Below are 287,706 nucleotides of genomic sequence, written 5' to 3' on the forward strand. Positions count from 1 at the left end.
GTTCCTCCTGCGTTGCTTCCTTCTCAAGACTCGATCCTGCAGCTCCAGCAATCTATAAACTTCCAGCAGGTATTCCGGCGTCCTGACCTTTTCAATGAGCTGTGCCTCTTTGCCAAGCTGCGCCTCTCATTTCTAAACTCAGATCCAGTATCAGATTCCCCCGTGGACTTCCTCATCTCCCCTCCGCCCCGACTCTGAGTTTCTTTCAACTGCCTGAAAACTTGGACGCATCCCAGATTCCTCCTTCTAGTCCACTCACCTCTCCCTTCTCAATCTAATCAGTTGCAAATGCTTGCCAGGTCCTTTTCAGGCCCACACCTTATTTCTGATCCTAGTTCTTGTCTATCTCAAATGTACGCGACCACTGTGACCTCCTTGGCTGGATGGCTCCAACCAGTCTTCGGTTCCTTCAAGCCAGATGCATTTTTGAACTTGGCTTGTCCATTTCTTTCCACAAACAGGTCCCTGCCATGCATGTCCATTTTGGTATCACTTCTGTGCCCTAACCCTTCTCCAGGTCATTTACCTCTTGTGTGATTCTCTGACAGTTCCTCTCTTGTAAGAGCCTCCCCTCCATTAAGGACTGCGCTGTTCTTTTGACCTGAGCTAGTGTTTAGGAGACTATGTGGGTCTTTTTACATTTTCTGCGTTGTAATACTACTGAAGTTAACTAGCAAGTGTCTTTTTGCCTCTTGATTATCCTCTACTTAATACAGCTGGGGCCTTGTTCCTTTAGATGAGAACATACATTGTACTTACCTGGTGCTTTAAAAATACTTGCTGTATATAGACAGTCAAAATTTCATTTAATCTAGCCCTTACTGATAGCCACCAATGGACTTTTCCAGTTTTTTTTTGTGTGTGTCAAATAACTTCCATATATACACTTTTGGGAACTTTAGACTTCACAGGCAAATATCACTGCACTGGGATTGCTGGATTCAAATTCTGCCTGTTTCAAATTCCGACATAAGGACTGCTTTCGATGTATTGTAGTATTTATTTGTGTGCTTCCTTATTTACTGTGTGTGTTTACCTTCCCGTGGGTGAAAGTGGGCATGTGTGTGGAGGAGAGGACAAGCTCAGGCTTACCTCAGGCGCAGGTGTAAGACTTTCACCTTACTCGGCAGTCTCCTTGTTGTTTTTCCTCTGTGTGGGCCGGATAACTGGTCCAAGAACTCTCCTCCGCTCTCCTCTGAGGAGGGCTGGGATTACAGATGTTCAAACCAGCTCTGTACTTGGCTTTGAAGACTGTGCATTCCAACTCCTCTTCACACTTGTGCGGAGAGCACGTTTACCCACCGAACCTTCTCCTCAGCCCTTTTTAAAAATGTATGCCACTGTGGCTGATTTTATACGGTGCCAGAGACTGAGCAGAGGCCTTTACCACCTGGGCTATATTTCTTTGTGTTTTTTTTTTTTTTTTTTTGTTTCATTTTTGAGACAGAGTCTTAAGGAGTCCAAGGTAGTGTCAAACTTCTATGGAGCCAAAGCTGGTTTTCAACGCCCAGTCCTTCTGTCTCCACCGTCTAGCTGTTGAGGGTATGGTTGTACATTGACCCCTAGTTTGTTTACTACACTGCGTCCCAACAGGCCATTAGCGCTAGTGAATATATAAAACCAGGAGCAAAAAGGTTGAAGGCCAGAGAATAGATCCTTTGGTAGTCAGTTTGTGGTAATCTGGCATCCCCCAACACAGTCTGCATACATTTCCTCGACAAGGATCATCTGAAGCCCAAAGCAAACCGAAATGTGCCCATCCCTACAAGGGGATAGTCTGTAAAATTCGAATGTATGAACACAAATGAAGTTTCGCTGCTTATCCCTTAGGGAGTCTCCAAAGGGATTATACGAGCTCAGAACTTGATCCAAATAAAAAAGGCCCAAGAGTTGCAGACTTCCTTTCTGTCATTTGAACTGTTTCTGCTTAATGTTTCCCGTGCCAATCATCGGAAGCGAGCCCGTTTCTTCTTGCTTCGAAGTTTTGTCTATTTAGTGTGAAATGCTTTGTATTCCTCATTATCTTCATAGAAATTGAGCAATATTTAGCTGAAACCATACTAAACTTATGGTTATACTGAGGACTCCTGTGCAGTCTCCACTCCGTTGAAGCAAGCTGAACAATTTCTTTTTTTTTGTTTTTTGTTGTTTTTTTTTGAGACAGGGTTTCTCTGTATTGTTTTGGAGGCTGTCCTGGAACTCGATCTGTAGACCAGGCTGGCCTCAAACTCACAGAGATCCACCTGCTGGGATTGAAGGCGTATGCCACCAACGCTGGCAAGCTGAACAATTCTAACACCAATCAGAACTGCTTTACTTTTGAGTTATAAGGTGTCGACGTGCTAGCACAATAAATATTTTCAAATTCTCTAGGGGAAGGGAGAAACTTACTCAGCAAGACTCAAAGTGAGACGAGTTTTAGTTGCTGATTACATTATGACCATGTGAAGGGGCCACTCAACATAGAGTGTTATATGTCAATAGTGGAAGGGGTTAATTTTAGACAAGCTCCCGGTACCCATCCGGATGTGTCATTCCACTCCGGATTAGTGGGTGGAGACAGAATACAGGTTAGGGAGTGGAAACTTCCCTCAACAAAACATAAAGCCTAGCTTCCATGGGCCTTGGCATTATGGCGAAGACCTAGAAAGATAAAGTAGCTTCCACAGGCCTTGGTATTATAGGGAAGAGTTAGAAAGATATAGTGAGCCATTTCTCTTGGGAGCCCCTGTTTCTTTCTGGTCCTCCTTCCCCCAGTGCTCCTGGCTTTCCAGTTTCGGAGGGAATTTCACATTTCTACTGGTGTAGGAATGGCTTCATTCCTAAGATCCCCTCCAGGGCCGCGAGTTCCCATCTGACAGTTTGTTTCAAGCCTCGGCCTCTTACTGTCTAGTTCGATGTTCAGCTTCTTCAACAAATGCCCAGACACAGAAAATGTCCTGGCCCATGGCAGGCTCTGACAAAACGAGAAGCTGTTACATTAGCAGGTTATTACATTGCTGTTACATTAGCACACGGGACTAGGACAATGACTGGGCTCTGGGGCATTTCTTCCTAGGGTGCTGCTGTTTCAAGAGAATCTGCTTAGAGGCCCGAAGAATACCAGTTAAAGTGGTGGTGCACAGAGAGCTGTACAGGTTTGGGGGGCAGAAGGCTCCCAGACAGGAGCACAGGGGACATTGCAAGCTCAGCCAGGGCTTTCTCTTCTCAGGAGTCTACATCCACATCCTACCCAGTGCGGACCAGCACTTAATAGCTTAATAAGTAAATGTTTGTGAGAGAAGATCTACATCTCGTACCAGTTGAACCCTTCAAGAAAAGTGTGGCCTCCGACCCCTGCTTCAGGCTCCCTTCCGGGTGATCGTCAACAGCTTCTGGGCCAGATTGATTGGGATTGGTGTGGGGAACTTCCCGGGACAGACAGCTGGAAGGAACTAGAATATTGGACGCGGCCATGTCCCTTGGACTTAGAGCCAGCCGGGAACGCCAGATGCAGAGGGCCCTGGCCCTGCCGGTGCAGCGCCCCGACGCGGCAGGTTGGCGCGGGTGATTCGGATCCCCAGGGCCCGCGCGTGGCGAGTGGCAGCGACAGCGGCAGGGTGGCCCTGTCGCCTCTTCGGATCGGGCCGGTGTTCCCCCGTAGGCCATTAGGGCGGACGTGTCGCGGCGCTCACGGGTCGGGGACCCGCCTTTACTTTGCTCCCCGAGGCCCGCGAGGTCCTCGGTGAGGTCACCGAGGACCAGGCTCCCGGCAGAGGGCTCGGGGCCGCCGCGGTCCCGGACACGCCCCGGACACACTCCCAGCGATTTTTGCACATTTCCCTACCGCCGGGAACCGCCAAGGCACGGGGCGCGGCGTGGGGGAGTTTCTGTGCCTTCGCTGTTTGTTAGGACTTCTTCCCAGGACGGCATTCCCCACCCTTTCCTCTCGAAAGCCTTGCGGTTTCCCTAGAAGACGGAGGAAGAAAGTTGTGAAGTTTGCAGACTTCTCTTTTGCCATCTTTCTCGTCCTGAAACTCTTAAATGCCCCAAAGGGTCTGGCCGAAAGGAGATAACTCCGGGTGGAGAGGAGGGAGCGAGCTGTGCATTCCTTCGCCCTCCCGCCTCCCACCTGGTCTGGCCGCTCCCCTCCCCCCAGCTCCCCCCCGGGCGGGTGCAGCCCCGCGTCCCGCTGCGGCCACGCCGGCAGCGGCAGGGTTAAGCTCAGGAATGTGGCGGCGAGGAATGTGCATGCAGATGAGGCGAGCGCGGGGCGGGGCCGGGGCGGAGCGCATGCTAATCGCACGCAAATGAGGAGGCCAGTCGCCGCCGGGCCGTTGCTCCGCGGAGCTTCCCGGATCCGAGCCCAGACGGCGTCGGCCGGGGCAGCCTGGGCGCCGCGACCCTCGGCGGCCACAGGGGGACGGGGAGGAGGAGGAGGAAGAGGCGGAGGCAGCGGCGGCCAGGAGGAGGAGGAGGAGGAGGAGGAGGAGGAGGAGGGCTCGCTCGCCTGTTCCGACGCAGACATGGTGGACTGATCCCCGGCAGGGCTGAGAGCAGGGATTCCCGAGGCTTCCCCGCGCGTGGCCCGCCGCGCGCCCCGCGCCCCGCACGCCTCTCGCCGGTGCCCGCGTTCCCGCTGCGCCCCGTGCCCGGTCCCTATGGAGGCGCCGCTCGCCGGCGAGGCCGCCGACCATGCCTAGGAGGACCGGGAGCGGGCAGCTGCCGCTACCCCGGGGCTGGGAGGAGGCCAGGGATTACGACGGCAAGGTCTTCTACATCGATCACAACACCAGGAGGACCAGCTGGATCGACCCCCGGGACAGGTGGGAAGCCGGGGCCCCGGCCGGGCGTGGGGAGCCGCCTCGGAAGTGTGGCGGCGGCTGTTGTCTGGGAGACCTGGCGGGCGCGGGGGGCGTGGGGCGTCGCCGGCCCTGCACCCCTGAGGTCTCTGGGGTAGGCGCGGGACCGCCGGCCTAGGCGCGGCTCTATCTATCTGCCCGCCAGGCGCCCCTTCCTGGGCCCCATCGCCCACTGCGTTCCCCACGCCCCTCCGGGACTTGTAGACACTCCCTGCCCCCAAGGGAAGGGCTGGATCAGTGCTTTGGGCTGGCACCCTAAGTCCAGCTAGCTGGTTCAGGGTGAGGGATACTAGAGTCCTCTGTAGACCTCCCGTGCTCTTTAAAGTTGGTCAGATAGATACAGAGAGAGGGCACCTTTCGACCTCTGCAAGGCACTCTGGGCTTGGGGCCTCCCGGAGGCCTAAGTGCACAGTGAGCAGCTAGCCATCTGGGCCACCTGTGGCATCTCTCCAGCCATCCTTGACTCCTGAGCTTTGGCTGCAAGCTTTTGCTAGGGCGTACCCACCCCCCCAAACCATGCCTTAGGTCCCTAACATGGAACGTGGAGAGGGGTCCCACTCCTGGCTGGACCTTTGTAGCTTTGCTCCTCGGATTAAAAACACTGTTCTGGAGTTTTGCTTCTGACTATTACTCCTCACCTGATAACATTGGTCAGATTTTCTTGTTAAGGTGGAATGTTCACTGGGACTGAACCATGCCTACGGGTAGCCTGGACTTGGGCTTAGCCTGATTTTGCACAGGTCTCTCTCAGTAAGAGCGTTTTGTTCCTACCTGGAGATCTGAAGCACACAGGCGTCTACTAAGTTGGGGAGTTGAAGTTTCGTGGAGTGGTCCCAAACGTTCCATCCCTCAACTTTGTTTTTACTCTTAGAATTTCTTAGAATTAAAGTTGTTAGAAGATCATTGTGTGTGGGGGGCGTCACACCTCTGTAAAAAACCTCAGCACTTGGGAGGCGAAAGGAGGAGGATCCGGAGTTCAAGACCATTCTGGGTTATGGGAGACCGTATCTCAAAATAATAATAATAATAACAATAATAAGTTAAGAACACTTTTGCTTGTAGATTTGAAGATTGTCCATTCAAGGAGCTATTCCTTTTTGTTTTGTTGTATATTTCTAGAGTGCCTCATACTGTATGTAGCTCATACAGTATGACTGGCTTAGAACTTATTATGTAACACAGGCTGGTCCCAAACTCACAGCAATCCCCCTGCCTCAGCTCTTTGATGCAGGAACTCCAGGTGCCAGCCACCACGCTGGATTAGTTCCTCATTGTAAACTTAACACGTCCTCAGGGATGCCCGTGTCATTTGCAGTTTTATCACTTCTGAAAAGTCTTACAGGCTCTTTGTGCAATGTGGGTTTTAGTCTTTTCAGGTGCTGTTCTTGCTAAACACCCCCCCCTTCTTAGTTTGAACTGGAAATGCTTTTATACTCGACATTCCCGTCACTCCTTTCCTAGAACTATTATTGTATTTGAAAGCTGTTAAAGAGGAGTTGTAAGAAAGTCCTGAGGAAAGACACCTGTACCCAGGCCCCGCCTCCCCACGGCCCCACTGGCCATTGCTGGCCTGCTGAAAGTTATGATGAGACTCACGCCTTCACAGTCTCTCCAGGCGTATCAGTTGTCATAAACTTCATGCTCCGAGCCTGCGACTTGGGCTGTTGCACTCTGAGACTACTTAACAGATAGTAAGTGCAGTGCGGACGGTCTGCACACAACATCGGTGTGTGAAGCACCTGTCTAAATATTTGACTTTACAGTTGTGCGTGTGGCGGTTCTCTCAGCTCCCGGATACTCGCAGCTTCACATCAGCGGCAGCCTAGGCTGGCACTTTCTAGGCATTTTGCATCCTCTGCCGCCTAGGCTTTCAAATGTATGTCACTTCTTCTCGCGGGCCTACCAGAGAGGGCTATAGGAATATGCAGTGGCTGGGTGAAGCGAATAGAAAGCTAAGTTTATGACTTGGCTTCTCCTTGTCCCTGCTTCTTACACAAGCGAGACATGCCTTTTATCTTAGGCTGGCATGGATGTCAACTACTGTGAATGCTGATTTTAGCAAGTGGGAACCAGGCACTATGTCGGGGACAAACAGCTTTGGCTACGTTGAATTCTCTTTTCCCATTTTCCTTGCAGCTGATAGTTAGGTCTTTAAGTACTTGGGGGTATACATTTGAATCACTAGGAACATTTCCGAGTTTTGGTATGAGAACTTTAAAAGGTAGTCCATGAAGTCAGCCACCGTGACCTGTTTTCCTTTTGTACGACTGAACAACAGTGTGTCTTCCTACAGTGTCAGGACTGATTAGAGAAGATATTTGGAGTAACCACTAACTCTTCATTAATTTTGCTACACAGCAAACATATGGGAAGAGAGATGTTACCCAGGCCAATAGGGAATTCCAGGGTTCTTTTGCATGATCAGATTACAAATCCTGAAAGGAAAAAGAAAAATGACTTGATACCGTGGGCCGCCGGTGGTTTGGATCTTTAACACCACTTAATTGAAGTGGTTGGAATGACTTCCCGTTCATTATTGTTATTTTTATTCCGTTACGAGTGAGAATTTTGCTTTTGATAGTTCATCAGAATTCATCTAGTATTTCTGATTTGACAGAGAATTACGCTGAATGAATGGGAGGAGACTGGGGGATTTTTCAAATTAATTTTTATTTAAATTAAAACCAATCTTATTTTACATACCAATCCGTTCCCTCTCATCCTCCCGTTCCCCCCACCATCCCCCCATCCCATCAACCCCTCATCCACTCCTCAGGGAGGGTGAGGCCTCCCATGGGGGATCATCAAAGTCTGTCACATCATTTGGGGCAGGACTGAGTCCCTCCCCCATGTGTCTAGGCTGAGAGAGTATCCCTCCATAGGGAATGGACTCCCAAAGTCCATTTGTGCACTAGGGATAAATACTGGTTCCACGGCCAGACTGCCCCAAGACCCCCAACTGACACCCATGTTCAGGGGGCCTGTTTTACAGCAATACAGTTTCATTCAAGGAGTACTACAGCCAGAGCGTGGGGACCCAGTCACCCAATGCAGACTTTGCTGGGATTCACTAGACCTCTTACTGCTCTGTCAGTACTAAGTTGGACCACGTTTCCGCATCAACTCTTAAATGTGGATATCACATTCTCATGGGGATATTTTCCAGCTCATGATTAGGACCCAACCAAATAATATATTTGTCTGTTCCATGCGTTTGTAGTGCCCTTGGGGGCCAGAAGAGAGCAACAGGTCCCCCTGGGGTTGGAGTTGCAGATGATTGAGAACTGCCATGTGGATGCTGGTCATTGAACCCTGCCTGGGTTCTCTAGAAGAGCTGCTAATGCCCTTAACTGCAGAACCATCTCTCCAGCCCTCTGCTAACACTTTATCTTAGGGATTGAGTGGCAGTTCAGGGAGACCCTGATAATAGTGGAGACTACATCACATTCACTAGGCTCTGTGAAGGCGATCTTGTTTTATGCTCCCATCAGTTCTCTGAGGTAGGTTTTTCTTATCCCACAATGATAGATGAGGAACCGCAACCAGGGAAGCCAGCACTAGTCAAGTGTGTCATCAGGGTCTGGTACCAGGCAATGTGGTTCTCAACCTGCCTAGTACCTCGATCGATCCTTTAATATAGCTCCTCATGTGGTAGTCACCCCAGCCATAAAATTATTTTCACTTCTACTTCATAACTTTAAATTTGCTACTGTTATGAATTGTAATACAAATACCTGTGTTTTCAGGTGGTCTTAGGTGACCTCTGTGAAAGGGTCATTCTGCCCTCCAAGAGGTCGAGACCCACAGGTTGAGAACCACCGCTCTAGAGCTTGTGCCTGGTTCCTTGGCTTCATGGAGGGTTTCCTTCCTGAAGATGTTACTTTGTGGGTTCTCTCTCCTGTCCCCCTCATATTTTGCTCAACATGAACACTTTTTGACCACCCCAATTGGTATTTATAGTGGACCATAGATCATGGCCAAATGGGCTGGAGTTTTAAAGCAAAAGTACTACATGCAACACAGGGGAAGCTCTGGGAGGGAGTCTATGGCCTCTTGAGTAGAGGGCTGAGTGGGCAGGCATTATAATTTTCGCATATTTCCCATCCTTGTGCTGGATGCTACCCAGAGATGCAATAATTTTGTCCAGTGAGGCTTACAGGTTGCCACACAGAGCAATTTTATGTTAAGACCGATGAACTCTAGTCTGTAGCTTATGCCTAGGGTCAGGTAGAGAGTGAGTTGCAGCTTCGAAGCGAAGAGGGACTTGAGGGAGGGAGGAGTACTCGATCAGAGCATCGCTGATGTCAGAGCAGCCTGTGTCTGTCCACACGCAGTGGGCTCTCCTTTCCTTTCAAATCGCAGTAAGCGATGGACCAGCATTTCTCAGTCTTAGTTCCATATTACCGCCTTATGTGTCCTATGTGTGTGGTAAATGTGAACTGAATGTTGGCCAGGTCAGTTAATGGAAGGCCAAAATCAAAGAGTGTAATTTGAGCTATCTCCTATTTTAGTTTCTTACCGGGCTTTGAAAAAAAAATATACCCTGAGCTACCAACAACCAGAGACAATCAATTTTCCAGTTGGATTAGACATAATGAGAGAACCGAGCTGCTACATCTTGAAGAATAATATAAATATGTGAATTACTTATAAGAGCAGAAAACCCGCCGTCAGCTCCAATAGTCTTAATTGTACTGCCATGGTCATAGTTGCTGGATATTGTCCCTTCCCAGCAGGTTCAGCGTCTGGGCGCCAAGTGATGCTGAGAGTTAGCTGACTGATTATGGTGTTTGAAGTTGTGGAGGGGTTGTAAATTGAGTTTGGTTTTCAATCACTTGAGGAAGTGTTAAACCAAACTATGATGTCTCCTAAGAATCCCCATAGAAATATTTCTAGCTTTCAACACAGTTTGCTACTATGCTTGCCAGAGTGAGCAATTGTTGCTTGTTATATTTGAATGACTAAGGTTTCTTCTGTGACTTTAATGGTCTGCAGTTTGCAGTTTAATTTTGCTGTAAGGTTCAGGACAATAGTTGGTTTTTCAAGAAAGACTGGTATTTATAAACATACTATTTGTTTTGAGTTGCAAATTGCTAAGTTGTCAGCTACAGTCAGCCATTGTGACATGTGGTCTACAAGCAAGTGGTTTTTAACTTTAATGAGAGGAAGCCTGGTTCATTGCGAAGTGTGGAAGCTGCCTGCAGGCCCTGCTCTGTCTTGTAAATGGTATTTGCTTCCTTTTCTTGGTAAAATTCTATAGAAAGTGAGTTTTCTCTGTGTGTGACCGGCTTCATCTTGCTGGTGTGGGAGTTGGTGATACTGTGTATCACCTCATATGCTTTGCTGTAGGGATGAAGTAGAGATTATTCTTGTGGTATGTAGGTAGCTCAACAAGGTTTAGTTTGGTAAGTTACCAAATGCTTGACACCTATCAGATTTATTTTATTATTATTACTGCTACTATTAATGTATTTGTTTTGGAGACGGTCTCTAGCCTAGATGGGCATTCAACTTTCTGTGTAGTTGAGGATGAACTTGAATTTCTGAGCCTCCTGACTCCACATCCAAGCAGAAGACTGAGGATGACAATTTTGTGTATATATGTGGGCATGATGTGCATTTTGTGTGAGTGCACTGCATATGTGTGTGTGTGTGTGTGTGTGCGTGAGAGAGAGAGAGACAGAGAGAGACAGAGAGAGAGACAGAGAGAGACAGAGAACATGTGTATGCGTACACACACAGGAAGGACTAAACTTGATGTTGAGTATTTTCCTCCATTGCTTTTTGCCTTTTTGCCTTATATATTGAATTGGGGTCTCTCACTGAACTCAGAATTCAGCAATTCCAGGTAGTCTAACTAGCCGGCAACTCCTGAGAATCCTGAAGAAGTAGGCTTTAATGCCAGTGAAGGAATGGACTTGCCAGGGAGAGTGAGGGCAAGCAGGCCAAGAGTGGCATGCCCTTCTCCCCTGTCCTTTATATAGGCTGCCATCGAAAGGTGTGGGCCCAGGTTTTAGGGGGAACTTTCCACTTGAAAAGATCTGGGTTTAGGGTGGGTTTTCCCATCCCAAATGATTCAATCAAAAAAAAATCCTTCATTGGTGTACCCAGCTGCGTTGGGTTTTAGTTAATTCCAGATGTAATCAAGTTGACAACCAAGAATAGCCACCATGCCCTGTTTGTGCTTCCCGAGTCCTAGGATTCTGGGTGGTCTCCAAGTCTATCTGCTTTCATGTGGGTTCTGGAAACCCAGCCCCTGGTCCTCACATTTAAACAGCAACTGCTTACCCTCGGAGCAATCTCCCAAGCCCCTTTTATTAATTTATTTTCAGAAATTTAAAATTGTAATCGAGTGACACACACATACACACGAATGCACCTGCACAAGCACACACGGAGTCTTGGATACCACAGCCCCAGTGTGGAGGCCGGAGGACAACACGTGTGCGTAGTTCTCTTCTTCCACTGTGGGAGTGTACCCTGATCACCAGGCCTGGTTCTCTAGCTGTCCCATCGGGCCACTGGACTTTATCTGTGAGTCAGAGCCTCTCTCTAGCTCACAGCTGTTTTGACGTCTTGATTCCTCTGTCTCACCTTCCCTAGTGCTGAGAGCACAGTCCCCACCGCCTTGCCTGGCCTTAGAAAACTTGTAAGAAGAATCGTACGGAGGGATATGGGAAAAGCATCCAACAAAAAAGCGCCAAAATTTAAAGGCACAATATCAGTTCATTGTAGGAGGTATATAGTATTATGTCTTCATATATGGAAATTCTAGATTTTTAAGTATATGTGTGTGTGAGATGCATGCATGTGTGTTTGTGTAGATATGCATGAATTTGTGTGTGTGTGTGTGTGTGTGTGTGTGTGTGTGTGTGTGTGTGTGTGTGTGTGTGTGTGTGTGTGTAGGATAGAAGACAACTTTGGCTGTCATTCCAGAAACACCATCTGCCTCCATTGAGACTGGGTCTCTCCATCTCAGTTGATCTGAAGCTCATCAATTAGGCTGGATGCACTGGTCTCTGAGTCCCAGGGGTCCTCCTGTCTCTGCTTCCTTAGGGCTGAGATTGCAAGTGTATAATACATACAGCATTTTACTCAGTGTGCTCGATAGTTTTTTTTTTTTTTTTTTTTTTTTTTTTTTGGTTTTTCGAGACAGGGTTTCTCTGTGGCTTTGGAGACTGTCCTGGAACTAGCTCTTGTAGACCAGGCTGGTCTCGAACTCACAGAGATCCACCTGCCTCTGCCTCCCAAGTGCTAGGATTAAAGGCGTGTGCCACCAACGCCCGGCGTGCTCGTTAGTTTTGTCAGTTTGACACAAACTACGGTCATCTGAGAGGAGAGAGCCTCAATTAAGACAACGTCTCCATGAGATGGCATTGTAGGCAATCCTGTAGGTCATGTTCTTAATTAGTGATTGATGGGGGAGGACTCAGCCATTGTGGGTGGTACTATCCCTGGGCTGGTGGTCCTGGTTGCTATAAGTAGGCTGAGCAAGCCGTGGGGAGCAAGCCAGTGAGCAGCACTCCTCTGTTGCAGAAGAATTCTCCACACAGACATTCTACTGTGCCAATAAAGCAACCTTGAATCTAGGACGGAGCTGCGCTGGATTAGTCATAAAGTTCTTGGAGGACTTGCAGGGTGGCTAGAGAGGCCAGTTAGAGACCCAGGAGGAGTTGGGGCAGGGAATTTCTGGCACAGGAGGTCCAAAGAATGTGAAGAGAGGACTGGCCAGTTGCTCAGCTTTTTTTGGATTCTTCAGGTCTTTATTTCAATTTCTGACTCCCAAGTTTTTATTAGTACAGAATAAATTAGGTAATAATTTCACCTGGCAGCTACGCCCTTCCATGGCCTCTGTATCAGCTCCTGCCTCCAGGCTCCTGCCCTGCTTAAGCTCCTGTCCTGACTTCCTCTAGAGAAGCTGAATGAGCCCTTCCTCCCCAAGTTTCTCTGGTGTTTCCTCACAGCAGTAGTAACCCTAACCAAGACACATGGGTTTTTGGCCATTGAACTAGGGTCTATTGCTAGCAAGGCAAGTGATTTATTGACTGAGCTAGTCTCCTGGCTCTGGGAAGATTGACTTTCCTATGGCAGATTGGTATTATTTATACCATCACAGCAAGCTGGTGATGAAAATAGTCCCATGTATTAACCTTATTTTACAGAGAGTTGAAACTTGCCATAGTTAAGGGAGTTGCCCAATATACTATATTTTTGTTTTGAGAATGATTTTTTCATATATCGTTAGCCTTGCTTTTAGCAAATAGCTCATAGTTACAAAAGTGTAATAATGAGAATATTTGAGAGCTGGAGAGATGGTTAAGTGGTTAAGGCTACTGACTAATCTTCCAGAGGATCTGGGTTCAAGTCCCAGCACGCACATGGCAGCTCATTACTGTCTATAACTCTTATCCTAGGTGATCTGTGGCCCCCTTCTGGCCTTTGAGAGCGCCGCATGCATGTGCTGCCCAGACTGCAGGCAAAACACTCATACATGTTTTAAAAAAAGTGAGAATGTTTGGAAAGAGAACTACCTGGGCCGTTATAGGCTTTGGGGATTGGTTCTTCGCCTCATAGCTTATGAGGCGTTACAGACGTGTAATCTTCACTGCTCCCGTGTGTGCAGAGCTTTCCTTCGTGGGCCGTGACCTGTGTTGGTTAACAGTTCTGAATGTGAGCTTCCGTAGCAAATGTTGAGCTACCGAGAGTCTTGCTGTAAATTCCCATTTGAAATTCTGCATAACTAATAGACCATGGAGAGTGTGTGTGTGTGTTTGTATTTTATTGATGTTTCTCTGTTATGTAAGAAGGCCGTTTTATTAAGTGGCAGTGACCCTCAATAAAATTTAAAACATGGTAGGCAACTTTTACTGCAGATTTGAAGGACACACAGTTTCATTTAGTGTAAATCTTTGATCCCTCAGTTTCCTTTGCATGTGGTAGTCAATGGAGTTGAGGGCTCAGTTTTTTCCCCCTTGAAACTGTGGGGAGAATGGTTGCACCAAATCTGTGTTGTCACCATACTGGCCAAGGTGAGGTTTGTCTTACACTGCATGCTTTTCTTTTTCCTGATTATCAGGGAATCGGAATTTGGTTGAAACAGTTCTTACACTTCCTTTCCCCTTTGCTACCCTTCGTTTCTGCTGAGTGGTGGAATTTATGACACTTCTTAAGACAGCTAAGAGTGTGAACTGGTGTTTGACTTGGCAGGATGTTTAGTGCCTGGTCTGCTGTAGATACCCAGAACCACTGTGGGTGTCTGACTCAGTCCTCGTCTGCATTCCAGCGCTTTGCCTGTAGGATGTGTGTAGATGCATTCTTGCTGCATTTCCTAATGTCTCACACGGGAGAAGCACACCTGTGTGCCTGCATCACTGACAATTTCATAGACTTCATTCCTGTGCATTGAGGATAGAGACCTGCTCTGCATGTGTGCCCTTCTTTCTGCCCCCCCCCTTAGATTACCTGTTCCCATCGTGTACAGCACTGCAGAGCTCTGGACTCATAAAATGAGATATAAGCATTTCAAGGGCCTTTTCCAAGGTTTTTCCCAGAGGCAACCATTTGCCCCTGCTTAGTTTACCTGGCATGACCCCAGCCATTCACTGACACACCCACACATTCGTCAGATGTGTATTGAAACCACTATTCAGGCCCGTAGATCATGAGGACACAGCATTGACCAAAATAAATAAGGTCTGACTTTCATAGATTTTTATATTCCAGTTTGGGGAGGGCAAAGAAAATAATTTTCCTCATTCTTCACCGTGGCCTTGGTGAAGTAACAGTGGTGTCATTAGGAACTGCTTTGAGCTGGGAGGTTCTAGGAGTGTGGCTATTACACATGAACTAATGGAGATGAGGCTGGGCGTTTGATGTTGGAGTTTCATTAGCCACGGTTTAGTGTGCGCTGGAGAACATTTCCTTCAGCCCCGAAGGTCCTGCTGGGCTGCCTTCTCTCAAACAGATGTGGTTGACGTGTTTAAGACGTGGAAGGCCTTGAGTGGGGCTGAGGCTGAGCGAGAAAGATCTGACCATTTGTGTCTCGTAGAACGTCAAGCTTTTGGAAGTTGGAGGTTTTTAGTTGGACATGGAGAGTGCTGTAATCCCACCTCTCTGGAGGCAGGAGCAGGGTTGTGAGTGAGTTTGAGGCCAGCCTGAGCTACAGGAAGGTTAGTGGTAGAGTGCCGGCCCTTAGGTTCAGTCCCCCAGTATGGGGAAGAAATAGAAGACTCGAGACTCTGTTTTACATGTAAAGACGGCCCAGGCCGTCAAGTGCAGGCCTGGTGACCCAGGACCATGTAGCCACATTTCTAATCCCAGCATTCCCACTGTGAGGTGGGAGCCAGAGACCAGAGAATCACCTCAGGCCACACAGGAACAGAAGCAGGTAGAGCACTGCCTGCCTAGGGAGGAAGGCAGGAACCAACTCCTGCCCTCTGACGGCCACATGTGAGTCATGTGTGTGCATGCCTGAGTGCGCATGCACACACAATACGTAAATAATGAAGGAGACCACTCCTCTCTGGAGAGGGGATCAAAGATGTTACTTTGTGAGCAGCTGTTGGAGCTTGGATTAAAACGATGGCCTTTTCAATGGGAAACAGTGAATGGATTTCTGTTTTCAGGGTAGAAAAAAAAGAACATGCTATGGTTTAGGTGCTTGAAACCCGACAACAGGGAGGATCTAAGCTTTTTTTGAATTACTGTTGGGCAAGGACCAAGAGGGGTGTTGTTGGCTGTACCCGACCGCATTGGAAATCCTGAGTTCTTTTTCAGATGTCTAGGTCTGAGTTCAAGAAGGATACCTAGTGGACATCTGGACACAGGAGCTGATGGCTCAGAACTGAAGACACTGAAGTGATACACAGGGCATTTTAAGCTGTTGACCCTTGAGGCATGGGCCAGTGTGTTTTCAAAGTGTTCTAGCCAGTGGCTTAATTTTTTCCCACTGGGACATATGTAATACTTACGGACACCTACTGTGCTGAAGATGATAACGATGACAGTAATGTTGATAAACAGCATTTACTGAACTTCTCTCATGTTGTCTCAAGCTATGTGAGGGCGGGCACCATGTCTTGTTCACTGTTGTATTTAAATGTCTACCTGCAAGCAAGCTCTTAATTTATTGGGCAAATGAAACCTTTGATAAGCTCATTATCACCCTCTTCTATTGCTCGAATGAGGCTTGAGTTTGTTCTCCATAGACTCGGGGGTGTCTCAGGTCTTCGGGGGCCTCTCTGCAGAAAGGATCAAGATTCTCTAAAGAGGGAACCAGCTTGGTCACACTCCTGTCTGTGCGGCTTCCTGCATCGTGATGTCTACCACAAGGTCTTCTTCACCAGAGCTGGGTAGACGGTGTCTTGACCTTGACCTCAAGACCTTCTTTCTTAAAAATCTTAGCCAACTTTGAATATTTTTGTATTATGAAAGTGAGTTAAGGCCAGGCAGCGGTGGCACACGCCTTTAGTTCCAGCACTTACTTGGGAGGCAGAGGCAGGCAGATCTCTGAGTTGGAGGCCAGCCTGGTCTACAGAGTGTGTTCCGGGACAGCTAGAGAAACCCTGTCTGGAAAACCAGACCAAACCAAACCAAAAGGCGAGTTAATACATCCCCAGTTTAGCATCTGGGAGCTTACAAGTGGCTTGTCTTGAGAACACAAAGCTTTGGAGGGGTGGCAGAACCAGGCTTGTGTGTTGGACTTGGAGGCTGTTCTCTTTGGCCACATGTTGTCTACAAGTTACTCCTGGTACGGCCTTTACCCTCCTGTCTGGGGCTTGGGAGTCTAGCCTCTTTGGAGGACTTAGTCTAAATTTCATCGTTTGAAACTTCCTCGGATCTCAGCTGCACATTATCTCACAGGACCTAAATTGTTCAACTTGATTCTAGCTTCTGAATGTGTGCAGTGTTTGCCACCTCCAGCTGGACTAATGCCTTCCCAGGCGAGTGGGTACGTACCACTTAGTCAAATCATGTGCAGCATTATTTGTTTATGCCCCCTCGGGACACACAGCAAAGATGCCCTGTGGGCATTAGTTGTACAAATTCAGCCTAATTTGATTGTCACTTCTGCCTTATTCCAGTGTCTGTCAGAGGCTGAGATTTGACATGCTGTAAATCCTCTTTATTCCTGTCATCTGGTTCTAAGACCTCTTTGCCCTTGGATTGTGGCCTCCTCCCGACTCCAGCAACCGCTCGCCCCCACCTGGGCCCTCCAAGCTGTGCCCTCCCTGAACTGTCTGTGATGGAGCAGACCTTGCCATAAAGTCAGGGCTGCTTCGGGGCCTTCCTTCCGGTCAAACCTGATGTGATCCTCTGTGGGAGCAAGCCTGGGTCCCACCTCAGATGTGTGGATTACAGACCTTATTGGAATTCCTTTCTACTCTGAGGCTTGTAATTGGTTCTAAATCTTGGGTGGGGCCGGGCGGGGTGGAGTAATGCCAATGCATTGTTAACCTCAGCCATATTATAGTATGCTTTAAATGTCTTAGATTTGGATCCACAAATTTGGATCCACAGATTTGGAGCCTTTATAAATAGCAAGTGACAGACGCTCAGGGTATATGGTGTTTCACTCCATTTGCTTAGCCTATGGGCCTCACCTGGGAGGATCTGTTTAGAAGAGTAATTGAAGAGAAAACACTTGATTTGGGTATTTTCTCTTCCTGTTCCAAACTGTACTTGTTTGGAGTTTGTGGTAATTGACCAACATACCATATATCTGCTTATATTTGGGCATCCAGTGTTCCTAACACTAGTACTGTTTACTTCCTCAGAGGGCCAAGTTTGTGAACTCTGATTAAACGCTTAGATTATGCATGCAAAAAATCTTTTGTTCCTGAGTTGCTATGAGCAACAGTTGGGAAAGTTAACCTTCCCTTTCAAAAGGACAACTATGTGAATTTTAGCAGATTTTTTAAAGAAGTCATCATTCAGTGTTGAGTGTTCTACCTGTGACAGAAACTGCTACTTGACTATAATTATGGTGAAGGAAGAAGGCAGTAGATGTGAATAACCAGGGGACATATTGACAGAACATTCCTAAAATACTATTCAAATGAGGCGAGGTTTTGCTGGGCTGTGGCTGAGTAGCCGAGCATTGAATATTTTAGTCACTTGTCTGACTGGATTTGCTGTTGTGATCTAAAAGAAGCCTTGCGCTTGTCTTGCATGCAAAGACCACAATTTACCTGCAGTTTCTTAACATATCGGACAGTCTTGTTTTCTCTCTTCCTCGTCAGCACTCCTCCTTCACTCTCTTTCCCCGATGTGATTTTCAGTGCTTCCGCCGTCCTGTCCAAATCTGGCCCACTCCTTCCTGATGACTTCTCAGACTCGTTATCCGATTCTGTTGTATGATTTTTTGATTATATTTCTGTGTGCCTTTTACAGTAACAGTGCTTACCCAAACACAGATTGGCCCACTTGGATGAAAGTCGAGAGCCTTGCCCTCAGCCCTCCCTGCCTTTGAACACAGACAGACAGGTACTCCTGTATTCTCCCAGAAGCCACTGAGAATCGGGCTGGACTGTGGAAGTGAAGTTCACAGCGGTGAGGAGTACCCTGATAGAGAGGTTGACAGTGGTGATGTAATTATTTTTCCCTCCCAGGACCAGCACTCACTACAGAGGAGCACTTGTCTTCTCCTCCGCCCTAGCTCTGTTGAGAGCAGACCCTGAGGTAAAATCTGACATAGTTTGTGAGGGATTCTGGAAGGGCCAGCTGAGGTCTCAGGAGGAGTGCAGGCTCTCACACTTGTTGCTCAATGGAACTGTAGACTGCCCTTGAGTATTCCAGTGATTAAAAAAAGTAATATTTTTAAGGTCAAATACTTAAATTACATTTTACATATCTTAAGATGATAGTTTTTTTTTCTTTTGTTTTTCGAGACAGGGTTTCTCTGTGTAGCACTGGCTGTTCAGGAATGTGCTTCTTAGACCAGGCTGGCCTCCAACTCACAGAGAACCTCCTGCCTCTGCCTCCCAAGTGCTGGGATCAAAGGCATGTACCACCATGCCCTGGCTAAGGAGGTAGTTAACTACAAGGATAACCTTAGTTGTCAATTCTAAAAGACTCTGGAGTATGCTTAATTGACAATTAAGCAATCCATCTATTGATGTTTGTTGTCAGGCTTTGAAGGAAAGGAGACTGCAATGGAAATGGAAACCCCTGATTTTATCCAAATGCCTGCAGAGGTTCTCTAGCTATAGAAGAAATATCACTTTGCAAGTAAAGAAAGCAAGTTTCCCTACTTTGAGATTAAATCATTCTCAGTTAACCAGTCATTTGGACATATAAAAAAACCAGGAAGGCTGTTTTTTTTTTTTTTTTTTTTTTCTGGTCTTAGGACAATGAGGAATCAGTTGGAAAACGAGTTGTCATATAAATTTTAGGGTCAGTCACCTGAAAGGGTGTTTATTTATACATTTTATTGAAAAACTCCTGTATTCATGTTCATGAAATCATGGCATCAAGAATGACATATTGTGAATTGATAACAAAAAGGTACTTAATTCTGAGATGCAAAGATCTTCACTGTGGCTTCATTTGAGCTAAAACGTAGCATAAAGCCATACCTTCTGTCATCTGTAATCTAGTCATTTTGAACAAGGAATCTTTATTAATGGCTCTTCTGGGAGGAAATAGAAGCAGATTTCAGGAAGTTGAAGATTATGTAATAGCTTTGGGGGCCACATGAAATGATTCTATACAAAAATTCATAAAACTCTGCCTTTACAAAAAAGGAAAAGTTCAAATATTTCAAGTTTGTAACTTTGCTGTGCCTTTATCTTCTTCATAAAAATTGTCTGAGCTCTTCTGCTGCAAGGTAGACTTGACTATATAAAATTCATTACCATTTGTTTTTCATAGCATTGGGGCTGCTGGGGCCACATGTGGCAGACAACACCTTGCCTTGAGCTGCCCCACAGTTCCCACATCACAGTTTAGCAAGTGACATTGCAGGAGAACATGATGAAGTCCTTGATGTGTAAATCTCTTGTGATGACTGCTGCCCTAATGTAGAGGTACAGAGTTGTCTATACATGCAGGACTGTCAATGGAGAGATGTGTCTTTGGTTTCTGTGTTTTTTAGTTTTGCTGGGACCGGGCGTTGGTGGTGCACGCCTTTAATCCCAGCACTTGGGAGGCAGAGGCAGGCGGATCTCTGTGAGTTCGAAGCCAGCGCTGGTCTACCAAGTGAGTTCCAGGACAGCCTCCAAAACAATACAGAGAAACCCTGTCTCAAAAACCAAAAAAAGAAAAAAAAAAGTTTTGCTGGGTTAAAATACCACCACTTGGTTACTTGATTTAGTTAAACATTAGTCCAAGTTAAAAAGTTTTATGCAGTTGAAGATCATCTAAACTGAAAATACCTTGCTTTTTTTCCGGTGACAGGAAAATGCTATAAAGTTCAAGTCTTAGTATTCATAAGTGACGTCTTATCGTAACAAAGCCTGCTCACTTATTTACAGCTTGCCTGTTTTCCCACTCTGAGGGCAGCACTGAAGAGGGGCAGAGGAGCATGGCTCTCAAAGGCTAACCTGGTCCTCTGGCTCTTTTAAGAGAAGCTTATGGAAGCAGCCTAAGAGGGAAGGGCTTGTTTTGGCTCACGGCTTCCAGGGTTATAGTTCATCCCGATGAGGAAACAGGCTCTGTGTATGTGTGTGTGTCTCCTCACATGGCTCCCAACTAGAGAAGAGACCTAGAGGGACCAAAGGCGGACTCTAACCCTCAAAGGGAAACCTCAGTACCTTGTACCACATCAAAGTCTCAGACAGCATCGCTGGGACCAGTTGTTCAAATGCAATGGAGAACATTTCGGAGCCAAACTATTCAGTCAGTGAAGCCTTTTTGGGGAGTTGCTTCTCCTAATAACCTGGCTCACCTCTAAGTAGTGCATCCCACAGTGTGGTCTTGGCACCCGAGTCAGTCGTTTGCCTCCTTGGAGGGTTTTTCTGGACACCCGATTTTTTTTTCTTTTCCTGCCCCAATGGTCAGTATGTCTGACTTCATTTATTAGCAAGTTCTCAGCCTAGCATTGTCCTTGACAGGTTTGTTTGGGTTAAAGACAGTGTATGTGTGTTTTCCATGTCTGCTGGTAAGATGTAACTTAAGGGAAAGTGGGAATGGATTTTTTTTGTGTGTTTTTCTAGCACTGTCACTTAAGGGTCAACTAGGAAATGGCATACATTATAAATGTAACCGCTATCATCTGACATTTACAATAGCTTATAATTAATAGAAATGTAAACAATTTATCTTATCCTTAGTATTTTCTGTGAGCCATGTATTCTTTAAGCTTTCACATAGATTTTTCATGTAACTCTTTTAAATTACTATTTGTGTGTGTGTGTGTGTGTGTGTTCCACAGGTCAACTTCAATTGTTGTCTTCACTTGCTCTCCACCTTAGCTTTGGAGACAGGGTCTCCCACTGAACCTGAGCTTAGTTACTTGGTAGGCTGGCTGGCCATCAAGCCCCAGAGATCCTCCCATCTCTGCCTGACGACCGGCACAGATTACTGCAGCCAGATTTTTATGCGGGTCCTGGGGATTCGAACTGAGGCCCTCGTACTTGTGTGGCTAGCACCTGACTGACTGAGACACCGTCCTGCCTCACCTCACTTATTCTTAGCACAGCCTCTGGAAGTGGATATGTTCAGTTGCTCCAGGGTTAGACCCCGCATTTCATTTGCTGTTGTATTCATTTAAAAAAATGTGACTTTATTATTTCTGCTGACTCTCCTGCGCTCTGAAGGTCTCTTCTCCCCATGGCACTGCCCTCAGGACACAGCGAGAGCACCTTTCCCACCCCGCTGTCGAGCGGAAGGTGCTCTATCATTCTCGCAAGGACAGGCGACTCGGTTCCAATGCGTAAAGGTGTGCTGCTGTGACTTGGCCCTGCTTTAGTGTTTCTGCCCAGGGTTCGTGGCTGTAGCTTTGGTCTCCAGTGTGGCTGTGTTTTGGGGTGGTGGGAAAGCTCAGAGGTTAGAATCATGGGAGGTTCTGAGGTCAGGGGGTTGCTGTCATCTGAAGGGAATAAGGTAGTTCTTTTGGGACCCAATAGTGCTTTATTTTTAGTTTTTGTTTGATTTTCACAACAGGGTTTCTCTGTTAACAGTCCTAGCTGTCCCGGAACTTGCTTTGTAGACCTGGCTGGCCTGGAACTCACAGAGATCCACCCGCCTCTGCCTCCCGAGTAAATGCTGGGGTTAAAGGCGTGCAGCCCCACTGCCCAGTTATTTTGGACCCTGTGTTTCTTGCCAAACGGAGTGGCTACAGAAGCCGGAGCTCAAGCCCTGTCTTTCAGCGGCTTCCTGTCTGGCCCTTCCTCCTGCACAGGCCCCTGCCATTGTGATTTTGTTCCCAGGAGATCCTCACCAGGGCTCAGCTGATGATAATGGCCTTGAACTTCCAGAACCCCGAAATGTCTAAACCACTTTTCTTTATAAAGTTTTCCAGGCTCCGATATTGTTAAAGTAATAAGAACTGTACTAACATATATTCAATGAGAAATCTCTTATTGTTCCTGGAAAATGAGCCACCTGTGTTTCTTATGTGTTCTCCCATAGGTAATTTCTGCACAAACAGATTGCACATGTGTCTGTCTGTGCATGCTTCTACAGCAACTTAGCTGTAAAAGGCTTTTGAAAACACAACTGTAACATTATTTTACACTGACTTTTTTCTCCTGGTAGGTCTTAGAGATTGTATGATCCCTTTGTATATATGTTTACCTACAATAGTCTCATTTTGTGAGTGTACTGAATTTTTAAGAAAACTTTCTCATTTATGAGCGTGTACTCTTCCCCTTTTTGATTTTACTTACTGATTTTGTAGTACTGGGATTTAATTCAGGGCTTCACACATACTAGGCAAGGCTAGGCAGCATCCCCCTGACCTCAGGACCTCCCATGATTCGAACCTTTGAACAGTCCTGCTACTCCAAAACACAGCCACACTGGAGACCAAGGCTACAGCCCTGAACCCTGGGCAGACACTCTGAAGCCAGGGCCAAGTCACAGCAGCACACCTTCATTCATTCGAACTGTGTCACCTGTCCAGCTAGTACCCTTTCAAAAATAATAGAGAAATTGAAACTGTCTCCAGCTGTCCCATTTTTTATTTTTCTGTTGTAAAGAGTGCTTTGTTGCTGGCTACCATATGTCTCTGAACTGTTTCTAGGCTTGGAAAGGCTGTTGAAAGATATGTGCATTTTACATTGTGATACATTACTTGTATCAAAATGGAGGTTGTGTCAATTTATAATCCTAGTAACTTGTGATTTAATGCTTGTTTCCCACACTTTCACCAAACATGATGTTTGGAAAGATTTGATGTTTGTAATGGGTATGAGAAATACAATTAATACTACTTTGAAATAGCATTTTTCATCTCTTATGAAAAATGAGTGAGGTTGAAGTTCCCCCCACTTGTTAAAGTCATTTGTAGGTGGATTTTTCCCCTTCCAGAGCAGCTTCCAAATTATCACACAGAGACTTATATTAATTGTACGTGCTCAGCCAATAGCTCAGGCTTATTACTAACTAGCTCTTACATATTAAGTTAACCCATATTCCTTATTTACTCTCTGCCTCATGGTGGCACCTTTATTAGCATGGCACGATCATCTCTTGCTCCCTCTGCATCTGGCTGGCATCTCCTGACTCTGTCCCTCTTCTTCCCAGCATTCTCAGTTTGGCTTTCCTGCCTCACTTCATCCTGTTCAGCTATTGGCCAGTCAGCTTACTTATTAAACCAATCACAGTGATAAATCCTCAGTGTACAAAAGGGTAACTCCTCAGCAGCCATTTATTGGGAGACAGAGGAGGCAGGAACCTGAGGTCAAGAAGCAGCTGGGTGGGTACTCAGGGCGGGTCACAACCATCCAGCTGCTAATGCGGGGCCCAGACTCTGCAGCAGAAGGGTGGGTGGGACGCCTCTGTGTGAAGCTGGGGAGGAAGGCAGCCTGAAAGCAGGCTGAGGCTGAAGTGACCCCTTACACCGCAGGGTTAAAGGGGAGCTGAGCTGTGTTCTGGAGTGCCGTGGCCCTGTCCTGGAAAGCTGGAGGTGGGGCCGGGGGACTACTGCTGGCAGTGAGAGAGATACAAACGTCATTGAAAACCCGGCCCTAAAAGATGCAGGATGAGATCCAGGAAGCCGCACTCTGAGAAGCTGAGCTGGTGCAGAGGCGGTGGCTGGAAAGTTGGTAGCTATGATGGTGGAAGGAGACTTGGAAGCCATGGGAAGGGTGAGGTAGGCTGGCGGTCCTGCTGTGACGAGCTGGATGAGCGCATCACACCGATGGGCGGGAGCATCTGGACACCGCTGGAGAAGAGGCACCCCCAAAGAAGACAAGTCAGAGGAAGAGTTAAAGTTCTTACTGACAAACTCGAGGAGGCAGAGACCTCCACAGAGCTGGCGGAGGGAGTGGCAGCCAAGTTGGAAATGATGACTGGCTTGCTTGGAAGGCAGGCACCGAAGAGGACCATCTCCTTTCAGGAAGGATGATGGACCAGACTCTGCTTCTCCTCCGTCTGACCAGGAACCCTGACTTGATCTTTACCTTTGCTTTCTCTCTTCCCTATCTACCCACTGGGCTGGAGGCTGAGCACATTTGGGAACAACACTTCAGAGAGTGTGAGCAGCATGTCAAGTGTCTGTAAAAGCATGTTGTGATGGACACGGCTTGCAATTACTTTTTGTGCTGTTGTAGCAGCCATCGGCAGGAGACTCCAAGTGATTGCACGACTCTCGCAAGCAGCAGTCTGCTTCCTTTCTGCTTCAGGAAGGCAGCTTTTAGCCTAATGCAAAGCGCTGTCTGCATCCTGGGAGCCCAGGCGATGGAGCTGCCTTGCTGAGTTCCAGTTAGAGCCCTGGCAAAGACTTCACCAAGGGAATCCTCTTTAAACTGTACCCAAATACCAGTCAAGCCTAAAGGGGTGTCCAGGAGGAGTTTACCGCCCCCAAAATAGTAATACAATACTGCACTGTGAAGGTTTTAACTGTAGTATCTTTAAACAACTTTTTTGATTGATTGATTGATTGATTTGGGAGAGACATGAGAAAAGTGCTTTGTCCAAAACAGGTCTCTATAATTCTTCATGTTTCCGAACCTAAAAGTAAATGGCAAAATATCATTATCTAAGTCTTGGTATTAGAGACACAGACTATCATTTTTTTAAAGATTTATTTATGACATATACAGTGTTCTGCCTACATGCCAGAAGAGGGCACCAGATTGAATTGTAGATGGTTGTGAGCTATCATGTGGTTGCTGGGAATTGAACTCAGGACCTCTGGAAGAGCAGCCAGTGCTCTTAACTTCTGAGCCATCTCTCCAGCCCTTTTTATTTTTAAGTAAACATTAAGCATGTATTTTAAATGTTTCTGCATGCTCCTCCCTATGTAGAGTTAGTTTGTGACTTAAGGCATCAATATGATAAATTTTACTAATGATATATTTCCTAACTTTGAATTTGGATCCAAAGCTCATTTGGCTCTTTAGAAAAGTATACACTAGATTCTGTTGATTCTGGTGCTAATATTTTATGACCCCCACTCCCTACCCCACCCCAGTGCCAAGGACCAATCAGAGGGCCTGGTGCTTGCTAGGCCAATGCTTTACCACCTGGCTCAGTTCCCAAGCACCTATTGGTAGTAGGTGTTTCCAGAGTGGTCTAATCCTGCCATGCCTCCCTGCGTTCTGTCTACTAGGCCGTGGTTATGGTTTTATAATTTGGTTTTTCCTTATTCTGGAGTAGTTTGGCTTCTTAGAGTTGGGTGTTCCTTGCAGGTTGCTTTCCCGTGAAGTAGGGTGTCCTTGCAGTTGGTGTCCAGAGTGTGTTTGGTCTTGAACGCAGGATTGGGGGATTATTCTTGTCCTTTTTCTGTGGGCAGTTTCCCTGTTTTCATTTAAACACAGCTCACTTCTGCTTTCCTCCTCACCTTACTTAGGTTATTTAATTGTTCAGATATTTGTGTTATCTTTTTTTTTCTTTTCTTTTTTTTTCTTTTTCTTTTCTGATACAGGGTTTCTCTGCTGCTTTGGAGGCTGTGGTGGAACTTGCTCTGGGCTGGTTTCGAACTCACAGAGATCCGCCTTCCTCTGCCTCCTGAGTGCTGGGATTAAAGGTGTGCACCACTAACAACCAGCAGTAGTAGCATTTTTAAAATTTTTTCTTCCAGTGTCAATGCTTTTTCACTTTTTGCCTCTATTTATTCCTTCTTTCTGCTATTTTTTTTAAGTTTTGAGACAGGGTTTCTCTGTGTAGCACTGCCTGACTCTTAGAACGGGTGTTTCCTGTGATTTTGGTGGCCCAAGGTCCAGGTTTACCTGACCCAAGCCACCCTCAGTGTTGTTCCTCAGGGCCCCACACCTTGTCTTTTGAGGTAGGGGTCTTCCTCTGGAACCTGGGGGCTCCCAGATTAAGATGGGGTGGCTGGCCAGTGACCCCCAGATACCTGCCTGTTTCTGTCTTCCCAGAAGCGGGATCACAAACACGGCGCTGTCCCATTTTTTAAGTAGCTTGTAGGGATTGAACTCGGGCCCTTGGGCGCTTTCCCATCCGAGCCCTCTCCTCTCCTCAGCTCCTTAGTTGCATTTGCATTAGGTACAAGATTGCATGGATGTGTGTGTGTGTGTGTGTGTGTGTGTGTGCGTGTGTGTGTGTGTGCGCGCGCGCGCGTCTGCAGTGATTGCTCTGTAACAGCGGGCTTTGCATTGTGGCTTCTGCACATCGTGACCATATTCGCTTGCGTTGGAATTTCTTCAGAGTGCTGCTCCACGTTTGTCTAGTGAGAGTGGTATTCTGAGTGTCTGTGGAACAAGTACCCTCCGCGCTTTCAGGCTCTCCGCTCTCCCCATCCGCAGTTACCCCCTTCTGTGACTTTAATGCAAACCGCTGTCTTCTCCAGCTTTCTCTTAACTCAGCTTGGTTCCCTTCGCTGGAGCACACATCATCTGTTTCTGTCTTTCGTGATGCCGACTGACACTTCTGACGAGCTGGTTAGCATGCTCCTCAATGCGGGTTTATCTGACGCCACCTGTGGTTTGATTTTTGGCCATGTATCTCACCACAGCACTGCATAAAACCACTTATGTCCTCATGTGTCACATCTAGAGGCGTGCCAGGTTCCTCTTCTGCTCTGTCCTGGATGATGCATCTTCTGATTGCCCTGAAAGATGGTTCTTGTTTTACACGGTACAGTTACTATTTTTGGATCGGAAGCTCAGTGGGTAAAAGAGTTTGCGTACAAGGCTGAGTTCTGTCCATGGAATTCATGTCAAAGGATAGGTGCACACATCTGCAACCCCAGCACTCACGGGAGTAACAAGGGAAACCCCACCTTAGCTAGGTGGGGCGAGAACCGACTCCCAAACGTTGTCTATGACTTCTGTATGTGTGCCACAGCACGTGTGCGCTCATACTCACAAATACCACATACAAGACACATATATAATAATAATAACCCAGTGTCAGGGACATTTGATAAACTGTATTTATTGAATGAGTTAGTGGATCAATTAATAAGTGTATTTTTGTCCTCCTTTCAGAATATTCTGTATTGTCATAGATGTCATCTTCAAGCTGCATGTTTCAAAATAACCTCATGCAATAGACATCGATCACAAAATTTGAACATCTTAAGAATTTTTGTCAGGCACTTCATTTAGTAAGTACATGATAACTAGTGGAAGTGCAAGGAAAAAGCTTTAAAAGTTTGAATTATGACTCTGAACTCTACCTGGGTAAAAGTTGTGACTTGGTTTCTGCTAAGGGGATCTTCTATGACCAGAGGAATAAATCCTGCATTTTCTTGTTACCCTAAACCTGGAAGACCACTTTCAGGTTGGAGACACCAGTTGTTTGGAACTCATTCAGAGCAAGGACTTTGAGGGTTGGTGTGAGGCTGAAAAATCTATAGCAGGCTGGATGGCTGGTTGAGTGTTTCGAGCAATGAAGCACTGTTTCAAGTCACGGTGGGGTCATCTTGTAACTAGATGATATACATATGCATGTTCATATATATCTAGCTACATGATCATCTAGCTACTATATATATATATACACACACACTTTTTTTTTTCTTTTGAGACAGTTTCTCTGTGTACCCTGGCTGTCCTGGAACTCACTCACGCTGTAGACCAGGCTGGCCTTGAACTCAGAGATCTGCCTGCCCCTGCCTCCTGAGTGTTGGGATTAAAGGCATGCGCCACCACTGCCTGGTGATGATCATCTATTTTGCTACTTGGACCACGACCCTTCAGGAGTCTTGGAAAAAGACATGTTGATATTGTGTTGAGATCGTGTGCAGACTAGGATTAGCCTAGATCTTTGAAAGCCTGTCATGTGAGCAAGACACTAGATTTCATCTGTGGGAGGGACAGGACCGGAGGACAGGGAGAAGGTGCACACACTCTCCTTATAGTCTTCCAGTTGTTGGAGAATGGAGTGGTCTGCCTGACAGGGGGATGTGCTTCCAATCACCGTGGCTACCAAGAAAGACATTGCACAGCACCCAAGTCTTGGTACCGGGCAGGGTAGGTGAGCTGATCTGTCCTGGTCCATCAGACTTTCTTGTACTTAGTCTTTCCAAGTGTTATATAGATGTCTGTATTCTGGTTAAGTACAGTCCAGCCTTTTGTATACTCCTGGCCTTGCACTGCGGAAGGTTAGAATTCACTTCTTTGATGGCTTTTATGAAAGGCCTATCTCTCCAGTCATCTGATCTCTGGTACCAGCTGCAGCATCTGTCCATTCTGTATTATGCATGAGCCTTTCCTCTTCAGAGTGCAGGGCTGTCTTTTTTTTTTTTTAACCCCTTCAACCCCTTTGTGCTCTGTTCTCTTCTGGATACTTCTAAAAGAAGGCGTTACTCCTTCTGCTGATTTGTTAACAGTTCTGTCTCTTATGTATCATTCTTCCTCTTATTAGTGAGTGTCTCTTTCCTTGCATAGCCAAAGGTGTATTGTTTTCATGTCAGAATGATCTTTTAAATCGGAAGGGGTACAGACTTTGGGTCCGCCCACTTGTTGCTGTTGGTACCGTGGTCTCTCCTTGGCTTCACCCAGGCGCCAACGATCTGTTTGATTCTTGGGTGCTTTGTTTAGCTCTTTGCAGAACTCCAAGAGGCAGGTATGACCGTTCCCATTTAGTGAGGAGGTGTAAGAAGGTTAAATGACATGTCTGTGGTGACCCAGTCAGTAGGTGTCGAAGCTGGCTTCAAGCCCAGGTTTCTCTCTGTGCATGCACTCATTCAGCAGATGTCTGGACGCTGGCAGCCCGCCAGACATTGTGCCAGGTCCTGTCTGCTTCTCCAGATCATGAGACATTGCCTTCACCTTTCCCCACAAATGCTCATTCTAGCCATTCATTCGGTCAGCTTTCTGTTCTCATTGGTGCCTTGATACACAGACTGAACTCTCCCCTGGAGGAGTTGGGGGTTAGCTGGACAGGAAAACACATAGTTCTGCCTTATGATTCATGAGTATTTAAAGGGGATGTAACACAATGTGTTAGGTGGCCCTTGAGTTACTCTCGGAGTCAGGAAAGCCCTTCTGGGGTTAAACAAGTACCGTTTACAGGGTCTGGAGAGATGGCTCCGGGGTTAAAAGTATACTGTTCTGGTAAAAGACCCGTGTTTTGTTTTCAGCACCGGCATCAGGTGGCTCACAACCACCTATAATTCCAGCTTCAGGAGATCAGGTGTCATCTTCTGGCCTCCTTGGGCACAGTACTCATGTGCACCCCCCCCCCCAATTTAAAAACAGTAGATCCTAAGAAATAAAGAGGAACTGTTCACATGGAAACTTGAGGATGGTAGGAGGGACAGAAAGTGGCTTGGACAAGACCGTTTTCAGGGTCAGAAGGAGGAAGCCTGTGCAAAGTCTAAGCATGGGAAAGCTTCATGCCTTGAAAGTTAAGAAAGAAATTGGGGTGGGCAGGCAGGTAAACTTGATCTCAGATTGGACCATGGCAAAGTTAGCTCAGGGTCTTGATGGTTTATATTGCAACAGTGTATCTTTCTTTGCTGTTGATTTTTGTTTACTTTTGACTAGGCGTTCTAATTTCATTCTGTTGCTGTGATAAAACCCTAACCCAAAGGAACTTGGGGAGGAAAGGGTTTATTTCAGCTTACACCTCTAAGGCATCATTCATCATTGAGGTAAGCCAGGGCAGGATCTCCAGCGGGAACTTGAAGGCTTCTGGAAGAATGGAAGAATGTTGCTTGCTGGTTCCTTCACAGGTGCATGCACAGCTCGCTTTCTTATATCTATCCATTCCCAGGACTAAATGCCTAGGGGGGGTGCTGCCCCCGTGGGCTGGGCCCTCCAACATCAATTAACAATCAAGACAGTCTGCCACAGGCATGCTCGCAGGCCAGTCTGAGCTAAGCTATTCCTCCACCGAGGCTGCTCCTCTTGGATGACTGGAAGCTGTGTCTAGTGAACAAGCAAGGCTAACTAGGACACTAGGTAAAACAAATACTGAACTTGATATTCAGAAGCTACTAACATGTACAGCTCTGTTACAGACTTCCTCAGTCAAGTTCTTTTGCCTTAAGGTAGTGATACTTTCATTTCTTGTGTGGCCTTCCATTATGATTTTTTTTTTTTTTTTTTTGGTTTTACGAGACAGGGTTTCTCTGTATTGTTTTGGAGGCTGTTGGTCCAGCCCGGCCTCGAACTCACAGAGATCTGCCTGCCTCTGCCTCCCAAGTGCTGGGATTAAAGGCGTATGCCACCACCGCCCGGCTCCATCATGATTTTATACTCTTGATAGGTTGACACATACGTGTATATTTTTTCATATCTTTTAAAAACCTCAGTACAAAATATTAAATAGTCTCGCAGTTCTTTTACTCAACATATTTTAGGTATCATTTCATGTAAGATTTATTTCATTCCTTTTTATGGCAGTATTATATTCTCTTATAAATATGAATTTTATCTAATTTATCTAAGCAATTTGTTATTTACTTAATGTATCTAATCAAGTTATGGGAAGCGGAAATGAGTTGATGAAGGAGGTATAGTCTAGTCACTAGACTATAGTGGGAGATAACTAATAAACTGTCAGTAGCTCAGGATTTGAGTAGACTTGATTCAGATAGTGACAGTGGAGATGGGTAGGACTTGGCTGATTAAAAAGAGAGATTTAACATTAAGACTTAAAGGGAACTGTTGGCTGCTGAGGTATCAGGAGTGGAAGTGACAGATGACTCTTAGGTTTCCTGGTTTTAGTATTTGGGAAGATAGTGATGTCATTTGGCAATATGAGTTTAACTTTTAGATGGGTTGGGTTTAAGGTATCTGTGATGTACTTGGGTGGAGGTATAGAGAGATCATTTGACTTGCCACCCCTAGCTCAGGAGACAGGATACATATCGGTATCATAGCATAGTTAGCGTACATTGATAGAAGTAGTAATTGAAATTTTGGCTCAACTGTGCATGTGGTAGACTGTGCCAGGAGGCATGCCCCCACTTGTTTAATCTTCGAGAAAATGATACATAATATACGTAACTATGAATTCTACAGGATCAATTTGTAGAGGTTGTTACTTGATGAGAAAAATTAGCATATTCATTTGTTCAGTATTCTGCCAAGATGTTGGCTGCTATACAGTTTAGCATAGCGTCTTTGTTGTACACATACAACAGATTGTGGAGTTCTGCAGTTTTCCCTCCAGTCCTGCATTTAGTCACGAAACACACACTGTTTGTCCACCTTCTCTGGGCAGTGTTCAGAGATGTTTGTCTTTGGGGTAGTCTTTGCAGTTCCTTCTCTTGCCTACAGAGTGTTAATTTCACTTACCTGTATTATCTGTAATCTAGTTCTAGGCTTCTTTATTAACTCTGCACACACACACACACACACACACACACTTACAAAAGTGTTTTTAATTCATACTTTTTCAACACCAAAACTTTACACAGGGTAACTGTGGTTAAAATATGAGAAACTTCAGGGTGTGGTACTACATTCCTTTAATCCCAGCATTCAGGAGGCAGAGGCAGGTGGATCTCTTGAGTTTGAGGCCAGCCTGATCTACATAGTTGAGTTCCAGGCCAGCCAGAGATACATAAGGAGTCTCTGTAAAAAAGAAAAAAAAGAAAAGAAAAAGAAAAAAACCTGTATATGTTTATTAGTTAAACTATTTGCTTACATACATGTATGTGTACATCCATATGTACAGACCTGTGCTTCTGTATATGAATGCATATATCTTCCTTATGGGCTTTTAAAGAATAGCAGTACTTTTCTGTTATACTGATTGCTTATACCATAACAGAGTAGAAAGAGTGAGGATAGGTGGGCTGTGAGGCCTTTAACTCTTTAAGGAGGATTCAGTCAAAGAACTTTTGACCCAAGCAAAACGCTTTTCAAGTTGCTTTGGGTCAAGGTGTTTATCACAGCAACAGGAACCAGACTAAGACAATGAATTTTATGGTATTAATTATGCCCAAATAAGCCTGACTTTCCCATAGTTTCCTGAATCTAGAAGAATGATTATGGGGACCACAACCCACAGCAGAGGAGTAATCAGCCTGACTCAAATTCTGCTAATATAAACGTTGACACATTAGTACCTGATAATATAAAGTCTGCATATTATATATATATATATATATATATATAAACTAGTAAAACCTTAACATTGCCCTTTGGCAGGGTATGAACCCTGAGGAGTAATGAGGTAGTATGAGTAGGGATTGTCCAGGAAGTTCAGGGGCCCCATCCAGGTGGCCCTGCTCCCCCAGAACAGGCTAATCTACACCAACAGTATTGGAAGTCCTATTTTTTTTCCTTGGGATTGAGTCTGTAGAAAGGAAGAACAGCCGAGCAGTGGTAGAACACATCCTCAATCCCAGCACTCAGGAGGCAGAGACAGGTGGATCTCAGTGAGTTCGAGGCCAGGCTACACAGAGAAACCCTGCCTTGAAAAACCAAACCAAACCAAACCAAAAAACAAAAGCCGCCTGCATTTCTCAGTGGGATTTGACGTGTGTCATTCTGACTTCCCAATGGAAGAAAACCTTTTTGTGCCAACATAGCGTCCTTGTGGCTAAGGCTGACTGCAGGCTCTTATGTGGAGAACAGTCTGGAGAAACAGGTTAGTGGAAATCTAGGTTTGGCTTCTAGAATTGCTGTCTCAGGTGTTTAAAAGGTAAATGTTGCCAAGAAATAGAGTTCCCTCCCCCTTAAAGTTCTTTTGTGTGTTGTTGTGTGGCATCTGATTCTGGGTCAAATGCTGTATTTCTTATGCATAAGAAAAAATGAGCTCCTCTACCTTAATAATAAGGAGACAGGCTGGCTGCCACCGCAGGGCATCTGGTCAGTCCCTGCCGATGATGCTTACAGTATGCTTTTTGGGGGTCGTTTGAGGGCATTTTCTAGGTACAGAGGGAACAAATGAAACTATTTAAGTGTATGCCAATCTTAAACTAGACTAATGACACATTATCGACTCCCTATTTGACCCCCTACCATCCTTGACACAGTATTGCCTGGCATTTGGGTGAGGGTCGTGACTGTCAGCTTTCTCTACTGAAAGCTGACTCTTCCGTTTCCCCTTTCTATAGCAGCAGATTCTGGAAGAACGCCACTCGAGGGTTCTTCCACGTGGGTGGAGTAAGGGCATTGAATCAAAACCGTAGACAATGGAAAGTGAAATTATAAGAGCTTCAGAAGCTGAAATCCCAAGAAATAAATTTAGCTAAATATGCACAGATTCTGAAATGCCAAAATATTGATTTAAAAAAAAATCAAGGAAAATGTGAAAAAATCTGCAGGGGTCTTGACGCTAGGGATGCAGTTGAGTTGGTAGACTGCTTGTCTAGCGTGTGGGAAGCCCTAGGATTCGCCCTCGGCACTGTGTGAAGCAGCCAGGGGACGCGTATGGGCTGGCCCAGCACTTGGGAGGTAGAGGCCGAAGGACCAGCAGTTCAAGGTCATTCTCACCTATGTAATGAGTTGGAGTCCAGGACCGGATACCTGAAGCTCTGCATCAAGTCAATAGGTAGGTAGACAGGTGTACAGACGGATTGTGGACTGGAATAATTAGTGTGTTAAAAATGTTACTCATTTCCTTGTCGATCCTTGGCTGTCTGAAGGCAGGGTGCATCACCAGGAGATGATCCGGAATCACCCCCAGAATGAGGCTAAGGTTCATGATATGAATTGCCATGGTCTGCTGTAGAGTACCTGCTGAACATGTGCCACAGGTACCCAAAGGGCAGGGGCTTCATTAAGCTGGACTGAGCAACTTTCCTTGAATGTTATTCATGATTATTAACCTAATGAAAGACATCATGCTAGTCTTTGTACATAATAACAAACATACCTTCCAGAGTGATTTGCTTCAACTCCTATAAAAATGTCTTTGCAGTGCTGCGAATGTGAAGTCCTTTGGAGGGTGCTTCCGAGCTTAGGGGAGGCCTGACTTTGCCCCAGCACTCCAAAAACTAAAGACGACTTCCGGTCAGTCTCTGGAGCTGGTCTTGTACACAGAGACATGCTGGTTCCAAATGTCTGTGACAAGCGTCAACGAGCTGGAATGGAGAAAATAACTTAATGAAGGAAGGGTGAAGCTGGCAGGCTCTACTCTCCAGTCATGACTTACATTTTCAGAAACCGTAGTAGCTGGCACTCTCCAGAAAAGCAAGGTGTACATATAAACAGAAAACATACATGTATGTTTACGAACTTGGACCACACAACTATGGAGTGTGGTATGTGCAGATCGACAGTTGGAACAATTGAACAGAGGCACTTGAGAACACATTCACATCATATCCAGAAATTAATACACGATGACTCCTAGCCCAGAACACGACATTATAAAAAATTGAGAGAAAGTATTTATGGCCTCCTATTATGAAAAAAGTTCTCAGATACGCCACCAAATGACTGGTTCACTTAAACGGATTTCGGCCAACACAAACGTTTTAGAGGGATTCGACCCAGCTGAGAGAGCGAGCCGGGCCCTCTTTCCTGTCTGTAGTCATTTGTCCTCTCCTCTGCAGTCCCCGGTTGGTGTTTGTTTGCTCATCCCTAATTGACTGGGCTTTTATTGATTCTTAGACGCTCCTTATGTAGTCTAGAAAACCCCTGTGGGTTCTTAGTGCTCCAAGTACCTTCCCAGTCTCAGCCCTCCCTCCCTCCCTCCCTCCCTCCCTCCCTCCCTCCCTCCCTCCCTCCCTCCCTCCCTCCCTCCCTGCCTCCCTCCATCTTTATGGAGATACATTTCTTTAGAATTATTTATTTTATGTGTATGAGTGTTTGCCTGCACTATGTCTGTGTACCACATGCATGCTTGGTGCCCACAGATGTTAGAGGGTGTTAGATCCCCTAGAACTAAAGTCAGGGAAGGTTTTGGTCTACCATGTGGGTGCTAGGAACTGAACTCAGGTCCTCTGGAAGAGCAGTGAGTATTTTAAACTACTGAGCCATCCCTCCAGCCCCGAGGTGTTTTTATTTTGTTTTTTAAATGCATGGCAATGCTTATTACAATTGGATTTATCAGACCTCTGGTTTATGATTGCCCATTTTATTTTCTTGCTCAAGAATCTTGTGTTTTGTATCTCTTTACAAAAAGTTGAAGATTTAACTTTCATATTTGGGTCACTAACTCTTGAGGACTTTGTTTTGGGTGTTATATTCTACACGTGATGGCTTTCTTTTCCTGCTCTGGGCTCTTGCTGTAGGACTGTGTATCAAAATGCCTAGCCTTGTCACTAGGTATACTGATGCTCTTCAACACCAGTTCTTAGAAGTGTTCATCTTTGTGTGTGTGCGTGTATGTGTTGTTATAATTTCCTTTAGTCTGTTTGATTTAGTCATTTACTAATGTCAGGTTTCTTTCAGTATTTCGGTTTTATTAGAGATCTTGACATTTGGTAGAGAAAGTCCCCAGATTATTTATGTGACGACAGTAATACCATTTAAGAATAATAACTCTTTGTTCTTCCTTGCTTTCCCTTAATCCTTTTATTTCTTTTCGTTAACATACAGTTCTAGCTCAGAGTTGGAATACATGGTTGAACTGAACTGGTAATAATGGGTGTCTTTGTTTGGAAATCCCACAGGGAGTGCTGTCAACCTACACAGGTATTTTGTAGACGGCCATTACCAGGCCAGGGCAGTGTTGGTCTGGCTGTGACAGCTGCCGCCCTTTTTATTGGCAAGGTTGATTCAGCTGACCTGTCCCTGTGCATATGTCTGTCCCAAGTCTTTCCTGGGAGAGGAAGCGTGCCCCTGCCCCAGCCTCAAACAAGCTGTTGTGACTGCCATTCCCATTGTTGGCAGCACAATGTGGACACTTTTTAAATTAAATAAATGGTTGCTGAATTTTATATCGAGCTTTTCTGTTCCTTTTGATATACTCATATGGTGTGTGTGTGTGTGTGTGTGTGTGTGTGTGTGTATGGAGAGAGAGGAGAACCCAACTAAATACATCAATTCATATCCAATGTTAAACTGGCCTTGCATTCTTTGGATGAACTTGAATTGGTTTTGAATTTGCCAGTTTTGTTATATTTGCTAGATTTCAGTTCACTAGTGCCTTATTTTTACACACTTAAAATGCCACTGAAGTAAGGTACATCTATTTCAGGAATATTCTCTCTCTCTCTCTCTCTCTCTCTCTCTCTCTCTCTCTCTCTCTCTCTCTCTCTCTCTCTCTCTCTCTCTCCTAATTATAGGGTATCGCAGATTATTAAGATGAATGCTGTTTTCAGAGCAGTTACAGTGTTTTAAGATGTACATCTTAATGCTAATCAGGAGTTTGATTGTTTTGTATTTTATATTTATGAGCATTTGTTTCTTGTCAGGTTTGTCACTTATTTGTTTATTTATGTGTGTATGTGTGTCTTTGTGTATAAGTGGTTGTGATGGTTTGAAAGAAAATGGCCCCCAAAGGGAGTGGATCAAATGGGAGGTGTGACCTTGTTGGAGGAAGTGTGTCACTGTGGGGGTGGGCTTTCAGGTCTCCTATGCTCAAGCTACACCCATTGAGACAGTTCACTTCCTGTTGCTTTTGGATCAAGATGTAAGGACTCTCAGCCCCAGGACCATGTCTGCCTGCATGCTGCCTTCTTTCCTGCCATGACAATAAGGGACTAAACCTCTGAACTGTATTGAGCCACCACAGTGAAATGTTTTCCTTATAAGAGTTGCTGTGGTGATGGTGTCTCTTCACAGCAATGGAAACACTGACCAAGAACGACAGTAGGTGTGAGTGCTGTGTATGGAGATGAGAAGTCAACCTTGGGTGCCATTCTTGCTCTGACCAAGTGTCACTGGGATTGGGGCACACTAACTAGGCTATGCTGGATGGCCTGTCTCCACCTTTTCAGTTCTGGGGTTACAGGCACATACCACTGTGCCTGGCTTTTTTATATATATGCTGGAGATTAAACTGGGGTCCTCAAGCTTGCAAGACAAGCACTTTACCGACTGAGTTCCTCAGCCCCTGGCCTCCAACTCGTTGATCCTACTGTGTTTGGGTTAAAAGTGTATCCCATTGTGCCAGGCTGCTGTTTGTTTTCAAAGAGACTTTGTACATTTTAATTTTTTGAGGTCTGACGAAAGAGCTCCTCCTCCTCCTCCTCCTCCTCCTCCTCCTCCTCCTCCTCCTCCTCCTCCTCCTCCTCCTCATTCTCCTCCTTCTCCTCGTTTCTCTATGGCTTTGGAGGCTGTCCTGGAACTAGCACTTGTAGACCAGGCTGGTCTCAAACTCACAAAGATCCACCTGCCTCTGCCTCCCGATTGCAGAGATTAAAGGCATGCACTACCACCACCTGGCGAAAGAGGTTCTTTCAGAAAAGACTTCTGGAATCAAATTCTGTGGTTGTGGGTTTTGTCATTATTGTTGGTGTTGTTTTTTCTTTTTTCTTTTTGCCTGTATGGAAAATAAAACCAAGGGATAAAACCTGTTTGGAAACTGTATTGTACTAATTATTGGGGGTTAAGTTTTATAAAATCTGTCTAAACATTGTATTGTATTAATTATTAGGAGTTAAGTCCCCACAACTTGGTCCTTAAGTTTGGGAGTCTATTCCTTGGCTGTCTCCTAAGGGTCTAGGTAGGGTCATTATCAATTTGTTCTTAATGAGAGGCTAGTATTTGGCACCCAAACTTAGTGGTAGGGTTTTGCTGTTAGGGTCCTCACTTTGGTCATATTCCGTGTGGAGTCCTAGAGTCACCTTGGTTACACTCTGAGTGGACTCATCAGAAAAACTCATGCTTAGTTCAGGGCTCAGCAGAGTGGTCTTCAGACTGCATTTGACCTAGGGTCTTCATTTTAGAGTGGCACTTTAATGGCAGCAGGAGTGCCCGATGTTTTATGTACTAACCCGCCACTGCTCTTGTTCTCCAGCTGCAATGCTGGATAGTTGTGACAGCATTCCACAGGGAAAGCTGAAGATACTTGTGTGGTGAAATGTGTTGACTTCTAACTTATTCATTCCCTGATACCCTGTTTCCATGACAACCTGTTCCCAGGCCCTACTGTCTACACTCTTTCATTTTCTGGCCCAGATCTTTCTTCTTGCTAGTTCAGAGACAAAAGTTCTCATTTGGTCAGAAATGTCTCTGTGTGTAAATTTCCTACTGTGTCCACAGCTGGCCACATGAGTTGACTCAGTGGGCCCTCAAGGTTCCTTGAATTGTCACTTAGACATGGGAATGGGAGTGTGGCAACTACCGGAGTTGAGGTTCCTCAAAGTATAGGAGTCTAATTTAGTAAGCACAAGCAAATGTTAGGAAGGCTATGTGTATAGTCTAGGTTTTAGGATCAGAGTCATGACTTCTTTGCTACCTTTCTTTAATGAAGGTTCACACGTTAGGAGTATCTTGAAGTTTAGAATCTCCCATATGAGCAGGAGAAGCAGGGTGACTTGCCTTGGTGGTCTTAGTTACCTGGAGGTTTTGGTTTCATCTCTGTCTAAAGAATCGACAGTTGACATCACTGGCTTCATTCCTAGAGTGTAACTCAGGAGTGAGAAAACTAGGGTCTGCAGCCCACACATCGTTCAGTGTTTTTCTTCATATGGAAGCAAAGCTTGACTGCAACTCGGCCTCAACCATTGGGTTATGTGCTGTGCTGACAATCCGGAGTCTGATGTAGAAGTGTCCCGCCACTTTGTACCGTAGCCCTCATCCCCACCATGTCCAAAGCTGAATGCCAGATCTTTCTTCCACTAACATCTGTTTATTTTTCCTCTGAGTAAATGCCAACTCCATCCATTTCACCACTAGGCCAAAAAAACATTTCTACTTCTTTATTTCCTCTTTCCTCGGCCAAAACCCTTGAGTGGTGACCACGTACAAGGCTTGTGCACAGGCTGTAGGGGAATGTAAGAGGGGACTTTGTTAGTTTTAGCTGCTGAGATTTTAGACTGGTTTCTGATCTTGGAATAACCTACCCAGCCCTAACCTGGGCAGTTTATTATGCCACGGGTACACACACAGAGCCATCCATGTATTTGTGTACAAGCCTCCACGTGCCAATTCTGAAAGCATGACTTACTTTGTGTAAGCTGCATTTCCAGTGTACACAGGTACTCAGTAAGTTTCCGTGAATGAATTGTAGGGGTTGGAGTTGCTCAGGAATATAGCAAGGAGGCCCAGCGTGCTTCAGAACCTTCTAAATTACTCAGAGTGGGCATTCTGTGCCTGGCCCAAGACCCGCAAAATCAAGATTTCTAAATGTAAGGTTAGGACTTTTCTTTTCAAGTAGTTATTGCAGGGGTCTGTCTGTCTGTCTGTCTGTCTGTCTGGTTCTCTAAGGGTCATAGTTCTTAGAAAGTGCTCAATAAATGTTTGATGTTAGTCTTACACGGTTGAATAAGCTACACAGATTTAGTTACAATAAACTAAATTGCCTGGCCCAGATAGACTTTTTGTTCTTGGACATCCCTTCCTCGGATTCTGTGCCTGTGAATGGATTAATGTTGTCATTGTACTGAATTTTCACCAGAGCATCATAGTGCCAAGGATAGTGAGCCCATAAGCCGTGTGTGTGTGTGTGTGTGTGTGTGTGTGTGTGTGTGTGTGTGTGTGTGTGTGTGTATGTGTGTTCAGGTCATTTCAGATAAATGAGCTTTTTCAAATGTCTTCCTACTATTCTAAAGATTCCCTCTAGTTCTGTCTTCCTTTAAGTAATACGTGTGGTGACTTGGGGAGTGTGCTGTCTGTTTTGTGGGTGCGCCCCTTCCCCTGGACACGCCGGCCGCATCAGTGCGAGGAGCCCTGGAATGGAGCCATGCGGTTTGTGCTCTGGCTCAACATCCAGCAGCCGGCTGAGGGTCCCCAAGGGGACTAGGGTGTGGCCTGGGTGGTTTCACTGTTCAGTATCCTGTGAGGTGAAGCACAGAAATGTTCAGTTTCCTTCCATAAATTACATACGAAGTCAAAACCAAGAAAATGCCACTGTCGTCCCAGAATGGGCAACCTAAAGAGAAGCCTAAGAAATTCAGTGTCCAGGCCAGAAAGAGCATGAAATTAGTTTTGTCATCATCATCAGAAGACGAAAAACCAGTTGGAAAGTTGAGTGAAAATAATCGTTTCTTCAATCACACTTGTATTTCGTTTTGAAATTCTTTAGCAGGCTGACTTTTGTTGCCAACTGTGTCTTATTGGATTCATATCCCATCAACTTGGCAGCCTCTGATTTCTATTAAGACTTCAGTAATAGTGAGCTGGTGACTTGGCCATGGCCTTTGGGGTCAGAGGAGAGACATCCTTACCACACTTAGGAGAATACGCTATAATGGATGGCTTAGATACGCAGCCGTGCCTCTCCTCTTTGATTGCATTTGGGTGTGTCTGTCTGCTGCCCAACGGTTCTCAAAGAAGTCATTACTAATTGATTAGAGTTGCCTGGAGATGAAATGCGTTTGGTAACTTCATCCTGCTAAGTAGAGAGGAACTTCATTTGGATAATTGGGAACTGTTTATAGAGCAGTGTGTTCTATCATTCTTGGAGGTTTATGTATTTTTAATAATATGCAAACATTTTTAGGCAAGTGTTATACCACTTTATTTCTAGATTATTAAATGAAATACATTTCAAGTCTTTACTAAAATTGAAAATAGTGTATATTTTGAGTTAAGTGATGATTTTACATTTTTTGATGCTCCTAGCTTAAACTGTTTCTTAACAGCAATACCAGGCAGCTAGGGAATATGCAATCAAGATTGGTCCTGGAGAAATGAAGACGGAAACTGTATTGAGCTCTCCTCTGCACCTTCAGGCGTGGGGACAGTTGGTATAGACCATTTCTCATCTTCAGAACCAACCCCAGTACTATTCGAATGACCTCATACCTGAGGGACAAAGACACATTTCTTTTAGATAGTGAGTTGGTTCACTGGTATCCCGTTAGTTGAATCAATTTCCCCTCCTGCTCGTACAGACACGGAAAGGGAGCGGCTGCAGACATGGTGGGAGGTGGGATTGGGGACATGTGACTATTTGAGTGGGATCTTTGGAGGCCGCTCATCAGGAAACCTTACCGTTGTGTCTAGTGTTCTGCTTGGAATTTCATTGCCCATTGAAAGGGAAGTTAACAAAACTGATAGCATCTTGATGGAGATTGATACTAAGATGTACATCCTGGGGTCAAGAAAACTGCTTGACATTAATTTCAAATCTTGGAGCGTTGCTCAGTCATTCATTTGAAGGTTAAAATTAATATCTGAAAGCAATAATTAAGTCCACGACTGCCAGGACTAATTGGAGAGAGAAAATGTCTGATCCCAGATGTCATTACTTATTCCTGATGTGTCTTCCTAATAAGAGGTTCTGGTTTCTGTTGTTTTCGTACTAATTGTTTGTAACAGGACACGATCTGTTTAATGAAGCTCATTGTACATGGAACGTTATTCATTGTAATTAGAAGATCACAACCAAACAAACATGATTATCCTTAGCAATCGGAAACAAGAGTTGTCTCAATAACATCATTTTGAAGCCACTGTGCTCCCACTCTTCTCTTCAATTCTGACTGGATTTGGTTTGCTTACGTGACAAGATCTGCCAAGAGTAAAACCAAGGACGCATGCAACAGGACATCCTGTGTGCCGGCAGCTTCCCAGTGGTTTAGGCTCTGCAGACGAAGAGAGGGGTTAGTCAGTTCAGACACGCAGTAGCATGATGTAGCTGGTCTTAGACTTGGCACTCTAAATTATCACCATACGGCCCTGTGGCAAGGTGCTGGCGTCTCTCTCCCTCAGCTGTGTGTTATTTGAAAAACATTTAAAATTGTAACTGCCTCATAGTGAGAGAATGTAAGTGGCTTTAAAAAGTTCTTGCCAATATTGATTTCAAGTTATTTGGAAATAAATCAGACAGGCTTTTGTTTTTCCCTGGTAAAATGTGGAGAGAGAGAGAGAGAGAGAGAGAGAGAGAGAGAGAGAGAGAGAGAGAGAGAGAGAGAGAGAGAGAGAGAGAGAGCGCGCGTGTGTGTGTGCGTGTGATTAGTACAAGTGAGTACAGGCTCTGCAGTGTATGTATGGAGGTCATAGAACACCTTTAGAAGCCGGTTGGTTCTTGTCTTCCACAGTGTTGAAGCAAGGTCTGTCTTGCTCCTGCTGTACTGTGTACTCCAGGTTATCTGCTGGTGAGCTTCTAGACAATTCTTATGTCTACACAAAAACAGGTCTATGCATCTGGCTTCTTTACGTGGATTCTAGGATCAAACTCAGGTTTTTAAGTTTGAATGGCAAAGTACTTTTATCTGCTTAGTCATTTCTCAGGTTCCAGAATTTTTAAAAAATTGTAATTAAAAAACAAGATCAACAACATTAAATAAATTTAAGAGGAATTATAACATTTAAAAATAACATTTGTTTATAACTTCTGATTATAATTTATGCACATGCATATTTTATATAATTAGAATCATAACATATATAGCATTCACTATGGGAAGCTGAGTATGATTTGTCAGCCTTGGCTGGATGCTGGGTAGGCAATGGGGAGAAGGGCAGGTGAGTTTCCCCGACAAAGAGTAGGATGCTTAAGCCCTGAAGCAACCAAAAACTTCACTATTGTGAACGCTGAGATTTCTCATGGTGTAAAACATAGCTGTTGTGCAGGCAGAGGAATTGGACAGTATTGATAAGGATTGCTCTTCCTTCCTTCCTTCCTTCCTTCCTTCCTTCCTTCCTTCCTTCCTTCCTTCCTTCCTTCCTTCCTTTCTTTCCTTGAGACAGAGTTTCTCTGTGGCTCTGGAGGCTGTCCTGGAACTCTCTCTTGTAGACCAGGCTGGTCTCGAACTCACAGAGATCTGCCTGCCTCTGCCTCCCACGTGCTGAGATTAAAGGTGTGCACCACCACCTCCCTGCTGCGAAGGGTTGTTCTTTTTCAGGGAGTTGATCTAACATGGAAGAAAAAAGAACAGAGTCAAGCTGGAATGGAAAAGGGGAGAAGATGCGGATAAACCTGTTTTCTTTTTCTAGATCAGTGGTCCCCAAACTTCAGTGTTGAGACAGTTTCCTGGGCCACCCATAGCTCTTCTCACTTAATTAGTTGTTCTGGGACCATGCTACAACTTTCCAGTCCCAAGGGTGATGCCATTTCCGCTGGTCCTGGTGTTGTGCAGGGGTGGTAGGGGTGGTGGGGGTGTTACCATGTATCCCGGCACTTTCTGTACCCAGGCCATCTTAACATTGCTGAAAAGCAAACAAGTGAGACACTGTGACCCTGGGGGCACTTCGGGCTTCTCAGGAGTGGCTGTAATAGTGTGTTTCCACGAGGCTGTTGAGAGTCAGATAGACTGACCATGAAGGTGGTTACAGCTGGTTTTGTTTGTTTTTTTTTGTTTGAGTTAATGACAAATCCATGGGAATGATTCTTCATTTATCTACACTGCAAGGTATCAGAGGGGCCCCTTCACAGAATTTAGAAAAAAAAAAACCACTTTATTATCATTCAGTGCTACTATAGATTTTTAAGTTTATCGTGACCCAAGAATGTGGCTGGTGTCCTGAGTGGACTTCAGAGGCTAGGGTCGCTAAAACATTTCAAGTCTGTGAAACTAATGAAATTGAACGTGTATGGGAGCATGGAACAGAAGCTTCTGGCATATTTCACTTTCAATTTCGTCATGAGAGATTTTGAGCAGTACAGGGTTAGGACACTGAGGTCGGTGTATTTGGAGGTAAACACATCATGAAACCATCTCCAGGCAAAGGAGAAAGCAATTATGAGACATGTTTCTCTTTGGTAAGGTACTCATTGACACACGATTACATATGTCAATCTCGTTCAGGATGAATGGGACGGCTTTTATAAATACATAGGGATTGTGCCGACACTAATGCAGGTTGTAAGAAATGTTAGAACTCTGTGAACTATAGCTCTGCAGCAGACAATCTTACAGAAACGCCCTTACACTCTGCTTTACCTCCCTGAGGACAGCTCGGCTGCACCGTGTGACACTGGGTCTCCCACACAGGCTTCCGGGTGCACCTTTCAACCACAATCTGTCCATACCTGATTGGGTCCTTTTACCAAACAGTGGGTTTTTGGAAGATAAAATACTAATGAAGAAACTGTTCAAAAGTTATCCAAGGATTAATCTGGTGGTATTATACCATTTTCATATCACTCCTAATGAATCTTGAGTTTTAATAAGCTTAGGCTAAGAAGCTTGTTTAATGTCTTTCAATTAGATCAAATCTTAGCCGTGACTGAATATGGCTTGGCTTGCATGTTCTCCCATTTAATATCACATAAGACATTGCATAAAGAACTTTGAGGCCCATCTCTGATTCCCTTGGCTAAGCTGGCTAAGTATTCACTGACTTTGAATGTGTGGTGTGTTTTAGTATGTACCGGATGTGGTTGTTTTCTCCTTCCTTCCTTCCTTCCTTCCTTCCTTCCTTCCTTCCTTCCTTCCTTCCTTCCTTCCTTCCTTCCTATTTATTTATTTATTGGAGATAGGGTTTCTCTGTGTAGCTTTGTAGCCTGTCCTGGAACTCACCCTGGGATTAAAGTTGTGCACCACCACCGCCGGGCCGTCTATCTCATTTTGAGATGAGTTCTTGGATTGTATGTGGCCCAGGCTGTCCCAACCCTCCACCTCTGGCTTTCAGAAGACGGACACATTTGCTCTTTATGAACAGCTTGGCTGCAGGTCTTAGCTATAAGCGATTATCCATGGTCCCAGTTTGTACCTCTCCCACGCTGAGTATGGCAGTGAAGACCCAACAGGCTTAACAGTTCGAGGCTAGCTTGGCCTACATAGTGAGTACCATGGTAGCCTGAGGTACATAGTGAGGTTGTGTCAGTTTGCTGTGATAAAAGACCATAAGTAAACATGACTTACAGCTCCCTGGAGCTGGAGTTACAGATATAGATGTTTGTGAGCTGCCTGACCCACGTGAACTAAACTGTGGTCCTCTGGAAGAGCAGCAAGTTCTCTGACTGTGAGCAGTTTCTCTAGCTCCTGATTCTCACCCTCTGATGACACTCAGGTCATCAAACTTGGCAGTTTACACTCTCAGAGCCATCTCCCCGGCTTTGGATTCTCTTGTCAGAGTGAATTAGTACATATCGGTACCCTTTAAGTTAGACCACACCCCCAAATTAGTCTTCTAGTATGTAACTCAAATAATATATTTGAGGGCTATTTTTAGAGCTCCTAATGTATTTGTCCTTTTTAGGAATATATGTGTTTTGTATTGTACTTCATAGTATAGGCTGTAACAGACAAAGTCCTGTTGTGTAACTTCAGGCTAGTCAATCTCCCTGCCAGCACTGTGGGCTTGAGAGTAACAAGAAGGGCTTTTAAGAATGTCAGGTAGCCGGGCGTTGGTGGCGCACGCCTTTAATCCCAGCACTCGGGAGGCAGAGGCAGGCGGATCTCTGTGAGTTCGAGGCCAGCCTGGTCTACAAAGCGAGTTCCAGGAAAGCCTCCAAAATAATACAGAGAAACCCTGCCTCGAAAAACCAAAAACAAAAAAAAACTTTGTCAGGTAATGTCACCCCTTTACTTGGTGCAGCTTGTGGATGTTGGGGACCTACCTGTTTCCAGTCATTGGCAGAAACATATCTTGTGAGGGTGGGCTAAACTAGCCTTTCCTTCTGCTAGCTGGCAAAGTTGGTGATACAAATCACCAGTTCAACCTACATAGTGGAGCCCAATACTTTATATGTTTGTCACTCCTGTCTGTTCAAATTTAGAGTGGTGTAGTAATATAATTTATGAGTGTACAATTCTCTGTGTCATTTGTTACCTTGATTCTCTTTAAGTCTTAAACTGACAAATACGGTTTTATTAATCCAGCCAGCAATCCAAGAAGTTATTTCAGCTTTTAACGCTTCTTGCCTTCAGTGGCCTTCCAGACAGGTGATTGAGAATGTACATTTCTGTGGCTGAACTTTGGAAGAAAGACAACATTTTTCATACATTAGAAAATATGCAAGCAGCCTAGTGGGAAGTAACTATGTAATGTATGCAGTGTGGCAGAAACTTTGACCATGCTGTTCAAGTAACGTTGCCAGATTTGAACTGAAAGTCTCTAGAATTATAGAAGAAATATCTGACTAAAGGAGCATTGCGTCATCACCGTTCCAGACTCAAAGCCACAAGAACTTAACGAAGGCAGACTTTCCTGCATAAAACAGTATCTCAAAGGTAGTGAAATGACTGAATAAGTTTCTTTAAATGGTGTCTTGACCTGACTTCATTCTTGAAGGAACCAGGATGAAACTGTTGGTGTCCAGGCCGGAATTAAAGGGAGGGTTTTGGCCTCCCAGGGGTGGGATGCGGTAGAGACAGTGGTGTGTGTGTGTGTGTGTGTGTGTGTGTGTGTGTGTGTGTGTGTGTGTGTGTGTGTGTGTGTGTGCGTGCTTGTACCTCAGGCCTACAACAGGAGGGAAGCAAACCTTCCTTCACTTGCTCCTTTTTTAAAAGCGGAATAAATGCTACTGCTCAGTGCTTTAAACTGCAATGTGCTATGTTGAAACCTTGCTGGGTTGTTTTTTTAACTTGCTTAATAAAATTTATAGAGAGTTTTGAATGGTTTGTTCAAAGATTCCCACGGGTCACCGAGCAGTTTTAGTGTCTCCTCATTAATTATTAAGATCACTTTGTATAGCCTTGGCTTGTACATCCATTTGTGCAGTGCTCCGGTGTAAGACAAGGATCATCGTTACTAACTGCCATCGCTGTTCTCTGGCCGTCATTTTCTATTGTCTTTGTGTGTCTCTATTCGTAGACTTCAGTGCTGGGATTGCACCGACACCCATACATCCTATGCAGGTTTCTCTGAGCTGTCTACACAGCCCCTCCTCCTGGACTCCAGCATCTGCTAACTAACAGTTGTATGACTCCTGAACTCCCAGGATTTAGCGCCTTTCCCAGATCCGGCATCGCCTCTGTTCCCCAGATGTGGCTCCAAGTTGCAAACTTGATAGCTGGTTTAATTTGTAGGAATTTAAGTTGTCAGGCTGCAAAACTAGAACCCAATCTAACCCAGCACTGTGCCCCTCCCCACCCCCATTCCCTGTATTCAGCTCCATACAGGCGTCTACTCTTCCTAAGCTTCCCAGCTGTCTCCCATCTAGTTGCTGTTGGTCATGGTCAGTGTTTGGTTTCTGGAGCATATGCATGGTGTCTTCTCTGCAAATCCAGGGTCCCATCAAAGCCTACTCTGTCTCTTGCATCTCAAAAAAAACCCTTAGTATTTCCTGTGTTCAATTTTGTTGTTTTGCTGGTCTTTTCTAGAGTGCTTTGGTGAGTTGGGGTGTACTCTGAAGGAGTGAGCTCTTTTCTCCAGTTTCACAGTAGTAATTCTTAAGCGTCATGGTGCTTTATGTGGACACGAGGGGAGAGCGAAGGTGAGGGTTTCCTCCAGGAGAGCATGGAACACGGTGCGTGAGAAAGAGTGGTCAGGAGAGCAGACAGACTCACACAGAAAGGTCAGGTCAGAAAATGAGTGCCTGGGGAGAGGTCACGCAGTGCCCACTGTGAGCAGAGGGTGTGACCACTAGTGTGGCCCGGCGCTCCTTCTCCCGCAGCTCTTCAGTTCCCTTGGCTTGCTCCTGTGGGAGCTGTAAGGCTTCACCACCTTCAGTGCCCTGGAATCCGGGGTGGGAGGTGGGGGGGGGTGGGGGGAGGGGGCTATGTTTCAGCCTGCAGGAGCAGCCTAGCGTGGATTAGCTGTGGCATAGTCCCTGTGCCAGTCAAAACCAAAAACCACACCTTGTGATGAGGAGGACAAGAACTGTCTCTGGGGCTTGGCTTGGGCCCATCTAATGGAGAAGCTAAGGCCTAAGTTAGTGTTTTTGGAGGAAAACCATGTCAGTTAGGGTATGTCCACTCTTTCTTTATTGTTTTTCATTTCGACTGTTTGACTTAACCAAAGTGAGGGGCCATTGCCACATTACTTTGGAAGTTCCCCTTGCCTTATGTTATTCAGTGTGGATGGTATTCCAAGTTATTAAAAATCAATTTATGATATCTTCCATTTTATGAAGAGATGGTATTTTCTAGGTCACAATACGAAAGTGATTTGTGATCTGGCTTTTGGGTGCCTTATAATTTTATAGCTTAATTATAAATAGAATTGAATCATCAAATAAGGTGACAGGTAGGAGTGGCTTGTTTTAATGTTTCAGGATGTATTAATTTTAGATAAAATGAAATTAGTATTCCTATGGACAATTGAACAAGGTTTCTGAATTACTCTATTCAGTTGGGATTGACTCAATTTAACAAAATGGGACTTTTAGAGTTTTTGTAGCTAATGAGAAAATGGAACCGAAATTAAAATTCTTTCACAGTGTGGGCAAAATAATTTCTGGGAGCTGCAATTAAGAAGGTCCATGGCAGAGTCGTGCTGTGCTCTAATTTCATTTTGTCAGGTTGCATGAGTTTTAAGCCTCCTCTTACTTTATTTGAGGAATATATGACTTGGTACAAGTCAGGGTGTTCTGCATTTCGTGATTTTGCACTTTAAAACAAAAGTGATTAAAAAATTTCAAAAGACAGAAAGTAAAACAAAGTCAGTGATTTCCCTTATTTTTTACATTTATTTATTATATTTTTGGTTTTTCAAGACATGGTTTCTTTGGTAGCTTGGTTGTCCTGGAACTCGCTCTGTAGACCAGGCTGGCCTCGAACTCACAAAAATCCGCCTACCTCTGCCTCTCAAGCACTGGGATCAAAGGCGTGTGCCACCACTACTTCCAGCTATTTTTTAAAAATCAAGACCAGCTGTAGAAAACTTCTTAAGCCAAGTTTACACTGGGTGAGAAACCTTGTAATATGCCTGTCTGTGGAACCAGCAAAGACATAAGCCCTTTTGGTGGGTGAGGGTCCCAGAGTGCACTGGACTTGGTCCAGCTTGACTCACTGTTATGGAAGTATACCTTGGAACCGAGACACATGCTTTCAGATGGAGGGGCCAGGGTCAACTGTCTGTGAGACAGCCTCCAGGGTAATGCACCTATAGTGTGACCGCCATAGTAGGCCATCATGGCCACGGAGTTCTGTAGAAGAGGCATGTTTGCAGCGCTTAGTAGAGAGAGAGAGAGAGACACTGATATTGAACTGAGGTGTTAATAACCAAGAGAGGTTTGGCTCCTTGAATACTGTACCGTCTTTACTTCTAACACACTTCAGACATTCCTGGGCCTGCACACTGTACATTCTGTTCATTTCAGTCTTATATTGACGGGGTAGATGCCTATGGAGATTCAAACCATGGCTGGGCAAAGTTGATTTGGGTAGGTCAGGGAGTGGGGGCGGGGTGGCGGTGGAAAGGGGTGAGAGGGCCTCCTCTCTCACTTGAGCGTTCCCCCACATTCCTGTCAGATGTTGGAAGGGCCTCTTGATCGGGGTTTGGTATGTGGAGAATGGAAAGCTGCATTGGTAAGCTTTCTTCTTTTCCTCCTAAATTCCACCCTGATAACACCAGAAAGGCATATTTGACCTGCGTGGCATTAAAACAGTTGAGCATTGAGGGTCAGGTGCTAGACCTGAGAAGCTGCCTAAGCCATACATGTAGCTGTGGTGCTGATGCGGTGTCTTATTCAACTGAAGAATAGGTACACCATTTTTTATTAGTAACGTTTACTGTTAAAGCACACACCAGGCCCTTTGAAAGCACTTTAAGGAATGGGTGTGGAAGGGGGTGTGGGGGAAGGAAATCTCCACAGAATGCTTTTAGATGTTTCCTGTTGTATAAATGCTACATACTTCTCATGCCTTCAGACTGCTTGCTAGCAAACGGGAACAGAGCCCACTGAGGCTTAAAATTAATCACTGTTACAAAGAGCGTAGAAACTTACAGGTAGTAAAGGAAGCCTACAAACTGGCACAGGTGAGTTTTAATTTTTCACAACATCTTTGTAGTATAGTATAATGGAGTTCACTTGGGCCCAAAGCAAGTATTTGGTTTTTGAATTGCTTTTGTTTAGTTCACAACTTTTTGGTAAAAAGCCATATAGGTTGGACACTTTCCAGATGATAACGTGCCTCAGTGACAGTCTCCAAAATAACCTTGATCATTGCAGCATTGTAGCTTTTTTAATTAAGTTTTTTATATTATTAAATGCTATACATTTCACAACATAGAAGAGTCACGCTGACAGACAGCTCTTTTAGAATCTGAATATAATCGGGCAAGCTGGATTTTGTGTTAGAAGTTTTCCACCTGTAACTCCCCAGGATTTGAAACTCTCCCAGAGTAGAGCTTTATCCATCCTATGCCTGCAAAACAGCAGTCCGCTGTTTTAAATCTCTCTCATTTTCAATAAAGTAATAGAATCTGGAAAGACATTTACACTTATTGTAAATCTTTTTTCGTTTCCTTGTTTTTGGGGGGGGTGGGATGGAGGGAGAGGTTTCGGGAAAAGGTCTCTCTGTATAGCCCTGGCTGTGGGAACTCACTCTGTAGTCCAGGCTGGCCTCGAACTCACAGAGATTCACCTGCCTCTGCCTCCTGAGTGCTGGGATTAAAGGCGTACACCACCACAGCCCGGTGTAAATATTGTCTTTAGATAGATGCCACGCCTGTTTGGCTCATAGCTGTATTGCTGGGTGGGTTGGGGTTGTGCTGGCTCGTGGGCAGAATGTTTGGGTTCCAGAACCAGCTGCCCCTTCACAGCTCACTCAGGGCAGTGCTTTTCATGTCTGTGGACTGTAGTGTTGTGTAAAGTAGGAACTCGTTAGCTCTACCTCAGGGTTGTGCATGTTGAGGAGTTGGAATAAATAAATAAAGGAGGCAGGTGGTGTCCATTTGAATTGTGCTTCAGCATGAGCAGAGGAATTCTCATCTGTGAAGACGAAAGCTTACATCATTTACTTACAGCTTTCAAAGTTAACTCTGTGATGGGTTGGAGAGATGGCTCAGCAGGTGAGAGCACAGACTGCTCTTCCAGAGGTTCTGAGTTCAATTCTCAGCAGCCACATGGTGGCTCACAGCAATCTGTAATGAGATCTGGTGCCCTCTTTTGGCCTGCAAAGACTCGTGCAGACAAAATACTGTATATACATAATAAATAAATTTTAAAAATTAACTAATATTCGTCAAATATTTCTGATGTTTGTTATTCTATGTGCTCTGCAGGATACAACGATTAATGCAGACAGATATGTCTCAAGTACATAGTAAAAAGTGGTCAATAGCTTACAAAGAATACAGGGTACTCAGAACAGTGTTAGATACTAAGTAATCCCCAGCTAATGTTCTCTGAAGCTCTGCTAAGATAGAACCATGATTTTCATGACATACCGCATGGAAGCCCAGAGTTTAGTCAATCGTGTAGCAGAACTTAGTGTACTGTCATCATGTTCCAAGGGGTTGGGTGGTACATTTGTGTCCTAACTTAATATATGTAAATTTCTTGGGGACAAGAAGTGCACCACTACAAACGTCATAGTGAACACAGGACATCACCAAAGGAGACAGGTCTTTGATGTGGCCAAGAAATATGGTTTCTTCTTCTTTTTCATTTTGTGTATCTGTAGTAAGAAATTTTTTTCTCTTTGGGGGGGCACCACCCAGTTCTCAAATGAATCACATACGGAGGTTTATTCTTAGTTATGAATGCCCGGCCTTAGCTTGGCTTGTTTCTAGCCAGCTTTGCTTATCTTAAATTATCCCATTTACTTTTTGCCTCTGGGCTTTTCCTGTACTGTTGCTTCTGTAAACCTTACTCTTATTCTGTGGATTGCTGTGTGACTGGATGGCTGTGTGGCTGTGTGGCTGTGTGGTTGTGTGGCCGTGTGGCTGTGTGGCTGTGTGTCTGAATGGCTGGATGGCTGTGAGACTGTGTGGCCGTGTGGCTGTGTGTCTGGATGGCTGTGTGGCCGTGTGGCTGGATGGCCGTGTGGCTGGATGGCCGTGTGGCTGTGTGGCCGTGTGGCTGTGTGGCTGTGTGGCCGTGTGGCTGTGTGGCCGTGTGACTGTGTGACTGTGTGGCCGTGTGGCCGTGTGGCTGGATGGCTGGATGGCTGGCCCCTCACGCCCTCCTCTCCTTGTTCTCCTGCTGCTTCTGTTTATCCCCTGCCTGCCAGCCCTGCCTATTCTTGCTCCTGCCTTGCTATTGGCTGACTATTTAGCTCTTTATTAGACCATCAGGTGTTTTAGACAAGCAATGAATCACAGCTTCATCGAGTTAAACAAATACAGCGTAAACAGAAATCACCCATCTGAGAAGACACTCTACCACATGTATCTGTGTGTGTACACATGAACACATATGTGGGTGCATGTGTGTGCCCGTGCCTGTGGAGGCTGGAGGTGGAAGTCAGGGAATCTTCCTTATTTCCTCTTCCACCTCATCCTCTAGAGTAGGATCTGTCTGTCAAGCCTGGAGCTAGTCTCCCTAGCCAGCTTGCTCTGGGAACTCTGTGTCTCTGCTGTCTGGGCTATAATTACAAGTGGGCCTCAATTCTGGGAATCCAAACTCAACTTTTTGTTCTTGCGCAGCAGGCACTTTTAACTGCCGGACCATTTCTCCAGTCTCTTGGTTCCTCTCTGTGAGAACTGTGTTGGTTTTCAAAAGCCATGTCCTAACTTTCGGAAGCTAGGCACACTTAGGAAGTCATCCAGCCCACTACATACGTAGTAAGCATTGAGAGGAGTTGTAATGTTGAATCATGGCATGACTCAGACTGGGTTAGGCAGAACAACCTTTATACACATAGCTCAACTATGTGGCAGAAATAATAAACGCAACAGAATACAAATGAATCGGAAGGTCAGATAAAGTTTTTTCTATGAAGTGTGACTTGGTGGGTTTTCTGTAGAGACATTACGTCCCACTCTATTTGGGCAGCTCTCTTATTCTTGTTATCTCATCCATAGGCATGCCCGCTCAGGGTCAGAATTGTCCCAGTTTGGGTGATAAATTTTGTGGTCTCCTAAGAGTGAGTGGGACTTGAGGAGTTAGTGTGAACCGCACAGTCCAGCTAATGATAAGTGCTGTAAATTACACATGTGGCAGCAGGCAGCCTCAGAGAGACTGTGGCTTTGGGAAAAGTAAAGGAATCATGGGAGATGAAAATTGGAAGGTGAGTGCTGTAAATTACACACATGGGCAACAGGCAGCCTCAGAGAGACTGTGGCTTTGGGAAAAGTAAAGGAATCATGGGAGATGAAAATTGGAAGGTGAGCTGTGGTCAGAATGTTAGTACCTTGAAGGCCAGACCAAACACCTCACATTTTATCTCGTTGGCCGGGAGTGATTTTTTAAAAAAATTATTTTAGACGATCCATGTATTTCCTGCCAGATAATACTAAAGGGTTCTTTGTTGGGGGCACAGAGGTTTAAAACAAAATTGTTAGAGCCTACTGCCAATTAAGAGTCTTTTCGATTTCTATGTAAGTGAGTGAGAAATTACAACATGAATTGCTACAACCTGAAGTGAACCTAAGAAATCATTAAGTTTCGAGCATGAATTAACCTTCAACATTTGAATCCCCTTCTGTTGTTTCACAGGTGAAAACACTGACAGTTGGACTTTGTTCAATGGCAGAACCTCAGGAAGCTGCAGAGAGATGAGTTAGGACCCCTCTTTGAGGTCACTGCAGAGCGATGAGTTAGGACACCTCTTTGAGGTCACTGCAGAGAATGAGTTAGGACACCTCTTTGACTTCACTGCAGAGAGATGAGTTAGGACACCTCTTTGGCTTCACTGCAGAGAGATGAGTTAGGACACCTCTTTGACTTCACTGCAGAGAGATGAGTTAGGACCCCTCTTTGAGGTCACTGCAGAGAGATGAGTTAGGACACCTCTTTGAGGTCACTGCAGACAGATGAGTTAGGACACCTCAGGACACCTCTTTGGCTTCACTGCAGAGTGATGTTTTGGGAACTCTAGGACTCACTTTGGTTCTCTGTGTCTTGGCTTTGCTGCAATGAAGATACCTGTTCTGTTTAGACATTCTGAGGACAGCAGACACGATTCCTCTTGTGTGCGCTTGAGTACCCCAGTGCATGCTGGGGAGGCAGAAGTCATTAAGCAGCAAAAAGGAAAACAGAGGCAATAGATTTATTCTCACACATTAGAAAGGGTTTTACATTTTGGCATATGTTAAACAGCTTCAAGATAAAAAACTATCTTTGGGTATGAAATCGTACTTTATGGCATGAAAGAGAAAGTCTATGTATTAAAAATGGAAATAATGACTATAAGAAAATGATCAATTATGTGCAAGCTTGTAAATTAGCATGTGAGGAAGTTATTTTACTTTTGCTATACTTATTGAAGTAGGCATTACTATAAAAGTTTTAAGGTTTGAGGAAGACCCCACAAGTATAATTTATATGTTTTTGTACTCTTATGAACAGTATTTTACCTTTTTTTTTAAAGGTGGCCACGGGAGAGGACATTTAGATTGACCCTGCATTGCCCATTGGTGGGATGGACTCTGTACATACGTCACTTGTCTACATGACACAGCTTGTGCTAAAGGAAGCAAGTAGTTTTGGGGATTCAAGACAGTATGAAGAGGTGTCTTACAAAGTCTCAAAAACTTCCCACTCTTAAACCAGCCAATTGCTGTCTTAATGGCTGTATTATCAAAAGTGTTTAAGAAAATTTCTTTTGCCTCCAAAACAATACAGGGAAACCCTGTCTCGAAAAACCAAAAAAAAAAAAAAAAAAAAAAAAGAAAAGAAAAGAAAGAAAATTTCTTCTGTCCCAGCAGCATTTTTAAAAGCCTAATCCCATGTTACTTAATGTAACAGGGAGGGAGACATTTACCCAAGTTGACAAGTCCCTATAAAGTCAACACTTTCTCATGGATACTAATTTGCTCTTCAGAACAGGGTAATTAAAGGGTGATTGTTTTCTTTGGAAAATAGCAGCCCGGATTATTTAGAGACTTGTAGGTTTGTTGGGCCAATTGATCATAAAGCTGCTGGAGAAATAATGCCAAGAGGATTAACGTTCCAAACGCTTATTAACCTAAAAAGACAAACACATTAGATGGTCAGGGTCCTTCCAGAAAAGACCCAGGATCTGTCACCTGGCTTAAAACAGCTTTCGGATGCAGACGCCTAACAGTTCCAGCGCCCAGGTCTGGCCAGCCTCAGCCAGCTGAGAGCAGAAAGAGCTTTCGGTCTCCGTGCCTGTGATGGGAAAGGAGAGCGGGTCTGGGACTCTGGACTGTGGTCAGGTCTGATGGAGGGAGGGCGCTTAAGGTGTGGTGCACTAGAGGGGACACACCCTGGAGAGCAGGTGGTTAACCGGACAGAAAGGCGCTCATCGGAGCCTGCCATAGAGTGGCATTGGAAGGAGTGATTGGCTTAAAATTAGTGTGTTTTGCTGCTTTCTAAAATAAGGAGAAGTGGCTGGGAGTTTACTGGGCCAGCCATTTCAGACACAGACACAGGGACATTTTCCCCAACAGCCACCTCCATTTCTTCTCTGCTGCCTTCAAGGTGCCTAGCACCCGCTGCCCACCTTAGAAACCGTTTTTTGGATATGCTTTATCTTCCCGGTGGACTGTCACCTCCTTGAGGGCGGAGTCCATGGGTCTTTTAAAGGATGTTGACTGTAAAAAGGTGTCTAAATAAAAGGTGATGTGCGTGCCTGGGGTCCCAGCATTTTGGAGGCTAAGGCTGAAGGGAGGTTGATGAGTTTGAGGCCAGACTGGGGGCACATAGTGGGACCCTGTTACAAAAACCAAAACCAAAAGATCAATCTAGAACTGGGGAGATGGCACAGTGGTCACGAGCGCTGGAGGATCTGTGGTCCAGTCTCCAGCACACATGTAAGCCGGCATGGCTACACGCACCTATAATCGCAGAGAGAAAGATAGATCACTGAGGTTCGCTGGCCACCCAGACAGGGGGAAATGGCAAGTGCCAGATTCAGGGAGAGACCCTGTCTCAAGGAAGTAGGGCGGAGATACAGAGCAGACGGGAGGCAGTTAGTTAGCGGTGGACTTCCGTGTTCTCTTTCAGGCTCACCCACATGTGTACACCACACACACAGATCACACCAGAGCCGCACAAGAGCAAGGCACGCCGTTTGTATTAGTACCTAAAACTCCCGCACTGCGCTCTATACTCAAGGGCCACTAAGTTGCCAATATCCTTATGTTTCACGTTTTTGCATTGTTTTAGAGTACTGGAAACTGTATTTACATTTAGGAAAATTCTAACTTTAAAACTTTCTATACAAGCCGGGCGGTGGTGGCGCACGCCTTTAATCCCAGCACTCGGGAGGCAGAGGCAGGCGGATCTCTGTGAGTTCGAGGCTGGGCTGGACCGACAGCCTCAAAAACAATACAGAGAAACCCTGTCTCGTAAAACTAAAAACCAACCAACCAAACAAACAAAAAAACCAAAAAACAACTTTCTATGCAATTTCTTTAGGGATGAGTTTGGAATCAATGAATAGAGGCAGCATGAAGTTTTATGACTTGAGAAATGAAAATTGGGATATTATTGTTAAAGAAGGATTTTACAGCTTCCTGTTAGTTGTATCTGTTCATGATGAATGAGCCCATAGTGGGCTCCCACCGCAAGTTTCCTACCTTACTCTTCATTTCCCGAGTCTTTCTCCACAGCGTGAGCCACATAATATATGCGACCGTTTCTCTAGTGTTTATCTTTGTTTTAAAATAACGTTTATGAATTGGTTTCCCAGGACTTTAAAAAAACATTTTATTTTTTCCTACTTGTGTGTGTGCAGGAGAGCATGGGTGTGTGTGTGTGTGTGTGTGAGAGAGAGAGACAGAGACAGAGACAGACAGACAGAGACAGAGAGAGAGAGAGTGCATCTGTGTGTGTATGGAGGTCAGATGTGTGTGTGTGTGTGTGTCTGAGTACATCTGTGTGTGTGTGTGTGTGTGTGTGTGTGTGTGTAGGTCAGAGGTTAATATCTGGTATTTTCCCTCTTTTCTCTTTATAGGAATTTTTCATCAGGATTGCTTTGACTTTGTTTTGTGTGTGTGTGTTTTTGTATTAATTTTAGGGTGATTTTTTTCTGTTTCTGTGAGGAATGTCATTGGTGTTTTGATGGAGATTGCATTGAAACTCTAGATTACTTTCAGTCCATTTCACAGTATTAATTTTGTCACTCAGTGAATATGGGTGGTGTGTGGTGATGGTGTGGTGATCATGGTGTGTGGTGTGTGTGGTATGGTGTGTGGTGTGGTGTGTGTGGTGGGTGTGGTGTGTGGTGTGTGTGTGGTGTGGTATGTGTGTGCTGTGTTGTGGTGGGTGTGGTGTGTGGTGGTGTGGTGTGTGGTGTGGTATGGTGTGTGTGTTGTGTGTGGTGGTGTGTGTGTGGTGTGGTGTGTGTTGTGGTGTGTGGTGTGGTATGTGTGTGCTGTGTGTGGTATGTGTGTGCTGTGTGTGGTATGTGTGTGCTGTGTTGTGGTGTGTGGTGTGGTGTGTGTGGTGTGGTGTGTGGTGTGGTGTGTGTGGTGTGTGGTGTGGTGTGTGGTGTGGTGTGTGTGGTGGTGTGGTGTGTGTGGTGGTGTGGTGTGTGTGGTGGTGTGGTGTGTGTGGTGGTGTGTGGTGTGGTGTGTGTGGTATGTGTGTGCTGTGTTGTGGTGTGTGTGGTGTGTATGGTGTGGTGTGCAGTGTGGTATGTGTGTGGTATGTGTGTGGTGTGTGTGCTGTGTTGTGGAGTGTGTGGTGTGTGGTGTGTGTGTGGTGTGTGTGTGGTGTGGTGTGTGTGCTGTGTTGTGGTGTGTGGTGTGGTATGTGTGTGCTGTGTGTGGTATGTGTGTGCTGTGTTGTGGTGTGTGTGGTGTTGTGGTGGTGTGGTGTGTGTGGTGTGGTGTGTGTGGTGTGGTATGTGGTGTGGTGTGTGTGGTGTGTGGTGTGTGGTGTGGTATGGTGTATGTGGTGTGGTGTGGTGTGTGTGGTGGTGTGGTGTGTGTGGTGTGGTGTGTGGTGTGGTGTGTGTGGTATGTGTGTGCTGTGTTGTGGTGTGTGTGGTGTGTGGTGTGTGTGTGGTATGTGTGTGCTGTGTTGTGGTGTGTGTGGTGTGTGTGTGGTATGTGTGTGCTGTGTTGTGGTGTGTGTGGTGTGTGTGGTGTGGTGTGCAGTGTGGTATGTGTGTGGTATGTGTGTGGTGTGTGTGCTGTGTTGTGGAGTGTGTGGTGTGTGGTGTGTGGTGTGGTGTGTGTGGTGTATATGGTGTGGTGTGCAGTGTGGTATGCATTCCAGGAGGAGGTGATCTGTTTCTGGGCTTCTTCTTTGGTGACTTGTGTCCTCCATTTTTCTGGTCTGCTAAGTCACCTGTCTACCACTGCTCTCTGTCACCCCTAATTAAGTTGCTCTGCCTGCTGACTCCCATTACCCTTTTGTGTTGATGTTACTAATTTTTCTGGTATTTTATTTATTTTTACTTTATGTGTTTGAGTGTTTGCCAAAATTGATCTCAGTGTACCATTTTGCAGTGCCCTAGCAGAGGGCATCTGGTAGCCTGGAACTAGAGTTAGGGACAACTGTGAGCCACCATGTGGGTGCCAGGAACTGAGCTCCAGCCCTCTGAAAGAGCAGCCAGTGCTCTTACCTACTGAATCATCTCCCCACGCCTTTTTGTTAGGATTTAAGACAGAGTCCGTCTGTATGGCCCAGATTGGTCATGAACTCATGATCCTCCAGCCTCCAACCCCTAAGTGTAAGGGTGACCTTGCTTGGCTAAGCCTTCCTCTTTAAACAAAACAACCCACTTCTGCTACTTTCTAGAGGGAGTGTAATACGAGTCAATATTGAGCCACAACTGTTACTGGAAATAGCTTAATAATGGGTTTTAAGTTATTTTTATTTAGTGTGTGTGGGGGTGTGTTGTGAGTGAGCTCTCATGTAGAGGCTTACAGCACTGGGTGAGGTCAGAGGACAGCTTGGGTTTCCTCCTTCCACTAAGTTTCAAGGATCAAACTTAGGCCATCAGACTTGTACAGCAGGAACTTTTACCCAATGAGCCATCTCCTTGTGGATTTTCTTCTTCTCGCTCAACTTTTGTTATAAAGTCTTCCAAACATGAAGACAGTAGAATGTCTACTTCAATGCACAAATGCGCTTGTGTGCTTGACAATGAACTCTTTGTATCTCCTTTGTGTGTGTGAGATATTCTGCACATGTGCGTGCCTTTGTATGAAATAGGTATATTTATGTTTGTTTGCTTTTGCTGTAGCATTTGAAGATAGATGGCAGATATTATGTCAATCCTAGAAAGTTTAGCATGTATTTCCCAAGAACAGATGTGTTCTCGTAGGGAAGCATATCATTATTATACAGAAAGAAAGTTTTTGAAAATAGGCCTGCAATATCATCTGACACCTGTGTACAAACCAGTCTACTGTTTAAAAACTTCTACTGTCGCTTTTTATTTCCCTTAGTAAGCTTCTTCCCTTTATAGTTAGTTCAATTAAACGGTATGGTGGCGCACACCTTTTAATCGCAGCACTCAGGAGGCAGAGGCCGGTGAACCTCTGAGTTAGAGGCCAGCCTGGTCTACAGAACAAGTACCAGGAGGGGAGAAATACGAGTTCAGTTAAGGTAAACATACCCCAGTTGACACTTGCTTTTTGAATAGAGCAAATCTTTCCATCTTTTATTTTATTTTGTTTTGACTTTTGGTTCTATTTAATCTTGAACATACTCGCACCCATAGAGTCAGCTGAATTACTAGACATGTGGCCCTGGTAAGGAGAAGTTGGTGAAAACTTACGGAGATAGAACACATTTTATTGCACAGCAAACACGGTGGCTGTTTTTGTACCTCCTGCACTGCTAATCTAAAGCTTAAGGAAGCTCTGGGTTGTGTGGTTCATTAGCTTTTAAAATAAAGAAACAGTATTGATGTTAGGAGTGAGGGGAATTATATTTAGAGCTCTCCAAGTCTAGCCCATGTCACCTTGTCCCCTTTGCCAGCGTTCAGCCTCATGACTTTTGTTTGCCTCATATTGAATCTGAGGCTAAGCTCAAAGGGCATGCATTTTTGTGTATGACTAAGGGCTGATCTCCGAAATTATCAGACATTCCTCGCATTCCATATGTCTAATTTTTAGTGCTTGATGGATCTGGTGCCAGAAGAAAACAGGCTAGAGAGGAGGAGGAAACACCACCAAAGAAAGTCTCCACAGAAGTAGAAAAATCCAGCCATACGTTTAACGAGCAAAGTAAACTCGTGGGATGGAATTGATTTGTAGCATGTCAATGCCATTCCTTAGGCTGCTTAGGAGCACTGCTCAGTTTTCTGATACTTGATTCCTGAAATTTCAATCCAGGAGCTTTAGAGAATCTGTGATTCCTTCCATCTGGATTCGTGGTGTGCTCAGGGCCAGCACACGGCGTTTTAGTAAAATAACTCCTCGTAAGCATTGTGGGAGTGACCTAATGTGACTGATGGGAGCCGTAGAGGTGTGGTCATGACAGTCAGATGTAGTGACCGTACTGAAGGAGTACCAACTGTTGTTTTGTCTCCCCGGGGCTTCGGGAGCCATGGGGGTGTGCAGAGAGGAAGATGTTATCAGTCAGGCATGAAGGTTTCTGTGACAGATAGCACACTCATATTGGTCAGCACTGCTAAGGAAATATGCAACTTGTATACTCCAGCGACCTCTTGCCCATACAGACCTCGAGTGGACTGACGATTCAAATAGGGAAGCACTCACCTAACCCACAAGTGTCAGGGCTGGGCTTCAGACACAGTCATCAGTCACTAAAATGTGCGCTCAAAACTCAGATCTGTCTTGGTCAAATATTACAGCCTCTACAAGTACGTCGAATTAGATTCTCATGTTGATAACTGAAGCACAGATTTTGTAAATTTATTGGGAAATAATTTAATCCTACACAGACATTGTAGGATCCCAGTCAGCAACTTTAAATGTCTGTTGTCTCCTTTGGTGTTAATCAGGAATCAGGAAACGTAAGTAAGAGGAATGTCCCCTCATCTTAAGTAAGGCATCCTATATAAGATATGTGTACAGACGTTCTGTAGATCTGAGTGTAACTGAGTTATATCTAAATAAAAAAATTACCCAGTGTTCCTAAGAAAACCAGTAACATACACGGATGTAGACATCCACTTTCTGCATGTCACGCTCCTTGACCTGGTAAGCACACTGCGGATGTGCTCTCTGTCCAGCACGAGAGCTGCAGGTTTACAGGGGCCGTCTGACTCCTTTTACCGCCTCAAGCTTTCTTTGGAAGAATCAGACTGGATTTGATCGTCTAGGATTGTGGTCTGATGCCTCCCTGGCCCTTAGTGCTGGAGTGCCTTATTAGCCCAGAGGCCTGGTTTCAGGGCCCAGGAAGATCTCAACACCAAATGCTACATGAGATGACTCAGCCAAAGCTCAGGCTTTGCTCACTGCTGCACTCCAGCCTTGGAAGGAAGCTTATTCAGTAAGTCCCACAGGCATGCGCTGAGACCAATGGGTGGTCTGGCCAGGCAAGTTTGACAGAGGTGAGACTTGCTAAACTCTAGTTTTGCATTGTGGGCAGTAAATTTCAGTCCATATGAGATTCATTTGCTTCGTCTCTGAATGCACAACCGCTGTGAGAATATGAAAAGATGAAGACCATAGAGTGGAATGGAAAGGTCAGACGCTTCCCCAGGTCATCGGGTCTTAGCGCTTCTGGCCCTTTCTACGCTGGTAGGCTAGGGGCCTTCATTAGCCACAGCTCTGTGATGTAACTGAACATTCCTTTCAGAAAGAGAGGCTTTGCGGCTGTGGCATCCCAAAACTTCCCCAAGTCCGGCACTTTGCCCCAGGCACTGGCCCACATCATTTAGTGTGTGTGTGTGTGTGTGTGTGTGTGTGTGTGTGTGTGTGTGTGTGTGTGTGTGTGTGTGTGTACGTACCTGTGTGTAGCTGTGTGGCAGGTGCCACTCTTCTGAGGTCACCTTTATAAATCTGCATCGGCCAACATGCTCCTCTAACCTAGAGCTTATCCAAGAGTACTTCATGTGGTGTTGTTTGGGCACCTTTAAAATCCCCAACAACGCCAGATTGTTATAGAACTACCAAAGAGACTGTGGCCTTAACAGTGGAGGAAATAGGTTAGTGACATGAAAAGTTTAAAGCGTATTATTGAGTGAAAAGTAAACAGAAGTAGATCGCTTATGTAAAAAGCATACCACGTATTTTCCTGGCTCCTTGTAAAGTCTAGAAAGACAGGTGATTGTCATAGAAGGAACTTCCTAGGAGAAGGATGTGGGAACTTGAGTATTTGCTACAACGCTGCAGTGTTTTACAAAGATGTATTTTTTAATTTCCTACTAGAATTTTGGCTTTTGCTTGTTTATTTGTTTCGCTTTTCAAGACAGGCTTTCACTGTGTAGCTCTGGTTGTCCTGGAACTCACATTGTAGACCCGACTGGCTTCTAGAACTCACAGAGCTCCCTGCCTTCCAAGCGCTGGGAGTACATTTGCATAACAAGGTTTTAACAGTGATCTTCACAAGTCACCAGCTGCTGTATGGAGGAGAGTGGGGAGGGACGGTATGGGCGGTAGCTCTGGAGGCAGCACTCACACTGGTGGCTTTGATCAGAGAGCTGGTGGCGGAGAGTGACAGTCTTATGAGTTTGTGTCCTGGAGCGCCAGCCTGTAGGACTTTCGTGAACTCAATAAAGGGATGTTGGCAAGGAGGCACCTGGAATGCCTCGGGGTGTGACTTAAGCATCTGGGTTGGTGACACTGCCAGCTTCTAAGACTGGATAGTTTGGAGGGGGAGAAAAGGTTGAGGGGTGCGAGTTTGGAGGGGAAATCAAATACTATACTTTATGTGAATTACTTTTGCTGTGGTAGAAACAGCTGGCTGGAAGTCACACGCTCATTGTTTTTTTCCAGAAGGTATGTCTGTCCCTTGGCATACAAAGATGAAAAACCAGTAGGACTTCTGTGAACTGAGCTAACCAAGAAATGTAAACACTGTGAAATATCAGAATGGGAAAATGTTTTTCAAAGCTTATAAAATGACACTAATTAGTGTCATCCCAGAGATGAAGACGGCTTCCTCAGCAAGGTGCTTGAATCATAAAGGCTAACATGGTGAGAAAGAGGAAGGGGCTTAAGATGGGAGAGTGGGGAGAAAAGTTGCTGATGGGGGGAGCCGCCTTTACGAGAGCGTGCTTTTGCTGCCAGTGTCTTAGGTTCCCTGGGTTTTCTCTGCCTCTTCCGGGCTCCTGTTGGCGTCACAGGGCTCTGCTCTGTGGATGTCCTGCTCCTGAGCTGTGAAATTCTGGAATGTTCCCCTTCTTTGTCATCCTGTCTCAAGCTTCTCTGCTGTTAATGAAGGTATCTTGTTGGAACTAGAGGATTTTTCTTTTTCTTCCCTGACATTGCCTATTTGTAGAACACGATGTCAATAATTTTTGTCAGCCATATTAAATGCAATGTTAGAATTACTAAGTTATAACGTAACTATCAATGGGCCAGACCAGGAAACTTGTAGGCAGAGTGAGCAGGTAGACTTCGTGTGTGGAAGGTGCTTGTGAATGTGGCCTCAGGCAGGTCGTTTTCCTTACCTCTGAAGGTCACTGCCCTTTAACGAATATGGAGTCTTCAGATAGGTAAGAAAAAAGAATCAGTGATTTATCTTTTAAATATTGTTCTGCTTTCAGAGGAGTACAGGTTTCTAACTCACTGTCCTTGGGAGTTTCAGCACATGGCTAGCTAGCTGTTGGCTTTCAGGGTGACAATGCAGGAAAACCTTAGTGAACAGTCTGGTATGTGTCAGGGCTCACCTCATGGCAGCCGGGAAGCAGAGAGAATGCAAGCTGCTTGGTTTTGTTTAGGGTCCTGACCCTGACACTGCGCCTTTGTGAAGAAGATCGTTTTGCGTAACCCGCCTCCTGCCTCTCTCCTCAGGACTGCCTCACCGGCGTTACTTGAAGAATTTTCTGATAGTGTGGCAAGAAGACGCAACAAACATAATTTGTTTCCAAAGGAAGCACATAGGTGGCACTGTGGAAGCCCTGGCCACCATTGTGTACAGGACAAACTACCAGAGGGTAGAGCCAAACTCTGTCTTGCGTCTCGGTGTCACGGCTAAGCGAGCTTGCTTTCAGCTCCTCTGATGGGGTAGTGCCCTCCTTGCAGCTGGTATCACTGCTGGGTTTCCGGAAGAGGAACTGTTAGACTCAGGTTCCTCAGCTAACGGTTGCTTCAGTCCTTTAAAAAAAAAAAAAAAAAAGGAAAGTCAAATGTTTGTTTTATTTAGCCTTGCAACCATCTATAGATTTTTGTTTCGGGGGGGAGGTCCTAAAACGACTTCATTCATTCATTCTATTTACTTATTCGTTTATTTTTGGGAGGTGTGTGTGTGCACGCGCACATGTGGAGGTCAGAAGACAACTTGTAGGAGTCAGTTCTGTCCTTCTACATGTAGGTCCCAGGAATTGCGTTCATGTCACAGGGCATGAGGTCACTCTCGGCTCTGTAGACATCTACTGGTCTAAGACCTTGTTCCCCCAGCCTGGGTACGGTGGAGCAAGTATAAAATAGCTGTAGTCCTACATTTTCCTCATATTTCTTTTCCTGTGTCCCCTTTGATCAGTCCACAGGCGTTCAGTCCCTTTCTAGCCCGTGTCAGTTACCCCACGGGCAGTGGCAAAGGAGGCCACGCCGTAAGCTCACGGCCCCGCTCAGTTCTGCAGTGTGGTTCTGTTCCCTGGCGTCTATGCGGTGTGTGCTGTAGAGGGACAGAATCCAGGATCTTTCCAGAGTTCTTGCGTAAACTTCCTGGCAGGTTCGCACACTTGCCTTCTTCTAGTCACTTTCAGTTTTCACAGTAACTTGACTTATCTGGAGTTAATTGTGCTGTAAGGAAGAGCCAGGATTTAACTTCTGCCCCCACTACTTCCCAGTGTTTTAAAATAACCATCCCGGCCAGGCAGCGGTGGCGCACGCCTTTAATCCCTGCGTTCTGGAGGGAGACACAAGAGAATCTCTGTGAGTTCAAGGCCAGCCTAGTTTACACAGAGAGAGTTCTAGGAAAGGCGGAAAAACAGTAGGAAAGTAAGTGAGTAAATAGAAAAAAATCCCTTCACTCGTTAACAAAGTTAGAAGATGAATAGTATCTTCATGAAATACTTGCAACTTCAAGAGGCTAATAGTTGAAACGTGTCCAGAGCTGCTGTAGATCAGTAGGGCCAATTGATACAACCTTAAGAAGACAGTGAAGCAGCCAGGGAGTCGCCACCTCCTGCAGCTGGCAGACACACAGTTCAGATCCGAACTCGCTGCAGAATCCAAACCCTTGTGGGCCTGGGACATAGCAGCGCAAGTGAAAAATTCCACACCATGAAATCTTATTTCATGCACAAAAGTATTAAAATTATTGTATAAAATTACCTCTAGGCTATGTGTGTAAGACCCATATGAAGCATACATGAATTTCAGGGTTAGACTCGGGTCCCCTTTCCAGAATATCTCATGTACATGCAATATTAAAAAAAAAAAAGATCCAAACCAGAAGCAGGCCTGGTCTCAAGAATTTCAGATAAGAAATCCTTCTTGGTGAGTAGTAATTAGGTTACCCAGCCCTAGACAGTCTCCAGGCTGGAAGGATGTGGGGTGCACATAAACGCTTTTCTGTTGCTCCCGAGTATAGGTGGGCAAAGTCCACGTGCAAGAGAAAAATGTGTGAGAGTTGCATTTTTGTCTTGTCCTCTGATTTGTGTGTCTGTATGTGTGCATGTGTAGGTGCATGTGCACTTGTGTGTGCGTGCACACATTGTCAGAGGCTAGCCTCGGGTACCACCTCAAGAATGCAGTTCCTTTGAGATGAGTCTCTTAGTGGCCTGGAGCCTGTCAAGTAGGCTGGACTGGCTGAGTGAGCCTCGGGAGCCTCCCTCCTCCAGCTCCCCAATGCTGGGATCCTAAGTGCATACCACCAACCACTCCCACATTAGGTTCTGGGAATTAAACTCGGGTCCTCATGCTAACAAGGCAAGTGCTTTACCTACTAACCTATCCCCCTAGCCTAAGCATTACAATGTCTTAGTACTGACATATCTTTAAAAGCATGTCTAACATGCATTGTGGCTTTGCAACTTACAAAAAAATGACATTTTGTAACTTTAGAAATGTGCATATTCTTTGTCCAACTATTAGAAATTTGATAGTAAATTCCAAAATAAAAACACAGGTAAACTGTAATTACTTATAAGTGTGTTCACTGAAAGAAACGGTTTTCTAGGACAAAATAGGTACTAGTAGCAGGTTGCAGCCACACAAAATGGGTGCAGATAATGATAGCTTGAGGGGAACTTATATTGGACTACTTTAACCTAGAAACACTGTGTAGAGTGGCCCTGTTTTTGTGTTTTCTAAAAGTATGTGACTTTATGAACTGGGGAAGTACCAAGCTATTGCAATAACTACCAGTCTGTGGGGAACGGAGGCGCTTTAATAATAGGATATGCTATTAGTCTATGGAGTCTTCATAGTGACAATATAAAGGAGGCATTTTTTTCTTTTTAAAAAATGTGTATGGATATTTTGCTTGCACATGCGTCATTGCATCTTGTGCATGCCTGGCATCTTCAGAAGCTAGTAGTCCCTGTCTCATCCCCTGGAATTGGAATTACAGTTGTGAATCACTGTGTGGGTGCTGGGATTTGAACCCTGGTCCTCTGGAAGAACCCTCAGTGCTCTTCACCATGTAGCCATCTCTCAAGCCCCTAAAGGATGCATTTTGAAGTCGAGATTCAAAACTATGGTGTATGTATAACTTACTTATTCAACTTTGTAAAACCTGTGTATTTGTAATAGTTATGCCCATGCGTATGAGTGCATATTTAATAAACACAGTCTGAGGAAACATCCTATGGGTAACTTACTCCGGCATAGTGTGACTAAAGGGATTCAAAGAGATCCTCCTAGTTCTGCTGCTCTGTAAAAGTCGTACAGGTCCGTTTCAGCCGTTTCTCTGCCTGTTTCCAGAGGGCGTAGTGAGAATGTCGTCTCCAGATGCACAGTAGGTTTGTGTTGTCCGGACAAATCCCGTGTTGAGTGCTCAAGCTTCTCCGCTATTCCCCTTCAACAGTTGTTGCCTGGATGGGCTCCATAGTGTGGTGCTGAGCTCCAGGTCGGGGCGGGGGGGGGTGGGGCATCTCGGGGCACTTCCCTTTGTTTGGACAATAATTTAAGAAGTCCTCTTTTTTTTTTTTTCTCTGCCAACATTCCTGCCTTCTTGGCTGGCACAGCCACTTACATTCTCAAGCCATCTTTCAAAACCAAATAATCTGACAAGCAAATATTTCTTGGCTCTTAGCAGAGAGGAGAGGTCAGGTTAGTGTTTGCTTGACTAGTCTGCTCACTCGCTACATTCTGTTACGTCTCCATTGTCTGTTTTGCTTTTCATTCCGATTCATAACGAAACTATAATGAATAAATAAATCACAAATTTTGATGCAGCTGGAAGATCTCTGCTCTTCTGTCCCATCTCAGGCCTCGATGGCAGCCTTCATATTGTTGTTTGTGCAAATGCACTTACTATGTTTGTATACAGATGGACCTTTTTAAAAATTAGCAAAAAAAAAAAAAAAAAACGAAGAAGAAGAAGAGAAAAGAAAAGAAAAACCAACCAAACAATAAGTAGGGCCTTTCTTTGTAGCCCTGGCTGGCCTGGAGCATAGCAGATCAGGCTGGCCTCGAACTTACAGAGGCTCCCACACCTTTTTTCCTTCCCAAGTGCTGGGGTACATACCCAGCCATAAATGGGAATTTCAGAAAGAATAATTTGTAATCCCTAAGCCTTCCTTCTAATTATCATTTATCTAACCGACACTTATTATATCCTGACTGTACTATGAGGCGGGCTTTGTGCTTAGGGACACCAGGCAAGAGCAGGGCCGAGGGCAGCGTGGAGCATAGAACGTGCTGTGGGTCGTGGCTTACTCTGTTCGGAGAACAGGTAACAGGATTCCTAGACTGCAGAATAGCATGATGGGAAGTTAAGTCAACTTTTAGGGAACAGTATTTTTACTTTATTATTATTGTATGCATTCAGAGGAAGATGGAGAGAGAGAGAGAGAGAGAGAGAGAGAGAGAGAGAGAGAGAGAGAGAGAGAGAGAGAGAGGAGGACTTAGCACAGCCTTTCGGAGTTAGTTTTCTTACTCCACCACGGGCTTCGAGTACTGAACTAAGCCAGCAGTCTTGGACCTGCTAAGCTACCTTGCTGACCAATTCTTGTATTTATATTTTTATTTGTTTTTAATACTGCCAAATTGTGTCATAAAAGCATTGCATTTGAGTGAATGTAGCTGATTTCCCCCTGTATCATCACCAAAACTGAGTTTCCTCGCATAGACAAAGCAAAACCAAGTCAAACCTTGATAGCTTAATAGGCTTAACATGCAGCCTCAGTACTGTTGTACTTGGCATTTCTTTTTATTATTAGGGATGTTGAACGTTTCCTCATTTTTAATTATTTATTGTCTCTTGTGAAAAGACATTATTCACTTGGAGTCTTGGCTTTGCTATGTACTACCCTTTAAAACAACTTACTGAGGCAACATTTATATAACATGGATTAACAATTATCATGTGAAACCATACAATGGCATTTAATACAGACACAGCACTATGTAACCCCAGACCTGTAGTCAGCTTGAAAGAGTCCATTTATCCCTTGCCATTTTCCCAGCATTCTGAGGCGCAGATGAGGAACTGCTTCTCTGACAGATGGCTGGTGGGGGAAGTAATCTGTGTGAGATTTTTGCTTCTCTTCAGCACGAGGAAAGGACTCCTGGGTGATTTAACATGGAGAAGTCATGCCAGTGCTGTGACGTCATATTCAGTCAGAGCGTGATGTGCTGACTGGTGGTGGCTTCCCTGCAGCCGGGCATTCCCGACCTGCAACAGCAACCTGACATGGCTGCTTCAGCAGCCAAGGAAAATGCCGGAAGCGAAATAGAAATGTGAAGGGAAAGTCCATCTGGAATTATGTCTAAGCCCATGTTCCTCTGAAAGAAGGCTGTGTAGTCTCCCCATCAGTTTGAGAGAGAGAGAGGGGAAATAAGGCTGAGTTAGTCTTAAACAGAACATGTCTTGAGAAAGTCCTCTTAAGAGAAAAAGCCTAAGGCAATGTTGAAAGGTGAGACATTGTTTTTATATGTACAAATACTAGATGTGCATGGTTCGTAAGATGTGTGCCCTTCCTCTCAGAAAGACCTTATATCAAATGTCATAGTTAGACATTTAAATCAGCGAGACCACCCACATCTGAAATTGGAGTAGCCTGAGGTATATGTATAAAGAGAGTAGTCACCACACACATATGTACGTACACACACACACACACACACACACACACACACACACACACACACGCATGTGTTTGCATGCTTGCTTGCATGTGAGGTGTGTGTGAATTTACTTAATTTTACTGAGCAAGGTCTCTCCTCACTGAACCAGAAGCTCGTCTATTCCAATGGTCCAGCAAGCCAACTCTCCTGGGGAGTCCCTCTCCCCATTGCTGGATTACAGGTGGCTGCTGTCTCCACTCAGTTTCCGTGTGGGTGATGGGGATCTGAACTTCACAAGCTCTATGTCCACGCAGCCCTTCCCCCCCCCCCCCCCCCAGTCTCTTGATGCAGATTTTGTCTCAGAAGTGCTTGTATCTTTTCTAGAATGGTAGTGTTTGAGTCCTGGGGCAGCTTTTATTCCTATCAGGATACCTGCATTGCTCTAGGGTTCCAGCTAGGTCACCATTCTCCTCACTCTCAGCTTTGGGTTCTGTGACTGAAGATGACCTGCTTCATTTGTAGAGATTCATCTCCTGGTTCTAGGAATGGTGACTCTACAGTTTTGGGTATGCGCTGCTGTTGTTTTGTCCTTGAAGAAAACGAGGCAGTCGAGAGGTTAAAAGCTCTTGCAGCTCTTCCAGAGAACCGGAGTTCGGTTCCCTGCACCCTTGTCATGGGGTCCACAACTGTCCGTAACTCTAGTTCCAGGGCCCCCTACCTCCTCAGTCACTGAATGCTCATGCGCACACATACGCGTAGACAAGATTTAAAAAGAAATTTCAGATGCAACAATGAGAATTCCAGGGACCATTGAGAACTAGAAGAAATGCAGCCTGTTGCTTAGTAGCGTTAGCACGTGCTTTGCCGTGTCTGCTTTGGTGGACTCAGTGTCTCTCTGGTTTGTTGTAGGTTAACGAAGCCCTTGTCCTTCGCTGACTGTGTCGGGGATGAGCTGCCATGGGGATGGGAAGCAGGTTTCGACCCGCAGATTGGTGCCTACTACATCGATCACATCAACAGTAAGTCTTGTTTCAGTGAACTAAAGTATACGAGAAAACAAACCTCCAAAAGCCTGCAGGCACGCATACAGAAGACAGACGGTTGGCTTACAAAGGAAGTTGCCTTATTTTAAATTCTTGATTTTTCTTTTGAATTTAATTGATGTGTTTTCATTTTACATACCCACCACAGTTCTGTGTTGTGTCCCCCACCCTTCCCCATCCCCCATCAACCCCTCCTCCACCTATGCCCCCTCCCACGGGCTTGAACAAGGTGAGACAGGACTGAGCTCGCTCCCCCTTCATCAAGCCTGGGCGAGGTAATCCAGCTTGGGGAACAGATTCCCAAAAGCCATCTAAGCACCAGGGACAGGTCCTGATCTCACTGGTCCTGATCACAAACACACCAAGCTACACAACCGTCACACACATGATGCGGGCCTAGCCTCAGCTGTTAAAGGCTAGGCTCACAACCAAAAACTCTTGTTTCTTAATGATCTTTACTCAACTCCAGTGCCTACTTAAGCACCTAGGGAGTATATAACGAACTATTCTTACTGAGACAGAGGGTGAGGATGTCTGGGTTGTGTGGTTGGCAGACAATGAGTTTATAATCCAGCATAGGTCAAGGGAGCTGTGGGCCACAGGCACTGGGGACCTTTTTCTATGACTCTGTTCCTCTGATTGGAGTTCTCTTGCGTGTCCTAGAAAGAACAGGACAGAGTCTGAACTGGTGTGGCCTGGTGACTGGGAAGAGATGGACAATTGGCCTGGTGGCTGGGAAGGGCGGGCACTCATTAGTGGTTCTGGACATAGCTGTCCTCCTGTGTGTGATTTGCTACTGGCTTGTTGGGGAAGAGCTCTTGCTTTCATAGCTTTTAGATCTGTCAGGGTACTGCTAAGGCAGAGCATTGCCACGGCCATGAGCTTTTTATAAAAAGCTTTATTTTTATTTTTTCATAATGTGCCTATGTCTAGGTATATGCATGGGAGTGCAGGTGCCCCTGGAGTTCAGACCAGGTGGTCAGATCCCCTGAATCACTGGAGCTGGAGTTAGAGACAGATGTGAGCCGTCTGATATGGATGCTGGGAGCCGAACTTTGGTTCTCTGCAAGCACAGTGTGTGCTCTTAGCCACTGAGCCTTCTTTTTAGCCTCCAACCATGCACTTCTAAAAGTACATACTTGGAGTGTTTACATGGATGTTTATTTCTCTATTGTGCCCTTTAAAGGTTTATTCCAATTGTAACACACAGAAGTCAGGATGATTCAGTTTATTTCACTTAAGATTATTTTATAAACTTGAGGGAGTCCATAGTTAATTGATTGGCTATAATTGTAATACCCAGAAGTCAAGATGATTCACTTTATTTTGCAAATATTATTTTTAGACTTGAGGGAATACATAGTTAATTGATTGCCTGTTACCTTATTTTTCTTAGATCTGTTCTTGCATGAAAAGGTTTACAGACAGTATTCTTTGACATCTTTAGGAAAATTATCACTATAGAATATATCACTTAATGCCACCCAGTAATGATTTATAGCTGCCCTCTGTAGGTATGTAATACATTTAAAAATTATTTACCTTATTTTATGTGTATGGATGCGTTGCCTGCATGCGTGTATGAATACATATGTGTGCTGCTGGTCACAGTGGTGAGAAGAAGGCTTCCGGTTCTCTGCGACGGAAGCTGTGGATGCTGAGTCACCATGTGAGACCTGGGACCCACACTGGCTCATCTGCGTGCTTTTTACTGCTAGCCCATTTCTTCAGTCCTGTGTGACGGATTTTTTGAGAGGCCCAGATAGCTTATATTCGTTGTGAATTCTTACAGGTAGGTGAGATTCAGGAGCAGTTACTCTGAAGATACCAAATCAGTGTTCCAAAGTGCACAACGAGTTTGTGTGTGTCTGTGTGTGCTCATGTGTACACATACATGTGTGTGTATGTGTGGTACACATTGTGCATGCTAAAACTTTGGGCTTTGTTAAAGTTAGCTTTTAATTTGTGGGGTCTTAAAATTTTACTTATTTTTAAATGACTGTTAAGAGTCTGTATGTATATCTACACCACTTGAGTGTCTGGCGTCCAGGTAGGCCGGAAGATGACGGTATTAGAGCCTCTGGAACTGGAGTCCCCGATAGTGTGAGTTGCTTATGGTTGCCAGGACTCAAACCTGGGTCCCTTGAAGAAGCAACCAGTGCTCATAACCACTGAGTTATTGCTTCACCCTATTTTGAATTTTTCAAATAAGATTTTCTTGTTAGAGTAGAGTAATAATAAACCATATAAGAATATATATAACCTGCCTCCATCTAATGTATCACGATGGTTTATCAGTGATTGACCACTAAAAGCTATACTCTTTAAGAGTGCAGAGATGAAGTTTAGTAAAATTAAGATCATTAAACACTGTGTTACATCCTTACATAATTGCGCACGCACACACGCGCGCACACACACGTGCACACACACGTGCACACACACGTGCACACACACACACACACACAGAGGAATATCTGAAATAGCTATGTGAGCCTGAAACCAAAAGCCAACAAGTTGTACAGGGTCAACAAAAATAAGCCATCATGGTAACCAAGTGGGAACCTGCCCCAGCTTCCCTCCCCCCACCACAAGCCCTGTGCTGTGAAGCCTCCCACAAAGCTGTCTTCCTTCCTTTGTCTGGACGTCATCCTACCTACCCCATGGGTACTGCTTAATGTCTTCTCCATCTAATCCTTCTCTCCTGTTCAGTATCTTTGCCATTTTGTACTGATTTAAAAAGTTTCTTCTAATACTTTGTCTGTGCGTGTGTTTAGACATGGTCTATGTAGCCCCTGCTGGCCTAGAACTTGTTATTTAGACCAGGCTGGCCTCAGAGTCACAGCCATATACCTACCTCTTTATCCTGAGTGCGAGGGTTAAAAGCATTGGCCACTACACCCAGTCCTTCAGTATTTACTTTATGACCCTAAACCAAAGCTACAAAAGAAGAAACACTAACAAATTTCCCCATGCCCTCTGAAATCTACCTGTCCATACGTACCCCAGGATAGCTATGAATGGAACCCAGTCCAAGATCATTACTTAAATAAACGTTGCGTTTTTGTGCATGTGACTTGTTTTGCATGCTTCTTGGTATGAATCTTAAAGATGCTAACGTGTGTCAGTATGTCAAAAGATTAGACATTGCACGTGTCCCTTATTGGATTCTGTCCTCTTTGTGGCAGGCTCCCATGGTCTCAGTGACCTTCACCTCTCCTTTCAGAGACACTCTTGCTGAGACACCTAGATGACAGCTAGGCAACACTGTAATTTTGTCTTCTTGGACTTGTCACCATGGGTCATCCCTTTTTCCTGGCTCCTCTGGATTTCATGGGATCTTTCTCCTAGAGGTCCTTTTCCAATACCCTTCTAGAACTATCTGTTCAGATGTCTCTGCTCCCAGGAGGCTTCTGATGCCCTCTCCACTGTGCATTTCTCTTCCCATGGATTAGGTACCTTAGCCCATTAATTTCTGTAATTCTTGGTACCTAGGAGAATTTCAGAGCTTTGTCGTCTTGCACTGTATTTGTTTGCCTTTCTCGACTCTTCACCAGCCCTTGGGCCTCTTGGAGGCAGCAATGGCATCTTCTGTATTTATACTTGGATTCTGTCCAATGGAAGACTCATGGAAGGGAAGCTGTGTCACAGAATTCAAAGAATAACGACTGACGTTTAGAAAGGATTTAAAGTGCATTTAAGCATATGCTATACGTCAGAATGCAACATTCTGAATATATATAAAACCTTGATTATCAGAACATGAATTTTTCAGCTCTCCACTTTACTTTATTATATTATTGTGGCCCTAGTGGCCCGATGGATTTACTATGCCCCGAAGGACCCAGGTTAGCAACAAGTAGTCTCCTTACTGAGACGGAGCTGCCTGCTGTCTCATTAATCTTTGAGACATTCCTGCAAAGTAGTTTATCGGGAGCAAATGGTATTATCTCTTCTTAGCAGCTGCTCCACACATGTTGTGTTTTGACATTGTGTAGTTTCAGCATTATTTCCTCTTTATTTAGATAAAAAATGCAACAATGAATGTTCAGTTGCTTAATAGTATTGCTGCTGCAAAATATTCTTAAATATTAGCAGTGAAGGATTTGACCTTGACAGAGAAAGTAGCCTCGGGCCTTGTTTCATGTTTGCATTCCACCTTCCTGGTGTGTATGTGTGTGTGTAACACACATAAGGACAAGGCTGTTTGTACTCACCTAGAAAATAAGTGTGTGCCGGGCGGTGTTGGCGCACGCCTTTAATCCCAGCACTCGGGAGGCAGAGGCAGGCGGATCTCTGTGAGTTCGAGGCCAGGCTGGACTGACAGCCTCCAAAACAATACAGAGAAACCTTGTCTCGTAAAACAAAACAAAACAAACAAACAAACAAAAAAGAAGGTAAGTGTGCTATTTATAAAGTTTTGATACTATTACTACAACCAGGAGGAAACCAGTCTTAAAAGATTTATTTGTATGTGTATGCATGAGCCTACATGAGTTTATGTGCAGCATGTGTGTACAGAAGCCAGGGGAGTCAGGAAGAGGGCATGGGATCCCTGGAGCTAGAGTTACAGGAGGTTTGAGTTGCTACATGGATACTGGGACCATCCCAGGCCCTCTGCAAGAACAGTTATTTAGCACAAGTCCTCAGGTCGACTCCTCAGCCCCAGGAGAACAGCCCTTTTGTTTTGTTTTGTTTTTCAAGACAGGGTTTCTCTGTGCCACTTTGAGCCAGTCCTGAAACTAGTTCTTATAGACCAGCCTGGTCTCGAACTCACAGAGATCCGCCTGCCTCTGCCTCCCGAGTGCTGGGACTAAAGGTGTGCACCACCAACGCTCGGCTGAGAGAACAGCTTTTTAATAGCTCACGCTGCCACGGTTTTTTACTTTAGTGATGGAAGTGTTGTTAACACACAACCGCACAGACACCACCTAGCTTCTCAGAGCTTTGGCTAACATGTAGTCCTTTGTCACTGTCACTCCTAACAAGACACAGGATAGTTCTGCCATTCACTCAACCTTTCTTCTCTGATGCATTGTCCAGATTTCCATCACCATAGCTTAAATATGCCTTCACTACTGTAAAAGACTGTGGGATGGCTTAGGATGACAGCTTTTTCTTTTAAAAAGAAAGGAAGGAAGGAAGGAAGGAAGGAAGGAAGGAAGGAAGGAAGGAAGGAAGGAAGGAAGGAAGAAGGTGTCTCACTATGCAGCCCTGGTTGACCTGGAACTCGCTCTATAAACCAGCCTGGTCTCAAACTCACAGAGCTCCTCCTTCCTCTGTCTCCACGCGCCACCTTGCCTGACTTGAAGTAGATTCTTTTATTTCACATGTTTTAAAAAAACTTTGTACTCATTAGGGTTAGAGGAATCCTCGACAGATTAGAGGACTTGCTGCTCTTTTAGGGGACCAGGCTGGTTCCCAGGGGCCACAATGGAGGCTCACAACCACTTTTAACTCCAGTTTCAGGGAGACCCGGCACCCTCTGGCCCCCCCGTGGCATATGTATGACGCACATACTACACTTCAGCACGTGTACATCAAGTCAAATAAAAGAAAGCTTTAAAAATAAACTGTCCTAATGATTTGAACAACAGCATGGAAGAATATGCTTCGTAAGTGTATTTGACAAGGAACTCATATTCAAAACATATGAAGAGTTTGCCAAAAGTGAATGTTAACGAGAAAAGCTAATTTCAAAATCAACAACAAAACTAGAACACTTCATGGGCATGACAGGGACCTCCTTTATATTCTTTTATGATGTCAATATATTATAATATATTCCTTTTTATAACTTATTAGTATTCCATTTAAAAATCTATTTTGAAATTGAAATTGTTCTTGGTTGGAGCTATTATGAAAAAGGCTATGTTGTGCATTGTTATAGAAGGCCTTTTTTGAGACTGTAACAAAAAATGTAAATTTTTTTTATCTTAGCCTGTATGAGTGAATGCATGGGCATGCTGGGAATGTCGTGTAGTGAATTCACGCCCTGTGCAGCCAGCTCCAAGAGTTGTGACCTTCCAGTCCCTGCAGACACGCACACCCACACTCAGTAATGCACACCACACAATCTAATAACGGTAACTGCAAATCTCCAATTTTTTTTTTTTTTGATGAAGCTCATTACACCACCAGTTTTTCTCCTTCATTGTTGGTGGTTTTGTGTTCTGCCTGAGAATGCCCACAGGTGGTAAAGGCTCCCATGACTGTTTCGACGTTTAAGGGCTTTGTTGGTTGGTTGGTTGGTTTTGGTTTTTGGAGACAGATTTTTTTCTCCGTATAAAAGCCCTGGCTATCCTGGAACTTGCTCTGTAGACTAGGCTGGCCTTGACCTCACAGAGATCTGCCTGCCTCTGCATCCTGAGTGCTGGGATTAAAACTGTGTACCAGCACCTGGGTCGAGGTTTGAGTTTTATGTGTGATCTCTCTTGGTCTTACATGTATGTGAGGTTGCCAGAACTATCAACGTCTCTTTTTCCTTGCTGAATTGCTTCAGAGACTAGGTCGGAAGTGGTTTGACGATCTGTGCGACTCCACTTCATTCCATTTAACTATGTATCGCCTCCGAATACTGCGAGTGCTTGTTGAGTCATGAAGTGAGAGGCCTCCCGGCTCAGTGCATATTAGCGATTTTAGATCATGATTGTTGTCATCGTCAGTGAGCTCACGTAGAAGTTTTTGTTTTCTGTATAGAACTGCAGCAGTATTGTAAAAATCAACTTTTATGTACATAAATTTTTTTTTTTTTTTTTTTGGTTTTACGAGACAGGGTTTCTCTGTATTGTTTTGGAGGCTGTCGGTCCAGCCTGGCCTCAAACTCACAGAGATCCGCCTGCCTCTGCCTCCTGAGTGCTGGGATTAAAGGTGTGTGCCACCACCGCCCGGCAAAATGTGTATATTTTAAGTTATGATTCCACCTCAGTCAAAAATCAAGAACTTTTTAGTCATGGGGAGTTCCATCTTTGCTCTTGGCAAGCAACCTTTCTACAACATAATGGAAACTGAACTTTGCTACCAAAGATTAGTGTTGCCTTTTCCTAGAAATCCTAGGAATGGCACTTTAGATCATTCAGATAGTTGTGTGTAGGGGTTTGGCTCTTCTTGTTCCCTAGAAGTATATGGCTGCATGGATATATCTGGGAATGGATGTCTAGGGTTGCTTTTTTGTGAATGAGCTTACTGTAAGCTGCTGTTTGTGGACAGACACCACCATGTATTTTGTAAAGACACACGTGAACCTTTAGTATTGTCCCTGTTAGTCTTGGAAAGTTCTTTTCTGTTGCCATCCTAAACTTTCGCTGGTTTAGGTGTGTGTGAACAGTCCCTTGTGTGGCTTTGATTTGCATGCTCTTGCTGGCTAATGGTGTTGGACATCTCTAAATGCATCCGTCACCATTGCAGTGTGATGCATGTGTATGTGACATTTGTTCTTACTTTGTGCCCATGATTTTAGTCACGTATCTACTAAGGAGTTGCTAGACTCCTCTGTTCTCTACATTAAAGTCTTGGGAACCGTTTTCTTCTACCCCATGGCTCTCTTTTCAGTTTCCTTTCAGCAGGTTTGAGGAGCTGAAGATTTTAAAAGTCCAATTAATTTTTGAAAATACCTCCTACCTTTAGAGTTCTAAGAAACTTTTTTTCCTTTGGGAAGTTGTAAAAGTTCTGCTTTTTATTGTAGATTTTTCATGAAGCGTTTACGGTTTAGATTGCTGCTCCACACTGAATTAGTTTTCGAGTCTTGTGAAGTAAAGTTGAAGTCCTTTCTTTCCTAAGGAGATGTTGTGTCATTCCACATCCGTTTCTTTCTTTTCTTTAGTGCGCATGTCTGCTTGCACGCATCCTTGTGTATGTGTGGTGAGTGAATTTGTGTACATGTTTGCTCAGCTATGCATGCGTGTCAGAGGCCAGAGGTTGATGTCAGGGGTCTTTCTTTTTTGTGTTTATGTTATTTTATAAAATAGTCTCGCTGAACCTGGAGCTCATGGATCTGGTGGTGAGCCCCTGGGGTCCACCTTGCTTCCTAGCACGGGGATTAAGGAAGCATACTGTTCCCAACTCTTTGTGTTGGTGCTGAGGATCTGAACTCAGCCCCTCCTGCTTATACAGGAAGCACTTTACCCACCCGGCCACTGTCCCAACCCAACCCACCCCCCGCCCCACCCAGAACCAGTTCTTGTGTGGATACTCTTTTCCCACCAAGAAAAAGATAATCGTTTATTGGAGGCTTACTTATAGTTCCACTGACTCTCTGGAGTTAGTCCATGACCATCATGCAGCAGGCAGGCAGGCAAGGAGCCAGACTGGGCTGGAGTGGGCCACACCTCCTAATGCTTTATACATAGCTCATTAGCTGCTAACCAGACATTCATATATATGGGGGTGGTCATCGTTATTCAAACCTCCAGTGTATATCTACCTGTTTCTAAGTTTTCTGTTCTGGTCTGTTGATCTGTGTATTGTCTTTATTCTCAGAGCATACAATCATAGTCACAAGTGTCTTGAAATGAGTTGATGTATATTCTTTAACTTGGCTCTTTATTAAAAATGCTTTTCAAAAATCACAAATTTTTATATTTCTATGTAAACTGAAGAACCATCTTAGCAACTTATATTTTACAGTCCAGGATGGGATTCTGGGTTTGTCTAAGTATCTGACAACTTGAGGAAGAATTGACTACTGTTGAGTCTTCCAAGGATGGAGTGTCTTGGTGTTAGCCTCCCGAGTCTGCTCAGCTTTTGGCCGCAGTACCGCCTATGCTGTTTATTCCGCTGCTTTATGTTTGGGTGCTATATAGATCACAGGTTTTAAATCTTCATTTCACAACTCTTTTATCCAATTGACACCGTGTGCAGAAATTTGTCTTCTTTCTCTTTTCCAAGCTGGACTTTTCTGTTCCCTAACTTCTTCCTCTCTTCTGGTTTTAATTTCTGCAGCATTTTAGAACTCAGTGAGCTGTTAAGTTTGTCCTGTACTGGTTCAGATGGCCTTTGTGAAATGGAAGGATTCCAGTACTGGGATTAAAGGTGTGCACAGCACAGCTGCCTGCCACCCCCTTTGTAAAGTGGCCCAGTGTTGGCATGGAACCTATACATCTTCCTTCATGCTTTAAATTGTCTGTAGATTACTTGTAATGCTAATGCAGTGTGAATGGTTGTTCTCCTGTCTGGTGTAGACAATAATGGCAAAATAAAAAGGATGTAGATATTGAAGCCTGTTTTTAAAAATCATATTTAAAAAGAGTTTGTGCAGGTGCCTGTGGCAGACAGAAGAGGGTGTCACATCCCCTGGAGCTGCAGTTAGAGGAGGCTGGGAGCTGTCTGCCCAGCATGAGTGCTGGGTACTGAGCTTGGGTCCCCAGGAAGAGCATCCAGGACCAAGTCATAGAGTGACTCTGCAGCCCTGAGTTCTCTTATGTTCAGATGAAGACGTTGCTTTGTTCTTTGTATCTTCTTCTGTCATTTAGGTTCTTATGGAAAAGGTTTCCCTGTTTCTATACTTTTCTGTTTTGCCTTCTGTTCATTTTGTAGCATTTGCTTTTGCCTTGTGGAGTATGGTTCAGACAGCTTCTCTACAGTCTTTAATTATCCCAATACCTATTCATCTCAGGATTGGCCTGTGTTAATCGTTTTTGCCCTTGACGAGTAGGTAGTTTTTTTTCTCTTTAAAAGAAAAAAGTGGTTTATGTACTTTGTGTGTGTGTGTGTGTGTGTGTGTGTGTGTGTGTCTGTCTGTCTGTCTGTCTGCCTGTCTGTCTGAGTTTATGTGTATACTCAGGCCTGCACTGCCTGTAGAGGCCAGAAGAGGGCACCAGAGCCATTGGAACAGGAGTTATAAGGGGTTGTGAGCAACCATGTGGGTGCTAGAACTGAATCCGCCCATGTCCTCTGGAGAACAGCAGGGGTGGTTAACTACTGAGGCATCTCCCCACCTCTGTTTAGGCTTCCTTCGTTCTGTGTGTGTTGAGTAATTTAGATAGTATCATGAACACTTGAGTATTGTTAGTCCGTGCACTTGAAATTTTTGGAGAGTGTTGCTTTAGGAGGTGATGAATCTGACTTGTAGCAGGTTGCCTCCTGTCTCCTGTGGCATTTTCTCCTAGGAGCGTTTGGTCTGCAGACCCTCACGTACTGTTAGGGTCTGCCTTGCACATGCATCACCCAGAAGTGACCAGATCTGGTGGCTGTTTGCACTGTCAGTTCTTACGTGCCTTGGGACATTTATCCAGTAGGTTTAACAGTGAGCTCATACACCGCTCTAAAATATCCTTTTCTGAAGTCTGCCCTCATATCTCTTCCCTGGAAACTCAAGCTTGCTACATTATTTGACACTTTTCACGAGTGGGTTGGGTGCCTGTCAGGGCAAAGTGGGAACAAATGAAACCGAGGTGGACTCATGGTTTGCTTAATTGTCAGCTTGGCACTCTGGGGGAGAGGGAACCTTAACTGAGGATCCGCCTCCATCAGACTGGCCTGTGGCATGTCTGTGTGGGTATATTCTTTATTGCTCATAGATGGTAGGGCCAGCCAGCTGTGACCAATTCCATCCCTGGGCAGGTGGCCTGGATGTAGGAGAATGGTTTTAGAATGGGAGCTTAGGAGCCAGCCGGAAGGCAGGGCTCCTCCAGGGTCTATGCGTCTGTTCCTGTCTCGATGTCCCTCCATGAGGCCCTCCATGATGGACTATGTGAACCTAAGTCAAATAAATACTTTCCTTCCCCAAGTAGCTTCAGTCTGGATTTTACCGTAGCAAGAGAAACCAGAATACAATAGGTGGTGGCTGTTGCCTGAGGCTTTTTGCTGTTTATTTAGGATTTCTCCAAACTATCAAGAGCTCTCTATCTGGCAACAGCCCTGTAAGAAGAAGCCTTTTCCTTGAGAGAAGCCTTCCCTCCAGCCTGGTTCTAGAGCCACATCAGTTCGAAATAAACACACAGGAGGCTGTATTAATTATGAAGCTGTTGGCCTTGCTTGTTTCTTACTGGCTAGCTCTGACTTAAGTAATTACCTCATAATTGTTAATCTGAGTATTTCTCTTTCCAGAGAATAGTTCCGGGCTTCCTACCCCATGGTGTTACATCTTGACTCCTTGTGTTTCTCCTTCCCAGAATCCTCCTGGACTCCTAGTCCCACCTATCTTAGTTCGCTATTGGCCAACAGTGCTTTATTGACAAATACACAGGACTTCCCCAACACAGCCCCTTCCCACACTCTTGACAAGAAGTAGATTTTTGTTTTGGAGGTTTTTTCCTCTCCAGTCCATTTGTAATCTTGTGGGATCTAGGAAATACCAAGAAATATTGGAGGCATAAAACAACAAAACCAGGAGTTGCTGTCATAGTGTTTTTATTTCCTCACCAGTCCTTCCTCTTGCTTTCCAGAGTCTTCCTTTGATTGGTTAGTGGACTCTGTGCTCTGATTTTAGTTGTAATCTCTGGGAGTGATGGACGGTGTGTGCTTACTCCATATTACTCGGAAACAGCCTCCTAGCTAACACGTGTTTTGTTCGATTTGAAGAACGGTTCTGATGCATGTGGGATGCTTTATACAGTGTTTTCTCTCAACAGAGCACACTATTCACAAGTCTTTCTGTTGCTTCTCTGTCTGCATCTTCCAAGTCCCCTAAATAAAACAAACTTTTATTTAGAAGGAAGAAAACATGTGAATATAGTTAGATTTCTTAACTGGACACATGTATTGGGATCTGCCTCCTCCCGATGCTGCTAGAGCCCTGTTAAATTCTTTAAATCACTATAGCGCTGATATTAGACCTTTAGAGTGGGCACCCCTTTTAGCTGTTGGGCACCCAGGATAATTTGACTAACTAACATAGGTAGTCTATTCCCTGATTTAGTCGAGGACTACTAGCCAAACAGCTGGCCAGGCTGCCTTAGATACTAAGAACTCCAAGACTGCCTAGAGGAAGTTATGCTGTAACTACAGCTGCTTGCTGCTGAAATCCAATTTTGTCTCCAGATGCTGTTATTCTAGCCATGACTGTTTGGAACAGTGTATGCTAGATTTATTTTTCCCCTTGTCTTTTTTATCACAAGCCTCCGTGAACTCCATCAAGCATCTTCCCCTAGGACAGCCAGAGAGAGCAATTCCCAGGGTGGTCCAGCAAAAAAAAAAAAAAAAAAAAAAAAATATATATATATATATATATATATATATATATATATATATATGTGTGTGTGTGTGTGTGTGTGTGTGTGTATATATATATTTCATGCAAATCCTTCATTTGCATAAGAGACTGCTCTGGGCAGCGCAGACACAGTGCTTGGTCTGCACGAAGGTGCCATGCCTGATGTAAACATTCTTGTCCCACCTCACTGTGGCTACAGGAGGCTGTTCAGCTTACTTTTCTAGCCTGTCTAGAGACATGTCCTGGTTGGTCTTTTGTCAGCTTGACACAAGCTATCTGGTAAGTGGAGCCTCAGTTAAGAAAATGTCTCTATCAGATTACATGTGGGGAAGTCTGTGGGGGCGTTTTCTTTACTAATGATGGTTGTGGGAGGGGCCAGCATGATGGATGTGGGAGTTGCCAGCATGATTGATGTGGGAGGGGCCAGCATGGCTGATATGGGAGGACCAGCCTACTGTGGCGGTGCCACTTCTTTGGGTGGCAGGTGGCAAGTGGTCTTGGGTTGAACAAGAAAAGAAAGCAGGCTTGAGTCAGCTGGGAAGAGCCAGTCAGTAAGCATCATTCATCCATCCATGGCTTCTGCTTCGGTTCCTGCCTCCAGGTTCCTGCCTTGAGTTCTCTCCTGACTTCCCTAAGTGAGGGAGTATAACTTGAGAATTGTTAGAAGACATTTAAAAATCCAGCCCTTTTCTCCCGACGTTGTGTTTGGCTATGGTGTTTTAACTAAGACAAACACCTTCCCATGCCACCCTGGGTTTTCAGCAGTACAAGACCCCTTAGAAGAAGTCCCTTGAATGGGTTTTTTTTTAAGTTACTATATTTTTACTATTCTTTGAGGACTTTGTACATGAATACAGTGTAATTTGATCATATTCATTCTCTTCTAACTGTTCCCAAATCTCCCAACTTCATGCCCCCCCCCCCCTTTAATCTCATCAGGTCCAATTTGTGCTGACTACATATTCAGTCACTAGAGCATAGTTCACATACCAGTGGCCACAATCTGACTCTATTTTTTATATTATCATCTCACACTCTTTTTACTTGGGCTCCTTTCTTTTTTTACCCCTCCCCCCCCCAAGACAGGGTTTCTGTGTAGCTTTGGAGCCTGTCCTGGAACTCACTCAGTAGACCAGGCTGGCCTCGAAACTCACAGAACTCCACCTACCTGCCTCTGCCTCCCAAGTGCTGGGATTAAAGGCATGCACTACAGTCTGGTCCACATTTGGGTTCTTATGAATACTAAATGCAAAAGAATTAAGAATCATCTCATCTATCTTCATGGTGCTTTTTCTCATTGGTGCCTTTCTTTCCTTATACCATTTCCCTAACTCAGCCATTGCAGTCTTAGTATATATTTCGTAAAAGTAATAGTGCAGAAAAACCAGAAAGGGGGATAAAAGAAAATCCCATGTATACAAGACCTAAAGTTAACCAACTTTCTGATTCTTGAATGTATATCTTCTTAGTCCTTTTCCTGTCGAGGCACAAACATACTTGGGGTTTTAAATCATGTTATGCTTCCAAGTACAATTATAGTGTTTTCTAAACTTCTTTCTTTCACACAGTATGTAAATTTCATCACAAAAGGTTTCTGTGCTATCATGTCAAATCTTTTGGCAGTGGGGCCTCTCATTTCTTCCAGGTGGTCTTGTAAAGTACAGTCAGATCCTCGCATGAGTTCGCATAGACTCTTTTGTGGCACACCATGGCTTACAAGGAGAGTCTCCCACTTCACACGAGAAGATGCCCTTGCACTGGGAGCAGGGCTACAGATGTCAGTCTCTTCCTTCTGAAGCATACCTGGATTCCTGCAGAAAGTGCTAGGTCATCCTTAAGGGCTGGCTATGTTAACTGGAGAAAGATAGCCTGTGGCGGAGCTTAGGGCCATGGATAGAAGAAGGAAGAAGGAAGAAGCTAGAGCCGAAGAGAACTCAGGGCTTGGAGATAGAATAAAGGAAACTCTGTGTCTGGGCCATGTGAGTCATGACTGGAGAGGTGCATTGGGGCTAGGTTCACTTGCCTGGTTTTGTTGTTGTTTTGTTTCTTGGTATCCTGTTTAATTATAGCTGCACTCTCTAAATTGCTATAGACTTAACCATCCTTTTCTAAAGAAATCTGTTGAGTTTTAGTTTACTTTGTGCATTATAATTTCCTCCAATGTCTTATTTTGTCTATTGCATCCAGTCGTTACTTAATAATTGTACGTGGAAGAAATGGGCAACATGTAAATTTTCCTTTATAAAAAGAAAATAAGAAAAGTTGTTCATATTAATTCCATTCTTTGTTTTGAGCACAGCAGGAAGAATAAAAATGTACATTATAGACAGAAACACTAATTCTCTGAGGTGTAATGCTGTCTTCCATGATAAGCTTTTGTGTTCCCTGCTTGTAAAGTCCCACATCTATGAAACTGATGGGATGTGAATTCTCTTGAGATATGTAATGTTTGAAAGCATGTAATATATTACTACTTTAATATAGCAGACAGCATGCAAATTACATTGCATTATGATATAGTGATCTCCCAAGGCCAGAAGGTCTTAATAAAAAAAAATACCACATTTGTAAAACACTCTTCTTGTGTGTTTACATTTAATAAATATCTTTTCAAATCCATTCAGCAAATATAACAGATGGAGATGAGCCTAGTCCTGCTTTATGAAACCTTGGAAGGTGCCTTTGGGAATTCTCTTTTGTAGTTCATATTTGAATTGTGCAATATTTCAGAAATATAAATGTTTCCTGCCTCTTCTTGTAACAAATCCAAAGCAGTCTACTCGAGTGCTTCTTCAGACTCATCAAAAACGCATTTGTTATTATCCCACAAAGCCCTAATAGCTTATTGCCATCTTTAGTGTTTAATTCCTTAATTTGAATGTTAATGTTGTAGCAAGATTTCACGGCCTTTTAGCTGTTGACAAATATTTATTTAAGTATACCAGTTCCCAAACATGGGGACAGATATGACTAGCTGAACCTGAGGGATGCCTCCTTACTATTCTAACTAAAAACATGCAAGCCCTTGCATCTCTTCACTTAATGGGTTTAATGGTTACACATCTCATCATGACAAATTAGTAATGTTTGTTATCTTAACAATGACTGTGGACCCTGAAGCAGGCAAGGTTTAGCTGTCTTGGCTATGGTTTTTATAAACTCCTAGCCAGGTGCCAGGGTGAGTTACCCAGCCTCTGCTGGAGAATGCTCTGCTGGAAATTCAGGCTGTGGCTCTTGGCCTTCCTGTCGCTGGCATCAGGCCTCCTCACCCTTACAGAGTGAACTTCTCCACTGGGCGCCCACCCCACGCCCCAGCAGCTGGCTCCCTTCTGGTGGCAGGGTGGGGTAGAGAAACAACAGGAGCACAGAGCAGCCCACTCCAGAAGTTCTGTTCCCCTCCAACTTGGGAAGATGTTAGGACCATACATTCCTGTTTGTTGTGTGACAGTTTCTGTACTTTGAGGCAGAGTACAGTCATATGTGTATGAATGCTAGAGGTTAATCTAACACCATTAGACTATTAAAGGTTTGTGTTGCAATAAATATATAAATATACAACGGAGCATTTTAGCCTCTTATTCTGTGATCTCTGTACACCTTGCATATTCCCCAGATTACTGTTCCACATTGCTTTGTCCTTGAAGATTCTGCTGTGGAGGGTCTGCCTGTTCAGGACATCTCCTGTTGAGACTGTGGCTGTAGCCTGTGTTTACTCCCAATAATTACATGAGATGTTCATTTTTTGTGTATTTAAATATTTATATTTCTAAGCGGAGTGGGGATAGGGTGGGAGGTTGGGGATGTTGGTAGGGGGTGGGGGAGGAGGGGAGGGAGAGGGAGCTGTGATTGACATGCGAAGCAAGCTTGTTTCTAATTTAAATAAATATTTATATTTTTAAAATTGTGCTTTGGAGAAAGCTCAGCTTTTATTAGCCAATGAATAGGAAGCCAGAGCTGTATGTCTGAGGCTGTGACTACAGTGGCCTACTCTATTGTGAATCACCCAGGGCCTCTCTCAGCCTCAAGAGGACCCGTCCTTCCCTAGCTGAACTGTGTAGGTTTAACATTACACCTGGAGGCTAGGTCACACATTCCCAGGACAGTCTGGCCCCCGGAGAGTCAGTCCCATAGGCCAGCGAAGGCCTCAGCTCTCTCTTAAAGTTGTAAGTTTTATTTTATGCATGAGTGTTTGCCTATGTGAGTGTATGTGCGCGCGCACTGTATTTGTATATGTCTGGGTGTGTACCATGTGTGTATGTCTGTGCACATGCACCATACGCATGCTTGATGCCAAGATGAAAAGAGAGCGTCAGATCCCCCAGAACTCGAGTTACGGATGTTTGTGAGTTACCATGTGGGTGCTGGCAATTCTTTTCTTTTGCCGTACCAGGAAAGGAGTGTGTGTGTGTGTGTGTGTGTGTGTGTGTGTGCGTGCGTGCGTGCTACGTTACTAGTCCCTTAAGACAACTTTATTAAGGTGTAGCATACACTGAGTTCCATCTGTTTTCAGTATACAGCTCATGAGTTCTGACAGGTGTATACCATATAACCTTCATAATAACCAAGATACAGAAGGTTTCTGTCCCCTCCACTATCATGAGTACTTCCCAGTGACTTTTCTGTGACTGGATTTGATCTGCCTTTGATCAGGATTTCATATAAATGGGTTATATAATAAGTATTGTCTGGGGTCTGACACAAACTTTCATATTCTTTGTATCTCTTTTTGTTTGTTTGTTTGTTTGTTTTTTGAGGCAGGGTTTCTCTGTATAACATCCCTGGCTGTCCTAGAACTCATTTTGTAGACCAGGTTGGCCTCAAACTCACAGAGATCTGCCTGCCTCTGCCTCCTGAGTGCTGGGATCAAAGACATGCACCATCACCGCTTAGAGTTCTCCTTTTCTTTTTATTCCTGAGTAGTATTTATTGTATGGATAAATCAAAATTTAAATATTCCAGTGGATGGCCTTTGTGTATTGTGAATAAAGCTGCTAGTGAATGTTTGTATTCAGGCATTTCCACTAATACATAGTCTCACAGTTCCCGAGTAAGTAAGGAAATTGCCGAATACTGGGCTGCATGACAATAAGCTAAATGTTATATGAAACATTTATTCCACTGGGCATTGTTTGTCACTATGAATGATAGCTGTATGTAGTTGCTTCACATTTCCTCTGACACTGGGCACTGGCAGTTTTACATTTTGGCCATTTGAAATGTGTGGTGCTGTTACTTCATAGTGTAACATGCATGTCACTGATGACATGAGCTTCTTCACCTGCTCTCTGGCCAAAAATATGTATTCCTTGTGACTTGTCAGGACAAACATGACTTGTCAGGACAAACGTATCTTAGCCAACCTGTACTAGCATCCTAGTAGATTCACAAACACTACACTTTGTTTTATAACTGCCATTGACCCCAATCCAGATACCAGTACAGGGCAGCTCCTTGCACCAGTATGTGGCAGATGCATTCATTATTAAATAAAATGGTTAGGGTGGACCATCCTAGGGCTCATGTTCATTGGCAGAGGTTATGCTTGGGTTGGAGACTTTCCCAGTCACTAAGGGACTTGCTCCTTAGAGCAAGAGCAAGGTGGCTTTGGTTTTCAATTGTGTAACGTGGTGTCTTCCCGCCTGCTGCTTGGGTCCCATTGCCAATTTGGTTCCCAAATAGCACACAAGTCACTATATTAATTATGAAACTGCTGGCCATTTTGCTGTTGTTTCGCATTGGCTAGTTTTGACTTAGTTATTAACCCATAATTACTAATATATATTTTTATAAGGACTTATCTTTCCAAGGATGCCTCCTGACGAGTCCTTTTCTCCCAGGAGATCTCATGGCGATGACTCTCTACTCTTGACTACATTTCCCAGCATCCTCTGTGACTCCTGGTCCCACCTATTTTGCTATTGGCCAACAGTGCTTTACTCATCAGCATATACACAGAAGGACTTCCCCCATCACAATTGTTTTAAATTTAGTGATTGATATTCCTGGTAAAACAAATATGAATTCATAGAAAAATGAAATGCCCACAGAGAAATATAAGCTCCGGTATGTATAGATTCAACAGATATATAGTACCTGGATAAAGTTGCCATTAAAACTTAAATGTTCTCTTGATTTTCATATTTTTTGTTGTGGGTATAAAAGGGAATTTTAGGGCCTGGCCAGGAGAAGTGCTGATGTCCTGGGTAAGAGGGCAGGAGTCCCGTGTTAAGTAGGTGGAAGTGTGGCCCCTCAAAAGTCCCTGCGGCTCAGTGTGACCACGGGGTCGGATGCTGATGATAATTTAGCTCTTGTTTTCTGGTTACTGGGGAGCCAGGGGATTCTTAAAAGGATAATGGATGGATGGATGATGTCTGTGTGAAGAGCTTATAGTTAGAATACATTGCTGTCAAGGATTGCAAATGAAGGCCCAGGGGTGGTTTTGGAGGAAATAGAAGAAAACAAGCCCATATCCAAGTTTAGACAAGTCACGATGTCCAAGTTTCTGGTAGATGCTTTAGAGGATGCAAGAATTTAAGCTAGTTGGTCCCTCAATGAATAATCCCACAAACATAAATCCCAACAGTGACCCCCAGTACTGTCTTTTCAGAAACCACACAGATTGAAGATCCGAGAAAACAGTGGCGGGGGGAGCAGGAGAAGATGCTCAAGGACTATCTCTCCGTGGCCCAGGATGCACTCAGGACGCAGAAGGAGCTGTACCATGTGAAAGAGCAGAGGCTGGCCCTGGCCCTCGATGAGTATGTCCGCTTGAACGATGCCTACAAGGAGAAGTCCAGTTCTCGCACAAGCCGTGAGTACAGTGTGGCTGGCTGGTCACACTCCAGAACTGAGATGAGATTCTAGAGAGGCGAAGGCCACTCACACTTTTGTGGAGTTAAATTCTGAGCCTGTTCCCTCCTAGGCAAGAACTCCTCCAAGCCATGAGAGCTGAGGGCGACCCCAACAGATCACACCCAGAGAAACGCCCATCTCCACTTGAGCCACAAGTCTCCCCACTTGGACACTGGGCTTCTGTTTCTCCTATTGCTTCTTCCCAGTTGCCTTTTGTTTGAGTAAATTTCTCTCTCAGAACAAGGAAAGGCGCTGGAGGCATCTGATGCGTAGAACTAGTCAGAGAGTTGTGAGCTGCCCGATGAGGGTGCTCGGGACTGAACTCAGTCCTGTGGAAGAGCAGCAAGCACTCTTTGCAGCCCAAATTTGAGCCTTTTGAAGGTGACTTTTGCTCACTGTTGCTCCTAGGGAGGAACTGGGACTGTTGGACCTCAGTCCCTTCCCTCTCCTCTATTCATGCGTTAGTCATTGGGAGCTGGCCCTAGTTAAAGACACAGCTTTGATAGGCTCCGAAGTTTTAAGACGTAGCCCCCTAAGGAGCTGTGCCGCAGAGCTCTTTAAGTACCCAAGACAAGTTCCTTTCAGTGTTTTGTATCCTGAGGTTTTGTTTTGTTTTTAATATGACAAAGGCCTGAAGAGCCAGGCCTAGTGGTTCATGCCTGTAATTCTTGCACTTGGAAGGCTGAGGCAGGAGAATCCCTACAACTTTGAGGCTAGCCTGAGCTGCATAGTAAGACTCTGTTTCAAAAAATAAAATAGTCTTGACATAAGTGTGAGACCCTATCTCAAAAGAAGATAGATCTTGGCTCGTGTGTGTGTGTGTGTGTGTGTGTGTGTGTGTGTGTGTGTGTGTGTGTGTGGTGTTTGTTTTATGGGGACCAGGAAAGGTGCTAAACCCTCTCTCCAAGTCTCTTGCTTTTTATTTTGAGACAGAATCTCACTAAGTTGTTAAGGTGTCCTTGAACTTGCTTGATTTTGTAATCTTTCTGCTTCAACATCTCATCTAACTGGGATATAGAGCTAGCTCCATTTTTCCCCCAGCATTTTCCCCCAATACCAGGTCATGACCCAAAACCTTACCCTTTTTTGGCTTTTCGAGACAGGGTTTCTCTGTATTGTTTTGGAGACCTGCCTCTGCCTTCTGAGTGCTGGTATTAAAGGCATGCACCACAAAACCTTACTTTTAAAATCAGTAAATTCCAAGCTTACAATTATTACAATTGACAAGTAATATTTTTTCTCTCTTAAAAGTTTTCTCAGGGTCTTCATCCAGCACTAAATACGATCCTGATATTTTAAAAGCTGAGATCTCCACCACGCGATTAAGGGTAAGATTGTCTTCATTGTGGGTCTTGATTGAGTAAGTGCACAGAAGCTCGGGCCATGGAGGAAGCATGAGTGACTGTCTCCTGTCTCTGCCTCCGAAGGGAGCTTCTCCACTCTGCCCAGCTGCCCGGCCTTTCTCCCTTGTTCAAAGAATGGTTGGGATTACTGTTGTCTCCCATCCAAGTTCTAGCCAGGCCTGACCCTGCTTAGCTTCAGAGATCATATGAGACCAGGTACCTTCAGGTAGCATGGCCATAACCTGGGATACCTTTGTTGCCATAGCCGGCTTTTCTTATTAGCAGTTAGCATATGCAAGGGAAATCTGCATCCTGATAATTTACTTTCCCCCTTTGTCTTCCAAGACAGTTTGCTCTTTGATCAGATGCCCTGGTATTTAAAAACGGGTCTGCAACTCCCACAGCCTTGTAGGTCTGTCATCCCTTCTGAGGATGGATTATTTCCTGACCATTGCTCTAATTATTTCCATCAAGCTGCTAAATACCGATCTTGTTTACCTTGATGGGGGGGAGATCTTATGGACGGTTTATGAGCAAATTGCAGATCATCATCATAACCACAGGTGTCTCCACTGCGCCCTGTCACATTGTCTCTCATCGCCATTTCCGCTAGAAGCCATGCTCACCTTCCAGCACTGAGGCCAATGCTTCTGTTAACTGGAATGCTTCCCATGTATGTCGCTCCATTTTTCCCCCAGCATTATTTCAGGATTCATCCACATTCACTTTTAAAGCTAAGTAGCTATTTTCTTTGGCAGACACATTTCTCTGTTCTACCACAGACGTGTATCCTGGTCATTAATAACTATCTCTGTGTATATATCATACATGCTTTTAGTGGTTTTTTTGGGGGGGGGGTTTCGAGACAGGATTTCTCTGTATTGTTTTGGAGACTGTCCTGGAACTCGTTCTGTAGACCAGGCTGGCCTCGAACTCACAGAGATCCCCCCTGCCTCTGCCTCACAAATGCTGTGATTAAAGGCATGCGCCACCAATGCCCGGCCTGTGTTTTGTTTTTTGAGACAGGGTTTCTCTGTGTAGCAGCCCTGGCTCTTTTGGAACTCACTTTGTAGACCAGACTGGCCTTGAACTCACAGAGATCTGCTTGCCTCTGCCTCTCCGGTGCTGAGGTTAAGGGCATGTATCCCTGGCTACATCTACACATTTTTAAGACACGGTAGAATTGGTGTATCAAAGAATGAACACATCTTTTAGTAGGACTAGCTTAGTTGGAATGTTTGCCTAGCATGTCCCTCAAGACAAACAAGCCAGCAAAACCGTCTGTTTTTCGGTGGGTATTGCCAGGGTTTTAACTGTTCTTGCTTCCAAATATTTGCATTAAGGCTCTAAGTCACTTAATATCTATGACCTTTGCTTACATTCCATAGGTTTGAAGTTTGAATTTTTACTGTCATGTGTTCCAAATCCTTGCCGGCCTCTCTGAGAAACCAAAGATATAAGTATATTGCTTCATTTTCAAACAACTGGAGTTTTTACTACTGTTACTTATTTCAGACAATTCTACTCACTGTTTCCTTTTCAATGGTTTTATCTATTGATTTGGTTTCTAGTTTCCTTGCCCACATTCTGCACATTAATATGTATATTTTTGACCAAAATAGCCAAAGTACTTTACATTTCCATGCCTTGATTACTCCAGGGCCTGGATCTCCTGTCTTCTGGGTCCTTGGGTCTAGTCTGCTTTTCTGTTGGCTTTTGGTCAGTTCTTGATCCTTACACATGCTTGCTTCTTCAGAGTCACATAGTACGCGTGCAGTGGTACAAAGACAGCTTTAAGCTTTGGGCGATCTTGCATTTTGCAGAGCACTTTGCTTTGCTTCTTGTAGGGATTTGGGTTGGGAGCAGATGGTAGAAATCCAGCCAGAATTGGAAGAGACTAAATCCAGTCTTCAGTCCCTTTCTTAGGGTGGGTCGGCCTCCAGGTTAGCCATCTCTTAGGGCAGAGCTCTCAGAGCTGCCCATGGAAGCAGGACCCCCCCCCCAACCCCATCAGTTCATGAGACTGAACTCCCAACCTCCGCCCACCATTCTTGGATGCTCTGCTTACTGCATAGCATGGTCCTCAGGACAGAGCATCATATGTGGGTCACGGCTGGGCTCCTTTCACCCTGGGGGCCTTTAACATAGTTCTGTGGGCCTAGTGGCTCTCCAGTAGCTTCAGTTTTCCTTACAGTTTACTTCATGGTTCTCAGAAAAAAAAGCATGAAATGTCCGCCTGTGGGCTGAGGGTATAGCTCAGCAATAGACGGAGGGCCCTGAGCTCAGGTTCCAGGACAAAACAAACAAAACCCCCAAAGCACAAACTCAAATTCCGTCTAATGAAGTCCGGATTCTCTTCATTTAATTTATAAAATCTGTGTAGAAATGGCCTGTTGTCACCTCATAGTAAATAGTCTTCAGGGTGTCAGGGACCCTCTACTCAGACAGTGGTCTGTATTTCTCAAGACTGCTGTACAGTGGGCTCAAATGCTCTGTCCCATTTCTGTGTGCTATGAACGTTGCTACTGTGATTTGTTTCTTATTAGATAACTTATTTTGAGAACATGGAAATAAAGGCATTTTTGTTAAAACTCGTTCCTCCCAAACTCTACTACCAGTTCATTGTGATTTTTTAGGAAGTTACTACTGTCCTTTGAAATGTTAACCATTTTCATAATTATCTTTTGTGATACAAGTCATAGCCACAGAAGACCACTGTAGTCTGTGTATTCACAGAAGAAAATATTGAAACTTTTGTTTAAAAACAAAAACATCCCAAGGACTCTCATGCATTAAGAGGGTCCTGTCAATCAGGGAATATCAGGACACCTCTCCGCTGAGTGGTCACATCCCCAGACCTTTGGCAAGGCTTATATTGGGCCAGGATTTCTGGGCTTAATCGGGGGCATTATATATTGTACCTGTTCTGTCACCTCGTGACTACAAGGTGAGCCAGAGAGACATGTCCTCCTTGGGAAGGTGAGTCTGAAGAAGAGAATGTGAGACATCCTCACACTGTCATTATGTATTGTCCTCAGATAGAGGGACAGTTGAAAATGTGTTTTAGAAGCAGTCAGCGACTGCTGCTGCATTATGCTAGAGCCTGCTTTGAGCACTGTGGCTGGCTCTGCTAACTCTCTGAGTGTTGGCTGGGTAGCACCTGAGGAAGGGGGTGATGGCTGGGTATCACTTGGGGAAGAAGGGGATGGGTACCTTTATAGAGTCTCTGAGGTCACACAAGCTGCTTTCATAGGTTGGTGTCCAAAGGTGGTAATTGGTGAAGGAACTAACCACACCGCTCTGGCGCCCACCTGCGTTTTACATCACGCTGACAGTTTGGGGTATAAACAAGCTTTGATGGAGCAGTATTACCAAGTTACTGTGTGGCTTTTCCTGGGGAGATGTACGGGTGCCTAGTCACAGATAGGACATGAGTAGACCAAAACAACTGCCCTGACTTGGTCCATCCCAGTGATCCAGGGTCACACAGCAGGAACAGGGGTTACTTACCGAAGTGCGATACATCTTAGACAGATAAATCACCAAAAAGCCCAGCCCAGCACGACTGAGGGCTCATTACAACTGTATCTCTGGAGTCTCCTGTGCAATTAAATTTAAGGTTTGATTTGTAATTGTGAATAGAGTTGAAATAATTAAAATAAAACATTGCGCTTTAAGCAGTATTCTAAATAATGTAATAAAATCATATCGATGTGCTTGACATAAAAAATGCCATATGATATGAATCACTACAAATAAGGATTGACTTTTCACTACACATGAAAGATCTTGGTATTTGCATTTTGTATAAACTTTAGTTTAAAGAGGTACATGCCTATGATCCCAACCTGCTTTGACTCCAGAGCCAACCTGCGCAATCCTATTAGATCATCTCTCTCTCTCTCTCTCTCTCTCTCTCTCTCTCTCTCTCTCTCTCTCTCTCTCTCTCTCTCTCTCTCTCTCTCTCTCTCTCTCTCTCTCGGATTGTGTTCTGTACTATGATGATCATAGACAAAGCCACTGAAACCGTTTGCAAACCTACAATTTAAATGTTTTCCTTTCTAAGAGTTGCTGTGCTCATGGTGTCTCTTCCCAGCAATAGAACACTGGCTGGGACAGTCATCTGTAACATTCTGTCTTCTTTAGCTGGCTTCTTTGTCTCTGTAATGTCTTAAAGGTCTCTCTGTGTGGTGGTAGCATATATGAGAACAACACTCCTTTCTGGTGTTGGGGACCATACTGTACGTATTCTTCCATCAGTCGGTGACTATTTGAGTTGTAGTTGTTTCCATGTCTGTGAGACTGAACATCATGTATGCATGTTTGTGAAGATACAGTTTCCTGTCTCTGGATATTTTCTTGGTGTGTAATTGTTGGGTTATCCAATAACTTGCTGGTTATTTTTATGTGTTTGTAGAGAAGTTTTACATTATTCTTAGTATTTTTATCTTGAGACAGGATAATTCATAGGTGCTAATATACTTTTTCCTCATTGGCTTTATACAAATATTTATTGGAGTTTAAAAAAATATTTCATTCAGCCATCTTGTTTCTTATGACAAAAATCCAATAATTAGTCATCACAAATGGACCTAGCAGCACCTGGGGTTCTGATCCCCCCCCACACACCTTCTTCAGTTTACAAGTGATTACTTTGGTCTTCTTACCATCTGGAGTTGATACGACGGGTGGTACAGGGTAGGAGCAGTAGTCAGGAGAGATTCCAGAAGGAGCAGGTTGACAGTTGCCCTTTCTTGTCTTACAGAGAAGCCCCCACAAGACAATGGAGAGACGGTGAAAACGGAAGGCACTCATTAGTAAAATGCCATTTTGCTCATTATAGCTTTAATGCTGCCAGCTTCACCTCAGGGGCGAGCCTGGGAAACCTGCCCGTCTCTTGATCTTTTGGAACCTTACAGGTTTCGGATTTACTTTTGTTCCTTGTCATCCTCTCCGTTCTCCTGCTTTTGAAGTAAAACAGTGCACTAGCCTGCACGAAGTGAGAAGTGCTGTGGTTTCCAGTCATGCGCATTTGATCACAATGTCTTCCTAACTCTCAGAAATAACCCTGAAATCAATTTAGAATGTCAGTTGCTTTAGCTTAGTCAGTGGAGAACGCAGGGACTGTCCTGAGTCTCTTGCCTCTCACTTCATACTCTGGGTTGTGAGATTTGATTCCCCAGGGAACTGAAGCATTGAATTAGATAATGGTTATCACCCCAGAAGTTCTGGCATAAGAGAAAACTCCGACTCTGAGCTTGTGAAGGTCTATGCCTTCAGTTCTGGGCCAGGAATATCGACACTTCCAAAGTGGAAGAATGGGTCATAGGTTTCAGTTAGACCTCTTACTGTAGTTCGTTTTTTTGTTGTTGTTGTTTTGTTTTTTCGAGACAGGGTTTCTCTGTATTGTTTTGAAGGCTGTTCTGGACCTTGCTCTGTAGACCAGGCTGGCCTCGAACTCACAGAGATCCGCCTGCCTCTGCCTCCCGAGTGCTGGGATTAAAGGTGTGCGCCACCAACGCCCGGCTCTTTACTGTAGTTCTAACGGGAGCTTTAAACCTTCTCCTGGGATCCACCTGGTGTCTGCTAGATTCCCCACTGCTTTCAGGTCCCATATATCAGTATCGTATATAATTGTGAGACTTGAGGATGGCTGTGATTAGCATAATGCCTGGAACAACTGCCCGTTGTTACCTCGGTGGAGAGTGTGTGGTAGACGTGTAGACCACTGCTGGCTTAATCCTCAGGCTGTGCTCCACACTTGTGTCTTTTCATTTTGTGTCCTGTATGTGAAGGTGGCCTGAAGTGGAGCACAGAAGTAAAACCACGACCTTCCTTTAGTAGTGAAGAAAGGTGGGTCAATTACTACTGCAGTCCAAACTCACAGCCAAAGAACAACTAGAAAGAATGTCTGGCGGAAACCAGATCTGTTCTCACTTGTTAATACAATGGGAGTGAATTGTGTCGTAATTAAGAAATGAAATCCATTTTATTTTCAAATTGATATTTGAAATAAGAATCATTCAGGGAATGTACCAGACTCCCTAAAATAGAAAGGTTTGTGCTTACAGCTAATGTTAGATAAACTAAGTAATGTGGCCATAGACAATTCAGGTCAGCGTCCGGTGTCATTGTCATCCAGTACACAATAAAATCTGAGGTCACAGCTCACTTTTAGATTTTTAAAATTTCAGTTTTTATTAGGTGTGAAAGGAACATTTAACGTGAATCCTAACAGGTGTTGAGTGTTGAGCACTGAATTGTTGACTGTGAGTGCCCTGTTGCACAGTATATGGGACAATTTGTTACCATTGAGCAACAGTTGCTCTGCCCTCGCTCTACCCCTGGAAGCTGTTCTCCATCCTGAAAGTCTGACTAACTTGAGTACTTCATGTAAGTAGAACCGGCTACCACTTACTCTTCTCTGATTGGCTTCTTTTAGTTAATGTAAAGTCCTCAAGGCCCATCCGTGTTAACACACACTGCAGAATCTTCTAGCTTTTATGTGCCTGAATACTATTTCGTTGTGGGTGTCTAGCATATTTCCTCTATTTATTTGTTGATGGACATTTAGGATTTTCACTTCTTGTGTTACTGTGGTGAGTGTGAAGAGGGCTAATATCCCGGAGATGCGGAAGACTTGAAACATTTACATTGATCTGCTGTTCTATCCCAAATGATTCTAAGTACAATACTACGTTTGTCAGTGCGATACTGATTGGGTTAGCTCAATAACAGTTTTTACCAACTCTTTTCAAAGTTAAAGAGGTTTCAGCCCATCTCTCTGGGTTGCTATTGACTTTTTGTCATACCTTTTTCTGTTGTTGTTGTTTTATTTTAAATAGAAAGGGTATTGTCTTTGTAACAAAAAGAATGGAAAATGCTGTCAGGACACAAGCACACAAGGAATGAGCTCTCGATGGCTTGTGGCTAGTTTGACGTGCTAACGGTGAAGTCTTTCCGATGCACTGGGAATGCGCTGTCTCTCTTCCTGCATCTTCCAATCCAACGCAGCCACCCCCTCTCCATCAGGCCGCCACCCCCTCCCCATCAGGCCGCACACCCCACGTCGTCGCTGTCTTCTCTGAATTCTAATAGCATTGCTCTTGCTTCTCTTTGTAGTTACAAATTGAGCTTTGAAATATAATTACTTATATTTTTTCTGTGATAAAAAGTGCGTGGACACAAATCGAAATGTCAGCTCGAACTCTAGTGCATAAAATACTGGGTATCTACTTTAATCAGTATACTGTGCGTTTACACACAGATGTGGCTTACACGGCTCCTGCCTGTTTCCTTTGACACCTCTCTCTGTCTCTGTCTCTCTGTCTCTCTCTCTGTCTCACACACACACACATACTCACACACACTCACACACACACCTACACCCACTCACACACACACACCATGCTCTCCCCTCCTACCTTGCCCGTCACTCTTTCTGTTTACTTTGTCTTTTCTCTGGGGTTTCTGCATAATGAAGGTATTTGGGGTTTTACTGCCTGGGTGATGTCATACATTCGCCAAATCTCTGGGTCTCTCTTCTCTCTCTAATCTAGACACTTTCTGAGCATCAAGTCCGAATGTTGCACTTGACCGTAAATTTCCCCAAATTTAGTCTGCTCTTGGGAGAATACTTTCATCCCCCCTGGGTACCAAGCCAGGTACTTGAATGGGGTCTTTGCTACCCATGCACTGAGTCTGTCACCTAGTCAGTCCCCTGATTTCTACTTCTTCTGAGCTCTGTACAAGGCAGCCACCACCATGTTCTTTTAAACTCGTATAGCAGATCTTGCTTTAAAATCCCTCTGTTTCTTGTGTTAATGTGTTTTCTATTGGGGTGGTAAAATACCGTACCCAAAAGCAACTTGGGGACAAAAGGGTTTATTTGTCTCAGACTTCCATCTCTGAGGGGAGTCAGGGCAGGAGCTGAAGCAGAGACCGTGGAGGAAGGCAGCTTCTTACCGGCCTGATCTCTCCTCTCAACCTGGCTTACTCAGCCGGATTTCTCAGACCGCCCAGGACCACCTTCCCAGGACACCGCCCCTCCCACGTCAGTCATTAGTGAAGAAAATGCTCTGCAAACATGCCTGCTGGCCATGTAACCGAGGCCTTGTCTCGTGATGATTCTTCCAGTGGAAGCTATCTGGACGTTGACAGAAACCTAACCAGGACAATTCTCATTGCTCTTAGCCTAAGGTGGTCATCTTCAACATGACTCCAAGACTGGGTCTCAGACCTTCCTTTAACCTTCGTTCTCTTCCGGTGTGAGCCAGCCACAGGAGCACTCCTTAAGTCCCCACCCCCCCATCCCCACCCCCCCCACCCCCGCTTTAGGATGTGGACACTTGTCCTGCTCTGAAACCCCTCCCCTTCCTACCAAGGGAGTGCTCACTTCACACTACTTCTCCACGTCACGCCGTTCCCTCAGACGGCTCTGCCCAGCCCTTCACACTAACTTCACACCGTTCCCTCAGACGGCTAACTTACACCGTTCCCTCAGACGGTGCTGTCCAGCCCTTCACACCAACTTGGGCTCCTAACTCTGTGTATCTATCTCATCATATACTGAGCTTTTCTGCACAGAGCCACCAGTGTCCGGACAGTTTAGTTTCTCTGGGTGACTATTTCTATTGTACCTGACTCTGTGGTTCAGTAAGTATCATGGAGACAGGAGGAATAAGAGGTGTCCGTCTCTGACCCAGACCTGACCATAGTGGAAAATCAATAATTACTCAGAATGAGTAAAATAAATAGAAAATAAAAGATCAGAAACACATTAAAGTATGACATAACAGACTTAATGCATGAAAATAAGTTTCTGCTGCTCATGTGAGAACCTTCATTAAATTGTGACTAAACACCAGGCATTTCTGGTGTTCTGATCTTCAAATTGTCATGTCATTCTCACCATGGAAAGTAAGAATTAACAGGAAAAGGACCTCTGTCAGAGCGATAGCAACATTTGTGAATCACTGTTTTCTTAGTGCCCTGGTGGATGGTGGGGTTACCCGCGGTTTTCTGCAGCGTGCTGTCCCATGGCAGACGGTGCACTCTGGCAGCTAGCTCTTGAAGGATAGATACCCTGGGATAAATCAAGTGGGACAGTGGCGTGAGGAGGGTGATCCGAGAAGTCTGATGAAACGGTGACATGTAAACTAACTCGAAGAGTAAGTGGGAGGGGCCAGCCTTGAGAGACTTGGGCAGACGTTAGGCAAAGGGGTAACATGTGGGAGACCCCTGAGGCGTGGTCAGTGTGCAGATGTGAGAGGCCAGGGCCTGGCTGGCCATCCAGAGCCCAGGAAAGGAAGGGAAGAAGTCCAGGGTACAGAGTTAGAGGTACACGGTTACAAGTTCAATGTGACCCTGAGTGGCTGTGTCACAAAGCAAAGACCGAGATGATGTCCAGCTCCTTGCAGTGTTAGTAAGTGACGGTGAGTGGCGGTGATTATGTATGTCACTTATAGTTTAACTATAACGCATGAACCGCCCATGGAATTTATATGATAGAGAAGTGGTAAATATTTCTTAGCCTACTAATGTATGGTCTTCTGAAATAATGTGCTGTTACTAATTATTTGTAAACACTAATGGTCACCCTGATTTCTCATGAAAGGTTAAAAAGCTGAAGAGAGAACTCTCCCAGATGAAGCAAGAACTTCTCTATAAAGAGCAAGGCTTTGAAACGCTGCAACAGTGAGTATTAAAATACTAAAACTGACTTCACAGCAATTCAAAGCTCCCTAATAAAAAAATAGATATACCAATTACATAAGAGATTTCTCAAAGAAACATAGAAAGTAAAATGTTTAAAGCTCTGTGCCAAAAAGTCCAAAAGCAATCAACTTTAAAAAATACTTGGAAAAAAAATCTATACACTTTGAAAAGGTCTGAACTTTTTTCTTAATCTTTGAAGATGAGCCAAGGAAACAAAAGTGAAAAAACTTTGCACCCTGGACTGCCGCCAGCCTTCTCTGCCTTGATAGCTGCACCGGGTGGGCTGTTCCTGAGAGGCTCCGAGCGCCCCCTGGGATCCTATCCACCTTTCTGTCAGCCCCAGAGACCAAAAGGAGTCCAGCCTGGTGCTTCTCGAGGGAGTCAGGTCAAGTTAGGCTCTGCAGAGGGGCCTGCTGGTCCTCAGTTGCCACATTCCCTGGTTTTTTGCATTCCAGCTCTAAATGGGCTGGGCCACTGGGCTGGCATTAAGATGGGACAGGTTAAGGGGAAGTGTGGATGAGAAAAGATGCCTGGTTCTAGAAGAACTCATACCATTCCCAGCCTGTGAAGCCCCTGTTCTCCCTACTGATGGGGTTCATGCTAATCAAACCATCCCGAAATCTCCAGGCTAAAGATGGAAGCAAGAAGCTTATGGTTTTCATAACCGTGTGACCACAGAGAGCACCAAAGGTGTCCTAGAACAGCATCCAGGTGCTTTGTGCGCCCTCCTGGTAGGGCACGGCTGGGTGCCATCAGCTGCAGGGCAGTATTCCCAGGGGTTTTCCTGGCTAGTTTCATGTTAGGATAGGTTTCGAGTTCTTCACAGCAGCTTCCTCAGCAGTGTGTTAGCAGCGCTGGACCAACAGCAACCACCTCTCTGGGAGCAGCCCAGTCCATTCCTTTTGCCTATGAAATCCTAGTCTGCCTTCTGTTCTTAGGAAATCTCGTGCCATCTGAGGCATTCTCCCCATTAAGGCTCATGAATGTCACTGGCCTGCCATGGGCTGATTGTTCCTCGTGCTGAATGGTGACTTGTGTCTTGCAGTGCCCACCCACTGCTCTTGACCAGCAGTCAGACACATGACTGTAATCTCAGACATTTGTTGTTGTGACTCAGCCTGCTTGCCTCATAGAATCAGGGCGCTCACACCCTTGTAGGTCCGTTCACCCTAGTGCTTCTCAAAGCTATTGGAATAAGTGAGGAGGGCTGGAGAGCCCTCCATGCCAGGTGTTTTTGATGGCCTCTCTGTAAGTCTCCAGTTTAGACGTGCAACAGCCTGAGCTGGCTGCAAACTAGAATGACCTAGATGTGTTATCTAGTAATTGTTTATCAACATAAAGCAGGGCTTTTAAAGAGTGCCTCACAATATTTAGCCATATGGTAGACATTTTAAGACACATGAAATTATAAGTCGGGTCACCACCCAGGGTTAAAGGTTAGCCAAACTTGCTGGGTTTTGTTGTGTTGATGTGACAATACTCTATTGTTTCCAAGCAGTGTGCTTGCAAACACTTTTCATAGGAATCTAAAGCATCTTTAAGACCATGTCAGTGACATTCCATGAGAAAACAATAGACATCTGTGTAGAAATCCGGGCTTTCTCTGGGAATGAACCAAGAACAGAATCATACAATATCTAAGGGCAGAGACCTCTCCTGTTGACGTTAGGAATAGACAAACCAAAGCCTTTTCCTCCAGCCATTGTCCCCATAACACTAAAACACTGGATGAGAGCTGTGGGCCCCAAGACTACACTTTAAAAGCAAACCTCACTGCTAACTCCATGAAGAAATTTGTTTATTTATTTGTGGCTGTGGCAGGTTTTCTATAACATTTCACTTCTTCGCCATAGACAGAGATCTTTTTGATGAATCTTGAGTTTTAATGTGATTTATCCTTGAGATGTCATCTTACTTGGCACAACAGTTTTATGCTGGGTGAACAAGTATCTTTCTGTTACTCGGTTCATGGCTTCAAATTTGTCTGTGCCTGGCGGTAGAGTGGCTTGTGTCTCAAAGGACACCAGAGCACCCTGTGCTGCCTCCCCGGTTGGGAAATGATAGCAGCAAATCTAAAGCAGGTGTGGTTCCCATGCAAATCTGGCTCTGGGGAACATTTTCCAGAGAGGGCCTGCAAGTGAAAACCTCCTTCAGATATAGAGTAAACGTTTTAAAGTTTGAAAAAAAAATAGGGAAAAATAAAGCTTCTTTTCATTCCAACACAGAAAAATAAAAGCATGGTACTTCATTTTAAAAGCTGAAGCTGGCTAAGCCTATGGCTCTCTAGCGACAGCCACCACGAAACTAATAAGCCCTCAAGCCACGTTCATACTCTATAGTTGGTCAAAGGGGGAGTGAAAAGTGGAGAAGGAGCAAAAGCATGGAACTGAAAATGGGCTCCAAATGCAGTAAGGAAGGCAGCCGAGACACTGCCACCCGAGTGTAAAGCTCGCAGAAGTTTAAACGCGTAGTGTGGCCTTGCTTTTATTTTTAAATGACCAAGTGTGTTTCTGAATGAAGGGCACGCGTCACCGTTGCATACTGAGCATTTTCACAGGAAGAAGTCACTCTGGCTTTGGAAAGTCACTTTGACGCAGTTTCTGTTTCATGAAATGCCAGCTTGTCTCCAATTTTTGTTTGCTTGTTTTTAATTTATAAAGTGCTTGAAACCACCAAAACAGCGTTTGGAAACAGTATTTCTTTTTGCTAGTGAACCTTTTCCTGTATTAACCTGGTGAACAAAATTCCTCAAGGAGCCAAAGTTTGCACTGATAAATCCCTTCCCAAATAAGTGAAATGAAACAATATTCACAGTGTTGTTTTCATGAAGTATTCAAGATTACTGGTTGTTAGACTAGATTAGTGGTGGTTAGATTCCTCAGCCAGGGTCTGAAATTTTAGAATAGTCACCCTACTATCTGTTCTGTGTGGTTTCAGCATTAAATTTGCATGAGGTTTTTGGCCTCAGTTGTCCATCCATTTGGAAAAAGTGGCATTGGGATCTCCAAGGCCCACCTCCTACCCTAAACTCTGTGTGTGTGTGTGCGCGCGCGTGCGTGTGCACATGCGCGCGCGCAATTCTGTGACTCTATTGCCTACACTCCATTATCAAATGACCTTATAATAAAGTTTATTTTGCTAGGCTTTTAAAGGCTTAATTGCTTGTTCAGTAGCATAAAATATTCACTAAAACAGTACTTGGGGAGTCTGCATTATCTACAGACTGCACTTGTTTGAGTTAACCTTGTTTGGCAATGGGATTAAGATGACATTGTGTTTTATTCAGATGCACCCTCCACATTGAAAGTACATATTAATTATTAAGTGGCTTAGACCAGATGAGCTCAGAGTCCGTTTCTTGTGGTTTAGTACCTGCCATCTGTCTGAAGGGTCTGTTGATGAGGCCTGCAGTGGGCCTGAGAAACTGTAGAGCTGAGGACTGGTGGGGAGAGACCTTACCTGTGAGGAAAACCCAAGTTGTATCCTCAGAAACCCGACCAGAAGACCCAACAATTTCTTAAGAAGTCGTAGAAAATTTGGCTGAGCCCTTCCAAAACAGTCAGTGTCCAAGCCCTCTAGCCGGCAGTGGTAATGATGTGTGATAAACATGTCCATGGGGACGTGGGGCAGATTGACTCACTGAGGAGCTGTTACTCAGTACACACTGGTGCAGGAGCACATCTGCTATCTGTCTTCCTAAATTCGAACTCCTTCAGCAAGGCAAGAAAGTTCACCTCAACTCATAGCTTTAATAAATACCTTTTCGATAGCTGATAGAAAGGAGAAGCCACATAATCCAAATACTGTAAAAGATCCACTAGTACAAATAAGGGTTTGTCAGGCACTTACTAAAGACTGGCCATACTGCCAGCGCCCCGCCAGGTGTTGCTGGGGCGTCATGGCCGTGAACTTCAGCGGCTGCTGCTACAGTGTCCGTCCCTGCCAGTTTTCTCTCTTGGCTTACAGATAAGGCCGAGTGTGGTAAAGAACGGGTTGAACCAGAATCAGGAGCAGCCAGAAAAATGTGTTGTGCCCGAAAGTGGTAAAATATGATGTAGTGGATGGAGAGGGAGCCTGGCGGAGAGGCATGCAGTGTGTGGTGGCCGCCCAGAGCCGTGATGCAGAGTCATCTGCAAGGAAGAGACCCCGAGACCAGCATCCCCTCTGCACTTACCTTTTTAAATGTCTTCTCCTTCATCTCCTCCTCTTTTAATAGAATTGATGAAAAGATGTCTGGAGGCCAGAGTGGGTATGAACTTAGTGAAGCCAAAGCCATCCTGACGGAACTGAAGTCTATCAGAAAAGCAATCAGCTCAGGAGAAAAAGAAAAGCAAGATCTGATGCAGGTATGCCGTGGGGTGTCTGTCTGTCTCCTTGAGGCCAGGAAGCTCTCCTTGCTCACACTGATCATGGATTTACTATGGGCTTTAAGGAAGGCATGGAGAATGAGTTAGTTTCCAACTTGTGGTGTCCCTTGTGAGGGCAGGGCTCACATGTCCTTTTAGACTGAGTAGATTTGGGGGAGATAGAGCCTGGTTTTGGCACACCCCTAAACCCATTGGAAATAACAGAACTAGAAGGGAAATCCGATATTGGCTCTGACTTGAGCACAGTAACAAATATTTTACATAAAAATCCAATAACACAATTATGTACACCTAAAGATAAACACACAGCCACTCAGAACCAATTCCACAGCAATATTCTTTCTCCTCATACTGGTAATGTGCTCTGAGTTTGTTTTCCAGTATCTTCTATTTCATTGAAACATATTAGTCACAAGCTACCAACCTGATTAACTATGTCATCATCACAGCTAAGAAAAAAAATACTAATCATTTCCATTTTACAGAGAGAAAAACAGCAACAACTTGCCCACATTCACCAAATGTTTCTTTGTTTCTTTCTGTAATACATAATTTGATGTGTCTGTGTGAGGGTTATTACTGCACATATGCATGCATATAGTGTGTGTGTCTGTCCCTGTGAAAGGTAAGAATTAAATATTAGATGGCTTTGTTTCCCTTTCTCCTTTCCTCCCTCCTTAACATGATGTCCTCCTATGATGAGCTAGACCCTCCCATCCTCCTTGAACCTCCCATACTTCTTACCATGGCCAAGACTGCAACCAGAGGTTCAGTCCATTATCATCATGGTTCGACATGGTGGCGTACAGGCAGACGTGCTGAAGCTGTGAGAGTCCTACATCTTAATAGGCAGGCAGCAGGAAGTGGTCTGAGATACTGGGTGGTACCTTGAGCATATATGAGAGCCCAAAGCCTGCATCCACGGTGACACATTTCCTCCCACAAGGCCACACCTATTCCAACAAGACCACATCTCCTGAAGGTGCCATTCCCTTTAAAACCACCACAAGTATTAATATAAACTTGATATTGGGTCTTGCCTAGGTGTAAAGTTGTAAATTATAGCCCTTCCCAAATGAGATGTCTTACTATATATCTAAAGTGAGAGAGATCTCATTATAAGTAGTCATGGTTCTATCATTTCTGTTATGTTAAGTGAGCACTTCTGTAGTGGTCTGTTCTCTGTTGCCATAGCAAAAGACCTAAAGCTAGCAACCTTACAAGGACAGGAGACTTGTTTGCCTTTCAGTGTCAGAGGCTTAAAGCCCAAGATTATGTGGCCCCATTTGCAACCTGAGGTAAAGTCCTCATGTGGCTGGTATCACAATGACAGGATTGCACCTTAAGGGATGGTGTGGTGATATATTGTTTATGATCTATTAAAGGCGCTGGAGATGAAAATAGCAAAGCAGCCATACTAGTTAGCCATAGAAGCCAGGCAGTGGTAGCACACACCTTTAAACCCAGGACACAGGAGACAAAGGCAGACGGATCTGTCTGAACTCAAGGCCACTCAAGGCTGCATAAGAGTGAGTCGGTCTAAAAGAGGAACAGAGCTCACACCTTTAATCCCAGGACTCATGAGAGGTACTTAAGACAGGAACGGGGTCCCAGAACTGACACTCATTCTCCAGCCACACTGAGGATGGAAATGTGTTGATTCTCCAGTCATGCTGAGGAGAGGCAGCAGTCTGAGGCCGGGTGAGAGCTCTTGGAGACAGGACCAGCACTTTCAGCCTGAGGCAGAGTAAGAGCTAATGGCTGGGCTGCTTTGATTTTCTGATTTTCAGCTTGAAGCTTGAACTCCCAAATAAATCTGTCTCTGGGTCCTTCACTATTGTGATACAGGATAGATGGCAAGACACTCAGAGACCAAACCTGCGCCTTCTATTGCAGGGTGCTCTCTTGGGACTGAACCAGGTCTTTTCAGACCTGCGTTACCTTGTATTGACCCCTCCTCTTAGAGGCCTTGCCACTTCTTAGATTATCACACAGACAGTCTTCTACATGGACTCTGAGGGAGTGCACACAACCGTATTCAAACTACAGTGATCTCTATTGAAATAGAGAGTTGGCTTAATAAATCGTTTAAAAGTAAGAATTGCACATACTATGCTCAAGGCTGGAGCAATAACTCAGTGATTGAGTTCTTGCTGCTCTTGCAGGGGACCTGAGTTCCAGTCCCAGAACCATATCAGGTGGATTCTCGATTGTTCTTAACCCAGTTCTGGGTCAGACACCCTCTTCTGGCCTGCACACGTGTGGCTCTCACATACAGAGACACATACAAAACACACATATATATCAATACAAAGCTAGAGTCTAGGATCCACAGGAGAAGTGTGCGTGCTCTCACACACTTCCAGAGTCACATACTTGTGCAGAGGATACAGATGAAGTCGCTGCTTTCATCAGGACCGCGCCCTCCGTTTAGTGACACTATGGAAAGGGACTGTCCTCCTGCATGTTAGTCTTAGGAGGTGCTGTGTGCTTCTTGACAGAGTCTCGCCAAGCTGCAGGGGCGCTTTCATTTGGATCAGAACATGGGCAGTTCGGAGCCAGACCTGAGAGCTAGTCCTGTGAACTCTCACCTCTCTCTGTCCAGACAGACCCTTGATGCTGGGTCACAGACCAACATTTCTGGAGATGTAAGTAGCCAGAGGGCCTCAGGTGCCCAGTGCTGTCCTCCATGGGGTGGGGTGGGGGAGGGAAGGGGAGGGCTGGGGAGGGTGGGGGGGCGAAACAGGAGCTGGAGAGTGCATTCAGTGTCATCCTCCAGATTCATTTTAAAAGTCACAGCCGCACTTTTTCTGTCTAAGCGCCTAGTGGGTGCACACAGTCGGCACTTTCCCCGTTGTATTTCTTTACGGATGCCACTGAAAAGGTAGCATCCAAGTTTAACTTCTCCCCCCTACTCGGTTTACAGCCGTGTGAATTGGAGTCACTTCACATGAGCGTTAAGGGGACTCAGAAACAGAAAAGGTACTTTTTAAGGCTAACACGAAGGGGCTGGAGAATGCCTCAGCCTGGAACAGTATATCTTGCTCTCCCAGAGCCTCCCAGCACCTGTGCTAGGCAGCTCGCAACCTCTGACAGCCAGATCTGGCCTCCCCAGACTCCCACTGACACCGTAGACTCTCACAGACACACGCATGCACATGCGGGGGATTTGGGGTTTTCTTTTTGAGAAAGAAATTATTTTCATAAATTTGAATTTGAGTATTTGTGCATTATAGCTTATGTTTGAAAGTATTTCCTATGGTCTGTATGTTTGTCATTATTTCCCCCTCTCCCTTGAGAACAGCCATCCACAGTGCTTAGTTTTTTAGGTTCCCGGTTTCATCTATGCCTCTTAGATTCATGCACTGTGAAAATGAAGCAGATGTGTGCTGACAGTAGGCTTTACCTGTTTGAAAATTAATTCCTGAGCTTCTTTGGTTTACATTGCGTGTAGTTGTGAGTTAAATAATGGAAATTTTGGCAAAGAAATCAGTTCCATTTCGTAAATTTCATTGACCTATACACCCTTCATAAACTCTCAGACACCAGACACATTTGCCTGATATTTTTGTCTTGAATTTAATCTGGGGAGAGCGGTGCAAAAGTCTTTGATGAACCTGGGTTGAAGGACGCCTTCCATCCCCCGCTGAGGAAGTGCCTTTTAACTGGTGCTCCCGACCCACAGCCATTTTCTCCAGCCTTTCAATTGCTTGTGCTTCCTAGAAACAAAAGCAGTTTACTTCATTCATTAGCAGAGTTAATTGACTTTTTTCCTTCTGTTTTTACTAGATTGGGGTGCGGAGCAGATCAAATTTAGCTGAAAAGGTCAGGCTGAGTCTCCAGTACGAAGAAGCCAAGAGAAGGTGAGGGTCAGGGGCTGCCTCGCTGTCGTCGGGGTCTTCAAGGATGGTCCTTTGAGGGTTAACCTTGCTTTGACCTGTAAACGTTGCTTTCTGTCTCCCAGCTGAAAAATTGAAAATTTTTATTTATTTTTTTATTCATTTAGTGTGTGCGTGCGTGCGTGCGTGCGTGCGTGCGTGTGTGTTTTGAGACAGTGTTTCTCCATGTAACACTGTGTGTCTTGGAACTCTGTAGATCAGGCTGCTTCAGATCCACCTGCCTTTGCCTCCCAAGCGCTGGGACTAAACGAGTGCACCACTGTGCTCAACTTGAATAAGGAGAATTTAATGAGAAGTATGGGATAAAAGTTTCCCCTTCCCTTCTGGGAAAAAAAGTTTTGAGCTTCAATAATGCATCCAATTCAGAGTGAAATGTGTTACTTCCTAGATCAACACCCTGTGCAGTGTCCCCGTCCTGTCCTGCACCTTTGTTGGGGACTTAACCTCTGGGTGGCCCTTTGTCCCTAAGGCTTCCTACTGCTACCTAGGAGGTCCTGCAGGTCTGTTCCAGCTGACAGGTCAGGGAAGGTGGAGGACTCTCTCCATTACCTCGTAAGCTCTTGTCTTCACATCTTTCTAATTCCTTGTCTCTGCTGGGTAACAGAACAAGAGACCGCAGACTCCTAATGCATCAGGTCACCTCATTCTGAGGGTGCCGGTCATTCTGATACCATTGACTTCCTTATTTTCCTTTTAGAACTTAAAAATTCCATTGATTCCCATCATTTAGGAGACAGTAAAAGAAATTGCATGGTCACCATACAGGAGACCAAGGGATTTATCTTGTTCCCCCTCAGACCATTGGTCTCCCAGAGCATTGTGGCTCCTACACAAGGAGGACCCCTCAGACCCTCAAATGTGTCCATTATTCCTAGAGCTAGCCAATTTTAATGTAATTGACCATAGGTCCTCTAGGTTATCTGGCTTTAACAAAGTGAAATGAATATTATTGCAATGTTTGCCTCTGTGTTTGCCAGTGTTTCAAATAGTGCTTGGGTCTTCAATTTACTGAACAGAAACTCAAGCTTCATTCCACAAATAATTAACCACATGACCTTGAACAAGTCCCTTGGTCATTCTGAGTGACATTTAACTCAGCTAATTTTAATGTCTTTAACTTCCCCCAAAAGATTTTAAATATCTTGAGGGTAGGAAAGCTTTTTTAATTATATTATCTCCTTTCCAGGAACAGAACTGACGCTTGCCTTCAGTAGATTTTGAGGGTTGATCTTTGCTGTGGAGGCTCAGTGATGGGGCAGCTATTCCGGGGTGGCATGTTCTAAGGCCCTCTTGCTGTCAGTGGTCCAACCCCGTAACAGCCAGAAGTCCTCTGCCATGGGTAAAGCCCACGATTTATGTCTGATTTCTGAAGCTTAATGGCCACAGCTCAGAACTCCAGAACACCAGGGCTTGCAGCATGGCTTCCCATGGACGTCACCTTGCTGCCTTTGGGTCACCTTGACCTAACCTTTCTCTCTATGGTGACCAACAGTAACAGTGAGTTACCTCTAGAGCTTATGTGACATCTCCCTTACGAGTTCCTGGAAGTCCACTCAACTTTCTCCCTGCCAGATATGTGTGGCCATTCCAAAATAAAATCCAGTGTCTACCTAATCGTGTGCCCTCAAGTAGTAAACAGATGCCTTCCTTCCCCATACCTTGCTGTTACTCCGAACTCAATCGACTACTTTGTTCACATCAAAACTTAGGCCAATGCTTCTTTGCCATTTGACTGCACTGGTGTGTTACTTGGAGTTGGTTTCAGGGTTTCTGGTGATGCTGCCTGGAAGGCAACTCTCAAGGGAATTTGTGTATGTTGAAAATGCATTTTCCTCCTCAATTCTTAACAGGAGAGGGTGTGAGTTACTCTTCCCTGAACCCGTTTTCTCCTCCAGCTTTTGTTTTATATGCTCAATGAGGGTAATAATATCATGCTTATTTAGCAATTTGATGACTAATTTTCCAGTACTTTGAGACAGTTGTTTATGGTTTTGTGTTAAAACTGAAGAATAGCCAATGTTATATCCACGGTAAGTGCAGACAGGAGGTAGAAAGAGAAGGATACTGCATATGTGCCCAAGATAGATTTTTGCTTTTTAACAAACCACAACAGGAAACCTAAGGCACATGGGTAACCTACTGCACATCTTTGCTTTGAGCTGTTTTTTCATAGTAATTTCTTCCTTTTCTTTATAGTTTCTTCCTAAGAAACAGGAAGATCATCGCTTTTTCTATCTTTTTCCTATGTGGTGTGTGCTGCCGCAGTATCCAAAGCAGTCGCCCACTGGTTTCTGTAGGGATATGGGTTTCCTGTGTCAGTACCGGTGGTGCCTGTAGTTTACCTGGGTCTTGTGCACCTTATGGCTGTTGGGCCATCTGCTTTCAGCTTGTGGGAAGTCCTGGTAGTTGTCATGGTGCTGCAGGGCAAGTCATTTCATTCAAGAGATCGGTGTTTGGGAGTCACGTAACTTAGACCATCTGTAAGTGGCTTGTAGACTTGGGGAAGTCCCCGGTCAGCCAAGACTGACGCTAGAGGCTTCACAGTGGAACGTTCCCTCTTCTCCATCCATTTCTCCTTCACTCCGTGGCTGCCACACCAGCCACCCCTGCTGGTTCAGGTCCACAGTGCCTGCCCCTCTGCAGCCAGATAACCAGACAGGAGCACAGGTCAGAAGCAGCAGCCCCTGAGATGGCACGAGATTACTCCACAATGAGTGCTTACTGCGCAGAGGCCCCACGGAGGGGCAACTTCCCAGTGTGAGATTGAGAAAAGTGGGGTGGAGGAAGCCAGGCCCTGCCCGTCGTCCTTGGTGATACTGAGACCTTAAAGGATTGGTGTTGGCCTTAATATGATTGACCAGGTCTCCCCTCGATTCTCCTTTCTTCCTTCTGTGACCCGCTACGACCTCAGTTTCTATCCAGCGCTGGAAGTCATCTTTGACTGGGGGACAGAAGCTTTACCCATAGGACACTGACCTACAACCAGGGCATATTGGGGCACCCTGACATGTGTGGTTTTTTTTTGTTGTTGTTGTTTTTTGTTTTCCTTCGAGACAGGGTTTCTCTGTACTGTTTTGGAGGCTGTCCTGGAACTCGCTCTGTAGACCAGGCTGTCCTAGAACTCACAGAGATCCGCCTGCCTCTGCCTCCCGAGTGCTGGGTTTAAAGGCGTGCGCCACACTCGGCTCTTGTTTGTTTCTTAATGGAAGCTTCTAGCAGGCCCTCGCATGACTCCACGCACCTCACGGATGCCTGCCTGTGGTCCTCTCCTTTAGACACTTCTGTTCGCGTGACCTGGAGTGTGCTTGCCCTCTGGGAAGATGTAGATTGCAGCTGCACCCAGACACAGCCTGGGCTCGCATTCCCATTTCCTCGGAGTCCTAAACACGTGTGTCTTCTATGTCTTTCAGCATGGCTAACTTGAAAATTGAACTGTCAAAGCTGGACAGTGAGGCCTGGCCCGGGGCCCTGGACGTCGAGAAGGAGAAACTGATGCTGATCAATGAGAAAGAAGAACTTTTGAAAGAGCTACAGTTCATCACCCCGCAGAGACGCACGCGGGACGAGCTGGACCGCCTGGAGGCAGAGCGCCAGCGACTGGAGGAGGAGCTGATGTCCTCGAGGGGCTTGCCAAGCCGGGCTCTGGCTGAGAGGTGTGGTTATTTTCTGGGAACAGGGTGATTTGAACCTGTGGTTGTGTCTTACAGTGACAGTTTCCTGGGTTTGGAAATCTTAACTGCTGCTGTTAGTGGACTCAGAAGCAGCGCAAAACAGTTTCCCTTTTGCAGAGCAATGAAGCTCGCCCTCCTGTGCCCCGTATCAGTTCCTCTGAGTCTGTTAGGACTGTGAACGTGCTCGTGGCAGGCGTCTAGTAGCTAAGGAATGCTGGCCTAAATCAGGAATGCGGCCCGTCCCTGAGCAAGTCTGATGGTGATAGCTTAAACTGTTGCTCTGTGAGGGAGACAGTCTAACTGTCCATACGGCAAGGGAGCCTTCCTAGGTTCCTTCTCCATACTGACAACAAGTCATGTGTTTATTGCTTTTAATTTCAAAAGGAGAGGAACAGACAGCTGGCTCTCTTTGATATCTTAATCAGTCGCAAGATGTTCCTTGTCTGTGGCTTGTCAGCTGAAACCCGCTTCTGAGGCAGAGGCAGAGGGAGGCAGTCATTCCGAGCAGTCCTCTGATTTTTCTGTGGGAAGGTGTGAGTTGTTTATTCTAAACTATCCAGTGCCTCGCACACCGACAGGAGTGTTAATCAGAGGACACACGCCTGCAGCACAGCCCTGTGCCTACGTAAATCTTGCTGCCTGCTGGGACAGCGGGCTTGTCTGGTGGCAGACTGTGGCCCCTCAGACCCAGTGTGCATTCCAGACCAGCACAGGAGCGGCAGTGTCTGCCCCGACCGACCCCACGTGTGTCCCTGCTGACTAGAAATAAGTTCAGACATCCATCCAGAACCCAGTTTCTTTTAATTTTATCATTCTCTGTCTCTTGCCTCCTAATCCCTATTTGTCAATAGCTGTCCAGAGCTTTAAATGTTAAAATATTTTGAAAGTATGGTGGGGAGGGAAGACCACCGTTGATGATTAGGTCTTAGCATGCGCGTGTTTTGAGTTTAGTCCTGGCGATGCTTCACGTGGCTGCAGCATCCCCGTGTCGGGGAACGGAACGTGAGCAGGTACCCAGGGGAAGCCCTCTGCAGGCTGCACGCATTCGACCTCTCCGTTACCTCGTGCCCACCTCTCATCCACCTTCCTTTGCTCTCTCTGTCCAGTGCTGACAGAAGAGACAGTTGTAGGACCAAGGCACGAGAATAAGGAGAGGGGAAGGGGGAGTCACACTGGTCTGCATTTGTACAATTTCCCGCAGACTCAGTAGTGAATGGGATGGAGCCGGCAGCCTTTGGGGCTCCCTGTGAATAACAGTGCATTTCACACTGCAGCACTTGCTAAACAACATGGGTGGTCGTTCTCTGTGTGTCCCAAGGGGTTGGTTCCAGGACCCCTTAGATACCCAAACCCACAATCCCCCTGTACAAATTGTGTGGTGTTAACCGAAAATGTCCCCTCATAAGCTTTCAACACTTTCTAGATTACTTACAATTCGTAACACAAAATAAATGTGATGGAAATACCTGTGATACTGTGTAGCTTAGGGACACACTGACAAGGAAAGGTCCATATGTGATCAGTACAAACTCAGGGTTTCCCGTAGCTGGCTGAATCTTTGATGAATAGAACCAGGGTTGTGAGTCTCTGCAGTATCCATGCTCGTCAGTATTCATGCTCGTCTAACGTGCTAAGTGTAAATCTCTCTTGTCCTTTGTGGCACATGAGTCTGGACAGGCCTCTGGTCCTCCGTTAGCTTTGTTGCCGGGAGACGAGGAGCGTGTTCATCTTATCCACATTTACAGGCACGCCACGCATCCTGCTTGTCTTTTTTATTGGGGATGGTTTGTTCCTGAGTGACTTCTATACTTTGCACACACATGATAACAGTCAAATTTCTAGTGGCAGGTTGGGACTCAGCAGAAGCAGGAGCTACGTAGTGCATACATAAAATAATGATAATATTTAGTGAGAAGCAGCTGTGGGGTTTGTGCCGTATGGGGAATAGGCAGTGCGGTCAGCTGACTTCACCTGCACAGAGAGAGCATCTGTCATTGACCTGATAGTAGCCGGGAGGGATGCGTCTTTCTTTTGCTTGTGTAATATGCTGATTTTCTGAGTCAAGCCACTTGGCATACCAAGATAGTGCATACAAATTTCCTTTTAGTGTCTGTGGTCAAGGGCAAATCCCACCGCTATGCTGCAGTGCAAGGGGAGGGATGCAAACGTTCCTTTTGATGGCTCCGCTCCCCCACCATGTTCACTGTTCCTGTCCCCGCGTCCTAAGGAGCAGACCTTGTGCTGCAGGTCCTCTCCGACCCTGGCAGACACAGCACAGCAGGCCCGACTGTCCTCGCTAAAGCTTTTGTTTTCTGTTCCATCGCACTCCGTCACCTTTCTCTGTCCCTCACCACTCAGACTCGCTTCCTACTATACATACTTATTTCTGCTAGTTCCTCCGGTCCAGCTGTCTTTGAACCTTGGTAAGAGAGAGCCTGTCCCTCTGAGCTGCGTCTCCTCCGTGGTAGAGCAGGTGGTGACCAGCAACTCCCTAGGAAGGAGAATTCTTGTCATATCGGGCACATGGTCAGCGCCGGGCTTTCTTGTTAGTGCTGACGTAATCAATGAAAGCTTGCTGCTGCCTTGCCTCAAGGTTTTCTGTTTCCCATCCTGTTGTGTGTTCCTCATTATTCCAGGGGTGAACTCAAACTGTGGTCTCCAAAGACACTAAACTCACATGGATTCTCAGGCATCCATGTATCTTTTGGACCCGGTTAGCAATAGCAGTGAACCCTACAGCAGTGGCAGACAGCTCCCTCTAGCGGTAATGGAGCCAATCTGCACAAGCCAGAGCTGTTCACTGATCAAAAGGGAAACTGCCCTCCAGTCCTTCATACTCTCAGCACGGGCATTCTGTAAGCCATGGTTTCTTGTGGCTGACAGATCTTTGCTGCTTCACACAAATTCCAGGGCTCACCAGAAATCATCAGTGTGCCTCTGTTACTTAAATGTTTTTTTGTTTGTTTGTTTGCTAAGGTATCTGAAGATTATTTATAACAAATGGGCTGGTACCGTGAATGCCATCTATTTTTATTTTTGAATGGAAGGAGACTGCTTCACTGTATCGATGGCATAAGTGCTGTCCCAGGTGCAAAGTTGTGAGTTCAGGACAGGCAGTGCTGAGGTAGAGACAGAGAGAGATGACGGCCGATGTGTTGCCAAGAGCAGCCTGAAGGGCGGTGAAGAGAAACAGGATGGATACAGGGTGGGGTTACTCTTTACGAGCCTCTTTCTCGCTGAGGCAGCTAGAAGGTCAGGACTGGGAAGGAACGTAGAGGGCCAAGCTCAGGAAGAGAACCGTGTTCATAATTCCCAGGGTGAGGAGGACCTTGTCACCTAGAGTCTGAGGAAGACTTGCAGCTGCCCTAGACTGACAAGGGTTGATGATTACATTAAGGGCAGAAGCTGCTGCCCCCCTAGAGATTTCTATGGCTTTTCACGGTTCCTTTATCACCCTTCAAGTGACACCAGCAAGAAGTTTGTATAGAGGAGAGAGGAAGAGCCAGTGCCCTCCTTCTGGGAACTTAGTGTCATCTGGGGAGCATGTGACCAAGAACACTGAAGTGGGGCTTTGGAGATGGCTCGGTCAGGAGAGTGTCTGCCATAGACCTGCATTTACAAATTAAAAAGCCAAGCATGGCTGCAAGTGCCTGCATTCCTAGTGCAAGGGTGGATCCTGGGGACTAGCCAATCCATAAGTGCCAGGTTCAGTGAGTCCAGGGTCTCGAAAGATAAGGTAGGGGCTGGAGAGGTGGCTTAGTGCTTGAGACCACTCGCTGTTCTTATAGGACATAGATGCAGTTCCTAGCACCCACATGGTGGTTCGCAACTGGTTGTAACTCCAGTCCTGGGGGGGGGGGTCTGGCACTCTCTTCTGATCTCCACAGGCAATGCATGCAGACAAAATAGCCATACACTTAAAAGAAAAAGAAATAAGGTAGAAAATGGTCTTCAAAAGATACCAGACATCAGCATCAGCCTCTGGTGCGCGCGCGCGCGCGCGCGCACACACACACACACACACACACACACACACACACACACACACACACACACACACACACACACACACACACACACACACACACACACATGAGAACACACACATACGAGAACACACATGAGCACAAAAGCCTGCAGGACCTGACACAGCAGCCCCTGAGAGTCATCATGGCCTTGAGGACAGAGGACGTCATCTTCCATGACGTGGTATTAGAGCCCTCAGAACAGGAGGAAATGTCTTTGTACTAATAAAAGGGACAGTTTGGAAACGTTACTGATTTCTGAAGTGTTTCACCTGTTGCTAGAGACGAGTTGTGGCACTGTTTGGGGCTGTCACCACACCCTTGTGCCTCTGATTCAGCTAATGTTTGCGTCCATTTTTCTTCCTGATTGACTTGATTTGTTTGAGGGACTGTAAAAAATAGAATGTGCTTCTTAAAAATGAAGTTATAAAACTTACAAAAGAATTGATCAAGGCGGTATTCTAGAAAATGGCAAGAATGACTTTTTCGTTGTAACATATAACGGAAATTGTGTTGTTGACACATCAAAGATATAGGTACCTTTAAATGAAATGAGTCTGTCCCCTCACTACCCAAGATATGCACACAATTTCAAAGGGTTTGGAAACTGGGGAGACATTCTTTTTCTCCAAAGCAATGTGGCTAATTGTGTATATCACCACCTTGCAGGGCTGTGAACAAATGTGATTGTTCTGTGACCTGTAGACCACTTTCCCATGCCTTACTCCATTTGATCCCTTTAACTGCCTTATCAGGTAGACACAGAAGGATCGTAATCATCATTCACAGATGAGAGAGGTGAGCCCTGCTAGCCGCTGGCTTGCCAAAGGATACTGGGCTCACAAACAGCAAATCCCAGACTGGGCACAGAGCACTGCCTTTCCTGATGACGTATCAGGCCCCTCGGCTGATGCGATTTGTGCAGGCACTAAGCTTTTCCTTGGATGTGTGACCTATTTTGAAACAAATTTGTTTCAAGATAAAATTCCCTGGTACCCTAACTGTATGATAATCTGCTCCAGGCGATGAGGCAGGATGGAGCTAGGAAGGCGATACTCTTGGACTTCTTGCTGAAAACGTAATGGCAGGCTAGCCGAGAGCAGCATCTTTCCCAAGGTTAACCCTCCCGGGAAATTAGCATTGGAGTGTTCATCGTTCAGTGCTGTTTAACAACAGTCTTGCTGAATTCAGTACTTCACTTCAGGTGGCCTTTTACCCTTCCTTACCATCGCTACCCAATCTTTTCCAAAGCCAACCTACAGTCCCGGGCTGTGCTTAGGCTTTTGCTACGGTCGACACTGCTGCTGTTTTCACCGTGACTGGGGCCAAATCATTTACCAGCCTAAGAAAAGTTTACACTGTCACCGTTTTAAAGTTGTCCTGGACACAACCCCTCCAGCTTCATTTACCATGGCTGCACAGCTTAGCCTCTTGGCGTCTGTTTTCTCTTTATCAAGTTCACCCAGGTGTGTCCCTCTTACCCGCGATTCTGGGATACTGTGGTTTTCTGTTGTTTAGCTTTGGTTTCTACATTATTTGAAAATTAATTTCTTTGGTTATTTTTATTCCTTTTTCTAGATTGAAATTAGAAGAGAAAAGAAAAGAGCTGCTACAGAAACTTGAAGAAACTACTAAATTAACTACTTATTTGTATTCACAACTTAAAAGGTAAGCTTCTCAGGTCCTGGCAGGGAGATGCTTCACAGCCTCCAGGCAGGTCCTGGCAGGGAGATGCTTCACAGCCTCCAGGCAGGTCCTGGTTCCTCGGTGGTTGGTTCTAGCTGCATTAAGTAAGCAAGTAAGTTATGCCTGTTAACTAATGTTTAAATTACCAAATTTAGAAACAGTTCCACCCCCATAAACTTCATATTTAAGTTTGGAATGCATTTTTAAATATCTGAAAACTTAGGGAAATAGCCTATTTCTGCCATTATCCCACTTTTAACCAAGCAAAATGAAAGAGATCTACTGTGAAATAGCCGCCTGTGACTTTCTTATACTGATTAGAATATTCACCCTTTTTTGTTAAAGATTTATTTATTATGAATATAACATCCTGCTTCCATGTATGGCTGCATGCCAGAAGAGGGCACCAGATCTCATTACAGATGGTTGTGAGCCACCATGTGGTTGCTGGGAATTGAACTCAGGACCTCTGGAAGAGCAGCCAGAGCTCTTAACCTCTGAGCCATCTCTCCAGGCCCCTCACTCTTTTTTTAATTGATTGATTTACTTACCTCTAAAGCTTTATTTATTTATTTAGTGCACAGTGTTCTGCATGCATGTTCTGCCTGCAGGCCAGAAGAGGGCACCTGATCTCATTAGAGATGGTTGTGACCCACCATGTGGGTGCTGGGAATTGAACTCAGGACCTCTGGAAGAGCAACCAGTGCTCTTAACCCTAGCCATCTCTCCAGCTCTAGAATGTCCACTCTTACATACGTGAGCTCATGGGTGTGTTGCCTTAGGTCTTCATACGTGCAGTTTCTTCCTAGCCACAGCAACTACACTGACACTCTGTCTTCTCGAGCATTTTTAAAACATGAGTGTGCTGTGGATGGCTCTGCAAGTTCACTTACAAATAGGCATTTGATTGGAACTTTTGCAAAAAGTGTATCACTGTAGTTGGGACATTGATCTCACTTTGTAGCCCTAGTTGTCCTGGAACTCACTATAGTATATAGACCAGACTAGACTTGAACTCACAGAGATCCACCTATTTCTCAACCATGAGTGTTGAGATCAAAGGTGTGCACCACTTTACCCGTATTTATTGTTGTCAATTAAAAAAAAAAAGGGCCATTTACTTATTCATTCATTTATTTTGGAGACAGGATCTCTCTGTGTAGCCCTGACTGTTCTGAAGCTGACTATGTAGACCAGGCAGGCCTTGAACTCACAGAGGCGCCTCTGCCTCTGCCTCATTACCACTGTGTATGAGGAGAGCAGAGTTGCTAATATCAGTGAGTGAGGAGGGAGGGCAATCGTTGTTGTAACAGCCCAGGCTGGAGATTTACGTCCCGGCCGGGCATAGCGTTTCCGTTCCCTTCCTGCCTGAAGGAGCCAGTGGGCATGTCTCTGTGTGTCTGGAGGGTGCCGATTTTACAGTGTACTGTTCTTCCCCAGCCTCTCCTCCAGCACACTGTCCATGTCATCTGGGAGCAGTCTGGGCTCCCTGAACACCTCCAGCAGAGGCTCCCTCAACTCCCTCAGCTCCAGTGAGCTCTGCTACAGCAGCCAGGCCGAGTCGATGGACGCAGACTATCAGTGTAAACTGGACTTCCTTCTTCAGGAGAAGGGCGGTTACATCCCTTCTGGGCCCATCACCACCATCCACGAACATGAGGTGGTCAAGTCTCCCAGCCAGCCTGGGCAGAGTGGACTGTGTGGGGTGGCGTCTGCAGCAACCAGCCACACTCCTCCACTGACCGAGGCCTCCAAGTCAGTGGCGTCCCTCTCCTCCAGGTCCTCTCTCTCGTCCTTGTCCCCTCCCGGCTCTCCTCTGGTCTTGGACAGCACATTTCCGGTGTCGTCACATGACACCCCTCTGCACGGGTTCCCTGTTGACCTTGAGGACTGTGGACTGAGTAGCCACTTTGCTGATATCAGCCTTAGCGAAAATCAGGTCTCGCTGGATTCGGATTTAGGAGCATCCCAGTCCCTCTTAGAGGACAAAGATCTTGATGAATGCACGGGGCAGCTGCTATATGAAGGAACAACAGGTAAGTGTAGATCTTTGCTCCCTCCCCCAGCCATTGTAGGAAGGGTTAGGTCACTCTTTCCACATATAAAGAAAGGGATGGCGGCTGGAAAGATGGCTCAGAGGTTAAGAGCAGTGGCTGCTCTTCCAGAGGTCCTGAGGTCAATTCCCAGCAACCACATAGTGGCTCACAACCATCTGTAATGAGATCTGGCACCGTCTTCTGGTTTGCAGGCAGAACACTGTACATAATAAATAAAAAAATCTTTAAAGAAAGGGTTCCCTCCTCATTATACAGGGTGTTCATTTAAAAAGGGTTTATTCTATACATAGACTTTATTTTTTCCTCTGTCAAATAAAAATTGACATTCCAGACAAGGGACATGGTTATAGCTCGGTGGTAGACAGCTTGCCTAGTGTGTGCAAGACCCTGGGTTCAATACCCCAGTGCCACAAAATGAAAACAGGTGCTGAGGAGATGGAGTCTGCTGTGCACGTATGAGAGTCGGGATTCAGATCCCCACCACCGATGAAAAAGCCACTGTGGCGGCTCACACCTGTGATTCCAGTGCCAGGGAGGCAGCAGTGGGAGGATTCTCAGGGTTTTCTGGCCAGGCAACAGAACCTGATCCGCTGAACTAAGTTCAGTGAGAGACTCTGTCCCCAGAAGTGAGGTGGAGAGTTACTGAGTAGGACACCAGTGTCAACTGCCGGCCTACTCATACATGCACACGTTTACAAGTGCCTTTGTACACAAATGTGTACACGCACACACTCAGAACGTATTGCCTTCTTGTATTTAATGGACTCAACCGTCAGTGCCTGCTCTAGTCCAGGGGTCCTCTGTGGGTGGTAGAAGTCTAGGATGTATTTTATGGGCAGCCCACATTTCCACCTGGTCTCTGGTTCAGAAATTGCAAAGAGACAAGGATTTTCTTTTTAAAATTGTCTTGGAACAGATGAAAACAATGTCAATTAGCATACTGGCTAATTAGCACAAAGGCTTGGTGTTTAGCTTGCTTGGGGCGTTCTCTGTAAACAGTTTTTGGTACGGGTCAGACTCCTCTCCTGCCCCAGTGACTTGGCCGCTGTAGTCCAAGATCCGGAGTTGCTCTGCCATCTGCTGGCTGCTCTCCCAGCTGCAGGTCCAGGAAGGGATGGGCTGATGCTAAGTCTGGAATGAGCATGTGTTCATTGACGTTGCTTTCCCCTGCATCGTGGAAGCTCGCAGTGCAGTGAGTCCTGTGTTCCGAGGATAGCCCGTTCTATGGCTAGCTTGAAGCAAGGTGGGAAGCAAACTATGTGCTGCTGGTGCCAGGAAGGCCTGTTCAGTCAGCATGTGTCAGCGTGGTCCACACCATGCAGAAAGGACAGTCTCTGTAGAACCCTGTCCTCGCTGGCTTATTTGTGTCCACAGGTGTAGGAATCCTAAGTATTAATTGATTGGTCAATTGAGATCTTTAAAGATGAACACAACCTGATTTAGGGGTTTCTTATGCTAAATAATAAGTGTCGCGTTCTCATTAGTGACTGGAGCAGAAATGGAGTGGAGGAGACCCTCCTGCAGCTCGTATGCCCTCTTTCAGAGATGCGCCGACATTACAGGTCACTGTGTTAAAGTCCTGCGCCCACTCACGCAATGAGCACACGGGAGAGGGCTCCCTGCAACAGAGAGCCTCTGTGGGGCCTCTGGCTGTGTCTGTGAGTGAGCACGCCATCCTGTCATTTAGACCCTCCTAGAATGGGAGAGCACGGATGCCACCCGCGCCGGCCTGGCTCACAGACGCAGTCCGTGGTAACTGTTAGCCTGTGTGGTGATGAGAGGCCATCACCACTGGTGTGCCCACTCTCTCCACACCACGCTGCAGGTCGGGGCACGGGGAGGAAGTGGAGTCGTGGTGGGACGGCCCTCCTTGCTTTTGTGCCTTCCCGGGTACGACACTTGCTGAGGACCTGTCGCGGACTCTGCCCCTTACGTGTTTGCAGTGTTTTCTAGTGAGCATTTCTCAGCATCCCATCATATGATGAACCCAGTACCCAATGGCAGATGCTCAAAAGGCAGGAGGGCCCCAAAACCTCGTCACGGGGACTGTCACCTAATGATCCTGACCCCCCAGTCATACAGGTGGCTCAGCGGCTGCCAAGGTCCCAGTACTTGAGTTTGCTAGCAGCTTTGTTGATGACTTTGTGGCTGGAGACAGGTGCCTGGAGGACGCTCCCATGGAACATTTTTTTTAACCTTTCATGCGTTGCACAACACTGTTATTAAAAAGGCACCCTAGGCCTGGCTGTGGCTCAGTGCTCGCCTAGGACATCTGAAGCCCTGGGTTCCGTCTCCAGTACCTCAAGAATGGCACTTGGAAAAATGCACACGTGGGCTTTGTTTGCAGTTAGCTTCAGTTTCCTGTCTGAAAACAATTAACCAATGAAGACTTCACTATTGAGACCACGGGAACGTCTTCCCTCCCCTTAAAGGGAGGAGGCGCTTGGAAGGACACTGTCTTCACGTCCTAGGGCCTTCCACAGTGAAGCCCAGTCCGTTCTCCAGACAGTCTGCTTTCGATCGGCACCAATCCCTGCCAGCTGACAGAAACCAAGGTGGAATTAACTATGAAGTCTCCCCGCAGTCAGTTTCTGTCATTGTCAAAGTCAGTTTTCAGACTGCTGCGGTTATTCCTGGGGGTAATCAATAAATCATGTCATCACCTTCACCCCTGGCAAGGGGGGGTGGGCCAAGAGAAGGCTCTTCATCATCAAGGGGAAAGCATTCCCGCTGCCAGAAATAAAAGAGAAAATGCAGCAATCAATCCTGTAATCTGAAGCCTTAAAACTTAAACATCTTAACAGAATGTAAAGCCACGACTCAGAGGGGGGCCGCAATGCATAGCAACACTGCTCCTCTGCCTCACTCACCAGAGGATGAAAGAAACTCCGCGGGCTTGCAGCTTATTACAGCACAGAGCGAGCGCAGTTTTAAGTGAATGCTCCTTGCTCCCTGCAGGGTGCTGGCGTATGAATATGAGTTAGAGATAAAAGTTAAGTGGTAGCTTGTGCTAAAGACTCAGCAGCACAGAAAAAGTTTTTGGGTTTTTGTTGTTGTTGTTGGTTTTTGTGGTATTAGCTGGTGAGAATTCATGTAAATCTAAGATGTTTTCTCTTTAGTTTCTGTTAGAAGAATGGCACAGGAGATGGGAGAAAGGGGCTTGTAGAGAGATGTGGGGAGCGCTCTCCCCTGTGGACTTCCTCTAGAAGGAACGGCGCCAGTGTTTGATGGGGGCGCTCAGTTGCTTAGCCAGAGTTTGTAGTGGTTCATGGAAGCTTGAAGCAAAGAAGCAGGCGCAATGGGGAGTTATTCTCCCTTGCCTTAAAATATTGTAGGACAGGGACCTGTGAGATGGGTCAGTGCATTAAGGTGTTGACATCCAAAACTGACGACCTGAATTCCATCCCACATGATGGAAGGAGACAGCTATCTTTTTCAGGTTGTCCTCTGAACTCTTTATGTCCCTCACACACACATACATACACACACACACACACACACACACACACACACACTCACCACACACTTATGTATTTCTTAATTGGTGGGCGGAAGGGTCTTGAGCTGATTCAGCAGTTAGGAGCACTTGATGGTCTTGCAGAGAACAGGAGTTCAGTTCCCAGGACCCCCATGGTGGCTCACAACTACCTGCAACTCCAGACCTGGGAATCCATCGCCACCATGTGGCTTCCATGGGTACTGCATGCACATGGTGCATTTAAGTAACCAGAACCCAGAGCATTTGAATCCCAGGATCTTCTCTCACCCCACCTGTTAACATGGGGGGGGGGGGTAACATTCTATACTTTGGGCTTCTATGGTGTGAGTACTTTACACTTTTCTCAATAAGAAACTAATGATGCCATCACTTTCTCCACCTTAGATGTGGAAAAGTCGTTGCCCAAAAGACGAGGAATCCACATGCGTGGAGACAAAATTGCGCGTGTGTCAGCTGCTGCCTCCGATGAGTCTGTGGCTGGAGACAGTGGGGTCTACGAAGCTTCCATGAAACAGTAAGGAACCTTCATGGCACACTCAGTCCCCTGCATGCTTGCCAGCCAGGCTCACGCCTACTGTAAGGTGTGGTCCCCACCAGGAACATTCTGCCAGCTTTGGAAATGACAAGCAGGTGGATGTCCTCAAGGCAGCTGTCCTGAGATCTCAGACACTGATATTTCTGGGAATTTTGGCGATCAGCCAATGCTTATTTGACACACGAAGGGCCTTGTTTAGGTGTCTGAAAAAGCCCCCTCAGACAGTGGGATCACCTCATGGGGCTCAGGAAAGCCAGATGTCACAAAGTTTGTTCCCTAAGTTCAAAGTCAGACTCTTGATGGAGCTGAAGAACCCTGAATCAGTAGCTCCCACAGGGGCCAGTTCCACAGGAGTGGGGTGGAAGGGTTGCCAGTTTAGTTTCCCTTCAAAACGAGAGAAGGCTGTAGCTGTAGCTGTAGCTGTAGCTTTCAGTGTCCCTGTTAACTGACTTCACATCTACCGCTTCTGCCTAGGCCTGGCGAAATGGAGGACGCTCCCTATCGTGAAGAGGATGTCACCATTGTGGAGACTGCCCAGGTGCAGATAGGACTCAGGTGAGCCAGTGAGGGTGGGGGAGGGGCCGGCCAACGGCTGTGGGTACCCCGCTTGATTCATTGCTTGATTCATTGTCTCTTCTGACAGATATGATACAAAAAGTTCAAGTTTCATGGTGATTATAGCACAACTCCGAAATCTTCATGCCTTCTTGATACCTCATTCTTCAAAAGTGTAAGTAACGTCAGAAAAAAATACAAAAAAAAAACAAACGGAAAACAAATTGAGGAGCTGGAAATTGTCTCTCTCCAGTAATTCCGAGGATGAGCAAACAGTTCATTGAAAGGAAAACGTGGGAGGGTGGGCAACTCAAGAGATGGCTTAGTGGGTTCTTGTTGCTGAGCTCTTGCTGCTCCTCCAGGGGCCCAGACTTGTTTCCCTAGCACCCACGCTGCACAGTGCCCAGTCACCCGCAACTACAGTTCCAGGAGACTGATTCCTCTTCTGACCTCTGCAGATACCTGCACTGGGATCCATACAGATACACACGGTTAAAAACAAAACAGGTCCTTTTTTAAAGATGAAGAGGTGGGGAGAAATAGCCGGGCTGCCTGTGTCTGAAGCAACAGTGGGAAGAGATGAGGAGAGAAGTTCAAGAAAAGGAACTAGGATTAGGTCGTTATCCAGATGGCTATTATTAAGGTTAGGACTTTACATACAGTTCCTTTCTTAGATCAGGGGCTGTGTAAAGAATGAAGTCAAGTAACTCTTATGCCGTTTATTAAGAAGTAAAATGTGTGCACAGTTGTCACAGAAGAGAATGGAGATTCCTAACTGGGTCACCAGCAGCTATGCCAACACTCCTGGTTCCTTGTTCAAAAAGGACTCATGCATCCCGCCTTATCTTTTGGTCCCTTCCTTCCCAATAAAAAATTCTACCCTTTGGACTAAACCATTCCTTTCCATTGGCTGGCAGACAGGTGACGGAATTCCCATAACAGTTGTGTTGGGTCCTGATTGCTGGAAACATGATTTCAGTTTCTATTATTGCATAGTAGTTACTACTGTTGGTTTGGAGGACTTTTTCTGATGTCATACATGACTATGTGGTGATTACGTGTAGCATTGCCACAGAAATGCCTTATGCCACATGAAAGAGCATGCTGTCACTTTCCGTGTTCACTTCCAGTGACTGGTGATGTCTCAGTTGCAGTTACATCACTGAATTAGACCAAGAATCCCAACAAAGTGCAGATGTAATTCTCCGCTGCCCATTGCCTCGGGCTGTTTCCTAAGAGCTGTTTGCTCTTTGCCACCAATCCCCCCTAGAACCAGTCTCAGCGACTCTCCAAGGAGGGCACGTGGCTGTGTGACACAGAATACGCGTCTACTTGGTCTGAACTTTCCTGGGATGGAGCAGCATTTTTTTAAAGTCGCACAGAAACCTGAATAATGACACTGCCGAAAGGGTCAGCCATACACAATACTCTGAAATGCTCTTTAGTCCCAACACTTTGAGGGTCGTTGTTCTCTGTTTAGCTTTAGTTTTCCTTCTTTCTTTTTTTTTTTTTTTTTACATTTAAACTTCATTATTTAAAAAACTACAAATAAGAAAAAGCATCACCAATCAAAATTTACCAGACCTAAAGGCTGCATAACTCCGAGAACTTGTATGCAGTTAGGAAACCATGCAGAGAGGAAGCTGTGGGGATTCACATTAGGTTTTATACTTTCTGCATCAAATATATGTTTATGCCCATAGCCAACCAACCAAAATGAAAACTCCGTAGCAGAGTTAGGAGTTACCTGTCTTCTCACGAGTCACGTTCCTTGCCTGCATGCAGTCGTTTCTCCTCTGTTATATTTGTTTACATTTCTACCTGTTAGACGGCCCACGTGTACATTTGTTTGTGCGTATACATTTATTATTGGCTAGAGTCTGCATATGGCCTCACTTAACACTATATATTCTGAGTCCATCCATTTTTCTGCAAATTTTGTGATTTAATTTTTCTTTAGAGCTGAATAGTTAGTTCTAGTTGGTCATCAGCACACGAATGAGTAATAAAAATATGGCATATATATGTGTGCGTGTGTATGTATCTACTATCATCTCTAAAGGAAAATGATTTTAGTTTTTTGAGACAAGATCTCATATATTTCAAGCTAGCCTCAAACACCTGATCCTCCCATCTCTACCTCCCAAATGCTGGGATTAAGGCCATGGACCACCATGCCTGACTCTGAACTTCATTTTACTACTGATTATAACACATTAATGTTGGTGTTCAAGTGGTTGGCAACAGCGTATTATTTCTTGAAGTGGCTTGCAGCTCGCCTGGCTCTGGTTGGCACGTGCCCTCATGTGTAGTTCCTTTGCCTTCCGTCCTCCTCCTCCTCCTCCTCCTCCTCCTCTCCCTCCTCCTCCTGCCTCCTAACATTCATCTATTTTTATTTTAAGTATAGGCTGTTTTGCCTGCATGTATATCTGTATACACACAGAGGCCAGAAGAGGGCGTGGGATCCCTGGAACGGGAGTCACAGACGGCTGAGAGCTGCCATGTGGGTGCTGGGAGCCGAACTGAGGTCCTCAGGAAAGCAGCCCCTGCCTTCACTTCTGGCCTATCGGCTCAGCCCTGTTTGGTGTGGAAACATCTCGAGATGAGCCATACGGTTAGATCATGGGTATAGAATACTGAAACCCGGAGACATGAAGGCAGAGTGGGTCTAAGACCCTTCTCCTGAGTCCCTCTGGAGAGCAGAAGCCTTCATCAGCCAGCGCTGGAGCGCAAGCCCTGGATCTTTGTAAACAACAAAATGAAAAATAATGTGACATTTTTAGTTATGGGTTTGAATTTATGGATTTCCTAACTAGACAGGAATGGGAATGGGAAGTGGAGAGATTTAGTGGATTTCTCTTTCTGAATTAGGAGGAAACTACCTCAGGCTACTCTGAGTCTTCCTAGATTGTGAGATAAGCTCCCCCGAGGAGCAGAGGCACCCCCCCACCAGCCTGCCTGCCCCGGGAACCGGCTGTTTCACACTTGCCTTTGCATTTACACAGCATGAGACCCTTCTGCGAGTTGTCACGTCTGTGCCTGGGGAGATGCTAGACAATGATATTTTGGAACTGCCGCTTCATCTGTTTTCCATCTTGTTAACAATATGCTCCTTAGCCTTTCTTTGTCTCTGGTAGGGTAATATATTCGTTCCCGGGCTTGTTCGTCAACAGTCTCTTGTTTGATGCTGGGGAAGAGGGTTCTGGGAGAGAAAGGCCACCAGAGCCCACGTTAGCGTGTCCCCACTTCCCCGACTCAGAACAACTTACAGCCCGTGCAGCAGTCCAGTGGTGACCGCAGCCCGGAGTTTGGTGTTTAGGGGCCCAGCGGGCACGGGTGGGTTAAGAACAGCGTCTGCAGCCGCGCACCGGCCCCTGTGGCAGAGATGCTGCCTTCTGACGATGCGCTCCCAGTTTCCTCGGCTCTCTCCTTGGCGGCTAATTGCGAATGAGAGCTGCGGACCCACGTAACTGGAGTCCTGGGAGACTCACGCCGCTCTGTTCTCCGCAGGTATTTCAGGGTTGCTGTGCTCCCCTCCTCGGCGGATGTCAGCTGTCTATTTCGAACAAAAGTCCATCCGCCCACGGAATCTGTGCTGTTCAATGACGTGTCCAGGGTGGCCATTTCTCAGGCAGCCCTGCAGCAGAAGACCCTGAGAGTTGATCTTTGCTGTGTCAGCAAACACCACAGGGAAGAATGCCTGGTAGGCGCTTCGTATTGGCTCTCAGCACACGCCATGGTCCGCATTCTGCAAAGCTCTTCTCTTCTTACTGCTTTGCCAGCAACGGGCACTGCTTTTTTTTTTTTTTGGCATTTATTTGTTTATTTGGGTGTGGGTGTGTTCATGTGCCAAGCCATGTGAGGGTGAAAAGGTAGGTAACTCAGGGAATTAGTTCCCTGCTGTCACCACGTAGGTTCTGGGGATAAAACACAAGTCACCTGGCTTGGTGGCCGGCACCTTTACCTGCTGAACCATTTCACCGGCCGTTAGTCTTTTTTTCTAGAATGTTTTCCCTCTCGTTCTGGATTTTTAAATCTGCCTATACGTGATAGCGTTCTGTAAAGCTTGACTTTCCAGTCCTGTTCTTGGAGTGTGGAAGAGTTTGGGCTCTGCTGTGACTAGCTCTGTGGGATGCTGTGGTTCCCAGTGTGGAGGGCTTTCTATATTCAGCTCCTTCAAACCTGGGATAGTATCGTGGAAGTTGGATGATAGAAAACTTGATTCCCTGGGTTGGAGAGATGCTTCAGAGGTTAAGAACACTGGCTGCTCTTCCAGAGGTCCTGAGTTCAATTCCCAGCAACCACCTGGTGGCTCACAACCATCTGTAATGGGATCTGATGCCCTCTTCTAGTAAGCAGTCAAAACATTCTAACAGTACACTGTATACATAATAAACATTTTAAAAGATTTGATTCCCTCCATTTTGGGATAAACAGATGATGGAGCTGGCTACCAAAAATCATCCCATTCATTGATTCAAACTGAAATTAAGCAAGACACTAAGTATATGTATGGTTCCTGTACTCAGCCCATCTGCCTCTCCACTGGTATTAGAGCATCTAGACAGAGTTATTACTGTTTGGGACAATGTGATTAAATGTGATGAGTGACAGAAAGCTCTCATACTTTTTTTTTTTTTTTTTTTTTTTTTTTGGTTTTACGAGACAGGGTTTCTCTGTATTGTTTTGGAGGCTGTCGGTCCAGCCTGGCCTCGAACTCACAGATCCTCCTGCCTCTGCCTCCCGAGTGCTGGGATTAAAGGCATGCGCCACCACCACCAACCCCCCCCGCCCGAAAGCTCTCATACTTAACTAACCGTGTGTTTAGGATGCTATCATGCACAGTTAAGCTGCCGTCTCTCTCTAAGTGGCCTGCTCAGATGCAGGCATACAGATGGGAGCCCACAGGGTCAAAAATAGCCATTTCTCTATGGTCCAGTAGGCAACGAACACATTTTTAATGATGACCACAGGAAGAAAGGTGGTAGTTTTCCTCTTTTCTTTCTTTTTTTTTTAAGATGCTGTCTCATAATAAACTAGAATGACACCAAGATGGTTCTGTTAGGACGGGCGTCGGGACAGTAGATACCATGCTTGCTATGTGTCAGAGGCTCCAGTAGGATTGCTAGAGATGCCATTGGGGGCCTCTCAGGAGCAGTGGAGTTGGGATTAAACCCTAGCTGTGGCTTGGTGGGCTCCAAAGCCACTTTTATCTTATCTTTGTTTTGCTTTGTTTCTTTTTTGGCTTTCTAGTGACCCAGGTATACACACACACACACACACACACACACACACACACACCCTTGCTACATTCTCATTCAAGAGCAAGTCCTTTCTGAATAATGATGTATTGTCATAATTAAGTCACTCTTCTGACATATTAAAAAAAGGACTTTGGTTTCTACTTAGTCATTTACTTGTTTATGTTTTAGTTCCATTTAAATATAATTCTACATTCAGAAAAAGTTGCAGGCTTCGTCGTTGGGAAATTTTAACGTTACAAGATAATCCCAGGATTGGCTGTTCAATTGGACATTATTTCTTATTGAGCTATAGCTGAAGATATCAATATGCCCAGATTCTAACACCTCATCAGTCCTGAGCAGGGGAGATGGCCCCTTGGATTAAGTGCCAACTGCATGAGATCCGGGTCTAGATCACAGCACCCAAGTAAAAGCGGAACTCAATGGTGCATACCGGAGGGGTAGAGGCGGGTGGATCCTAAGGCCTTGACTCCAGATTCCGTGAGACACCCTGTCTGTCATCAGTAAATGAACAAATAGTGGAGAAGATTGAAGAGAACATGCCAGTGTCATCCTCTGACCGCTGCACATGCATGTGTACACACATGAAAGTGCGCGCGCGGGCACACACACACACACACACAAAACACAATCAGTGCTTTATGTAACCAATAGTGTGTTGGTTCTGCTTTAAGACAAGCTCTCACAGTCATCTTTTGTCTTACCAGAGAGGACAAATACTAATTTAAACGTTCCATTTCTCTCTTTATTTCTTCCATTTCCCGTAGGCTGGGACTCAGATCAGCCTGGCAGATTTACCATTTTCCAATGAGATTTTCATGCTGTGGTATAATTTACTTCCTTCCAAGCAAACGCCTTGCAAAAAGAACGAAGAAGAAAGCAAAGAGCCTGTACTTCAACCCAACGAGCCAGAACTAGGTTCTATAGACTTGGTGAGTCACAACTGGAAAGCAGTGGCTGAGAGACAGTCATGCAATGTGGGTGACAGATCGTGGAAGACAACAGGCCCTGCTGTCACCAGGGGTTTTCCTCCTCCTCCCTCAGGCCCTCTTTGCTCCCAGGATCCCAAGAAAAATCATTTCCAGTTTAGATTCCAGTGGGACTTACAAGGCATCATACCACCGCCCATAAAAATGACTTCCTGTTTGGTTTTTCGAGACAGGGCTTCTCTGTGTAGTTTTGGAGCCTGTCCTGGAACTTGCTCTGTAGACCAGGCTGGCCTCGAACTCACAGAGATCCTCCTGCCTCTGCCTCCCAAGTGCTGGGATTAAAGGTGTGCGCCACCATCATCCCCAGCTACAGGCTTTAGTAGAATAGAGTAGAAGCCCTTGGACCTGTGACCAGTCATTGTCACTCTGTAAGTTTGCTTATTCTGCTTACTATATGCTTTCATACAAAGGAAGGAGCGTGAGGCTTGCTCTCTCTCGACTCATTTCTTTCAAGGTCTGTCTATGGAGCACAGCTGGTGTTTCCTTCCTTCCTTCTTCCAGAAAGTGTTCCAGTGCAGATGTCCCACTGTTGGTTTAACACTTTTCCGCTCATGTGCGTCTCAGTGGTTTCTACAGTTTGTGTGGACATGGGTAGACTGTACTCACTAGGATGCATATTATGCTTAACGTGTTGAAGGATTGCAAACTGTTTCCCTGATACATAGATTAGCTGCCTTTTTACTGTTGACATAAAAAGTGTCGTGGGGGAGGGGGAAGATGAAAGTGTTGGGGTCTCACCATGAAGCCCAGGCTGGCCTACAACATGTTATATAGAACAGGCTAGCCTCTAACTTTGCAATCCTCCTGCCTCAACTCTTCTGGGTGCTGGGATTATAGGTGTGTACCACTATACTCAATTTCCTGTCTTGGTGCTAGTCCCTTTTCAGATAATTTATCTTCAGAGTTGTTTTCCCCCATTTTGCAAGGTGTCTTTTCATTGTCTTGTTAGCGCTACAAGGGTTTTACATGAAAACGCATCTCGGCCCTTCCCATCCTCGTCCTCGCCTCTCCCTTTGTTCGGATGCTGTCATACCTCTAAGGCTAGCATAGTCACGTAAAGATTTCCCCAGTGTCGTCCTTATGAATCTTAGTCTTCTATATGGACAGCTGATCCATTTGGGTGATTTACATGACCTATGGAGGAGGGGTCCAGTTTATTCTTTTGTGTTTGGGTCTATAGCTGTTTTTCCTGGAGCTTCCCACTGCTGGGCTCCTAAGAGAATGCCATGCAAACTCGGATCTTCATGCTCTCAAGACAGCACTTGCCCAATACAGCTGGCTTCCCAGCCCTCTTCCACGCGCGTCAATATTGTGTTACATGTTGTGGCCAAAGCACACAGGCAGTGTGACCAGAGGGAAACAGCAGCCTGTAGTCCCAACAGGCAGAGACAAGCAGATCCCTTGGGCTCCCTGGCCAGCCAGCCTTCCCTACTTGGCGAGCCACAGGCTGGTGAGAGACCTCGTCTCAAAACAGCAAAACCCAGCAAGGCCCCGTAAGGGATGACAGCAGGGCTGTCCTTTAGCTCCATGAATACTTGCACACGTGTGCAAATGCATACGCAAGCACAGTAGAAGCAGACATCTCTTATTCCTGATTTTAAAGGGGGGGTCTGTCTGTCTGTCTGTCTGTTGGTGCCCACATCATGCATGCATGAGTGCATGGCACCCATGGAGGTCCGAAGAGGGCATCCGATCTCCTGGAGTTGTGAACAGCTTGATAATACATACTAGGGATTTCACTCAGGTCCACCCTTCTGGAAGAGCAGCAGGCTTTCTCAGCCACTGAGCATTGCCTCAGCCCCTTGCTGCTAATTTTAGAGGGGACTTTTCACCACGAAATGATGGTTTTCAGAAGTCCCCTTTATCATTGAGGAAGACTGTTTTACCTAGATACCTGAATATTTTTTTTAATCATTAAAGGCTGTTGAATTTGCCAATTTTTTTTATCTACCTAGATTTCCATATAGTTCCCCATCCTTCAATCAGTTGCTCTTGTTTAGTTTTAGGTATTAAATTAATCTTAAGTTCCTGGGGTAAGTCTTACTTGAATAAAAAAATACTCAGTATCTGTGCTTTTTGCTTGTTTGAAATAAGCATGCAAATACTATGCTGAGGTGCTTTCTTGTGTCTATACTCATGGTTTTCCTGTACTGTCTTTGTGTTTCTCTGTCTGTGTGTGTTATCCACTGTGTGTGCATGTGTGAGGCCAGACAACCTTAGGTGGCGGTCATTTCAGGCATGATCCATCTTGGTTTGTTTTTGTTTTAAACAAACCCTATCGCTGGAGCGGGGCTCGCCAGCTTGGCGAGGCTGACTGAGCAGCTGGCTGGGTACTCTGCCTGTCTTGCTTCGCTTCCCCCGGCTGGGGTTACAAATGTGCATCACGGTACTCAGACTTTGAACGGTGTTGGGGGTCAAACAAAGACCCTCATGCTTGTCTGTGAGCCCTTTACCGACTGAGACATCTCTGCCCTCACAGAGGGGGCAGTGAAACAGTCCCTCCTCATCTCCGTTCAGCAGGAATTTCAAAAGAATATCACTACTAATTCTTTAAAAGTCTGGTGGATACAGCAGCCATGTGGGCCTTAGCTGTGGGAAGGCTTTGGTTCAAATTCAATGTCGCATTTGTTCTAACTCCCAGAACGTTGGTCTTGAATTTGCTTTGGTACCTATGTCTTTGTAGAGCACAGATTGGTTTATGTATGACTATTCATGTTTTCTCATGAGTGAGTTCATATCTGAAAGGCTATAGAGAGGTTCAGCCATTAGAAGCTAGGCACATAACCAAAACGCCAAGAACCCCCACCTGTTCATTCGGAAACGCAGTGTTGGAGACCTCTCACTATTTTCTTCATCAGGCCAGCCACAGGTTTGCTAATGGTTTGGGTATTTCTGAAGAGCCCGCTTAGATTTTATTTGCCATGCATTTCCTCCTCGGTTTGCTTTGTCTTCTGCTTGCTCTAGGATTGCGTTGCCCTTTTGCTTGTGTGTTCTTGTATGGAAAGTTAGGCTGGTGGTTGATACCTTCCTCTCCTGAGGTGTCCTGACGGCGCTGCGGGGACAGCATCTCTTCACTCTCTGGTGTTTTCTCAACTGACTTGTGTCTCCTGAAACTTTGCTGGATTAGGAAAGTTAATTTCTGCCTATTTTTAAATTTCTCATATTCCCTTCTGTTGCCGGCATTTAATTCCATCACAGTCTGACCAAAAAGCCGCACTTAGCATGCATGACTGAAGTCCTTTTGAATTTCCTGAATATCCTAAAGAATGTCTTGTGTTCGCTTCAGAAAAATACTTGTTCAGGGTATTCCACAGATGTTTGTCAGTTCCGTCTGGTTTATAGCTCTGTTACACGAATTTTATTTCACTTTTTTCCTCTTCTAATCTCTCTCTCTGGCTTATTTTGTGGGAAAGGGAAATGGAGAGATTTATACCAAAGTGCACAAATCTCACCCAAGCAGTCTGAGTTTATTGGTGTAACTGTGACCCCCATCAAATCACAGTGCCACAGTGCGTTGCCCTCGCCTCAGAATCTCTCCTCGTGCCCCTCCCTGCTGTTCCCCCAGTCTCCTAAAGGTGACTCCCCCACATGGTGTCTGTCTCACATGACTTTGAATTTGATGTATTTGACGTCTGCTCCTTGTGTCTGGCATCTTGTGAAATGCGCTTGTTACTCCGTGTAATTATAGCTCATTCACTCTCATTGTTAGGCAATATTTTATTGTATAATTGTATCTCAATTTATCTGTTCTATTGCTGCTGAACATCTGAGTTGTTACTAATTTGGGGCCTATTATAGTGCTGCTATTAATCTGTATACTTAGAGTTGATAAAACTATGCTGTCTTCTAACTGTCACTGTTGTGGTATGTGCTTAGATTTTTTAATTTTCGCTTCCTTGATTATAGCATGCATGCCATCAAATGGATGCTATCTTTTGTAAAGTGTTTATTCTAGTTTTTAATTCATTTTCTTTTGTATTTTGTTGTAGCTTGATTGGAATCTGTGCATTTGGAAATGAGTATTTTAAAATAATTGTATCACAAGTATCTGTTACTTTCTGTGACTTACCTTATCCATTTCCTTTTCATAATGTCTTCTTTGGGTGAGGGAAAACAGTTTTAATGAGACTTTGATTTCACTTTTTCCCTTTATGCTCCGTCCGTACTTTCCTTATAAGGATCATTTGCCTCCGGGTGTGAGGATTTTTGTTTGTTCTAGATTTTTGTTTTGTTTTTTTCTTTTTGTTTTTTGTTTGTTTGTTTGTTTGTTTGTTTGAGGCAGGGTTTCTCTGTGGCATTGGAGGCTGTCCTGGAACACACTCTGTAGGACAGGTTGGCCTTGAACTCACAGAGAACCGCCTGCCTCTGCCTCCTGAGTGCTGGGATTAAAGACGTGTGCCGCCACTGCCCGGATGAGATTCGTGTTTTCCTTGTGATGTCATTATCACTTTGCATTTAGGTTTTGCAGGCTTCATTGTGTGTTGGGAAATATTTGTTTTCTGTTGACTGCAGAAACTGTCGGTAATCAGTTGTTCCAATAAAATTTTCAAATTTGACAAATACCTGGTAAGATTGCATAAAAGGCACAAATTATTGATACCAAGAATAAGGAAGAATGATGAAGCCCTTGTGATGTGAAACGATAACGAAGTACATCGTGCCAATTAAAACCTCTCTTCCTCGGTTATTTGGAGGGCATCCTTTTAAAAACATCAGTCAAGTAGCTAGGGCTCTTCGAGAGAAGTAACCCTTCATAAAAGTCGGTGCCAGCACCTCCCATCCAAGATGTCCTGTTTTGAGTTAATGTGAAGGACACTGAGGCTTTGGGCTTGGAACCCAGTTGCAAAGGCTATTTGTAAATTACAGAGTCAGTTTCTTTCTAGTGCAGGGCTGGGCTGGTTTTCTCTACTTGCTTTTCACAGAGTTTGTCTATTTAATCTATTTTTATCATCATTATTGTGGCAGCGCTGGTGACAAACCCAGGACCACATGCATGCTTGCCGAGTCCCATGCTGCCCAGGGGACTAACAGACCCGCCCAGCATCAGTCAGTCATAGGACCTGATTGTCCTTCCATACCCGCAAGGACTTTTTTATTCCTGTGTTGGCCCTTTTTATGCAGTCTTACCAGGGACTTGTCAATTTGTAGACTTTATTTCCATAGCTGATTTGGGTCTGGCTGGTTCTCACTATTATGTGTGTGTTTACTCTTCTCATCTCTACTGTCACATTATTATTTCTTCAAATCCACCACTTGGGGTTTAATTTGGGTCTCATTGTCTTCTTAAGATGGATGCTTAGATAGCTGTCTTATTGTCATTGCATTTGGGGCTGAAAAATGTTTTTTACAAGTGTGGTGTTACAGAATTGAATTAAAAATGCTTTACAGTCTCCATTGTGACTTCCTTATTCACTGTAAATTTTAAAGGATATTTACTAATTACTAGGTGGCTGGAGGGTTTTACTCTGTTGCTGGTTTCTAGTTTTATTTTACTGTCTTCAGAGAATCGAACAAGTACCATTCAGCCATGCTTGCTTTTGGGTGTAGTGTGTGGTATGTTTGGGATAAACATTCCATTTCTCTTCGAAGAATGTGTCTTTTGCTCTCAAGTTGCTAATTTTGTTTTTAGGGTTTCTTACCTATAGTGGTTTATTGATTTGCTTCTTCATTGTTTGCTGGCAGGGATATTACATGTCATTGACCCTTGACAGCACTAATTATATTTTGCCTTTTTAGTTCCAATTTTTTTCTTATCTGTGTTAATAGGTGAATATCTTTGTGTGCCCATCTGACCTTTTGTTGTTATGAACTATCTCTACCTAGAATAACACCTTGTGTTTTAAAGTCTACCTTGTCTGCTAGTGACAAAGCTGTCTTAAGTCTTTTTTAATGCACTGTCTGCATGATTTGTCCCGTCCATCAGGGTGCTGCATCAACTTCTGCCACCAACTTCTGGTGACCCTGAGCTGAGGGTCCCCATAAGCTTGTCCTGGCGGTAGCCATGGTATCAGAGGGTGGAGGCTGTCAAGACTCCTTTACCAAAATGGGTCTCCACAGCCTGTGCTGGTCCTCGTGGTCCTGGTCTTCTGTGGTGCAAATCATTGATCCTCCCAGCCTCTTGAGAGATGGTGAGCCTCGCTCATCTCCCCACCTCAGGCTCCCCACCTCAGGCTCCCCACCTCAGACTCCCCACCTCAGACTCCTCACCTCAGACTCCCCACCTCAGACTCCCCACCTCAGACTCCCCACCTCAGACTCCCCACCTCAGACTCCCCACCTCAGACTCCTCACCTCAGACTCCCCACCTCAGACTCCTCACCTCAGACTCCCCACCTCAGACTCCTCACCTCAGACTCCTCACCTCAGACTCCCCACCTCAGACTCCTCACCTCAGACTCTTCACCTCAGACTCCTCACCTCAGACTCCCCACCTCAGACTCCCCACCTCAGACTTCCTCACGGCAGGCTCACTCAGCTCAGCTCGGCCTCTGGCTTCTGTTTCCAGTGGTGTAGACTGTCCCCCCAGCTTTCTGTCTGCCCCAGTTCTCAGGGTGATCGGTGCCCAGAGTCCTCGAACACTCCCCTTGGTGGGACTGAATGCATACAAGCACCTTGGTGTGACTGGGTCATCAGCTAACCTCTCCGTGGCTCGTTGGTGGCTGTTTATCATGACTTCTCTCCCATCCATGCTCATGATCTCATAGACGTGGCCTTATAATCTGTCATCTTGCCACTGACCCAGGTTGCAATGCCAGGATTCCAGCAAAGTCACGCACACTTGCTCCTTCCGCTGCTGGCAAGGGTCTCTTTTCCGTAACTTGCGGCAGCGTTGTTGCAATACACGGATGCACTTCTCTTTGTGCTCATGCTAGCATAATCTGCGATTTCACCAGTTTTTCTTTATTCGAGTGGTAAAAGCTTGATTGCTGTCTCTGAAAAACTGTGGTGTTTGAATCACTTGTGGGTCTGCCTGTGCTGTCTGTTGTTTCCTTTGGCTTCTTGCCATTAGCCGTTAGTGGAATGCTGGCTGTATTGAAGGAGGGATTGTAAAGGCTCCAGCTGAAGTCTTCTTCTAGAGGTGAGGTGATGCTCTTCTGAAGGCAGATGACAACATGGGAAAGTTGCCTGCGTCACCTGGGGCTTTTGAACTCCAAGTTTTCTCTCTCCAGAGCCCTGTGAGGCATGAAATATCTGCTTACTGTTGAGGCTGCGAGCAGCTGGGTTTGGCTTTATTTCTGTCTTGCTCTGTACAGAGGCCACCTAGGAAAGGCAGAAGCCTGACTAGGAACGTCCTGGGTGACGCAGGGCCGGTTCACCATTTCCTCCAGCCCCTTTTGTGTGGACCGCCTTGGTAGCTCTGCACGCCATGCAGTGGACTGCGGGGCTGAGATTACAGGCAGCCCATCTGTTCAGCCTGCGGGCCTCATGCCTAGGCTGGCCAACGCCTTTAGAGGAAGCACAGGCTGTGATGGTCACCTGTTGAATCCTTGCTTTCCCTGGGACTTCAGCCCTCCAGCCCCAACAGCCCCTGCCAGTCTCCCTGCTTTAGAACATCCGGGAGTTTGTATTTGTTTTGGGTTTAATTTTGTTCGACTTTCATATTTGTTCTCAGCAGGAGAACTGGGTCTGGTACAGGCTTCACAGCTGGAAGTGTAAGTCTGCATCCACGGAGTTTCTGAATCATCTTTGGAGCGTCTGGTGTTAACTGCCGTATGGTTTCTGTCCTGCAGGATGCCGTGTCAGCCTTACTTGCAAGAACTTCAGCTGAGCTGTTGGCTGTGGAACAAGAACTGGCCCAGGAGGAGGGGGAGCTGAGGCCGGAAGAACAGCGGGGTCCGCGGGGAGATTGGTAAGCAGCCTCTGCCTTTCCCAGGGGGGCTCGGCACGCTTGGTTTCTCCAAAGACGCTTCCGGGCCTTTATAGGCTCCTCTTAGTTTGGACTACGGCAAACAGTGTGACATCAGGGAGTGCTGGCTGCAGTCTCTCTGGTCATTAGAGTGCTACAGGAAGAAATGGCAAGCTTGTGGCAAAGTCACCACAGTGCTTTTATTCTTGCTTCCAGTAATGATGTTCCTAATTTTCTAGGCTTTGCTTTTTGTCTAAGCTGTCCATTTAGAAAGCTATGATACCTTATTATAGATCAGTGGTTCTCAATCTGTGGATCGGGATCCCTTTGGGGGCTGAAAAACCCGCCCACAGGGGTCACGTATCAAATATGCTGCATATCAGACATTTGCATTATGATTCATAATAGTAGCACAATTACAATTATGAAGTATCAATGAGATAACTTTATGGTTGGGGTCACCACAGCATGAGGAACTCTATTAAAGGGTCACAGCATTAGGAGGGTTGAGAGTCATAGATAAAGTATAAATGGCTGTCTCTTTTCTTGACTAGGAGTGTCATTTAGCATCCTTAGAAAAGAGCATCCAAGTGGCCATTGCAGTATTGGCCCCTCCCCATTCCTTTTATCTCCTCCTGTGTCGGTAACCCAACCCTTAAGGATGCCCGCGCCGTGTATGTCTGCACGTAAAGGCTGTCTTCCCAGGTTTCACTGTAGTCTCTAAAAACACGTGTTAGTGGATGCTTCCATATATAAACAACTTGGGTCAATTTTTATTTACCTTTGTACTGTTGTATGTGATTGGACGTCCGTTAGCATGAATAGTCTGCACTTGTGTGTATGCATGCATGCAAAGATGAAACGTGTTAGAAACTCTGAGTGACGGACGTCCCAGATGCTGCTGTCAAGGACATTAGAAGGTGGGGCTCCAGTGGTGATGTAAAAAGCACAGCGACACTTAGTGGATAACGTCGGCACCCGGGAGCGATGGACAGACTGAACATGGTATCTTAGCACCAGGCTTTTCTCGTGCTTGAAAAACACAATTTATCTCACATTTCAAGGAATATGCTTAGTGGGTTTCAGTTCACCGTAGTCATCGCTAGTTCTCCCTCGTGTTCATTTCATGGCTAGACATTTAATAACTAGTCTGTGTCAATCTGCCAATATGTCACCAATTGCAATGAAGACTTGACATTTAGAAGTCAGTGAAAAGGCTTCTTTCTATTCTTAGGACATGAAATTCAGCAAAGCCTGCCATGTTGCAAGCCTTCACAATACTCCTACTGTGTATACTCTATATAAACTGTGGTCACATTCTTTTTAAATATTTTCCAAATTTTTTATTTATTTTTATTTTATGCGTGTGGCGGTTTTGTTTGCGTATAAATGTATACCACGTGCATGCAGTGCCCTCAATGGCCAGAAGAGGGCATCTGCCCCTCTGGATCTGGAGTTACAGAGGGTTGTGCGTCAATACCCAGGTGCTGGGAACCAAACCTCCCGAGTCCTCTGGAAGAGCAGCTAATGCTTTTAACTGCTGAGCCATCTCTCCAGCCATGTGGTCATATTCTTGTCACCACCTAAACCCCTGCCACAGCTTTTAGTAATGAGCATGTCAGGCAGAGAGTCACCTAATAGCACAGTAACAAACCCTTTACACGTGTCTCTGCCTGCCTGATAATAAGCATTAATAATGGGTAATCCTCAGGCCTTAGCTAATGAGAGCCAACTATTATATGACTAATTCTATAGTCAACTGAATAATTCCAGGTTAGTGAATGTCATGTTTCTACATGTTGAAATTAAAGTTTGTATGTGGTCCTTGAATATTTCTTTTGAAAATCTGGAGATTTGGTCAAATCTCATAACTTTTAACTTAACATTAAAATTAGCTTTTTTGTTTTGTTTTGGTTTTGTTTTGTTTTTTTCAAGACAGGGTTTCTCTGTGACTTTGGAGCCTCTTCTGGAACTCACCCTATAGACCAGGCTGGCCTCAAACTCACAGAGATCCGCCTGCCTCTGCCTCCCCAGTGCTGGGATTAAAGGCTGCCAGGCTAAAATTAGCATTTTTGTTCCATACTGTGAACATACAATGGGAATTTATTTTTCTTGATCTGCTTAGCTAAGAACTCCCAGCTGTCACGTATGTCTTGAATCACATGCATGAATCTGTTACTTCTCGGGTAATGGATTGACAAGCCCAGTCACAGGGCAAGGAGTATGCCTGCCAGGCTGAACATGGCTTTTGATTTTTGTTTTACTCTGTCTCACCACAGCTTAACGATGCTAAGAGAGGCCTCCGATGAAGCCGTGGGCACAAAAGAAGCTCAAGTTCACTTGGCTGGGGGCAGCCGCTGCCCTGGAGACCCGAGTTCATGCGCTAGCGGGCCCGCGACGAGGGAGGACCAGCATAGGAAAGAAAGCCAGCATGCCGAAGACCCTAGTCAGTCACCGCCCGGCATTCCCACACTGGTAATGCTCTGCCACACTCTCCTCAGACAAAACCCTGTGGACACCACATACTCAAGCGGCCCCAAAGCTCACTGGGGAAGGCTTTTATGGGAATATCACCAAGAGCATGGAAAACACTTACAGTTTTCACATGGCTCAGAATATTAATGTTTCCTTTATATTTGGCAGAGACAATGCTCACTACTTTATATCTCTGTAAATGTTTCGCCAGTGCTTGCTGAAAGTATTGTCTGGGGCTGGCGATGGAGCTCCATGGTTCCAATGCTCACAGCCCTGGAGTCAGTCAGTCCCCAGCCCTGGAGTCAGTCCCCAGCCCAGCTGTACACCTGGTACTCAGGACGAGTAATCAGAGTCATCAGCTGTACAGTGGGCTCAGGTCCAGCCTCAGATAGACAAGGCTCTGTGTCAAAACAAACAACGACAAAAACCAAAAGCAACAGCACAAAAACAAGTGTTTTCTGACCCTGGTGTGGTGATCCCTGTAATCCCAGCCCTCAGAGTCTGATGCCGGAGGAGGGTCAGCCTGGGCTCCACAGCAAAACTGTCTCAAGGAAGTATTTTTCTATTTTAGAGAGATCAGGGGGCGGGGGCTATTTAATGTATTAAGTTTGAAAATCTATTTTAGTGTTAAACATGAAATAAGAATTTGAAATTCATCTTGGCTGCTGGAGTTCAGTTCTAGCTGAAACCTGCTCTGAAAGATGTTGTGCACTTGGTTAGGCACAGGTGTAACAAGTAGATGACTAACTACTACCTTACATTTCCCCATTATCCTAAATGGTTTGTAATAATAGCTTTTAAAGAGAAGAACTTTGTGTTGCATTTTAAATGAGCTGCACAGGTACAATACTTTAAACTAAAGAGTGGAACCATACATACAAAATGTATGTGTGTACGGTAGAAGGATCAGCATATACACCACCTGCCCTGTAGTCTTTCTTGAGTTCTTTCTTCACATCTGTAGCCAGGATTTTCAGGCGGTCTCCCCCAATCAAATCTGATCTTCATTAATTTTGAAGAGAACTATAATATTTTGTTTCCCCCAACACATTTCCCAACTTCCATTTTTTATACCAAATTTTTGACATTTCTAAAGTATACAGGCTGGTTTAATTCAGCATTCCCTTCTATAAGCCAATGTTTCTCAGGAGCTGCCATTTACCCATCAGCATTCAAAAAAATTCAAAGTCAGCAAAGTACCGTACAGGATCCTGATGCCCATTTTCTTTCCGCTTGTCTACGATTGTATGTTATCGTTTTGTTCTCATCTAAGTTTTATTTATTATTTTACATCTATGGGTGGGTGTATTGCCTGCATCTGTCTGCGCCATATGCATGCAAGGCCAGAAGAGGGCGTCAGATCCCCTGGAACTAGAGTTGCAGACAGTTATGAGCTGCCAAGTGGGTGCTGGAAATTGAACCTGGGACCCTGGGACTCTGTAAGAGCAGCCAATGCTCTTAACTGCAGAGTCATCTCTCCAGTTGTTATATTGAATCTTTAATCATTTTTTTCATTATACTTTGTTCTGACAGAGAATACTATGGTTAGAGATGATACATCTCTAAGTAGAAAGCATCCTTCCCCTGTCTCCTTCCCGAAACATGGAGCAAGGGCAAGCCTTGCTCACAGTGCTAGAGGAGTCTCTGCTTAACTTGAGCTATTTGCTCATCCCTAGAACAAGTTCTCAACATAGGGATCATGACCCTCACCAGGGCTGCTTATCAGATAGCCTGCACATATCATACTATGATTCCTAACAGTAGAAAATTCTAGTTAGGAAGTAACAATGAAATAATTTTGTGGTTGGGGGTCACCGCAACCTGAGGAACTGTTTTGAAGGGTGGCAGCATTAGGAAGGTGGAGAATCACTGCCCTAGAAAAACGGCACGCATAGGAACATGCACCTGCCAGCCCCTGATGGCTCCCCGACTTTCATTGTAGGTTGATAAGGAGACGAATACTGATGGAGCCATTGATGTCAACATGTCAGTTCGCCCCAAAGACCGCAGCAGCCTGAGCTCCCGACAGCATCCCTTTGTGAGGAACAGCGTGATAGTGCGCTCCCAAACCTTCTCCCCAGGCGAGCGGAGCCAGTACATCTGCAGGGTAAGGGACAGACAGCGCTGTGCTGAAACACCATGGTGGTGGGCGCTTCCCCTTCTGCCCACTGGAAGCCAGAGACCATGCCCAGGAACTACAGATCCGTCTGCAGACACTGATGGTTACAGCCACTATAGAGCAGGTGTAGACTACCACACCCCAGGGCTTCTGTTTACTGGGTGTGTTTTCCCACACACTCAATGTCTTGCTGGCTCTAATGTGATTTACTTGGCAAAAGAATAAAGTTTAAGGATTTAGGTGCTAAGAATTGTTGGACTTCTATGTTTAGAAACACAAAATGACTTAAGAAATGCATTTTGTATATTTCATATTTATTTCTAACCATGTTAATCTTGCCGATGAGAAAATGTGAATTGAATTTTACACAAAAATTCTGTTTTAAGACCTTGCGTCCCTGAATCAGACTCAGTCCCAGGAAGAAAATTGTGAGATTTATATCAGTTTCCTGAAGTCTACTTCATGAATTACTTATGAACTATAATAAATGGATTTAATATTACATAGATACTTTTTAAAGTTCTGAACTTATCCAGGTAATAAAATCCTTATTGAGCACTTTCCTACAAACAAAGACTCCGCCCCTTCTCTTTTGCACAACTTTTGTTCTTGTCAATGAGCCAGGCCAATACGCACACTGAAGAAGCTGTGAGTTGCTATTGGTGGAATCAATACCATGGGAAACAGAAGAGCAGTAGACAGGAGGATTCTGGGTAGCCTCTCTTGATGAGGTGACCTTCAGCAGAGCCGGAGCCAGGGGAGGACTGAGCATGCCCGTCCACACAGCACAGGCTCTCAGCGCTGTCCCTTACAGACTCAGACCACTGTTAGCTACAAATACAGAGCACATGACCTCGTAAGACAGTTGGCTTTGCATGCAGACTGTGACAACTACCAAAAGGCAGCCGTGGAAGTTATCTAAGAAAACTAAGTACAGAAAACCAAAGACTAGGGGAAAAATTATGTACGAAAGACTTTCTGAAAAATATAGTTCACCGGCTGCGGATATAGCTCTGTGGTTGATCAGCTCCCTAGCATGTGTGAGGGCCTGGATTTGATCCCCAGAGCAGAAGAGGTGGAGCAAGAAGAGGGCGGGTCACATCGCCTCTCACAACCTGCTTTGTTCCATAAACGCCTCCATCCTGACTGCCACTAGCTGTGTTGGTTTCTTTGTAATTATTTTCCTTCCTTTTTATCTTTGGTTACCAGTTAAATCGGAGTGACAGTGACAGTTCAACCTTGGCCAAAAAGTCATTGTTTGTGAGAAACTCCACCGAACGACGCAGTTTGCGGGTTAAAAGGGTACGTATTCCCTGAACCAGACTTGAAGAACATAAATCCAGAAGGGTTGAGTGTCAGCATGACTGGTGAGGGAAGCCCCTGGGTCTTGCATGGAGCTGCAGCTGGGAGTCACTTACTGAACCAAGGAGGATGTGTTTGGCCCTGGTTCAGAACCTGTGCTGCTTAAGGCTGGAAACCGGTTTACAATGTCTTTGGACAAGGTGGCTGCTAAGCCCCAGTGTCAGGAGTTGAACCACCGTTTCTAATGGGGGCTTCAGCATGTCCAGCCCTTGAGTGACTGTGGGAGAATTTAAAGCCTAGTCCCTTCCCTGAGGGAACTCTTCTCTCCGCCCACACGTGGCTCCTGGGGATAGAACCCAAGCCATCAGGCTGGGCCCTCTCACGGCCTACTGCCCACTTTCAGATCTCTGTAGTTTAAATGATCAGCTCTATTTCATGCTCAGCCACTGAGTGGCAGGCTTGTCTGGTACCAGGTCCTGCTGTTTACACTGGGATCGGGCTGATCTGCCTTTCTGCTGTGTCCCCAGCAGGAGGCAGAAGTGTACAGGTCTCACAGCGCCTTTGACAAGCGTCTGCCACCATCCTGTCGTGTGAGGAAGGGCAGAGACAGTAATGGGGATCTGTTGTGTCTCCCTCCGCAGGCAGTCTGCCAACCCACCCTCAGGAGGACGGCTCAGGAATGCCCTGTCCGCACATCTCTAGACCTGGAGCTGGACCTGCAGGCCTCGCTGACCCGTCAGAGTCGCCTCAACGATGAGCTGCAGGCCCTGAGGGACTTACGGCAGAAGCTGGAGGAGCTGAAAGCTCAGGGAGAGACTGACCTTCCCCCGGGCGTGCTGGAGGATGAGAGATTCCAGAAGCTTCTGAAGCAAGCAGAGAAGCAGGTACGGAGCTCTGGGTCATATCAGGAGGGTAACGGGCAACAGGTAACGGGCACCTTGGTGGAGGGTCCCAGCATAGGCTCTTCCCATCCTTTTCCTAGGACTGGGGTGCGGCCACCCCGCCATTATGGTGTCCTTCCTACCCAAATAATTGCTGCTGTAGTGCTGTGCGCCCAACCCCAGGCAGCTCTGTAGTCTCCTGACAGAAAGGGAACATGGCGGCATTCCAGTGTTTCAGCAAATGGTACATACTGTTTACAGTTAGCCACGGTAGCTATAAATACATCGCTAATTTTAATGTTCCTAAATTTTCGCTTTCCTTCCTTGAAAAAAGATCACATTGCACTTTAATAGCATGCGCTTGCCTCTCACTCTAAAAACATGTATAGAAAAGAAGATGACTGCGTAAACAAATACTGTTTTGTTTTGGGGGCATCTCGGTATGTAGCCCTGGCTAGCCTGGAACCCGCTATGTAGACCAGGCTGGTCTCAAAGAGATTCACCTGTCTCTGTCTCCAAGTGCTGAGATTAAAGGCGTGCGCCACCACAGACAGCTTGTACTGTTGTTACTGCATGGTTGTTTTTGTTTTTTGAGTCTGGTTTGTGAATTTGTTTTTTTGAGACAGCATCTCCCTGAATAGTTCAAGTTAATTTTTAAGAACAGCTTTAGTCCCAGCACTCTAAAAGCAGAGGCAGGCAGATCTCTGTGAATCTGAGACCAGCCTGGTCTGCGTAGTGAGTTCTAGGACAGCCAGAGCCACATACTGAGCCACTGTCTCAAAAATACAAGCAAACAAAGCAAAAAGGACTTGTAATGCCCCTGCCTCAGCCTCCCAGTGCTGGCTAGCATTGCAGACATGCACCATCCTTCCTAGCAAAAGCCAAGTGTTTTAAAGGATGATTTTTTTTTCCAATGTGCCAACTAAATATTACTGAATCTGCATGAGTATAATCCTGATTTATTCTCAGGGTTGGGATTTATATTTTGGCTTAGCAATCTGTATTCGTTTCTACAGATAATCTTTAACTAGAGCTTTTCATACAACTGAAATATTACAAGTGTCTAAACATTACTCTTTTGATGTGGCCCTTTGGGTGGAAATCCGAGGTTCAGTAGATAATTCCTTGAAGTATCTAATGGAAAAGAATCCGCCCTAACAAGTTTGTGTTTGAACGGAAATGCCTGGTCCCACCTGGGGGCAGTGTTGAGAAGCAACTGGGCCACAAGGACACTAAGTTCCTCAGCAGAAGACTTCAAAGCTGAAGGGGCTGTTGGGAGGTGGGGGTCCAGCTGGTAGAGGGGAGTCACCGGGGTGCCTTTGAAAGGCCTGCCTTCCAGATAAGCCTAGGCTCCACCACACATTCCCCAGAGACATTCCCTGCCTCCCTGCTTGGGTTCAGATGCAACAGCGCTGTAACTGGATCTGACCCCTGAGCCAGAGGGAACCTTTCTTTCCTTTAAGGTGCACTCTCGAGAGTTTTGCCACAGCAACAAAAAGTGGCTAAGAAGTTGATGAGGAAGGAACAGTCCAGACAAATGTGAGATTTAAAAGATTCTTTGAATGCGTTAAACATTCTGTGTCCACGATTTAGACAAATGTTTAGGAAAATACAAGAACTAATTAAGAAAGGAGGTTGAAAACTCTTCTGTCTGCTAAAGAAATGGTAGCAGAAATGTAAAGTCTACCCTTAAAAAAAATATATAAGTTCCACCAAACTTTTAAAAAAACAAATTGTCTCAATTGCCACCATGTGGGAAAACATGCCACACTTAAATCTGTGTGGGTAAATCCCGGATTTTAAAGGAGAAGACACTGTGGAAAAGGAGAGTGATGGGCTGATTGCACTATGACTGCAAAGGCAGAAGTCCTCACTAAAACACCAAATGAACAGAATCCAGTGATATGTGTTTAAAACACTTCTCTTTTACAATATGAAACTGGAGTAACTGCATCGTGAGTGACCTTGGCAGAGTCATCTGATGTAACAATAATATGATCTAGGAGGTAATTCCACTTTTATCTCCTAATCTTTGGCACATTTTATTGTCTGTCTCACAAGGCACTCGCCTGACATATGAGAGGCCGTGGGCTCCATACCGTACTGCAGGGTTAGAAAGTCAAAGGGTAATGGCCAAGACCTCCTTCACGGAGCCAAGCTTGCCATTCCAGCTTTGGAAACTTGTCTTAAAGACTGACACTTAGAATTCTCGTTAGTTAATGATGTTTTACCTCATCATTAGTCTGTGGTTGTTTCTTATTAAACGATGCTAGCATGTGTCTAGCCCTGTAGTCTGATGGTGGCTGTAGTCGTTGTCATGTAGAGGACATGCCATCATCTTAACAGAATTCCAAGCTGTACTTTCTGGTGGACTTGGATTTCACCATCTTTTTGTCACCGCGATAATGAGGGAAGGAGGGGTGGCTCTGGTGGTTGTGTGGAGCACAGGAGAGAGACGTTCTCACTGATGGCAGTGGAAACAGATGCCAAGGCTCTAAGACTGCACGCCCCCACTTGGGCAGGGCCTGTGCTCTGAGACTCCTCAAGGCACCACCTTTAGTGTTGCTACGGGGGGAAGCAGTTAAATCGCGCCCTGAGTCGGAGGCCAGAGCTCCCCTCACAGCCAGTGTCAGCCCTGTGTGCACTCTGTCACTGCTCCCTCCGTCTCGAGACAGCTTTACAGCAAGCAGCGGCGCAGGACTCTCAAAACAAGGCACACTTATACTGCTTTAAAAACGACTTGAGTCCCTGAGCACAGAGAGCTTTTTATTTTTACCAACTCTGTGGGTAGATAAACTATGTGTATCACGTACTTTTTTTCTCTGCAACTGGAATTTGTAATAAACAACCTGGAAAATCCACACTGTTCAGCTGTGGGCCTTTCGTTATGGCTGCAGAAGCGGGCAGTCACCTGTGGTAGTCTCCTGCTGCTTCTCCTTTTTCTTCACACCCACTGGGCAGTGTGCACACGGACACAGCAGTCTGTACACACACACACACACACACACACACACACACAAAGTACCTAACGATGACCCTGCCGATTGCCTCGTAGAGAAACATTGACTCAAACCAGCAGCAGACCTGGGTCTGCCTCCCGCATAGGCCCTGAGGTCGTCCTCTGTAAGCCTCCGTGTTGGCAGCCGAAAGCCTCTTTTATAGCTCACAATAAAAACCAAATGCCCGTGCCCTCAGATTGTACTTCCCCGTTAGGAAGCAGAGGGAGAAGCTGAGGACTGTAAATTTAGACTGCCGTGTTCCTTGTTCCATCAGGGTTAACATGGCTGTAAGTGAGTCACTGGACCTTTCTGCAGGGCAGGCTTCCATCATGTAAACCATCATTCCCTTCTGGAGTCCAAAGCTTAGGAAGTGGCCAGTTCTCGTGAGCCAGGGGAGGAGCAGAGGGCGTGGAGGGAGGACTCTGTTCTTCAAAGAAGCCATTTCTTTCCTTCCTCAGATTATTTCCCTGTCAGCAAGCCAACACGCCAGGGTGCTAGAGAATTTTGCTGTTTGTTTTTGCATTTTTTTCTTTCAAGTGATACATGTGCTAACACTTTTGAAAGTTAGTCTACACTGAAAAAAAATTGCCGAAGATATTAATATTCTATCTTGAGTCCTGGGTACTCGCATTGTGTGGGGACAGCAGAGAGCTGTGAGTCCTATAAAGACTGTTGAGGAAGGACAAGGCCAGACAAGGCCTAGAGGAGACTCCGTGAGGAGGGGGAGGGCAGGGTGCCTGGTACTCCAGAAATGGACCCTAAGAAGCCGACTGAGCCATCCTGCTGCAGCGTGCACAGCCCTGGCCGCTCCCCCAGGAGCTGCTCGGCCAGCTCCACCTCCCCAGGCCCTGGGGAGACTGGGAAGGAAATTTCCCTGGAAGGACACCAACATTCGCCATGAAATTCCTCCTCTTAAAACAGCTTTTAAAAGAACAAACAAATCCAACCCACATTCCATAGTCTCCCTTATCCCCAGTCATATACATGGTCTCACTTATCCTTAGTAAACTAGAGATGTCAAATAGAAAACTCCAGAGATGTGGGACTGGTGCCTGTCGTAATGGCTGTTCTGCTGTCACTGCCCATCCCCCACTGCACAAATTCATCCGGTTACTGCTCATCCCTCACTGTGAAAGTTCATCCAGTTACTGCTCATCCCTCACTGTGAAAGTTCATCCAGTTACTGTCCAGCTTTCACTGCACCAAACTCATCTGGTTACTGCCCATCCCCCACTGCACAAACTCATCTGGTTACTGCCCATCCCCCACTGCACAAACTCATCCGGTTACTGCCCATCCCCCACTGCACAAACTCATCCGGTTACTGCCCATCCCCCACTGCACAAACTCATCTGGTTACTGCCCATCCCCCACTGCACAAACTCATCTGGTTACTGCCCATCCCCCACTGCACAAACTCATCTGGTTACTGCCCATCCCTCGCTGTGCCAAAGTTATAACTCCAGCTCTACACTCAACTGTATTTGGTCAAAAGCAATACATGCAGACTCACAGTTAAAAGGGAAAGTGAGAGTCGAGGTGGTGGCCCGGTGGGTATAACGCTTGCCAGTCAAATGTGGCCACCTGACTCTAGGTCCCCAGCACTCTTGCTAAAAGCCAGCAGTAGAGGCCTGTGTGGGATTGGCCCTGCCGGGGTAGAGCATTATGGGGACACCTGCTCGGTTTTGTTACCAACTAAAAGCACCCTGGTTTATTTCTTTCTTTCTGTTTTCCCCCCTTGTTTGTCTTTTTACTGGTGTTGGGGGTTGTTGCTGATTGTTTTATTTGGTTTTACTGGTGGAGTTGGGGGAGTGTGAGCTTAGTGTATATCTCAGGCCATAAATTGATGGCAATTCTCTGGCTTCAACCTTCAGGGTGCTTGAATTAATAGGCATGAGCTACCCAATCTGGCTTCTCAATTTTTTTTTTTTTTTTTACTTATTCACTAATTCATTCATTGGTTTGTTTTTGAGATGCAGTCTCTCTATGTAGCTCAGGCTGTCCCAAATTTATAATCTTCCTACATCAGCCTTCCAAGCTACTGTGCATAATTATTACACTCTACTCTTTTATATTATTTTTCTCATTCATGAAACTTTATCTGTTTTGTTTACAACTCTCCCCTACCTCCTGGTAGAATACAATGGGAATGACTAAACACTGAGGCTTAATGCTGTGTTGAGTCTGACTCTGAGTGACTCATGTGTTTTAGCTCATTTAAAACCCAAACTCCTTTGAAGTACTTACTCCCAAAGAAACTACGGCCCAAGGACTAGCCAGACCCCTTACTCAGACTCATAGCTAGGAAGTGCTCAAAAGGGAATCTGAATCAGTCAACCCCAGGATCTGCTGTGTTCACCAAATTAGAATATCCCTACTGACGGTGATCCACACATATTTACTGATTAGGTGACCAAACGGGTGAAATGTGGAAGCAGCCGTGGTGAGCAATATTATTGGTCCATTTGTATTATATATATATAATACAAAATATCTAAGTGTCATTATCGGCAACACAAAATGAATTTTGGTAAACCCTAATCGGCAGTGAGAACGTGGTGCCAGAATGGGACCAGGGGATAGCACTGAGGTGTCCCCTCTGTCCCTTCACCTGCAGCGGGTTACTTGTGTGTCGCTGTGAGCGTCTTGGAGCTCCGTACTTGCATGAGCCGTTGCTGAGTAGGTCGAATGCACTTTGGGAAGCTCTTTAACTGGCTGACGCAGGTTAAGGGCTAAGAGCAGGGAAGTGTCTGCAAGGGCATTGGCCAAAATGTTACCGGTTCCATTTCCTGGAGAGGCAAGTTTTCAGTTTGTGTTTTTGTTGTTACGGTTTTGTTTTGCTTTTGTTTCTGAGGGTCCCAGGCTGCCCTGATGTGAGAAGTTTTAGCATGATTAGTTTCACTCACCTCTGGACGAGGCAGCGCCTCCTCCCCGTGGCATGAACCGAGCATGTGGGTGTTGTCCGCTGCTGCCCCCCCAGAGACGCCCTTGACTGCGCCTGCTTGGCTTCCCTTTGGGTTTCTAACCAAGAGTCTCCTCTGTTGCCGGTTTTCATTCCTATGCCAGGCTGAGCAGACCAAGGAAGAGCAGAAGCAAGACCTGAATGCGGAGAAGTTGATGAGGCAGGTCTCCAAGGATGTGTGCCGGCTGCGGGAGCAGAGCCGGAAGGTGCCTCGGCAGGTGCAGTCCTTCAGGTAAGTGGCTTCATGGGGCCAGCTGTGTGCTGTCCCCCTCGCGTGGTGGGGTGCACAAGTGAGAGTTACCACTGCGTCTGTCCCTGGTAAGAATATAGTGTACATCGTTCCGTCCTGAGGTGACACCCACTAAGCCAGTCTCCCCAGGAACCCAGAACCTCTTCTTTTCATAGAGAAATCTTTGCTCAGGATATAGAAAAGTCATAGATGTTTCTTCTCCCCCAACACATGCACACGTGCGCGCGCACACACACACACACACACACACCTTGTACTTCTCTAATCCCCACAGTAGAGCAAGAGAACACACATACACTTCCTGCTCCTACAGAGGACCTCCAATCCGAAAGGACAGGGTTCCACAGTGCTGTGTAGAGCTTTTTCAGTGCCGTGTGAATAAATCAGGATTATGAGAGCATTTGGGAGGAATCAATGTGTGTAGGGCCAGGTGTTCAGGCACTATCAGGTCAGCTCAAAGGAAGGCATCACTGGAGTCCATCGTGGAGGGATTCCACCAAATCTTCAGGCCCTGGCTGTGGTGGGGATGAGGAACAGCCCAGCTGTGTGTAGCAGAGCTTGTCAGGTAGGGTGGGACTCAGAATCCACAGGACCTGAATGCCACACCGAAGGATTTCAATTGCGGCTTCAGTACTGAGGGAGCCAGGTCTCAAGTTAAGACGGGAGCCTGTGGGGACAGGCATTGGAGGCACGGAGGAGACTGAGGCAGAGAGCAGAGAAGAGGACAGTGAGGACGCCCCCCTGCATCCTGCTTTTACACAGCCTGGTTGACCATGCTCTAGGGCAGACAGCCCAGGTAACTCCAGGTAACTCCAGCCATCGAACACTCAGAAATCAAACTCTAAAGTGGGGTGAAGAGTCACAGAGAGAGGAAAAAGGAGCAGCCTGCAGGTTCTGTGTGGTGGCTCCCATGGTGGAAGCGGGCAGCACATACGAAAGCGGGAGAAGGCGACCAGGAGGGGACAGCTGCCGGGTACTGGAAAAAATCCCAAAAGCTAGACGGAGAGCCAGAGCAGCCCTAGAGCCGAAGGACCAGAAAGGAACTGAAGTGTCCCCAGATCGTGAGGCCTCGGAGACCGTATCAATTGGTCAAATGACAAGAGGGTCACAGGAAAAGTTCTCTTTACTTGTTTTATGTTCATCGTAGGTTCGGCTTAGGTTTTGTATAGAGAAATCCTTAGAGAGCTTCTAAGCTTGGGCCAAGATGGTTCAGTGAACAAAGGAGCTCGCAGCCAAGCCCGATGACCTGAGTTCAATGCCTGGAACCCACATGTTGGAAGGAACAAACCAATCCCCGTGTGCAGTCCTCTGAGCCCCACGTGTACTGCGACAGGGTCTCCTCCCTCCTCCCTCTCTCTCTCTCTCTCTCTCTCTCCCTCTCTCTCTCCCTCTCTCTCTCTCTCTCCCTCTCTCTCTCTCTCTCCCTCTCTCTGTCTCCCTCCCTCTCTCTCTCCCTCCCTCCCTCTCTCTCTCTCTCCCTCTCTCTCTCTCTCTCTCCCTCTCTCTCTCTCTCCCTCCCTCCCTCTCTCTCTCCCTCCCTCCCTCTCTCTCTCTCCCTCTCTCTCTCTCTCCCTCCCTCTCTCTCTCTCCCTCTCCCTCTCCCTCCCTCTCTCTCTCTCTCCCCCCATTCTCTCTCTCTCTCTCTCCCCCCTTCTCCCCCCCCTCCATTCTCTCTTCCTACCTTTCTCACATGCACGCGCGCGCGCACACACGTTACAAAAGAGAGCGAGAAAGAAAGCTAACTAGCTAGCGTTTAGGCTCTGGAGAGAAATCGGGAGAGAGGCTGTTTGGCAGCAGGGAAGGACTCATGGCAGACAGACGGGGAGAGCTCTGACTGGGAGCTGACATCAGACAAGTGAGGCTTCAGAGCAGGGGCAGGAGCTGAGCTGCTGAAGGTCTCGAATATAAAGGTAAAAGGCTGGGTTTTCCCTGCCCATTGTGCTAGACAGCCACAGTGGCCACGCACAGAAAGTGCTGCTCCTTGGTGTCTGAGCTGTGCAGTGGTAGCAGGAGCCCTTCCTGCCGGCACGCTGCAGCCTTCCACAGCAACCAGCATCCTCAACTGTGAAAATCTTAAACTTGCAGTTGTTAAACTATGAGGGAAGAACGCACAGGCGTCCCTGTTCCCCATAAGAAACCCACCTGTCCTGGTGTGACGGCAGGTGTTGTCGCAGGACAAAGGCAGAGGCAGGCAGATCTCCGTGAGTTCGGGGCCAGCTGGTCTGCAGAGTGAGTTCCAGGGCAGCCGGGGCTGTATAATGAGACCCTCCCTCCCTCCCTCTCTCTCTTGGGGGCGGGGGTGGGGGAGATGAATCCATTGATACCACAAGGCAATCGATAATCGTGAGAATGACGGAGTGACGTGAGACATGCCCTGTGGGGACTGTGTGGCACCTGTGGTAGCTGAATGTGCTCCTTGGTGCCTAGGCGGCAGGTGGGGCACAAGCGCAGTCCTGCCTCAGCCTCTTGTTTCGTGTGGAGACAGGAGCCCAGTGTCCTGGGTGTCATGTTGCTCAGGCCAGTGAGCAAGGATCCCTTGTGACTCCAAGGCAGCCGCTATAACTGACCATGTAGTTGAGTCCTCACAGGGTTTGGCAGGGCTTCGTGGCCTCCCAGACGTCATGATGACAGTCTCTGGCTGCTTTAACCTCTTTACTCATCTTTAGGGACTAGGCAATCTTAAGGATGCTGCATCACAATAACCCTGCTCGTCACTCTTTTCTCATTCTCCAGCTGCACCATGGCTTGTGTGTTGGGAGGGCAAGCTCAGCCCTTCCTCCTAGCTGCCAAGCACAGCTCAGTGTGGAACACACCTCAGTGCAATGAGTGGTAGCATGCTATGCATGTGAAGTTTCCTAGAAAGATAAGCGATGTCATCTCTACACTCCTTATTTTTCCTATCATTTTCCTGACTCGAATACCATTCTGCTCCATCCTGACAGGTCTCCTTCTGTCTCCCAGGGTGGTTTTCCTCCTAAGATAGTCAGGTGGGGGGGGGGGCTGGAAAGATGGCTCGGTGACAGGTGGAGGCCTGAGATCAGTCCCCCACCGCCCACCTATGAAAGCTAGATGACCTGTAACTGCAGGGCTGAGGGGGCTCAGACAGGAGGATTCCTGGAACTTGCTGGCTAGTCGGTCTCACTGAACCAGCAAGCTCCAAATTCAGCAAAAGACCCTGTCTCAGAAACTGAGGTGAGAGGCTGGCAAGGTGTCTCAACAGGCAAGGGCGTCTGTCTCCAAGGCAGACAACAAGCGTTTGTTCCCTGGGACCTGAACACTAGGAGGAGAGAACCAACTCCACAGAGTGTCTCCAGCCTCCACACCGGTGCCATGGCGCACATGCGAACACGCGTGCGCGGTGCACACACACACACCATAAGTAAATAAATGTAATGAACAAATTAAAAATACTGTGGAGAGCAATTGAAAGCATGAGCAGTGCCTCCCACCACACACAGAGACAATCGTGTGTCATTCTAGTGTCCCTGTCCCTGCCTTGTCATGAGTTAGCTTTGACAAACTTCCTGGTGTCATGGATTCTCTAAGGTCTCTGGGAATTTCAGGTCAGCATTTTGGTCCTTTTGAATCTTCTCCTGCCCTGGCTTAGATATAACCCAACATAGCCCACACCCCTGGTGGACAACAAATGCTCTTCAGTTGGAAACTCTAGCGGGACTTACTGACTTGGTGTGTAGAGGACTTATATCCAGGGGAACTATGTGTACTTCCCCCCTTTAAAGCAATGAAGACTCAACCTGACAAGATGGTTCAGTGAGGAAAGGCTCTTGTTACCATGCCTGATGATCTGAGTTCAAACCCCCAGGACCCACGAGGAAGGAGAGGACTGCACGTTCTTCTGACTTCACGCCAGTACCCTGGCATGTACACTCCCACACATACACCAGATAAAAATATCTATAGAAATAAAAATTATTAGAAAGGAAGGCTCTTGTGATTTTAGGCGTAGTTTCTGGGATTGTGGAGCCAGCCTTTGGGGGCTCTCGGAATTTCCAGGTTCATACTGAGTGGTTCTCTCCCTGTCTCTGTCTAGGGAGAAGATAGCCTACTTCACACGAGCGAAGATCAGCATCCCGTCCCTGCCTGCTGATGACGTGTGACCTCGCCTCGCGGCTTAACACTACTTCTTGCCTGCTCACTTTCCAAGGGAGGGTCAAAGACTGAACATTTCCTGGTTTTGTTTTTTTGTTGGGGGAGGGGCTTTTGTTTCCTGTAACATAACTGACAACTCTTGAAGAACTTTCATTCCACACCAGTTTCATCAGGTTACTCTGTAAAGTGTGTTGAATGTAACTCTTACATGCTTTGAGAAGGAAAACAGATTCACAGAACAGAAGTGGGGTAGCCTGATCCACACCCCGTAGTACAGTGTGCGTCACCCCCGCGTTTCACTGTGCAGAATGGGACAGAGGCAGCGGGGGCCCAGTGTCTAACCACTGAGCCAACTGCAGGAGGCAGCTACCCGGGAGCCTGCGAAGCGGGAACCACACCATTCTAGAAAGCCACTCTCTCCACCCGGAGTGCACACAAGCAAGCGTCACTCTGAGTCCACCCAAAGCAGGTGCCCTGTTCCTTCCAAGTCTGGCCACCTTGTGTCTGCCCTCCTAACCTTGTCTAAAGAAAACAAAAGCATGAAATACTGAGTACAAGATGTGAAAAGCAAAGGTATATTCCTACTGTGGAGAGCTGTGGTCAGGCCAGAGAGAAAGAGGGGCACCATCTCCCAAAAAGCACACCAAGGAAACTCAACTGATGTTGGGTGGCCACTGCTTCTAACGCAATCTGAATGTGCACGGCTTTGTCAGTTTCCGGTCTGCACCAGGTTTTGTCCCAGGGATAAAGACAATGCCACAGAGAAGCGTGTCATGGCCCTGGGCTCTGATAACAGTGCAGGCTGTGCAGAGGGGACACACCCTAGGTGAGGCCCAAGATGGCAGTCAGTGCAGGTGGTGAGGAGGGGACACACCCATGTTCATTAGGTGAGATCGGAGGACAGGGCGCATCCTAATGACATCATAATCAACAGGTTTCTTCACTTACTTGAAATTATTTCGAAGCTGTCAACTCTAGGGGATTCTATCAGTGATTCATAGGCAGTGAACAGGAGCAAAACAATGGGTGTGCCTGAGAGGACTCGGAGTGTAGACTGGACCACTCAAAAATATATGTTCTGGGCAAACAAGCTTGAGCTAGAAATTGTCAACATGTCCTGCTCTCCAGGTTAGGTTTTAACTCACCAGACCCGGGCACTTCTTAAAAAAAAAAAAAGAAAAGAAAAAAAAAGCTCAGCATAGCTTTGCCAGCATACAAGTGTTAAGATACATAGTTTTTAGGTAATTTAAACCATACTTACTTAGTCTGTCATACTGGAAGAAGCTGTGTTTTGGTGAGCCATCTTATATAGCAAGCTAAATTATTTTTATTTTTTTAATGCAAAATAATTTTATAGGAATTTTAAAAAAGAAAGTTAGGCAAGGAAAAAAATCTGTTTAAAAAGAAGAGTTATGTTCTGCTGGAATCCCCATTAGTGAGAATTTTTATTTTCTTGAATCTATGCATATTTTAGAACGTTCATTTTATCAGAATCATTATTTATACTCAGCCAGAACTTAAGTTACTGCACCTAAAACTTCAACCGTTTTTTTCCCCTAAATGTTGCACAGCTTACGCAACCTCTTAGAAGATGTAGCTGGACGTGACACTACTTGGAATAAAAAAAGAGCCTAGTGGCAGGCTGAGCACTCTCCCGGGCTGCCCAGTTTGCCCTGTGGGCACCTGAAGGAAGCTGGAGTGCCATCCATCATTGTCAAGGTCAAATGTGAACAGCAGAGTCTTATTTAATATAGTGCTAAAGTAAAGGTCAGCTGTCCCCGGCGTCATATTTGACCCACGAAAATGTTCATAGAATTTTGTGTAGTTGTACCGTACGATTTTATTTTCATTTATTTATTTGCGGTCTTATTTATGTTGTGTTTAATATATAGTTTGGTTCTGGCCATCTTAAATGTTGGGCTTACAAGAGGCTATATTGGAGTATTTGCAGCCTCAGGATCTTCACCAGACTTCTTGCTAGCTTTTCGTAATACAGAACGTCTCAGATAAGTATTAAAGAATAGAGTGTCTCAGGCTGTGACTAGGGGACTTTGGTTTTATTTTACACAACGTGCTCATTTCTAACATGAGAGAGAAATGCATTCTAGCAGGACCCACACAGGACCCACACTCTAAAGCCAGCAATAGTTTTATGTATTACAGGCAGCTTTATGTAGTCCTGTCACATTTGTATTAACCCATGATGCAGAAAACATTTTACTAACTCGATCACAAAACCATATGAACAAATAAAAATTTTAATATTATGAAAAATATTTTTAAAGGTAGAATTATTCTTCACAGGACAAAAAGAATTTAGTATTTAGCTCTCAAGTTTGGATTATCAGTATATTATTACCATTTTATATATCAGACTCTTAAATGTTACAGGTACAAAAAGAGTATTACTTGCCAAATGAACAAAGTTTAGCTGAGTCTCTAGCATACAAATTAAATACATTTAAAATTTTTTGCTATGGATTTATATTATATTAAATATGAGAAGCTCAGGACTGAACTAAATATTTAAGCAGGTTAGATTCTGAATGTTTCCGTTTTCATTCGTGCTGTTTGTGAAAGTATTCAAATACATCACACAGATTGACTCCCATTGCTGCACGTTCCCTTTGTTTGTGGATGGAAAACAAGTTCAGTGATTTTTTTTAAACAAAGATATGTATTTCCTAATACTGTATTTTAATGTTGCTTATTGTTGAGTTAATTTCCCTGATTGGCACAAGTACAAGAATCTACTTGAACCTTGTACCAAGCAAATATAAAATGTTCCATGGAGAATTCCTCAAACCAAAACTTTGTCATGAATAGTTCTTATTTAGACTGTATATATCAAGGATTTATAAATGAGATGGGTATTTTCATTTCTCAAGGAAAACAAGGACTGACAAGTATGTGGTCCCCAGGTAACTACTCAGGCTGGCAGTGGTGAGCAAAAGAGGTTGCCTTCTCAGGAGGCGCTGTGCCCACCCACACACACCCGTCCTGACCTGTGCCACGGAGCCAAAGCAGGCAGGACATTCCTCCCTGCAACACGGGCACAGAGGCAGGCACACTTCTGTGTCGCACATTCTATCTGAATTCCCAGGATCCAAGGTCGCTCTGCTGTGCTCAGAGGCACACATGGGTGTCTCTGATGTGGGGAGGACTCTAGAGACACTGAAGTCTCTGAAGAGGAGGTGTCCCATGGAGTCCTTGAAGGACCAAGCAGGTGTTTGTCTGTTGTTGTTTTGTTTTCACTGCCATCACTTGTCATGCATTTTAAATAAGTATACACTGAGACCTTGATCGCATAAGTTATCTTAGACACCTGAAACTGCATGATCAGCCGTCACATCCATTTTCCACATGATGCCTCTCCACATGAATGACCCTTCAGTTACACAAGGGCTCCTGGAATGTTTTATTTACCCGTTCCCTGTGTGTGTGCAATCAGAGCCTATTTTAGAGGTTGACGAAGCGTTCATGCTCGCTGATGACTGATTACACTAATAGGTCCTGATTCAATTGGCCTCCCAATAGGAAACAGAAGTGCTTTGCTCAGTTGTAGGAAGAAATTGTATTTGAAGAAGTTAATAGACACAGAAAGGAAACGCACATTTCAGAAAATCAAGATCACAGTGAGGAGGGGTGATTATAGCAGGAGATCGTACCAAGTCCATCTGGAGCAAGCACCTGCTGAAGAGTGGAAAGGCCACAGATCCCTCTGGCTTAGGTTTCTGGGTTGGCCTGTTTCAGCTCCAACTGCTGACAGTGGTCTTGCAATCCTGTGACTGCGTAGCGGCCCGAGGCTGGAGTTGCTGGGCTTGAGCAGGCTGCACAGTGAAGCAGACACCCTCCTAGCACGAGGCAGAAGCCAGCAAACCAGCCGAGGAAAAGGGCCTCCCCAAACTCCCACCTGGGCACAATCTCAGGCAGGGTCTCATCCCAGAACTCCTGCACTGTCACGTGGGCCACCCAGGAGACAGGAACCAGGACCATCACGCCCGAAGTCCAGAGCAGGAGCCCTCCCAGGATGAGCAGTCGCCTCTTCAGACCCTTCTGGGTCTCTCCAAGCCTCAGGCAGTCCAGGCTGCAGCCAGAGGCCAGCAGCCCCAGCAGCCCCAGCCCATTGGACAGAGACATCAAGACCCTGGAGATCTGGAGTTCGGCTGGCAAGGCCAGGAAGGAGTCAAAGTCCTTACATTGACTCCCCACTTCCTCCTGGATGACGCAGGATTGCCAGAGTCCCATGGTCCAGTTTTCCATCTCGTTCAGCTCCAGGTTGAGGTTCTTCCAGTGTGGCAAGTAGTTTGTAAGGCAGGCTAAAACCCATCCCAGCAGTGCTAGCAGAAGTGCAGCGGACTGCGTGGCTGTTCGGAAGTCTAAGCCCATTAGAACGCCCTGTGAGCGTGAGCCTGAGCCAACCCGACTTCTGCCCTGCGCTTGCTGTAGAAAGTGTGACACTTAGCGCTCGCAGAGCTCAGGCATGCTTTTGCATTGTGTGTATAGGAGGACACTTGCCAGGTCTACTATTGTTTGATTCCATGTTGAAAAGATTTCTGAAGAGGACAGGGAAACACAGCTATGAACCAGTAATGCTAAGGTGTGGCCGGGGCCGTGTTTGTGTCCCGTGGGCTGAGGTTTGTGCAGGGCGCTTTGACAGCCAGCCTCCGAGGTCAAGTTGTGCTAATCTTTTCATTGTGAAGGTTTACCTGGCTTTCACATTCCCAACGCTCCTAACAAGCCAGAGAATTAAGTCTAAGTGTTAAAAAAAAGGAAAAAAAGGATTGTTTAATTGAAGGTTTGGGTTCAACTCCTCCTCCTCTGTGCTGTGCTAATTAGACCTGTCAGATTTTCATCTGTTTAAGAGTTCTCGAGTTTCAGTGCGTGTGTTATGATAATACTGGGTGTTACCATCTTTGCAAAAAAGAGGTTCAGAGAGAAGTATTTCTTAACCAAATAAATCAATCTTATCAGGAATCCCTCTAGACTTTAAATGGAGCCTGCTTTGAGAAGTCTGGCTGCAGGAATTGCAGCGCACACGAGACAATACTGAAGTCAATGTGGGTCTCACTTATCTGCAAGCCTTTGGTTAAGCTCACTCACGTGCCCTAGCAGCTGTCGGACTCTGAGAATTGGGAGAGTTTTCTTTTCCTTCTCTCTCCTTTTTTCTTCTTTGCTGGAGTTAGCTTCCTAGGCTGTAGGAAAGATAACCAACAGGGCCTTTGGGTAAAAGTCAGATCATTGTCCCCGTTCCACTGTATGTCCCCAACTTTGTCATTTGTAACTGAACACAGACGTTTCCGTTCTGACAAATGAACTGAGAGAATCTACATAACAAGAAAAAAAATCTCTCTGGAATTTTTTTTTTCCTTTTTAAATTTGAAGCTTTTTGAGTAAAGAGATGAGGGCAGAAAGCGGCTACCACTTAAGAAGAGTAAAGGCCCACCACGCTCCGGTGGTCCACCCAGAGCATCCGGCCACATCCAAATTCCCAGCATCCTCGTAGAGTTCAGTAGGCCCCTGGGGATGGTCAAACAAGAGCAGAGTCACCACGGAGATGACTTTGGTGCCTGTCTTACCCTGTGGCTCTCCTAATACTTAAAAGTGGAGACTGTTATTATTCTCTTTAGGACATGGAAAGTAATTATCCTCTCCAGCCACAAACAGCAGCACAGCTTTCTCACATTGTGAATCCACCAAAGCCCTGGACTGACTGAACAACCTCCAGCACACACTGGGTTAAATATGCAAACCAATGACAGGATTTTTTTACACCTAGTGACAAACACATAATGTTTGTTGTCATAACTTCCCTGTAGATAGACTTCCTTTCGTCCCTCAGATTTGAGAGGCAAACCCCTAGTATAGACCAAAAGAAAAAAAAATGTGAGCAGCACAATTTAGTTACACAACAGAGACCCTTTTGTCATCCGTGATGAGGGACACGACTGGGCCCTGCTGGCGGCTTACACTTTAGGTTGTGCAGTTCCGTTTTCCAGGTATGCATCGTGGTCTTGCAATCCTGTGGCTGCGTAGCGGCCCGAGGCTGGAGTTGCTGGGCTTGAGCAGGCTGCACAGTGAAGCAGACACCCTCCTAGCACGAGGCAGAAGCCAGCAAACCAGCCGAGGAAAAGGGCCTCCCCAAACTCCCACCTGGGCACAATCTCAGGCAGGGTCTCATCCCAGAACTCCTGCACTGTCACGTGGGCCACCCAGGAGACAGGAACCAGGACCATCACGCCCGAAGTCCAGAGCAGGAGCCCTCCCAGGATGAGCAGTCGCCTCTTCAGACCCTTCTGGGTCTCTCCAAGCCTCAGGCAGTCCAGGCTGCAGCCAGAGGCCAGCAGCCCCAGCAGCCCCAGCCCATTGGACAGAGACATCAAGACCCTGGAGATCTGGAGTTCGGCTGGCAAGGCCAGGAAGGAGTCAAAGTCCTTGCATTGCCTCCCCACTTCCTCCTGGATGACGCAGGATTGCCAGAGCCCCATGGTCCAGGTTTCCATCTCGTTCAGCTCCAGGTTGAGGTTCTTCCAGTGTGGCAGATGCGTTGTAATGATGGCTAGAGCCCATCCCAGCAGTGAGAGTGAAAGCCCTACGGACTGTATGGCCGTTCTGAAGAGGAAAGCCATTGGGGCAGATGTTGCAACTCAGCTACTCTAGAGCACCTGCCGCACTGTGTGGTTGGCAGTAGTGTGATGGTCTTGATTCTATGCTGCCTGAATATAAGCTTTGGTCATTAACTCTCTGGGCGCTCTGAAATACGTTTTTGTTCCTCTTGAATATAGTGTTTCATGTAAAGGGTAAAGGACTCTGTTAAAAACTATGAGTTAGGCTGTCTGATAAGGATTTGATCTGCTACCTTCCAATTTGCTTGGTAAAATTACATCCCCAATGCTTGACGGGTATAAGTCTAAAGATGAACAAAGAGGTCTCTATGACCCCTCACCCTAACGTACAACAGAAATCTTTGTGCTTCAGTATGGATTAATTAGATTTTAAGTGGTGATAAAAAGGTCGGCTCTTTCTGCAACAGGACCTCATTGTAATAGCTGCATCTGAGATTTCAGGGATGCAGAAGAAGGCCTTGTAAAGAAAGGTAGACTGTTTCCCTATAATCTCTCTTCTCCTCAGAGTCCCTTAACCTAAACAGGAGCTGGGCCCATGTTCCTGAGTGTCACATGGATTCACTCAGGACTTGGCAGGAAGATTTCCTCAGATTCCTTTGAAAGCTAGAGCCTGGTTCACCACGTTAATTAAAATGAAAATGATCTGGGTTGGTGCCCAGAGAAACTCAGGGAGGAGAGGGGCATTGTGGGAAACTCCATTGTCCATCCTCATTAGACACCAGGTGAAGCCTGATGTCTCCAGCAGCAGTTTATTGCCCAGAGCTGAGCTCCCCTTGCCCTTTCAACTACAAAGGCAGAGATGCTGCAGGCACGAAGGCGCCTGTCGGTTTCAAAAGTCTGGTATGAGAATAATAGCCACGATGGGGCTGACCTTTGAGGCTTCATCTTGTTGTTTTGGTTCAGGCCACACCTTGAGAGCATACCTCAGGCGAGCATGACCCCTCAAAGAACACTGGGCCTCCTCCCAGGACAAAAGGCCGCATGCTCCAGATTCCCAGCCTTGTTCCATCTCTGGCCGGGCCCAGCCCCTCTCTCAGAGCCTGCAGCCTGGATGAGTATAGCTCAGCGACGAAAAACCACTGTGCTTCATGGAGCACAGAACAAGACGCAGTTTATGGCCAGAGAAAATCATTCATGACACTGACACGGATTCCAAGCCCCAGGAACCTGAATAATTTTAGAGTGTGGTGTTCTCTTTCTCTCTTTCTTTCTTTTTTCTTTCTTCCTTCCTTTCTTTCTTTCTTTCTCTTTCTTCCTTCCTTCCTTCCTTTTTCCTTCCTTCTTTCTTTCTCTTTCTTCCTATCTTTTTTTCATTCAGCTTATCTATTAAAAGTTGTCAGACTAAAGGTATAGCTCAGCGGTGGAGTCCTTGACAGATGTGCAAAGGGCCCTAGGTTCCGTCCCCAGCACTTCAAAATTAGGTTTGCCAACACGTGACTTTTTTCCTTCATCGATGCTAGGTTCAGTCCCAGCACCAAACACACTCAACAAGCACTCTACCTGTAAGCTGTCCCAACTATAGTTTCCTTATTTTTGTAGATTTTCTGAATCCCTTAAGCTAGGTCGATGTTCTCTGGGTGATGAGGCAAGCACTGCGTGTACTCATAGAGTCACATGATCCGGAAAGGGCCGGCTCTGGGCCTGGGGCCTGTCACCAAGAGATGGGATAAGACAGAGCTCAGAGTTTCTTTGCGGAGACTGGCAGGATGAGGGAGGTCTGAACAACAACCACTGATGGGGACAACCGCTGACGTCACATTGCAAGCATAACGAAAACGGGCTGTTTTGTGAGATAGTGAGCTCTCTGTCCCAAATGTGTCTAAATCAAGGACACCCTGCCTAGGGAAAGCTCTGCTGTGCCGCCGGTTGGACCTGTACAATCTCTATGCACCTTCCGCACTCACGCCTTACAGCTTTGGAAGCAATGTTCACTAAGTATGAGCTGGCCTGGAATTAAGTATCTAAAATGCAGCCAGGAAGGGCGGTGCAGTCCCACAGTGGCCCTATGGGGTCCTCATTTGCATGGGAAAAGATCATTGGCAAACAACTAAATCAGGGGTCCAGGGGAAAATGAAGAGCTTTGAGGCAGGCCAGGTGTTTCAGTGGGTAAAGCTTGAGGACCTGTTATCAAGCTTGAGGCCCAGGGTTCTATCCCCAGGTCCCACATGGTGGAAGGAGAGAGCCAACTTCTGGAAGCTACCCTCTGATCCCCACACCACACACATGTACATAAATAAATACATTTTAATTTATTTTATCTTATTTTTGTGCATATGGGTGTTTTGCCTACAGGTATGTCTGCGCCACACATGTGAGGCCAGAAGAGGGTGTTGGATCGCTCAGAACTGGATTTGCAGGAGGTCGTAAGTCACCATGAGGTGTTGATGCATCAAACCCAGGTCCTCTAGAAGAGCAGCCACTGAGCTTCCCTCCAGGTCCCTCCCCATAAAAAAGAGCTGCGGGACCACAGGCAGAAAGGTCTGCCCCATGGAGGAGCCAGCAAGCGGAAGGGAACCCCAGACACAGGGCCAGGAGAGCCCCCACCTCTAGAGTATGGGTGGAGGGGACACTCACTGTTCCACATGTGTTCATTCTGTCTCGAGGGTGGTGGAGGGGATGGGGGGTGGGAATAATGGGGAGACAGACACATGGACAACAGAAAGAGACAGAGACAGAAGCAGAAGTCACAAAGTCAGCATGCACTGAAAGGGGACATGAACCACCATCCCAGTTGACCAGGCCCTGTCACTTAACATTAAGAATCACATGCCAGGAGAAGCACCCAGTCCAGGGCATAGATAAACATGCCGTAGCAAACCATCCTAACACGCTGTTATTTAAAGCAAACCATCCCAATACGTTGTTATTTAAGACAATCATCTCCATGCGTCTTGTGATTCTGCCATTTGAGTGACACTTGAGGACACAAAGGTACTGAAAGAGGCTAGGTGTGGTGGCGCCCACCTTTATTTAGTCCCAAGGCTTGCCAGGCAGATACAGGCTGAGCTCAGTGAGTTTGAGGTCAGCTCGGTCTATGCAGTGAATTCCAGGCAGGTCAAGGCTACATAGCGTCTCAGAAAAAAAGACAATTAGAAGCCTGCGTTGCTCATGACTGATGGATGTAGGTAGGTCTGTTAAAATGTAAGAAAATACCGGAGACCAGTTTAAAAGAGGGAAGGAAGAACATTTAGTGGAGCAGCCTGTGGCCTCAGTACCCCTCAGGTAGAAGCAGGAGGATTCTGGCTTTGAGGCCGGACTTTGGGTCCACATAGTAAGTGCCTGTCAATAAAATAGGGAGGGGAAAAATATTCTGACTTAGTTCTGATCGCTTGGCCCGCTGCTCTGGTACCTGCAGTGAACCAGCACCTTACAGTGAGAGCAGCTGGAACTCAGAAGAGCAAGGGTGCCCTAGGAATGTAGGCTGCAGGGGTGGCGGGCAAGGGTGCCCCAGGAACGTAGGCTGCAGGGGGTGGCGGGCAAGGGTGCCCTGGGTGCTGAGGCTGCAGGGGTGGTGGGCAAGGGTGCCCTGGGTGCTGAGGCTACAGGGGTGGCGGGCAAGGGTGCCCTGGGTGCTGAGGCTACAGGGGTGGCAGGCAAGGGTGCCCCAGGAACGTAGGCTGCAGGGGGTGACGGGCAAGGGTGCCCCAGGAACGTAGGCTGCAGGGGGTGGCGGGCAAGGGTGCCCCAGGAACGTAGGCTGCAGGGGGTGGCGGGCAAGGGTGCCCCAGGAACGTAGGCTGCAGGGGTGGCGGGCAAGGGTGCCTCAGGAACGTAGGCTGCAGGGGGTGGCGGGCAAGGGTGCCCTGGGTGCTGAGGCTGCAGGGGTGGCAGGCAAGGGTGCCCTGGGTGCTGAGGCTGCGGTGAGCAACAGGGTGTTTAATAACAGGTTCCAGGATTTCAATATAGAGGTAATTAAGAACCTGGAAAGGTTATAAGCAAGCGTGTGACTTGATCACATGTAATTTTACAAACTAAATTGTAAAGGGTTCCCAGGGTGCTTATTTGTATCACCCGAGATCCAAAGGCCACAACCAAACTGTCTACAGACAAGCTGTGGCCTGACTGATGCTCAAAGTGCCTAGCCTTGGGAAGGCGGGCTCTGTACTCCCATTCGTACAGCTGGCAGCAGTGGTCCTGTTAACAGGGACGGGGGCACTAGGAGAGCGAGACTACAGAGCGGGCACAAGACAGCATCGGAGAGCTGTAGATTCTAAGGTCGAAGGGAAGGTGAAACCTCCTGTTGCCAGAGTAACCCTTTAGAAAACAATCCCTCCATGTTGAGATGGCAAGTAAAAGCACTGGCCATCAAACCTGACAGCCTGAGTCCAATCCTCAGAACCACAGGGTAAAGGGAGAGAATTGACTCCTACAAGTTGTTCTCTGGCTTGTACACACATGGTATGTGATATGTTCACACATATGTACACACGTTACAAGATAGATAGATAGTAGGTAATTAGATAAATGATAGAAATGACAGATGATAGGTAGGTAAGTAAATAATAGATTGTAGATAGGTAGATAAACAGGCAGATGGACAGATATAAAAATGAAAAATAAATAAAATATAATTCCTCCAGCTCTAGGGATCCAAGTCTACCATTCCATGGTGTGTGTTCCAGCACTGGGCCAGGTCACAGGTCAGGATAAAGTCTCTGTCATGGTTGGAGACCTAGCAGAAGGATGTCACAATGGAGTCAGCAATAGGAAAGGCCATTTTACACCTCTGTGGCCAGCACCTTAGGCGTGCCCTCGCCACAAGGGCTGCCCTTTCTCCCAGTCACTTTGACATGTCAAAGAAGACAAAGGGATTCTCCCTGCCGAACACAACTCCATGTGATTAAAGAAAGCCTATAGTTCCAGAGACTGAAGCAGGAGGAACACCGGAGCCCAGGTGCTGCAGGCCAGCCTGGTCCAGACAGCAACACCCTGTCAACAAAAAGGGAAAGAAAAAACGAAAAGCTATAGGCTATTTTGTTTTTAGTATATTCTTATTCTAGTAAACTAATTCTCAGCGCATTCATAAGGCCAAGCAAGGCTCCTTGGAAGCTTCCAACCTACAGTACCATGCCTTGGGTTGTATGTGTACTCATCAATGTCTGTGCAGTGGATGGATCTGATGGCTCATTCTAGAATAAGGACAGACTGCCAACACCATGGATGCTGTGCCCAGGGCCATACCGATGATGACACCAGCTGTCCCTGCACATCTGATGATACCAGCTGCAATAGGGTAGGAAACACTGCTAAGGCCTCTTGGATTGCAAACAAGATCATCCTATTGCAGGGTTGGTGGACACAGACATCCCTGAGGTCTAGGGGAAAGACTAGAAAGTGCAGAACACCTCTGTGTTCACAGCATACTGATGATGTTTTTGTAGTGTTCTGCAAAGAACACCTAGGAGTTGAAACCTAAATTGTTTGCAAAGAACATATACGGTGAAAAAAGTAAATCTGTGAAATACAAAAAAAAGATGAGTGCCTGGTCTGAACTCCCTTCTGTCAACCACCATTGCAGGTAGTGATTGTGAAAGCACCTTTTGCGCGACAGACACTACTCAGACACCTTGAGTACCAGTTGTCTAAAGCACAGAAGGGCCAAGTCACTTGCAAATGGCGTCAGAGGTGTGTCCAGACCTTTGAAACCCAAGCATGAATTCCCCGCTAAGGAAACCGCCCAAGGGGCTCATTCCAAGTACCCTCGGGTTCCCTACCCCCGAAGAGCTGGGCATTGAGAACCCTGGGTGGTGGGTTCTGCCACAGTCAGCAGCATAAGCATTGCCACAGTGGTCCATCTCAGCTGACTGGGAGCGAGGAACAGGGACACAGCCGTCACCATGAGAGGGTATTGTCACACAGAGACCATGGATACAGGTAACTTCTAGGCATGCACCTTGATAAAATGAAGTAAAATAATTAAGAAGTGTCAAGGTGTGTGTGTGTGTGTGTGTCTGTGTGTCTGTGTGTCTGTGTGTCTGTGTGTAAGGTTGTCTTCAGGCATCAGGCTCAAAACCAACTACTTCTTTTGAGACAGGGCCTCTAGTTAGCCTGGAGCCCACCAATTAGGCTCGACTGGTTGGCCGACTGAGTTGGAGGCATCCTCCTGTCTCCACATCCCCCGCTCCAGAGTGACCAGTACACACCATCACTCCCAGCATTTCTGGGGCTCGAACTCAGGTCCCTTATGCTTATGCAGCAAGAACTTGACTAAACCTGTCTCTCCAGCCCAAGAAGTGATGATTTGAAAATTTAAAACTCATTGTTTTAGTGTAACTTAAACACGTTTATATATAATTCAGCATTTAATGATGGCTGTGTTCAACAACCATCTCCCAGTATCCCCAAGTCCTTCAGCAGCTGGTCAAGATGAGACAGATCCAAACATCACTGTGATGGGCCCATGTGTTGCAAATCAGTGTCACCAGGGAGCCGGGGCTGGATTCTACAGGTTAGAAAACACCTCTAATGAATCCCAAGCACATCAAGATTGACCTTGGGGGTACCACGGTCCTTAGGCTCACTGCCTGGAGCTCAGGTCTCAGAACCCTTGGGATCTACCATCCAGTCAGCATACCCACTAAAGCTGGCCTCAGTGGCAAGTCAAAAGCAGAATGGGTTTGTCGGTCTCAGGCAGAGCCAGGGCAAGACTGGCTAGTGGCACTCTGTCGGCTTCCAGCCTGTGAAACTCCTTCTCGATTTGCGTTGTTTCTCTCTAGGGTTATCTGAAACTGATGAGGCTCCTCGTGGTCTGTCCCAGGTCTCCAAAATGTGCCAGCTTGTCTCCAAGGCTGGGAATGTTAGTGGTTAGGAGAGAAAACAAAACAAAACACATATGCTACCTTTAAACCCGTTTATCACGTACTTTCATTGGTTAGTTCAGCTTATAGCTAGTCTGTGTATTGAGATAGATAGATACATAGATAGATAGAGATGATACATAGATGTAATGTATATATGGTATGTGCGTGTATATGTATATGTGTATGTATATGTATATGTGGTCTGCATATATACGTATATAAAATGACTCAAAAGAATAATACCCCAGGGCTGAGGAGATGGTTCAGTGAGTCAGAGAGCCTGCTGTTCAAGCCTGAGGACCCCAGTTCAAAACTCCAGCATTCACATAAAAGGCCCAACATGTCTGCTTGAACCTGTAAGTGCACATTGGAGGTTGCTTTATTCCATGATACAAACACGGTCATCACCTGCATCTGACAGAGAAGGAACTGGAGTTTTAAATGAGACAACTGACTGGCTTGGGAACAGTATAACACAGAGACAAGTCCTGGCCTGTTCGTCTCTAGCTTAATCTTTTACATCTGTGGTCATTGTCACAATAGCTTCACCACTTGGTCTTAAAGCTTGCCTGCTACTCATTTTCTATGGTGATTTCTTGGACCGTAGTCAGAACTCCAAGTGTGTCCTCCAGCCATGGGCACTGACATCGTGAGAAGCATCTGCTGGCTTTGCAAATGTAAAGTCAGAAACTGTGATGGAAACGGGCTTTAAGGGGATTATGAGAATTCTCCTAACTCGGGACACAGTCTCCACCCATTCCACAAATAGAAGTGAAAAGACCTCCTGCTCGGGATTAACTGGGCTCTTTACCTTGTAAATCCTTTCTAAATATTAACCTAGGCTCTCAGTTCTCTAGCTAAGCTAATTTCCAGTTAACAGATGGGGAAATCATCACAAGCCAGACTAGAGAATCAGCCTTTAACACCTACTCTTATCGAGATGGGTGTCTAGTGACTCATGGGATCCCAGAGGCAGCAGATGCCCCAGACACCCAAGTCTGAAAAGCTAGGAGAAGTCCAGGGTCAGAATTGAGCTGTGGCCTCGGGCCGTGGATTCCTGGGCTCTTCTCACTCTTTTGTAAGGTGTGGACTCAGGAGGAATCCACGGCCCCACGTAAGCCTGACCAGCACAGCATTTGTACTCTTCTCCAGGTCAGAGACCAAATTCACACAAATATCAGCCAAGCACATACTGGACCATATGCTGGGCATGGTAGTAGAGGACTTGGGAGTTAGGATCATAGGGTTTTGGACAGCACAAACAGGATCCAAAGGCAAGGCCATGGTGGGGCCCGACCAGGGGCCACTGTGGAGAGCCTACCTACCTTCCATGTCTACTGTGACCTACCATGAGCCTTGGGACCTTAGACTACTAAACATTCTCCAGCCAAAACTGAACAGTAGGGGCTTCTGAATCTCCCACCCCAAGTGTGCATTGGGCCCCTGAATGTACTTGACTCACACACGTCCCGGGAGTCCACACTCCGTAAATGAAGATGTTACCGCCTGGCATCACCACAGGCCACTCGATTCTGACTTTCTAACTCAGCCAAAGAGACCTGCTGTAGGAAACCTCTAGTGTTGCCTACAGTCATCCAGCAAGTGTTACTGTGTACATATATGGTGCACTATGTGCTCTGAAGAGGGTGCATGTGTGTGTAAACAGATCTTTCACATCACTGCTTTGTGTCACATGGAAACACGATCAGTTTGGGTAAAAAGAAAGTACATAATCGGATGGCTAAATGAAACCACCTAAGAGAAAGAATTGAAATGAGTGCCTACGAGCCTCCATATCTGTCTTAGTTGGCTGTAGCCCCCAGGATGGCACAGAGTAGAGTCATCTCAGAAGGGAGTCTCACAGGAAGGATTCCCTGGATCAGATTGACCTATGTGCATGTCTGGTGGGGATTGTCTTATTGTTAATGGCTGTAGTGCCCAGTCCTTGGGCTGGTGGTCCTAGAATGTAAGAAAACTAGCAAAGCAGGAGACAGTGAGCAGCATAGCTGTGTGGTTTTTGTTTGTTGCCTTTTATTTTTACGTGTCTGTGTGAGTTTAAGTGTCCTGCATCAGCACAGGACCCAAGGAGCAGACAGTGTCATCAGATCCTCTAGAACTGGAGTTATAGATGGAGGCGAGCAATCAGGTGGTGCTGGAACTTGAACCCGGGTCCTCTGGAAGAGCAGCTAATGCTCTTAACCACTGAACCATCTCTCCAGCCTCATCCCCTATGATTTCTGCTTCAAGTTTCTACTTGAGTCCCTGCCCTGATTTCCCTCAATGAGGAGCTATAACCTGGAAGTGTAAGCCAAATAAACCCATTCCGCCTCTAAGTTGCTTTTGATCAAAATGCTTTATCCCAGCAATAGGAAGGAAGCTAGAGCAGCACCCACGTTGGGTTCCTCAGATGCACCACCCTAGCCTGTCAAGCATTGCTAGGTATCCTTGGAGACAGAAGAGGGGAAGCACTGTCTCAACTGCTCCTCGATTCAGCAAGCCTCGAAGGTCCTGGGACATAATGGAGGAATTCAGATTGCATGCCCTGCTGACCTTTCTGAACACTTGTGGGGGAAATCCCCTGAAGCAGCCCACTGCTCCAGGACCAGCCCGGGACTCTGGCAGATGTACAGTTCCACACAAAGCAATGCAGAGCTGCCCAGCATTGTGCATCTGGCTTAGGGACTGGAGGGGAGCACAGGTTCCCCCACCCCATCCAGGTTCACTTGCTGCTGCAGGAACACCTGTATCCGCAGACACAGCGCTCTTTGTTCTCTCCACGGGTGACTCCATGTCTGTTTCCTGAGAACAGTACATTAAGGAAGGCCAAAGGTTTCACTCTTCCATTTCACTGCAAAAGAAATCAGGCACTGCGGTGGTGTTTTCTGTGACAGCCTCCTCCTTCGCAAATGCATCACCTGTAACACATCTGCTTCCTATTATTCAGAAACAGCATCCCAGAGCAACAGACCCTACCTAGCCATGGGGGGGGGGGTTGGTCATTAGGGCTCAAACCCACCAGCCACAGAGCTGAAAAGAGATACTAGTCCATCCAGGCTACGTTAGCTACTTTCCCGTTGCCATGACCAAACACGCAACAAAAATCAAGATGGAAGAAGGAAGGCTTGCTTGCTCTGGCCTGCAGTTTGAAAGGATGCAGCCCCTCATGATGGAAGAGGCAGGGTGGTGCTGAGGCAGTGAGTGAGGCTGCCTCGTTACATCTCAGTGGACCAGGTAGGGAAGAGCTCAGGCAGGAACCTAACCAAGGTATGACTCACAAGCCCCGCATATGTGGCCCTATGTCTGCCAATTAGACCCATGTGCAAAGGGTATCACAGCGTCTCAAAATGATACCACCGCTGAAGACTGAGTATTAAAAACACTGGCAAGTGCGGAGGAAGACATTTCACATTCAAGACATTACCTTTGAGAATTCAGCCTAATATTCACTTTTAAATGGTATTATTCAGAAGGGTTACAAAGATTTCCACATACCCCTCTAAGCAGAATAGACTCTTTATATATCACAAACTGATGTAAGGGTAGTGTTAAGAAGTTGGGCTCTAGAATCAGAAAGACCTGAGTTCAAAGTGTAAGACTGCTACTTACAACTCTGCAACCCTGGAGAGCTTAACCTGCCTCCTGGTCTATGACAGATAACAGGCCATCAGGAGTCACAAGGTGACTGGGAACACAGGTGGCGGTGTGTGGAATCCCACAACACACAATGGGCTCTTGACAAATGAGCTGCTATTTTTTACCTCTTGTAGTTTGTTTTTCCAACCCACCTTCGAAGAATGTGAAACTTTGATGCTTCCGTAGTTGAGCTCTTTGTTACTGTGCATGACCTGAACCAGACGCCCTTGTCCAAAGCTTTATACGACTTGATTCTTCTAAAACTGGGGGGTTGTACTGTGGAAAGGGCTTGGCAGGCAAGGTCATCCCGACAGCTCGCCTGTGAAACCCATCGTTCCCCCCAAGACGTAACTGAAAGGCCCTGTGTGTCACACTGTCATCGCATGTTGCTGACTCACTGGCCTTGAGGTAAGAGGAACACAGGCTCTGGTCTCTGAGCGTGGTTCTGGTAGCCACTGGCCTCCCCGCCTGCGACCACTGCAGCTCAGAGGCAGGAAGCAGTGCTTTTTGGCGGGTTTTCCCCGGCTCCTGTTGTAGGAGAAGAGATCTCATCAGCACAGAGATCTGTCAGCAAATGCAGGAAGGAAAATTTCACTTTTAAGAGGAGACACGTCCATGAAAGAGATTACCAACATGGAATGCTTTATAGCTATTCCTGAATGTTTTATTTACCCAACCATCCACCCTCCCATCCATCCATCCACCTACCTAGCCATACCCATCTTACCTTCCTCATCATCTACGCATCCACCCATCCATGTATCCAGCAATCCGTCTACCAACCCATTTATCTACCCAGCTTCCATGCATCCACCCATTAATCTGTTCATCCATCTGTCTATCTATTCATCCATATGCGGGTCTGCCAATCCCGCCCTACGTTAAGGCCCTTGTGTTGAGTACTAATGAGAGATCAACATACTTAATGCAAAACTCTGAAATCTAAAATGTTCCAAGATCTCAAGCTTCTTGAATGCTGAGCTGACACTGTATGGTGGTTCCAATGAGAATCTCCCGCAAAGGGTTGGTCCCCAGTTGGTAGAACTATGGGAAGGAATAGGGAAGCATGGCCTTTTGGGGGGAGTTGTGTTACCAAAAGTGGACTTTGAGGTTTCAAAAGGCCATCCCCCCACTCCACTGCCTGCAACTTGCAGATGTGAACTTCCAACTACTTCTCCAACACCATGCCTACTAGCCGGCCACCATGCTCCCTGCCGTGATGATCAGGGACTAATTCTCTGAAACAATTCGGTGCTTTGTCTTGTAAGTTGCCTTGATCCCAATGTCTCTTCACAGCAATAGAACAGCAACTAAGATGCTCGACCGGTAGAAAAATTTCACACTGACCTAATATTATAAGTCTTACACAAAACATAAGTGCAATGAAAATGTTGTACAAAATTAACCTAGCGGTACATAGGTGTCTACATAAAACAAATTAATTTTATATTTAAACCTGGGTCCTACCTCCATGGTATCTCATTATATATAAGCAAATATTCCAGAATTGGAAAATTCCAAGTCAGTTACTTCTGTTCCCACCTGTTTTGGAGTAAGGATACTCAGCTTGAAGTTTTCATACCAGGTATATGACTCATGGGGAGATTGGAGATCTGGGGAAGGGGTCTTCATTGCCAAGTGGCTCATAGACCTCTCAAATGAAGTGCAGGACCCAGTGGAGGTGTTCAGCTTTTGTAAGCATGCCAGGCAGGGGTTTTCTTTGCAGGGGTTTCTCAGAGAACCCCACAAAGCCAAGGGAACTCTGTGGGAGCCCATTTCCCCTAAGCACTGAGGTTGGCGGGCTATGCCCAGCGACCTTCCCGAAAGGTGTGTGACCAGGAATTAATGTCCACAAGTGCAGGTTAACACAGATCGTTCTTGGAGTCTACCCTCAGGGACAAACTCAGGGAGCCTGCATTCACTGAGCACCAACTGTAGGGCTCAAACATGGCACATGTGAAAGAGAGGCCACTGCTTGAAGGAAGGTGGTGAGTCTGCTTAGGCAGCCTTTTACTCCTATCCAAATGTGGCTGGCGACATTCGTTCCTTACGTAGACCTGCTGTAGGCATCTGGTTCTGGATCAGCTCGATGGATTTCAAACCCCAGCATTGATAGAAATGTCAACTAAAGCAAATCCCATCAGGCCCAAATTTTAAAGGCTAAGTAAATAAAGCACACATCCACACTGGTGAAATGTTAAGAAAATACACACTGTCCGACCCTGCTGTTGGCTTGGTAGAAGGTTTTAATGTCTCGAGAAAAGTCACTGGAGGCTGGCAAGATGGCCCAGCAGGTGAGGTCACTTGCCACCAAGTCTGATGGCGTAAGTTTGTTTCCCAGAACCCACATGGTGCAGGCAGAGAACTTTCTCCTATAAGTTTTCCTCTGAGCTCCACAGGCATGCTGTGGCACATGTACACCCAAACACACACAGGCACACATATAAACACACACACACTCACGCACACATCCAATATAACTTTTTAGAAAGACTTTGATTGACAGCAGAGACACCCTGTGGTCATTACCAGAGATGGTATTTGGGCATTGATGCTTTCTTTCTTTTTCTTTTCTTTTTATTGGGGACAGGCAGTGTTTCAAGGTAAGGTCTTACTATGTAGCTCTGGCTGTCCTGGAGCTCACTATGTAGACCAGGCTGGCTTTGAACTCACAGAGATCTGCCTGTCTCTGCCTCTCAAGTGCCGGGAGCAAAGGTGTGCGTCACTATGCCCGGCTAACATTGATATTTTCTAAACTTTGGCTCGTGATGTTTGCCTTACACGTCATGGCCACCTTGCACGTGTCACTTAAACATAACACTCTTGGCCCTGTTCTCTGAGCTGCGGGTCAGTGTGACACAGGAGGGGCAGGCTGCCTCCTTTCTGTTGTGTGCAGAATAGACAAGATTTATACTCCTCTGTCTGTGCCGGGCTGGCATTTGCTGTAAAAGTGAATGAGCAATGGCCTGTTAACTAGTCAGCTAGAAGAAGTTCACAATCACTCCTGGGCAAACAAGAGACAGCCACCACGCGTGCTTTTCCATGAGAGAGTCCAACCAAAGACCAGCTTTATCCTGAGCTATACCCGTGTGCCATGTATCTATCTGAGGTGTAAATACACTAGCTGTTACATACTTCAGTTGAGCAATCACCACCATAGTCAACTTCGGGGCTTCTGCACGGCCCTAAAAAGAAAGTCCCCGGACTACCACGGTTACCAGATTCACCCATAATCCCTAGTCTATGCAGTCACCATTCTGTCTCCAAGAATTACCTATGCTCGTTGTCACAGAACAGGGCCCTACAATGTGTGTTTGACTTCTTTCACTTATCTTCATGTTTTCAAAGTTAGTTGGAGCAGGCACCTTACTCCTTTTGCTACCAATTATCTCATTATATAGGCGTCTGACAGACGATCTGGTCAGTTCTCCTTCTTGGCTATCCTAAACGTTGCTTTTGCACTCTTCTTTGCTGTTCTTTCTTACCCCAGGATTGGCTGTTCCCAGCCTCACCCAAGCCTGCATTCTTCAACACTCTGAAGCCCAGTCTGGTGTCAAACTAGTGATACAGACTGGCCTCAAACTCACAGAGGTTTGCCTGCCTCTGCCTCTGCCTCCCAAGTACTGGGGTTAAAGGCGTGTGCTATTATGCCTGCCTTGCCTTGCTCTTCTGATCTTAGCACCCACTGGGTAGGTCAGAACCTTTCTGCCCTGGTCCATCCACATGTAAGTCTTCTCCTATGGGAAGACAAGGAGGACTGGACCCCAACTCAGGGGTCCCAGGATTTCTTTCTTTCTCTCCCTCCTTCTCCTCTTCCCTTCCCCCAACTCTCTCTCTCTCTCTCTCTCTCTCTCTCTCTCTCTCTCTCTCTCTCTCTCTCTCTCTCTCTCCTTTCCATTCCCTTCTCTCTCCCTCTCTTTCAGTTTCCTCCTCCATACCCCTCCCTGTCTAATACACCCATAGCTGCCATCTCTCATTTGCCTTCCATGACTCCCCTCCCTACCCCAGCTGCCCTCCACAGTCTTGGGAGTGGAGGGGCAGCTCCAGACCTTCGTTATGGTCCTGACACGGTTTCCCTGAAGCTTCGTGGGTTGGGAACTGGCTCTCCAGAATGGTACTGTTGGGAGATGGGGCCCAGTGAGAGATCTGTAGGCCACTGGGGCCTTCTCTCCAGACTCACCAGAGCTTCTTCTCCAGGTCACGGTGTACTGTTGGTTATTCCTTGTTCTAGCTGCTGCTGTCGACTCTCTTACCATGAAGTGCGGCAGCCTAGGAGGCCCTTGCCATCCAGCTACGCCATGCTATGGGAACTTCAAACTACCCAACACAAGCTAAACAAGCCTCTCTCCCTCACGAGTAGCCTGTGCCAGGTACAGCGAAAAAAGCTGACTAATGCCACACCATCCCTCCTTGAACAAACCAAACACTGCAGCATTTCTTCACTGAATTCTGCTTCCCACATCCTGATGCAGGCCATGTCTCTGGCCACACCTGATCATACTCAAACAGCACCTTCCAATCCTAGTTGACATACAAGGTCATGTTGTAACTCTCCAGGGTTGCACAACTGTGGTGCACATCTGGTTTTAATATATGAGGGTAAGGCTGGCTACATCCCATCTCCCACCATCAGTTCTCTAACCCAAGTGCCTGTGTATCTCTCTGGGCATTAGCAGGGGGACCATGAAGAATGCTGGGCTCTGGGAAGGACGGAGAGAGAAGTTGAGAACCAGGCCATTTCCAGACCCTAGACTTTTAAGAAGTTGGCATGGGATGAGGGCCGCTTGTTACTTAACTAAAAATGTCAGTGCTTACATAATTTACGTTTAGCAAGCATCGCTTACACAGTTTACATTTATTTAATGTGTATTTTGTTTTTATTAAGAAAGTTTTCATTTCAAATCACTGAGGATATGCAAAGTTCAAGCTCCCATTCCCGACATGTGCCAGTCCTTTGCCAACCTCAGTGTGTCCATTCCACTGAAAGTGTCCTCACTGTCGCTTTTGAGAAAGGCCATGATGCTCCAGTAGCATCGCTATCAACCCAGAACCAAGGCGTGGAATTCTGCATGAGGACTGACAGTTTCTACACAAATGTACACACAAATGCACGCGTGCGCGCGCGCGCACACACACACACCGAAAGAGGAGAAAACTTCACGCCATAGCTAGGCACAGCAGTTTGCAAACTAGGCCCCACAGATCAAGACTAGCCTACTTGGTTTACATTTATCTATTTGCTTGTTAGTTTGTTTATAGTGTTGCAGCATGTATGCATATGAGTATGGGCACACATTTATCACACTGTGTGTGGAAGTCAGAGGACAACAAACTCTCCCTCCGTCATGTGACATAGGATGAAGTCAGACAGTCAGACTTGGTGGCAGGCACCTTGGCCTGCTAAGACAGCTCTCCAGCCTTGTGATGGTTCATTATTAAATGTTGACTATATGGGGCTAAGGGGTGCACTGTGTCAGGGAAGTATTATTTCTGCCGTGTGTGTGTGTGTGTGTGTGTGTGTGTGTGTGTGTATCAGAGGAAGACATTTGAATAAACAAATTAAAATCCACCTCACAGTGTGGTGGATATCCAATCTGTCCAAAGACCAATCTCTCTCTCTCTTTCTCTCTCTCTTTTCCTCCCTCCCTCCCTGTCTCTCCCTCCCTGTCTCTCTCTCTCTCTGTGTCTCTCACCCCCTTCCTCCCTCTCTCCCTGCCTTCCTCCCTCCTGCTCCCTCCATCTGTCCCACGCCCTTTCATCCCTGTCTCTCTCTCTCTCTCTCTCTCTCTCTCTCTCTCTCTCTCTCTCTCTCTCTCATCTCTGTCTTTCTCTTTTCCCATGAATGAGAACATCTATTTTTTCCTCAAGTATAAGAGCCCCTGGTACTCCGGCTTCTGGACTCAGGGTCTTGTATGCAAACACCAACCCAACCACATGTCCTGCACCTCCTGTTCTGGATCCTCGGTCCTGGACACCAGCTTCCTAGTTCTCTGAATTGTATAGTGTGTATGGCAGGATGCCCTATGTGAACCAGTTTCCAGAACAAATCTTTTCTGCACCCATGTACATAACCTACGGGTTCCACTTCTCGAGATGCCTAACACCACTGTCATCGGGCCACACAACTCTGTCTTCTTATCAAGCCGTTCAGCTCTTTGGAAGACATAACAGTGAGTGGGAGACTTTGCTTAAACTCTTCGGAAGACTGGCAGTGAGTGACCAAGGACATCTGGGGACATCTGGGGACGATCATCTCACTTCTGCCACCCTCCTTTTCCAGCACTTGGGAGGCAGAGACAGGCGGGTCCCTGAGTTTGAGGTCTACAGAGTGAGTTCCAGGACATTCAGCACTACACAGAAAAGCCCTGTCTTGAGAGAGAGGAGAGAGAGAGAGAGAGGGAGAGAGAAAGAGGGAGAGAGGGAGAGAAGGAATGAGAGAGAGAGAGACAGAGAGAGAGAGAGAGAGAGAGAGAGAGAGAGAGAGAGAGAGAGAGAGAGAGAGAGAGAGAGATTAGAAGTGGACTCAAATGAAGTCCAAGGACATCTTTCAGAGCTTAAGAGAAAAGACATAGCACAGGTTAGGTGACAATTCCAGCAGTCACCAGATGGAGAGATGGAGAAAAAAGTCACGCTTTTAAAGTTAGGAATGAAATACAAACAGACAGATTATTAAGGAAGAAAAAACAAGGGCCAGAGAGATGGCCCCGTGGTTAAAACACTTGTTACTCTTCCAGAACCCTGATTCAGTTCCCAGCACCTTCACGGCAGCTCACAGCCATCTGTAACCCCAGCCCCAGGGGTATCTGACGCCTACTTCTGGTCTTCATGGGTGCCAGACACCCACGTGGTATCACATACATACATATAGGCTAAATGCCCACACACCTAAAAACAAAATGGATGTTTGAAAACAAGGAAAAGCACTCTCAAGAATGACAGAGGGGTAGTGAGCGAAGGAGAGCCCAAAAGCATTGGTCCACGTAGTGTGGTCTTTTCTAGTTCCCTCTCTCTCTCCCCCCTCTCTCTGTCTCTGTCTCTCTCTGTCTCTCTCTCTCAGTCTCCCTCTCTCTCTCCCTCTCTCTGTCTCTGTCTCTCTGTCTCTGTTTCTGTCTCTCTCCCTCTCTCTGTCTCTGTGTCTCTGTCTCTCTCTCTCTCCCTCTCTCCTATTTGTTTTGCATGGGCTGTGTCCTGCACATGCTCTGTTTCTTAGGCGACAGTAGGGTTAGTAAGGGTGTCCCATCTTCATCTGCAAGCAGGCCGCCTTTCCACTTTCATCTTGACGCCACTCTTTCTGTTCCCGCTCTCCTATCACATGCTGGGTTGTTTCATTTATCAAGCATCACTAGTCTTTGCGGTATCTGAGGCCCTAGAGAGACTCCATTTCCCACCAGCTCCTCCAACAACAGGGCTGAAGAGGAGGAAGGCCCAGCTGCAAGATGAATGATGTCAGAAGACCAGCAGCAGAAGCGGAGCAAAGGTCAAGGCAGGTGACCCGGAACAGCTACAGAGCCGTGAGCAGCGGCCCCAGGTCCCATGGACACCGTGTCTAAGTAAAAGGCCTCTCCTGTTTGCAACACCATTTGCAATCCACACATGCCTCTGTAAATGTAGCTTCTTCCTCTTTTATGGAACTTGCGTGACGTGGGATTTTTCTATCCCAAATCACTAGTCATGCTTCCAGCAGAAGGGAGATGGCTGGCGTTATGCATCTGAAGTCTTAGGCTTTGGGGTGTCTGACACATCCCTGCTCTGATGAAGTCTGGCAGCTGCCTGCAACGTTGTAGGGACACAGTAATGACCCAAGGACACAAGTGGTCCCCAAGGTGAGACTGCATCATTTATCCACAAGCTAGGGGGTCGTGCGTCATTGGAATGCTGTTTGATTTCCTGCCTGTGCAGACTGAGACCACAGAGCAATCTAAAATGCAGGTAAAATGCTCATGAGTATGTCTCAATATTGCTTTTCCTTGTCTTAATGTAAGTTCTAATATCTGCCTGTTTCAAGTCCTGAAAGCCTGACTCTGTCTCTGCTTGGTACTTGGGTCTCCACCCAAAGTAGAAAAAAAAAAAAAGATAATGAGGAGAGGACACATTGTTCTATGAAAGAAACAAAACAAAATAGAAAAATGTGTATTTATATTTATAAGCTCCCAATGCAGTCCTACACATTCAAAATGGAAGTAAGGCGTGTCTGGATGGATGTTTCTCACTTCACTCATTCCTATTATCTGCCGACCCCTGGGAGAATGTAAGCCTACAATCTGAACATCAGAAACTGTGGGTCTGAGTCGGGGGACAAGGACAGTTAGAAGGAGCGTGTGCCAGCCTATCGCAACTGCTGGTTTATGCAGATTCCCGTGCGAGCTGGACACCAGGGATGGATACAGGGACGAGCAGAGCAGCCTCCTCCTATCACACAGCATCAGCCTGGCGGTTAGTCATGTAAAGGAAACAGTTCTTTACTTCGGGGAGTGATAACAAATGATCTACGTTTGCCTTGATCAGACTGTTTCACTTTCAAAGACATAAATACACATTTACCCACTCACCTTGCAACATCAGGTCAATCCTGTGCTTAGGATGGGCCCTCCAGGTGGAGCAAGGCTCTGACTTTTATATGAAAACCTCACCACGTGAGTCCTGCTCCTTTCATTTCCCCTCCAGGGTTAAAGATGAAAGACAGATAGACAACATTCCAGCAACCCAGAAACCGAGTGTGCCAACCTTCTTTAATATGTATTTGTAAATAGACATATACATGTGTGTGTGTGTCTGATACTACTCCCTTAAAAGCAAATAAGCATCAACTTTCTTTTTATTTATGTGTATGTGTAGCGTGTGTCTCTGTGTGTACGTGGTTGTGTGTATGGGTACCAATGGAAGCTACCAGAGGGCAGGGGATCCCATGGATCTGGACTTACAGGCAGCTGCTGAACATGAGTACAAGGAACTGAACTGATCAGCAAGGGCTTTTAACCCCTGAGCTATCTCTCCAGCCCCGTTTGAGATGTTTTTTATAGTTGCTTCGCCAGCACCTAATATGAGAGTAGTTTCAAGTGATTTCTCTAGTTTTCTCTTAAGCCATCAAATGAATCTTCTTCAAAATAGCTCTACGCTAGTTGTCATCACAGAGCCTTCATCCGGTAACGGACGGAAGCAGATGCAGAGATTCATAGTCAAGCACTGGGCCGAGTTCTGGGAGTCCAGCTGTAGAGAGGGAGGAGGGATTATACAAGCAAAGGGTGTCAAGGTCATGATAGGGAAACCCTCAGAGACAGCTGACCTGAGCTTGTGGGAGCTCACAGACTCTGGACAGCTAGGGAGCCTGCATGGGTCCGACCTAGGCCCTCAGCATGTGGATGACAGTTGTGTAGCTTGGTCTGTTTGTGGAGCCCCTAGCAGTGGGACCAGGACCTGTCCCTGACACACAAGCTGGCTCTTAGGAACCAATTCTCTTTGGTAGGACACCTCCTCCAGTCTTGATGCAAGGGGAGGAGCTCGGTCCTGCCTCACATTGATGTGCCATGCTCTGTTGATTCCCACGGGAGGCCTGCCCCTTTCTGAACAAAGATGGAGGGGGAGCGGAGGCGGGTGGATGTAAAGGGAGGTGGGGGAGAGAGGGGGCTGGAGAGGAGGGAGAGGAAACTGTGGTTGGTATGTAAAACAAACAAAGTAAAAAACGAAAGCAGCTCCTTAGTCCCACTCCGATTCGATCAGCGAGTGTGATATTTAACGGAACTGCACTCTGCCAAGGACGCACGGGTTACGTACGAAGATGCAGATGCAGAAGCAAACAGCCCCACCCTGGGCATACTTGTCCCATTGCTCCAGAGCAAGGCGGCCAGAGAGCAGACCCTAGGCGACCCCCGCACTGGTCAGACCTGGAGCGTCAGTAAGCCATCAAGTGAATGATCGATCGGGAGCTCTGGTGGGACAAAGCAGGAGAAAAGTCACATTGTAAGGATCAGAGCGTGCTAACATTCATCCGCCCTTCCCTAAGCACGTGGTTTCAGGAAGCTCTTCCCCTCTCCTGGCCCTCTCACCTGTCTCACCACCCAAGGGTGCCTGTGCCTCTACTCCACTGAGTGAACAGATGCCACAGGAAGTGGCATCCAGGGCAACACCTCCCCAGGCATGCACACTCCAGCCTGTTGTCCCCTGAGAATAGACAACATGTTGCTGGGGTAAAGAGGCAAATGACATTTCTGCTCAGGAAGCTACTTTAGATACTGCAGCTGAAAAAGTGAGAATTTGAAAACAACAATCACGTCTCTTTGGTGTCTGTGTGGTGTCGAGTATCAAATCCAGGGCCTTGCACATGCCAGGGGAGCACTCTGCCACTCTGCCCTAGCCCTGAGATAACTTAAATGCCTTCTTCTACTGGGGCATGAAATCCCCGTATCCATCAGGAGATGGTTTCAATAACTCAGATGTGGCCACATATGTAAAATAATCCCAGGGAAGACAGAGTCCCTTCTGACGAAATGTGGACCATTGCAGGCTGGCATGTTTGCGAATTCCCGCCTCTGCTCTGCTCAACCCTTTTCCGTCCTGCTGCTCGAAGTAGGTCCAGAGTTCGGAGTCCTTGTGTTGGTGGTCTTTTTGTTCAGTGTTCAGAGTTCCCAGCTTCTCTCATCCTGAAGCTATCCATGCAGAACAGGGCTCCGCCTTATTTAGTTATTTAGTGCATATGGGTGCTGTGTCTGTATATACGTCTGCGTACCATGTGCGTGTCTCATGCCCCTGGAGGCCAGAAGAAGGCATCAGATCCCCTGGAGCTATAGACCAGTGTGAGCCGTCACACTGATGGTGGGAATCGAACCCAGGTCCTGAGAAAGAACAGTCACTGCCCTTAATCGCTGAGGTATTCCTTCTGCTCCAGGACTGTGCCTCTTGATCTTCACACAGATCCCAGTTAGGATAACTCCCTCACCAATCGTGAAGGTGAGAGAAAGGAACTTTTAATAAGTCTAGGCCCCCTGCACAGTAGATGGTACCCTGGAAACGGTTTTGACAAATTTTGAAGCGATGTCACACAGAGCAGATCTCAACTGAATTAGAGGTTGTCTGATGGTCAGACTGTCCATTCAGGTTGAACTCTGTCAGGAGCACCTAAGGCCTCCCTCCCAACTCAGGGTCTGCCCAGTGTCAGAGCCAACTCTGTCGGATGCATGGGTTAGAGGAGAGAAAGCCTGCCCCTCCCATGTGGCTGAAGGCCAAGTGCATGTCAAAGCATTAGGACACCTGTAGGCATGGGACTCTCAAACCCTCAGTTTTTGGTTCAAGCCAACAAATAGGATTAAATCAGTTCTGTCAAAGCCAGGATGAAGCCTTTTTCTTCATTGGGAAGGCACAAAAGCAGGTGGTTGATGGCCCCATAGAACACAGTCAAATTGCTCTGGGTTTTCAAAACACTGCATAAATGTCTGCTTCCCTTCATATCATCAGGAAGGGAGCCTGGGTCGAATTATAACAAACATAGTTTATTATTTGACCACACTCAGAAGACTATGTGTTCACTTTTACCTATATGCGTGAGCAAATTCTCACTTTCTCACATGGCTTTTAAGTTCATTATTATCAGGCTTTTAAATTTATTCTTACTTTGGCTTTTATTTTTATTCTTTCTTTCCCTTCTGCTATTTGCTTCTCCATCCTTTTAGAATTTTTTGTTTGTGTGTGTGTGTGCAGATGTGGTGTGCATGTGTCTGTGTTCATGTGTGTGCACATGCATGTGTGAGTACCTGTGCACACACATGCATATAGAAGCCAGAGTGTCTTCCTCAATGACTCTCTACTTTGTTTTAGGCACAGAGTCTCTCCATGAACCTGAAGTCCACCAGTTTGCTAGACTAGTTGGCCACTAAATCCCCGGGGTCCATCCTTCAACACCTCTCCAGAGCTGGGATTACAGGCAAATACCACTACACTCGGTTTTTTTCTTGGGTACTGGAGATGTGAACTCTGGACCACATTAGCTTGCCTAGTATTTTCACCAGCCAAGCCATCTTCCTGGCATTTTGCTATGCAGCCCGCACTAGCCTGGAACTCTAGATCCTTCTACCTCAGCCTTCCCTCCAAATGCTAGGACGACAGGTGCAATCCAGCTTAGGTTCTACTTTTCCACACTGTAAAACTATAGCATCATAATTCCGATTGTTTTTATAAAGTATTTTTTAAATGGCCATCCCCTTTGAAATGTGGAAACTACAAACAAATGAAAACAAAAAAAAAAGTCTTATCACAGAGAGCACCATTATGGACATATCTTGGTGTGTAATTTTCCTGTAGGGGACAAAATGAATAAGAATGCTCTCACTATTTCTCGTTCTGTTATCTTTGTATGTCTTTGTTTGTATGAACGTCTTACGGCTGTGCCAGGCATCAGTTGCTTGCCTGTATATGATAATGCTTGAAAAAAATGTCTATTCCGCCTCTAGGAAAGCATGCTTGTTTGGAAGAAGGACCTTTGCAGATATAAGATGAGAAATCTTAGACCGCTTGTGTGGTCCTCAAACCCTGGAGCATTAAGAGGAAAATGGGGACTAGCTAGAGAGACAGCTCAGTGGTTAAGAACACGTGTTCTTGCAGAGGACCTGGGTTCAACTCCCCACATGGCAGCTCACAGTCATCCATAACTTCAGTTCCAGGGGATCCAACACCCACTTCTGATCTCCGCAGGTACCAGGCACCTGGTAGGAAGTGTGGAGGAAGACTGGGTTTTCTCTGTCCACTCGATGTTGAGAACCCCAGACTTCTTGACTTACAATAGCCAGAAATCTACGTGGCTGAAGGTTTTAGAGGTCAGGATTGAGGGCACACTGAGTGAGGGTCTTCTTGCTGCCTCATCCCATGGTGTAAGGCAAAGGAAAGGTAAGAGTGAACCCGCGATCCAAACCCCAGCCCCGAGCTCTTTAACAGTCTTCGTTAATTCATTTGTGAGGACACAGGGCCAAGGCTCATCACCTTTCCCCAAGTTCACATCATGGGGACGGCTCAGCAGCTAGGAATGCTCACTGCTCCTGCAGAGGGCCCGAGCTCAGCTCTCCCACCAATTTGACCCAAGCTCCCTTCCTGATGATATGAAGGAAAACAGCTCATATCCACCTGCAGCTTCAACTCTGGGTGATTTGATGGTGCAGGCCTTCAAGGGCACCTGCACTCACCCACACAATATATGTAATTAAATTAATAATAATAATAACAATATCTTTTTAAAATCTACCTTGTAACACTGTTATATTAAGGGTTGTTCTCAACATATATTTTGGGGATGACATCCGAACCGTAGCACATATATATATATATATATATATATATATATATATATATATATACACACAAACCCAAGAAAAGCCACAGCCTGCTGGAAGCCACCAGAGTAAGGAGAGGGAGGTAAAACAGAGTAAGACCTGCCGATACCTTAACTTGGGGTCTTAGAATTAGGGAGGAGTCAATGTCTGTGCTTTGAGCCTCAGCATTCGTGGGAAGTTGTTATGGGGGACACACTAAAACTCATTCCCTGCCCCCAAGCTCACCAACCACTCGCCTACATCCTCCTCATCGGCCCTCTGGCCCAGATGAACACCATTGATAGGTTCCATGGCCCTTCGTGAGTGCTGTTAGCTCAGAGGCCAGCTATGAGGGATGGGGGGTGGGAAGAGCATTCATTTCCCCTGAACTTTCATCTGTGAGGTCCTTCCATTCCCTCCAACTGACTCTGTCTTTAGGCAGCTAGTCTCTCGTCCCAAGTCTTTGCACAACCTTCTCTTGTTATAAATATGGTGCCCCCACCACCATGTCCCTTTGCTCCACGGGAGAAAAACTGCTGGGCTGGTGTTTGGCCCAAGTTTTTGCTTTGTCTTTATATTTCCAGCCCTGACTGATGCTGTATCTTAAATCACTTTTTCCACCACCATGTTGAACCAGTTCATTTGTGAGGTGTGTCACCAAAATGTATTCATAACGCACAAGCTAACTTAACCACCCTTTTGCTATCATGCAAACAAGGGGCTGCAGCTTTTCACTCATAAACAGCGGGCACCTTTGTCATCAAACCATTTGGCATAGCCATGGTTCAGCAAGGTTAATTCTAGGAAGACACTTATGCAAACAAACAAGCTACAATAGTGATAATTTCTTGGACGTTAATAGTTAACATTAGGTGATATTTCTTTAGTAGTCACTAGTAATTATTGTCAGAGCTCCTGACATGCGGTACATCAAGGCTTTCCTGCAACGCTGTATTAACTTACACTCACAACAGTAGAAGATAAAGACTCTGACTGGCATGGGGTCCAAGGTCCAGGGGTCCCAGGCTTTATTACCAAATGCAAATCTGCTCGTTGTTAGTGAGAGGAGACATGAAATCTTCCTGAGTGTCAAGTAGAGCTTTCTGGAACGTGGAAGCAGCTTAAGGAGAAAGAAACAGTGCCATCCTACTCTGGGGTTATCAGAAGCATGTCTGAAACTCCTTGTAATGGATGGTTTAGGTCAACGGCGGGGTGACTCCAATTAAGGAATTTTAGTAGCAAAGGGAAAGCAGCTGCTGGGTTGAGTAAGTGAATGGTTATTATTGTCTGAGATTAAAGCAGCAAGCCCTTCAAATAGAGCATGCATTGTTCAGAAGAACTGATTAAGAACATGCTGGAAATAGACATCGGTGTCTATGGGAGGGTTGTTCTAACTATAGAGTTTGTGATTTAGTCCATGACATTGACCTTATCTGGAGTGAATTATGATATTTTCTGGGTCTCAGCCACAACCTCTCTCAATGAGCTCACCTCATCCCGATGAAATAGTCAGCTCAGGTTCGTCATCACCATCCGTCTGGATGGACCGAGGAAGCATAACAAATGTGCCACTGTGGGATGCTTAGATTTAATCTCGTTAGGAGGCTTTATGATGAATGAAGAGAAACTGGATCGCGGTGAGCTAATTCCACAACCTAGTCTGTAATCTCAGAGTGGGTCTTTACTACTCAAAAAGCGCTTATGCCTATCATTAAAATGCACCTGCTAGAAACGGCAGCACCAGCGATTCTGAGCCCCCCACCCCCATGCTGGGAACACAAATAGCTGGGCAGAGGTACAGATGGTCTGCTCTGAGCTATCGTGTGACCTGAAAGGGCACTTTAAAATACCAAGGAGATGGTTTGTTGATTCATAAAACTCAAGTCCAAATGAACAAGAAAATTAGTATGTGCTCAAGATCTAGAAAAGAAAGAAACTATAGGAAAAAGAAGTTGAAATAAATTTGACTTTGTGCATGTTAGGCAAGCACTTACCACTGAGCAACCTATGGGATAAATTTTAAAATTAAAACCTGCCATTCTAATGACGAGCTCCACTCTCCAAAAGAGTCCACCTTAGGGCTTGGATATAGTCAAGATGGCAGAGGTCTTGCCTAGCATGTTTGATAGCCAGACAAAGTAGTGCATGCCTGTAATCCCAGGATTTGGGAGATAGAAGCAAGATTAGAGTTCAAAGTCATCCTCATACATGAAAATTTGAGGTCTGTGTGGGTTATGAGACAGGCTGTCTGAAAGAGAGAGGGGGAAGGAAGGAAGGAAGGAAGAAAGAAAGAAAGAAAGAAAGAAAGAAAGAAAGAAAGAAAGAAAGAAATTAAGACTAGCCGGGTGTTGGTGGTGCACACCTTTAATACCAGCGTTGGGGAGGCAGAGGCAGGTGGATCTCTGTGAGTTCAAGGCCAGCCTGGTTTACAGAGCAAGTTCCAGAACAGGCTCCAAAACAATACAGAGAAACCCTGTCTCGAAAGAGAGAGAGAGAGAGAGAGAAGAAGAAGAATAAGAAGAAGAAGGAGAAGGAGAAGGAGAAGGAGGAGAAGGAGAAGGAGAAGGAGAAGGAGAAGGAGAAGAAGAAGAAGAAGAAGAAGAAGAAGAAGAAGAAGAAGAAGAAGAAGAAGAAGAAGAAGAAGAAGAAGAAGAAGAAGAAGACATTAAGACTTACATCAAGAACAACGTCTCTCATCATGTATCTTTTATCTATGTATCCATTCCACCCAGCATGTTGTTTGGAAACACAGGTTTAGCATCCGCATGTGTTCTATGCAAATGTCATCAGATGCTAACTAAAAGAACAATTCCTTTTTTAAAAAGGAAGAAAGTCTAGGGAGATATCTTGGTGGATCCCAAGAAACTACATAAAACCTGGAGATGATTATATTTATCTGTAATCCCAGCATTCCTGTGGTGAGATGTGAGGCAGACACAGAGGATTAGAAGTTCATGGGAAAATGTAAGTCTGGCACACACATTGTCTTGCCTCAAAAAAGTGGGAGGTGAGGACCAATTCCAAAGTCATCCTGTAACCCCCAGACAAACCCAGTGGCATGCACGCACCTACACTCAGGTATATGAATGACCACACAAGCATCATATACATAAACAGTCAGAAGCATTTCTTTAATTTAAGAAAAGAGATACAGTTAGGTTACTATTGCTGTGATGAAACACCATAACCAAAGAAACTTGGGAGGAAAGGGTTTATTCAGCACTGTTCATCATTGAAGGAAGTCAGGACAGGAAGTCAAGCAGGGCAGGATCCTGGAGGCAGGAGCTGATGTAGAGGGCATGGAGGATGCTACTTACTGACTTTTTTCCCCATGGCTTGCTCAGCCTGCTTTCTTTCTTGCTTTCTTTCTTTTTTCATTTTTTTATTAATTTATTTTTTAAATTCCAATTCCAGTTCCCCTTCCCTCCTCTCCTCTCTGCCCCCCTCCTCCCCCCACCTCCCATCTGCTCCTCAGAGGGGGTAAGGCCTCACCTAGGAAGCCTACTAAGTCTGACCTATCATCTCATTGAGGCAGGACCAAGGCACCTCTCCACCTCCACACCTGTATGTCTAGGCTGAGCAAGGTAATCTCTCCATGCAGAATGGTCAGCCTGCTTTCTGATAGATCCCTGGACCACTAGCCCAGGGTTAGAACCAGTCACAATGGGCTGGGCCCTTCCCACCCCATCAATCGCCAGTTAAGAAAACACCCTACAGCTGGATCTTATGAAGGTGTTTTTTCAATTGAGGCTTGCCCACAGCTCACTTTTACAGCGAGATTTTCTTAATTGAGGTTCCCTCCCTTCAGATAACTCTAGCTGTGTCAAGTAGACATAAACTCAGTGAGGTCACAGACTTAGGAGTCATCTATAAGGTTCCTTGCATCTTCCCTTGAAAATGTTACTCAAATCTTTCATGCCTTCATTTTCTAACCTGTAGGATGAGGCTACTGCTAATCCCAACATTGAGATGCTGTTGGAGGGCCTGAGGTGGAAAACATGCAAAGAGCTTCAGGATAATGCATGGCACACGGCAGGAACTAAGTATATGTCCCTGTTTGTCAAAAAATGTTCATTTAGTCCCTCTGATGGTCTATCAGGGGATTCGGCTCTAGCACACAAGACCATCAGTGCCAGCCCTGGTGCCCAGATGAACAGGCATTCCCATCAGTCTGCGGTGATAAGATGAACCCAAGTGAAAAACAATCAATCTTCCCTCGGAAGAAGAAAGGTGCAAGAAGGGAGATGACTCCAGGGAAGGAGAAACATTTGCAGGCGGCTCTGCCTGACTGGAGTAGCTCCCCGGAGACTTCTTGGGGGCAGAGAGGATACAGTCAAGCCAGGGGGGATCTTTTCTACCAGACTGCAGAAGTTGAATTGCATCCTAAAAGCCACAAGGATACCCTGAAGGATTTTTAAATAACCTGGCCTCAGAAGGGTTAACAGTCCAGCCCACCCTCAGTCTTACTGTATTTGAAAGAAAACCCACTTTGTTTGCTTTTGTGATCTTGAAAATATTTGTGAGCATGCTTGTGAGAGACTTGAATTGTGAACCACAATTTCCTGGAAGCCGTCCTTATGATTCTGGCTAGATATTACGTGTTGGCTCCTGCAAGACACCCCCCCAAACCCAGAACATATTCTCAGTTCTTTTTCAATTGTGCAATCGTTTTCTAAAGGGGGCTGGGCTGACTGTATTTCTTCATCTGCAAGCCCTGATATAGATGGGTCTTTTGTAGCCATTTGGAGCAAACCACTTGGCGGGGGTAATGAGCAGATTTATTTGAGGACACGTATTTATAGTCTAATGGCTGTTCTAAATGGGATCACTATCTGGCCTTTTTTGCTATTGCCATAAATGTCCCTCCAGAACATGGAGACCCACAGTAAGTCCATCATGCTTCCTGGACAAGACTCTGAGGCAGTATTTATACTGCTTCCAATAATGTCTTTTGAATGCTTAAGCAAAAGCTCTTTACTGGCTGCTCCATGAAATGTGTCCAGGGAAGAAGGGAGTGGGAGATTGGATTTGCTAAATTGTTAGGAGACACCAGAGGGTGAAACCCGTCCTAGATCCATAGCTTGGGACATGAGAGAATAAATCCTACTAAACACCATGAGGGAGTTTCAAAGAGCTTTCTTCTAGATGTCCCAATCCTGTCCCTGAGAATGAAGCATCCCGACTTCACAGGGAGGCTGTAAGGGTCAGCACGGCCCAGAACCCTCAAGGTGAATTTCTCCAAAGTCTACGTGTGGCCACACCTCCTGCAGAATGAAAACTCTTGGTTCCCATGGCTCCACATTCTAGCCTGCAAATAGACTTTGGGACATAGATGCTTTGAAATTTCTTACAAAATTCCTATGCCAAATCCCCAAAATACTTTCCCATGTGTTCTTGTTTGGCTTGTGTGACTCTGACGCTTGTACAATAACAACGGGAACAGACTCTTAAGAAACTGACCCTTTTGAGTATTTAAAAACTGAACCTCGAATGTGTAGCCCTAAGGATGTGTATACATAAATACAGCAAATATCACACAGGTGTGGCAAAAAATCCCATATTTGCATGCATTTAAAAGGAAGGAGAACATGCTATTTTTAAAGATGGAGTTCCTAAAGAATTCTTATATGTGAGGAAAAACGTATTATTCAAAGTAGCAGCACACTAGCTTAATGTGTAGGGGCTGGAGACATGGCTCAGTGGTTAAAAGTACTAGCTGTTCTTCCAGAGGGACCCAATTCCCAGCATCTGTAGAACAGCTATCAAACATCTGTCACTCTGGTTCCAGGGGGTTCTGGCCTGCATAGGCACCAGGCATGCAAGTAACGCACAGTCATATGTCCAGACAAAACACCCATACATGGATTTTTTTAAAAAGAAAACATATGTGGACTTTTATGTGGGAAAGATTTTATTTCTGTCTAGACACTAGTAAAGATCTCAAGAAAGTCTGTCTGGACATTAAAGGAAGAGGTAGTCTACAGAAGGTTGGAGGAGTATTGGAGTCTTCAGATAGCCAACACTAGGTAACAGTTATGCATAAGTGTGTGTGTGTGTGTGTGTGTGTGTGTGTGTGTAAAAGAGAAAAATATCTCTATTTTGCAGTTTTTAGTTTCATACCTTTCCTGGGAATGAAATTCACAGCTATTACCCATTATCATTTGAGTTATAGTCTCCTTGGGATTTGTATGTTGAGTCCCTAGTCCCCAATATGCATTTGTAAACTGGGCCTTTAAGAAGGCATTAGGGTGAAATGAGGTCATAAGGGTGGGGTCCTTATCCAACAAGACCAGTGACCTAAGAACAGGAAGTGATCAGAGACCTTCCTCTCTACATGTACTAAGGGTTCTCTACAAAAGCAGTCAGTGCTTTTAACCCCTGAGCAATTTTTCCACCTCCAAACCGTACTTTCTAAAATTCACCTACTACGGAAACCTAAAGAAATAAATTAAAACCTTTCTTTTTTCTTTCACAAAAATGTCATAATAGGTGTGCATAGCTTTGGGGTTTAGTTGCATAGGCTTTAGTTTTCTACAGGCTTGTCATGTGAGTATCTTTCCTTGCCAATAAATATGGAACATCATCCTAAATGGTTGCATAATACTTTACTTTAGAGATTTCCACAATTCATTAAGTCAGTCTCTCATTTATAGACATTTCAGCCTGGTCTCAGAAACCAGAATATTCCTTCTCTCTGTGCATTCATAGCAATGGATTATTTATAGAAGGTTCTGCTTACTTCGTTATTACCCTAGCTACTTGTAGGGAGATCAAACAACAACCACACCAGCATGATGGAATTGGGCTTGCATAGGGTTTAATTTGGACATATAATTTCAAAATTCCATTAGCATAATTACCTGAAGCTGTGCCTGAGTTTCACACCTCTAGAGTATTGCTCAGAAGTTGAAGCTGGTCTTTTGTAACCTCCTTTGTGCAAACTTCCCTGATTTCACTGTGTTCTGTGGCGTATGGCCTTGTGGGTCTCTCCATCCGGGCATGGCTGCTTCCACCTGAGTCTCCCTGAACAGTGCCCGCCACCGAGGCAGCTGTACCAGGATTTGACTTTGGGTGGGTGAGATGAGGGGATGAGAAGGGCAAAGGTGAGTGACGAGTAGAGGAGAGCCTGAGGAGCTAGGTTTAATTAGCCCTCCTCAGAGCTACAAGCCTATCAGTTGCACTGCTCACAAATCCATCTGAGAAATCAAAGGCCATATTCACTCATTCAACTTATATTTATTGAGTGCCCAGTCTGTGAAGCCCGGCACCTGGGAGTGTCTATAATCATATTCTGATTATAAGTTATTGTCTATTTCAGTTGTTACATTAACAGATCTGAAAACTTAACCATTTTCCAGTAGATTCTATCAGAAGCAAAACCATTCAATAGTCAGGGTCTGCATAGATGGAATGGGGTGGGGGACATTGAGATAGTGGAGTTCTCCTCAGATAAGGGTGAGACACTGTGGTATTTGAATGCAATTGGTCCCCAAAAGATCATAGGGAGTGGCACTATTGGTAGGTGTGGCCTTATTGGAGGAAGTGTGTCACTGTGGGGGCCGGCTTTGAGGTCCCTTATGTTCAAGCTACGCCCAGTGTGGACAGACTCCTACTGCCTACTGATCAAGATGTAGAACTTCTCTAGTACTGTGTCTGCCAGCATGCAGACTATGTCTCTAGTACCATGTCCCACCATGTTGAAAATGGACTAAACCTCTGAAACTTAAGCCAGTCCCAATTAAATGTTTTCCTTTATAAAAGTTGTCATGGTTACAGTGTCTCATCACAGAAATAAACAACAGAAACCCTAAGGCAAAAATTGGTACCAGGAGTGGGGTATTGATGTGATAGGCCTGACTATGATTTTGCTTGGAGGAATTTGGACTTTGGGAATTTGGGTTAGGAAAACAGCAGAATGCTTTAAGTGCTGCTTAATTGGCTACACTAGTAGAGGCCTGGAAGACTGTGGCGCTGAGGGTTATTTGAATTGTGGGGGCATGGTTCAAAAGGTTTCAAAGGAGCATGTGGCCTGGAGACTGTGTGAGAGTCAAAGTGTCATTTTAAGTTTTAATTACTATGTCTAATAGATCCATGAAGCAAAAATGCCTCTGATCTGCAAGTCCCTTACCCAATGACAGATAATTTCTGAAATTCTGGAGGCTATAGTTTATGGGAGATAACAACCCAAGTGTATTAACTAACTCCCTTAGATAAGTTTGTTGAGCCCATCCACACCAGATGTGCTTGATCACATGTGGGCAGGAGGCTCACAGACAGCATGCTTGCCCCTGATAGGAAATGCAACGAATTATGGGTTTTCCTTCTTAAGCTGCTGCAAACTGATTCAGGGCCATTTCCTGGGAACCTGGCCAGAGCCCATCCACCTGGGCAGTATTTAATTAAATCTTGCTTTAAATTTGGCTTTAAACTGTGGTAGAGGTCTTATTCTTGACCAGTAGGATTAACAACTGGTCTTATATTTTGGTGGAAAATGTGGCTGCATTTTGCACGTGTCTGAAGAATCTACCTGAAGTAAAAATGAAGAGATTTGGATTAATTCTGTTGACACAGGAAATCTCAAAATAGCCTAGCATAGACTCTGTTCATGTTTTTAAAGATTTATAGTGAAAAGGAGCAGTCTGAGCAGGTTAAAAGAAAGATGCTGTGGCCAGCCACTTGTCAGGGACCGCCCTGAGTGGAGGCCTAGAGAAGCCATTTCATGACGCTGTGAAGTTGAAACCTGGCTTGCCTTGGAGAACATAAGGCATTAGAGATACCACAGTTGTGGAATACCTGCTGAGGAGAGCTGCTAACAGGGAGTGGAGCCAGCCAAAGAGAAAGAAGTGTGTTGCAGTCAACAATGCAGAACGGAGCTGGAGATCTGAAGTCAACAATGCAGAACGGAGCTGGAGATCTGAAGATCGTTTTGACATTAGATATTGAGAGACAGAGTTTGGAGTTTGCCCGGCTGGGTTTTGGTCATGCTTTGGTCCAGTATTTCCTCACTATGCTCCCTTCTCTATGTGTTAGAACGGTAATGTGTATCCTGTGCCATTGTACGTTGGAAGTATGTGATCTGGTTTTCTAATTTGGATTTCATAGTGGATTACAGCATGAATCTCAGAAGAGATTTTGAACTGTGAACTTTTAGACATTATTGAGACTGTGATAGACTATGGGGACCTTTGAAGTTGAACTAAATGTGTTTTGCATTATGATATTGCTACAAGTTTGCGGGGAAGTGGGAGTGGTTTGAATGAAAGTGGCCCCTATAAGCTCATAGGGAATGGCACCATTAGGAGGTGTGGCCTTGTTGGAGTAGGTGTGGCCTTGCTGGAGAAAGTGTGCCACTGTGGAGACAGGCTTTGGAGTATCTAATAGGTTTTTACCCTCCCCCCTACCCCTATAATAGGTTTTTCTAACAATGCAGTAAACCAGATCAAGCAAAATTGAAAAAGCATAAAAACACGTTTATTTGAGCGAAGCAACTCCTGGTGGGCTCTCCAATCCAGAGATCAAGGCTGGAGAAGTCACTCCCACAAACAAAAACAGGGAGACTTTGTAACGTGTATTCTTTCGTCCAGCAGCCTGGGTCCCGCCACTGTCTCAGCCCCAAAATAACACACTCAAGACACTATATTAATTATGAGGCTGTTGGCCAGTTACTATGGTTTCTTAATGGCTAGCCCTGACTTAATTATTAATCCATAATTAGTAATATATTTATATAAGGACTTATCTTTCCGAGGACGCATCCTGATGTGTCGTCTCCTCCTGGGATCACACGGCGACTCTCCACTCTTGACTGCATTTCCCAGAATCCTCCTCGACTCCTAGTCCCACCTGTATCTTGCATCCCTATTGGCCAACAGTACTTTATTTATCAACATATACACAGAAGGACTTCCCCCATCAAGACTTTATAGGTTGTAGTCCAGGGGTGATGATGTGTTCACCGCAAGCTGAGTTTGTGTTCGAGTGTGGTCAAAAGCTGAGCACTTAGTTGGGAACTTGAACTGCTGGCAGCAACAGAGGAGGAAGTGACGACAGTTGCCACAAATGGGGAATGGGCTTTTTGTCACCTTTCCTTTGTTGGAGACTCTCTGAAAGAGTAAGGTCTGGAGAGAGAGACAGGAATGGGACTTTCTGGATCAGGCAGCAGTGAGCTGGCGGTTCCAACCAAACATCCCAACATTTTTGGATATGTGAGTGTTGGTTCAAATCAGGCTACCTTCTGTTGGCAAGGGATGATGTGGGGAGGGGCATCAGGAGTCAATGGGTCTGTGCTCAGTGGGAGGTATGGGTGAAGTAGCATTTGGTTAACTGCCACCCTGGAGACCTTGCGAATCTATTCCTGGAAGAGGAAGAGAAATCAGGGTGCTAGGAGAAAAAACAGACAGATTATTACTACCAGCCCTATAAACAGGGCTAGCCATGGGAAGTGAAAACTTCCAAAAAGAATGGAAAAGAAATGTGCCCTGGGAGCATTGGCGATGTTCACTGGACAGTTTGTGGGGTGACTCCACCAGGCCAAATTCTCTGATACAGTAGCAGCACTCTTTCCCAGGAACATGCAGGTGTCTGCAAAACAGCTGGCACAGATTACACCTTGGTGTCAAAGCAAAGGCTACCGCTTTGAGTTAAAGACCATGAACATGTTTCCTATGTCTGGAGAGCCTGGTTTTATCCTAATAAAATGCACCTTTAAGTCAATACCTAGAAGGCAACTAAAGGAAATTTAAAATCTTGAGCTTGTGACTGACTGAACATAGTCAGCGATCTGTCAGTTTATCGGAACCCCATTTATCAATGCTAAAACTCTGAAACTGAAATCCCAGTGTAACAGCAGTATAGAAATCTGAAACATCTTTACATACCTTAAATCATTTACTTATGACTTTACAACTTGCATTTATACATCTTAAATCATTTTCTGTGTTTATTTAGTGGCAAATAAAATCTGTTTAACCTTTACTATGAGGCCTGTGAGTGAGGCAAACCTGTCTGTATTTTTCACAAGAAATTTAACTAATGAGCTACCAAGGTGGTTGTAGTCTTTGGGGATGAAGGAGTTGTTAAAGTGGCAAAGTATCGCTAGCCTAGTTGTCAAACACCATCAAATCTGAGAAGGATAAATCTCACTTGAGTTAGCAGAAGTAGAAACCAAGCAGACCATGTCTGCCTGCAGACCACCATGTCCCACCATGATGACAATGAACTAAACCTCTATTTTCCTTTATAAGAGTTTCTGTGGTCATAGTGTCTCTTCACAGCCACAGAACCCATAACTGAGACAGACAGTTGGATAGCTTCCGCCAGCTCTGATGACACCATCACACACAAGCGTCTCCCATGCTGGTGGAACCGCAATATACTGTGTGTGAAGGGAATAACTCCAATGGGAATCCAGAATCTGCCTGAGGATTGGGGAAACGTGGGGCACCCCTTTGATTCCACTACTCAGGAAACAGAAGCAGCCAGATCTCTGAGAGTTCAAGGTCAACCAGAGTGACATAGTAAGACCCTGTCTCAAAAGTGCCTGTCTTCTGGAACTCCAGCTTTTGTGTATTACATACATTTTCCCTTAGCTGTTTCAGTTTTGCTTTTCTTTACCAGTGCCCTTTTGAAAATGCTGGCCTGTGTTCTTTATTCATGGAGTTTCTTTATTCAAGTGACTTTGTGAGTGCTCAGGATGAACAGTCACCCAGAGACAACACAACTGGCACAAGAACCAAAGTCATGGGACTATAGTGACTTTCTTCTTTTGACCAACATCAATCCTCCCCCTTCTTCCTTTTCTTTTTAATCTCCTTTTCCGTCTTTCTAGTCCGAGCTGAAATGTATCCAGATCTCCTGAGACCTAAGCAAGACACTATGCAGAACTGGAAGCCAAGACTTGACCTCAAGGGCTCCCAGCTAAGGGACTCCCCAATGATGACAGAAATCGCAATAGGGCTCTACCCTCCAGTGCAGGAAAGCCATTAACAACATCTCCCGGCAAGAGATGGGCTAAGCGGGCCCATTGCTGGAACAGGGAGTAACATTAGAAGGACAGTGTCTCAGGTTTCCAAGTGGTTTCAATACAGTTCCTGTATTACAGTGTTGGGTGGTTTGGACACCCTCTTACAGGAAAGATTTGGGGCTTTGTCCACACAGGAACCATCTAGCATATCCAAGCCTTGAACAAGTCAAACTCAACCTGTGCCGTGCAGGTGGCTTTTGGAGGTTGGTTGAGTAACAGTGTGCACATAGACCCCATCGGGCCAGCTGGTGGGCAGGGGAATCTGACCACATCTCTGATGTTTGTCCTCGGTGCCGGCAACAAATGATGGGAATTCGGAGAAAAATGCAATTGTGGGCGAGTTACTTGACAATCCCCATTGTTTGTTTGCTGACTTTTATTTTTAGACTTTAAAATTGTTCCCATTGTTAACTCCTCTGGGCATATGTATAGATCAACGAAGTTACACAGCCAGCAGGCTGAAAACAGCCAGGCCGCTCCGGAAATGGTTTCAAACCAATCTTGACTGTCACTTTCTCAGATCAAACCCAGAACCAATGTCCATATTTTTGTTGTTGTTGTTGTTGTGGTTGTGGTTGTTCTCTGTCAGGGCAAGGGAGGCTGGATTTCAGACAGGGAGGCCAGTACAGTTAAGAACAGATACTTGCCCTACGGGTTAGAAACACAAGAATGGCATCCTGCTTAGACATTGCTAATTCATCCTCGAGGACCCAGTGTAGCCCTCCCGGCTGCGAGGGAGTGAGGCAAGGGTGAGGGAAACTCAGGAGGGGACTGGGATTTTTCTCGTTTTTATTTATTTATTTTTCTTTTTAAAAAGTGGTATCCCCTAGCGAGTGAGTGACTCTAGGAGAAAAGGAAAAGCTATTTTTGACCAAGAACTCTCCTTTAAAAATATTTATTTTATACGTATGCGTGTGCACTACGCGCGTGCCTGGTCAGAAGAGTGCTGGATGCTCTGGAACTAGGGATAGGTTGTTGTGAGCGGCTCTGTGGGTGCTGTGACTAAACGGGGGTCCTCTGCAAGAGCAAGTGCTCTTAGACACTGAACCATCTCTCCAACCCCCAACACTGCGCTCTTAACCACTGAACCATCTCTCCAACCCCCAACACTGCGCTCTTAACAACTGAACTATCTCTCCAACCCCCAACACTGCGTCTAATGCACTAGACCCACTTAGGTTTGGAGAACTGGAATAGGAAGTCGGCCAGGTAAATGGGTGGGTTCAGAAGACAGGAGCCAATCAGATGCCAGCGTTCTCAATTCCACCGCCTGCCCTGAGCAGAGCATGTAAGGGAGATGGTCCCAGCTCCCTGCGGAGGTGGCAGGAGGTAGGAGGGGAGACAGGCTGCTTGTGAAGGCTGTGGGGGGATTTTACAAGTGTGAGACAAGAACAGAGTGTTTCAGAACTGGGAGAGATAAAGCAAAGGAAGCACTGGGTGGCAAGCGTTGGGAGTGAGACCAGTGAGGAGCTGAAGCTGGAGAGTCCTCAGGAACCAGGGGGAAATAGAGCCGGAGAAAATGAGCCAACGGGGAGGTACAAGGTCCAGTTCCTAATAACTCTGATGTGTCAGAGAAATAAAACACAGTCTATTCAAAATGAAACTCAAGGTCGGGTGGGGAGACGGCTCAGAGGGTACGGTGTTCGCCACAAGAGGCTTAGGACCAGGGTTCAGAGCCCCAGGATCCACATAAAAGCCAGGGAGCTACGGCAGCTCACCTGTAATCCGGGAAGGTGAAAATTCGACCTGCACAGTGAGCTAGCCAGTAAAATCGCTTGAATTGGTGCTTTAATCCCAACACTCGGGTAATCCGGGAAGGTGAAAGTGCAAACTGCACAGTGAGCTGGCCAGTAAGATCGCTTGAATTGGTGCTTCAATCCCAGCACTCGGGAGACAGGGTTTCTCTGTGACTTTGGAGCCTGTCCTGGGACTAGCTCTTGTAGATCAGACTTGGTCTCGAACTCACAGAGATCCTCCTGCCTCTGCCTCCCGAGTGTTAAAGGCATGCGCCCTCATGGTCCGGTTTAAAAGTGTTTATAATAAAACGTTGGTATTTGGAGGGACCTGAGCAAATGGGAAGGTCTGAACTGGAACCTGGACATCGGGGTGAGTACTCCGTCCCCCCCTCCCCCCCCCCAGCTTTGTTTCAACACTGGTTCCTAAGATATCCTTGTAAGTGTATCCATTCTATGCTTGCTCTTCTCCTTGGAGCAAAGTCTCAAGGTCTCTCTGCATATAATTAACCCGCCACCCAAGAAGACAACAGTTCAAGGGTTAACCGGCCTGACATTTCACAAGTGAGGTTTCCACGATAAAGCAGCCTTTTCTAACTCTGTCTGGTAAAATCTCCCCAGAAATATCTGTCTTTCCTTTAACGTATATAATGTCATTAAATAGGTTGCATTAAGAAAAAGGGGTGTCTTTTACCTGGCACACAGTTGAATGCATGGTGAAGGTTGGGAATTTGTGTTGACTTGTTTAATTTTGTTCAGGCCCATGCCTCTCTTGGATGTCGCTGATCCAGCATCCCCAAGGATCCGGTACTGACTGATTGACCACCAGTCTCTGTTCTTGACATGAAAGTACCCACATGGAAAATGAGGGATTAGTATCCGAAATAAATAGATATAAAGATTTACAGGAGATGTGGACGGAGGAAAAGGCATGCTCAAAAGCTTACAGAGCTCTGGGATGCGATTCCTTTAAACTACACAAAAGGATGAACTGGTAAATAAGTAGATCTGGGAACGAGGTAGTACCTGTCAAGTGAGAGAAAATTCAGGAGACCGTGCACCTGTGTATGTGGCCCTAGATGCCCATGGCTGGTGGGAACAGCCCAAAAGACTAAGAAGGGATTAGAGACGGGGTTTCTTCTTCCGTCTCCTCTGCTTCTCAGCTTTGTGATCTAACTGACTGCTGGGTGTCTTCCTGGTGTGTGGAAAGGATCGTGCCTGCCCTGAGTAGTTGTGGGTCATTAATCCACACTGAATTTGCTGTGTGTGGAAGGGATACCTACCTGGCAGCATCCAGGACAAGCACAAAGACCAGAGACCTGGAAGATGGTGCACAAAAGAAGAGAATGCCTGTATTAGTGTGGTTTTAATTACTATGCCAAAATACCCATTGTAAAACACAGAGCAAAGGCCAGGTGTGTTGCCAAATGCTTTTAATCCCACACTTAGGAGGCAGGTGGATCTCCTATGAGTTGGAGGCTAGCCTGGTCTACATAGTGAGACACCACTGCAAAAGCAATGCCCAACAGCAACAACAAAATCTGAAATATAAAAAGAAAATGTGGGGCCGGGCGGTGGTGGCGCACGCCTTTAATCCCAGCACTCGGGAGGCAGAGGCAGGTGAATCGCTGTGAGTTCAAGGCCGGGCTGGAACGACAGCCTCCAAAACAATACAGAGAAACCCTGTCTTGTAAAAAACAAAACAAAACAAACAAACAAAAAAACAAAAAGAGAATGTGGGGTTTCCGCGGACTTTGTATACATGGCGGGTTCTCCCGGGTTCTCCCGCCAGCGCCCTGGCCCCCTGCCGTCCGCCGCCCAGGCTCCCGGGCCAGGCCTCGCTTCTGCAAGCAGCGCCTGGGACTCCAAGACCATCTAACAGCACTTTGGTGGATGAGCTGGAGTCGTCTTTCAAGGCTTGCTTTGCCTCCCTTGTGAGTCAGGGTTATGTCAATGGAATTGATCAGGAGGAGATTCGAACTGGTGATCAGTGTATCCAGACAGACAGAATGTTTTTTCTTACAAAAAAGGTTGCAGTTGTCTGTCCAGAAACCAGATCAAGTTACCAAAGAGGATGTCTCAGAACTAAGGAGCGAACTGCAGCGGAAAGACGCGCTGGTCCAGAAGCACTTGACAAAGCCGGGGCGCTGGTGGCAGGTGCTGGAGGACACCGCTGTGCAGCATAAGAAACCAGCTGAAATCCCTCAGGGCTCCTTGGCCTACCTGGAGCAGGCATCTGCCAATATCCCTGCACCTCTAAAGCCGACCTAACAGCACTCTGGCCTGGGATGCAGCCTGTAGTCCTGCCGGACATCTTTCCTTAAAGACGTGGTCTACAGAAGACATGGCCTACGGAAGAACTCCATTGATCATGCATCGGTGTTCGTTATTTATAAGATGGGATTGAAGTTAAGAAGCTCGGGCTGACCTTGAACCTGTGATTCTGCTGCCTCAGCCTCTTTAGTTCTCTAAATCCCTGGAGTACTTTAAACGATGCCTGAAGCTTTGATAAACCAAGTACAGTTTGTCTGTTTGTTTGTTTTAGCTCTTTAGGGAGGTTTGCACTGTGAGGATGATCACACACATTCTTACTTAGCCTTTGCCATTTATTTTGACATTTTGTCATTTTTGCGCCTTCATCTCTTTGGGGGTTTTTTAGCTGTTAATTTGGTAAAACCTGGGGCTGGAGAGATGGCTCAGAGGTTAAGAGCACTAACTGTTCTTCCAAAGGTCCTGAGTTCAATTCCCAGCAACCACATGGTGGCTCACAACCATCTACAATTCAATCTGGTGCCCTCTTCTGGCATGTAGGCAAAACACTGTATATGTAATAAATAAATAAATCTTTTTAAAAAATTTGGTAAAACCTGAAGGAAAGTATTTTTAATAGTTGAGAAGGCAGAGGACACAGAGTTTGGTGTCAGCCTTAATCATCCATGGTAGTATAGGCAAATCTGAATTTGCTGTTTGAAAATTTTTCAACTACCTCACAAGGAATCGACTCAACAATGCCGTGCTTCCCGAGTGGCACAGGGTGAGCATATTTGCAGTTGGCTCAAGAGAGGCTAAAATATGCTGCCACTGTAGTGTTACAGGAGAATGCTTGCCTTAATGTTGGATTTTTTTTTTTTTTTGGTTTTTCAAGACAGGGTTTCTCTGTCTTATTTTGGAGGCTGTCCGTCCATCCTAGCCTCGAACTTACAGAGATCAGCCTGCCTCTGCCTCCCGAGTGCTGGGATTAAAGGCGTGCGCCACCGCCGCCCGGCTTTTTTGGTCTAATGTTGGATTCTTATCTGGGGCAAGCTCTGTTTTCTGGGTCTTTCTTCTCTGTCCTGAAGGCACAAACATCGGGCGCATGTGCTGAGGGCACTCAGGCTGTGCAGTGACGCACGGTGTAAGGAATGGAGTCCCAGGAAGGCACAGTTGAGATCTGAGGGCCAAAGCGGCCTTGGATTCTCTCTGAGTTTTATATGCTTGCTACTTATTTCATTTTAGAGCAGAGTACCTCTCTTTACCCAAAACAAAACATTCCTTACCTCTTGAACAGTTAGTGCATCTCCAGCTTGGGTTTGGTCTTGTCCATTTTGGTTGCTTGACATCTGCTTCACCTGGGCACAGCCATCTGGTCTGTGAGGCTTCTGAATGCACCTTCCCTGCATCCCAGGGCTTAGCTTTTTCCTTCCTTCCTTCCTTCCTTCCTCCCTTTTTTGATCAACTTTTTTGGTTCTCCATTAGGCATAATGAATTGTGGCTGTCTCTGTTACTTGATCTATAGTATGCCCGTGAGAATTAGGCATTTCCTTGATTATGCATTATTTTATTATTTTCGTGTATGTGCTTGGTTGTATGATATTTAGCACATGGACCAGTGAGAACTAGCCTGAGGCCATCAAGTCCCCTTAATTAGAATGTATAAGTTAAACAGTGTTGAAAATATAGGCTGGGCATGGTGGCATATTTGTAACCTAGCATTTGGGAGGTAGAGGAAGGAGGATCAGAGCTGAATACCATCTTCAGCTACATAGCAAATTTTAGGCTGTTGTAGGCTACATGAGATTCTGTCTCACAAACCCCTGCAGAAAACAAACAAAACCAAAAAATACCCTCTTGATGAAGCACTGACTGTCAGCTTTACATTTTGTGTATTTCTTGGCTAAAACCTAAATAGACTGATTATATTTTGGTTTGTTTTTCAATAATAAAGGTGATGGTGAAAATAAGAAAAAGAAAGAAAATGTGGAAAAAATAAAAAGAAAAAAGAAAGTGTGTAGTGTCCACACAAAGGCAGCCCCTGTGTTATAGCAGGAACTCTGTGACATGACTGAAGCCTTCAAGGCAGGAACACTAGTCTTTTTGTTTATTTGTTTTGTTTTGTTTTGTTTTTTCAAGGCAGAGTTTCTCTTTATTGTTTTGGAGGCTGTCCTAGAACTCACTCTGTAGACCAGTCTGGCCTCGAACTCACAGAGATCCGCCTGCCTCTGCCTCCCGAGTGCTGGGATTAGAGGCGTATGTCGCCACCACCTGGCAGGAGCACTGGTGTTTAATTTAGAATCTTCAGGAAAGTTTCCTAGGGGTTGACCTTCCGTTAGTAAGGACTACTTATCACAAATAATAGTCACCACTATTATTTGCTGGCTTCATATAATGCAATGGAAAATTTTTTCCATTCTTTTTTAAAAAGTTATCTTTTTAATAATTTGATAGACTCACCAGAGAAATAACTTGAGCTTTGAGTTTTCTTTGTGAGGTTTTTGAATGTTTTTAATAAATTCAAGGCCATTTAGATTTTCTGTCTCATTCTGTGCTAGGTTTTCTAAGTTATTAAAGTTTTTCCAATTTCATCTACACTATTTGTTACGAGAAGCTTTTTCCTTGAGAAGGAGCCGTTCCGCCAGCCTGGTTCTAGAGCTGTATCAGTCCCAAATAAACACACAGGAGGCTATATTAATTATGAAGCTGTTAGCCTTGCTTGTTTCTTACTGGCTAGCTCTGACTTAAGTAATTACCCCATAATTGTTAATCTAAGTATGTCTCTTACCGGAGAGGTTTCCGGGCTTCCTACCCCAATGGCGTTACATCTCGACTCTCCTGTGTTTCTCCTTCCCAGAATCCTCCTGGATTCCTAGCCCCACCTATCTAGATTCCTATTGGCCAGACAGTGCTTTATTAGCATAAGACTTCCCCAACAACTATTGGATGCATTGGTCTAAAAGTGTTCATAAGATTCCCTTACTGCGCTTTCAGTGTTTGTAGGGTCTGTAGTAATTGCCCTTCTGCCATTCCTAGCACAGGTAATTTTCACATGTGTCATAACACACGATTACTCCATTTCTTGTTATTGTTTACTGCAATTGCATTGAATTAATAAACTACATTTTAGTCATCATCCATCAGTTGCTTTAGGTTCTTAGCGCTTTTTGGTATTTATGAATAATGCGGTTGAGAATGATCACATAAAGCTTCTAAAATGACCTCTCCAGCTGTTAAATGGGGTTGCTGTTTTGATACCTACAGGCCTCGCCAACTGATTTCCCACATCTCACTGCTGTGTGCACAGTCCAAGAGTTTCTCTTGGTTTCTGTCCTCATAGGCAAGCAGATTATATAACCTGAGCTGGATTGAGTATGGAGCAGATGCTTAAGAAAACTCAGACTTCTGGGGTGCTTGGGTAGCATGGAAGTACAGAAAAAAATCACAGCAAGGGCAGATACTTATTAACTGGTTGTAGAGTATTGCTTACAAATTCTTGTGCAACATGGTGAAGGCGGGGAACAACTCAGAGGGAACTGACTCCCACAAAGTATCCTCTGACATGATCTATGGAATGTAGGCACACGCACTTACAGGCATGTGCACACTCACAAAATCAATAAAAACGTAACGGTGTCTTTAACTATAAAGAAGCAGAAGGGACTGGGGATATAGGTAAGCAACACAGTGTTCACCTAACATGCATGAGGCCCCGGGTTCGATCCTTGGCACCAAGAAGAAGAAAAGAACATGTTGACGCAGAGAGCAACAGAAAAAAAAAAAGAATTCTTGTGCAAAACCAGGTGTGGTGGTGCCCACCTTTGATCCCAGCACTGGGGAGGCACAGGCGGGTAAACCAAACCAGCCTGTCCTGTACCAGAATAGTAAGGACTACACAGAGAAACCCTGGGTCGAACACCCTCGAACACCTGCCTCAAAAGAGAATTCTTGTACAATATGCAACTTGTCAATTCATGTTAAACAGCAAAATTTGTCTCTTGTTAGGACTGTGTTCATATTCAGAATTACTTAGCCTTGGGAATTTGGAAAAACCTTGTCACAGACTGGAAAAACATTTCTTCTGTTGGAGTTAATTTTTTCTCTCATTTTTATTCTTTGCCCATTTTATCACCACTTGCTCTAAGAGGGCATTTAGCAACCATCTTCTACTTCCTCTTAAAGGGATTGTGGGTGAAATTACTGAAAGATCTTTACATCCCATCATAGAACAGGTCTTGAATTGACTTAATGAGTATGGGAAGGAGGGAGCCAGAGGAGGTTAACTATATGTGAATTTATAGATGTTTTGGTGTCCAGAGTCCATGTAAATAATGTATTACCTCACTGTAAATATTAACTCTGCTTGAGTTTAGGTCTTTAAGTACAATTAGCAGGGGCTCTAGGGAGGTGAGAGCTGCCCTATGCTTAATGATCTTTTTAACACCAAGTACTCGGGACCCTGTAGGGAATTCCTGGAGCAGATAGTCCTTAAGCTGCAGGTCTCCAGTGATGAACAGTTTGTAAAAGAAAATGGGAAATGAGTCTTCTCTCTATAAAATGAAAAAAAATAAAACAGGCAGTAAATTCTTTCAGAATAATTACAATAATTGGCCGGCAAACTCCAGGCTTTTAAACATCCAGAAGGTAATTTTTTAAAGTAATAAAAGCAGAATCTTTGACCTCAGAGGAGGCTCAGGTTGTCCAGGGACCCACAATTCACAGTTTCCAATATGATTGCCAAACCTGCTGAGCAGCTCTCTACAAAACCTACCATGGAATACACATGTGCTCACCTCCATGTCGTCCCCCCCAAACTCCCCCCACCCCCCACCCCCACCGTTGCCCTTCTTGCCCCTGCTTGGGCTCCCAGGTCCACACCCCCTAATACAGATGTTTCCCTGTGTGTCTCCTTCCTCCTCTTCCTCCTTCAAACACTGCTTTTTGTTTTCTTTTATTTAGTTTGAAATTTTTATTAGCACTAGGTGTTGGGTTTTTTTTAATTTTTAAAATAAATTTATATATTTATTTCACAACCTGACTGCAGTTTTCCCTTCCTCTTTCCCTGTCAGTCACTCCCCCACCCCACCTCCCCTGCCCCCCCAATCCACTCCTCCTCCATTTCTGTTTAGGAAAGAGTAGGTGTCCCGTGAGTATCAACAAAACATGGCGTGTTTCTGTTTAGGGTAGACCGAGAAAAACAAACATGGTGTGTACTCACCCATAAGTGGATATTAGCTATAAAATAAAGGATAACCATGCTATCCATAGCCTTAGAGAGACTAGGTGACAAGGAGGACTCATGATGGGACACCCATATCTCCCTGGGAAGGGGAAGTAGAAAAGATTTCATGAGTGGCCAGAGTATGGGTGGGGATGGGAACATGAGGGATCAGGTCGTGGGGACGGAGGGGGCTTACTAAAAGGGACTACTGGAAAAGGGGTGCATTTGGGGGTCAGATAAAGACCTGGCTCAAGGGAATCTCCCAGGAATCTGCAAGAAAGACCCCAGCTTAACTCCTGGCAATAGCAAGCAAATGTATAGCCTGAAGTGGCCGCCTCCTGTGACCAGAATGGTACCTAGCCCAATCGTCATCAGAGAGGCACCATCCAGCAACTGATGGACACAGACGCAGACCCACAGACAAACATTAGGTAGAGTTCAGGGGATCCTGTAAAAGAGGAAGAGAAATAATTGTAGGAGCCAGAGGGGCTAAGGACACCACGAGAAAACTCACAGAATCAACTATCCTGGCCTCACAGGGACTCTCAGAGTCTGAACTGACAATTGGGGAGTCTGCATGGGGCTGACCTAGGCTCTCTGATTATATGTTACAGTTGCGCAGCTTGGTCCTCTTGTGGGACTCCTAACATCAGGAACCGGGACTGTCTCTGACTCTCTTACTGGCTTCGAGGTCCCTACTCCTCACACTGGGTCTCCTTGTCCAGCCTTACTTAATGCATGGAGGTGCTTCGTCTTACTGCACCTCGATACGCCTTGTTTTGTTTGTGCGCAAACACTGTGTTATGAGAATCAGCTACAGACCTGTCTTCCCTCGCCACCCCGGTGCCCTCACCTTTGACATCACCGCCCTTTCCGCTTCCTCTTTGCCACCTGGTGACTGTCACCGGTGTCACCCGTCTCACCTCCACCGTCACGAGTCAGCTGCTCCTCCCCTCTCCTGGAGCGCACCCGAGCCTGCCAGGCTGGGACCCTCTGGGACCTTTGTAGCCAATTCTGTGGGCTGTGGTGATGACTGCCCCAGGCTCTGGTACTGTCTGGGTGTTTTTTGCAGTTTGGGCCTCAGTTGCTTTTTTTCCTAGATGGGAGCATTTGGAAGACGAAATGAGCTAGGTTCTGAGTGAGGCATCCAGTATGTAGCAGTCATTAATTTGCACTTCATAAATAAGATCAACTGTTAAATGTACCTGCCACACAGAAGCCCCCGGGAGACCTTAGTTCTTAGGGAAGGTTCTCCATTTCACTTCCCATGATGCTTCTCCTCACCTGGAATTGGAATTCTTTATTCCACTCCACACTCACTCTATCCAGGGCTTCATAGATTTGTTTCAGAGACTAAGTAACAGACACAATATTAGTTCTCAATGCTTGGCCTTAGCTTATACTCTTTCTAGCTTTCTTTCTTTCTTTCTTTTTCTTTTTTTTTTTTTTTTTTTTTTTTTTTTTGGTTTTTCGATACAGGGTTTCTCTGTATTGTTTTGGAGGCTGTCCTGGAACTAGCTCTTGTGGACCAGGCTGGCCTCGAACTCACAGAGATCCATCTGCCTCTGCCTCCCGAGTCCTGGATTAAAAGCGTGCGCCACCAATGCCCGGCTAGCTGTTTTTCTTTAACTTAAATTAACCTGTTTCCCTTCATCTATGCTTCACCTCAGGGCTTTTTGCCTTTCTTTCTGTGTCCTACTCTTTGTCTGCTGGCTGACGGCTGCCTGGTTGGCCCTGGGCATCTCCCTGTTTTGCTCCCTCATTCTGTCTTCTCTTCTTTTTCCTCTCCTTCTTCTCCAGCCTAGACTCCTCCTATTTTTTCTTTCTGCCTACCAGTCCCACCCATCCCTCTTCTGCCTAGCTATTGGCCATTCAGCTTTTTATTAGACCAATCAGGTGCCTTAGGCAGGCAAGGTGAAACCAATACATCTCATCTTTACATAATTAAACACATGCAGCATAAGCAAATGTGACACATCTTTGCCCAGTTAAAGTGATGTTCCACACCATAGTTATCTGACTGTAATAAACATACATTGTAGGGAATCAGAACTTAGGGCATTTGCTGTATTCCTTTTCCAGGACCCACATACAACCACATGTAACTCCAGCTCCAGGTGTGAGAGCCTGCCTCTGGCCTCCTAAGCACCTGTAGTCAGGTGGGCCAACATACACAAACACACACACACACACACACACACTTAAAAAAATAAAATCTTTTTAAAACCTTGTAAATATATTTTACATGTTTAGAAAAAAAAGCTCTATTTTTTAATGGCAAATACCATTATTAACTGGTGTATAGTTTACTAGGGGAGATGTTAGCCACTGGCCAGCTGACCCACCCTTTCCTCCCCCCTCCCCTCCCCTCCTCTCTCCTCCTCCTTCCCTCCTCCCTCCCTCCCTTCTTGTTCCTTTCCCTTTTCTCACCTATGGGCATACAGTCATACTAAGAGAAACTCCTCTATGGTCAAAGGTTTCTGCTACTTGCTGATGGTGGAGATCTGTTGCTATGTGGCACCCCGTAAGATATCCCGGGCGTGCTCAGGGGTGTTTGCCCATGCCCCTTCAGCTCGCTACAGGACCACTGATGGGGCGGCCACTGGACCACCAGGAATCATGCCTCCCCTGCTGGTGCTCAGGATACAAATGTATCCTGCAAGTGATGTCACCTGAGTTCTCATGGTTCCAAACAGAGCAATAAACTACACCAAAGAGAGGCACATTCTGCACTATGGCTTCAGCCTGAGTATTTCATCACATGCGTTTCCATACAGATTTTGGATTTTTTTTTTTTTTTACTCTGAGTCTTTTTTCTGTCTTTGGAAACATATGTGAGGAGACTGGGTCAAGCATAGGCTGGAGTAACAGCCCCCACAACACTTCCCGGCACCCAGAATCTCTGTACCCAGCTTCTTCTCTGGGAACTGCACAGTTCTGTCGGGTTGCCATGCCTGGTCTCCCGGTCTCCACCCAAGCATAGTGCCTTCCTGGAAAGTTCCTCCACCCCTAACAAACACACCTCTATTGGCCCTGGCCTGCTCTTGCGTTGTGAACAACAGAAAACTAGCTCAAGTAGGGGCCAGTAAATGCTCCTACAGATAGGCCATTTGGAAATGTGTTTATAAACTGTTGGTTTTCAAGAACTGGCAACGGTGTGACAGTGATCCCTGGAGGCATAAATATGCACTCACTAAGAATGATTTAAAATAAGTCAGGCGATCACTTAAGACAATTGATTGAAAGTATTTTGTGTTGTACGGGTTTCTCCCCCACCCTTCCCCCAGAGGTCTCATAGAACTCTCCGCAGTCCCTTGCCTCTGCCTCCTGAGTGCTGGGATCACAGGCATGAGTCACCACACTTGGTGTTCATTCATTGTTTTAGCAAATCCAAGAAGAAAGACTCAAGAACCTTAGTTAGTAGAGAAGGACCAACGGACCATGATTTAGTGGCCACCATTCAAAATGATTCGGTTTGCCTGGAACTTCCACCAGCAGAATAGGAGGCAAAGGTCAGGGGGCATAGTTGGCTCCCAGGGCAACCACTGACAATTATTACCATGAAAAGCCATCAGGAAGTCGTTCTGCCCTGTCAAAAGTTCCTTGGGATCTTCTGCTCTCATTCTGCACAGAAGTAGCTTGAATGAAGCTGGAAGGAATCCCACACGGGGAGCAGGAAAACTTGGCACTTAAAAGCTCTTGACCTAAGGGCCTCGTGACCGGAGTCTGACTCCCCACCCCACCCCAAGCCCATACAAGAGGAGAGAACTGATTCCTGCAACTTGTCCCCTGACCTCCACGTGCATTCCGTGGCACAAATGCACAGACGCACACACAGTGACAATAAATAAAAGGTTGAGGATCTTGTCGTTGCCGCTATTTTAAAGAATCCTATATAACCTCAGAAAAACAGGCTCTAGGCACCCAATGCTACGTAAAAGGCTGAATCTTTTAAAGGCTAGGAAAATGCAAATTTGGGTGCTCACAAGGTTCAAAGTGCCATTCAGTCACTCAGCTAATCACCAATGTCTGTGTTGTTGTTGATGATGATAATGATATGTTGTTTGGCTTGGCTTTTTGAGACAGGATGTCACTCTGTAGTCCTGCCCGGCTAGAACTCACTCACTGCATGAAAGGTTGGCATCTGAGATTATCCTTATGGCTCTGCCTTCCTGAGTACTAGGGTTCTAAGGGTGTCCAATTATGCCAGTTTTCTGCTTTGTTTTCTGTGTGGAAAGGTCACACTGTGTACCCTGGGCTAGCCTGGAACTCACTATATACCAGGTTGGTCTTGAACCTAGACAGCTCTGACTTTGCCCCTCTTACAAGTGGTACCAACACATGAGCTATCCTTAAACATCTACAATTAGTGCCAGGTACTGCAGGGACCAAAGAAAAAGTCAGCATAGGACACACCAAGACCAAGTTCTCAGCACCAAGAAGATGTATTTGTTCCAGAGGGACAAAGGACAGGGATAAGGGACAGAGACAGGAGATGGAGGAAGAGGGAGAAGGGGAGGACTGCCTCTGGATAGAGAGGAGACAGATGGGACCAACAGGCAGATGGCAGTTTATAAAGGGAAAGGAGGAAACCCCAGGTAGGCTGACTTGGTATGTTTTGATTGGGCATGGTATAGTCAAAGGCCGGGGGCCTTTGATTGCTGGACTTCAATCCTTTGATAGCTGGACCTTGGTGATCAGCCTCAGGAGAAGGAAGTGGCCAAACAAGGGACTAGAACTTGGTAGCTGGCTTTAGGAATGTAATCTAGAAGTTTAACAAGGAAGCCTGGTGGGGGAGGGAAAGACCTGTCAAAGCCGTGTCTGTGGTGCCCGGCGGCTCGAGTACCTTCAGACACTGCGATGCACACTCAGGATTCAGCTGGGAGTAAACGCAGCCCCAGTACTTAATTCACGGGCTGGAATGAATGAGAGGAAAGGGAAACTCCAAGTTACAATATTGATGTCATTTTGTTTCGTTTTCCGTACTTGCTTCCCGTCTCCCTTTTAACACAGTCCCTGGCCAGGTCAATCCCATTAGCATGTGCAGAGCCCACTGATCTAGGGCCAGGGTGTAGCTCAATAACAGAACGTTTGCCCGGAATACCTGAGGCCCTGGCTTCAACACCCAATATTGCCCCACCACACTAATGGAGCTAGCCAATTGGCTAGGCTGACTGAACAGCACCCCCAGGGGATCCGCTTGTCTCCACCCTGCCAGCAGTCAGCAGAGTCCAATGACCTAGGGAAGCCTGTACCTCCCGGAGTGTCCCCAACCACGCTACAGTGCTAGTCAAGGTGTCTGAGGACTCTGTGGAGGTCAGCGCTCTTGTCTAATGACTTCTCCTTCCCATGTGTGTCTGTGAGGCCTGACAGGGCAGCACTACCTCAGTCCTCATGCCAGCCGTAAGCCCTACTGTGTGCCCGGTGTCTCCAGCACTAATCTCTTATACTCACTGAACATCAGAGTTGATTAACTTTCGCCCAAACCTAATAACTGATCTGTCACAGGGCTCAGACTGAAAACTAAGACTTCTTAGTTAGAAGGGAGCTAGCCAAGAGTAGAGTGAGTGATGCCTGTGATCCAGGCAGAAGTTTTGATCTAAAGATAGTATGCAGCCCCCTTTTCCTACAAATATGCAAACCAAACTGCTGGTTTCTTTGCACACACCTGGGTGACATTCAGAATAAGCCCAGAGAACCCACTTCTGACTTGAGGGGTAAGAGGAGAAGAGACAGCCCTCCACCGTAGGCACCCCATCCCACCTGTACGGTGTTAAGCTTGCCTTGACACATCCTTCTGCAAGAACTGGTCTGTGGCACACACTCACATACTGAAGTGCCTGGGGCATCACTGCTCTGTGGCTGCCTTTGACACTTCCTGAAAAGTGACCTTCAGCAAAGTCATTAAAATCAGTCTAGCGACTTCCTGTTGGGGCCTTTGTCACTCCGGCTCCCCAAAAGAGGCACTGCCAAAATTTATTGATCCAAATCTTGCTCTCCAAAATGTATTGATCCAAATCACACTCACCCGGGAAGGAAGAAGAAAATACAGCTTGCAATTTGCTATGTAACACCCTGGCTAATTAAAAGAGGGATCACCATTCACACTGTCGGGGAACAACAGGAGGAGAGAGGACCGTTTGGTGTGGAAACTGCATGTCCGATGCCATCAGTCCCCCACCCTTTTTCCTTTAGGAAAAGTCAGATTTCATCCTGCTGGGTATTGTGGATATCAGAGTGGGTGACTGGAGGCCATTTGTACTTCTTGTCTCTATAGGAACAGAATTAAAAATATGTTCTGGGTGTCTGCAAACAAGCCCAGTGCACACAATGCTGCTCAAAAAAATGAAGTTTAGCCGGTCATCCTGGTGCTAACAAGAATTTATATTTTAGCTTTAAAGTCAGAAGTGGGGACCAGAGAGAAGGCTCTGTGGGTGAAAGTGGTTGCCACCAAGTCTGGCCACCTGGTTTCTATCCCCAGGACCCACACGGTGGAAGAAGAGAAGCAACTCTTGACTTCCGTGTGCACGGTGCGGCATTCATGCGTGCAAACAGGAATGCATAAATAAGTAAAGAAATGCTTTGTTTAACTGGAAGCAGGTTTAATTCTCTAGAAAGCTTTAGTCCCATCTTAGACTTTTATTTTTTCCTTTCTTATCCTCCAGTGATCTCTCTGGGGAATAAAATTATGATGTCTTAGGGGACCAGTAGTCAAAACCCCTGATTCTAACTTACTCAGGATGATGGACATTTGGGTCCTTGAGGCCAGTGGGGATCTTATCTTGCCTGCACTCAGCAAGAAACTGCCCACATTTTCAGTGGTAACAAGAGCTTCCAGGGCCTTGAAAAGAACCCCAAAAAGGGACATGCCACACTGTTCCCGGATCTTGTTGCTAGCTCAGAGTAACTCCCCCACTTGCCAAGTGCAGCTCGCCGGTCCCCCCCCACAGCCCCCCCCCCAGCCTCCCTGCCTCCAGGTGCCCCGTTCTGGGACCTGGCCTGACCTGCCCTCGTTCCTCTCTCAGACTTCGGCATATTTATCAAGTTTTCCACTCCTTAAAAGAATAACTGGGCTGCCGGTAGCCTGAGTCCCTGGCTGAAACCCAAGGGAGCCTCTCAGCCGCCCCCCGCAACTGTTCAGTGATCTGAATACACCCCAGTGGCTGAGAAGGTAGGAGTAATTAACCGCAACGGCGGACGGACGGATCATTCTCTCCAAAGGCAACAGCAGCAAAAGGCCGAGCGTATGGAGCTGTGGCCATGCTTGTTTGTCTGCATCTGACAGAGAGTAGTTTGTCCTTTCACCAACAGCAATGAGGGCTTCCTGAGTGCACAGTAATAGCATGGCTTTGGATTAAGCCCACCTCGGGCATTTCACAATGCGGAGGATGCAAAACCTCTAGCCTCAGCGAGCACACCTACACACCGAGAGGCGAGACCTGACAGTTAATTAGCAAATATTTATGGCGTTCCTCTTTGGCCTTGGCGTTTTGCTAGAAGCTTGTACATCACATCTCAGAAACCTAGCATGGCTATGGAGGAGAGAGTGCTTCCGCACCCCCCCACACACACACACACACCCTGCCCCCAGACACTCCCTGTTCCCTTAGCATAACTAGAAGTTTCCAACCAGGAACAGTATCTGCCCTCCAAGGAGTGTTTGGGAATGTGTGAGTGCATTTGCTGTTTGCTTTTGGCTGTTAACAAACCAGCATTTATTGGGTGGCATGCAGGAAAGCTAACGCCTGACGGAGTGCCAGCCAGTTCTTCACAACCCAAAATGTTCCTTCACACTCAGAATGCCAATAAAATTCTACTGGAAGCTATAAAAATTCCTCAGAGCCTCAAGGATACCTCAGTCCGAGACCCTCCCCCACTGCGGGGAATCCTTTGTGGACGGTGGGTGACAGGTGCAGAAAGCCAGGTCCAGCCAGGCTAACACAAATAATCCGGAAGCCCCAGGACCCCGGGCATTGAGGACGAAGTGTTAGTGGTCTGTTTGACTAAATACAAGAGAATCAGTTCTTTCATGGTTGTCATTAAGTTAATTATTTGTGGAAGAATTTAAGCAATGCTGTAGGTTTAGCATAGTATTTGGCACTTGTTTTCAACTCAGTGATCTCATCGGCACAATTGTTCTCCGGGATTATTTTTCATTAAAAACTATGACCAATTGAGAGGACCACAAACTGGGTGGTGGTGACTCACGCCTTTAGTCCCAGCACTCTGGAGGCAGAGAGGTGGGTCTCTAAGTTCAAGACCAGCCTGGTCTACAGAATGAGTTCCAAACAACCAGGGTGACACAGAGAAACCCTGTCTCAAAAAACAAAATGAAAAAAAAGAAAGGAAAGGAAAGACAGGAAGGAGGGAAGGAATGGAGGGAGGGAGAGAGGGAGGGAGGGAGGGAGAGAGGGAGGGAGGGAGGGAGGACCACAAAGAATGAAAGAACTTGGATAGGCCTGCACAGGTCCCCATGCTGCCTGCCTGAGGCATCCCCAGATGGACTGATTCATGCCCCATTTCCTGCAGGCTGTCAAGCAGAAGCCATTGAAGGAAAGTCTGAAAACACAGGGGGGAAATGGAATAAGCTATGACTGACCAAGGCATAGGAGTAGGACAAAGAGAGAATGAGACCCAGAAGAGGCAGAGTATGGGCGCCTTGGTGTCACTTTGCAAGGCAGAGCAGGACATTTGGAGAAACACATCATCGAGATCAAACCCATTTGGAGCAATGCTTGTCCACACCTGAGCAGCAACCTCTGAAAGCGGCAACTGGCTCCAAGGAGGGCTGAGGAAAGCTCAGGATTCCCTGAGGGAACATGAGCCAAGTCTTCATTCACTCACCAAGGAGATTAAGCCAGTTTCAAGAAGAAAAAAGTAAAAGTTGGTGCAGAACGGTCTGGGAGCTTCCGTGTCCGTTTCTGGGCAGGAGGACAAGTTCAGATTGCAATCTAGGCAGACTGGGGTCTGCTGAGAAGAGATGCGGAGCTGAAAGGCTCGTGGCAGGTGATCTTGGAGATGCCTAGACGAGCTGGTAATAGAAACAGGAGATGTTTCAACGTAAGTCCTGCAGGGTGACCCTGGAAAAGGGCCTTCATCTCTCTCAGGGCCAGCCTCCTCATCCTTTTTTTAACCTCCTCAACTTTAAATGTAGATATTTACCTTGTCCACCTAAAAAAGATAAGAAATGCTGAATAGAAATAGCAATACTAATGTGCAAATGATCAACCGATAGTAGGAGTTATTAGTTGAGCCCTGCCCCCAGGACACTCTGTGATAGCTTCTTCTAATCTAAATTAAAACCACTTTCTGGTCTTTTCAACTATGTGGCCTTTATGTATATATCCTCCCAAAGCAGTGGTTACAGAATAGGTTATCAGAAGTGTTACCATAAGGTATCTGTCATACCATATCAGTTGAAGCTTTATGGTGACAAGGAACAGAAAACTCATTCAAGCTGCTTGGAACAAAAAGTGGGAGGATTTCTCCCCTTCAAAATGAACAAAATACAAAAAGAGGACACAGCAGGCTTTAGCTATGTGGCTGTATTTGTGTTTTAAACAATACCATTGGAACTTGCTCCCGCACGTCCCTTAAAGAAATAACCCACTCATGGTGGCCTGTGGACCCAGTATCCAGACAGTCAGACTCAAGCCCTGAACAAGACTCAAGACATAATCTGAGTACAGCGAACGAACGGGCTTCCCTAACAATCTTCGTGGCTAAGGAGATCCGGTTCTCTGATTGGCCTGGGAGTCCTGGGGGAGGGGCACTCGCTGAAGGACAAGCCTGAGAAGGGGGGGGGCACATAAAGAGAATGCAGGCCAGTAGGCATAAAGGACAACTCCAAATTTCACACACACTGCAGGGCCTGTCTGGATTCTTCCAGGGCTACCCAGACGGTGGTCAGCGGTCTCCCACTACGTGAGCCATGATCTTGGTTTGGAATTTCTCGACATGCAGCTTTTTTTTTAATGTTGATCCCGAGTCCAGCCCAAGAGCCTAGATGTTTAGCAAGTGTCTCATGCAGCCGTGACCCACAGCTGGATCACATGAGATACTTTCCAAGGGACCCCTTTCCGTGTACAGCACCACCCATCGGATAGACTCAGAGCTACTATGATGCCTTTGCTCTCCTCCCTGCACTGTGCCTTCTAAATAGCGTCCTTCCCTTCTGTGTATGTTCAGGTCGCCACTTTCAGCCCAGGTGTGCTAGCTTATATTTAGCCGTATTAAATCTCGTCACGTCTGCTTCCCTTCCTCACTGGGTTTGCCAAATCCGAGCACAACTTAATCCGTAATCATCCTCCCTCCTCCCTCCTTTCCTCCCTCCCTCCCTCTTTCACTTTCTTCTTTTCTTTTCTCTCCCAAAGAGATTAAAATATTCTCTTCTGGCATTTTGACTATTTAGCCAATGACACTCAAAGAACGGCAGGTACCAAAAGGTCACTTTGAACTTTATGCACTTTTTATTGGGAGCAAAAGGTGAGACTCTCATATCAAAACTCTCCCTATACTGGGAAGATGGCCCATCCTCACCGCAAAGATGAGAAGTCAAGAGCGAAAGGATTCTGTGACCTTGGTCGGGTAATCCCATCGTTCCAGCCTCCCCACACAATGTAGCTGCTTCCTTAACTGATTAATCTTTATGAATGCAGTGTAGAAAATATGATGTGAGCCACAATCCACACAGACAGCAATCTCAAAGGCTGAAATTGCAAATGAGCTGGGCACGGTGACACAACCTTTTAATCCCAGCTCAACAGGTGGATCTCTGTGAGTTCAAGGCCAGCCCGGTCTACATAACGAGTTCCAGTTCTGCCAGAGTTGCATAATAAAGAAAACGTGTCTCAAAATAAGAATGCAAAAGGACAAACATTTTCAAGAGCAAAATCTTGAAAGGGAAAAAAATTTCCAAAACTAAAGTTTGGGGGGGCAGGAATAAAACAGTTTTTTGTTTTGCTTTGTGTTTTACAGTGTTAAAGACTGAACTCAACTTCATATACACTAGTTAAGCACTCTACCCCAGGGCCACAAGGGTTCTTTGTTTTAAGCAATTCTTGAATTTTAGATTATAATACAATTATACCATTTCCCCCTTCCCTTTCCTCCCTCCAACCCTTGCCAAGGAACACTCCCATTCTCTTTCAAACTCATGGCCTTCATTTCTTTAATTGTTTCTGATGTTCCCAATAAATAAATACTGCCTGCTCAGTCTGTAGCATGGTGTGTGTGTGTGTGTGTGTGTGCGCGCGCGCGCGCGTGCGTGCGTGCGTGTGTGTGTGTGTGTGTGTGTGTGTGTGTGTGTGTGTGTGTGTGTGTGTGTGTCTTTAGGGCTGGCCATTTGGCATTGATAATCAATTGGTTTGCTCTTCCCAAACTGAATGGTTCTTTAAATCGTCACTTAGAGTTGGTGAGAGAGTTCAGTGGTAAGTGCTAAGCCTAGGCTGGTGACCTGAGTTCCATCCTTGAAACACACAGGTGGAGAGAATTGGCTCTGCAAAGTAAGCTCCTGACCTCCTGACCCCTTTTGTCATGAAATGTACATGCCCACGAACACAAGTAAGCATAATACTTTTTCCAATTAAAAAATTTTAAATATTCTTTTGCATTTTTATCTTAATTTCTGTGGTGTTTCAAATGGAATCCAGGGCCTCACTCAGGCTAACCAAACTGTCTACCCTCAGGCTACATACCCAGTTCTACATTTTATTAGTTGCATTATTTTTAACTATGTGGAGGTGTGAGTGCCTGCATTTGGGTGTGTGCAAAATGAGTATAGGTTCCCTCAGAGGCAGACGCATCAGATCCCCTGGAGATGGTTGTGAGCCTTGTGACAGGTGCCGAGAGCCAAACCCACGTCCTCTAGAAGGGCAGCAAGTGCTCTTAACCACTGAGCTCCAGTCCGGAGCCCTGTATTTTAAAAATAGAATTTACTTGAGAAACAAAGATATAACCAAATATTTCATAGGCTGCTTTATATAATAAAATAGGCAATAATAATAACACTTAGCAACCATGAACACTGAGATATACTAGTAACAGTTGGGTGAGTATACAGTTCTGAACAGGTGAACCATATTCCCAGAGAAGTGTGTGTGTGTGTGTGTGTGTGTGTGTGTGTGTGTGTGTGTGTGTGACAAGGCCGGGTCTACACACACACCACTACAATGGGTGCTGTGTGCATCCAACTTTTGACCTGTAGTCACTTGGGATACTGCAACAGACAACCTCAGCATTTGATGGCATATTCAAAAAACACCATAACAATCACAATTTACCAGAGAGCTGAGACCTTGAGAAATTATATCTTCCACAAATGTAGAGAAAGGACATCGCTTTTTTTTATGTCCCTTTTTAGAATATTTCAACATTTTTCATGTGCCGGTATAATACTTTCACACAAGGTCAACACACTGTGGTAATTCACTTGCTTCAAGTCAAATTTGCCAAAGCGTATAATGAGAATTATCGTTCTCTCCTACCCTTCACACCTCCAAGTGACTTTAAACTCAACCATGGGGACTCCTGGCACTGGAAATAGTACAAAAATGAAATGCATAGTACGGCAAATCACTTTTTAAACAGCTCACAATGTTATAGGAAAGGAAAGAGGGGTGTGGGAAATAAGAAGGCCAGAGAAACGTAACCTTTTGAAAAAAATAAAACCAAGGATGATTTTTAAAGATACAAAAAAAAGTGTACTTTTAGCGATAGGTTACAGGTAAATACACAGAGGGAAGCCACTGAGAGTTGGGCAAACTCGTAATCATCAAAGATATTTATTAACGTGAGGTCAAGACAGCTGCTCTGTTGTTGGAAGGCATTGGTCTCTGTGGAGAATACATTGACGTCATTTCCCCTCATGAATTTCTTCTATGACCTGATAATACACATTTACTCTGGATTTCTTGTCTTTTCTATGGTCACTGTACATAGAAACCTCCAGATACACACACACAAAACCACAGATTGGGTGCAGCCAGCGTAGGCATGGAAGAGCAGTCCCCTCGGCCCACCACAAGCCTCGGTGTTTGCCGATCAGTGATTTCACTGCCTCCTAAAAGGTTAAAACAGCTTGAAGGCATTAAAAGCTCCCAGAAGTTCACCAACTAGGGACATAGACAAATGACATTTTAAACTGAAGGTTTTTATCATTGTTGAATTGTGTAGCTAATCCTTCTCTAGAATTTGGCTTTCTCTAGCACACAGAATAGACAGAGGCACACAGAGAGAGAGAGAGAGAGACAGACAGACAGACACAGAGAGAAAGAGACAGAGACAGAGGCCAGGTGGTACTGGCACACGCCTTTAGTTCCTGCACTTGAGAGGCAGAGGCAAGCAGATCTCTGAGTTCAAGGCCAGCCTGGTCTACAGATTGAGTTCCAGGACAGCCAGGGTACACAGAGAAACCCTGTCTTAAAAATTAAAAAAAAAAAAAAAGAAAAGGAAAGAAGGAAGGAAGGAAGGAAAAGAGAAGAGATTAGAGAGACACACAAATGCCTACACAAGAAGAGACAGACACACACGAACACACAGAGACACACACATACATGCACAGAAACAGGTAGAATGATACAGAGAGACAAACACATGCTCACACACACACACACACACACACACACACACACACACACACGATATCTAGGGGTTTCAGGATTTGGGCTTTCACAGTTAAAAATCTGGGATTTTGCTGGGCAGTGGTGGCGCACGCCTTTAATCCCAGCACTTGGGAAGCAGAGGCAGGCGGATCTCTGTGAGTTCAAGGCCGGGCTGGACCGACAGCCTCCAAAACAATACAGAGAACCCTGTCTCGTAAAACCAAAAAAAAAAAAAAAATCTGGGATTTTAATCTTTCATGATTATGATTTTATTTGAATGACTCTAGATTTTTACAAAATTTGATCTTTTAGGATTTTAACAATTGAGATTATGGTATAATGCATCATAACTTTCATGATTATAATGGACACTAATGAGTAATAACGAACTACTTTTTTGGGTCTCTATTTCTTTACAAGAGTCCCCAAATCATACACATACAACAAAAACAAACAAACAAAAACACTGTCTAAAAAAAAAAACAGGGCTGTGCACCTTTAATTCTAGCACTCCCGAGACAGAGGCAGGCAGATTTCTGTGTGTTATAGGCCAGTCTGCTCTACATAGTGAGCTTTAGGACAGCAGGGTATATGTATAGAGATCCTGTCTCAAACAAATAAAGAAACAAGCACATCAGAAGCTGACTATAATGACATACACTATCCCAGTACTCTGGAGCCACAGGCAAGCCAATGTCTGTGACTTAAAGGTTGATCCATCCGGTCTGTGTGGGGAGCTCCAGACTGGCCAATCATGAGAAGAAATCAGTAATGGCCGCAGTTCCAGCTTTATTAGGGAGGGGTTGCTCTCACATTTTGTCCTTTGACCTCTACACCTACCCCTTGGCATACGCACATATGCGATAAATAAATATCTTTAAGATTTGTTAAAGAAATAAGTCATACAGACAAAAACTCGCCTCCCTTATTTTAGAGGACTAGACAATTAATAAATCTTTAAGGCAGAGAGTAAAACCCCAGTAGAAAAAAATAATGACAAAAGAATATGAGCAGACAAGTCACTTAAAAGTCCACATAGCTAAGTGACCCATGTGTGTGCTGTTCTTCCTCGAGTGTGGTCTCTGTCCTAAAAGCAGCCTGTACTACCCATCCAGCACCGCCCATGAACCAAGCCTCACTCTTAGTAGGCACATCAGACCTATCTGTCCCCAGTCGGTCACCCACCCTTGCCATCCCTGCATCTATTTGGGGGTGTAGGCTCTGGAGACAGCGCCTGCTCTGGGATCCTGGTTCCTCCCTTTCTGTATGGCTTTAGGCAGGGTGCTGAACTCTGCAGATTACAGTGTTGCTGAGGACCAAATGAGCTAAGAAGAAAGTACTTAGCATAGTATATAGACAGAGAAAAACCGGAAAGGGAGTTCTCCTGAGGAGCAGCGGGACTAGACCCGGAAGAAAAGTCCGCTCCTGGCAGGCAAGCGGGCCTAATAACAGAATGTTCTCCTTGTCATTTCTCCTCAGAAATGACTCCATATATGAAGCACTGAGGAGAAAAGAGAGCTAGTTGCTCCTCATCGTCTCTGCTGACATACTGAGTCTGCTGTGTGAAAAGGCACTGCGGGCAGGCCTACCTGTGCACTTTTCATGCGCTAACTCTAGACGGCTCACTAAATTCAGATTAACGCCCCCAACCCTGGCCTGAGGAGGGAGCTGTGGAAAAAAGGCTGACAAAGGCCCCCTTGACCTCCCAAATAATGAATGAGAGAGAGAGGGGAGAGAGAGAGAGAGAGAGAGAGAGAGAGAGAGAGAGAGAGAGAGAGAGAGAGAGAGAGAGAGAGAGAGAGGAGAGATCTTATTAGCGTTGCTCCCGCAAACCACACACAGGTATTCTGGGGCTCCCTTGAGCATCCACCCAGTAAAATGCTACAGCCCCAAATAGCATTTCACTGAGGCTGAGGCCTGTCTTGGAAATGGCTCAAGACAGCAAACTATTGTTCTCTAAAGGTATGAGGGAGATCCGAGGTTCATCATCTTCAAAATAAATGATGCCTGGTATAAAATTTCAAGGTCTCTTGGATCCCAGCTTGGGATGAAGGCCATGAATAACTAAGACGCCAGATATCTTCATTATACCTGCTATACAGAATGCCTTAGGAAGAGGAAAGTATGACAGGGAGAATTTGACTGGAGTAGAACCCCAGTGCTCTCCTGATTCACAAAACTGAGACATATTCCAACACGACAATAAAAATGTTGCTCTCGGCCGTAAATATAGAACTCCCAAAACCACTGGGTAGACCCAGATTCTTGCTTTCAAATACAGAGATTGTTTTAAACTACAACAGTCCAGATTTGTATGTAGGAACATTGTAACTCATCTAACATCCATATGTGAGTACATTAATAGAATTGTAAAACATGGTAAGAGATGCCATAGATATAGCAGGGACTCATAGACATGCAGATTTCTAACTTCCTGTTGTAGAGGCGTGTGTGTGTGTGTGTGTGTGAGAGAGAGAGAGAGAGAGAGAGAGAGACAGACAGACAGACAGACAGACAGACAGAGACAGAGACAGAGAGACAGAGACAGAGAGAGAAGAGGCCTTAGCTCACTGTGGGTGGTGCTGCCCCTGGACAGGTGGCCCTAGGTTATATAAGGAAGGTAGCTAAGCAAACTAGAGGAAGCAGCAGATTCCTCCATCATAGCTTCTGCCTCAGGCTCCTGCCTTGCCTTCACCTCCTGCCTTGGCTTCCCTTGTTGACGTGTTATGTCTTAGAGTTTTATTGCTGTGAAGAGATCATAGCAACTCATACAAAGGAAAACATTTCATTGGGGCTGGCTCAACGCTCAAAGGTTTAGTCCATTATCATCATGACAGGAAGCATGGCAGCAGGTAGCTGAGAGTTCCACTCCCGGGCAGCAGGCAGCAGGGGTGGAGGGACACAGAAAGATATGACACTGGGCTGGCATGAGCACTCAACACCTCAAAGCCCACCCCCAGTGACACACTTCCTCCAACAAGGCCACACCCCCTAGTTGTGTCACTCCCTGTGAGCCTATAGGGATCATCTGCATTCGAACCACAACAGGCTGTAACTCTTAAGATGAAGTAAACCCATTCTTCCCCATTGGTTTTTGTCAATGTTTTATCACATCAATAAAAACCAAAATAGGACACAGGGATTCTGGCCTTCTCCATGCACTCTGATTTGTTCTTCTATGTTCAATAGCTGCACAAAACGCCTGTGAGCACCATTACTAGGAGCTACGTCACTGAAAGGAGAAAGCCAGAATGGTTGCAGGAAGCTTGGGGTTTAGCTCGTCCAATGGGAGTCCTGGAGAAACTGTTTCCCATCAGTGGATGTAGGAGCAGGATGAACGGGGTACGAAAGATTGCAACCACAGGAATGACAGCAAGATTTTGGAGGTTAGAAAAAGGGAATCCTGAGATCCTATGCTATGCTTGGTCATGAAGATGCAACAATCAATAAGAGGATAAAATATCATATTAAGATAATAAAATAAATGTGTAAGCTTAGAGTCCAGAGAGTGGCATCACCCAGTAACTTAGGAATTGTTTTGTTTTTTAAGTTTTTTATTAATTTTTATTTAAATTAAAAACAATGTTGTTTTACATACCAATCCCTGTTCCCTTACCATCCTGTCCTCTCATTTTCCCCCATCAACCTCCACCCCACCCCCCATCCACTCCTCAAAGAGGGTGAGGCCTCCCATGGGGAATCATCAAAGTCTGTCACATCATTTGGGGCAAGACCTAGGCCCTCCCCCTATGTATCTAGGCTGAGAGAGTATCCCTCTATAGGGAATGGGCTCCAAAAACCAGCTCATGGTCTAGGGATAAATACTGGTTCACTGTCAGAGGCCCCATAGACTGTCCAAGCCCCCTAACTGGCACCCACATTCATGTCTGGAGTCCCTGAGCCCCCACTTGCTCAGGTCAGCTGTTTCTGTGGGCTTCTCCAGCACCATCTTGACCCCCTTGCTCATCACCCCTCCCTCTGTACAACTGGATTCCAGGAGTTCAGCTCAGTGTTTCGCTGTGGCTGTCTGCTTCTGCTTCCATCAGCTACTGGATAAAGGCTGGAGGATGGCATATAAGGAAGTCATCAATCTCATTATAGGGAGATTAGATTCTTAGTTGGGGTCATCCTTGTGGATTCCTGGGAATTTCCCTAGTGCCCAAGGAACTGTTGACGCAGTAAACAAACACAACTGTAATAGTACAAACAGGCCCAGAGGAAGCCCTGAAAAGCAATGGAGAAACCTTGTCTGGAGGCATAAGGACAGTTTTTAGGAAAAAAAAATAGCTACTAAAGAGGACTTCTAATTTTTTTCTGTATTTCTTTATCGTGTGTGTGTGTGTGTGTGTGTGTGTGTGTGTGTATAGGTCAGAGGATAACTTTTGGGGGTTGGTTCTCGTCTTCCACCATGTGAGTCCCAGGAATTGAACTCTGGTCATCAGGCTTTGAAGCAGGCACCTTTATCAGCTAAACCATCTCGCTGGGGTTTGAAAGAGGAGTTTGTAAAAAGAGAGTAGGTGAGGAAGGAGCTCCGGGCATTATGGGAAATGATCCACACAGTCTATAAAAGATTCAAAGAATGTGTCCTTTCCCACTTCTCCTTTTCCCCAATAAAGACACAGGGAGCGGGACTGGAGAGGAGGCTCAGTGGTTAGGTACTGCTGTAGAGAACCTGAGTCCAGTTCTCAGCGCCCACGTGGAGCTGTTCACAACCACCTGCAGCTCCAATCCCAGGACATCCAACGCCTCTGCACCCCGAGGGCACCAGCACACACATATGCATAACACAGATTTCAAAAACAAAGACCCGGGAACAAAACAGTTGAAATATAAGTGTGTCTGCTTGGAGATGCTGAAATGCTGAGGAGCCGCTGAGGCCTGTGCAGGGTAGAGGGAAGGAGGCCACGCTGACCTACTCTGACCGCACGAGGAAACGTGGACCAAAACGGGCCAGCGTAGCAGAGGCTGTGCCAGGAAAGAGGAGCGGCTGAGAACTTCTGGTTTACGAACATCATGGGTCTTTCCAGATCTTGCAGCGTACCCACTCACCAAACAAAAGTACCAGTGGACCTGGTCATGTCTATCTGGGGCCCCCTGCTAGGATCCTCACCCGTCACCGAGGTCGGCTGAGCAAGGTGTGAATGCCCCACCAACCGACCCAGGGTTTGCAACAGTCACCCACGTTAATCCCTTGGACAGTCACACAGGCGGACCAGCCCTGAGCCTGCGCCTGCGCCTGCCCCTCAGGGCCCTGCAACAGTTATTCAGCCTCCTCTTTGTGAAAGAGACTGGCTTTCCTCCAGCCCCAACCAAGAACTCTCTGTTCCCAATCCTCCGCTGGTCAATTATTTAAACATTGTGTGTGTACCCATGTGTGCTAGCGCGTGTCGCTTCCCTTCCTGAAAAAGTTCAGCGAACCTACCCGGGGAAGCAGTGCTCAAAAAGCCAGAAGGTACTGAGACATCACAAACTGGAACAAGGGATGGAGGCAGGGGGGTTGATTTAAGACTACCATCTTGCGGGGCTGGTGATGGAGCCGCGTGATTGATAGGTAGTACATCGTGTATAATACTACAGATTTAGTGGGAGCTTACTCTGGGCCAGGTATACTTTAAGCAATGAACTAAGTGGCTTCCATCCCTTCTTATCTCACACTTCTGACACGGGTTTGCAGAGAACTGGGAGGGGGGAGGGGATGGTTTCCATTCAAGGAACAAGGAAGTATAGCCACCCAGGCCACCTAGTTACCAGGCAGGGGGCCACCCAGCCCACAGAGGTGGTAAACACTGTAAGTGCACAGTGAGTCAGAAATGCCCACGTGTTTGTTTTTCTCTTTGGGACAGAATTCCTGACATAGCACCTTAGGAGAATACAAGGCTTATTTTAGTTGCCCACTTCAGCCCTAGTCCAGCTGGATGTGTGGATTGCACTGAGCCTGAGCAGCGCCAAACATCATGGTAGCAAGAGGGTATGGTAGAGGCTACTCATCTCATGGTACCCAAGAGGGTATGGTAGAGGCTACTCATCTCATGGTACCCAAGAGGGTATGGTAGAGGCTACTCATCTCATGGTACCCAAGATGCAGATAGGGAGAGAGAAAACTACCTCTACAATCCCCAACTTGTAACTATCACACCCTGCTGTCCTCCAACTTTAATTCAAATAAGAACAAATCCATTCCTGTGACACAATAGATCTTAGAATACGAGTTGCTAACTTGCTCTCCTAAAAAATGTGTGCAAATTTATAAGTAGTGTTGTTTTTAGATCAGATTCGAGGGCAGCATGGTGTTACCTTTTCAGTTCACCTCTTTTGGTTCCTTCCCTATTAGGTATGCCAAGGTGAGACAAAGACAATTGAGCCATCTTGTCTACCTGCCACACCTACCTCATACTCCTGTACCAAAATTATTTAAGACAGAAAGATCTTGCTATAACTAGCTGGTAAGCTATATGATGCAAGTATTTTAACCTTGCATCCTTACCTTTTAAAGGTTTGGTTTTGCAGCCGGGTGGTGGTGGCGAACACCTTTAATCCGAGCACTTGGGAGGCAGAGGCAGGCGGATCTCTGTGAGTTCGAGGCCGGGCTGGACCAACAGCCTCCAAAACAATACAGAGAAACCCTGTCTTATAAAACCAAAAAAAAAAAAAAAAAGGTTTGGTTTTGCTTATGTGGATTTATGTGTGTCTATATGAATATATGCCGCATACGTGAAGGTGTCTGAGGACAAAAGAGGATGTTGGCCCCCCCAGAGCTGGAGTTGTAAGCAGTTGTGAGTGGCTCAACATCAGTTGTAAGAACTGAATTCTGGTCTGTAGGCAGATTTTTCTGTCCCGCCTGCCAGCTCCCAAATAACCATATAGAGACTTCTCATTAATTATGAAAGCTCAGCCAGAATTTAGGCCTGTTACTAACTTGCTCTTACAACTTAAAGTAACCCGTATTTTTATTGATCTACTTTCTACCATGTGGCTTTTACCTCTATCCCATTTTGTGTGTATGTGTATCTGCTCTGTCTGGCTTCTTACTGTGTCTCTGCCCTTCTTTTTCCCAACATCCTCTCTGACCCCAAAATCCTTCCTAGCTATTGGTCATTCAGATTTTTATTAAACCGATCCAAGTGATAAATCTTTACAGTGTAGAAGAAGATTATTCCACAACACAGGTCCTCTAGAAGAGCAGTAAGTGCCCTTAACCACTGGGACATCTCTCTAGTCCTAATCCCTACATTTTTTATATTGACACTTAGATATAAAGAGGGTCTTGTTAAAGGTTTTGAGCAAAAGGGTCTGGCACTTCCAGAGGACCTGGGTTTGATTCCTGGAGCCCACATGGTTGCTCACAAACATCTGTGACTCCCGTTCGGGAAATCTGATGCCCTCTGCTGGCACACAAAAGGTGCAGAGAACACATAGAGGCAAAATGCCGATACATGTGAAATAAAAAAAAATTAAATTTAAAAATGAATGTCATTTTTAAAAGTGTAGCAGAAAACTGAACCCATGTCAAAGGAATAACAAAAATCTGAGGGTAATCTGACAAAATGTCCCAAATCCCTCCAGCTGAGACATTCCCACAAGGCTGAAGCACAGACTGGACAGACCCTACACAAAGTTAAGTTGTGAAAGATGTAGAATCCTGAAGGGATGATTCCTGAATTCCAAGCTGACATCTAGTGACTTTTCAGATTCTTCCCCCATGCACCCTCAAAGAGAAATTTCCTGAACATGAAAGTTCTCCTTATTCATTGCAACTTATAAATTCCCCCGGGTGAAAGTCATTGCTGAATCCCAGGGCTGATGAGAGTGAAGGAGGGTGTGTCCATTAGGAAAATTAATGTGAGACTCTCGAAAGGAAGATTGTATCAGGGAGACATATCTAACTGGTGTAAATGCTACTGTGGTCACTGACTGAGCCACTCTCCCTGCAGATCTGAGCCCTTGGTACATTTCTGTCCTTTGACACCTTCATCGTTGGAAACAGTCACTTCGCTGACTAAACATCACTCTTTCCTTCAGTACATAGCTATGGAAAGGACGGTGTCATTAAAGGTCACGGGCTCAAATTGGTCTGAGTCTGGAAAGAAACAAAGTCATTACCCTTATGGTGTCTTGGCAGGGTTGGGCCAGCAAATTAGTAGCTTCAGCTGAAGATCTGCTACACTGATGCCCACCCTAGTTAGCATGACATCTCACTTCTAGGTCACCAACCTCAGAGGAAAAAGCCCGGCCCTGCCAGAACCTCACAGCCGTGAGTCTCTGTTACTTTCGAAACAAATCAAAACAACTAAATCATTTCAATGACGCTAATAGTAATAATCCACCTGCAACAATAACGGGGGCGGCTGGAATTGTGCTTTGGGCTGGGGAGGTCAGCCGCCATGGGCCCCGGGCTCTCACACATGCAGTGACTCATTAGCTCCGACATTTCTGATCCTTATTCTCCGTTGACTCCATCATTCTTTGGCCATCAAAGGGGAGTGTCAGACCGATTAAAACCCCAGCACTTGCTGTTTCTACCCTCCTGGAAGGAGCAATGAATCAAACTACTGACAGCCATTCTTTTCCCTGGGAGCTTGGCCTGGGCTATGGAGGAAAAGTCGTAAGATTGGGATAGAAAAATAGAGAACATAAGGCCATGGTCATAACCTCCTGAGTTCCCCTTTTCTGAATGCCTTCCCCATCCCCGAGTCCTAGTTTAAAAAGATAAACACCAATAGTAACAAGAAGGGTGAAGGCATGGTTTGAAACATGACCTCCAGATTATTACTTTTTAAACTGAGACAGGGTCTCCCTATACATCCCTGGCTGACCTGGAACTCACTTTGTAGACCAAGCTGAACTCCAACTCACAGAGAGCCACCTGCCTCTGCCTTCTGAGCACTGAGACTGAAGGCCTGTGTCACCACCCGTGGTCTCCTTTTTTGTTTAAACAAATTAGAGTTTGTTACTGGGCCCGTCAACTTGTTTATATAGAGCAGACCAAAAGCAAGTCACATTCCCCATCGAACACGCCCAAAGCCTGGCATGATGGCGCACACGCCTTTATTCCCAGCACATGGAAGGCAGAGGGAGGTGGATCTTTGTAAGTTCAAGACTAGCCTGGTCTACACAGACAGTATGTAACGCCAGTCTCCACACAGGACAAGTTTCAGCTCCCCCGGGCTATCATTCCATTTCTGTGGGGATCCTGACAGGGCCAACTTGGCTTCTCCTTCTCATATTCTTTTGGAGTGGTATTTGAGTTTGTCCCCGGTTTTCAGCAAATCCACAGGGGAACGGGATGAGTTTGCTTCTGTTGCTTGATTCTGAATCTTGTGAGAAGACACGGTGAGAAACTGAGTCACAGAGGCCAGGACAGCAGAGAAAGACAGAAAGGTTCAAATTCTCTGATGTTCTCCTTGCCTCCTAGAGGCAGCCTCCATTGCATCCTCTTGACAACTTTTATTTCTTGTCTCTTGAGAGTCTTCCTTGGGCCCCAGATCTTACACTGTGAAGAAACTCAACCAGATCACAAAAAGCCACATGGACAAGAACCAAGGGCCCCTCCCCTGAGCCTCATCTTGAGCTCTTAGCCAACAGCTAGTTCCCTGCTCCTAGCTGTGTGAGTGAGTCATCTTGGAATCCGCTCTTGTTTCCCGGAGAAGAGCTGCCCCAGCTGCTCCGGTGCAGCCGGGAGTCTCCTGCATACCAGATCCCTGTTCAAACTACATGCTAAACGTGGATTCGGCGGCACACCCGTGATCCCAGCAGTGAGGAAGCTTTCAAGGACAACCTAAATGGCGGTGAACTTCAGGTTATCCATATACTGAGAGACCGATCCTGTCTCAAACAAAAACAAACATGCCACAGCGACAACAAAAAGCCCTCCCTTTTCTAAGATCTTTTGCTCAGAGGCATTTTTGTCACAGTGACAAGTGACTAGTCAAAACCTTCCTGCCCGTTACCCTTCTCTACATCCTTTGATCTTGGGGACCTACTCAATACTCAGGATACTTGGCCAACTTTACCCCGACTTAGTAAAAATAGATGGAAAGATAGAACTCTGGTCACCTTGTCTCCCAGGCCCAAGTCCTGCTATGGGTAAGGTCTTTGAAGCTCCTTTTTTTTTTTTTAACAGCTGCTGCAATGCTTTGTGGGAAATGTAGCTCCAAATGGTACCAAGGGGAGTTCAGGTCGAGCGAGGGATATGAGTATCATGGAAACCAAGGATGGAAAGAGCTCCAAGAGCCCTGTACTGTCCACGTTCAATGTGAGAAATCATGGCAGAAAAGGGGCAAAAGCAATCTCCGGATTTGGCTACGGATTTCAGCGGCGCTGAGGGGACAGACACCAAACTAGAGGCAAGCTGGGAGTGTCAGCGTTTGTTGAGAAGGGAAGGATACAGACCACGAGTGGCCGAAAGAGGAGGTCGGGCTGGGGAAGGGACTCCTGGATTAGTTTGGTCTTTAATATGTGACATTACTAAGCAAATTTTGGTTTTCAGGAGAGCAGCAGAGAGGAGGAGATGGCTGGTCCCTAGGGAGGCTTGAGATAGACTGGTACTCAGAATGCAGGGCTGCTGGTGATCGGCGGTGGTGCCGGGGCATGAAGACTGCACGGGAGGAAGGAAAGAAAGGAAGGAGAGGGAGGGAGTAAATTTAAAACCATGCCATTAGCTGTTAGAGGGGGATGGCAAACCAGGACAGACACAGCCAGGCCACTTGGTGAAGCTGCCTCTACCCGTTCTTAATTCTAATAGTCTTCTACACGCCAATAAAAAGAACATTTTCCAACTAAACGCATCTTTCCTAAACACACTTTAATTCCTTATCTATACGTGGGGGGATCGAAGCATGGACTGTCCATATAGAAATGAGCTCGAGAGGGAGCTGACTTTTCTCTCCTTCCCACCCACTCACCTGTCCTGATACCTGTGTGACTGACTGCTCTTCCCTAAATCCCTCTGACAGCAGTTGGAAGCCACAGTCTTTCTGGCAATCCCGGCTCCTTCAGCGCCACCCAGTGGTCTCAAGGGAAAATGACAGAAGCGCACCGCCGACCCGGAGAGCCGAGCTCAAAACCTGTAAAACAATCCCTTGTGTTCAGAAGATGCTTTTCCTGCCAAGTCAAATCGCCGTGTGTTACAAATCCTGGAAGAGAAATCCCGAGGAACAAAGCCCTGATGTTTTTCAAAGCGAGCGTGGAAACCAGACCCTACTTCCTTCCTCGGGTATTAGGGCTTATTGAGGTTGATGGAAAAGGTCATCTTGTTTCTCTCATAGCATCGTTACCTGGGCCATGTGAGAGGGGAAATATTTACGCTCTCTGGGGAGTTTATCAAAGGTTTTTCTGTTCAGGTTACTAAACTGTTACAAAGGGCTCTCTGTGGATGTCTTGTTGTGCCCTCCCCCAACATACCACACACACACACACACACACACACACACACACACACACACACCACTCTTGTTTACATTTTGTGACTTTCCCTTGCCTAAGAGCAAACGGGTTTGGTTGCCTTAATGGTGCAGCGCTTTGCTCGATTACTTCTGTATAGCGCTACTCTGTTGCCTTGGAAGACCTATGTGAGCTTCATGACGCAGAGATTTCATCCAAAGGTTCTCTTGCACCCCTAGGAAAACTTCTCCCACGACTCTCAACATCTTTCAAGACAGACCCAACTGCTGGAATGATAAAAGGGTCGTTGCAAAGCTATTTTCAAAGAACTGAAATATAACACACAGGGCAGCACCAAGACTCGGGAGGTCCCACCCAGAGGGTTATAAACAGCAAACCATCGTCGGGTGTGTGCGGACTCTGGTGGCCTTGCCTGCAAGGTGCACAGAGGACTCCTGGAATGTCATTCTCATAAGTCATCACCTATGCTGGGGTGAGACTTTCAGGGACGAAGCTGCCTGAGTCACGCTAGCTCCCATCAGTAACCCCAATAAACTCACTGGCTCACCAAGGAGTCATTTCGTCGGCGTGTTGTCTGGGCCCCATCTGGGCTGAATAGATGCTATTCACTCCTCCCCACAAGAAGGAACAGCAGCAGGACACTCACAGAAATGTCCCCAGAGGGTCTGGTGATGCTTCAATGCTGTGCACAGGAAACATGTGGCCATCAGTATCCGTTAAGCCTGGGGTGGGGTTGGGAGACTTTTCCAATAGCAGTGGGCCATTACTTTGGGTGTGGCCCGTTGAGGCGTCTCTTTGTCTCTGTCCAGTCTAGTCTATGAGGCCATCAAACCACAGAAGGATTTCCAAGGTGCTTGACTGGTTTCTTTGCTCAGTCAAGCCATGCTAACCCCTGTCACTCACTGAACAGACGCTCGCCTCCGCACATTGCCCTCTTCTCCCCTCATCCTCCTCAGCACCCTCTCCCCTCCCCATCCTGCCCTCCCTGTTCTCCTCTTCCTCCTCCTGCTTTTCTCGTCTGCTCCTCCCCCCTCCCCTCCCCCCTCTGTCTCCGCTGGCTCCTCAACACCCCAAGTCCCTCCAAACTGATCACCTGGAGGAGGTGGTGTGGAGGGGCGGGGCCTCGCTGAGAGGAAAGAACTGGCATTTGATGAGGGTGTGCCCCTCAGTCCTCCACCAGCCTTTTGAGCAAGGATGGCCTGCTGGCGTCGCCACCTGGGCCGTGAGAGAGGGGACATATTTAAGCTCTCTGGGGAGTTTGTCAAAGGTTCTTCTGTTCAGATTACTAAGCTGTTACAAAGGGGTGTTTGCTATGTCGCCCAACCCGCCCCCCAACCCCCCACATTTAAACTTTGTGAGTAACACTGAGCCTGACTTTCCTCTGCCTACACAGCTACGAGCATTTTACCATGAGACAATGGAAACCGGGCCATGCATCATCTAGCATTATGTACTAGTTCACATGGCTAAGAGGACACAGAGCCAGGCCCCGTGATGCCAGGATGACTTTAAAGCACAGGCCGTTCCCATCCGCTGCCTCCCACGAGGGGACCTGCCCCTACCTAATGGGGCCAGGTGGAAACAATGTGGAACTCAGCTGCCTCTGAAGAGCCTTCCAGGCCATGAGGAAGAAGATAGTGGATAAAGAAGGCTAATAACTGCAAAGGCTTCTGGGAGACAGTAGCCTGGGCAAGTTCAGAGCAGGAAAGGGTGTGTGACGTTGGGTCACTGTACAAACCCTGGGGTCTCGGGCTGTCTGGAATCCAAAGGCCACACACTTCCTGGAGCGGGGACAGCCAGAGCAGTTCAGGGGTGCTTTCCCTGGGGTTACTAATACATGGGCTTGATGATGGAAACATAAGCAATAGTAAGTTTCTTCCTGGGTTTTAAAGGATTTTCCCAGTTTCCACTTTTCAGAGGGAAAAACCCTTCACGGGAGTGGGGGTTCCCGTTACTTAGTGTTTTTCATCCCCACTGAGGGACCACGAGACGACAAGGGGAAAAAGAAATCCAGCACCAGCCAGGCACACCTAGAAATTTCATCATGCCTCTTGGCCTCTGAGACTCTTATAAATATTAATTTAACTTGCTGCATAATTGGTGATAAAATTCCCTTTGTATTAAGGAAGTGGTAAAAGTTAATAGGCTGTAAGCCAGTATAATTCCTAGGTGGATTTACTGCGAGCGTGTAGCCCTCTAATTGTGTTGTGGAGGCTGAGTTACTGTAGCACATTTCCCAACTGGAATGGCATTGATTAATGGCTACAGTGGCATTGCCAGTGGCCATACACAGACTGGCACAAAGTAGGTATTTAATAAGATCACTGTGAGAGGGCTGAAAATGGGTTTCCTTTGAACCCTGATACTTAGTTTAGCCATACACTCCGTCTACTGAGATCAGCAGGGACCTTCTTGTGAAATCTATAGCCCATCATCAGTCTGGACCACTATTGACTGTCAGCAGTAGACCCGTTTATTTCTCTCTTCCTTGAAGTCTTGTTTCTACATCTCTTTCTTGTTATGGTTTGGATATGAAGTATTCCTCACAGGATATCAACCCTTGATCTCCACCTGGTGGTGCTAATTTGGGCAGCAGCAGAGACTTCAGCGTTTGGGACTTTGCTGGTAGCTCACCGAGACTGGGTTTTTGAGAGTTAGACCTGTTTCCTAGGCTCTCCTCTCTCTCTCTGCTCTCTCTCCGGCACGATGTGCATTGCTCCACCACCCTGCCCCCACCACAGCCAACTGAAACCTCTGAATCCATGCGCCAACTGATCCTGCCTCTTTTTATGCCAGCCAACCTGTCACAGAGGCAAGAAAGCTGACAGACACATTACTGTTCTTATTTGTTACCTAGATTCCCCATTGCACACAAGTTCCTGAATACCTGCATTTGTATCTCTTCCTTCTGTCACCTCAATATCCAGAACAGCGCTTGACACGTAAGAGCTTCCGAGGAATAGTTCTCCCAATGAGATCTTCATGGTATCCTGTGGTGGTTTCAATAAGTAAGCCCCCCCCCCCGCCATAGGCTCATATGTTTGAAAGCTTGATCTCCAGTTGGTGGAACTGTTTGGGAAGGATTAGGAGGGGTGGCCTACTTGAAGACGGTTTCAAAAGCCTATATACACCATTCCAGTTGACTGTCTCTCTCTGTCTCTGTCTCTGTCTCTCTCTCTCTCCCCACCTCATGTCTGTTGTCTCAGTGTGTAAGCTCTCAACTACTGTTCCAGTACCACGCCTGCCTCCCTGCTCGCCTGCTACCACACTCCCCTCCACAACAGTCTTGGACTCTACTACCCTCTGGGACCATCAACCCCAAACTAAATCGAGTTGCTTTGATTGTGATGTCTCTTCACTGCAAAAGAGAGTAGTTAAGATGCTTCCAAAGCATATCCATAGCAACCCACCTCTTGTCATCCACAGGCGTACATGCTGCTACCCCTTGTAGCTGTTTGGCGACATCCTTCAACTGGGATGAAACCTTTCCAGGATCTGGTTGTCTAGATGGGGCTTTTCTCTCTTAAATATTGCCAATTTCTGAGGGGAGAATTTATTGTTTAAAAGCACATGATTCTGTTACCCCCATTTCTTCATTTGTACAACTTGAAAACATAAGTACATTAGCTGCCTATGAGCCTCGGAAAGGTAGATTCTTGGAGAAGCAGGTCATTCTTCATGACGATCCAGGGAAGGCATCTACAGACAGCTTGCTGACATTGAATTTGTAGGTCTAATCACGAAACTGCAAGACCACCTGCCAAAATGCAATTATTTCTATGTCAGTATTATTCCAGCCACTTTACACTCCAATGATAAATCTTCATCTGGTCATTTAGAACCATGTCAGAATGGCATTTCGTTCATAAACCCCGAGGTGAAATTTAGAAGGGAAAAAACATTATGTAATTTCGTGAAAATGTCCATATATTGAAATGAATGGAGTTTATGAAATGAAATGACACTTCCTCTCTCCCTCATGCGGACATTTTTCCTGTTAGATATTATCATACGGATATATATATAATTGTCAGACTCGGGATGAAAAGCGTGGCTGTAACAAGTCATTTGGGATTTTTATTCTTGTCTCCATTTATTCTCATCACCCCCCCCACACACACACACACACACTTTTCAGGACGTCTAGTTCACCCTGCAGATGCAGGTGAGCCTGTGATAGGGAGGGGTTTTATTGCTTTCCAGTCTTCTCTAAATTAAGCCAGTGACTGTAGTAACCTGTCAACCTACTGGTGATAAAGCCTTTCGAATGAAGCATCTTCTTTGGCAAAGATAAAGAACACTTGATTCAGAGTCTAATCTCCTTACTGTTTATAACCGTCTTTTCTCTTTTAAGATGAGCTGAGAACTTTAAGAAGAAAGTGGACGATGAACTCCGCGCTTGGGCCTTTCCCTTAACATGCACAGTGATGCTACTGCCCCTGGGTTGGCAACTCAAAGCCCTTCTACCTTCCGTGGTATACAGCTGAAGGCGACAGCTTTGGGGCAGTGGTGGGGACACAGACTGGAAAAGTCTGCAACACTCTGACAAGCGAGCTTTGATGTCTGTGGAGCTGGCCTTCCAAGGCAGATGGCACGGTGGAGACACAATCTGCTTCCCGTGGCAAACATCTGGAAACAGAATAGTGTGTGACAAAGCAAGGCGCTGGCCTGAGGGCTTCTCAGTCCCTCTTTCTGCGCACCTTCACCGAGGCCAGCACAAGTGGGTATTTCCAGGAGCCTATGCTTCAGCACCACTCCGGCATGCAACGGAAGATGGGCAGTTTCCAATCTCGTTCCGGAAGTCAGTACAGCCTTGCGCCAACATCTGACTTGCTGCATACACCCCCACATGAAACTAATCCTCGCTTACAGAAGAGGTGTGAATTTTAAGCAAAGTCCAAGCAAAAGTACATTGTTTAAGGGCAGAAATGGTACAAATAGGTTCTTAGCCCACTCCTGCAGCAAATAGCAAAGTACCTTAGACTAGGGGAATTTATAAATCATAGAAATTCTTTTCTTGCTCATCTGGAGTCTGGAAGACCAAGGTGCTGGTAGATTCCATGCCTGGTGACAAGTCGTTGATCATGGACACCTTTCTACGGCGAGCTCCTGTGGAGATGGGTGAAAGTGATGGGAGGGGTGAATTCATCCCTCATGCCCTCGTGGGATGCTAAGCACATGCATGAGGCTTTGAAAAGTGGCTCTCTGTGTTTCTTTTCCTCCTGGCATACGTATTATTGCATTGAGGATTAGGTGCCAGCGTGAACACTGAAGGATGAACTCAGGCCGTAGCCATCCTAAGTCTGAATCCCACATGTGGCTTTCTGTGTAGTGTGTCCCATGTGGCTCCTTTTGTTCTTGGTTGTTCAGGGTGAGGTGATCATTCGCTCTACAAGAAAAGAAGCCTGGAGTGCTCTAAGGACGGAAGGCCTCTAGGGACAGAAATCCAACATCAAGCGGACTCACTGAGCAGGAAAACAAGTACCCTTTAGTCCCAACACAAGGGAGGCATCATGTCCTAGCATGTGTCTTCTCGGCCTCCTCCTCCACCCACACAAGCTGAACTGGAGTGCTTGTCTACATCAAAGAGTACAGCATCTTCCGGATGAAGAGCCTTGAAGCTGCAGCGTGGTTACTCTTCCCTTTTATTCAGTATCTCCAAACAGACGGGCAATGGTGAGTGTTTTGAGTGATCACGGACCTTGTCTTAGTAAAGGTCTCTATTGTTGTGACAAAACCACAAGACCAGAAGCAACTGGGGGGTGGGTGGGGGGCTTATTTCATCTTACAATACGTAAGTCACAGTCCATCACTGAGGGAAGTCAGGTCAGGAGCCTGGAGGCAGGAGCTGATGCAGCGGCCATTGAGGGGTGCTGCCGACTGGCTTGCTCCCCATTGCTTGCTCAGTCTGCTTTCTTATAGAACCCATGACCGCCAGCCCAGGGTACCACTAATCCCAGTGATCTAGGCCCTCCCACAGGAATCATTTATTGAGAAAATGACCTAGAGATTTGTCTACAAGCCAATCTTATGACGGTGTTTTCTCAGTTAAGAATCACTCTTCCCATATATGTCTAGGCTTGTATCAAGTTGTCAAAAACCAACCACCAGAGGCCAGGAGTAGTGGTGCACACTACTACTGTACTTGGGAGGCAGAGGAAGACAGATCTCTGCAAGTTGGAGAAGGCCAACATAGTCTACATAGTGAGTTCCAAGACAGCCAGAGCTACATAGTAAGACCCTGTCTCAAAATAAAGCAAAAGACCAGTACAGATCTTAACAACAATATTAAAGCACATTTTTGAAAATTCCAAGTACTAAGTATATCTAGGAATTCAATTAGAGTGCTTACCTAACTTACCCAAAGCCCTGGATTTGAGCCCAGAACTGTATAAAACTGAACATGGTGGTATATACCTGTAATCTCAGAACTTGGGAGGTAGAAATAAGAGGAAGTTCAAGACCATGCTTGGCTAGAACAAGTTCAATTCCAATCCAGTCTCTTTAAAAAAAAAAGGAGGGGGGTAGTAAGGAAAGAGTCCTACCATGTACTTTTTATTAAATTAAGTTTTATATGTATGAATATTTTACCTGTGTGTATGTATGTGTACCATATTCACACCTGGTACCCACAGAGGCCAGAGAGGGCGTCAGAACCCTTGAACCTAGGTTCATAGATGATTGTGAGCCACCATGTGTATGCTGGTAATCAAACCCAGGTATTCTAGAAGAGCAGCCAGTGCTCTTAACTACTGTGCCATCTCTGCATTCCTAACTACTAAATATATTAATACATATCTTAGTTAATTTTCCACAGTTGTGATGAAACACCATAACCAAGGAAACACATAAAAGAAAGCTTTTAGTATGGAGCTCACCATTGCAGAGAGTTCTGGCAAATAAGTACTTTTAAAAAGCTCTACCAGCTATTGTCACCATTACTACATTAAAAGAAATGACATTTCACACACACACACACACACACACACACACACACACACCACTCACTTCAGACAGCCTAGGTTGAAACTCAGAATTTAGAGCCACACCCAGATTTCCCAGTTAGACTGTGGACAGAATCCAAGAATGTGCGCTTTGAGAGGTTTTCGTGTGTGTGTGTGTGTGTGTGTGTGTGTGTGTGTGTGTGAAATTTGAAAACATTGCATCTATGACATCCCTTCTCCTCTCTGACGCATTTGACCTAGATTACACGTGTGGGTCTATTCCTCCCTGGGGAGTGGGGCTCAGATTATTTACCTAGGAAATGAAGATGAAGCTGATCTGCTGCTAGATATTTGTCTAACCATCTTTGAAACCCTGAGATCAGAGAGTCTAGATAAACCCAGCAGCGTTTATCAGTTCCTTGGCTGCCTCTGCCTTTTCAGTACTGCATTAGAATGTGTCAGGGCAGGAGGGGCCGGGAGTACTCGAGAGTACTCCACATCACCCCACATAGGGGCAGGTTAAAGTGCTAAATTCCAAGAGCAACGGGAAATCTGCAATCGGCCTTCAGGCCTAATAGAGCCCCGGATTGTTTAAGCTGTTCAAACCTCCAAAGGTCTCACGGCAATCTCTGAAGCCACTTGGTCACAATCCACAATCCCAGCCACTCAAGGACCTCCAGTGTGAGCAAGCCAGCGCTCTGCCATGACCTGATGGAGTGTTACCTTTCACCTAACACGCCACCACCTCTGGGAGCTGAGCCCTCATTGTTTCATTTTTGAGACAAGAAACGATGAGACTCAGAAACGTTAAATAACCTTGTCACATGATTGGTGAGTGGCATGGCTTGACCGCTCATCCGTAGATCCCTGTACTGGCTCTCCAAGCCATCCTCCGGCCCTTAATACTAAATAGCTCTTGAGTCTGATGCCGCCCTAACTAAGGCCTACCCAGATCATCACAGGCTGGGAGCTCAATTGCTTCTGCCTGGCCAGCTAGGGTCAGGGGAAGGTGCTCTGTGAACAGCTATGATCAATGAGTAAATGTAAATGATCCAAGACTGGTTGTCTGCCTGCACTTGGGCTGATGTCTCCGACAGGCTGCTTAGAACCATCTGCCTTGGGAGAACCTCTGTCCATCCCCATGATCTGATGCAATGCTTTTTAAGCTGGAAGACCCATCTCTTCCCTCCGCCTACCCCTTGCCTGCTAGGCCAGCTGTTCTCTAAGCAGAATGGTTCTAAACAGACAATGTTATCTTTTGGACGGGAGGTGTTCTTCAAAGGTCTGTATGAGAAAGACTTGGTCACCAGCCTGCGGCACTATTAGGAGATGGTAGAACTCTTAGGAGTGACCTAATCAGAGGGTATTCAAGCCCTTTGAGGGGATATTGAAACCTGACTTCTCTGGTTCCTTTTGCTTCCCAGTCACCATGAGAAGGAGAGGCTTGTTCCCCCATCTGCTTGCCACCATGTGCTCCCCGACATGATGTCACATCTTACTTCAGGCCACAAAGCAATGGAGCCAGCTGACCACTGGCTGGAGCCACTGAGATCATGAGCTACAACAAATCTCTCCTTATTACAAGTTGACTACCCATAGCTATTGAGAAACCCTGTCTCGAAAAACCAAAAATAAATAAATGGACAAATAGGCTATCATGTTTTGTCACAGCAATGTAAAGCTTACCAACAGAGACACAGTAAGGGTTCTAAAAGTTGTGGTACATAACTTTAATCCCAACACTTGGGAGGTAGAGGCAGGTGGATCTCTGTGAGTCCTCGGCCAGCCTGGTCTACACGTCGAGTTCCAGGACAGCCAAGGCTGTCTCCATGTCTCCAAAAGCACACACACACAAAACTGACGCTTGACCAGAGACATGGTGCAAACAGTAGTAGGGATAATGCAATCACAAACCTTATCCACGTCTCGTCTTGCTAACCTTCTGTGTTTGTCTTCTGCCTCACCTCTTAGTTCTCACCAACACATAGCATTGAACCCAATTAAAACTGTTATGATCAATAGCAGTATACTTTATTGAAGCGTCACAAAATTCTGGGTACTCTGCTAAGAAATGAATGGAATTTTTCTTGTCACCATCCCCACAAGAACCCTCCATTATGTAACCACAGCTATTATTCCGATTCACAGTTAAGCAAGCAAGTCTTAAGTGAATTGCCTGAGGACAAACAATTACATGTAATGGAGTTTCCCCTTCTCCTCCCCCCCACTTTGTGCCCTTTAAAAGCCAGTCCACTCCTCCCTGGGAGCATCTGTTCTCTACGCCACGCCAACTGCCCTTACCCTGACCCAAGACTAAACCCTGCCATTCTCAAACACACACCAATCATCCCCCTCAACTCTAAAATCCTAAAGCTTCTGGACATTTGTGTGATGTTTATGCATATTTTATAGACATTTGAAAATTAGAATTAAAAAAAAAAAGTCCGGGCAGTGGTGGCACATGCCTTTAATTCCAGCACTCTGGAGGCAGAGGCAAGCAGATCTGAGTTTGAGGCCAGCCTGATCTACCGAGTGAGTTCCAGGACAGCCAAGGCTGTTACACAGAGAAACCTTATCCAGAGACAGAAAGAGAGAGAGAGAGAGAGAATTAGACAATCTTGTTTCCACTCTGTTTAGTGAGTTTGTCGAAAGTAGGGGAAGTGCCTTATCCATGTGGCTCCAAGCTAAGCACAAGCTCTCACTCATTTTTAGCAGGGTGACACTAGGTAGAGAGTCCTTTGACCCTGAGCAGCTGAGACCATGGCAGCACTTCCTACCCTGGGCAGTTGGATCCCCTTGTGAGTCTAAACTGAAACTGTCAGCTCCAGTGTCCGACTCCACGCTTTTGTTTGGTGAAAAGTTCCAACAAAATGCCACCCCCCTACTACACCCCATGGTGAGCAAATCCATGATTGTGTGGGTAATATAACTATTCTTTCCCTGCTTAGCAATTCTAGTTTCAGATGACAGTGACAAACTGGAAGATTCTCCTCTTATGCCTAACCCTGGAAAACAAAAAACAGAAATGCCCCCACTCGCATCAAAGCCCATGGACTCAATGCCACCACACCAAGTCTCTCTGAACCCAGTGCAATAAGCTCTGGAATTCATTTCCGTGGGACTTGGCATTGTAAAAATAATTGGAATATGCTGCACTTTTAACACTCCTTCCAGCAAACAGAGAAAGTGTGTGTTTGCTAGTAGTGGGGGTGTCAACTGTCTAAGTGCTGGCGGGTGTCACCCTGTGTTTTCCACATTGTTTTGTCAATAGGAGCTATTATCAAGTCCCCAATGAGCCTGGCAGTGCTACCCTCAATGAGGTGTTTAAAACTGCCTTCCCTGGTGAGAATGGAAACACTGCTTTTGTTCCCATCTTTAAAATTAACTGCATAGTATTACCACTATCAATGAGGTGTTTAACATCAAAATTGCCTTCCCTGGTGAGAAGAAAAACACTTACTTTGTTTCCGTCCTTAAAATTAATTGAGGCTTTTCAAAACTCATCCTTACTCAACCAACAGTTGCACAGAAGGCAAAAGAAGTAGATGAGATTTTAAAACGCTGTCTTAGGTCGCCCACCAATGGCTTTCAGCTCCTTCTTCCCGTTTAGACGGCTCTCTGAACACTTTTCAGACCCTTTGTTTCCTTCCCTCCAGTTATGTTCTGTGGCTCTGGCCTCATGCATCAGGCCTTGGCAGGGAGTTAATTAATAGATACCTGCTTGAGTGAAGCAAGGACTCCTCCAACCTAGATAATTCATTATTGACTTGAGCATTTGCCGCCAGCCTATTCCACTCATTCCATGAGGTAAAGTAATTGATCATTTAAAATTAGAACTGAGCCAGATGTGGTGGCACACACCTTTAACCCCAGCACTCAGGAGGCAGAGGCAGGTGGATCTCTGTGAGTCTGAGGCCTGCCTGGTTTATACAGTGAGTTGCAGGACAGCCAGGGGTGCATAGACCCAGTCTACAAAAACAAAAACAAAAACAGTTTAAAACTACCCTTCAGCCGGGCATTGGTGGCACACGCCGTTAATCCCAGCACTCGGGAGGCAGAGGCAGGTGGATCTCTGTGAGTTCGAGGCCAGCCTGGTCTACAAGAGCTAGTTCCAGGACAACCTCCAAAGCCACAGAGAAACCCTGTCTCAAAAAACCAAAAAAAAAAAAAAAAAAACTACCCTTCAGTCTGAGGGGGCTTTGGTAGTTAATAGCTGGCGGTTCCCCCTTCTCTCTTCCGGGGGGGATTCCAGGGACAGCTCTGACTTTCACAACTGTCTGCAGGATCTTTGGGGAGTAGGTTCTTGCACAATGTAGTAGGCAAAAGAAGCAAAGTCTTGACTTCTATAGGCCAAAGTCCAAAAAGAACATACTAACTGTAGGTTTTGAAGAATAAAGAGCAGGCTGCTCATGTCTCCTATCCAGAAAGAAATTCTCCAAAGAAACAGAGTCCTGGAAGGGAACCAGGAGAACTCTATGGCTGGTATGTTTCCCTAATGAAGGGCCTGTATCCTGCCTTCATCTCCAAAGTTGAATTGCAGCCAGAGGGAGGGAAGGAAGACTGGGGGTCCTTGAGCAATGTGAGCCATACCCCCACTGCCAATAGAACCCAGGGATACCATGGAGCACATTCTTTTCCTCACACAGCATGGACTGTGGTTTGGATATGGAACGGTCCCTCCAAAAGGTTCCTGTATGCAATGTTCAGAGGTGTGGCTTTGGGCAAGTGACTGGATCATGAGACTCTGACGTCATCAATGGGTTACTGCATTGATGGACTCATGGTTGAGTACTGGAAGACAGTAGAAACTGAGAGAAAGAATCTGATTGGAGGAAGCCTGCCATTGAGGGAGTGTCTTTGAAAGGTGTCTTGTCCCTCAAGTCTTTGCGCTTCTTAGCTGCTGTGAGATGATCAGTTTCCCCCATTATGCTCTTCTACCAGGATGCTCTGCCTTACCAAAGCCTAGAAACCACAGCTCAAAGTGGTCCAGGGACTAAGGCTGCCGAGATCATGACCCAAATCAATTGTCTATCAAGCTGTTTTGTTTTATTCAGATATTTTTGTCTCAGTAACAGAAAGTAACTAAAGCAAGGAACATGCTCCCTGTTGTGATGGCTGTCATGCTCCCTGTCGTGGTGGTCATGGACTCACCCTCCGAAACTGCCAGCCTCCACTAGATGCTTTCCTCTCTAAGTCGTCTTGGTCATGGTGTTTTGTCTCAGCAACAAAGAAGTAACTAAGACATCACATATATGTGGGTTATGGGATGGATACAAGTTAAACAAGCTACTGCAGAGTTCTAGAGCTCTCAGAAACAGACTGATAGAAACATAAGCAGAGTCTGTATTGTTCTAGAGCTCTCAGAAACAGACTGATAGAAACATAAGCAGAGTCTGTATTGATAGGATAATGAATCCAAACCAGTTGCAGACACACAGCTTCTGGTGTAGTGCAGTGGTTCTCAACCTTCCTAACGCTGTGACCCTTGAACCATAAAATTATTTTCATTACTACTTCATAAGTGTAATTTTGCTACTGTTACGAATTGCAATTTAAATATCTGCGTTTTTCCGATGGTCTTAGGCAACCCTGTGAAAGGGTTGACCAATCATAGGGGTAACGACCCACAGGTTGAGAACCACTGCTGGAGAGCCGGGACACTGGAGAGCCAGGAGAATGAAGATGTAACCAGTTGCACAGGAGAAAGTGTAGAACTGGGCAGCTCAATGTCCAGAGAATGAGCGTGAGGAGGGGCAGATAGCAGCTGCTTGCATAGTGGGAACCAACCTGTGCTTAAGACCCACAAACAACCTGGAGCTCTCTGCCTGTGGGTCTTTGATGCGGTACCAGGTATGAGACAGCAGTTTGTGGGGCCAAGGCATCTCAGTGCTGGATATCCATCATGTGATGAGCTCCAGATGAGAGAGACACAAGCGTAAGAAGTTCTCTGGCTTGGCGTCCCTGATACGGTTTTAATGTGCCCATGTGTCCCCGTAGTCTCAACTCACCCAGATAACATTTCAAGGTGGCCCCTGTAAGCGTTTCGTCGGGATGGGTCAGGACAGGATGGAACAGGAGTGAGTGGGTCAGGTATTCTGGCACTCGGGAGTCACAGAATACCCAGTGTTACACAGCTCAGGTGGAAAGGTATCCTGGAGCTCGGGAGCCAAGGATACTGAGTGTTACACAGCTCAGGTAGAAAGGTATCCTGGAGCTCGGGAGCCAAGGATACTGAGTGTTACACAGCTCAGGTAGAAAGGTATCCTGGAGCTCGGGAGCCAAGGACCACCACAGGTTGCAGTAAGCTTGGCAGCTTACAGCCTTGCCTCAGAGAAAGGCTTCTCCGGTGTGTCAGCTCCGCTCCGGCAGGACAGGGTCTTCCAGCTGGGGATGTTCGCCTAGTGTAGCAGTTTTGCTCCGCAGGAGGTTTCTCGGGCGAAGTTGCTACAGTTCAGCTCTGCTCCTGGAGAGCCGAGCGGAGAGCAGGGAGCCGGGCGGGAGCAGAGTGTAACAACTCCGCTCTGCCAAGGAAGGTTTCCCGGGCAAGTGTTACAGCGCTGCTCGCTCTGCTCTGCTCTGCTCTGCCCAGGGTTGCCTCTGCTCGCTCTGCTCTGCTCTGCCCAGGGTCGCCTTTGCTCTGTCGCAGCCGCAAAAGAAGATCTTCACCCCGAAGCTCATCCAAAGGTGTTTATTGGAAGACAGCTGGACCAGCCAAGCTGAACATACACAGGGTTTATATAGGGGTTCCTGGGGTTGGGGAAGTTTTTCCAGGGTAGGGATTGGTCCGATTTCAGTGCTGAGCTCAGATTGGCTAGAGCTCTGCTCCGGGATTGGTTACTTTTTACACAGGATTAGGGTCAGATTTGGCTCTGGTTTCAGGGCCAAAGTGTGTTTCTTTCTCTGGTCCTTTTTAGCCTTTTGGCTCCAATTTTAGGGCCAGGGTACATTTCTTTCACTGACTCTGATTCCAGGGACAAAGTGTGTTCCTTTGGCACTGGTTTTAGGGTCAGGGTACATTTCTTTGGTTCTGGTTGCAGGGCCAAAGTGTGTTTCTTTGGCTCTGCTCAGGGTGTGTTTCTTTGACTGGTCCCTTTTCCCTACAGCCCCCTTTCTATTCCCAGGAACAGGTCATCTATCAGTCTGTGCTTCGTGGTTGGTGCCAGACAGATGGTGTTGTTTGTAGCTCCACCCTCAAAATGGAGTCAAAAGCGGAACCCCTCAGAGGGAGGCGCCACCTCAGAAACCGCTGTTTTTGTACAGTCTGCAGCAACTCTGAGTTGGGGGCAGCCAGATTTCAACAGCAGGGATGAAGGAGCGAGAGACAACAGTAAAAAAAATCACTGGAGAAAGACGGGTTTGAGGGGACTGTCCTGGAGTCCCTCACCTTGGCTCCCACTCTGAGTTCCTTTGCCCCAACACTGTGTGACCTCTCTGTTACGGACACTCAGACTACTAGAAGAGAAGGCAGAATCTTGAGAGGCCGGAAATCCTTTCTCATAAGTTGGCGAAATGGACCTTAGAGCAGAAAATAATCCAATCATATAAAAAACAAGATTACGATTACGTACCTATTACCAATTAAAAACCCACCAGGTGTCTAAAGTTCATTCGTTGCATCCAGGCTTGGGTTCGAACATCGGGAGTCACGGCACTTGGGAGATGAAGGTAGAGGGGTCAGGAATTTGAGGCTCTACTGGGCTACATAGGGAGCTCAAGGGTAGCCTGGGCTACAATGAGACTATCCCAAAAAGCAACAAATATTCATCTGTTTAGTGTATGCACTGTAAGTTTATACACACAACACTGCTTTTTTCTTGTGAGTCATATGTGACTGTATCCATATTTTACAAATAGAAACAGGAACACATTTAGAAAAGTATTTGCCTAAGGCCGCAGTATTGCTAAACAGTTGAGCCAAGATTCAAACTCAGGAATGTCTGAATCCTAAAGACAGAATTCCCTTAAACCAAGTTAAGCTACCCAATGTATGTTTGTTGAGCCCCTTCCTGATAACATGTTGCTTACTGGCTTGCCGCAACAAAACACACACTCTCTGGAGCCCTGGGAGCAGAGAACCCCACATTTCTTTCTGATGCCATTAACCAAAAAAAAAGAAAGAAAGAAAGAAAGAAAGAAAGAAAGAAAGAAAGAAAGAAGCCACAACTCTTCTCTTAAAGTGAGTAAGATAATGATTCATTCTGGAGCCATGTCGAATGACCATGGCCTAGGAATACAGACTTAGGTTTGCCATAAATTCCATGTTACAATGTGGAACAAGTTTCATTGAGTTGTATGGTTTTATGGAACAAAGAAAAGTCATGACCATGCAGGTTTAAAATAAATAGTGGGTGCATCAGACTGCCAGTTCCAAGAAGATAAGGGAAGAAGCATTTTTTATAGGACCAAGATGCTATACGATGACATTTAGCTTTGGGGTGGGTGGAAGCTAGTGATCCCCTAAGTTAATAGACTCCAAAGGTTTTTATCTATTAGTTACAAGGTATTAGTTAAGGCCCAGAGGCAGGCAAGAAATGGCTGTTCTAGAGAGCTAGAACTAGCCCAAGATAAGGTAATTAGCCTCTGGACCTGCAACATTCCAACCCCTTGAGTTGGGCAGTTCTAACCAGCCAATCATACTTTGCAGACACAAATTCCTTCTGGAAACTCCTTCACACCACTAACTCCCAAATTTCCAGGGTATTAAGTGCCTCTTTCATGCTGTGATCTTAGTCCCTGGACTAAGTCTTGGTTCAGTTGCTAATTGTTTCATATTCGCCACACTTTGTTGGTGACCCTTCAACAAGGAACAATACGGGCTAGACAGCAGAGTCCTGAGCCAGAAGGTGAGGAAGTCACTGCTTTTGCTGGCTTCCACTATTGATCTAGCATTTAACTACTTCTAAAGACTGGCTGCCTCATGTAGAAAATAAAGGTCTTTAAGGTCCCATTGAGGGCTTCCTTTCTGGAGAATCAGGGTCAGGTTTATTATCTTATCCATCCTGAACTGCTTACCTCCAAATGTTAACTCCTCTCTGTGTGCTCTTTCTAGGTTAACGTCTTGCTCATTCTAGGATAAAGTATAGAATTTCTCAAGGGGATGGAAAGGAAAAGTATAGCAATGGCTAATCGTTTTGCCATTAAAAGGAATGTAGAAAATGATAAGATGAAATCGTATGCCATATAAAGAAATAAAAGAATTTCTATTAAAAAACAGTTATCACTTTTGGCTAAAATGTGGGGGAAAGGAGGTTCTCTTGACCCCCAGCACGTCCCACAACGCTGCCCTGTGTCCCTTGAAACTGCCTATTGCCCTTTAAGACTTTTGCTGGTAGCTGGGCGTGCTGGGTGTGCCTGGAATCCCAGTGCTTAGGAGGATGAAACAGAAGGACCCCTAACTAGCTCAGATCTGGACTGCAGGGTGAGACCCTCCTGCTCAAGCAAATAAAGAAAACCTTTTCTAATGTTCACAGCGTAGTTGTCTCTGTTTCCTCCAGTGTAAATTCTTGAATTTGTTGAGTGTGTTATTTTTCTTCCATAATATTGACCTTGCTCTTATTTTATTATTTGACCTTTGTAATTAGAAGATTTCATACCCCTAGCCAAGGTGTTTATTTAAGGCATAGAGATACGAGGCGACAAATGCAACAAATTCCCAACAGAGCCTCCGCAGATAGGTGAAAACTGTCATGAACTAGGAGCGTTCTTCCTTCAGCCATTGCTAGCCCTGAAGAGTGTCTGCAGTGAGTTAAGAGAACCATTTTGCCACTCTGTTGAAAAGCTTGATGGAGATCCATGCTAACTCAGAGGAAGCAAGGTCAACAGATACAGAGAAACAAGCTTCCTGATTGTATTGAATCCTGGCTCCCACAATCTGCCCTCTTAACTATGATGTCCAATCAATGCTCATTTTTGTTTAAGCAGAAGCCATTTTAATACACACACACACACACACACACACACACTTCTTTTTTCCCATGCTAGAGATTGATCCCAGGACCTGCTGAATTCCAGGCAAGAGCTGAGTAAAATCTCTAGCCCTTGGTTTCTTGAGACAGGGTGAGTCTCTCTGCATCACAGTCAGGAAGACTCAAATTTCTGGTTTTATTGCCTTCATTTCCTGTGCTCTGGGATTACCATACACACACCACCACACCCAGTCTGAATAATTATTTTTGCCACTTTAATTCTAAGTAACCAAGCTAGAATGTGTGGACCTGTGGAGAGTATTCATAGTTGTGTGACTTCTCATGAGCAAATGCCCAGGGGACTTATGAACTTGCTGGGCACAGTGGCCCATACCTTTATCCCAGCACTCAGGGGTCAGAGGCAGGCGGATCTCCATGAGTTTGAGAAGAGCTTGGTCTAGATTTCAAGTTCCAGGACAGCCAGGGATATGTAGAGAGACCCTGTCTCAGGAAAGAAAGAAGGAAAGGAGGGAGGGACGGAGGGAGAGAGGGAAAAATTTGAGGTCAACCTTTTTTTGTATACAACTTACGTGTCACCTTGATAGATAAAAATAAATAAATAGCCGGGCGTTGGTGGCGCACGCTTTTAATCCCAGCACTCGGGAGGCAGAGACAGGCAGATCTTTGTGAGTTCGAGACCAGCCTGATCTACAAGAGCTAGTTCCAGGATAGCCTCCAAAGCCACAGAGAAACCCTGTCTCGAAAAACCAAAAAAAAGAAAAAAAGAAACAAGCTTGTTTTACATGTCAGTCCCAGTTCTCTCTCCCTCCCCTCCTCCCCTGCCCCCAATAATGCCCTATCCCATCCCCTTTCTGCTCCCCAGGGAGGGTGAGTCCTTCCATGGAAGATCTTCAAAGTCTGTCATGTCATTTAGAGCAGGATCTAGGCCCTCCCAGTGTGTACTAGGAATAAATACTGATCCACTACTAGAGGTCCCATAGATTGTCCAGGCCTCCTAACTGACACCCACATTCAGGGGGTCTGGTTTCCCAGCTATCAGTCTGGAGTCCTTGTTCAGGTCAGCAGTTTCTGTGGGTTTCCTCAGCCTGGTCTGGACCCCTTTGCTCATCATCCCTCCCTCTCTGCAACTGGATTCCAGAGTTCAGTTTACTGTTTAGCTGTGGGTGTCTGTTTCTATTTCCATCAGCTACTGGATGAAGGCTCTATGATGCCATATAAGGCAGTCATCAATCTCACTATAGGGGAAGGGCATTTAAGGTAGCCTCTCCACTATTGCTTAGTTGTGGTCATCCTTGTAGATCTCTGGACATTTCCCTGGTGCCAGATTTCTCTTTAAACCTATAATGGCTACCTCTATTTTGGTATCTCTTTTCTTGCTCTCCTCTATTCTTCCCCTGACTCAATCTTCCTGCTCCCTCATGCCCTCCTCTCCCCTCTTCTTCTCCCCTTCTCTTTCTCCTAACTCCCTCTCCCTCCCCCCCCCATGCTCCCAATTTGTTCAGGAGATCTTGTCCCTTTCTCCTTCTCCTTGGAACCATGTATGTCTCTCTTAGGGTCCTCCTTGTTTCCTAGCTTCTCTGGCGGTGTGGATTGTAGACTGGTAATCCTTTGCTCTATGTCTAAAATCCATATATGAGTGAGTACATATTATGTTTCTTTTTGTGACTGGATTACCTCACTCAGGATAATTTTCTTCTAGTTCCGTACATTTGCCTGGGAATTTCAAGATCCCATTGTTCTTTTCTGCTGAATAGTACTCCATTGTGTAAATGTACCACATTTTCTCTATCCACTCTTCAGTTGAGGGGCTTCTAGGTTGCTTCCAAGTTCTGGCTATTACAAATAATGCTGCTATGAACATAGTGGAACAGACATCCTTGTTGTATGAATATGCACCCTTTGGGTATATGCCTAAGAGTGGAATTGCTGGATCTTATGAGTTTGAGTCCACCCTGGTCTACACGGTGAGTTCTAGGACAGCCTGGATCACGTAGAGAGACCTTGTCTCAAAAAATTAATTAATTAAAATATAGATTAAAAAGTCCTGGCTTTGACATTCAGGACTCCCACCTTACCGCTGTGATCTGTACAAGTTGTGACATCACTGTGAAGTGTTTTTCAAACTAACCCAGAACTTCAGCCGTGACCCCCGCTGGAGAGTTTGTTCTTCAGTCGATATGCAGGTCTGCACACCTTTGTGGCTTCCATAGTCACGTGCAGAAACAGAAGCTCTTCCCTTTATGTTGCTCCATGGGGTGCCACCTGCAGAAAACCTGGCTTGCTTGATGCTGGGGCTTTTAACAGATCCCTTTAAAACAGGATCCAAGAGCAGTTGCAATGGATGCACTTCCAGTGATAGCAGGAAGTCTAATCCTGTGAAATGGAGAGGACTCCATGACTAGCATTTGAACTCAGCTATGGGAGGTGTGGGGGTGAATATTCCTTGGTGGTTTCTCCCTCCTTTTGGTTCTGCTGAGGTTTCTAGGGCAGCCTTAGGTGTGGCGGGCATTGTCTCTGTGCTCTGCTGATGACGACACCGCCCGACCTCCCAGTCCAAGTAGCACAATCTCTGTCCAGGTGAGGATAAGTTGAGGGCTCTTCCTAGCTGGCAGGCACTTCACCATTCAGTTAGTTCAAGTAGCAAGTGGAAAAGTTCCACGATTTTCTCTAGGCCCTACGATACCTGTATGTGCACGTACTTGCACACATGGACACACATACATACACACTCAGTCTCTCCGGATATGGGAATATGTATCTGTGTGAGGTGAACATGAGTGCGAAAAGAAACCATTGTTGGTAGGTTCTGACACAGGGGCCCTCTTCTCTGCTCACTTCTCCTAAGGGCCAGCCCTTGCTACTTTAGGGGATGCTCACACTGTGTTCTATGACTGAGCTACACACCCATCTGAAATAGTTGCTTTTCTCCCCACTCTGACAGACATCTGAAAAACACAATTTAAGGACTATACAGACTGGCTCATGGACAGGGAATAGAGACCCTCACGGAAGGGGAAACATGGCAGCAGGCAGCTCTGTGGAGACACAATTGTGCAGCCAGGACTCCTTTAACTCCTAGCAGAACAGGAAGCTGGGAGACCATCTGGAAGCCCAGTCAGACTATAATGCTCAAGGCCCGATGCCCAGTGATTGCCCAGGTCTCGTCTCCTCTTAAAGGTTCCACACCTTCAAATAGTGTAGCCAACTAGGGACCGATTGTTCAGACACAGGGGCTTGTAGAGAACATTTCACATTTAAATCATAACAGTCTTGAGGGTTTTTTTTTATTTAATGTATGTTATTCTCAATTTTGTGGTCTATGGCCTATGCCTTGAATCTTCATATCAAAAAATTACATCATGGGGGCTATAATCAGACTATATTGTATGAAAAAACTACATTATTTAGTGTGTATGTGTATGCACGGGAGGGCACGCATGGGTATCAGGGGCTGTCTTAGTTAGGGCTTCTATTGCTGTGAAGATACGCCATGGCCATGGCAACTCTTATACAGGAAACATTTAACAGAGGTGGCTTGCTGACATTTCAGAGGTTTAGTCCACCATTGGCATGGTGGGAAGCAAGGCAGCATGCAGTCAGACATGGCGCTGGAGCTGAGAGTTCTTATGTACTGATCCAAAGGCAACAGGAAGAGAACTGAAACACTGGGCGTGGCTTGAGCATAAATAAGACCTCAAAGCCTGCTTCCACAGCGATGCATGTCCACCAACAAGGCCACACCTACTCCAACGAGGCCACACCTCCTAATAATGCTACTCCCTTTGGGGGCCATTTTCTTTGAAACCACCACAGAGGACACATAGATATTGCTTCTCTCTGCTCCTCTTGTGGGACTCAGGGGGTAGAGCTTGGAGGACAGTGCTTTTATCCACTGAGCTATCCACTAGTCTTAAACTGAACCTTTTAAGAATCCAAAATAGCTGGCGTTGGTGGTGCACGCCTTTAATCTCAGCACTCAGGAGGCAGAGGCAGGCGGATCTCTGTGAGTTCGAGGCCAGCCTGGTCTACAGAGCGAGTTCCAGGACAGCCTCCAAAACAGTACAGGGAAACCCTGTCTCAAAAAACCAAAAAGAAAAGGAAAAAAAAAAAAAGAATCCAAAATAAATTCTGGAGGCAGTGGTCCCAGCACCCAGGAGGCAGAGGCAGGCAGATTACTGAGTTTGAGGCCAGGCTGGTCTACAGAACAAATTTCAGGACAGTCAAAGCTACACAGAGAAACAATATCTCAAAAACAAAAACAAAAACGAGCAAACAAAAAAATCCAAAGCAAAAATACATACGTCTTTCCTTTATGTATTGGACTTTTGCAAATACTTTAGTTTTCAGAATATTTTTGCTTTTACTGTAACTGTGAGAATGAAGCCAACTAAGAAGGTACATGCATGAAATCTGAGACGGGTAAACCCAAGTGGCTGAGTCAGAAAGATCATCACTTTCTGGCCATTGACTAGACAGCAAGATTGTCACCAAAGAGAAAAACTTCGCCGTTAAAATTTTAGAACTATTTGTTTCCCTATCAGGGCCTTGAAGTCAGTTGGAGGACACAGAGCGGCCAAAGAAAAATGTTTTGTTTCAAAAATTTATCAGTGTCATTTAGCTATGAAATCAGTGTTTTCTTTGCCAAAGAATTCATAAGGTTTCTGAACTATAAAGTTTCTACAGTCTTCAGTTTTCAGGATTTAACTGTAAAGGGGATGGGATAGCAAAATTGAAGCTTCAATTTTTCTTTTTGCCCTGTTGTAGTTTATTCCAGTATGGCTGGGAAGACAAGGTTGTTTTCATGAAACAGGTGATTTTTTACAGCTGCAGCATGTATATAAATGGTGTTTTGCTTGTTTGTTTTCAGGATTTCTCTATGTAGCCCTGACTGTCCTACATAAACCAGGATAGCCTTGAACCCAGATATCTACCTGCCTCTGCCTGGAAAGAGCTGGGATTAAAGGCTTGCCCCACCAACCGTAATATAATGTTTTTGCTGCTTATCAGATGTTAGCTAAAATTGTAACTGGTCTGGTAAAAAGGTTTTGGTTGGTTGCTGATTTTTTGGCTTTCCTTTCTTTCTGCCTGTTATTTATTTTTCAAGACAGGACTTCCCTGTGTAGCCCTGCTGTCCTCAAACTTCCTCTGTAGAGCAGGCTGGCCTCAAACTCATGAAGATCCCCCTGCCTCTGCCTCCCCAGTGCTGGGATTAAAGGCATGGGACACCAAGTCAGGCCAAAACTAAGGTATTTTTAAGAGGTTCTTGATTCTCACTCTATTAGACTATTGAAACAATGGACTCCTAAGAAAGTAGAATTTTCCCCCCAGACTCTTATGGAGAAGAAAAAGAATCCAGCTAGAGGGAGGCTTTATCTTCCTTAAATGGCCCCAACCACCTCACCGGATGAAACTCAATAATGGGCAGGGCCACACCTTGACCGCTGTTTAAATGCATATATTTTAAATGTGCACATCCTTGGGTTTCTATTTTAAACCTGAATCTCATTTCATGGCTCCAAAGACCCACTTGGGGGTGGGGTGGGTGTCACTGGGGCTCTTTGTCCCTCTTTCCAAAGTGACCACCCTGAAAGTCATTTCCTGCTTCCCATCACAATTTGGCTTTTTTACTTAATGGGGCTGAACACTGTTGGTGCACAGACTCATGGCTACCCAAGTTTCAAAACAAAATTACTTCATTTTGCTTGATTATTCTGACAAGCATTTTCACAACAAAACGCAAATATCTAGTGAAGGAACGTTCAATTTCATAATTTATCACTATTACATATTACACTCATCTTTGCTTTCGTTAATATTAGACAGATATCTGGACATGGAAATAGTTACAGGCCAGAATTGTAGGTACTTTCAACTGTGACCATCTAACAAAACAAAACCCACGGGCTGGAGAAATGGCTCAGTGGTATGGGCTGCTCTAATAGACTGGGTTCGATTCCTAACACCCACACAGCACTCTAAATCTCCTGTCCCTTCAGCTCCAGGACCTCCATTGCCCTCTTGCCTCCAAGGGCATCAGGCACGCACAAGATGAACAGTCATAATACATGCAAGCAAAACATCCACACTCATAAATTAGAAAAAAACGCAAAAGCACGGTTGCCCGGAGGGAGGCCGGGCGGACGCCCAACTGGCGTTAACAATTCATTTCCACAAAGAATGCAGCCACAGGACCTGTTGGCACGGGGTTATTTGCAGTTTCTGGATCAAAAAACGTTAAAGGAAGCGGGTATTGTCTGGGTGGACCCCGGAACCTGGGAAACCGCGGAAACCAAGCCCAGAGCCTGCGGCGCAAGCGCAAGGCCCGGCTTCAAAGACCGCTCGAGGAGGCGCTTGGGCTGGTGGCTTTGGAAAGTCACACACCGGCTTGTTATTTCCTAAGGTCCCGACCCCGCAGGCATCCCCGCGTCCCCGCACGCCCCGAGGCTCGGCCCACCCGGGCCTCGGAACCCTGGGTCCGGTTTCCCCCGCACGCAGCAGCCCCGCCAGCTTTTGTTTATTTTGGCCGCGCGCGCCGGGCGAGCGTCTGAAGGGCGGGGCCACGACGCCCCGCCCACTGCCGCCCCGCCCCGCGCGGACTCAGAGCGCGGCGTCACAAAGCGCCGCCGGAACGCCGAGGCCGCCGCGCCAGGCGCCGCGCGCCCTCTCAGGGTGGCGGGAGGCTTCCCCTCAGTCGCCTCCAGCCCCGCCTCGGCCGGCCCGGCGCGCCCTCTCCCTGAGGTGGGCGCAACCGCTGAGTCGCGCGCGTCGCGGCGCCGCAAGGCATCCTGGGAGGACGGGCCCGCGCCGGAAGGGCGCGTGAGCGCGCGGCGGCGACGAGGTTATAAAAAGGGAGCGGGCCCGCGTCCGCCGGAAGTGGGCGGTTCGTCGGCGCTGTTGTTTGGGGTTTCGGGGCTGCCGGAGGGGCGTTCTCCGGGCGAGCCGCCGGTGCAGGCCGCGCTGACAGGGCCGCCCGCCCTCCCCCCCGCCGCCACTCGGCCGCCCTTGGCTCCGTGCGCTCGCCCTCGGCGCTCGCCTCGCCCCGCAGGCAGGCCCAACATGGCGCAGGAGGTGTCGGAGTACCTGAGCCAGAACCCGCGAGTGGCCGCCTGGGTGGAGACGCTGCGCTGCGAGGGCGAGACGGACAAACACTGGCGCCACCGCCGCGAGTTCCTGCTCCGCAATGCCGGGGACCTGGTCCCCGCCACGCCCGGGGAAGCTGCGGCCGACGCGGAGAGTGGGAGCCGCCACCGGCAACTCCAGCAGCTCGTCTCCTTCTCCATGGCCTGGGCCAACCACGTCTTCCTAGGGTGCCGGTGAGTGAGCCGGCGGCGGCTCGCCCCCGCGCCCCCTGCGGCTGCCCGACGAGCGCTCGCTCGCGGGGAACCGGGGCGGCGCGGGAAGCGGGGGGCGCTGTCCCCGGCGGCGCCGAACTGACCGTTGGCGGGGCCCGGGGTGCTGGGGTGAGCCCGGCGGCTGGGGTGGGTGACGATCCGCGGGGTCAGCCGTCGGGGGCCCGGGGTGCTGGGGTGGGCGACGATCCCCGGGGGCAGCCCTCCGTTTTAAGCGTTGCCGAGCGCAGACCTGCCTCCCCGAGCCCCACGGGCTCTGGCGGCATCTCAGGGGACAGAGTTGTCCCCGCGCGCGGCTGGTACCGTTTGACTGCCGCCGGGAAACGCTTTTTCCCCGGCCCCGCCCCCCCCCCCCCCGCACCTCCAACGCCGCCACCGGGCGTGTCGACAAACACTCCTTGAAAGCGACTTTTTTTTTTCTTTTGCTTCTCTTTTTCAGGTACCCTCAAAAGGTTATGGATAAAATTCTTAGTATGGCTGAAGGCATCAAAGTGACAGATGCTCCCATCCATACCACACGAGACGAACTGGTTGCCAAGGTGAAGAAAAGAGGGATATCGAGTAGCAATGGTTAGCAGATCATAGATGTGACCATACTTAGGAGTTTAGAAAATAAGCTTGCTATCGTTAGGGATTGCTGTCGTTACTAATTTTTAACAAGCCAGAATTTGTGTGATGTATTAATCTAATTGTCATGATAAAGCTAAAATGTGTGTCTGTCTTGTTTTCACTGTTGAATTTGTTAGTTTCCTTTGACTGCTTTAGATTTCGAAGTTCAATGTCTGATGCTGTTAACTTAATATTAGAAATTAATCATGTTAATGCTGTTTTAAGATACTCATGAAGTTATTCCATATTTTAAAAGAAACTACTAGTCCCGAAATGTTTTTCTTTTTGTCCTTTTATTTTTGTTTTATTTATTTATTTATTTTGGTTTCTATCCCGGCAGTGGTGGCGCATACCTTTAATTCCAGCACTGGGGAGGCAGAGGCAGGCGGATCTCTGTGAGTTCAAAGCCAGCCTAATCTACAGAGTGAGTTCCAGGACAGGCTCCAAAGCTAAACAGAAGCCCTGTCTTGAAGGAGAAAAAAAAAGATGGGATTTCTCTATGTAACAGCCCTGGCTGTCCTGGAACTCAACTTTAGACCACGATGGTCTCAAACTCAGAGATTCAACTGGCTCTGCCTCCCCAGTGCTGGGATTACAGGTGTGCACCACCACTGCCGAAACAGGGTTTCTCTGTAGCTTTGGAGGCTGTCCTGGAACTTGCTCTGTAGACCAGGCTGGCCTCAAACTCACAGATCCTCCTGCCTCTGCCTCCCCAGTGCTGGAAGTAAAGTCGTGCACCACCAGCTGTCTTTGTGCTTTCTTAATGTTGATGTATGTGGGTCTCCTAGTGAAATACCTGTGTTTTTCTTCTTTCTAGAAGGGATAGAAGAGCCATCCAAAAAACGAGTCATAGAAGGAAAAAACAATTCTTCAGTTGAGCGAGATCATGGAAAGAAATCTGCCAAAACAGATCGTTCCTCGGCTCAGCAGGAAAGCAGTTCAGCATCCACTGGGTCATCCACCAAGTCAGAGAGTAGTGGGGCCTCAGCTAGGAGCAGCTCTGGTGTCTCTAATCAGAGTGGCTCCACCAGTGAAGGAGATAGATCTGTGTGCAGCCAAAGCAGCAGCAATTCCTCTCAGGTAACAACAGCAGGGGCTGGAAAAGCTTCTGACCCAGAAGCTCCAGATAAACATGGCTCAGCATCGTTTGTTTCTTCGTTGTTGAAATCCAGTATGAATAGTCATGTGACCCAATCCACTGATTCCAGACAGCAGAGTGGATCACCTAAAAAGAGTGTTTTGGAAGGTTCCTCAGTCTTAGCTTCTCAGAGCAGCTCAGAGATTGAGGTGCCCTTGTTGGGTTCCTCTGGAAGTTCAGAAGTAGAGTTGCCATTACTGTCTTCTAAGTCTAGTCCAGAGACAGCTTCAAGTGGGTTAACATCCAAAACTAGTTCAGAGGCAAATGTGTCATCCTCAGTTCCTAAAAACAGTTCTGCATCAGGCACCTCTTTACTAACTCCCAAGAGCAGTTCAACCAATTCTTCCCTACTGACTTCCAAAAGCACGTCTCAGGTAGCTGCATCACTGTTAGCTTCCAAAAGCAGCTCCCAGAGCAGTGGTTCTGTAGCTTCCAAAAGTGCTTCCTTAGCAAGCATGTCTCAGCTAGCTTCTAAGAGTAGCTCTCAGAGTAGCACTTCACAGTTGCCTTCTAAAAGTACCTCACAGGCCAGTGAGAGTTCTGTCAAATTCTCTTGTCGGAAGTTAACCAATGAAGATGTAAAACAGAAGCAACCTTTCTTCAACAGACTGTATAAAACAGTGGCCTGGAAGTTGGTAGCTGTTGGTGGCTTTAGCCCCAATGTGAATCATGGAGAGCTGCTGAATGCAGCGATTGAAGCTCTGAAAGCAACACTGGATGTGTTTTTTGTCCCATTGAAAGAACTGGCAGATCTGCCTCAAAATAAGAGCTCTCAAGAAAGTATTGTTTGTGAGTTGAGGTGTAAGTCAGTGTATTTGGGCACTGGCTGTGGAAAGAGCAAAGAGAATGCAAAGGCAGTAGCATCGAGAGAAGCACTGAAATTGTTTCTCAAGAAGAAGGTGGTGGTAAAGATATGCAAAAGGAAGTACAGAGGCAGTGAGGTGGAGGATCTAGTGCTCCTTGATGAAGAGTCGAGACCTGTGAACTTACCTCCAGCCTTGAAACATCCTCAAGAGTTACTGTAATGTCTCCACGTTACCGCTTCATCCAGGATCTGCTGTTGGAAGAGAAAAACTGGCTTTTATATAATATAAAACACTGGCTTTCACAGATTTTGTATTGCTTTTTTCCAGTTTTGCAGAAAATTAAATTCTAGTTCTCTTCATTAAAGTAGAAGTTGTAAATGATTTATGAATGACAGTACCTATTAAAAGGTATACATTGACAGCATACCAGTGTGCTGTTTTATTTGCTGAAGAAAATATTGTCTTCTATTTTTAATGACGCATTAGGTACGATGTATAGTTCTGTAGAATCTTTAAATTTTTGTATTACTTCCGATTTGGTGGAAATGTATTAACTTGTCTACCATGCTTTTTTGTTTTCCTCTAACTTGACTAAATCCCATCAAAGGAAAGGGGACCACAGTATTTGAATATGTGAAAAATCTATGAAACAAAGTTTTAAGAATGTTGCTCATAATGTTGAACATCTGTTAAAGAATAAGAGTGGTTGTCTCAAACTATTTTCATGATAAGTTGTAAACTTTTTTTTTTAAGATACAAAGCAGTATAAAGTACTTATTGTTATTTTACTCTGGAGTTGTTTAAAATTCGCCATGATTTTGACTGCTGCTGATTCTTAAGCAGGTTAATTTATGTTTTGAGATGAAATGCAATTTACAATTTCTTAAAACATAAATGTGGGTTTCTATATTAAGCATATTTTGTGACTACTAATATTAACAGATTGATTTGTTTAGATATTAAATGCTTTAAGCTATTTTACCTTTTCAAGAAGTTGTGTTTTTTTTCCCCTGCCCTGAAGTCATAACCCAGTCTTAAACAATTTGGCTTCTCACAACTATTCATAGTAAACTACAACCAAGTAGTTTTCCTAGTAATGCACATGTTTTTATGGATAGGGAAGTCAAAGTTTATATCTAGAACCAGGTGGTTTTTGTATTTGCAGATGTCAGAAGAATGTGGAGAAGACTAGAGAGCCATGGTCAGTTCTTTAAAGGTTGTGTTCATGTGAATTGCATCTGTTGTAACGAAGTAGAATCTTGCTTGTGTCTTAGGTGATTCTAAGTAGGATTTATTTTTAAAGTCTGGTCTAAGGTATTTGATTATCCTAGTGGCCTTTGGCTTTCTAGGTGATAATGTACAGAAAAGGTGTCTCATAGTCCCCAGCTGTATTGGAATTGGAGGGTTGAAAATAAGCACAATTCAGTATGTAAAAATTATTTTGTAGTTTAGAAATAACAAAGATGTTTAGTTTCCTGTGCTTGAACTGAAATAATCAGGGATGTTTGTATTTTGCCAGATAACCTTTTTTAAATTGTTTTTTTGAGGATGGCTCATTGGATATCAGGGCACAATCTATAGTCTGTAAGTGGGCTAACTTTATATATTGTGGGGAGCAATAGCATAAGTAAATTGTAAAAACATCTTCAAGTTTCTTCTGTGCTGTATTTTGTGAACCAATGCTTACCAGAAAAGTGAGCCAAACATTAGAATAAATACATTTCTGAAATACATCTGATTAGATGATTTGGTAATTTCCTAATTATAAACACTATTATATTGAAATTTTTTAAATTACAGTACGCTTTTGACATGGAAGAGTCTGCTCTCATAGGCTCATAATTCCAACGACTTGGAGCTTTATAGAGAAGTTTTTAGCCCTATCTGAAAGTAAAAAGTAAAAAGATCCTGGTGACACACACCTTTAATCTCAACATTCAGGAGGCAGAGGCCAGCCTGGTCTACAGAGTGAGTACTCGGACAGCCAGGGTTACAAAGAAACCTGCCTAGAAGCTCCCCACTCCCACCCCCAGAAAGGTAGGTGATATAGAATGCTTATTTGGTATTTGAAGAAGGCCCTAAGTTGAATTTGTAGTACCTCAAATAAAAGTAGTTGAAAACTTGATAATATATTTTCTTGGTGTTTGAGAAGGTAGGTATGTTATGTCCTGGCTGGTGTTGAACTTGCAAAGTAACTCTTTCTGCTTCCTTGGTGCTACAGATGTGTGTGGCCACTCACATGGTTATATTATTTACAACATATGTATGCTCTTGACAAAACTAGAAAGATGCCTGTGGCTGTGGAGTTGGCTCTGAGTAGAAAGAACAGTTGGCTGCTTCCATGTAAACACTGGTGGCAGTGCTGGCTCATCTGTGATTGCAGCACCGGGAAAGCAGAGATGGGATCCCAGGGAGCTGTAGGCTCAGCCAGAGACCCTGCCTCAGTTTGTAAGGTGGAGGGGCCACTGAGGAAGACGAGATCAACTTGACTTCTGCATGCATACACATGCAAAGAAACATTGAAGATCTTTGGTTACAGTTTGTAGCTTCCCCCAGTACAGCTGAACAAATTGCCAAGGACACATGATTGTTAAAATGCTATGTTGCACTGTGTATTCTTTAACAATTAAATACACCTGTTTTGGCTTCAAATGTGACATGGCCTTGGTCATTTGCATGGGGAGGTGGGGCTGCAGTGGAACCTCTTTCTAAAGGACAGATCCTTACTGGAGGACATGAGTCATTGGAGATGAGCCTTGAAGTCTAGTATGTCAGCCCCATTTCCTTTGAGACAGTCTTACTCTTAACACTAAGTGACTTGGAATTTGATACGTAGACTAGGCTGGCTTCTCTTCATGTCCTGTTTCTTCCTGGTTAGATACAGTGTGATTTGCTGTCCCATGCCCTTCCACTATGCTTCCCTGCCTTGGTGGGCTGTGTCCCCTAGAGCTATAAGCCAAAATAAACACTCTAGCTGTTTCTTGTTAGGTGTTTGGTCATGGCAATGACAAAGGCAGCTGATACTACACCCTAGGCATTTAAAAAAAAACTGAATGGCTAAATTTAGAATTGTATTGCAAAGATCCTAAAGTTGTTAGAGAGTAAGATAGCAGATTTCACTACAAATTCTGTAATTTTAAAATAATTGCTTTTGCAATTTCCTTTTGTTTCAACATCTTAATGATAAGTAATTTATTAATTAGGTTTTTATTTGAAACTAAAGTACAAAGGGTATTTTATATATCATTTAGTTTTGATGGATTTGCAAATCACCACTGAAGAGCTCAGCATTTTTAAACTTGTGTAACACAAACCTGCCCAGCACAGCCACTTCTTAAGTGCCCTTTTAAGTTGTGCTCCTTGGTTGCAAACTACAAATGGCTAATTGTTGCATTTGATTGTGTGTGTGTAGGTTGTGTGAATCTGTCTTCTGCCATGTTGGTCCCAGGATAGAAGTTAGCTCATCAGACTTGCTGGCACTAACCTTTAGCCACTGAACCTCCTGAAAACTTCTTGTCAACCCCAGATAAGTAATCCCAACAGCACGACAGCTGCAAACATTGCCGTTTGCTTTCTCAAGGTAGCATGGCTTTAGCAAAGGTGACAACTTGAATTCTTAGCCGTGTCACTGGAGACCACTTACTCATCCCTTGAAGTTGACAGTGGATCATTGGACCACAGAAAGCCTATCCACACACTGTGATGGTAATTTCACTTGAGACCGTGTGCGGGGTATAGATAGGTTGTAGTAGGGTTAGCCACTGAGAGGCAAGCACCTTTAGGGGCTAACTACTCTTTTCTTTTTATAAGACAAGGTCTCGCCCTGTAGCCCTGGCTAGTCTGGTTCTGTGTAACCTACGCTGGCCTCAAACTCTGTCCCCACCGGCTCAGCATCCTGAGTGCTTGATTTATAGGTGTATTCCTTATGCCTCTAACTTTTATGTTCATGGGTTCTTTATTTTAAACTTTTTTTTTTTTAATTGTGTATACAGCCTTCTGTCTACAGGCCAGCAAAGGGCACCAGATCTCATTCAAGGTGGTTGTGAGCCACCATGTGGTTGCCGGGAATTGAACTCAGGACCTCTGGAAGAACAGTCAGTGCTCTTAACCGCTGAGCCATCTCTCCAACCCTTTTAGTTAAACTTTTAAAATGCAAGATGCATGTGCACTCAGTTCCTGTCTTCCCCCTTACTCTTTCACGTGTGTGCTCCACGGTCTTGAGGCGTACACGACACACCCAGCAGCTCTGCCTTCTTTGACTTTTGTACTCACAGTTTGAACGTATTGCATCAGATTATAGTGGGGATAGTTCAAAGTTCTCATTGCTTCAAGGGTTAGGCCTTAACCATGAAAAGATGCATGTTGGGCAGGCCAATAAAGAATGCTCAGGGTCGAAACGTGGCTGCTGAGACTTCAACCAGTTTCTGTCTTATCCCACACAAAGAGGATCACTAAAGCCACTCGCCTACTCCAGGTTTTGAGTTTCCCGTCTCACATTCTTTCCCAGATCCCCCAATTATGCTCCCAAAAGAAAACTAGTCAAAAATGTGGCCTAGAGCAGAGCTTCCCCTGCTGCCCGCGTTCCCTGTCTGCTGGACTTTGAGCTGCTCTCACATCCAAACTTTGCTGCCAACGTCATTGGTAAGTGGCTGCCAGAAGAGATTGACAGTGTTACCTGATGGTCTGCATGGGCTCCCTTAGTTCCATACGCTGGATTTTCCCCTATCATTGCCTTTCTGGAAGAGTTGTTCCCACTGAAATTGTATTTAGAATCCAGTAGTTAGCACTCAGAGCACACCCTTAAATCTAGTTATTTGTGAAAAAGAACAAGTCATTCAATCTTCCCTATTACACCCTTACAGAAAAGGACTTGTGTTGGCCGGTAAGAGACACCTAGGATTATACTCTTAGACAAGGTCAGGAGTCTTGTAGCAGTGTGACTCCAGCTTTCTTCCACAAGTCTTAGTACTCTAGACAAATCCTGTTTTCAAGAGCTACCTGGAACAAGCAAGCAGCAAGCTGGCATTTATTGGGTGTTCATAAAGCAAAAGGACAAGCGCAAAAAAAAAGTCAAGCGCTTGCAGCATTTTGTACATAACAATTACTGGTAAAATGTTTACCAAGACAGGCACATCTTTAATCCCAGCACTCGGGAGGCAGAGGCAGGCAGATCTCTTGAGAGTTTGAGACCAGCCTGGTCTACAAGAGCTAGTTCCAGGACAGCCTCCAAAGACACAGAGAAACCCTGCTCAAAAAAAAAAAAAAAAAAAAAAAAACAAAATAAAAAAATGTTGACCAAAAGTGGAAATATACCAAGAAGAAAGAAGTTAACTCGTTGTTAGAAATGGCTGGATTGAGGTAAAAAAAAAAAAATCAATAAAAAACTAATTCATGCCAGGCATGTTGGCACACATCTTCAGTTCCAGCTCTCAGGAGTCAGAGGCAAGTCAATCTGAGTTAAAGGACAACCTGGTCTACAAAGCAAGTTCCAGGAGAACCAGAGCTGTTACATAAACCGTGTCTCAAAAAAAAAAAAATACAGCATAGATATAATACTAGAAAACTGACATTCAACATATGATGTAATAGGAGGTACCAGAAGTTTAGACATAATAGTATTGATGTTTGTCACCTCTCTATGTCAGGGACATTAGTTGAATAAAAAGGTTTGCTGAGGATGTAGACAATAATAATACATTAAACATACGTCCAAATATCACAGGAATTCCTGGAAAAGCCAAGCATATACTTTTACAAGTACTTACAGAACATTTACACATGAACAATAATGGTATAGACACGTTTTACTGCAATGCAGCTAAATTAGAAATAACAAGGTTCTTTTTTTTTTTTTTTTTTTTTTTGGTCTCCAATTTAATCCACTCATACCTCAGCTGCCCGAGTAGCTATAGACATGGGACACTAAGCTCAACTTGGCATCTAAGAGAAATTTGAAATCTTTAAGAATTCTGGAATGAGAGATAGAGACTACAAGTTAGCTAACAGCCAAAACAGGAATACATTTGGATGCAGTTCAGGTGATGTTTAAATACCAAGTCAAACTAAGAAGGAAAACATTAAGAAAAAATGAAACATGTTAGAATGGGAGCTGAGTGTTGGTGGTGCATGCCTTTAATCCCAGCACTCGGGAGGCAGAGGCAGGCAGATCTCTGTGTTCCAGGCCGGCCTGGTCTACAGAGCGAGTTCTAGGACAGCCTCCAAAATAACACAGAGAAACCCTGTCTCCAAAAAAAAAAAGTTACAATTGGAAGTTGATAAAGTAGAATCTTTTTTTAAAACAACTGGGTAGAATCAAAAGCTGAGTTTAAAATCTTGTTTTTAAACAATAGTACAAACCATGAATTACCCTAATCAAAGACAAAAGGGAGAATAGCAATGGCTGATGCAAGAGTCTCCCCACAAAGAGAAAATAGCGACTGATACAGAGACTGTCCTATGAAAACAGTGAAATGGGTAGTTTTCTAGAAAAACAATTTACCATAATTCATAAAACATCAATTACTACAGAGAAAGTTCCAGAACAGCCAAAGCTACACAAACACTGTCTTGCAAAAACAAAACACAATATTCCTGCATAGTTCATAAAGGGATTCTAAGAAATCTTTAAGGCAAAGATTATTTTTCCCCCCTTTGGTTTTTCAAGACAGGGTTTCTCTGTATTGTTTTGGAGGCTGTCCTGGAACTAGCTCTTGTAGACCAGGCTGGCTTCAAACTCAAGAGATCCGCCTGCCTCTGCTTCCCGAGTGCTGGGATTAAAGGTGGGCGCCACCACCGCCCAGCTGTATTATTTCTTTGTTTAATGGAGTCTTTCTCTACTGCCCAGGCTGACCTGGAACTTCTGAACTTAAGCATTATTCTGCTTACCCCCTGATCCCACCCTGAGTAGCTGGGACTACAAGAATGCACACCATGTCTATTTCTAATACAGTTTTACTGTTCCAGAGCATATAAAAATAAAGCATTAACTCCAATGTTTTGTTTGTGAGCCAACAGGGCTGGAGAGATGGCTCAGATGTTAAGAGCAGTGGCTGTTCTTGCAGAGGTCCTGAGTTCAATTCCCAGCAACCACACGATGGCTCACAGCCATCTGTAATGAGATCTGGTGCCCTCCTGTGGCATGGGGACAGGACGTTTTATATGTAATAAATTAAAAATATATGTTACCTCAACAAAAAGGAACTTTAGCTGCGAAGTGAAATCTGAATAAACTCCAGCAACACATCGAAAGGATATGTCATGAGCTTATGAAATGTCTCTCTCACCTGCCACAAAGACGTGACCTGAGGGTGCTTTCCCAGGACTGACCTACACAGTGAAAGGAGAAAAATGACTTCCGAAGTTTGTCCTCTGATCTTTGCTCCCATGCTGCAAAATGTTAAAAAAAAAAAACCTGAAATTTTTTAAAGAATAAGGTACTAGAAAGATGGCTCAGCGGTTAAGAGCACTTAACTGCTATTGCAGAGGACCTGGGTTCCATTCCCAGTACTCACAAGACAGCTCACAACTGCCTGTCAACGCCAGTTCCACAGGATCCAACAGCCTCCGTTCTCTGCAGGTGTACACATAAACACACACACATACACACAGGTGTACCTGTATGGATGTGGTACACATAAACACACACACACACACACAGGTGTACCTGTATGGATTTGGTACACATAAACTCTCTCTCTCCTCTCTCTCTCTCTCACTCACACACACACACACACACATAAAAAAACCTTTAATGAGTATAGCATGATCAAATGGAGCTTATTCTAAATTATGCTCAAATATTAATTCATTTCTCCAGAAATTTATAAGAAAAGTCATACACTAAAAATGGCTATTAAGCCGGGCGGTGGTGGCGCACGCCTTTAATCCCAGCACTTGGGAGGCAGAGGCAGGTGGATCTCTGTGAGTTCGAGGCCAGCCTGGTCTACAAGAGCTAGTTCCAGGACAGCCTCCAAAGACACAGAGAAACCCTGTCTCGAAAAACCAAAAAATAAAAAATAAAAATAAATAAAAATAAAAATGGCTATTAAATGCACTTTAAAAATCCCATGTTCATTCTTGACATAAACATTTGTTTGCTGGGTGTGGTAGCACACTCCTGTAATCCCAGCACTCCGAAAGCAGAGGTAGAGACTATCTACGTGAGTTTGTTCCAGGCCACCTGGGACTATACAATGAGACTTTATCTCCAAATACAAGAAAAAAAGAGAGAGTGGTGGTTTGATTTTATTATTGTTGCGTGTGTGTACAAGTCTTGGCATGCATGTGAAGTCAGAGAACAACTATAGGGTGTCTGTGCTCTCCCACCGCCCCGGGTCCCAAGGGTCAAACTCAGGCTGTGGCGTTTCTGCAGCCAGCACTTTTAACAGCTGGGCCATTTGCTACCCCAGCTTTTTTTCTTTCCCTTCTTTTAGACAGCTTTTTTTCACCCCAGGTTGCCTTAAATTCTCTATAGAGCTAAGGATAATCTTGAACTTCAGATTCTTCTGCCTCTGCCTCTAGAGTACTGGGATTACCACGCTTAGCACACAATGCATACTATTAGCATAAAATGTGTACCTCATTAACATAAAATGTACCACCGTTAGCATAAAATTACCACCCTTAGAATAAAAACTTTTTAATTACTTGATTTTTATGTAAGCTTGTGTTTTGCCTTCATGTGTGTGTGTGTGAGGGTGTCAGACCCCCAGGAACAGGAGTCACAGACATGAGTGCTGGGAATTGAACCCAGATCCTCTGGAAGAGCCGTCAGTACTCATCATCCCTAAGTCTTCTCTCCAGTTCCTCCCCCCCTTTTTTTTTTGAGACAGGGTTTCTCTGTGTATCCTGGCTGTCCAGGAACCTTTTTTTTTTTTTTTTTTTTTCCTGAGACAGGGTTTCTTTGTATTGTTTTGGAGGCTGTCCTGGAACTCCCTCTTGTAGACCAGGCTGGCCTGGAGCTCAGAGATCCTCCTGCCTCTGACTCCTGAGTGTTGGGATGAAAGTTGTGGGCCACCACCACCACCATCACCCCACATACACCCCCCCCCCCCCGCCCGCAAGCCTGGAACTCACTTTTTCCTGGCCTCAAACTCACAGAAATCCATCTGCCTCTGCCTCCTGAGTGTGGGGATTAAAGGTGTGACCACAGCCTGGCTTTTTTGTTTTATTTTGTTTTGTTTTTGTTTTTTGAGACAGTCTCACTATGCAACTCTGGCTGTCCTGGAACTTGCGGTGTAGACAGGCTGACTTTGAAATCACCTCAGACTCAGAGACCTGCCTGCCTCATGGACACTGGAGGTAAAGGTATGCACCACCCACCACACCCAGTGTCATTGAGACAAATATTTCCCAAGGTGTATTTTTAAAGGACTTGTTTCTCCTTTTCTATGTATTTGAGTGTTTTGCCTGCATGTATGTACACCATGTGCATCAGAGGCCAGAAGAGGGTATCAGAATCCCTGTAATCAGAATCCAGGACGATTATGAGTAGCCACAGGGGTGCCGAGAACCAACCAGGGTCCTCAGCGAGAGCAGCAAGTGTTCACAAACCACTGACTCGTTCTCCAGCCTTGGCATAAACTCTTGAATATATATGTCTATGAATATAGCATATTCACATATATTCATATATTGACATATACATCCTTTACATGATAAAATGGGCTTATCTTAATCTCAGAGACAAACCTTGTTTAATGTGGAAACATGACTAAATACTGGAAAGGAGGTTAAACTATTATTAATTAGGCATGATAAAATGTTATCCCAACAATGAATTTAAAATCAAAGTAGGCAATAGATAATCTAGCGAACCTTGTCTGTTTAGTTTGAGAGTACTTGTAACAAGAAGAGGTTAAATGGATTTACTTAGGATTGTTTTGAGTTTTTATTACCTTATATTAATTGTACACGGCAAGGTTCCATTTTCATGTGCACTTTCAGGGTATTTTGATTGCATTCGTCCCTTGGAAAACTAGCTTCCCCATCCCTCCTCCCCTGCTCCGTCACACTTTGAGTTTCCCATCCTTCCCTTCACCTAGTTTCCACATATAAGAGGGAAAGGAGAGGTGTCACCCACAGTGTAGACTGCCCGGGGACCTGGGGGAGGACTTCCCGGATGTTTCTGAGTGCCCTGAAGATAATGGCAGCAGAAACTAGCAGCTCATCAAGGACATCATCACCTGAACTTCATCGAATGAGTGTCTCTGTGACCTTCAAGAAAATGTGTCCAAGTTAGGACTTCTTAAATGTCTTCCACTTATAAGCCGTGTCTAATAATTTATAGTGATAATAATCATTATTATATAATGTAAAAACTTAAAAAAAAACCCAGGTAGCTTCCAGCTTACCGTGTGGCTGGGGATGACCTCGAACTAGTAATTTTCCTGGACTCTGCCCCCTCCAGTGCTGAAATTACAGATGTGCACCACCACGTGTGTTTATGTGGTGCTGGGTATAAAAGCCAAGGGTTTGGACAAGCTAGGAAGGCATTCCACCACTCTATACCCAAGCCCTACCTGAAACTCTGGGTACATAGATATTAAAATAGGTATACAAGTCAAACATTTACTGACAATTATAACTTAGTTTTAAAAAAAGTGTGTGTATGTGTGTGTGAGACAGAGAGACAGAGAGAGACAGAGAGACAGAGACAGAGAGAGACAGAGAGACAGAGAGACAGAGACAGAGAGAGACAGAGAGATAGAGATAGAGATAGAGATAGAAAGACAGAGAGAAGAGACGAGAGAGACAGAGAGAGACAGAGACAGAGACAGAGACAGAGAGACAGAGACAGAGACAGAGAGATAGACAGAGACAGAGAGACAGAGACACAGAGACACAGAGACACAGAGACAGAGACACAGAGAGATAGGGTTGACTAAGAAATGTCCCCTTAGGCACCGGAACACTTGATCCCCAGTTGGCGGTGCTATTTGGAGAGGACTGGGGGAGAGGCAGCCTTGCCAGAGGACGTATGTCCCTTGCAGGGGGTGGGAGGAGCTACGAAGTTTTAAGCCTCATCCCTCTCCCAATTTGCTCTCTCTGTCCCTGCTTGTGTTTGCAGACTGGGCTCTCTTGTGGGCTTCCTGTTCCTGCTGCCACGCCTGACATTCACTGCTCTACCTCCCTGCTAAGATGCACTCATGTCCCTCTGGAACCATAAGTCACTACAGACTCCCTCAGGTCATGGTGCTTTATCCCAGCTTCAGGGAAGCAGTCAATACATCTGTGAAACTTATTATTGCTCTGCATGCCGATGCCATGGATATGCTTGCTTACTTTTACAGAAATAAATCTTGGCTAAATATTTGCTACTGAAGGACATAGGTAATCTTCAACAGTTTGAGGCCAGTCTGCGACCAGAATGAGTTCCAGGACAGTCAGGGCTACACAGAGAAACATTGTCTTAAAAACAAAACAAACAAACAAAATTAAAAGGAAAGAGAAATATTTTAATATCAAGTAAGTATTATTTGTAAGCCTTTCGATATATACTTCAGGTTTTTTATTTGTTTGTGTGTGTGTTTTTGTTTGTTTGTTTTTACAGACAGGGTTTCTGTATGTAACAGTCCTGGCTGTCCTAGAACTCACTCTAGACCAGGCTGGCATCGAACACAGAGATCTGCCTGCCTCTGCCTAACCAGCCTTTGTTTTTTGTTTTTTCTTCATTTTTTTTTTAGATTCATTTATTTAGTATACAGCATCTGTCTATATGCCCACAGGCCAGAAGAGGGCGCCAGGTCTCATTGCAGATGGTTGTAAGCCACCATGTGGCTGCTGGGAATTGAACTCAGGTCCTCTGGAAAAACAGCCAATGCTCTTAACCTCTGAGTCATTTCTCCAGCCCCTGCCCTTCATTTTTAAAAACAGTGTGCGTGTGTGTGTGTGCGTGTGCATGTGCGTGTGCGTGTGTGTGTGTGTGTGTGTGTGTGTGTGTGTGTGTGTGGACATGCAGGTCCCACAGCACACAATAGGAGGTCAGGAGACAACTTTGTGGAGTCCGTGACTCAGGTCATCGTGCGCTTTACTGGCTGAGCCATCTTGTCCCAATTCCTCCTTAAACCTGCCCATCTGCTTCTCCTTTCTCCGTCTCCCCATCCCATGCTGGCTTAGGTCTTTCCGCCTCCAGTGTCCCTCTCTTGCTTTGACATGTGTTCTGTTCCCGTCCTCTCCTATGGCCTCGCCCTCCCCTCCCTCTCAGGAACCCTTTCCAGCCTCCTGGTCTCTGCAGACACTCTGATTTAAGGAAACACGTCTAAAAAGGAAGATCTGGGCTCTGCATGAGAGACGACATGAGTGTCTTTCCAGGCCTGAGTCACTGCGGCCCCGTTTCACAGCCCCAACCACTTTCCTGTGAACGAGCCCATTTCCTCGCCATTGTAAATCGAGCAGCAATGGTCACGGGTGTGCAAGGCTCTGTCGTGGGACACAGACCCCTTGGAGTACATACACGTGCAGGCTGGCATAACTGGTCACATGGTAGTTCTTCCTTTGGCTTTGTGAGAAATGTCCACACCCATTTCCATAGTGGCTGCATCGGTTTACGAACCCGACAGCAGGGAAAGGTCTCCCTGCTTCTCCTACACTCTCACCAGCACTTGTTAATGAAACACCTTTCAACACCCCTGCACGGCTAGGAAGATTCTTTGCGTCTTCCACTCAGCTGAATTTTAAAGATTTGATTTCTTTTAAAATGATTATTATCACTGCCAGGAACCAGATGTTCTCCTGGCCTGCCTTCAGCCACTCAGGGCCAAAAGTCACGTGAGCTGGCAAATGCAAACTCGTACCCTTTAGAAGATCCACATCATTACAGACCGTTCTCTCGCTGACTGTCTCCCTGTCTCTCTGTCTTGCCCCCCCTCACAGCCGGCCTTTTGCCCCACCCCCTAATCTCTTGTGTGAGATCTGTTGCATGGTGTGATCTCTGTGGCATTCCTCGGGTCTGATCGGCCAAGGTGTTCTGCCGCATAAATCCTAACTTTGGAACCTTGTGACTCGGGAGAAAGGATATCCTAGTGCCTATGTGTAGAGAGAAGCCTTCCCGCCAGCCTGGTTCCAGAGCCCCATCAGTCCCAAATAAACACACAGGAGGCTATATTAATTATGAAGCTGTTGGCAGCTTGCTCGATTTCTTACTGGCTATCTCCAACTTAAGTATTTAACTCCATAATTGTTAATCTAAGTATTTCTCTTACCGGAGAAAGGGTCTGGACTTCTTACTGTAGGGAAAGGGGGCCAGTCAAAGAAACACACCCTGAGCAGAGACAAAGAAACACACTTTGGCCCTGCAACCAGAACTAAAGAAATGTACCCTGGCCCTGAAACCAGTGCCAAAAGAACACACTTTGTCCCTGGAATCAGAGCCAGTGAAAGAAATGCACCCTGGCCCTAAAATTGGAGCCAAAAGGCTAAAAAGGACCAGAGAAAGAAACACACTTTAGCCCTGAAACCAGAGCCAAATCTGACCCTAATCCTGTGCAGAAAACTAACCAATCCTGGAGCAGAGCTCTAGCCAATCTGAGCTCAGCACTGAAATCTGACCAATCCCCACCCTGAAAGCCCTATATAAACCCTGTGTCTGTTCTGCTTGTGGCTGTTTGTGTTACCCAGCTGTGACGGCCACTCTCCTGGATTCTTGGCTCCCAATAAACCCCTTCCATGAGTTTTGGGTAAAGTGAAGATGAGCTTTGGGTGAAGATCTTTTGCAGTGGCTGTGGAGCAGAGGCGACCCTGGGCAGAGCAAGCAGGGCCATAACACTTTTGCAGGAGAAACCTTCCCTTGGCCTAGCGGAAGCTCTCCACTCTCCGGGAGCAGAGCTGAACTGTAGCAACTTCCCCTGAGAAACCTCCTGCCGAGCAAAACTGCTACACTGGACGAACATCCCCAGCTGGAAGACCCTATCCTGCCGGAGCGGAGCAGATACATACATTGGGGAAGCCTTTCCCTGAGGCAGGGCTATAAGTTGTTAACCTTACTGCAACCTGTGGTGTTCCTTGGCTCCCGAGCTCCAGGATGCCTTGAACTTTAGACCTTGCCCCCCCCCCCCCCACTTATGGGAAGGAACTGTGCTACCCACACTTCCTGGCTCTCCTTCAGGATGCCTCTTGCCCAGCCTCCTGACTCCTTTACCAAGCGCGGGACTTACCTGCATTTCCAATAGAATTCGGCCTCAATACCCCTTAGACAATCAAATCGAAATGGCACCAAAGATCCCATCATTATTAGGGATAATAATAATAGTCACAGCTAATGCCAGCGATTGGAGATGTGGAGAGAAATTCCCAGTTCCCTATTTCTTTTTTTCCCTGCTCCAAGCTGTTTCTGTTTGGTCTCCTGCTAACCCTGTGTAAATATCCTGTCTTTAAGTTACATTCAGCTGATGGGTCTACAAAGCTTGTTGCAAAGTGGGAGTCGGAGCTGTGCTATCTTCTGTCTTTAACTGTCTCTACTTTCCACTATTGAAAGTCTTTTATCTCTATGATTTCTCTGTGCTCTGCTCTCAAAAAAAATCCCTTAAGATTATGCAGTAATCACTATTTTAGGATTTGTAAATTCTTTGAGTATGGTTTAAATTCTATAAAATCTGTAGCAAACTTAGACTTTAAACTTATAACAAAAGGCTTATAATCAAAAATCAACTCTTGCTTAGGGTGTGTGTGTGTGTGTGTGTGTGTGTGTGTGTATGTATGTATAACTTGTACTTGACTCATTAAAAAAAAGATCTACTAGGAAAACAGATTTGAAATAGCATCTGTGTGGCTCTCTTCCTTCTTGGCTGATGACCTCATCAGGATGCAAGCTGTCACCTGGCTGGCAACCATGTTTACTAAGGTTAAAGAGGACATGCCACATGACTTCTCCTTCTTAAGATGACTACATGGCACAAAGCAACATCTGTAAAACTTGACCTAATGAGCTCTCTGTCGGTCTCTATCTCTTTTTAGATGAAGGAAGAAGCTGGACTGGTGTGGACTTTTTTTTTTCCGAGACAGGGTTTCTCTGTATTGTTTTGGAGGCTGTCCTGGAACTCGATCTGTAATTGGCTGGCCTCCAACTCACAGAGATCCACCTGCCTCTGCCTCCCGAGTGCTGGGATTAAAGGCGTGTGCTACCAATGCCTGGCAGAAACAATCTTATTTTATATATCAATCCCAGTTCGCTCTCCCTCCTATTCTCCCATGCCCCCCACTAGCCCCCATCCCATCCCTGTTTTGCTCCATAGAAAGGGTGAGGCCTTCTATGGGGGATCACCAAAGTCTGTCACATCATTTGGGGCAGGGCCTAGGCCCTCCCCCGTGGATGATAAGAATTTAAGGTTACATTTACTACAGCATACTATATATGTGATCCAACTCCAGTTTCCAATATACTGAATATGATGGGAAAAAAATTTAAGGTTATAAAAGTCTACTCAGATGAACAAAAGCTGACTTAGAGATTTACACCTCACTACTTATGACTTTGCTAAATATTTAGATAAGTAACAACATATGTTTGATAAGTAAGTCTATTTTATAATTAAAATTTATAAATTCAGCTGGGTTGTGGTGTCACACGTCTTTAATCCCAGCACTCAGGAGGCAGAAGCAGGCGGATCTCTGTGAGTTCAAGGCCAACCTGGTCTTTAGAGCCAGTTCCAAGACAGCCTTAAAAGCTACACAGAGAAACCCAGTCTTGAGAAAAAAATTATAAATTCCTAAGGTCTATAGGTCTACTCAGATCACAGTAGTATTTGTCTAGCTTCTTTGCCTTTCCTCACTTCAAGCGTTAGCCATTTGGATAAATTAAGCCATGGAAAAAGTTGTAGTGGGGGCTGGAGAGATGGCTTAGCGCTTAAGAGCACAGGCTGCTTTTCCAGAGGTGCTGAGTTCAATTCCCAGCAACCACATGGTGGCTCACAACCATCTTCAGTCATAAAGGCATACATCCAGATAGAATACTCATATACATAAAGTAAACAAATAAATAAATTTTTTAAAAAAGTTGTAGTGTTCTATAATGGTGCACTATAAATAGATCAGCGAAGTTGTCAGTCTCTCTATGTATCTATGATTAAAATTTTTATTTTATTTTGGTACTAGATGAGCTTCAATTCAAAACAGGACTGTAATGTAAAGCCCCAGTCTTACGAAAACTACTAACTTGTTGTAAACGTTACAGATAAGTAAGACATGTAAGTTAATGGTAAGATCCCCTGCCTCTGCTTCCTGAGTGCTGGGATTGAGGATTGTGTCACCACTGTCCAGCAATGAAAAGATTTTTTTATTGAACATTTTAAATGTTATATGCAGCATATCTTTGAAGAGTTTGAGGATTATTATCTATTAAGTCTGTCTAAACTTTGCTTGTTTCTAGTTACTTGTTTTAGGCTTAACTTTGAAAACATATATAGAAGACTAAATAAAGCTTATTCCTGCAATTAACTATATTAGTACTTAGCATGACTACAAGTATAATTCTGGACACATAAAGAATTTGATTGTAGGGGCTGGAGAGATGGCTCAGTGGTTAAGAGCACTGCCTGCTCTTCCAGAGATCCTGAGTTCCATTCCCAGCAACCACATGATGGCTCACAACCATCTGTAGTGAGATTTGGTGCCCTCTTCTGGCTGTATACATAATAAAGAAATGTTTAAAAAAAAAAAAGAAAAAGTTACAAAATATTAAAAAAAAAAAGAATTTGATTGTAGCTAGGCATTGGTGGCACATGCCTTTAATCCCAGCACTTAATCACAGAGGCAGGTGGATCTCTGTGAGTTCGAGGCCAGCCTGATCTACAGTGAGTTCTAGGACAGCCTCCAAAACAGTACAGAGAAATCCTGTCTCAAAGATCCCCACCCAGAGCTGGCTTTAAATGTAGCAAAGCTGGCCATTGGGTGAAAAACTGCCACCAGGACTACGTCCCAATGGTGGACAAGCAGGACACTAGGAAGTTGACTGTTCCACTTTGCCTGTACAAGGTAGGCTAGTCCTCCCAAGTTCCTACTCGGCAGGAAAGTCTGCCAGATATTAGTAGTGTAGATGAACAAATGAATTCTAACTCTTTTTATATTTGATTTTTTAAATCTTTATCCAAGTTTCCCTAGAACACTTAGTATTAACGTGTTTAGGGGTAATAACTCATGTTATATACCATATAACAAGTCTTATTAGTGAAGTGTTTTGTTTGGTTGGTTTCTGGTTCTTTTTTTTTTTTTTAAAGCAGGGCTTCTCAATGTAGCCCTGGTTGTCCTGGAACTCACTCTGTAGACCAGGCTAGCCTTGCTTGAATTCATAGATCCACCTGTCTGTCTCCTGAGTGCTGGGATAAAGGTGTACGCCACCACCACTCCACTAAAATGAGTTTTTTGTTTTTCCAGACAGGGTTTCTTTGTGAAACAGTCCTGGTTGTCCTGTAAAATGAGTTTTTTTTTTTTTTTTTGGTTTTTCGAGACAGGGTTCTGTATTGTTTTGGAGGCTGTCCTGGAACTCACTCTGTAGACCAGGCTGGCCTCGAACTCACAGAGATCCGCCTGCCTCTGCCTCCCGAGTGCTGGGATTAAAGGCGTGTGCCACCAACGCCCGGCTTGTAAAATGAGTTTTTAACCAAACTGTCTGTTCTTTTTTTCTTTTTCCCCTGCAGGGTTGGGGGATTGAAGCCAGGACTTTACACATCACACACACACACACACACACACACACACACACACACACACACACACACACAAGCAAGTTGTGGCTGTCAGAGAACAGCTTGCAGCAAGGAGTTCTCTTCTTCCACCCCGTGGCTCCTGCATTCGAGGGAGCAGAAAAGAAACCACCTAGATGGCCACTCCATGAATGAGGGAAGGTTTTTTCTGTAGATAAGAAACATCTAGAGGCTTCTAGAAGAGTCTAGGGCGGAGAGAAGCAGCAGCCTGGACATGGCCAGGGTTAGGGGCGAGGGAAGATAGAGGGGCAGGGGCCATCTGAGGTGAGAAGGGTCAGGATGCTAGCCTGGGGGCTTTGAAATGTACAGTGGGTACTTGTGAATAGGGACTGAAGGCGCTGGAGGCCAGCGGACTTTGATAGGCTGACAGCTGCCACAAGTAAACCTCTAGGAAGAAGCAGAGGAGCCTCTGCCAGAAGCAAGGGAAATGACTCCTTTGGTAGGAACCTGTTTCATAAGATTCTGAGGAATGCTGGCTTTAATGCAACTATCTGAAATCCTTCTCGGTGTATGAAGTCCAGCTTGAATTAGCCTAGACTCAATTTTGGGGTTAAGTCAGCAGGCCTCCGCCTTTGCAGGAAAATGGGGTATGCTTTGGACCTGTCAGATCTCAGGAATTAAACTCAGTTGTCAGGCTTAGAAGCAAATTCCTTTGCCCACTGAGTCCCCTCTCACTGGAGTCCTAGTGTTCTTTGTAGGTTAAAAGAACTACCCAAACAAATGGACCCTGCCCTGGAAAGTTCAGGTGGAAGTGGAATGCTTGAAGAGAGGTCATTTGGCCACTAGGGGGCAGCATGCAGGCATGAGTTCTCAAATTTTAAAAGCAAGCAAAAAAAGGCTGCTACTTATTTGGAAAAACAAAAAAACCACACCAAACAAAAAAACACACTGGACATGTAATGTACTAAATACATTAGGATTACCTTAACCCTAACCCTTTGCTTCCAAATTTACTAATAATTTAGAATTTAGCCGTTTACCTTTTGAACATATATTTTTCTCTTCTCATTTCTAGCCTTCATTTCTGCTATTAGTCTTATTATTTTCTCCTTTCCTCTCCTCCTCTCTGTCTCTCTCTCTGTCTCTGTCTCTCTCTCTGTCTCTCTGTCTCTCCCTCTCTCTCCCTCCTTTCTTTTCCTTCCTAACTAACCTCCCTCCCCCCTTTCTTCTTCTGGTGGGATCTCACTACGTAGCCTTGGCTGACTGATGTGACTATGAAGACCAGACAGGCCTTGAACTCATGGAGATCCTCTTGCTCTCCCTCCCAAGTGTTAGGCTTAAGGGTGTGGTTCCCCGCCACACTTGGTAGCCTCAGCCTCACTTTTGAGTGGGCGATAGTTTACAGAGGCTCTGATCATTTCCTGAGTGAACAAATTAACTGTCACTGCTGGCCATTCTTTTTTTGTTGTTGTTTTGTTTTGTTTTTCGAGGCAGGGTTTCTCTGTGTAGTTTTAGAGCCTGTCCTGGAACTAGCTCTGTAGACCTGGCTGGTCTTGAACTCACAGAGATCCAGCTGCCTCTGCCTCCTGAGTGCTGGGATTAAAGGCATGCACCATCAACGCCCAGGGGTCATTCTTTATTGTAGATGTAGTCCCAACTTTCTCTACCAATGGTAATGTCAGAATTTATCTACCCTCGTAGCCTACAAAGCTTCCACTAACTACCATCTTGCTCTTGGAGCATGTGGAACAGTGGTCTAACCTGTCCTGGCTCGTCTCGTTCTCGGTTGTGATGGCGTCTTTCTCTCCTCTGAAACCATGGGAAGTCTCTCCTCCTCTCCGGGCTTCCGGCCTTGCTGCACTTCTTATCTGGGAGACCTTTCAAGTTTCATCCTTTAGCTTTCATCTCAAGAACCAGTATCAACAAGGCCATACAGCATGCAACTGCGGTGATGTTTTATGATCTAACAAATAAAGCGTGTGTGCCTGAAGGTCTGTGTGCAAACTAGCCACACTAGTTAGCCATAGAGGCCAGGCAGTGGAAGGACACACCTTTAATCCCAATAGCCACACTAGTTAGCCATAGAAGCCAGGGAGTGGTGGTACACACCTTTAATCCCAGCACTCCGGAGACGGACAGACTGATCCCTGTTAGTTCAAGGCCACCCTGAGTTACACAAAAATCAGTCCAGTCTAAAAGAGAAACAGCTCACACAAAAGTTGAGCACTTGGGATCACGAGTCTTTAATCCCATCACGAGAAAGGAATATAAGGTGGGAGGAGACAGGAGCTGAAGGCATTCTGAGGTTTGGGGGAGACAGATACTGTCTGGAGATGCAGTCTGAGGACGGGATCACCCTTTGGTCTGAGCATTGGTAGAGGTGAGAACTCTCTAGAGGCTGGCCACTTTGCTTATCTGATCTTCAGCTTTAACCCCAATACCTGTCTCTGGGTTTTTATTATTAAGACAATTAGAATTCAGCTACATGCAACCTTTAGGTGAAAATTCTGAATTCTTCAGTGGATTTTTTTTATGTGCAGACTAAATAAATGCGCCATATGCCGTAAAAGCCCTCCTTTTTCTCTGTTATTAGTTTTCATAGTCATCTATAAATCTTTATAGTACAAGTGTTCATCCAATGGGGCAGAGGATGGGAATAAAGGTAAGAGTTCTATCTACTTTGGTAATACATCATCAGTTCTGTGAAGATTGACTTTTATATTTTAGAGTATTGGCTTGTGTGTGTGGGTACATGCATGTGGGTGCAGGTGCCCTTCGAGGCATCTGATCCCCCGAAGCTGGACTTACAGGTGGCTGTGAGCTGACCAGCATAGGTACTGGGACCCAAATTCAGGTCCTTTGGAAGAGTGAGACATACTCTGAACCGCGGAGCTATCTCTCCAACCTTTATACAGTTCTTTAATATCACATTGTGTTTGTTGTTTCTTCAGAAAACAAAACTCCATGGGCAGTGATGACACATGCATTTAATCCCAGCAAGAGGCAGGCTGATCTCTGTGAGTTTGAGGCCAGCCTGGTCTACAGAGCTAGTTCCGGACAGGCTCCATAACTACTGAGAAACCCTGTCTCAAACAAACAATGCAATTTGCCTCAATCCTGTGTGTGTGTGTGTGTGTGTGTGTGTGTGTGTGTGTGTGTGTGTGTATGGTGTGGTGTGTGTTGTGTGTAGGTGCACACGTCTATACCCCACACAAATAGGGAAGGAGGCACTGGGTACCCCGTTTACCTTTCCTCACCGTAACCCCTTGAGAAAGTGTCCTTCACTGAACCTGCAGCCGAGCTGAGACAGGCAAGTTCAGCTCTCCCTCCCCACCCGCCCCCGCTTCGCCTCACCAATACTGGGATCATGACCAACATTTTAAGTGGATTCTGGAGATTCGAACTCAGGTCCTCAGACTGAACCGTCTTCCCAGTCCGAGTTGCCTGGATCTTAACTTAAAAACAACCCACCAGACAGAGTTTTTAAAAATAATTAATCTTAAAAAGTCGTGTTAGGCCAACTTTAATAGTGAATGCAGGCGCTGGAGAAAAACGTAATGGAGGAGAGCGGAGGCGAAGGAGGCGGGTGTGGGCACTGAGCAAACCGTGTGCGGTAACAGTGGGGCGCAGGGGATCCAGTGTGCCACACTAAAATCCCCATCTTGTCACAAGACAGTGCAGCCTGTCCTTTGTTCCCCTGTGAAAGTGTCCCCTCTTTCTTGGCAGGAAGAAAAAGCAATGTTCACCACGGCGATGGCATCCGGACAAGCCTGCCTTCTGAGAAACCCTTTGCCTGAGTTTCCTGTTTCTCTTTCAGTTATTTGCCGGGGCAGAAGTCCGGATGCAGATGCTGGGCTTTTCTCCTAGGTGGGCCTGTGGCTTGGAACCACAGGGAACATTGCGCTTGCAGTCTGTGCCACTGAGGAAAACAGGAGAGCCCACTGGGGAGGAAGCAAGCTCAGTCAGATGTGCACAGTGTGTGATGCTTGCCGGGAGGGGGAAAAGGAGTATCTGAGTGTTTATCAATATATATGCAATGCCTCCGGCTCCCGCCTAGAAATTCTCTTATGAAGGTCCTCTATTATAGGCAAGCGTGTAGATGGTCATTTAACCCTTATAGAAGGACGATCTAAAACCAACCCGAATAACCAAGAACTGGAAAGCAATTAGTGTTTTCAAACGATGGAATTTTATTTAGGCATCATAAAAAAATGCAAGTTAATACATACATTGTCAATTCAATTATGCAAGACAGTACACTATAAGAAAGCAGAAATACGACAGTACTGTAAGTATTTAGTTTACTTTAGTTTTTGTTTATTTCCAAACAGATTCTCCTGTAACCCAGGTTGGCCTCAAACTCCATTTTATTTCTGTCTGTGTAAAAAATACTTCTGCCTAATCAATGTTACCTTTAGAATCAAAATAAGTTTTCATTTATACCATAATAGACCTTTTAAGAGTTTAAAAATTTTTTGGTAATTTATTTATTTATATTTATTTCTGTGTGAGTGTTTTCCTGCACGTGTGCACAGCCACATATAAGGCGGGTGCTGGGGATCAAACCCAGGCCCTCAGCCAGAGCGGTAAGTGCTCTTCCCTGCTGAGCCGCCTCCCAGCACAGAACTCATCCAGTGTCTGATCTCAAAGGTACAGTCTACAGTGACAATGGCTGCTGCTGGCTTTCCCCCAGCATCACTAAGAATCCACCTCTGCTACCCTACGCCCCAGCTGCACAGCAGTTTTTGAGCCTAGGAGATGCTGTTGATGGAAGTGCAGACCGGTTGCAGGAGGGACCCCACTAGTTTTGGCGATGCCAGCACCAGGCCACGGCACAACTACCAAGGACAGCAGTGGAGTAGAGCCAGCCCAGGGCCCAGAAGACAAGTTGTGTGTGACAGAGCGCAGAGCCAGAGAAGTGGGCCAAGCCCTTTGGAGGAGACGAGATCTTGAGTGAATCCATTGAATGTTGAGTTATTTATACTGTTGGGGTTTGGTTGTGCCTGGTTCAGACTGACTGAGCCCTGGTTCTTCCCTCTTGAAGTGGGAAGGTATTTAATTTAATTTAGATTTTCTCTTACAGGTGCCCACAGTTGTAGGACTTTGGATTTTTAAAGAGACTGAAGTTCTGTCTGTTTATTTTTATAATTTTTATGTACATTGGTGGTTGTCTGCTTGTGTGTCTGTGTGAGGGTGTGGGATCCCTTGGAACTGGAATTACATGTGGGTGCTGGGAATATAACCAGGGGTCGTCAGTACTCTTAACCGCTGAATCTCTCTCCAGCAAAAGAACAACTGTCTGTGACTCTGGTTCCAGGAGATCTAACACCTTCATACCACTGCACATAAAATAAACTTAAATTATTAAAAAAAAAAAAAGATGCCTCCAAAAGATCTGGCTGTAGGCAAGCCTGTATGTCATTTTCTTGATTAGTGACTGATGGGGGAGGGCCCAGGCCATTGTGGGTGGTTCCATTCCTGGGTTGGTGGTCCTGGGTTCTATAAGAAAGCAGACTGAGCAAGCTTTGAGCAAGCCAGTAAGCAGCGCCCCTCCATGGCCTCTGCATCAGCTCCTACCCCCTAAAGATACTTTAAATGTCCTGGGCATGGGTCAAAGCAAATTCTCACATATGGTGATGGTTTTGTTTGGTATTTTTTTCCTTCTCAGTGATCCTATGAAGACTCAGATGGACACGTGGATTTTAATTTATTCCATTTTATGTACATGGTTGTTTCCTTTGGTGATTCCAGGACTCAAAAGACTCACTAGTTAGCATACATGGCTAACATTTATTAGGGCGACAGTCCCAGAGCTGCGCTGGAGAGAGAGCTCAGGTGGATGAGTGCTCGTTTATCAAGTCCGAGGAACTGGGTTTGGATCCTGGAATACAGAGAAAAGCCAGAGCAGGCTGGGAGTGCAGGTGATGGGTGGATCCCTACAGCTTATTCTGGCTTATATAAACATGGGTATGTGCTCCTGCACATCACACACACACACACACACTGGCTGAGGGTCAAAGGTGGCTCTCTGGAGACATATCAAGAGGAAACAACCAGGTCTGTTCACTCTTTGGCGAAATGTCTGTACAGCCTCGGATTGTCACTTACTACCCATCCCTGGCTTACTACGGGGAATAACACAGAGCTAATGAGGGCTGGCCCAGAGAAGGTGGTATTCAGACCACTTGCTCCCTAACTCGTTTCCTGTAGCGTCTCTTCCCAGCTCGACATGGTCTAGCCCCCCATTTCTGAATCTTCTGCACAGACAGGCTGAGCACAGGCATCAGCTGGTGCTATTTGGAACAAGGATGGATACAGCTCAGCTGTAAAAACTACAGGCCTTACCAGCTTAGTATAATTTAATTCCTTTATCTTTTACCCGCAAACCTGCTTCCCTGCCTAGATTTTCTATTTCCTCTGTCTTTGCCACTACCTTTGACTCAACCTAAAACCCTTGAGTTCACATCTTTTCTCCCCTCTCTTAACTACAATCATCAAAGCAACCGGTGTTACTGCCTACAAACTTCCTGAAGCTACTTCCCTTCCCATCTGACCTAATAATCTCCAAGGAGTGGGGCAGAGTTGGCGTTCTCAGTCTTTCTAGAATTCTGAAAATCACCTCTTACCTTCTCAAGTATTACAACCATTCAAATCACTTCTTATTATGTTCCTGTGTAGCTACTCCCTCCCTCCCCTCCTGTGCTGGCTAATTTTATGTCAACATGACACAAGCAGGAACTCATCTGAGAGAGGCATTAAGAAAATGACTCCAAAAGATCTGGCTGTAGGCAAGCCTGTAGGTCATTTTCGTGATTAGTGATTGATGCGGGAGGGCCCAGCCCATTGTGGGTGGGGCAATCATTGGGCTGGTGGTCCTGGGTTCTATAAGAAAGCAGACTGAGCAAGCTGTGAGGAGCAAGCCAGTGAGCAGCATCCTCCATGGCTTCTGCATCAGCTCCTGACTCCAGGTTCCTGACCATGTGAGTGCTTGTCATTGTTTCTTTACAATGTTGAGGACTGGACCACAGTCTTGGGTACACTACTCCATGCCTGAACTACATCCCCACCAGTGTCCAGTGTCTACCAGTAGTAGGTTTCTTAGAAAAATAATGTGTACTTAAAATTGAAAATGATGTCCTGTGGGAAACTCAGTTTCTTGGAGTTCTGAGTCATGTTACAAATAAAAGCTTTCTGGGGCTGGAGAGATGGCTCAGTGGTTAAGAGCACTGGCTGCTCTTCCAAAGGCCCTGAGTTCAATTCCCAGCACCACATGATGGCTCACAACCATCTGTAATGAGATCTGGTGCAGGCCTGCATGCAAGCAGAACACTGTATACATAATAAATAAATCTCAAAAAAAAAAAGCTGCTTTCTGTGTCTCTTTGTTTTATCACATTTGGGGTCTTCTCTTTGTTTGTTTCCTTTCCCAGTCGCCTTCCCTTTTTTTTTTGTTTTTGTTTTGTGAGACAGGGTTTCTCTGTAGCTTTGGAGGCTGTCCTGGATTAGCTCTTGTAGACCAGGCTGGACTCGGAACTCACAGAGACCCACCTGCCTCTCCCAGTCACCTTCTTATGGCATCACTCAGGGTCATCTCCATGTCTATTCCTTCCCCAGCTGTCTCATGACATCATTCAGGGTCTCTGCCTGTTCTCTTCGCCAGTTGTATTCTTCAGACTCTTTAGACATGGCTGCCAAATTTCATCCCTATAAAGACAATAGCGCAGGGAAAGACTCCAGGAAAAAAGTTCTCTTGTGGGCAGCTCTATTTCCTAGATCCCTTCTGAGATAGTAGGTAGCTACAGAAAACTGTGAACATGTAACATCCACCTAAACACCTTAAAGATGCATGACCCATAAAAATAAAAAGCCTTTTATGTCTTAACTTGAAACCCTGCAATGAGATCCCACAAATAGTAGAAAAGTTCTTAGCCATGAAAATCTCTCTCAAACTGCTAAAAACAAATGTGATTTGATCGAACAATTTGCCTCTCACATGTATGCAATTGTAGATTTTTGTCCCTTGATGTTTGTACTAAAGTAGAAAGTCAAGCTATATTAGTATCAGGAGGACTTTTCTGATATTAGCAGTGGGAATGGAAAGTTTTTCCCTGTTGATCGCACTGCTTAAATGTAGGAACCATTGCACACGAAGCAGCGACATCTAGGGAAACGGTTGCCAACGGTGTTGGGCACTGCATACAATACAGCCTATGTATCCTCTACAGAGCTTAGTTAATTCATACTTGGTTTTGTGGCTAAAATAAGATTTACAGACCCACATCAAAGAATTGTTTCTACACTGTGTGGCAGGACTATAGATTTGCCCATAGCATGGGTGAAATCCTAGTAAAAGCAGTTACATGCTTTATGTGACTTCTGCAAAACTAGCATGGCGACATGTTTTCAGGAAAACATTGACATTTTACAAAAGATCATTCCTTTCAAAGACACTCATGTTTCTCGGGTGAAGAGATAGTCCAGCATGTTCTCCTCTTTGCAGAGGACTGAGTTCAGTTCCTAGTACCCACACTGGGCAGCTCCAGGGAATCTGATGCCCATTTGAACCCTGAAGGCATTGCATCCACACACGCACCTAACCCACACAGAGACACACACATACACACATAATTGAAAATATCTTAAAAGCTGATTCTTCTTAGTTGTGGTCTTATAAAATTGTCCCTTTGAAATTACTTGATAAGAAGGTTCAGTGGGGAAAGAGCTCGTGCAGGAATCAGGATATGCACTTGGGTCTCTGAAACTCCTACTGAAGGTTGACTGCTGGAACATGTGTAAATCTGAGAACTGCTCAGAGGTGGAAGATAATCTCCCAGAAGCCCTGGGGACGGGTAGCCTGGCATATATAGCCAGGAACAAGAGGCCCTGTATCAAACAAAGTAAATAAAACACAAGGACCAACATCTTAGGTTGGCCATTAACTCCAACACACACACACACACACACACACACACACACACACACACACACACACACACACACACACACACACACACACACGAACACCTGCACATTCACACATTGATTTAAAGAGTTACTTGAGGGCTGGAGAGATGGCACAGATGCTCTTCAAGGGGGCATGAGTTCAATTCCCAGCAACCACATGGTGGCTCACAACCATCTGTAATGAGATATGGTGCCCTCTTCTGATGTGTACATGGAGGCAGGGTGTTGTATTCATAATAAATAAAAATAAAAAAGAGTTACTTGATATAACAAAACAAAACTTAAACATAATTTTCCAGAATATTTTGTGTAAGTAACACATATTACTTTCAGTTATAGAAGCTTCTGGAAAACATCTGTTTATGGAAATAAATTTGATAAGCAGTTTTTAAAAAATCTATTTCCCATGAAAGATTAAATCATTATTCACCAAAATACTGGATTAATCATGCCAAAAGCAGTTAATGTGGTGTGGCGATAGCGTCAGTAAAGCCTCATTAAGTAATTGATTTGAATTCTTCTTTAGGGGGTAGAGATTGAGATAGGCTCTCACACAATGCTGAGTATGTGCTCTACCTGTCGCCCAAGTATAGTAACTGAAAAAGGAACAAAAGACTATAGCAAAGGGGACATGACTAAAAGTATTAGTTCCATTTTTAAAACACAAATTTCCAGCTAGGACTGATTGCTTAAGGTCCTTGAAAATAAGTCTTAGCAATACGTAATTTTGGGTATTTTCAGTTGAGTGATAGTTTGAAGAAAGAATGCTAATTTTCCTTTCTGGGTGATTCTGTTAAATTTGCTATAAGACTTAACAGAAAAAAAAAATCATAAAGTCCCAAGTCCTTAATTTTCTTTCCCTGGGTATTTTTATTTCCAATAATGATTACTGGCCAGAAAGTCAGATCAACTTTTGTTTCACACTATTGGTATGTACTTCATTTATCTATTACTCTGTGACACTAGGCAAGTTACTGCTGTCCACCCAACATTGTCACCTGTTAGAAAAAGTGTGTTTAGGCAACTTAGCCTTTTAAAATACTCCCCACTGTGTGTGCATTAAGTGTGTAGAGGGCAGCGGACAGTTCTCAGGGTCAGCTTCTCCCTCCACTTGGGATCCGGGGAGGGAACTGGGCTCTGTCAGGGCTTCACACGCTCAGGGTCAGCTTCTCCCTTCACTTGGGGATCCGGGGAGGGAACTGGGCTCTGTCAGGGCTTCACACGCCTCACTTGGAGCCACGACATCACCTCGTGCAGGCAATTTTACAAGAGAAGATCTTCAAAGTCTCCTACGTCCCTCCACGGTAGGGAGGGTGAACGCTGTCAGCTACTCAGCGAGGTTGCCTGTTATCCATACTCCTCCTCTCCATTGAAGAATCAGTGACCCAGAACTTCTTTTTATATTAGAAGTGTTTTCACAGTGACCATGACATTAAGAGCCATCTGAAACTGCAAAATAAAGCCTTTCTTTCTCATTATTCAGTCTCTACTTATTAAGGATTGTACCAACCCCAGATATGGTCGCTGGATAAAAACATCTTCTCACAAGGTCCTTGGTTAAAACAAAACACACATCTCCACTTAAAGGATGGAATTGTATTGCTGACACACA

General features: G+C 45.7%; 4 protein-coding genes, 5 long non-coding RNA genes and 1 pseudogene across 12 annotated transcripts; 4 read left to right on the top strand and 6 right to left on the bottom strand.

Moving 5' to 3' along the window:
* Window positions 1-4,485: 4,485 nt before the first annotated feature.
* Window positions 4,486-158,955, top strand: Wwc2 (WW and C2 domain containing 2). 2 transcript variants are annotated; one of them, XM_005066684.4, is made up of 23 exons: window positions 4,486-4,805; window positions 70,457-70,566; window positions 89,349-89,552; window positions 90,845-90,921; window positions 100,553-100,632; window positions 104,870-104,999; window positions 107,522-107,668; window positions 108,810-108,883; window positions 112,330-112,572; window positions 118,194-118,283; window positions 119,742-120,337; window positions 124,242-124,371; window positions 124,867-124,947; window positions 125,036-125,122; window positions 128,458-128,650; window positions 130,979-131,143; window positions 138,931-139,049; window positions 141,326-141,521; window positions 143,464-143,628; window positions 144,850-144,942; window positions 145,584-145,826; window positions 151,889-152,016; window positions 156,086-158,955. In XM_005066684.4, the coding sequence occupies exons 1-23, from the start codon at window positions 4,675-4,677 to the stop codon at window positions 156,150-156,152; spliced, it is 3,549 nt and encodes a 1,182-aa protein (XP_005066741.1). In that variant the 5' UTR covers window positions 4,486-4,674; the 3' UTR covers window positions 156,153-158,955. The 2 variants fall into 2 exon arrangements, with proteins under 2 accessions (XP_005066741.1, XP_040587672.1); XM_040731738.1 differs by having other exon boundaries at window positions 4,678-4,805; window positions 89,335-89,552.
* Window positions 58,465-64,541, top strand: LOC121134108. Its single transcript, XR_005871128.1, has 3 exons — window positions 58,465-62,768; window positions 63,143-63,343; window positions 64,163-64,541. It is a non-coding gene; the product is annotated as an uncharacterized LOC121134108 (long non-coding RNA).
* Window positions 158,956-159,699: 744 nt separating the features above from the next.
* On the bottom strand, window positions 159,700-161,058 carry Cldn22 (claudin 22). The gene has a single exon (XM_005066523.4). It carries the CDS (start codon window positions 160,531-160,533, stop codon window positions 159,871-159,873), a length of 663 nt encoding a protein of 220 aa, XP_005066580.1. The 5' UTR covers window positions 160,534-161,058; the 3' UTR covers window positions 159,700-159,870.
* A 1,052-nt stretch (window positions 161,059-162,110) lies between these two features.
* LOC101827562 (claudin-22) lies at window positions 162,111-162,773 on the bottom strand. Its single transcript, XM_040731739.1, has one exon. The coding sequence runs from the start codon at window positions 162,771-162,773 to the stop codon at window positions 162,111-162,113; it is 663 nt and encodes a 220-aa protein (XP_040587673.1).
* Window positions 162,774-197,416: 34,643 nt separating this feature from the next.
* LOC110340329 lies at window positions 197,417-205,197 on the bottom strand. Its single transcript, XR_005871189.1, has 4 exons — window positions 203,787-205,197; window positions 201,534-201,569; window positions 200,945-201,087; window positions 197,417-199,165 (listed from the first exon to the last, which is right to left on the bottom strand). It is a non-coding gene; the product is annotated as an uncharacterized LOC110340329 (long non-coding RNA).
* LOC101827299 lies at window positions 201,891-202,767 on the top strand (annotated as a pseudogene).
* A 2,453-nt stretch (window positions 205,198-207,650) lies between the features above and the next one.
* LOC121134154 lies at window positions 207,651-216,748 on the bottom strand. Its single transcript, XR_005871187.1, has 3 exons — window positions 216,566-216,748; window positions 208,645-208,817; window positions 207,651-208,169 (listed from the first exon to the last, which is right to left on the bottom strand). It is a non-coding gene; the product is annotated as an uncharacterized LOC121134154 (long non-coding RNA).
* Window positions 216,749-230,350: 13,602 nt separating this feature from the next.
* Window positions 230,351-256,800, bottom strand: LOC110340304. 2 transcript variants are annotated; one of them, XR_005871150.1, is made up of 6 exons: window positions 256,673-256,800; window positions 236,133-236,479; window positions 233,816-233,937; window positions 233,270-233,404; window positions 232,236-232,385; window positions 230,351-230,812 (listed from the first exon to the last, which is right to left on the bottom strand). It is a non-coding gene; the product is annotated as an uncharacterized LOC110340304 (long non-coding RNA). The 2 variants fall into 2 exon arrangements; XR_005871149.1 differs by having other exon boundaries at window positions 232,224-232,385.
* LOC110340328 (CDKN2A interacting protein) lies at window positions 256,215-261,225 on the top strand. Of its 2 annotated transcripts, none has more exons than XM_040731811.1 (3): window positions 256,215-256,905; window positions 257,381-257,480; window positions 258,368-258,406. In XM_040731811.1, the coding sequence occupies exons 1-3, from the start codon at window positions 256,649-256,651 to the stop codon at window positions 258,374-258,376; spliced, it is 366 nt and encodes a 121-aa protein (XP_040587745.1). In that variant the 5' UTR covers window positions 256,215-256,648; the 3' UTR covers window positions 258,377-258,406. The 2 variants fall into 2 exon arrangements, with proteins under 2 accessions (XP_040587745.1, XP_040587744.1); XM_040731810.1 differs by having other exon boundaries at window positions 256,237-256,905; window positions 257,381-257,511; window positions 258,368-261,225.
* Window positions 261,226-282,813: 21,588 nt separating this feature from the next.
* LOC121134126 lies at window positions 282,814-286,298 on the bottom strand. Its single transcript, XR_005871160.1, has 2 exons — window positions 284,679-286,298; window positions 282,814-283,011 (listed from the first exon to the last, which is right to left on the bottom strand). It is a non-coding gene; the product is annotated as an uncharacterized LOC121134126 (long non-coding RNA).
* Window positions 286,299-287,706: the final 1,408 nt, after the last annotated feature.

Source organism: Mesocricetus auratus, unplaced genomic scaffold, assembly GCF_017639785.1.
Source record: "Mesocricetus auratus isolate SY011 unplaced genomic scaffold, BCM_Maur_2.0 Super-Scaffold_100026, whole genome shotgun sequence".
Lineage (NCBI taxonomy): Eukaryota > Metazoa > Chordata > Mammalia > Rodentia > Cricetidae > Mesocricetus > Mesocricetus auratus.

Bases quoted from the DNA above. Each gene is read 5' to 3' on its own strand.
- Wwc2 (XM_005066684.4), top strand. From the start codon at position 4,675: ATGCCTAGGAGGACCGGGAGCGGGCAGCTGCCGCTACCCCGGGGCTGG. The intron at 70,567-89,348 runs GTAAGTCTTGTT...CTGTCTTTTCAG, and splicing joins CTACATCGATCACATCAACA to AAACCACACAGATTGAAGAT. The intron at 145,827-151,888 runs GTACGGAGCTCT...TTCCTATGCCAG, and splicing joins TGAAGCAAGCAGAGAAGCAG to GCTGAGCAGACCAAGGAAGA.
- LOC110340328 (XM_040731810.1), top strand. From the start codon at position 256,649: ATGGCGCAGGAGGTGTCGGAGTACCTGAGCCAGAACCCGCGAGTGGCC. The intron at 256,906-257,380 runs GTGAGTGAGCCG...TCTCTTTTTCAG, and splicing joins CACGTCTTCCTAGGGTGCCG to GTACCCTCAAAAGGTTATGG. The intron at 257,512-258,367 runs GTTAGCAGATCA...TCTTCTTTCTAG, and splicing joins AGGGATATCGAGTAGCAATG to AAGGGATAGAAGAGCCATCC.
- Cldn22 (XM_005066523.4), bottom strand. From the start codon at position 160,533: ATGGGCTTAGACTTCCGAACAGCCACGCAGTCCGCTGCACTTCTGCTA.
- LOC101827562 (XM_040731739.1), bottom strand. From the start codon at position 162,773: ATGGCTTTCCTCTTCAGAACGGCCATACAGTCCGTAGGGCTTTCACTC.